General features: G+C 43.1%; 2 protein-coding genes and 1 long non-coding RNA gene across 19 annotated transcripts in view; 1 reads left to right on the top strand and 2 right to left on the bottom strand.

Annotated features, from left to right (window-relative positions):
* Positions 1 to 69,882: 69,882 nt before the first annotated feature.
* NFATC1 (nuclear factor of activated T cells 1) lies at positions 69,883 to 193,551 on the bottom strand. 5 transcript variants are annotated; one of them, XM_083449169.1, is made up of 10 exons: positions 192,806 to 193,551; positions 171,539 to 172,640; positions 162,373 to 162,532; positions 134,257 to 134,459; positions 127,876 to 128,048; positions 127,430 to 127,570; positions 116,662 to 116,717; positions 115,573 to 115,705; positions 105,888 to 106,267; positions 69,883 to 72,513 (listed from the first exon to the last, which is right to left on the bottom strand). In XM_083449169.1, exons 1-10 carry the CDS (start codon positions 192,822 to 192,824, stop codon positions 72,511 to 72,513), a joined length of 2,370 nt encoding a protein of 789 aa, XP_083305295.1. In that variant the 5' UTR covers positions 192,825 to 193,551; the 3' UTR covers positions 69,883 to 72,510. The 5 variants fall into 5 exon arrangements, 4 of the variants coding, with proteins under 4 accessions (XP_083305295.1, XP_083305293.1, XP_083305292.1 ...); XM_083449167.1 differs by having other exon boundaries at positions 105,587 to 106,267; positions 192,806 to 193,462; XM_083449166.1 differs by lacking the exon at positions 192,806 to 193,551 and adding an exon at positions 180,297 to 180,793 and having other exon boundaries at positions 105,587 to 106,267.
* LOC310681808 lies at positions 109,588 to 112,995 on the top strand. The gene is made up of 2 exons (XR_014513639.1): positions 109,588 to 111,297; positions 111,672 to 112,995. It is a non-coding gene; the product is annotated as an uncharacterized lncRNA (long non-coding RNA).
* Positions 193,552 to 220,908: 27,357 nt separating the features above from the next.
* The window catches only part of ATP9B (ATPase phospholipid transporting 9B (putative)), a 113,178-nt gene continuing 91,639 nt past the window's right edge, over positions 220,909 to 242,447 (bottom strand). For 7 of the 13 annotated variants that reach the window (XM_083449141.1, XM_083449147.1, XM_083449149.1 and 4 more), the window contains 16 exons: positions 242,166 to 242,414; positions 235,710 to 235,871; positions 235,378 to 235,470; positions 232,733 to 232,816; positions 231,412 to 231,582; positions 230,389 to 230,487; positions 229,224 to 229,313; positions 227,681 to 227,825; positions 227,308 to 227,372; positions 226,892 to 227,047; positions 226,708 to 226,772; positions 226,022 to 226,130; positions 225,163 to 225,220; positions 224,609 to 224,812; positions 224,062 to 224,094; positions 220,909 to 223,429 (listed from right to left, as the gene is read on the bottom strand). In XM_083449141.1, the coding sequence (XP_083305267.1) occupies positions 223,293 to 223,429; positions 224,062 to 224,094; positions 224,609 to 224,812; positions 225,163 to 225,220; positions 226,022 to 226,130; positions 226,708 to 226,772; positions 226,892 to 227,047; positions 227,308 to 227,372; positions 227,681 to 227,825; positions 229,224 to 229,313; positions 230,389 to 230,487; positions 231,412 to 231,582; positions 232,733 to 232,816; positions 235,378 to 235,470; positions 235,710 to 235,871; positions 242,166 to 242,414 (1,920 nt within the window). In that variant the 3' untranslated portion in view covers positions 220,909 to 223,292. The remainder of the gene's footprint in view (positions 223,430 to 224,061; positions 224,095 to 224,608; positions 224,813 to 225,162; positions 225,221 to 226,021; positions 226,131 to 226,707; positions 226,773 to 226,891; positions 227,048 to 227,307; positions 227,373 to 227,680; positions 227,826 to 229,223; positions 229,314 to 230,388; positions 230,488 to 231,411; positions 231,583 to 232,732; positions 232,817 to 235,377; positions 235,471 to 235,709; positions 235,872 to 242,165; positions 242,415 to 242,447) is intronic. The other 6 variants (XM_083449146.1, XM_083449145.1, XM_083449152.1 and 3 more) reach the window with 1 other exon arrangement.

Below are 242,447 nucleotides of genomic sequence, written 5' to 3'. Positions count from 1 at the left end.
GAAGTGCATCTGTTCTTAACCCAAGAGGAAACGAAGCTGATGACAGGATGTTCATTAGGAACTGAAGGGAAGTTAAACAAGAGTTTCATTTTTCAAGAGGAAAGACGCACATTTAGCAGACATGATGTTAAAAATTATAGTTCATTGGGAGGCAGGCAGTACAGTGATGCTGTTCTGCAGCAATGTTAAGGGGCTGGAGAGGATGCTTATTGGTTTAACAGTCACCAAAGAACCTCAGGCTGCATACACACTGTACATTGAAAGCAACCACCGCCCCCCCGATCCATGGGAACTGTAGCTTGCACACACAGAGAGCTACAATCCCCAGCACCCTTAGTGAACTACAGTTCCCAGGAAAATTTTTGGGTGTGTGTGTGTGCGCGTGCACGCGTTTTAAATGCACTTTAAACATATTGTGTGTATGCAGCAACATTGCAAGAAAATAATGTTACAAAATCCATAGCATGGCCTAGATTAGTGGTTTCCAATCGGTGGGCCCTAGGATGTCCATGCAACCAATCCAAGAGGCCCCTGGCACCATTCACACAACAAAAACTACCATAGAGGATCAAGATTGCCAAAAGTAGGGGGTCCATGGCTTGGCTTTTGAAAAACACAGGATCCACAGTTCTTAGCTAACTGGGAAGCACTGGCCTAGATTCTTCCCTTACTGTTCTGGCTATAGAGGATAAGATCATTAGCCTTCCTTTTCGTTAACTAGAGAAAGCCTGATATCCCGGACTGCAAGACTTCATATCACCTTTCTTAGTGTAAATATTTTTTTAAATCTGAAAAGAATAAATGTGGGCAATACCCCTATTATGAAGGTCAGGAACGACTCTTCCTAACAGGTCACTAAGCTAGATAAGAACGGTGTGCCTGAGGTCCAGACACAGAATTGCCACTGCTGTTTCCATTCTGCTGCCCCACGTCTGGGGTGTTAACAGCCGCCTCAATCACTCCACAAAGCAAGCCAAATGTGTAGGCATGGAAATTTGTCATCCCTGCTCTTAAGTACAAGGCATCAAAAAGCTTCCATCTGGAAGCAAGCTCAGTTGTCTGAGATCTGAGCATTCTCAAATGAAACGATTCCAAAGCTAGGAGAAAGTTTCTCGGAGTTTGGCCACGGCGAATCTTCGTTTGAAAATAAAAACTCACAGCACACGAGCCCATGCATGTTTACTCAGAAGCAAGTCTTATTATGTTCAGCAGTGGACCTTACCCTCAAGTAAGTCTGCATAGGACTGCAGCCTCAGAAAGGTAAAGCATAGAATCATAGAATGGTAGAGTTCGAAGGGACCCCTAGGTTCATCTAGTCCAACCCCTGTAATGCAGGGATATTTATGTTTAGCCCAACTTCTTTACTCCTTGTGGCAACCTTGCCAATGGTTCAAAAGGTGAGGTTGCAGTTCATTATATGCCCAAGTCAGCCCCTCTGTGGATGCTTACCTACTGTAAGCCATAAAAACTAACAGAGCAGTCCTAAGTGGGGTGGGAGGAGGGCATGGAGTGGCAGATTCTCCACTGCATCCACAGACCTCCTGGCTCCTGCTGGCCCGGGTGGGAGGTTTCCCCCACCAGGAAATGGGCTGGGTTTGGCTCTCCCATATTCATCACTGGTTTGGCTCTGCTCCACCCACAACTCCCTGCTTTTGGGACCTCATGCCAACTATTCAGCAACAGGAATACCACCGGCAGAAGGGTGCATTCTGCCACGCTTTCTGCAGGTGCGGAGAGGGCCTCTGTGACAACAGGCACCCACCCGCTCCTCCCTGCCAAGAGAACCTGGAAGCGAGGCAATGCCCCTTTGCTAGCAGCACAGATCAGGATTTGCCTCTAAGAAAGCACAGGATTTCACTACAAGCGCCACTGATGTCAACAGATAGGACTCAGGTGTGCTGCATTATAGCTGAAGTGTATGAGCAGTGGTTATGTGCATAATATTTGCTTGACTGACCTGTTTGCTCATGTGGAAACTGGTGTGGTTTTGCCTTCTCTTAGTCAAAGGGTGGGGGAGCCTTCTCATATATGCTGCTTCAGAGAAGAGGCAGATTTTTATTTTATTTTAAATGAGGCATCCCTACCACAGTCAACCAATGCAACAACCATCAAAGCTAGACCTTAGGCGAACAGGGAACAGCTCCACTAACTTCAGTCTGACCTCTGTCAGATGTTAGCTGTCTGCCTTCCTGCTCACAACCACCCAGAGCATAGGAGCCAACTCCTTTGCCCCCCAATAAAATATTTGATGAGGCTGGGGTTCCCCGAAGTTGATGGGCATTGCCATGCAAATGGTGTGCGTGCACCGTGTCATGTGATCAGTTATGCAGGGTGGGGTTTACCTGGCCCTCCAATATTTTATTCAAGTAGGCAGCTTCTTCCTCCTTAGTCTCAATGCTGCTCTTCTAAAACTCATCAGGGAGAGACAGGACTCAGCTACATTAGTAAAAATAAAACTTTATAAATGTGTTATAACACTGTGACACCAGATGGTGCTGTAGAGCTGAAATTGGAACTCTACTCCATTATGAGCTTTAAAATGTCTCCCTCCAGAGCATTTTCAGAGCGTTTTTTTAAATAGCTGTGTAGATGCAGCCAAGGGGGACCAAAACCAGAATTAGTTGGCTCCACTTATCATTGGCTCTAGCTCCACCTCCTGTTAACCTCCTGCCTTTATGCCTTTCCAGTTCCACCGCTGTGTGAGAGTAACAGTGGGAGGGAAAGACTCAGTCTGAGAGCTCACTCCTTCTCCCAGACAAGCTCATATATAGCAAAGTCTGCCTCCGAACAGAAAAAAACCCCTGTAACTGTAAAACTCTGCTCTGTTAAACACATGTTTATGTTATGATATAAATAGCAGAAGTAAATGTACACGTTTATGTGCATAACAGAACACACTAATGAAACTCAAGCCTGCATGCAACCTAGGGTGAGTACAGATGGCCATTTACCAGAGGATAAATTACCGCTGCATGCACGCAACTCATCTATAAGGCACTGACGAATGGCGAGGAGAGGTTTTCCACACATCTGCAACCAGTCAGAAATCTGAGGAAGTCGGGGAGTGGTAAATTCTTCCCTCTGCTTGGCAGGACCTCACATATGACTGCATTACTAATACATAGTTACAGGCATATAGGCAGTAATTCCCATTCAGTAAAGGATGGCCAGGTCTTCTTTGTTAGCAGCTTCCTGTACAGTGGTACCTCTGGTTATGAACTTAATTTGTTCCAGAGGTCCATTCTTAACCTGGAACTGTTCTTAACCTGAGGTACCACTTTAGCTAATGGGGCCTTCTGCTGCCGCCGTGCCGCCACCACACAGTTTCTGTTCTCATACTGAGGTAAAGTTCTCAACCCAAGGTACTACTTCCGGGTCAGTGGAGTCTGCAACCCGAGGTGTTTGTAACCCGAGGTGTTTGTAACCTGAAGTGTTTGTAACCCAAGGTACCACTGTAATCAGAAACATCCCAGAATTCAAATTATCTCAATGACATAAGGTAAGTAAGTGTGACACAATCATACATTGGGGTTAATGTTTCATATTACACTATTGGACCGTTCTTTGCATTTCTGCTATTTTTAGGCCTTGTTCATTTGGTTTATTCTCTCGTTATCTCAAAAACATCACCACTGTTGGCAACAAACAGATACATGAAATGCAACCATGTACTGTCTAGTCTAGCCTTAAGACGGAGCACTAACCTGTTTGTCGCACAAAAGTGTAGTTTTACTTAATCTGAATTTTCCCCTGCTTATCCTCAAGATGCTGCTTTTAATCCAGATTGAGACACTTCCATCCAGAAGGGTGGTGTGATTACTTGATATGGGTTTGAAAAGTTTCCCTTTTATTAGGTTATCCACACCTTTTCCTCTCTAAGCGTTCCCCTGATGAATGAAGAAGGAAGATGTAATTGCAATCTTGGTATAAACCCACTCACAATGTCATTGTGAGCATGGGTACATTTCCATTGCTGGGACAACCTAGATCTGTTTTGGTCAGTTTTCAAATGGACACACTGTAGAGTAACACAGACTCAGTCTGCGATGAGCTTCATTTTCAGAATGAAACCATTTTCTCAAAGAGTGTTTTCAGGGACAAAAACTATGCAACACATCTGGATTGTGTATGGGCTATGTAGAAAAAAACAAGTATTCAGTCTCCACTGAATCTAGTACAAAACATTGTGTGTACACAGCCCAAGACCTTTTGCTGCGATAGACTAACACAGCCACATTTCTAGAAACCATGTTTTTCTGTCTTTCACCACATGATGGCACTGCAAGATTTAAGTTTTCTGCCCTAGTGTTGGAGTACACATTGCTGTCTGTGTTCATGTTTTCATGTAGTTAGTCCAAAAATTAAAAGCAGCATTGAAAAATATAGACTCAGGAGCTAGGTTTCAAATAGGTTATGGCTACAGTGTTCCCTGGCATGAAAGGAAACAGTGCTGTCTCAAAACTCATTCCTAAACATGAAGAGTCTGCATTTTCTTTAATATTTAGGCGAGTAATCTGCGTAAAAATCAGAGATAAAAGGATGTGAGGCTACATTCTGCTGAGGGTCAGTTCTCACATTACTTTGGATATTGTTTGATTGCTAAATTCTCAATTACAAACACCCTTACAAAGAAAGAGAAACAAATGACAACAGCAGAGCCTTTTCATTTTCCTAATTTTAAATACCCGAAGCTATAGATAACGTTCATTCCAAACATTGAGAAGATCTAATTTAAAATCAAACTCTTATAATAGTGGCCCTTTCCTTACCTACTCTAATTAGAACTAAATGTATAAACACCATCATTTATGCTTTATTTCACACTCTGGACATTGTGCAATTTCTCATTTATTTGCTACCTAAGTTTGAAATGTAATAATTAAAAGTGCAACCCTATAATGTCTACCCATAATTAAGTCCCTTTGAGCTCAATGGGGCTTGCTCCTAAGGGGGTGTAGGATTGCAGTGTAAGTTCCCCACCAATTTGTGTTTTTCAGCTGATGCCACATCCTGAAGGTACTATAGAATACAGTGGTACCTCGGGTTAAAAACTTAATTTGTTCCGGAGGTCTGTTCTTAACCTGAAACAGTTCTTAACCTGAAGCACCACTTTAGCTAATGGGGCCTCCCGCTGCCACTGCACCGCCGGAGCACGATTTCTGTTCTTATCCTGAAGCAAAGTTCTTAACCTGAAGCAATATTTCTGGGTTAGCGGAGTCTGTAACCTGAAGCGTATGTAACCCAAGGTACCACTGTAGGTTCAATACACAGGTTGGCTTTGCCGACATATTATGAACATACAATCGGGAAATATGCACAATGTGCTGTATCCAGAATCAGTTAAGCATGCTTGAATCCAGTGGTGTAATGTGGGTTGCTGGTACCCGGGGCACAGCAAGTATTGCACCCCCTGTCAGGACCAAGCAGTGGCAATGGTGGTGTGGAAGGGTCTTCCCAGCAGAGGGAAGCTGGGGATTGGACAGCGGCGGTAGCCATATATTTTACTACTATTTATTTCATGAAATTTTTACACGGCTTGATTGTTATTAAAAAAACCTCTTAAAGCGATGTATGCAACATCGGCAGCGAGAATCTTAATTGAGTAATTTTTGCAAAACAAAATATGGTGTAAAAGTATAAAATATAGAGAAAAGTAGGAAAAAGGAAATGAGAAAGAAACAGTTTACCAAATATGAAATTAGGCCTGCGTTGAGGACGAAGGAAGTCAATTAGAAAAGAATAAGAATTGAAATATGGATATACATTTATTATTTGCTTTGTATCTGTATCTGTATTTTTTTTAAAGTCTGTTCATTGTGTGTGTTATAATAATAAGCTAATAAAAAGCATATTAATAATATTCTACAATCTTCTGTGTGAGAAGCTATTGCTCCTTACCAAGAGAAAGAGTAGTGATTCAGCTGTTAACTTCCATGCCTTTCACAATGAAGGCAATCAAGAGTTCTCCGGCACCTTATAGCAAAGTACACTCAGGCAGCCTGGGGACATTTATTGCAGAAGAGAGAAATGTGTGGTTATCATATGAATCCCAAGGAAGATTGGCTCGATTCATCACAGTGAAGGAAAAGCAAGCTAATGAGAGATTAACATGCAGGCGGCAGTGTGGATATCAAGACAAGATGACTTTCCAGACAAGCTGAGTAAGAAATTACAGAAACAGCTTCCCACTTTGTCACCTTCTCATCACCAGCACCATCCGCAAAGTCATTTCTAATTGTCTCAGGCGGCACATGTTGCTTGTATGTGGAGCCCTTTCATGGCAGGCACAAGTCTCCCAGCAGTTTCCACTCGGAGCTACGCACAGTGAAAACAATGGAGTATACAATTAAAGGTCAACAGCGAAATCACCATCCCAACTCCTGATAGCCATGTTAAAATGGGAGGGCAGCTCTTCCATTACTGGCAAAGTCAGGAAACTTAAAATACACTTTAGCAGCTTTTAAAATGGCACTTTTGTGCTTCCTACAAGCTTCTGGGTGGTGGGGAAAGAGCATGCAATGAATGGAATAATGCTGCACTATCCAGGTGTTTGTGGGGTCCATGGGTAGGTCAGAAGGGATGAGTGCGATGCTAGTGATGCTCCCATGTGCAGCTGCAACCACCAGGCTATATCAGCTCTGATCCAGAGCCTGGTTATACATGCTTTGACTTCAGGAGAACCTAAGCAGGCACAGTTGTGTGCCATCGTCCAACTCATGCCATAGTCCAGGGGTCTGCAACCTTTAAGACAAAAAGAGCCACTTGGACCCGTTTCCGAAGAAAAAAAAACTGGGAGCCGCAAAACTCGTCATTATAAAAATAACTTTTTTGTCACTTTTTTATTATTTCTTTGTTTGACCCCTCAGAATTACTCCTCCTCATAGAAATAAACGTTAAATTAACAAGTTACCTTTTTTTTGGTGTGTGTTCTTCACTACCCTTCAAAACAGTGACCAGTGTACATGCCCCCTTTCAATGCAGTGACCAGCGTACATGCCCCTTACAATGTAGCGGGCGGGTGGGTGGGCGGGAAGGTGACGTTGGGACGGTGCGTGACTAATGCACGCACCGCCCCCATGTGACGTCACAGCCAGTACAGTGTCCGCCACAGTGGGGAGTGTAAGGGTGCACAATGCACTTCCTCCCCTCGCTAGTATCCGCCCCGGAGCCGCGGCAAAGGTGTAAAAGAGCCACATGCGGCTCCGGAGCCGTGGGTTGCAGACCCCTGCCATAGTCTAACCAGTGAAATGCTAAGTCCCATGAAAATTACCGTATTTTTCTGTGTATAAGACGCCCCCCATGTATAAGACGACTCTTATTTTTTGAGCCCAAAATTAAGAAATAAATATTTTCAACATTCTGTGTATAAGACAACCCCCTTTCAAACTTTAAACTCCCTTCTGAGGAAACATTTAATTGCCAACTGTAACATGCATAGCTCTTTGCTGGATTTTCACTAGTGGCTGCTCTCATGTACAGGGTTAGTTAGGATGGTTGTAGTTTTTTTACATACCTAAACTCAACCTTGCTAGTGCAGCCAATAAGTGCTAAGATTGGGATATACTAAACCAATTGCTAGCCTGATGTCACTAACCAATGAAGTTACTCCAGCACTGAAAATGTTTAGGATCTTGATATTAGGTTCCCTAACATGTTTTGATGAATAAAATGAACAAACTAAACTTCATAGCTGCAGTGCAAAAGCTTGTAAATGTACCTACAAAGTTAACAAGGGAGGGGAGAATTTCACCATTTAAAAATATGCTCTTAATTTAAATCTGATTTTATGAAATTTTGCAAAATTCTGATTGACTTAGAATTCTGTTTTGCATTACGGTCATACCTCGTGTTACGTCTGCTCCATGTTGCGGCTTTCAGGTTACGAACACGGCAAACCCAGAAGTGTTTACTTCTGGCTTCGCCATGTGCACACATGCAGAAGCGATCTGTGAGCTTCCCACATGCGCAGCAGCGGCGCTCTACTTATGGACTTTTCGGGGTGCAAATAGCACCCAGAAACGGATTGCGTTCGTAAGTAGAGGTGCCACTGTATAGAGTTTCTTACAGTGCATCAGCAACCACCAGTTCCTTACTGAGACAGTGTCCAAGTTCAAATGGTCATTTGGAATGATTTATGACTGAGAACAAACCTGCATAAGCCCTGTGTTCACACACACAACTTTGCCTCCTTTGCTCATGAGAGGAGAGGGGAGAAAACCTTTGCTTTCACTCCAGAATACACCATGGTTTCTTGTTACGTACAAACTCGGGGCACTTTGTTTTGTTCTAATCACAGTTAGTTAAAACCAGCAAGGATCAACTCACTGTAAAAAGCGAGTAAACAAAGCACAACTGTTGCACCATAAATGCCTAGTGTGGAAGCAGCCTTAGCATTGATACACAAATCCTCTTTTAAACCATACAAGGGCTGATCCACACTTACATTTCCTTTGCTCTTTCCAGGCACGGCCTGTGCTTTAAAGCTCCATGTCCAACACCCTTGTTTCCCTCAGGAGCTTTCTCCACAAAAACCCACTCTTTAAAACATACAGCGTATGGCAATTCACTTGAAACTCAACTTGACATTTGCTCTGATTGAGTGCTAAAGAGCAGGTTTTCATGGGAAAAACTTTTTTTTGGGGGGGGGGAACAAAACCATGGGTGGACGCAGAACTTTTAAGTATGGACCTGTGCTTGGAAAGGTAAGTGTGGATAAGCCCCAAGTTGGTGACCATCACTGCTTCTTAGGAGATCAAATTCCATGCACTGGGTGAAGTAGTTCCTTTTGCCTGTCCCGAATCTTTCAACATTCAGTTTCATTAGATATCCACAATCTCTGGTATTATTGGAGAAGGAGGGGGAAATATCTCAATCCTTTCTCCACAGCCATGTATCACTTTTTTTTACACCTTTATCATGTCCCTGCTTACTCACCTTTTATGTAAATGAAAAAGCCCCAAATGTTATAAGTGAAAAACTGTTGACTAAAGTCTATTGGAACTGACAACAGTTCATTGGAACTGAAAAAGTTGTCTAAAGTGTCTTAAATAATCTTCAACATAGATTTTTTAAAATGTACATTGTTCGTCTGGTTTATTGTGAACTTTTTGAACTTTTAGTTTTTCTTCTTCAGGATTGTTTGGAAAGCAAGGAAATGCTTTGATTTCTTCACAATCTAACTTTTACCTTTGGTCATCAGTCGCCTGTTCCCATGACCTATTATACTGTATTTCTTTTCCCTTGACAATCCACTAATAGCTTCATTCCCTTCCCCTATCATTGGCTCATCTTTCTTCCTACGTACAGGTATAAGTCAGCACCAATGTGCATATCTTCCTTGTCTTCCCCCAAGATCTGATTTTTTTTTTTAACATCACCATTAACTTTCAAACATACCTGTGGAGAAAAGTAAATGATCGTTTAGTTGTCATTTGTTCTAGGTTTAGAAGCTAACTGGAAATCCATTACATCCCTGTATAGATTTTTATAGTTTAGTTTCATTTGTGTTATAAATGAATGCCTAACTGTACTTGGCACTGCATATATTGGCTAGTGAATAGACCTTCCACAATAAATGCCTGAAAGTTTAATACCATAGTTACTGGGCTGGATTGCAGCTGAAATCTATTGTTTATGTCAAGTGTGGTTCCTTTCAAAGTAACTAACCAGGTGTCCAATGTCATGGCAGCAGTTATACATTGCATACTATTGTTGACCTACTTACAAAAATCCGCATGTGTTGGGAAGGATCCAGTAGTTTCTTGTATTTATTGTGGTCCTACATGTGAACCTTCAGCTCAGTCATGCTTACTCTATATCAGCCGTGGGGAAGCTTCCAGATGTTGCTGGATTTCAGCTCCCATCAGCCATGAACATTCTCCATGTAGACTTACAACATCTGGAGGACCACGTGCTCCCCATCGCTGTTCCGTACGTCAGGAATAAGGAACCAGGTAACACCCAGATGTGTTGGACTCCAACTCCCAGCAGCCTCGGACAGCATTGTCAATGGTCAGGAATGGAGGGAACTGTAGTTCAATACCACCTGAAAGTTCAGTTTATCCATCCTTGTTATACATGAAGACCCTTCAGGGGAGGCCAGTATTGCTCTGCATTGTCATGTTTTCTCCTTGCTAATCTGCTGCTGCCTTCCTTGCACTACATTACAGCTACCACTGGGTCCCACATTGATGTATTTGGTGACACATGCCTCCCCAAACCCCTGATATCAAACAAACACTCAGTAGAAGCAGAAGTAGTGCTCTGTATCAGTGTAACTCGGGTTAAGTGCTTAATTCGTTTCAGAGGTCCGTTCTTAACCTGAAACTGTTCTTAACCTGAAGCACCACCTTAGCTAATGGGGCCTCCTGCTGCCGCCGCGCTGCCGGAGCACGATTTCTGTTCTCATCCTGAAGCAAAGTTCTTAACCTGAGGTACTATTTCTGGGTTGTGGAGTCTGCAACCTGAAGAGTATGTAACCCGAGGTACTACTGTATAGAGAAGAGTGTGCTTCAGGGACAAACCACCTGTGACTGAAACTTCTATATTTTTATGCTACATTTTATGCTACATTTTATGCTATATTTTTAAGCAACTAAAAGCGGGATTAGGTTCAGAGATGCAAAGTCAGAGGGTGACAGCCTCTTCCTCCTTTTGCCTCACATATGTACAGGATGGAAGCATGCCTAACCTCTCCTAAGCAAGGGCTGTCATACCTCCAGAATAGCTGGGATTCGTCCATCAAAATTGGCGTCTGGGCGGAATCTTCGGAAATCGGTTAAAATGTCTAGGAAAACCTATATCAGAAGTGTTGATTTTTCAGCTAACCCCCCCCCCCCATAAGAAACCTCTTCATTTTGGGAGGAGTTTTTTGCAAGAAAAGCTTAACAATTTTGCCACTCCCCCCCCCACCCAAAAAGCTCAACAGGTGTCCGGATTTTCACTTTTCAAAATAAGGCAACCCTACCTAAGGCAGGTGATTCCCCCCCTGCAAATCCTCCCTCCTGTTTTCCTCCTTCCAGACAGGCTTGTTTCTGGTTTTGGATTCCAGTTGGGGGAAAATGTGTTTAAAATTGCTCAGGGGAGATGCATGCAAGGTGAATTTGTTTGTTGCAGAAAGAATTAAGCAGATTCTTCCTTCTTGCTAATTCTGGCTTGAAAACTGCATCTTGAAACTCCAGGTCAGAGTAAAGAGGCAAAAATTAGGTTTGCAAACGACACATCCCCTTTATAATACCTAATAATAAGGAGTGGAAAGTATTTAAAAAGAAAAAAAAAGAAAAAGTAAGAAGAGAAAATGTGAGCTAATCAGATTTCTGTTGAAGCTACCAAATTCTCCAGGAGATATCTGTGCTCACAGATATTTAACCCATAAATATAGGCATTTCTAGACTCCAATAGTATTCATTCCAAAAAATACCCGAGCAATCAAAATGTCAAATTGCACAGTTTAAGGTAAGAAGGCCGTGTTTTTTCCATTTAGCAGAATGTGTTTAAAACCTTTGTCTCTTTGGGCCATCATTATATTCTGATACTGCCTGCATCAGCATAGCCAAGAACCAGTCAACCATAAAATGTTTCCTGTGTGGCGTAAGATGCATATATTCACATTAAGTGAATGAATGAGGAAATTTCTGCTGTCTTACAAATGTCTGGATGAGAAACACTGTCGTGAGTTCTGTGCTAGATCTAGTAAACAGGCAGCAGGTTTTTTTAAGCAACCAAGATTAAATGCCCAATCATGCCTGGTTTACTCAACTCTTTACTCCAATGGGTAATTCCACATTTACTAACAAAGGAGAGATTATTTACAAGGACAGGTACAGAATCAGGACTTATATATCAAGTAAATTGCAACAGCTCAATTCCTGTACCCTGTAACATGTTGTTAATGACTCTTCAAAAGCCAGGGAACTTAAGTATGACCAAGGAGACACATGGTTGCAGCTGGTGAGCACAAGGCCAGAACTTAGAAGTGATTACATTGAAATCAATGGGATTCAAGCAGTGGCGTAGCATGGAGGGGGGGGGGACAGAGGAGATGTTGCCCCTGGTGCATTTTTTTTTGGGGGGGCCCCACAAACTTTCAAAAGAAAAACCGCTTTGAGAGTTTTTTTTAAATAACAATCAAGCAGTGTAAAAATTTCATGAAATAAATAGTAGTAAAATATATGGCCGCTGCCGCTGTCCAATCCCCAGCTTCCCTCTGCTGGGAAGACCCTTCCACACCACCATCGCCACTGCTTGGTCCTGACAGGGGGTGCAATACTTGCTGTGCCCCGGGTACCAGCAACCCACATTACACCACTGGATTCAAGCACGCTTAACTGATTCTGGATACAGCACATTGTGCATATTTCCCGATCGTATGCTCCTAATATGTCAGCAAAGCCAACCTGTTTATTGAATCTATATCTTCATGACAATATTTATTATGGGCTGTCAATAATGTTCCTTTCAGAAAATTCTATCTAAATAAAAAAATCCCAAACCAGCACATGATGATAGTGAAAACGTAATCCCCATGGTACTTAGAATCATAAAACTGTAGAGTCGGAAGGGACCACGAGGTTCATCTAGTCCAACCCTCTAATCCCCTTCCTTTGATATTAAAAATACAACAGTTAAACAACTAACAAGTTGCAGCCTTTTCATAACACCCAAAAGCAGCTGCCTGAGGTGGATGTCTAACAGTAGGGCTGGCTCTCTCTGCACACATAGAACTGTCTGTAGAAATGCACCCACAGAACATTGAAGCAAATGGAAAGCTTACTATTAGTGTTGGCCAACTCATGGATTTATGGACTGGACAGATTATTTGAATTGGTAGTGTTTGGCTATAATTTTATTACAGATGTATGACATCTCCAACCCATACTGGAACTCTGGGTTGCATGGCTTTGGGGGGACTACTGTATGCTCTATTTACCCGTGGTTGCGGCCACTGGAATAATTCCTGCATCTGCTAGCATAATTAGAATCAGAACTGAGAATTTGTAGTCTTGAACTTTCCAAAATTAATACAAATTAATTAGGAAAACCCCCCTCAGCCAGGCTTTCTTGAATTGATATGTAGAGGGTTGCACTGTAAAAAACAGAAAGCCGAGGTTCTTGTGAGACTAACCAGCATCAGAGGGTGATATCTATTTGTACTAGAAATTCAGAATATGCAGCCAAAGAACAAACTGCGTTTAACTGAGGTGATTTCCACTCTCTTCCCAAGGAAAAGCAGCCTTGGGAGAGAAACTGAGACGTAATCCCACCTATACCTGAGCAACCTTAATGCATGGAATTTGAGGGTTTCCTATTCATCTTTCACTATATACCAGAAATTTTACCACAAATTATAATCTCAGTGGAGGAGTTTCTCTCTCTCTCTCTCTCTCTCTCTCTCTCTCTCTCTCTCCACATTTCTAGCCTGCAAATATTGGGAGCTAAATTAAGCAGAGAAACTAGTCATACACCTTGTATTCTGGAAATATTGCTTTGTCAGCACGAGTGTGATGCCCAGGAAATGTGTCCTTCTTGATCAGAACAAGAAGTCTGTCTCCAGTGACTAATGGGAGTGGTTGGTCATGGTCCTTGAGCCCTTGCTTTCTGTCCATGAGTCTTCCTTCTGAAAGAACATATGGCAGGATGTATTCCGCATTCACGCATGTTATCCTTAAAAATATGGGAAGGAAAGGGCTTTCTAAATTTAAAAAGGGGAAGTTTGGTTCAGCTGTGCTTCTTTTCGCCCCTTTTGAAATGTACCATTTCCTCCTTAAAAGCATCGTCTGATACATGTATTTGTAAAGAGGTGAAGAACACACTCCGCCAAGGAAAGCCCCTGCTTGTGGCTTGGAAATTACACTAAACTATTTCAAAACCTGCAGTTGAGGCATCAACAAAAAGGAGCTAGGCAGAAACATTTTGCAGTAAATTTCAATTTCAATTGCAATAAAATAAAATAAAAAACCAAATCCTGGTTATTGAATGGATTCTGCCCAATTTCCAGGCTCAGTTCCAAATCCCAGTGAGCCTTACATGGTTTAGAACCTTGTTCTCAGGCGAATTGACTCTTCCCAGGCCCTGACATCATCAGCCGAGGACTTCCTTGGAGTTTCCCCTCAGTCCAAGCTAGGGAGGGAGGCCACAGGTAGAGGTTTTGGAATGGTTTTGGAATGCCTTACCTAGAGTGGCTTACCTGACCGAATTGTGTTTTGGGCAGCAGGCAAAAAACAAAAACAAACAGGTCTTCAAATCTGCCTGCAAATCACTTCAGAATTTGAACATTCAAATCATTGCTTTCATTCGTTATATGTTTTAGTTCTATGAAGCAGATTTTGTGGCTCTTTTCATTGTGGTTTTTTTTGTTTATGACCAGATCTCTTTTAATTTCTGTTCTATAAAGTGTTGCTGTGCTTTACAGTGTGGCTGTTATTTTCTATGGCGGTAGTCAACTCGGTTTTACTCATAGTAAAACTATAGAAATTAATGGATTTAACTTAGTCATGTTCATCACTTTCAGAGGGTCTACTTTGAGTAAGACTTAGTTGAATATTGCACATAGTGTGCAGATATTCGACTCTAGCTTGGATCTACACTGTAAAAATGCTACTAAAGGCTATAAAAACGTTCTCAATGGAATTTGTCATTGCCAACAGATTGCTGCTCTGCAGTGCCCTCTGGTGTCACATTTTTATAATGCTTTTTAAATGTTATAACCGACCAGTGTAGATTTGCCCTCTGTGTTCTATTGGATTTTCATGATACTAAATTATTTTAATTGTTTGGTCCCCAGAAAACTTTTGTTAAGGGACAACTAAAACATTTATTTAATTTCATTATTATTTTAAAACATTCCCTAATTGCCTTTCCACAACAGATTCCAGGAACAAGTACAAAAAGGTGAATAAAATCAATTCATACAACATAACCATACAATTCAATCCATCTCACCTCACCATACAATTCAATGCCATCTCACCTCACTTAGAGCATTGGGTGGCTGAAGTATCAGAATGGTGTCTGGTTCAACATGGAGAGCACTAAAGAACAAATCTAATCAATGTTGCTCAGTGAGAAATGTTCTCATTAAAGTACATTTGTCCTTAGAGACAATCACTGAATGTTTATCCCTGCATTTGATGCATGGAAAAATAGAACCTAGTGCTTGGGGAACATACAGACCCAGTAAATAATTTACAGATTCTGTGTGGGTACAAATAATGGACAGAGGAGCAAGTGGCTGAATCAAGGAATGGTAGTTCTCAATCTGCTAAGTGGGGTCACTAGGCTGTTGAATTGAATTTTATTATTACGGTCACAGACCAGTTCCGCTGTTGACATTGCATCCAATGAGCTAAGTCAGTATTCTCCCAACCTGGTGTCCAACGGACATTGTGGTCTCCAACTCCCATCATCCTTGACCATTGGTCATGGGATGATGGGCGTTGGAGTCTGACAACATCAGGAGGCTGGGGGAGGCTGAACTAAGCCTCACAGGAACCTTATGATGAGTCCCAAACCTCCTTAACAAAGGAATAAGGGGCTCACAAGACTGCTGTACAGTAGTGAGTAGACTTGAGGCAGCGTCTTTCTGGGCTAAAGACACCTGACTTTATTTGGCATACAGAAAGAAGACAGTTCTTCAACAGCAGAAATATGAGCATATGAAGTTGCCTTACGCAATCAGACCATTAATCCATCTAGTTCAGCGCTGTCAATCACTGCCCTACTAGTGAGCTATAGCCCCTTCACAGAACAAAATTATTTATTTTGAAAAAAGATGGATTATGCTATATGAACCAAGAAAGGTGATGAGAATAAAATGACAGAAATTCCCATTGCAGTGAAGAAAATTAAAATAGTAACTTGTAATTAATCCAAGCTACAGTTCTTCTGAGCTTCTTCAGCTTATCTTGAGAATTGTGGACGCATATCTCGGACAGGGTCTCTTGGTTTTTTTTTCAGGTGATGGGGCGAAATTGAATCTATCAATTTAAGCTTCTCTCAGTTACTCAGCTTTCCAATACTGGTTTGCCATGTTCATGTATCAGTTCGTGAATTATTTGGTTTTTAAAACATCTGTACAAAAATGCACACAAATATTTCCACACAATTTTTTTTATTTCGCAACATTTATCTTCCACTTGATTGCAATAAACCTCAAAGTGGTTTGCAAAAAGAATAAAACAATAAAATGATCACTAAAAGCAGTTAAAGACAAGTATTAAAAACATTTTTAAAAAGTAATATACAAATTGGCAATAAGCTAAAACCAGATTGAAACACACAACAGCTTCTACATGTCTGGGTACCTAAACAAAAATGTCTTTAAAGGTAAAGGTAAAGGTACCCCTGCCTGTACGGGCCAGTCTTGACAGACTCTAGGGTTGTGCGCCCATCTCACTCAAAGAGGCCAAGGGCCAGCGCTGTCCGAAGACACTTCCGGGTCACGTGGCCAGCGTGACATCGCTGCTCTGGCGAGCCAGAGCCGCACACGGAAACGCCGTTTACCTTCCCGCTAGTAAGCGGTACCTATTTATCTACTTGCACCCAGGGGTGCTTTCGAACTGCTAGGTTGGCAGGCGCTGGGACTGAACAGCGGGAGCGCACCCTGCCGCGGGGATTCGAACCGCCGACCTTTCGATCGGCAAGCCCTAGGCACTGAGGCTTTAACCCACAGCGCCACCCGCATTCCCAAAAATGTCTTTAGCAGGTGCCAAAAAGAGTTCAATGAATGTGTCTGTCTGATGTCAATCCGCAGGGAGTTCCAAAGTGTAGGTTCTGCCACACTAAAATATCAACTTCCTACACGTGCAGAATGAGTACTATGTGGCACCTGTAACAGTGCCAGTTCCACAGACTGATGTAGTTGAGTGGGCATATATGAAGTAGGGCATTCTTGCAAGCAAACTGTTCCTAAGATGTTAATTCTGCCCAATATTCACATTTTTTTTGGCCAGGATAATGCACCCCCCAATTGTTCTCCCTGGTATACAGATTTATGTGTATACTTCCTCTAATATATTCATTTTTGTATAGGAATTTTTTTTTTGGGGGGGGGAGGTTGGATACCTGTATTGCAACAATTCAAAGAAGACTGAAGCGGGAGTTAGTTGTGTTTACCTTGAAATGGAAGTGGAATGTATTTCTCTAACACCCCTATTTTCTCTCACCCTTGCTACCCTCCCCCCCCCAAAGAAAACCCTGAAAGGATTTGCTTAAGTTTACAAATCGGCAGTTCTCAAAACATTAGGGAAACTGTGATGGCCTGGGATTCCGATTCGGAGGATGAAACAGAGGAATCCCGGCCTGCACAGGAGTCCCCGCCTCCAGGGCCGGCTGAACTGGGGCCAGGCCTAGATGCTGAAGAGCCTGCACCTGTGGCAGTGCATCAGGAGCTGGCCCCAGGTGAAGCCCTTCTGGCCCCAGAGAGGCTTGACGACTCAGTGGCCACAGGTGAGCCTCCTCCAGGGCCCAGTAACCCTTCGGCCTCTCCTGATCTGCAGAGGTTTAGAGCAGAGAGGCGAAGGGAACTGGTTGCCCCCAGGAGGAGTGCTCGCCTTAAGGCCAGAGGAGGCGGGGCTCCTGGGGGCCGGGACCGCCCCTGGCCTTAGAAGAGGATAAAAGCCCAGTCAGCCCGGCCCCAGGTGGCGGGAGCAACGTCGTTGTTGGCTTCGGACCTTCCTGCGTTCTTGATCCCTGCTCGGCCTCCTGTTCCTGACTATCCGGTACTCCTGTTCCCTGCTCGGCCTCCTGTTCCCGACCATCCGGTGTTCCTGTTCCCTGCACAGCCTCCTGTTCCAGCGTTCCTGTTCACCGCCCGGCACTCTGCCTCGGACCTTGCCCCTCTTCGTGTGGACTTTGCTACACCCAAGGTACCTTACCCCCGGGACCAGCACAGTTTGCTCCCGCCACCTCCCGCACTCCCCCTTCGTCGGGGTGCGTTCGGGAAGAGCCAGAGGCCATGGCTGAACAGGCGGCTGCACTGGTGGCTTTGGCCCAGGAGAACCAGGCCTTGTCTCACACCGTGCAGCAGCTCAGTGACGCGGTTGAGGCACTTCAGCAACGCTTGGAAGCCCTACCGGCTTCTGGGGCCGACGCCCCGGCTCCGGGCAAGTACCCAGTGGCTTTGCCTGAGAAATTTGATGGAGCCCCGGCCAGCTTTCCCATGTTCCTGGCCCAGGCCAAACTGTATATTCAGGGGCGAGCCCGGAACTTTCCTGACGACCGTACCAAGGTGCACTTTTTGATTAGCTTGTTAAAGGACCAGGCGGCCAAGTGGGCGTTGCCGCTACTCAGGCAAGACTCCCCCTTGCTGGCAGACTATACGGGGTTTTGCAATCGTTTGGAGGCCGCGTTCGGCAACCCCCAGAAAGAGAGTCAAGCCAACCGGGCGATTCGGCATTTGAAACAGGGCAAGTCCACGGTGGCCACATATACCACGGAGTTCCGGCTGTTGGCACAGGACTTGACCTGGAATGACTCGGCACTGCGGGACCAGTATCTCGAAGGGCTTTCGGACGAGGTACTGGACCAGTTGGCCACAATGGAACGCCCCACCACGCTGGACACTCTCATTCAACGGAGTCTACAAATAGGCGACCGGTTGGAGGATCGTCGTCAGGCCCGGGGTCGCCGACACTTCCAGTTCACGGCACCAGTTTTTTCCGGCAGCCCCACGGTCACAACTGATTTAACGGAGGAGCCTATGCAGCTCGGGGCAGTGCGGCCACGCCTTTCCCCCGCAGAGAAGGCGCGGCGTCGGGATGGAAATCTCTGTCTTTACTGTGGCGGAAGTGGACACTTCGCTCGGTCCTGCCCTGAGAAATGCCAGCCGCAGGGAAACCGCCAACCCCAGTAGCTGATGGCCCTAGCTACCGGGGGTCCCAAACCGTACAGAATGGGCCCGCACCAATGGACTTGCAACATCTTATGGTTTCGGTACGTTTATACCCTCCAGGTGGGCCCTGGATCCTCACCCATGCTTTGGTAGATTCAGGGGCAACCCGCTCCTATATGGACGCTGCGTTTGCCGCCCATCATCAGGTGCCACTTCGGAACAAGCCAGTACCGGTCCAGGTGGAAGCGATTGACGGACGACTTCTGCGTTCAGGTGCCGTTACTCAGGAGACCCAGCCTCTGGTCCTGTGTCTCCAGCAGCACCGGGAGTTGCGAACTTTGGACATTGCCTCTATGCCCCGCTTCCCCCTGGTGCTCGGGATGGACTGGCTGGAGGCCCACAACGTTCAGATTGACTGGGTCAAACGGACCGTGCACTTCCCAGACCCATGTTCCCATGCTCAATCCGGAACGCTGGCGGCCGCGCCCTCAGAGGAGGCAGCACCCACGCTCCCAGCCGTGTACCAGGACTACCAGGACGTGTTCGAGGAACGGGGGGCAGACCAGCTGCCGCCGCATCGGCCTTTTGACTGCGGCATAGACCTCCAACCCGGAGCGCCTTTACCAGTGAGTCGCTTATATTCCCTAACAGAGCCAGAGCGCGAGGCTTTGCAGGACTTCTTGCGCAAGAACCTGGAGCGTGGGTTCATTAGGCCTTCCACCTCGCCCACCGCGGCGCCGGTGCTTTTTGTTAAGAAGAAATGTGGGGAACTCCGCCCTTGCCATGATTACCGAGCCCTGAACAAAATTACCGTCCCAGACCGGTACCCCTTGCCCCTTATCTCGGAGCTGCTGGAGCGGGTGCAAGGGGCACAGGTGTTCACCAAGCTGGACCTCCGGGGGGCCTACAACTTGATTCGGATCCGAGCCGGGGATGAGTGGAAGACAGCGTTTGGGACCCGGTACGGGCAGTTCGAATATTTGGTTATGCCTTTCGGTTTGTGCAACGCGCCTGCTGTGTTTCAACGCTACATCAACCACGTGTTTCAGGACCTGTTAGACAAGTACGTGGTGGTGTATTTGGATGACATACTGATTTACTCCCGTGACCCGGCTCGCCATGAGGGACATGTCCGGACCGTGCTGCAGCGCTTGCGTGAGCACCGTTTGTACGCAAAGCTCAGCAAGTGCGAGTTCCATCAGCGGACTGTGGACTTCCTTGGTCACCGGCTCTCTCCAGATGGGGTGCAAATGGACCCGGGGAAGGTGACAGCGGTTCAAGAATGGGCGGCACCCCGGAACCGCAAGGACCTACAGCGTTTCCTGGGGTTCGCCAATTACTACCGGACCTTCATCGCTGATTATGCTCATCGCACCACCCCGTTGACCCGGCTACTGCGCCCAAAGACGCCGTTTTCCTGGGACAAGGAGGCAGAGGAGGCGTTTCAGGGGTTGAAGGCCTGTTTCCAGAGGGCACCAATCTTACAACATCCTGACCCCTCTCGACCCTTTGTGGTGGAGACCGACGCTTCCAGTACGGCTCTCGGTGCCGTCTTGTCTCAACAGATTGGTCCTGAAGCGCCACTCTTACCCTGTGCCTTCTATTCCCGCCAGCTCCTACCAGCGGAGCGTAACTATACTGTGTGGGAGCGGGAACTACTGGCCATCAAGGTAGCCTTTGAGGTCTGGCGCCACCATCTTGAGGGGGCACGACATCCGGTGGAGGTGAGAACCGACCACCGGAACCTGGAGTACCTCCAGACCACCCGCAAGCTGAACCAAAGACAGATCCGGTGGGCGTTGTTCTTTTCCCGGTTCCAGTTCCGGATCCGCTACATCCCTAGCTCTCAGAATCAGAAGGCGGATGCCCTGTCCCGGAAACCTGACGACAACGCAGACACGGTACAGCAAGCAGAACCCACCACGATCCTACCTCCGGCTGCATTCCTGGCCACCCAGGAGGCGCAGCCACTGCAGGTTCGGGTGCGGGAACAGCAGCGGGTCGACGCTTGGGCCCAGGAACGACTCCGGGAGCTGGCTGAAGGGTCCAGCCCACAGTATCCGGGGCTGGTCCTGCATCAGGGCCTTCTGCTGCACCACGGTCGTTTGTACATCCCGCCAGGGCCACTACGGCTGGAGGTTCTCCGGATGGCCCATGATGCCCCAGCAGCGGGGCACTTTGGACGGTATCGGACCACCCATCTGGTCAGTCGAGAGTTTTGGTGGCCCCGCCTGAAGGCTGACGTGGCTCGCTACGTTGCTGGTTGTGATGTCTGCCGGCGCGCCAAGGGACCTACCGGGCGACCCCCCGGCCTACTTCAGCCATTGCCAGTTCCACCGCACCCTTGGCACACGGTTTCGTTGGACTTTGTAGTGGACTTACCCTCGTCTCGTGGCTGTACCTGCCTTCTGGTTTTCTCCGACCATTTCACCAAGATGGTGCACTGCGCTCCCTGTCCATCTGTACCCACAGCCAAGGAAACTGCTCAGCTGTACCTTCAGCATGTCTTCCGCCTGCATGGCCTACCTGAGCGCGTGGTGTCCGACCGGGGCGTTCAGTTCACATCCCGGTTCTGGCAAGCACTACACCGGACCCTCGGGACGGAGGTCTGCCTCTCGTCAGCCTACCACCCACAGACCGATGGCCAGACGGAACGGGCGAACGCGGTGCTGGAGCAGTACCTCCGGTGTTACTGCAGCTACCAGCAGGATGACTGGGTCGACCACCTGGCATTGGCGGAGTTCGCCTACAATAACGCGGTGAATGCGTCCACCCAGCAGACCCCGTTCCAGGCCAGTTATGGTTATCATCCACGGCTGTTTCCAGAGGTGCTGCCGACATCCGCAGTCCCGGCGGTGACGGAGTGGCTTCAAGAGCTCCAGTCCCAGCAACAGCTTTTGGTGGAGCAACTGCACCAGGCCAAGGAAGCGTACAAGGCCCAGGCCGACCGCCACCGCCAGGTGGGGCCGGAACTTCGCGTCGGTGACCTGGTTTGGCTCTCCACTCGCCACCTCCACCCCTCTCGACCTTCGCGGAAGTTGGACGCCCGCTTCACCGGCCCGTTCCCTATCGTAGACCAAGTCTCTCCTGTGGCATTTCGTCTCCGGTTACCCGCAACCCTGAAGGTTCACCCGGTCTTCCACAGGTCCCTTTTGAGTCCGGTGGCCCCACCCGACGAGTTCCACCCGAACCGTCCCCGACCGCAGCCAGTGTTGGTTCGGGGAGAGCCTGAGTACGAGGTGGAACGCATCCTGGACTCCCGATACCGCAGGGGGAAGCTGCAGTATCTCATTGACTGGAAGGGGTACGGACCGGAGGACCGTTCCTGGGAACCAGCGGCCAACGTCCACGCACCTGCCTGCCTCCGAGAGTTCCATGCGACGTACCCCGGCAAGCCGGGTCCGGACCCTCGGTTGAGGGGGGGGCCTGGGAGGGGGGATGGTGTGATGGCCTGGGATTCCGATTCGGAGGATGAAACAGAGGAATCCCGGCCTGCACAGGAGTCCCCGCCTCCAGGGCCGGCTGAACTGGGGCCAGGCCTAGATGCTGAAGAGCCTGCACCTGTGGCAGTGCATCAGGAGCTGGCCCCAGGTGAAGCCCTTCTGGCCCCAGAGAGGCTTGACGACTCAGTGGCCACAGGTGAGCCTCCTCCAGGGCCCAGTAACCCTTCGGCCTCTCCTGATCTGCAGAGGTTTAGAGCAGAGAGGCGAAGGGAACTGGTTGCCCCCAGGAGGAGTGCTCGCCTTAAGGCCAGAGGAGGCGGGGCTCCTGGGGGCCGGGACCGCCCCTGGCCTTAGAAGAGGATAAAAGCCCAGTCAGCCCGGCCCCAGGTGGCGGGAGCAACGTCGTTGTTGGCTTCGGACCTTCCTGCGTTCTTGATCCCTGCTCGGCCTCCTGTTCCTGACTATCCGGTACTCCTGTTCCCTGCTCGGCCTCCTGTTCCCGACCATCCGGTGTTCCTGTTCCCTGCACAGCCTCCTGTTCCAGCGTTCCTGTTCACCGCCCGGCACTCTGCCTCGGACCTTGCCCCTCTTCGTGTGGACTTTGCTACACCCAAGGTACCTTACCCCCGGGACCAGCACAGAAACAGACTGTTTGCTAAACTTAAAAGGCCCTGTGCTATTATTGTGCAGATTGTTTGCATTTGAGGAAATTATATTCACACTAGTACAAAGGAAGTTTATTTGCAATTTTATGTTCTTTTTAATAAAACTTGCAATTATCTATAAAAACTGTGTGTTCCTTCTGCCTGCCCTACAATACCCCTCTCCCTCTTTAAAAACACAGGGCGTGCAATTTAAGAGCTGGCAACAACACTCAATGCCTCTCCATCAGCATGTCCCTCCAGCAGACAGCCGGATCACCATAAATATGACGAGTCCAGCTTACAGGAGCCTGATTCTGTATTCCCTGTGTTCTTCAGGTATTGATCAGTTTCAGATTTTCCACATTACATATAATGAGTCTTAAAAGACTACCCAGGGGAGACACTGCATTCAGAGTTCACAGCACACACTAAATGGGGGGCAAGGTGTGCTAGGATGAGCGGGTTAGGATCCGGCAGATCTCTGGGAAGTTATTGGCACAGCTGAGCTGTGCCAGCTTAACTCCCTCATTCTTGGCTCAGCCAAGACCCATCTGGTGGAGCTGAGCTCAGTGGATCTTAAGCTGGCATGTAATACCCCTCAGCTGTCCAGGTAAAACCAGGGCATCCCATTTTTTTTCTTGTGAGAGCACGGCAGCTGTTTGGGGCACCGTGATCTCGGGCCATAATTTTGCCCCCTCCCCAAATGATTTTTTTGGGGCAGCGATCTCATGCAGTGGCCCAAAATGAGCATTTTAGGGCACCATGCCTTCAAAAGAGCTTTGTCGGAGCTGCAATCTCACACATGTCATGTGACTTGCACGGCAGTGCGGCCCAGTTTTGGGCCGCATCATGTCGGAGGGTTTGGCACATGATCTGAAAAAGGGGTGCTCTAGGAACATTGGGGCAGGATCAGAAAAGGGAACACTTAGGTTGGATTTTAAGCCTGTTCTCGGTCATTGGATCTGGCAGCCCGGTGTAAACTAAGCTGGGGAGAAGAATGCTGTAACTCAAACACTGTTTTGGGGAGCAACCTTATACACAAAATGCTAGTGAAAAGCTAATAATAATAATAATAATAATAATAATAATAATAATAATAATATATTTATACCCCACCCATCTGGCTGGGTTCCCCCAGCCACTCTGGGTGGCTCCCAACAGGATATTAAAAACACGATAAAACATCAAACATTAAAAACTTCCCTAAACACGGCTGTCTTCAGATGTCTTCTAAAAGTCAGATACAGTGGTACCTCGGGTTAAGAACTTAATTCGTTCTGGAGGTCCGTTCTTAACCTGAAACTGTTCTTAACCTGAGACACCACTTTAGCTAATGCTGCTGCTGCATGATTTCTGTTCTCATCCTGAAGCAAAGTTCTTACCTGAGGTACTATTTCTGAGTTAGTGGAGTCTGTAACCGGAAGCGTATGTAACCTGAAGCATCTGTAACCTGAGGTACCACTGTAGTTGTTTATTTCCTTAACATCTGCTGGGAGGGCGTTCCACAGGGCAGGCGCTACTACCGAGAAGACCCTCTGCCTGGTTCCCTGCAACCTCACTTCACGCAGTGAGGGAACCTCAGCACTGGACCTCAGTGTCTGGGCTGAACGATGGGGGTGGAGACACTCCTTCAGGTATACTGGGCTGAGGCTGTTTAGGGCTTTAAAGGTCAGCACCAACACTTTGAGTTGTGCTCGGAAACATAGTGGGAGCCAATGTAGGTCTTTCAGGACCAGTGTCCTGGGAAGTTAAGCCAGTATAAAGTTACACCAGATCCAAACTCCATTCAGCAGTGGGACTGCTATTGGCTGAGCCTAAACCTCACACAGGGAAAACAAGTCTTTAAAATAATGCTTGAGTCACATCACACATAATTCTTGCGAGCTTAACTTATGTCAGTTCGCGAGGTCACATGATTGGGCTTAGGAACCTGCACAAACACCCCACCTCTGACTCCACCCCTCCAGGCTCCCTGCACATCCTTTCCCCAGGGTTAACACCAACTTAAAATCCACCAAGCTTGGCTCAGCTGACTGGGTTCAGCTAAGCCAGGTTGGGGAAGACAAGCTGATGTATCTCCTGCTGAGCTGAAGATGAGGTACCGCCTGGCTCAGCCAGGGATTCACTGCATCCTCACCCACTCCTCCTGGCAGATCTTGCTATAGGATTGCTCCCATAAAAGGCATGTTTTCCCCCTGCCAAGCTCAGGGCAGTGGCTCTGCTCCTGAATGGATCTGGTGTACTTCACGCTGGCATAACTTACAAGGGGCTTGCGTTACGGCAACTTATTGTATATAGGATTGGACCCTAAGGTTCAGTTATCCATATTTCCACATCAGTTTGCATTTTTTTAAAAAATCATTATATAAATTCAAAGCCGTTTAATGCACATTTCTTTTCACATACGCAGTTGCATGCAATTTTGTCTAATACAGTGGTACCTCAGGTTACAGACACTTCAGGTTACAGACACTTCAGGTTACAGACGTTCAGGTTACAGACTCCGCTAACCAGAAATAGTACCTCAGGTTAAGAACTTTGCTTCAGGATGAGAACAGAAATCGTGCTCTGGTGGCACGGCGGCCGTAGCAGGCCCCATTAGCTAAAGTGGTGCTTCAGGTTAAGAACAGTTTCAGGTTCAGAACAGACCTCCAGAATGAATTAAGTTCTTAACCAGAGGTACCACTGTATACACATTTTATGCAAAGCAATTTTCTGTAATTCAATGCACTTTTATGTTATTTTCATTAATATATAAGTGCCTTTTTTATGCACCCCGTTATAGGTCTTTTTGTACACGTTACAAAGCATGGCAAAATTCAGAGAAGTGCATTTCGGTTCTCAGGTGGTTTCAAAAAGTGTGAATTAGGTAGATTCATGTTTAAGTGTGAACTGAATAATTTTTCTCCCCCATTCCTAGCTAAAACTACCATCCTCTCTGACCATATTGATGAGGAAGTATGGAAGCTGAACTCCAGCTTCGTCTGGGGGCCATCATGGAAGAACCTTCCTCCCCACAGCACACCCTCAGCCCAAATAGCACAAAGACACAGGGAATTACTATTAGCCACGGACGGGAAAATGTACAGGCACCGTTCTCTTTCTCTCATTTCCTAGCAAGATATTATTTGCTTTTGAAACCAGGTCTCCCCACCCCCACAGCATTCTGCAGAAAGGAGCCAAGACTTAGAGGAAAGGGCAGAAATTACTTGGCTATATTATTAAACCACCAAAATATAAAATTTCTCATTATTTCGGCTGGCACCATGAAGTTTTCGCACAGTAGTCCCACATCTCGAGGTTTTCCTGGGCATGTTGGGCTGCATTAACTTTGGCTGAGACTTTGAACTATTTAAATGCATCCAGGGGAAAAAAGCTCCCTGGCCTCTTTTATTCATATAAACACTACCTCTATTTATTAAAAAGTGAAATATGGCTTCTCTTTTTACATCAGATGGCTTTTACAATACAATTCTACTTATAGAAAAGTCTACGGGGAAACATTGTCTTCTTATAAATGGGGATTTGTATGATACTTCAGAGACTTTTAAAAAGCCTCTATTGCTGGATTTTCCATCCTCCAAAATAGATTCTTCCTACTAGAGCCCAGTTTTGGGCTCAAACAAGTCTGGTGGACACTGCTGTGAAACTGATGCTTTTGGATTTTAAGTAGTTCTGTTCTGAGATGCCATTTGTGTCTGCTAGCCATGCATATTCTCCTGTGACCATAGGTCAGTGGCAGAAAACATGCTCTGCACCAAAGGCCCCCTGGTCCAATCCCTGTAATTTCTACAAAGGTCTGAGAAAGACTCTGTCTTGAAACTCTGGAGATGCTAGTCCAGTGTAGACAACAGTGAGCTAGTTAGACCAATGTTTTGAGTTTGTATAAGGCAGCTTCCTAAGGTGCTGTTTGTTTGCTTGCTAACACTACATTTGAATGCATTGTTTTCCATATCCTTCAATAACTTCTCATCTGCTGATATAAGTAGTTTTTATTGCAATATATCAGCAGTTCATGAAAAAAAAAATGGGATGGAGATGAATCACATATATCCCATGAAACTGTGTTTCTTATACCACATTTAAGATGCATTTTTCTACTGATTCAGGTAAAGAAGAAGAAGACAAGAACAACGCACAACGAATTCTTTCTGAGATTTCTATTGTGTAGCAGCTCCTGAGCTGAAGTTCTTTGGAGATCTGTCTGTAGATGTGGCAAAGGCAGTTAGAAAACAAAGTATTTTTTAACCGAATAAAGCAATGTTGTTGCAGAGCAGTGATATTGCCATGCAACAGGCGGTAAACAAGCAAACAGATCGACAAGAATGTTACAGTTGCTATCATATATACAGTGGTACCTCTGGTTACGTACTTAATTCGTTCCGGAGGTCCGTTCTTAACCTGAAACCGTTCTTAACTTGAAGCACCACTTTAGCTAATGGGGCCTCCTGCTGCTGCCACGCGATTTCTGTTCTCATCCTGAAGCAAAGTTCTTAACCCGAGGTACTATTTCTGAGTTAGCGGAGTCTGTAACCTGAAGCGTATGTAACCTGAACCGTATGTATCCCGAGGTACCACTGTATATCATTTTTAGAACTATTGTGTCTGTTCTATTCACTACTCTTACAGACTTTAATATTGGCTGCACCACCAACAAGCAAGGCTAATTTCAGAGCCACAAACTTGCCTGTATCTCTCCTCATATAGTTTAGTTTAAACATTGCAGACCTGCAAAGATGCATTTTGACCATATTTATGCTTACTTGTACAACAAATTTGTGCAAATTTGGAAGAAGTGAAAGGAAGGTGAGGCATGTAGTTTCATGCTTTTATGCAAGGAGCCGCTTAAAGACCAAGTGCAGATACTTTATCGTGTTCAATCTACACCAAAACATTTGCGCTGGCATTAAATGACCACTAGGGGCCCTACTAGCACTTTAGCATAAACGCCTTGAGGCATCAATGCAGCTACATATTTTAAAATAAAAGAAATCCTCATTAACCTAGTCCTTTGCTGAAAATGAGAAGAATTCTTCCTCCTGCTCCACTGCTTTGATATATCATTTCACAGTAGATGTAAAGCAGCAGCATTTTCTCTTGACTTAGCACAGAAATGACAAACTTTCATGCAAAATATGGCAGGATTGTACGTTTTAACTTGCTTCACATCTGATTCAGTTCACATGAGAAGTGGAGCTCTAGAGTAGCACAAATATTCTTCCACTCCTTTTTTAAAATGCATGTGCCCAGGGCACATGACACACGCAGGGAAGATTTGCACTGGGTAACTCCTACAGGAACACGGAGAGCCTTTTCAGATTATTGGTTTATAACCTCTTTTTTTGCTGGGGAGAGGTGGACATTGAGCAAAGATGACAATCTAACTTAGCACTGTTCTCTTGTAGCAGTAATAAAAGTCAGACTTCTCATGTATATGCAGGTCCAAGTAAAAGGACATTGTGGGCCTATCCTGAATGCCTGGACTCTAACCCCTTAACCATGCCACTTTTTGTATCAACAAAGGCAGCCCTATTTGGCATTGACACACAACCCATGGATGCAGGCCCACAGACACAACAAGTGCCAGACGCTCTCCCAGAACTGGGATTAAATAAGGTGTGTCTCTATTGAAGGAATGTAGTATGTCAAGCTGTCTACAGTTTAGGGGTTTTTGTTGAGGGGTTCTATTGCTGTTTTAATTGCCCTGCTTAAAATGTTTTAAATGCTTTCTAACCACTTTTAACTTGTGTGTTTGTAAAGTGGTGTTGTTGTTTTTTGTCGATTTCAAATTAGGGCTGTAAGATGTGCCCTGAAAGACAGCAGCTGGGGAGAGCAGGGGTGACCCCAATCACAGTGGTTCTAGGCAAGGGGAGACATACCATATATGTTATACTACACACACACAGAGAGAGAGAGAGAGAGAGAGAGAGACAGACAGACAGACAGACAGACTTTGGGATGTATCTAGTCTTATTCAGAGTTGACTAGGGTTAAAATCCACCTTCGGCTATGAAGCTCACTGGGTAACCTTGGGACAGTCACTGCCTCTCAGCCTATCCCACCTCACAGGGTTGTTGTGCAAGTCAGATGAGGAGGGGGGCAGGGAAACTATGTCTGCCACCTTGAGCTCCTTGGAGGGAAAGATGCCATATAAATGCAATCAATCAATCAATCAATCAATCATCACCCTGTTAATTTCAATGGGTCTACTCTGAGTACAACTCAGGTGGCTTCAACCCTCTACAGTGGTGCCCCGCAAGACGAAATTAATTCGTTCTGCGAGTTTTTTCGTTCTACGAGTTTTTTCGTCTTGTGAAGCACCACTGTGTATTGATGGTTTCCCATAGGAATGCATTGGCAGTTTAAAAAAAAAGGCGCAAGACGTTTTGTCTTGCGAAGCAAGCCCATAGGGAAATCCGTCTTGCGAAGCAACTCAGAAAATGAAAAACTCTTTCGTCTTGCGAGTTTTTCGTCTTCCGAGGCATTTGTCTTGCGAGGTACCACTGTATTTTATAAAGCTGTTCATATATACTCTATTTTATTTTTGTTGCTGTTATGTTACGCATGGGGAAGAGTAGGTGAAAATATTGTTTTAAATTCTTTAGAAATAAAAAGTTCATTAAAAGAGAGAGCGAGAGAGCAATACCCTTTTTTGAAAAGGGAAAGAATGCTGTGTAAACCATAGGGTATCCATTTTTGACTTGTGGATCAAGAAAGCAGGCTGGGGAAGGAGAGTTTATCAGCAGCATAAGGTTTTATATACAGCAATTGAATGGCTCGTTGTGTTAATTTCAAAGAGGCAGGACAGAGGCTGTCCGCTAAAACTGGTGGGGACATGAGAGAGATAGAGCACTGCATCTATTTCTGCCAATAACTAACTCCTATTCCAGTTTGGAGCTTAGCTTTGATAAGGCGGCTCTGACTCCTGACAGGCAGGAAGAGAAACAACAACAATACAACCTGTCAGAAGGCAAACCGCAGGTAGAGAAATGGAAAGTAATGGCCTCCAGAGATCTCTAGCCTTCCTTGCCCAGAAATTAATTTTCCATTTTTGATACAATGAAGATTTGATTTCCCCACAAATGAGAAGGCAGACAAAAAATAAAATAAAAATCAAACGTTTAATGCAGTTGCGCTCTCTCACTGGAGACCAATTTCCAACTATTTCACAAATTAATAATGAATGATAGAGCATCTTTTCATTGCTCAGTGCTTTGGTATGTGATTTTTTAAAAATGAACTGGATTGCGAGGGGGGAGGGGGGAGCAGGAGGAAGAGAGAAGGGAAACCAAGAGAGTTAAGAGATACAGCAAGTATACAATTGCAAAGGATAACTCCAAATTCAGCTGAAACACGTGAAAAATTCAACCAAAGTGTGACAGAGGGTGCTTCCTTGCGGCTTTTTGTTGTCAACTTATTGTGGCTCATGCTTCACAGCATCTGCATGACGTCATTGTCATCAATATGCAAACCTGTACTTTTTCTTTGTTTAAGCCAGATTTCCCCTTACCACAGAAAATCTGAGGTAAAAATAACCTGTTGTACATCTGCAGTCCCTGCTGGTGTGGAAGATCTTCGTGGGCGTATGTGGCACCTATTGCCACCCCCTCCTAATTCTGTTTGCTCCTCACATAAGCAGATTTGTGGAAGACCTGAAATAATAAAGAAATAAATGTCTGAGGTTGTTTAATGCTTGGGGGAGGTGGGGATGTGGCAAGGGATTCCTGGGCCTCTTCTTGTTTTTCCTCCTCTGAGGGCGCTTCCAGACTTGCTATTTTCAGGTGGGATTCATTTGTTGTTGTTGGCAATGTCGAGAGACAATGGAGTTCATTAGCAGCACCAAAATGACCTCCCCACGCTACATGTCTGGGCAGTGTTTATGGAGGTTCCGGGCTGCCCAGACGACAAGGCCCTCCTCTCAGCTTCACTGATGTGATCCAAAGGAGAGCAGAGCGATACATACAAAATTACATTTTATTGTATTGCGATTTTAAATCCATAGATTGAGAGGGAGAGAGAGAGAGAGAGAGAGAGAGAGAGAGTACCTGGTCCAAAGTCACACATTGTGTTTCATGGCTGTTTCACAATATCTGAAGTACCTTTGTCTAGTGCAGTAGCAGAATAATTTGTGTCTGCGTGTGCTGTGCTTGTTGAAATTTGAATCTATGAAATCTCTTGCAGTTCCACCTATGCAACTTCCAAGACGTGGCAACTTTCTTCGTTGGTGTTTGGAGCTTTGTAGGTGGTCTATTCTACTGATATAAAGGACTCTGCCAAGACCTGCCATTCATTGTGGCATTCTCTACCCGTCGCCACAGCCATTGTTTGTTCCATCGGTTTTGGAACCCGCTCTAAGTCTCTCTAAGAAGTTACTCTTCAAAGCTTTCCCTCAGAGATCGCTCAAGCCAGGACGTTTTCTTAATTTATATTTCGAACTGCCGTTTTCTATTTGCCTCTGGTATTTACACTTCTGTGTTTCATTTTTTCGCTGCATATCGTGAGCTAGTTAACCACCTTTTCTCACTATATTATATAGAAGCATGGGCTGTGTTCCCAACCTCAAAAATGCGTATTCACATGAGTACATTCTGCCTGTATCCCTCAGCACATTTTATAAAAAGGGTCAATATTACTCCTATTAAAGTCAGTCTAAAGATTATTTATGGCACCTGGTTCAAATCCAGGCAACCTAGCATCAACTCAGACTTTAAATCCTAAAAAAAAAGCAACATAAAAGTTTGGAATACTTGAGACAGCCTGATTTCTTCTTGCTGCTCTTTAGAGAACAGAGTCATAAGCTCTCCTGTCTTTTTATCCTGCCTTCCTTTGAACAGAAAGCAAGGTAGATTACAAACTCAGATAAATATATGGGGTGGTATCTGACTCAGTCATTCTTAGAGAAGACCCAATGGAATCGCTGGACTGTTTCCAGCGTTCTCCATCTGCTAGCACAAGGGCTGTTGCGCAAGCAGATGGAATGTTGCGCAACGAGGATGCCAACCCAACAGTTGCACCCGCAGAAACTTGTTGCATATCAGCTCATGCCATCTTTTGTGCTACAAAGTTACCAGCAACCTGCATATGCATTCTCCTGTGCAACATTCCACTAGCGCAAAACATTTCGCCAGCAGAACAGCTATACTGCTAAATGACAACTTCACTTTAACTCCCTGGACTTAAATTTGCCACCCTGATGAACGAAAGCCCATTTGTTTCAACGGGTCAAATCTGAATATGGCTTAGATTGATTCCATGAATGTTAGCACAGCATGGGAGGGGGAAACATCATAGTTAAACTTTAAAACTTTTTATATGGGTCAATAAGGCCTACTTAGGAAAAAGTTTGAGACCAAAAGGCTAAAACTGTTGGATGCTGGTAGAATATAGGTTATAGTGAAAGGGATAAAGGAGGCAGTAGGTGGCAATGATGGCTGCTGTGTGTGGCTTTTGGAGTGGAAATTACACAATTGGGTGCTATTACTTGGTGTAGGTGGTATATAATCACCCAGAGCAGGGCTCTCCTGAACAGAGCGATCAGATTCATTCAGAAAAGACCATCTCTATATTCATGAAGGCATATGCCTCACTGGAGGCCCAAGTGCTGGACATGGGTTGCCCACCCATCCCTGGAAGAAATATTTATTTGCAGATGCAGGACCTAATCCAGAAAGGCAATTCAGTCAGGAATGCCTAGTACTGAGAGCTGCGGAAGACCTTTGCTGTACTATCAGGTTGATATTCTTTGTCTGCACTCATAGGTATTCCAAAGTCCATATTAACCTGTTCGCCATTGGTCAAAGGCCTGGAAACGATGCCTTATGAGGAACGGCTAAGGGAGCTGGGCATGTTTAGCCTGGAGAAGAGGAGGTTAAGGGGTGATATGATAGCCATGTTCAAATATATAAAAGGATGTCACATAGAGGAGGGAGAAAGGTTGTTTTCTGCTGCTCCAGAGAAGCGGACACGGAGCAATGGATCCAAACTACAAGAAAGAAGATTCCACCTAAACATTAGGAAGAACTTCCTGACAGTAAGAGCTGTTCGACAGTGGAATTTGCTGCCAAGGAGTGTGGTGGAGTCTCCTTCTTTGGAGGTCTTTAAGCAGAGGCTTGACAACCATATGTCAGGAGTGCTCTGATGGTGTTTCCTGCTTGGCAGGGGGTTGGACTTGATGGCCCTTGTGGTCTCTTCCAACTCTATGAGATTCCATGATTCTATGATTCTATGATTCTTACCTGCAGAGGCAGAGGCTCGATTTACTGCATACAGTTCCAAGTCGTGTTGATGGCTTTTGCCTTGTCTTTTGAACTTTTTAGCAGTGTGATTTGCAGATCCAAGCCCTGTTGTGAAATATCCGTTGCTGCAACTATTTAAGCAACCAGTAACTTTGGAACGGACCCGTAAGAAACCACTGAACTTTGTATAGCTAACATATGTTAGGAATGCGATCCGATGCTTTAGAAGGCTTGCCTTCGATTATGGGAGCAGGGAATACTTTGACCTATCAATCCAATAGCACCCAGTAATGTCTCTTTGAGGACATCCAGTTCGGCTGCTACAGGACTCGCTTTTGAAGCCGTTTAGCATGGAAAGACCCATCTTACTTTTGTCGTCTTCTCCTAGGCACTATATTAAACTTATCACTTCACTAGCCACAGCCTTGCTCCAGCTGCAATGGAGTCCTGGGACTGCGGATTCTGGTTCTGAGACATGGTGTAGCGTCTGTCTAGTGGATTTATTACGGAGACTAAATCGCCAGCTATACTCAAAGAAGCAGGTGATTGTAAAGCCCTGCAAGGTGGTGAAGGGGTCGCAGGGAGGGCAGCAAATAACACTGAAGCCGCTTGGAGAGTTCATCTGCCCCACCTTACTCTTCCACCTCACACCCAGCTATTTATGATGACATCATTTATTTAGCCTCACAAGCAAGTAGAGCTTGTACTATCGTTTGTTTTTTTAAAATAAAAAGCAACAACAGGGCAAGCTTGCAAGGCAACATTACTTCTTGAACTAAAAACCATGTCCTCTAATAAAAGCCAATTGTGTTGAACTTGTAAGATATATACAGGTAAAAGAAACAAGAAGATTATAGGTCTGCCCTTTCAATTTCAAAGGTTTGTGTGAAGTTTTCCTTCAGAACTTTCCCCTCCTTTCCCCAGTCTCTTTCACGCATTCTTCCCCACTTTGTCATCCCTCTCTCCCATTTTCTATCACATTTATGATAGCCAGCCCTTCTTTCAGGCTTTCTCCCCCTTCCTCTTCCTGATCTTGCCTCTATGCTTCACCAAGTCTCCTCTGAATTTTTGTAGATTCCTAGTGACTCATTCAATGGCTTTATGGGAGATCACAGTGTGTCAGGTGACAACCGGCCATCACCTTGAAGCGATGGTATTCTATTCTTCACCCCCATGTAGGGCTGCAGTTGTTCTAGGCAAGTAAATTAACTGGCCCTTCGAGCAGTGAAAAAGAATTAGAACCCAAGGAATTCCAAGGGCAGACTTCCATTTATTCTGTGCCATCCTATAATACTAACAGCGCATTCGGTCTCTGAGTCTGTTTCCTTATGTAACCAAAATGGCACCATCTAAGCATGAGGAGAAGGTCTGGGGGAACTTACGGTAAGTCCGAAGAAGTACAAAAACAATCTTTTTAAAAAAAAATTAAAGTTTTTATTGAAAATATTTCAGTTAAACAAAATAAAGCGAAAAGCAAATAAAAAGAAACAAAAAGCAGATTAAAAACCCACAAAACACAAATATATAAATGATTATTGTTCTAATGCATATACAATTATTCATAACCTACTATATATTTTATTCCCCCCAAATATCATATTTGTCCATACACAGAGAGACATTGCATGTTCTTTTGTAATTCATTAAAATCTTTAATAAAAATTATTCTTTTTTAAAATATTACTTCTTGCCATTTAAAATCAATCAATACCTTATAAGTAGAAAAAAAGCTTTAGGAAATAAATCTGAAGGGGGGGGGACCCCAAAAAACTGCCCAATGAGAACTGAGCATATTCAGTGGACATGGAATGTTGACTGAATGTTGGGGAGGGATGAAAAACTGGTGGGTAAGAAAATAGAAATGGACTATCCTGAAAGAATGGTTGGTTAGGTGGAACTCCATCCTGCAGCATTGTGTTGCAGGCCCCAGTTGTCCCAGTATATTTTCCACCAGCATAGTCATTTTCTTACCACATTTTGTGTCCAACAAATGTTGCACCTATCTGCCTGGACTGCTTTTGAAGCTTTCATTTCCTGCGTTTATTATCCCACGGTGCAATACTTACTAGACCAAGACAAGCACCCGAGCAATCAACAAGAAAAACTATACACCACCCACCCACACAAATTTCTCACAGTTTAGCTGCATATGACTCATGAGATATGTATTAAGCACAGTGGGTGGGGACTCTTAATTTCAGTATTTCTCTGCTTGTTTTTATGGGTCCTTGCTCATGATGACTTTGGCCGCAAGCCTCAAATCATTTACACTAGAGTAGGTCAGTGGAAGTCGATTAGCTTTTACATCCAGGCATGTGCTAAGCGGATTCCAGGTTTGAAAATCTGGCAAAATGTAAGGCAAAAAAATAATAATGTTGGAACTCTGACATAGAAGGCAGCTGCACTAACTCACCTGATGATCTGGGAATAAGGGCGGAAATCGCTGGGGAGAGTCTGCCCCTAGCCTTTCCCATTTATGAAGCAAAGTGAGTAGTTGGGCATGTTTCTTGCACGGTCATCTGCGTTGCATCTCCTTGTCGAAAGATCTGCTCGCTTAAACGGGCTCCGTTTGTAAAGGTTTTCTTTTTAAAGTACAAATTAAAATGGTTAACATTTTGTAGCTGGAATTTTTTTTTTTGAATGCTTGGTGCTTCGCTCCATTTCTGTTAGTAGGTGGGGATCAGATGGGGGTGAGTTATTTAAAGCTGGCTTGTTTGGGCATCTGCTGAAGGCCCACACCAGAGCAAGGACTCCACTTTAAAGAGTCCCCTGGACCTGCTCCATCTCTTCACCACAGCAACCTGCTTGTTTGTTCACCTTCCTCTTGCTCTGGCCCAGTGGTGGTGAGATGGAGGAATTGCTCGTTCAGGGGCTCTCTGCCTGCCAAGGAAATAGGTGAGAGGTAGGGAAGAGCCAACTAAGTCCAATTCTCCATATCTCCATATCAGTTTGTGATGATTTAAGGGTCCTCCTGAAAATTCACCAGTGCTCTAGTGCAAATTTCTCCTAATATATGTGTTTCTTATTGCAATGTACACATTTTCACAAAGCACTTTCTCCTACTATAAAGCATTTTTATGTACGTTATGTTTACTAATACATGCCTTTCAATGCATACTAGTAGATGCATTTTTGTACACGTTCCTTAGGGCTGCCATATATCTGGATTTTCCCAGACATTACTGGGATTTCAGAGGCGGAATTGATGTCAGGGAATTTCTGAAAGGCAGCACTTTGTCCTGGATCTTACACATGTCAATCACGATTTTTTTGCGTTCTTGTAAAAAAATGCTGAACAATTTTGGGGTCCTTCCTAAAAAAGGATCAACAACTTTCGGGGTGTCCTGTTTTTGTTTTTTACTTTTTTTTGGGAAATATGGCAACCCTAACATTGCTTGGCAGGAGAAGTGCATCACCAAATTCAGAGAAGTGTAAATTTTGTAAAAAAAACAACCCATCAGTTTTATTAAAGGTTTTCAACATGTAATACAATAAAAACCAATAAAAACCAAACCAAACAGATCTAATCTGAACAAACAATGCAAATAGAAAAGGGGAAACAATAAAAGGAAAATAGATATATATACGCTTCCATCACCATTCTATCTTAATTTTCAATTCACACACAGAGATGCATCCTCTTAGCTTTCACCTGGGATCGCTTCCAACTTTCTCAGCCTCTTATCCTGAGAAAAACAACTCTATCCTGTCTCCTACACAGGTCCCTTCCTCTTCTGTCCATCTGGAGAAGTGTAGATTTTGAAGGATGGTTGTGTCTTGGTTTGTGTATTGTTTTGGAAAGTACAAATCAGGTAGACTCACCTTTAAATGTGAACTGAATCAAATTTGTCCCCCATTCCAAGTGGTAGCAATGATCAGGAGAGGAGTGACAATAGCTGGCGATGATGGTGGTGGGAAGAAGGACTCGCTCAGAAATGGGGACCCATGGAAGGGTCCTTGCCCAAGATCCTCTAAAACGTGGAGCCAGCCACGCCAACCAAAATGATGTTTGGGCAGCCTCCATCATATCACAGAGATATCATTAAGGAAAAGGCTGTACCTCAGTAGGAGAGCATGTGCTCTGCAAGCAGAGGGGGCCAGGATGAATCTCTTGCATCCCCCAGGGGAAAGGATCAGGGGAGAAGCCAGTGGGAAAGACCTTGTGTTTGAAACCCTGTCGAACTGCTCCCATTCAGAGTAGACAGTGCTGGGCTATCTAGACAGACATAGGGTTGCCATATTTCAAAAAATCCAACCCCCAAAATTGTGATTTTAAGCTTTCGGGGCTGTTTCTGCTGCTTCTTCCATTGTGTTGCCATACATCTAATTGCTAATTTGGCAAAATTCCCCCCGACACCCTTTTTACACCCAAAAACCAGGACATGTCAGGAATTTTCCTGATGTATGACAAGCCTAGACAGACAAAAAGACCAATCAGATATACCGTATTTTTCGCCCTATAGGATGCACCGGCCCATAGGACGCACCTAGTTTTTTGGGGAGGAAATCAAGGAAAATTTTTTTATTTCCCCCCCAGGTTTGCGCAGCCATACCCAAGCTGGAAGAGGCTGACGGAGCGCTCCGTCTCCCTCTTCTGCCTTCAGGGACAGCCTCTCTAGCCTCCGTGGGGCAGCGGCTTGCCCCGCTGTCCCCCGAGGTTGTGGGGCTGGCGGGGGGGGGGGGGAGAAGCAAGCTTGCTTCTCTCCCCCCCGCCAGCCTCCAGATCAGGTTGGGGAATAGCGGGGTGGCGGTGCTCCGCCTCCCCGCTATCCCCTGAGGTTGTGGGGCTGGCAGGGGGGAAAAGCAAGCGTGCTTCTCCCCCCCGCCAGCCTCCAGATCAGGTTGGGGAATAGCGGGGAGGCGGTGCTCCGCCTCCCCGCTATCCCCTGAGGTTGTGGGGCTGGCAGGGGGGAAAAGCAAGCGTGCTTCTCCCCCCCACCAGCCTCCAGATCAGGTGGGGGAATAGCGGGGTGGCGGTGCTCCGCCTCCCCGCTATCCCCCAATCTTGTGGGGCTGGCAGGGGGGAGAAGCAAGGTTGCTTCTCCGCCCCCCCGCCAGCCTCCAGACCAGGTCGAGGAATAGCGGGGTGGCGGCGCTGCGCCTCCCCGCTGTCCCCCGAGCTTTTGAGCTGCAGGCTGCTGCCCGCAAGCCTTGCAAGCCCGCGGGACCTCCCGCCGGGTTTGCAAGACTTGCGGATAGCTTCCTGAAGCCTGGAGAGCGAGAGGGGTCGGTGCGCACCGACCCCTCTCGCTCTCCAGGCTTCAGCGAAAGCCTGCATTCGCCCCATAGGATGCACGCACATTTCCCCTTCATTTTTGGAGGGGAAAAAGTGCGTCCTATAGGGCGAAAAATACGGTAAGGCAGCTTCCTCTGCTACTGTATATCTTGTTTTCCATTCAACAACACAATATTAAGTTCATTATATCCTCCTCCTCTTGCTTTGTCTAGTCTTTCGGGTCAATATACATAAAATATATGGATCAGACTCAATTCAAATAGCCACTTTTCAATGGCAAGGGAAATACTGCTCTTTTACTGAAACTTAATACACCTGCAGTGCCCTCTCTGCTTTTTCCATCACAAGGGTCTTCTCATGAGAAACCCAGCCTTGATGGGTTCCATAGACATTGCAATGGGAGTTCATCATAAATAATTTCTGGAACGGAATCTTCCATATGCACACTTACTGAGACATTATATCATGCCGGCAGTGCAAGTGGGATTCATGGCAAATGGCAGAACGCAGCAGCCAATGGAGTTATTTTCTTGGTTTCATGCACTTGACAAAAAGCTTGGAATGGATCGACCATGGTCACCAGGGGGGATGTATTGTGGTTACACCTTCAACTTGCTAAATGCCAATAAACTTTAAGGTGAAGGAGTGCATTATTAGATCATGCACCATTAAGAAAAAGAGAGTGCACTGATTTAGACCTGCTGGCCTCATTACAGTGAAGAACACCAGATTTGTAATCCCTCTGCAGCTGTTGATAACTTGCAACTTTTCTGATTAATACAAAGATTCTGACATGTAAGTACTTGTAATGGAAATTGCAGAAGACCAACATGATCTCAAGGAGTTAGTGTGGTGTATTGCAATTATTCTCTTCAGTGCTTAGTTCTCCAGTTCTTTTCCCCATTTCTCCCCTGCTACAAAACTGCAGCCGGAAGCTTTCTGGACAGCTTCAGGCAACTCCTTATCTAGGAGTCTTTCAAGGCCAGGAGTCACCTGCATTCTCAAGGACAGCGGCTGCTTGCATTGTGCTTGGCAGATCCTCCACAAGGCCAGTGTCTACCTACCTTCTCTGATGAATCTACCTAGGTACTGTAGTCCAAGATCTCAAAGTTAGTATCTATCACCTAGTCACCATACAGCAGAACCTCAAGGTCACCATACAGCAAGGCCAGCCATCTATTGGAGGGGCCTGGTGTCAACTCACAGAGCCTTTGGGAAGATGTGTGCTTACTTAGTGTGTAGCCTTTTAGTATAAATAAAGGTAGGGAAACTTTGTTTAGTGAACCTCATTGCAGATCAGGGAAGCCGACTTGTTGCCATTTTTCAGGGTTCACCTTGAACCTGGCCTAGTAGCTAATCAGCAGTCACATACACCCATAACCCACAGAGCAGCATTGATAGAAATCCAACCAAACAGTTGGTAACGCATGGTAACTTTTTGGACATGCAGCTGTGAGTAGGAAGGCTGTTCAGATTTTGCCTCTGCCACAAACTCACTAGGTAGCCTTAGGCACACAACTATTATTATCTCTGCTGCAATATAGAGATAATAGCACTGACTTAACTTACAGATTTGTCCTACGAAGATAATGCATTGAATGCTCTAACGCTAAGTATTCCGATCGCTTTGTAAGAAGCCATTTCAAAAATCTAAAAGCTGTTATTTGGCACTTGCTGATGTGTATATAGGCTATATATTTTTACTCATGATGTGAGTGAATCCATGCCTTATTTCTATACCTAATTGTGATCAATGATGTTTACAGGAATTTTGGCTTGCAGAGTGCTTTACAACTCTTCTTTATTTCTATTCATAATGCACGGAGGTGATCAAATGCAGCTGCTTGCATATGCTGTAGAAAAAAGGAAGGGGGGACTTTTGAAAAGACTAGTCATCCACAAAGACACTCCACATGGTGGCATGCTGCTATTGAACTTTAATTATGTCTGTGATCACTTCGGAGAATCTAATGCATTGTATAAATTGCTAACCAACACACAATTCTGATGTGCGTGGTTTTTATTCTTTTTAATCGTTGTAGAGAATTAAGGTGAATAGCTTTCACAGCAAGCTTCTGTGCCCTAGTGGGGGTCAAATGGGTAGTCACTGAAGGAAATCCACTTCATAGTCCATTTTGACAGATTCCCCTAACATCCCTAGTCATTAAGCAGCAAAATGTATTGCATGTGCCCCGAGGAGGGAGATGCTGGCTCCCCACTTTCATCCTGCCAATACGGGGGCTCTTGGTCAGATATGGAATTGTAGTCTCAGTGTAGCACTGCCAGAGCCAGGATTTACAGATAACTAGCAAATCGACATCTTGTTCACTGAGATAAACTAGGCAGTACTGCACACAAGGAGATTATCCCCAGTTGGGAGGTGGGAAAAGGTGGCATCCAAGTGATTTGTATCTGTTTCGTATGTTTCAGCATCATGTCGAAACTGGGCTTGGACAACACAGTCCTTCAGACATAGGACTGTCTTCTGGAAAGTACAAGTTCTGAGGCTTACAGCATTAAAAACAACAACAACAACCAGGTTGCAAACCAGAACCTTGGGGAGCCCTTGATTTCAAAAGTTGAATAAGGGGTTAAAATGAAGAGAATGCAGGGCCCTCTGCTGAAATGTCTCTTTTCTGCTAAATTATCTCTTTTCCTTATAGGATAAGGGATAAATTATATTGGGGGGAGTACTGAAATCATGCACCTCTCACAGAGCAATGAAACTCCTTGTGCACTGAATGGAGAAGAACAGCCACGGTGTACACAAACAATTGAATACATCTTCTGCCACCTATTAGTGACTCCAAACAATCAGGGTACATCCAGGAAGCTGCCAGCAGAAACATCAGGACGTTATTAAATATTATTCATTACCTTCCATGGAAAAGGGAAAAAAAGAGAGAGACTTCTTAATCCTTCGTCTGCAGTCCAAGAAAGCATTGTCGTGTCCCTTGGGGATTTTTGTTCTCTCCTTTAGAAGCCTTAGGTTTTGGCTCACCGTTAGGTTCACGGATAGAACTGGCCCATTGTTGCATTTTGTTTTCCAACAAGGTAATGCCTCGCTGCAGGGATGGGCAAAAGGAAGACTGGGATCTATTGCTTGAGTGATTTGCAAGAGCCTGAAAGGGTTTCTGACTCCTAATGGATTAACAGTAGCAAGTCAAATGGAAAGGGTTTTTGTTGCTGCTTAAATCTCCGTTGCTGGCCTTGTGCCAGTCATTTATCTCTTAACCTCAGTGTTTGTCATCTTAATAATAATATTTTTTTTTTTTAGTTTATTGCATTTGACCAGGTCTTTTGAGAGTTATGTGTTGGAATCCATGATTTACCACACTTCAGATGTATGTTTGTATTAGTATATCCAGTGTGTAGGGTGCAGCAGGTAATTGAATCCCCCCCACAGCTTGCATCCTTCCTCTTGGCAGACCCTGGGGTCTGGTAAAAAAACAAAGTAGATTGTACAAACCCAATTTCTTTCCAGCCCTGCATAGAATCAACTTCAAGTATCATCTCAAATGCCTCAGTTCAGCAAAGAAGATCTGCATGTGTAAAGAGCAAATTTCTGCAAAAGCAGCTGAAGTATATCCAAAAACTGCATCATTATAACCAGACCCCACTGAGTTAGCGTCATACATTTTTTGTTGTGTTTTAAATACTTTGTGCGGAGCTGCCCAGAGTGGCTGGAGCCACCTAGCGGCATAGAAATATTATTATTATTAATTATATTTCACTCAAGTGGGGTTGCTTCTTCCTGAGCAACTAGTTGTTGTGTTAGAAGTGACTCAGATTGTGCCTTTAGAACAGAGTCTATTAAAAAATAGATAGTCTAAGTGTCATACTAATTTTGCCATAACATTAAATTCAACATGATTTTAATTATAGATGCGAGACAACCATTTTCCAGATACTTTTTTTTAATGGAAATCTGTATCAGAACTGAGTTGTTGTTTTTTAAGTCCCCTTTGTCAAGTAACTGTACCAAGATTAATATGAAAAGAAAAATCAGCTAATGAATGAAAGCTGATTTGCACAGGCCCCCTGATCTTTTATAATAGTGGTGGTATACAGCATGGCTTACATCAGGAAAGAGGAAACTGTGTTTCTTCAGATGTCTCCCATCATCCCTGAGCATTGGTCATCCTGGCTGGGGCTGATATGAGCTGTAGCCCAACAATATATGGAGGGCCATTGATTCCCAATCCCCATCTTACATCATCATAGCCAAAGCTGCACCTTATGCAGGATAGGCAAAACCAGTTTGTTCTGTTCTTCACAATTTGCCGATCCATTGATACACTTGGGAGGGGGCTTCATTCAATGGCAAAGCACACACAGAAGGTACAAGATGCAGCCCTTGGTATCTCCTGTTAAGAAGAACCAGGTAGAAGTGCTGGGAATGAGCCTCTCCTGAGACCCTGGAGAGTTGCTCTCTGTAGAAGATACTGAGCTAATTGGACCAATGATCTGATTCAGGCCACATTCACACCAAACTCTTAAAGCACTATGATACATGGTTTCCCCCAAAGAATTCTGGGAGCTGTAGTTTGCTAAGGGAGCCGAGAGTTGTTAGGAGACCTCTTCTCCCCTCCCAGAGCCACAATTCCCAGAATGGTTTAACAATCAACCCCTCTTCACAAGGAACTCCAGGAATTGTAATAAAGAATAATCAGAGTAGACTTATTTAAATTAATGGATTCATATTACTTACAACTATGGCTCTTAATGAGTCTACCATAAGTATGACTTAGTTAGATATCACTATCCAACTATCTAAAGAGACTTAATTGTTGTTTTTCAGCCCTTGTTGTAAGGACTATTTTATTGACACCACCACCGGAGCAGAAAAGCTCTGCTGATATCTGATAGTGTATTCCAGGATCTGGTGTGTTTATGAATATTATGATAAAATGAAAGGAAAGGAATAAAAAGAAGCCTGTATGTTTACAAAGTGATATGGTAGCCTTACAAACTCTTTTCTTTGGCTGCTGGTCATACCATGTGGAACTAATGACTGCATAGCTTATGTAATGTTAGAGCAATATTTAAGATTTACCCTCTGAAATGCTTCTGATTACTCCATGTCATCCTTAATCAATAGCTTCTTATTTAAAATTCCAAATTAGTTGTTTATTTTCTTGGCTCCAGTCCAGAGCCAAAGTTAGTTATGTGTGCAAAAGTCCTGCCGAAACTGATGGGACAAACAGGCGTGCCTGTGGCTTGCTGACATCCCATTGGTTTTCAAAGGATTTAAGCATGACTAATGTAACCTGGATTGGAGATCTAACATGTGGTTGCTCCACATTTGCTGCTATATCAAATATGCTATGTGGCAATTGCCTCTCAAAAAGGCTTCTGTTGAGGGTGGGGTTTGCTTAAGCTTTTGTATTAACATTTTATTGGTACCATGGAAGCTGGAGGTATGATAGGTAAAGGTAAAGGGACGACTCTAGGGTTGCGGACGACTCTAGGGTTGTGGCGCTCATCTTGCTTTACTGGCAGAGGGAGCCGGCGTTTGTCCGCAGACAGCTTCCAGGTCATCTGGCGAACCAGAGCAGCGCACGGAAACGCTGTTTACCTTCCCACCAGAACGGTACCTATTTATCTACTTGCACTTTGACGTGCTTTCGAACTGCTAGGTTGGCAGGAGGAGGGACCGAGCAATGGGAGCTCACCTTGTTGCGGGGATTTGAACCGCCGACATTCTGATCGGCAAGCCCTAGTCTCTGTGGCTTAGACCACAGTGCCACTCACGTCCCCGGAGGTATGATAGGCCTCTTAAATGCACTAACCACTAGGCTCAGCATGGCATTTGGGTGGGATCCTTGTGTCGTACCTTGCAGATGTTCCTGTTTGCCATTGGAAAGGAAATCAAATAACTGTCTTTAAGAAATACACAAGGATCGTATTAAGCACCCCTATTGAATATTTCTTGGGGTTTGTGGGGGCAGGGGCTGGACGGTATTCTGCAACAGGTCATTGACACAATAATAGTTAATTGGTGGGGGGATATGTGTATACTGGCCCCCACATCATTTTGCTCAGCAATGGTTCCATAGCGTTAGTCCATTATTGCCATTTGGAGGGGGAGCAATTACACTATATGTGGTTTTAAAAGTTACATTATTTCTGCAAGAGGCTAATAGAGAAGTTTGCCTGCCCCGAAACGTTTGCAGGCTCAAACATCACTGAAAGTAGCATAGCCGCCCCAATATCACCACAAACATAAACCATCATGAATGCAAAATAAAAAGGATGTCTGGAGAGGCCCAGAGTTTTATCATGTGGAAAAGTCATTCTTATTCCACAAAGGTGGCTACTGATGGATCAAAAAGAGGAAATGTCTTCCACACCCCCCCAAAAAAGATGACAAAAGAGAATGCAGATTTGCATGAAAAATGCATGTCCTTTTTTGCATACATAGTTGCACATTTACAAGTAATTACCATAATTTAAATAGAAACACAACATCTCACCATTGTATGGAAGATTGTGATCAGGTGACTTGGGTTTCTGTTCAGTTTGCAGTCAAGGTGCTACTGTTGATGGGCATTGCATATCCAAGTGCGACTGGTGCCTAGCTGATGATTTGCCAGTGTAGATTGTGTCGATTGATTTCTTGCATTTCTTGTACTTTTATTGCATCATTATTTTTTGCATTAATCTTCAGTTTACCACTTTAGCGGCCTTTGGGCCCCAAAGTAGTGTATAAGCAACATAACTTCAAAGGCCCTGTTCTTCATTCTTACGATATATGTGTGCATACTGTGTAATATTAGCCCTCCCAATACAGGGCTGACCTATGTTAAGCCACCCTATGAGTTTGAATGCCTGATTCAAGTTTTATTTCCAGTCTCCAGGCAATGGGACTTTGTAAGACCTCACTCTTCTTGTTGAATGAATTGCCTGGCTACACAACTCGAGATCCTGCATATAAACTGATAAGGAAGCAAGAGTGATGGTCCCTTCCAACTCTATGATATGCAATTTCTGTAATTCAAGATGATGCAGCTAAAGCAGGGGTCAGCAAACTTACTGCGCCTTGGGCCGGTGTCTCCAGCGCTAATTGCACGGCGGGCCAGAGGGCGGGGGAGCGTGTGCGCACTTCTGGGTCAGAGGAGCAGAGGAAATAGCTTGTGCGCATGTGCACAGGCCTCCTCCGACCCAGATGTGCACAGGAAATAATGCTTGCACATGTGCAAATAATGCTTGCACATGCACACAAGCTATTTCTGGTGCTCCTCTGACCCGGAAGTGGGCAGCCGCGCAACGCTGGTAAGAGCGGGCGGTGGCAGCCGCCATCTCCACCACCGCAGGCTGGAAAAACGAGTCCCTCTGGCCTTATCTGGCCCGCAGATGTTAGTTTGGGGACCCCTGAGCTAAAGCAATCTGTCCCCATCCTGTTCTTTGCCTGGCTCCTTTGTCCACTCTCTACCTGCACTAAGGTCAAAGCAGACTTAAGTTTGTTGTAAAAGCATGAGTGAAAGAACTGCAACAAACAGAATGAAGAAGGAACAAAGTGGGAGAAGCCACAGCAACACAATCTCATGCTTTATCAATAGAGGCAGGCCCATTAAGGTGAACAGGGCACTGTTTCACCAACATCAATATGCCCCACCTGCCTGCCATCTTACAACCAATCAGAGGGTGGCTCCGCCTGTCAATGGCCCTGGTCCGCCTCCTGCTGGTCTCCCTACCTTCCACCTGACTAACCCCAATGGGCAAAGTCACCATTGAATTTTACACAAACAGGCAGTCTTAGCGGCTGCTATATGTAGCAAAAAGCATAGACTGGAGAAGTATACTGTATCTCACCAGTCATGTGAGCTGATGCAAATTAGGAAAATGTATTAGATTTGGATAATTGTATTGTGTTGTATTATTGTTTAGTTAAATAAAGCAAGGGATATATTTTTTTTAAAGCTTGAAGTTTAATATTTTTCAAACTTAATTTTTGCCCTTTTCAGCCAATGAACCTGCCCACTGGAATACAAGGGAAATGAATAAATACATTTTAGGGGGGGGGAGGGGAATGGCTTTGATTATGTAGTAGAAATAACCTTCAGGCTCCTCATGAAAGAAGTACATTTATTTACAATTTGGCTTGATTTTCAAAGGTGTTGAGCACTTAACTCTCACTATTGTCCATGTAAATAGTGGCTGGTCAAAGTCTTTGAAAATCAGGCCAAAATTGCCTTTAGACATTCATCTCTTCAGGGCAGGCTCTTGATGGTTGTTTGATAAGTGTGCTGTAGCACTGTCTCCCCAGACAGCAATATATGAGTAATAATAATAATAGCTAGCAGATTGGGGCAAAGAGTTAGGGACATTTGATGTGGTTCTGCAAGGGCTTTCATGGTGCATTTTATTTCTTTTCAACAAAAATAAGCTCTTGTTTTACAGGCAATATACTAGCGGAGCATGATAGAAGCAAGATGCCTGAAAACAATTTGGAAACAGGAAGGTGTTTGCCTGCTCATGTGCAACTTGGATACTTTTCCATAATTTTTGATTTCATTTTCTCGAAATAACTCGAATAAAACGCTGCCAACTGGCAGCCCCGGCAAACTAAGAAGGGCTTGTTTGCTTGCAATTACTTTTGTATCGCGATGCCAAATGACCAGAGTATTTCACTTTAAGTACATCCATATGCGAGCATAGACACATACCTGCCAACCAGAAGTCGCCACTTTGTTCTTTCGATCTTGTCTCTTTTGTGGCGTCTGTACATGGCAAGTGGCTCAAGCAGAGCGGCAGGCAGGCATGCAGGGCAGGCGCAGCTCCTTGTTGGATTGGGCCCTGCAAATGAAGCGGAGCTGAAAGGAGATAGCTGAGAGGGAGTATTTTTACTACAGGGATAGGAAATGGTGGTGGCCCTCCAGACTCCCATCAGCCCAAGCTGCCATAGCTGAGGAGAACTGGAGCCCAACATCTGAAGTGGCACAGGTTCTCCAGCCCCCAGTGGGTAACCTGTAAGATACAGGAGCAGGCAAAGTCTTAGCAAGCATTGTAGGGTGATTGGCTATATGTGGTCAGCTGACACTGACGATGCTGGTGCAGATTGTGGTTGAGTTGGGGCAATTTCCCTGATCTGTACTTAGATAATGGAATATTAGAGACATGAGGAACCTGTGGTCATCCAGATGTTCGTGGACTACAACTCCCATCACCCTCTGACCACTGGCATGCAGGCTGGAGCTGATGGGAGTTGGAGTCCAACAATATTTGGAGAACCACCAGTTCCTCATCTCCAGGCTATTCTCGCACCACAAGAAGCGTGGATTTTTGGAAACCTCATCTGGGAGCATGGTTTCCAGCGCTGCCTTACTTTCCAGTGCCAACTAATTGGAAACAGATGGTTCTTTGCCATGCAATGGCTGCTTTAGAAATTGCGTGGCAGCTTCATGAGAAGAGGCAATAATCTGCAACTTCCAACGGTGCAGTAAGCCAAATCCTACCACTCTCTGAAATTGAAAGTAAAACCAGGGGTGGATGGGAAAGCATTGAGATTGCATTCTTGTGCATGTGATGCTACAGAGGTGGGCAGTACATAGGTGCAAACCCCAACATAGATGAGGGGAAGCAGCTGGGGAAAGGGGTTGGAAGGGGAAGTCATCGGCAAAAGAAGAGTTTTTATCTTTCCTCTGCCTGCTGCTGTTTCTCCCTTGCAAATTGTGTTCTCCCCATAACCGCTTTGTAGCTTTTTACTGGTGTCTGAGATTCCAGGACCTGAATCTGCTGCTAAACATTTTTTCATAACTTTTTTTTTAAAGCGTGGAAGTATTTGGGACTATTTAATGTGTGGTTCATGACAGTACGTTTCCGGGCACAATTCAAAGTGTTGGTGCTGACCTTTAAAGCCCTAAACGGCCTCAGCCCAGTATACCTGAAGGAGCGTCTCCACCCCCATCGTTCAGCCCGGACACTGTGGTCCAGCTCCAAGGTTCCCTTCTGGCGGTTCCCTCACTGCGAGAAGCGAATTTATAGGGAACCAGCAGAGAGCCTTCTCGGTAGTGGCGCCCGCCCTGTGGAACGCCCTCCCATCAGATATCAAGGAAATAAATAACTATCTGACTTTTAGAAGACATCTGAAGGCAGCCCTGTTTAGGGAAGCTTTTAATATTTGATGAGTTATTGTATTTTAATCCACTCCACTTCCCTGTGGGGAGGAGTTGTGGTGGACCGCGTGGCCACCCACTCTCCTTCGGGGGTGGGGGACGTAATCCCGCATTGCCTGGGGGATCCTGGCCACATCAGTGACCGGCCAGCCAATCCACTGGCTGGGGTTTGCACAGCAGGGGCCATTTAAACAGAGGTGCGAGCTGGAGGGCTTCCTCTTTGGCTCGCTTCCTCAATCTCCCGCCCTCCCTCCCTATTTTGCAGGTTTTAGTCATTGGCCTTGCTATGGACTTGGATGGTCGCCATTGAGGGGCCTGGTAGGATTTTTTCCACTTGGCAAATTGGCACTGGCCATTTGGTTTTTGCCAACCTCACAGCAATCATCACAACTTTGTTAGGGTTGCGGTTAGGCATTGTTTGACCTTATGATGGGGGAGGTGAGGTGTGGCCATCACCTGCCCCTCCAAGCTTAAGGGTATTTCATTAAAGGAATCCTGGGGTGTAGATCTTGTCCGAAGCCAGGGGCAGGGCTAGGGCCATGACACTACCCCAACGGGAACACCGGGAGGAGCCGAGTTGGTTTGCATCGACAGGGCTCCCCCTTACAGTGGTTTACCCTTACCGGACTCCCTGCACAGCGGGCAGGAGTCAGATATAGTCAGATATAGTCGGGTTCATTCAATGCCTAAGCCAATACCACTCACATTCTGTAATCAATAAAGTTGTGGTCTTCACCGAAATGGTAAATGATGAATAAATCTCTACCTGGTGTTTTTTTTGCCTACTATGCAGTTGCTACTGAGACAGTCATTTTGCCAGGAAAAAGTGAACATGAAGAAGAAAGGAAAACAGGGAAAAGCAACCGATTGAGAGAGATCCCTGTGTGGATCCTGACAGCAGCAGACGTTGAGCTTTAAAATTTCAGCAGTGCCCTAGTGCGATGCCAAATTTCAGCGACCCCCGCCTCTCGCCTTCTGCAGTTTGTCATAGTTGCAGTGTTCCCTGCGGAGCCCCCTTGGCTCAGTGCCCAATGCAGGGGAACCGGTTGCGCTCCCCTAAATCTGCCTCTTGTCCTGAATGAGGAACATAGGGAACCATTTGCTGCACATTGGCAACTTAAGCTAGCGACACCTTAGCTGTGAGTGAGTTAACTTGATTTACATATAAAAGAAAAATTTAGTTACATAGCACCATCAGTGTTCATAGTGCCTTATAGAGAGATTCATAGTTAAAAATGTGAGCAATCCCTGGTCTTAAGGATATCAAAATCTAAAGCAGACAGTGGGGAAAAACAAGTGGTGGCAAGGAGCTGAATACTTGTAGATTCCATAAAAGGAGCTGCAGGTACTTGGTGCTTTTTTAAAAAAAAATCTGCTTAATTCCCCTCATCTGTTACTCATCAATAAAATGAGATAATATGACCGAGTTTTGCAAAGTACCATTTGAGCTCCATGATGAAGAGTGTCATTATATTATATTATTCTAAAACTGATTATGCTGAGATGAGACATCATCACATGACCTCAGGTGGCTGCTGTCAACAGATGGCAAAGTGAAATCCTTTGGGCTCGATTATTTACTTATTCAGAAGATTTGCAATTATGAAGAGTGACAAAAAAATACATACCAGGTCTTTCTGATTTTATTTTAAAAGCCTATTTTCTAGGTACCATATGACAGAAATCATGATATAATGGCATACGCTTGAAACTTTAACTCATCACGGTTGAAAGGTCTGTCTAGAATGTTCATTTTTGGGTTAATTTTTACTTGAGTAGACAGTGTAAATCTGAGGATGATTTTGAAAATAGAAGTTTCATCGCTGTATTCTGCTTCATGTAAATTGGCATGTGTGTGTGATTCAACTTGGAAATTTTTGGCAAATCCAATTAGTGTCAATAAAACTGCTGGGGTTTATCAGTTTAATCTAAAGGGTGAGGGGAAAGCAGAAGGGCTTGAATTTGGAAATATCCCTACTTTTCACTTGAAGAAAGGAGCAGCAGGGAAAGGAGCAACAACAACAACAATAATAAAAATGTCATAGAAGTTAAAAAGCAGTCCATCAAGTCCATTTTCATTGGCAGCTTGCTTTTTCCTCCTTCACTGTAATATTTTGTTCACTGGAGTTCTCTCTCTCTCTGCATACCTCTAAAAAAGAAATTCTAACAGAGTTGGTGTTTGTAAAGTTTAGGGCTGTGCCCCAACGCCTCCCGCTTCTAATTGCATAATTTGATTTGCCAATTGTGAGAGGAGAGACTCTGGTGGCATACTTGTTTGTTTTATCTCCCTCTTTTGGAAAGGTCACTATCCCGTCTACGCAAGTCGCTAGCAGAAGAACTGTAAATTAATTCAATCTAGTGGTCAAAAGAAAACACGCAGCTCCTACTCCTTGGCTTCCCCTGCCCTGCTGCAGATATTTCCACAAGTTCCTCCAAGTTACAGAGTCTTCCCTGAGGGAAGCACCTCTCCTTCCATGACTGAATCGCCAAAAGCCTGGAGAGAGCAGGAGCGAGTTACGTCCTCTTCTGGAGTTGCCTGCCAGTGACAAGCTGAGCAGAGTAAATAAAAAAGCCAATTTCCTCTTTCTCTCTTTTTTGAAAACTATGTAGCTTATTGCTGAAAACACACACCTATGTATAATCTTTTAAAAATATTACTGAAATATGAGTGTTTTGCAGGAGTTGCTACAGAAACACGTAGTGCTATGTAGAATCCAAAATAGGATGTCTAGACAAACTCCTACTGTCTGACCTTTTATGTATTTCCTAATCCAACCAATCTTGCCAACCAAATTGGTGACTAAGCAGCAATTCACTTTATACACTGTCATAAAGACCTGACAGGGCCCAGGTCACCATTATAAATTTCAGTCTGGCTACTTCAGCAACTCTCAGCTTCCTTTACCAACACAACTCCCGAGTGGTTTCCAGCCTGTGATGTGTGCACTGGATCATCGTGAAGTAATTTTTGGGGGCCGTAAAATCCGAAAGCCACAACTCGGCTGGGAAACAGAGAGCACTTTCATCCAGCAGGACCCCAGAGTTTATATTAAACCGTAAAAGAAAGACTGGAGAAAGTCTCTGGTGAAAACAAAAATTTTAAAAGCAGTGACGTTAAGGTCAAGGGCAGCTGACTGGTTGGGCGAAGGAGATCAGCGTTTGCATCTTTGTAATATTAAACGTTGACATGGGAGTAAATAGCTCTAGCCCATATGAATCACAACCCCTCCCCCTCCTTCCTCCATAGTCAAGTCATCCTTCACCGTCCCAAGCAGCCATGTGTAAAACAAGCCAAGATCATTAAAAATGGCTCTTAACCAAAAAGTTAAAAGGAATGTCCAGTTCCAGATTCCTTCCACACTGAACATCCAAAATCGAGCTCCCTCAGAAATCCTGCAAGGTATCTGCAGCCTGCAGGAGTCTGCAAACACCCCCCAATTGTTGTTAATATTAATTTCATTTATGAATCGCTTCCTTGATTCAAATGTCAAAGCATTTCTGCAAGTTCTGTTGTGAGTCCCATGGTATCAACCAGGATGGGCACGGCAAGATTTGCTGGAGGAGGAAGGGGAGTGGGAGGGAGCTTGAGCAATGACATGGGAGCAGGACCTGCCATGTTGTTGCCAGATGACACAGAAGGGGAGGGAGAACCACCTGAGTCAGTCTCCACTCCACCCAGCAAGTTCAATAAAGTCAGCTGATCTGGGTGGTCAGCATTGCTTCATGACCAGACCACATGCGGTGGAAACTGCAGATGACCTCAGAGTGAAGACTCTTCCACATATATTGCTTCAACACATAATTCTGCCACCTGTGGTAGGTTTCCCCAGCCGCCTTCTCTCTGAAAAGATTGCTGACTACTGAGGCAATTAACACAGCATAATCTGTTTGCTTAGCTAACGATAAGGGAGATGGAAGCTGTAGCCAAACAGTATCTGCCAAGGACATAACTTGCGCCAGCTTGCTTTACGCCAGCTTCTTGTGTGTAGGGTTGCTCCCTTATTCATCCTAACTGTACCCACACAAGTTACTAATAGTGTAATGCAAACAGGGCGTACAAGAAAAGCTTGCCACGTAGAATGCTCTTCTTCGGGATACTCCATTCCATCCCCTGTCTCAGCTGGTTTTCCACCCTCCTCTCCCGCAGAGGAGATATTATTTTGCTATGTATTGCACTTGAAAATTCCACTGCAGCTGAAAAAGATAATCACTCCGTGAGGTCTCAGAGGCACAATAAATTATTTGTGTGTGAGAGAGAGGTGTTTGGGGAGGTTTTTATATTATGAAGAAAAAGAAAGTTACTGTTTCCCCCCACTACTCCCAGGGGTGCCCACCCCCAAACACATAGACATCTGCATAATTTCAAAGAGAAGCCTTTCCAAAACACACACACACGGCTTCCAAGAGGAATAATAAAAAAAATGCCTCACCTTGTAAAACAATTCGTAAGGCATGTAATTTTTCTGCAGGCATTTTTGTTGTTGTTGTGTTTTTCTATCCTTACATAGAACTTGTAGCTTTGCTCCTGTTTCATAAAGTTTTAGGTGGTTGGTTATCATCACAGTCCTGCACTGTGGGGGTCTGTGCATTGCACAAGACCCCCGAAGGAAAACTGAAATTTACCAAGGACAAACTGTATGCACACCTTTCATTCTAAGTGTGATGTGCACCTCGCTGCTCCAGTGAGATTCTTCAGGGATGCAAGGCAGAGTGAGGTGACCCACTCAGGCAGCTGCTTTGGGGTATCATGAAAGGGCAGGAAATGGTTGTTCTTTATTATTGCTGTATTTTTACTGTTGGAGAAAGGAGAGCTGCTTGCAGGATTTTCTGCTGCAGGTGCCAGTGTGACTTGGCCAACCTCGGGCACCTTGACCTGGGTTGGGTAGACAGGGGCACTATTTGTTGCCAGCCCAGCAGTTGCATAGTGCTAACCAAGGCTTGATTCCCTTTGGAAGGAGGTCATTTAGCTTTTTGTAGCATCTGTATTTGTTTACAGATATACAGGTTGAACATAGGTGGAAGCACAGCTTGAAACACTCTGATCGACAGCCCAAATCCATTCCTCCCACATAAATACCTTACAACCTATGCTTACAGCAGGGGCCAGCAACCCCAGGCACTGGGGCAAATGGCATTTCTTCAGGCTTCTCTCTCAAGCCCCCTGGATCGTCACCAGTCCTGCCACCCACACTCCTCAAGAGCATTTGCCTGGATGAAATAAGCTCTTGAAGTGTAATAATAATAATAATAATAATAATAATAATAATAATGATGATGTATTTATACCCGGCCCATCTGGCTGGGCCTCCCCAGCCACTCTGAGCAGCTTCCAACAAAATATTAAAGTACAGTAATGCATCAAACATTAAAAGCTTCCCTAAACAGGACTGCCTTCAGATGTCTTCTAAAAGTCTGGTAGTTGTTGTTCTCTTTGACATCTGGTGGGAGGGCGTTCCACAGGGTGGGTGCCACTACCGAGAAGGCCCTCTGCCTGGTTCCCTGTAATTTGGCTTCTTGCAGCGAGGGAACCGCCAGAAGGCCCTCGATGCTGGACCTCAGTGTCCGGGTAGAACAATGGAGGTGGAGACACTCCTTCAGATATACTGGACCGAGGCCATTTAGGGCTTTAAAGTTCAGTGCCAACACTTTGAATTGTACTCAGAAACGTACGGGGAGCCAATGCAGGTCTTTCAAGACTGGTGTTATGTGGTCTCGGTGGCCACTCCCAGTCACCAGTCTTGCTGCCGCATTCTGGATTAGTTGTAGTTTCTGGGTCACCTTCAAAGGTAGCCCCATGTAGAGCACATTGCAGTAGTCCAAGCGGGAGATAACCAGAGCATGCACTGATGGTGCCTCTTAATTGCATCTGATGGGTTATCCCTCCAAGGAGGTGAGCAGCAAGGGATCTAAATTACTAAACAGGTAACAAAACCAGCAGCCTCTCAGATCACACCCACACACCATACATTTAAAGCCGTCTTACAACCCTTTAAAAGCTGTCGCTCCCTTCTAAGAATCCTGGGAGCTATAGTTTGTTAAAGGTGCCATCAGGAGACCCTTAACTACAGTTCCCAGGATTCTTTAGGGGAAGCTGTGACTCTTAAAGTGATAGGAGAGTCTTTTAAATGTATGGCTTGGATGTGCTCTCACTCACTTCAACAGGACTTACGTCCCAGCAGCAAGAGTTCAAATGAGGTTTTATACATCCCTAAATGACTGCTGGAGCCCCACCTCTTAAGCTGAAGATGCTCCAGGATCTGTTTCTGTTGCTGTCCCTCATGCCAGGCTGAAATTAGGATCCAGTGCTGAGATATCACGTGACACACAATGGCTTTTGACATACTTCGTGGTTTATTTATTGCAACATTCACAAAGCGCCACCGAAAGGGAACTGAATTATGTGAAATGATCTGGAATCTGACCAGGTCCACACTCAGTGCACTTATTCCAAACATGAGTTTGGTTGATGAAGAGCATTTCATATACTGACATAGATCCTATTTCACAGTATTTGAAACAAAACACCTTTTTTTGTTTCATTGGGAGGTGGAGGAGCTTAACTTCCGAATCCCATCTTAAAAGGGCTCACTGTTAAAACCTGTAAGAAGAATCAATTCTGTTTGTGTGAGATGGAATTGGTCAGAGTTTAGTTCTACAGGATATGTGAAAGCTTGAAATGTGCCGTTGTAGTGATGTTTTTTTCCCTTTTTTCCTTATGATGTGAACCCTACTGATGTACGCATAATGTATATGTGAGAATTAATGAGAATGCCTAGGTATTGGCTATGATATGGCAAAGAAAGGCACAGTGGATTATCTCTCTCTCCCCCCTTTTGGCAGCAAGCTATTAATTGATAAAGTGCAATTAATAGGAAATTCCCTCTTTAGATGTGCTTCCCCGCTCCCACTTCCATTCAGACCGTTCTTCTTAGGGAATGACTGTGTGTGGGTGAGAGAGGAAGATGCAATAAGATGGCGGAGATTAGGCTTACTGAGCGGCCGCCGAGCCAGTCTGGAAAAGCTGTCAAATCGCCCCATTTAGCTCAAGGGGGGAAACGGTCTTTAGCTGGTGGGTGATTCTACGATCTGAAGAGCCAGCTCATGGATGCTGCTTTCCTGGAGCAGCTGTGGTTTGCATTCCCACTCCTTTGGTTAATTCTGGAAGTGCATGTGCAACTGCAGTAAGTTCTTGAAACTGCTTCAGCAGATACTTCTGTAGCCTGGAACAGGGGAAGCACTCGAGAGGAAAAAGAGAAAGGGAGGAAAACTCCTGGCACAGAAGGGAGGAAACTCCTTTGCTGAATGGTTTCTCCATATCCAGAGTGGGAAGAGCAGGAAAAGCCTGAAACTTGCTGTTGCCTTTGCTGCTGCTTTGGATGAGTCATAGTGGAGGGTTTTCTGGTCACTGATGTATTAGGACACATTTGCCTTTGGATAGAGAGATGTGCGCTATGTGGGCAATGGAGGAAAAAGTATTTAACATACGTTGTGCTGTCAGGTGGGAGCAATGTGTTGAAGCTGTAGGTGTGAAAATGATCCATGGGTCAGTGAAAAAGCTAATTGTATGTTGTTGTTGTTTTGGAAAGGGAAGCAGAAGAGAGTTATTCAAAGGTCTTGTCCTCATGGGATAAAATCCTGATATTTTTTTGTTTTGTTTTGTAGCGTTTCGAAGCCCTGCACACTCTTGGCCAGAGGCCAGAAACAAAACATTTGCACAAACATTAGGAAATGATGCCACTTTCAGCTCTCTTGAAAACTGTTGTCTGTCTCCAGACTTGGATTGTATTTGCCATGTCGGTAGGTACCACAACTTGCCAATAAAAACCAAACCAAAACAGGATGTGTCTGCAGCGTTGCCTTTGTCACGCATGGCTCTTTAATCATTTGAATTTGAGCTCGCGCTTCAACTGAAGTATTTGCGTGAGGTGCATTACTGTTCAGCATTACTGTGGTTCCCGGTATTATTTGTGTGCCATCTCAACACACATTCTCCAAGCTGCTAGACACATGTCCATCTAGCATTCCTCTGCCTGCAGCCTGTGCTTCTCCCCCATTTCTTGCTGCAATGGCAATGAGTTCTTGCTCATCCTGATATGGAGCAGTGCATCTCTTGTGAGAGCTTATGCTGTTTTAGTTTTATTGTTTTCAGAAGATGATCCAGAAAGTTGACACACAAACAGACCTTGCCTGCAGGACAGCCCAGTTCATCCAGCATAATTAAAAGCATCCAGAAACCAGCAAAAAGAAACTGCATGTCACTTAGAACAGCAATGTTGCATTGCTAAGAGTGTAGTAACATGAGAGTAACACCTTGCATAGTATTCTGCATAGAATTGTACTTAAATCAAGGGTGCAGAACCTGTGGGTCTCAAGGTGTCACTGGACTCCAGCTCCCATAATTCCTGAGTATTTGCCATGTTGGATGGGGCTGATGGGAGATGAAGTCCACAGGCTCCCCACCTTTGACTTCTAGAGATATTACTGTAATTAAACAAAGGGCAAATTAAACAATGTTAGGACCAGGGTGCAAGCCTGAACTATATTGACACTTCTGAGCCAAACCTGACCACCTTATTCTGAAATCCAATTCCCCTTCTTAGCCTCTTAGCGGCAGCTCCTCATGTGCAAACTGAAAACAACAGCCTCTTTTGCAAGTGACAGCAAATTAGTGCGACAGCACTTTGCATGCCATGGGAGGGCATGTAGAAGTAATAGCCAAATTCATTTCCATTTCTGAACCTATTCGATGAGTCTGTGCACCACAGCTAACTGCACAAAAGGCATGATGGGAATGCTTCCCATTTTAGAGTCTCAGGATGCAGAGAATTTAATCTTCTGTGACTGCTGGTCTCCAAGCACTCCTGCCAACTGAAGGCGTTGCTGGCACAAGAAGCACATTTGCCAGGTCTCCAACTAGCAAAAAATACCCATGGCTTGTAGTATTAATCTTTTCCTTTGGGTTTCGTTCAAGTAAGGTTGCCAGGTCTCAGGGTTTTATTAGCCTCCTTCTTGGGGACTCCAGAGAAAGCTCAGGCTGAAGAGGTGGAAATCAGGGTGCAAGCTCTCTTCCAAAAGGCTGATCCCCAGGTATCCCCTCCCCTATATAGATCAAGCCACTCTTTCCCAGCATCTCTCTCTCTGAGTGAAAAAGAGGCAGCCACCAGCAAAGGCACAAAACATGTATTATGAAAATATTTGGGAGTGAAAGCAATGACCCTACACTGGAGAAGTATTCAGATAATATATTAAGTTTACCTTACACTATGGACTCAGCTACATTAGTAAAAAAACACACAATGATTTGAATGTGTTATAAACACGCAACACCGGATGGTGCCAGAGAGCACAAAACCTTTCTATAGTGTTTTTACATAGGGTTTCTTTTGTTATAATGATTTAATTTCTGACTTCTTTATAGTTCCCCTCCCCCCATGTGTAGATCCACACTTAGTGAGTCAAGTCATGGGCACATCTTGCCCATTATGGTTTACTCGGACTAATGTGCAAAGTATATACTCTACTACTGAGCTATGGCTCCTCCTCTAAAAAGATAAAAGTGAGATCTCTCATTTTTCAACAGAAAAATCACCATGAGCCTTGAGGCTCCACTCCCTTCTCTGTCAAGGTCCACCTTTAAGCTCCAAGACTAGTGTGGACATGGAAAATGGCACCAATATCCTGAGAGTGGGAAGGTGCTTGGCATTCCCAGCATCTTGGGGCTAAGAGGATATTTGCAGCTTGGACCAACACTTGGAGCAGGTCTGCCGCTGCCCTAGAGTTGTGAAGAAAAGCTATATGCAGCAGAGTTATAGGCAGCAGATATGAGTGACCACTTCACACCTGCCTATTCCTGCAAGAGGGGAGGGTTATCCATCAGGTATAGCTCAGGTTTGACCTCAGTAGTGTCAGGGCACATCATGGCTGGCCTCAGTGGGCATCTTGTAAGGACAACTTAGAACTACCTTCTCCACAGGGCTAGCCTGAGACCTATTGCTGTTTGAGGTGAAGGCAAAATGGTGGACCTCCCATTTCTTGTATAGAAAATGACCAGACTGGAAACTGAATCTTAGGCTGGATAGACAACAGGGGTGCCAACCTGAATAAAATATTTTTTTGGGGGGGCAGGTAAGCCCCATCCACACAACTGATCACATGATGTGGTACACACACACCATTTGAATAGCAATGCCCATCAATCTGGAGGGGGGCAAATATTGGAGATCCCTCGGCCCCTAGGAGTTGGCAGACAACATACATTTAAAGCAAACATCCTCCGCCCTCAGGATTCTGGCATTAGTTAAGAATGTTGGGAATTGTAATTCTGTGAGGGGCAATCTATAGCTCCCAGGAATCTTTCTGATCTGGATGTGCTTTAAATGTATTGCGAGTATGCAGTCTTGCTTGAACACTGCCTGTGTACTTCACTGCAACCGAAGATATCAAGTTTGATTAGCGGGTGCAGGGCACACTATCAGGCCTGTTTTCCAGCATTACTTGTCCCTGCTCTCCCCCACCACCTCAGTCTTTGCTGCCTGAGGCGGCCATCACAGACAATCTAATGGTAGGGCTTTCCTTCCCCCTTCACATTGGTCTTAGCTGATGGAATAGGCCATGTGCCTTCAATCAAACTGTGGCTTTGTTAATCCCATCTATTGGTTTCTTTCTTGCTCAGACGGCAACGCAATTAGAATACAATGTTCAGCTGCTAACCCTTAATGATGCTACCCCACATTGACAAAACTCAAGGGAACTCAAGGAGGACGTGTAGAGTCATGGTGCTGGTACAGAATGCAACTGAGAGAAGAAGAGGGAAGTGGTTGTCTTGGGGGGAGGAAATTACTGAAAAGCGTTGGTAAACTGCATTCTGTGGGTGGCAGGCTTTCTAAAATAGCTCTCCAAAAGGCAGAAAAGAAAGCAAAGATGAAGTAGAGGAAAAAAAGTGAAATGTGAAACTGGTACAGATGCAAATGAAATGTAATAAATGCATGCCTAGGCATAGCTGTGCTTATAGTGTACGTTCCCTTTGACCTACTTAGCCGGAGCCCCAAAATTGCAGCAGTCAACTTTTTCATGTCCAAATCCTTCTTAATTATAACACGAGACAGTTTTTTTTTTTTAAAAAAAAACCCACACACACCGAAAAACATATATAAAAAAATCAGCACCCTGAAAATTGGGTCTTTGGTCACAGCACGGCATTTCTGAAGCACAGATCAAATCGCTCATGGATCAAACTACACTGCAGGATGACTAATTGTGGGATGACTAATCCCCATTTCCCCTCCAAAACTCTATTTAATAGTGGCCCAGAAAACACAACCATCAAGATGTTGTTATCTCATCATGGGCTTTTGCATTGAAACACTCACCCCTTTGCAAGGCACCAAACAGAATAATTTCTAGCCCTCAGAATAAAGAAGCTGCAATCCTGCACACACTAATCTGGGAGAAAAGCCCCCTCAAACTCAATGGGGCTTACTTTTAAACAGACATATGCAATATTGTGTTGCCAGGCAGTCTAGCATTCCCATTTTTAAAAAGAATGTATTTATTTATAAAACAGTTCTGAGCTGACACTGCGTAAAAAGAGGAGAAAAAACAACAGCCTTCCTCAGAAGACTTGTAGTCTACGACAGATTCAATGAACAGAGACTGAGTGGAAGAAATTGAAGGCAAGGCCATTATATGCTGGGCAGGATATTTTCTTCTTATAGTTGTGATAAAAGTGCAATGCCACCATCGTGGCCTGTTTGTGATAGGGATGGTTGAATAAATCAGTTTGCTGTTCCTCCCTGCTTCTCATTTTTTCAATTTCTCCCAAGTTCTGCATCACTATCAACTTGCCACAACTGATGTCTTTCAACTGAATTAAAGGTAAAGGTAAAGGGACCCCGACCATTAGGTCCAGTCGCGGACGACTCTGGGGTTGTGGGGCTCATCTCGCTTTATTGGCCGAGGGAGCCGGCGTACAGCTTCCGGGTCATGTGGCCAGCATGACTAAGCCGCTTCTGGCGAACCAGAGCAGCGCATGGAAACACCGTTTACCTTCACGCTGGAGCTGTACTTATTTATCTACTTGCACTTTGACGTGCTTTCGAACTGCTAGGTTGGCAGGAGCAGGGACCGAGCAACAGGAACTCACCCCGTCACGGGGATTCGAACAGCTGCCCTTCTGATCAGCAACCCCTAGGCTCTGCGGTTTAGATCACAGCGCCACCCGCATCCCTTTCAACTGAATTAAGTGTGTCAAAACTTGTATATAAAGTCAAATAAGCATTACTCAGCTTCCAGTATTCTTACTGGATATGTGAGAGAAAAGCTTTCTGTACAAGAAGTGCTATTAAAGTGATACTTTACACTATCTTCAGACATAAGGGATGTGAAGACAGTGTGGCTGTAGTGGCTGAAGTACTGAGAGATTCCAAAATGGGCTCCTAGTCAGAAGAATCCCTTTAACTCTCTCAGCTGACCTGATCCTTTGCATTTGAAACTAGTCTAATATCTTTGCTTCAAAGAAATATAGGAAACAGCCTTGCACAGGGCCACAGCAGTGATTGCTCGGTGTTGCCTACTCTGAATACCCATGGCTCCTTAGGGTTTCAGGATTAGGACCCTCACTCACTCACTGTGCTGGTTAGCAAAATCTGCCAATGAAGGCAGTTAATCCAGTGTCAAGTTTCTGCCTTCATTGGCAGATTCTCCATTCCATGCTAGATTGTCTGCTACAGGCAGTTCTGAGAATCAGCTTAAGATGCTGCAAGTGCAGTTACATTTGATCAAGATGCAGAGCTGGCCCTAGCATTAGGCAGAGTGAGGCAGCCACCTCAGGAAGCTGAAATGGAGCATCACGAAGGGGGATAATCTATTGTGGCTGGATTTTTAGTGGCACAGAAACGGGAAAGCACTTGTGGGCTTTTCTGCCTCAGGCGCCAAAATAGTTACCCCAGGGTTTTACACCCAAAGGGGAGGGCACTGTTTTCTGCTCTGCCTCAGGCAGCAAAATGTCTTGTTAAAGTGCTTGTGTGAATGGTCTTGAAGTTCATAAAGTAGTGGCGATGCTGACATTGTCGCCTGTTGCAGCTTCTAAGGAGAGCATTCATGCTTTGGGTGAAAGAAGATTATTCAGACTGACAGCAAATGAAAAACGTACCATACTCTTGGTTTCATTAGTCTTCATTATATGACCACGACAGCTTTAATTGCTGCCCTGCATACATAAGTAATAAAAATGTAAAATGTTTAAATGAACTGTGCCTCCCAGAAGCCATTATAAAAGATTAATGACAAGCACTCTTTGCTAATTTAAACGTCTCTAAAACCCACATCCGAGTAGCCCTTGTGGTTATGATGATACTAGAACAATATTTGCGAGACCTCTTGTCTTGAGCTATTATGCACTGAGCTTTGATGACTTTGATTATTCCATCCTTAGTGAGTCTGACTTCAATACATATTTGACTCCCATTTACTCAGCCTGACAACCCATCTCATTCCTGAGGTCCAAAGTGGCTTCAGGTATTGATAGCAGTCTGTCTTGAAGAACTGCTGATGATGCTCTGAGGCCTGAAAGTGCAGGCATTATTAGCAGCACTCCAAACTTTACCTGTTGGAAATTTCACTTCTTGGGCAAAGAGCTAGAGAAGAAAATAGTACTGAGCTTTTCTAACAAGCCCTGCAGCCCTGCATCTAGCCCTGCATCCTGTTCTTCCAGGGGGAAACCTGCAAGCCGGACCTGTGTACAAGAGCCCTCTCCCCACCTGCAGTTTCTAGCAACTGGTATTCAGAAGCATAATGTCTCTGACCATGGAAGTGAGCATAGCCATCATGGCTAGCAGCCATTGGTAGACTTATCATCCATGAATTAGTCTCATCCTCCTCACCACTGTTCCTGTGGGAGCAAGTGCCATACTTTAACTATGCACTGCACGAAGAAGTTCCTTGTACTCCTTTACGTCTTCCAAATCCTACTGACCTCATAAAAGTAATGGAGTACCAGCTGGTTGGCCTCCATTGCTCTTCTGGCTTCCCAACATCAAGGGTCTCTGGCGCTTTCTGAGAGGGAGAGGGTAACATGCCTGGAGCGAGGTGTGGTGCAGCATGTGGCAGCAGGTATGTCAGATTGGCTACTCTGCTATACCTGACCCCATGCCTCATTTCCCACACTTCTCCCTTTTAGGAAATGGCAGCAACTCATTGTGTTGGGAAGCTCCACCTGCAGCACCTCATTGGCTGCTACTGAAATAATAGCTGACCAAGCTTAGCGGATGAGCCGAAAACTGTCCTGGCTTCAGCAGAAACAGGAGATTATAGCCAATGCTAGCTCTACTCAGAGTAGACCCACCGAAGTTTATGGGCATGTCTAACTTGGGTTCATTAATTTCAATGGGTCTACTCTGAGCAGGACTAGCACTGGTTACAACCCCAAGTAGACGTGGTGATCCCTTTTCACGAATCAGCTCCTGTTTGTGCAAAGGGTAAGCAATCTCTCAAGGAGTACAGCATGCAAGCAAAACAGAGACGCAGTTAATTGTCATCTAGATAAACAGAGACCAAAGCTACTCCCCAACACAGATATTTTTAGTCACTTTTGGTAGTTACCCAATGAAAAGATCGTCTTACCTATTTTGTATCAGTTATTCCATGAGTCCAACACAGCAACAGTTCTCCATACCAAAAAACAGATCATGTTATAAAAAACCCCTCACACACCAGATATAGTTAAGAATGGCTCATGTTTCTGGAAGAAAAGTGAACAGGATCAAGGGAGGGCTAACCTCAAAACCTTGGATTTAGCAATTTGGCAGAATATCCTGTAAGCAAGCAAGGAATGCGTGCCATGACTCCATTTTCTTCATTTCTCCATGTAACAAAGTGAATGAGAACCGCTAAAAATATAGAAAAAAACAATACAGTGGTAGCTCGGGTTACAGATGCTTCAGGTTACAGACTCTGCTAACCCAGAAATAGTACCTCGGGTTAAGAACTTTGCTTCAGGATGAGAACAGAAATCGGGCAGCGGTGGTGCAGTGGCAGCGGGAGGCCCCATTAGCTAAAGTGGTTCCTAAGGTTAAGAACAGTTTCAGGTTAAGAACGGACCTCCGGAACGAATTACGTTCCTAACCTGAGGTACCACTGTAATTGATATATACTGGTAATAAAACAATAATACATATATAAAAATTACTAAAACCATGCAAATAATTGCAATAAAACAGCTTTAATTTATAGCCTGATATCATTTGACAACTTGCTAAGCTACAGGACAAACAGTGAACTAGTTCAGACATAAAGATCAGCCTTGGTTTAGCGTAACAAAAATGAGTCACAGCAAACATTGGACCTGTGTGCCTCCACATAACCTACTCTAGCAGAGCTGAGAGGATATCAGAAGCTTTCATTCCCATTTTTTGTAACCACAGTTAACCACATCTGAACCCTAAACTGGATAATCTTAACTGTGGTTCCTTGAAACAACCAGATTCATAACTCAGGTTTAGGAGCTGGTTTCTTCCCAACAAGTCCCCATTATGATCAACCAGCTTGTCAAGTTCAGACCAAACAACAAGACAAAATAGTCACCAAACTCTTTCTTATAGCAGCACTGCAGGACAAGGGGGTGGGTAACACACAAGCCTAAGGTCACTTGTGGCTCCTTCCTGTGAAGTCTGAACTCTTCCAGTATGTATTACCACCAATGGATCTCATACCTCCATCCCCACTTCACTAGCAGCTTCTATCAGGGACAGAAATTATTCATTCATAAAGCCAAATAGAGACTAAAACAATCTGGAGACAGGAAGTGCCATGGAATATATGCTCCTTGCATACTTTCCAACAGATTTCACAGATGGCAACAAGGACAACTGTGTACAGTACTGTGCTACAAACAAATAAATTCTTGGAAGTGCATGGCTCATTATGCATTGCTGCAGGCATGTCTCTGCTTACTGTACACTGCATTAATTTATTTAGCAATAAAGCGTCCTGAACTGACTTCAGAAGCAGGGTAAAATCGCCCAGACAATTTTATTTAAATCTTAAGTACATTTTTAATATAATGAATGCTTGCAACCCAATCATTATGGACATTTACACAGAAGAACACATGCACAGAATTGCAGCCTTTGGTGAAACAGGAGGTGCCATCGCATTTCATCCCATGACAAGAGATCATGATGACTATAATATTCCGCACACTAACTCGACAGTAGGGATGGGTAAATTCAGCAATTTCTGTTTCTCTCAGTTTCTCATTATTCCAATCTTAAATTCAGTTCCCTATGTTTCGACATCAATTTGCGATTTTAAAAAAGTGCTCCTGAAAATAGCTTTTTACAGGGCATATTTCTCCCACTAAACACCTTTTTGTATGCAATTTTGCCTATTGTACTTATTTTTTGCAAAGCAATTTCCCCTAATATTAATGCATTATTTTTTTTTTGCACCTATTACTTAGCTGGAGAACTGAATTGCAATATTCAAAGAAGTGCAAATTTTGAAGGGTTGCTTTTTTACTTCACATATTGTTCTGAAAGTGTGAACCAGGTAAATAAACACTGACTTGAATTTCTGTCCCATTCCCACTCTGCAGTGTGGCATTCACCTCAGTGAGCTTGCCTCCAGCCAAAAAGGAAGGAACTCAGGGCCTCCAAGATCTGAATCGGTATTAGTGATCCGGAGAACAAGAGAATGTTATTACCTTGGGTTATTGAATCCCTCTAAAGGGTCACTTCGTAATACTAAATCCCTACAGGGAAGGTAGTTTTCAGCACAATCCTATACCTGTCAGCTAAGAAGAAAATCCCATTGAGTTCAGAAAAGTACCGTATTTTTTGCTCTATAAGACTCACTTTTTCCCTCCTAAAAAGTAAGGGGAAATGTGTGTGCGTCTTATGGAGCGAATGCAGGTTGCACAGCTATCCCAGAAGCCAGAACAGCAAGAGGGATTGCTGCTTTCACTGCACAGTGATCCCTCTTGCTGTTCTGGCTTCTGAGATTCAGAATATTTTTTTTCTTGTTTTCCTCCTCCAAAAACTAGGTGCGTCTTGTGGTCTGGTGTGTCTTCTAGAGCGAAAAATACGGTAAGTATAGGAAAATTTTGGGATTGTAATGTAGGAGAGTTGTACCCTGGGGTTCTTTCCATTGCAAGTGAAAAAATAGCAATCAAGCATCTGTTTATAGGTGTCATACAGAGGAACAGGGAGGTCAGCCAGAAATCTGGTGTTGTCCAGGAATCTCCAGCTTCCACCTGGACACACAAAACTACTGAAAGCCAAGTTTGAGTCAATTTTGTGGCTTTCATTTTGATCCAAATAGTTCAGCCACATTATTGAGATAGAAATCAGGGTTACATGGCAAATAGTGACCCTCTCTATGTTCTCTGTCACCTTACAGAAGTGATGAACATTTCATTTTGCGGGGTTATGCTGCAATCTCATTCCTGTGTGTAAGTGCGTCAATTGAAAATGGATGGACTGTTTATTATTTCTAAATCTCATGGTGCTGGGTGTGGGGAAGGGAAAGGGAAATGTTGGGGTTTTAGGTCAATTACCAGGCCTATAGGTAGCCACGCTGACAGATGAGCCCTTTGTTCATTTGTACTCTTTAAGTACTACACCCAACACTGGATATTTTTTGTTCACGTAAAACATCAAATGAATATATATCTTAATATGCAACCATTCCTGACCAGAAGCCAGTGTCCTAGGAATATTCCACTCCCCTTAGCACTATTGATTTGGCTTGGCCATGAAATAAAGCAGAATAAATTCTAGGCAATGGGAGGTCCAGGGCAGCTCGCACTTGCTTGCCACAGAGATGGAATTTGGCCAATTGATGGTGGAGATGCTTCCTTCACTCACATTGGCTCACAGAAACTCCACTTCTGAAGTGGAAAGTTTGGTTCCCATGGGCAAAAGCTCTAGTCCCAAATCAGAGAGCACTGCACTTACAGAAACCTTTAGAAAACTGAAGTTATTTCTACAAATTCAAGTCCAAATCCTAGAGTAATGACCAGAGACAAGTGGTGTCATTTTTAAATGAAACAGAGGCTAAATGGTTATACATGGACCCAGTGCTTTTTTTCTGGTGGGACGCAGGGGGTACGCATACCCCTAAACATTTTGTGAATCTTTGTACTTTTGTCCATTTACTGTATTTATTTTTCCCAATTTGAACTATAAAATGGTGGTTTTCTTGAGTCAAAATGAGAGTACCCCTAAACATTTTTTTAAAGAAAAATAGCACTGCATGGACTTATGCTTTGGCTTTTGAAAAGATGGCAATAGTTTCCCCTTTGCCAAAATAGGATAATACCAAGTGCCTTACAAAACAGCAAACTTTGTAAAGGACTTTTGCAGTTTCTAAACAATAAATGGAATCTATATACCTATATGCAGTAGTCATGACCTTAGGTATCAATATCCCAGGTTAGGCCTCAAGTTGCACGTGGAGCATTAATTCTTCTGCAGTGCCAGCCTATTGTAGTTAAACAGTTTAGGTTTCTAAGAGTTGGGTGGGAATGGACCCTGTGAATCAGCTATGCTAACCCTTCGCTCTGAGGCTGGCTGTTTTGCACTTAGCAGTTCACAGGTGCTTGCTGATATTCCTTTGGAATGGGGATTCTGCAGGCTATTTGCAGATGGTGTGGTTTGGCATCTGGTCTTAAATCAATATCACAGGAGCTCCTGCTGGCAGACCAGTCTCTCCAAACACTATTGCTTCTCCCTGCTTTCAATAGTCCCCTTTCAACAGCTACTCTACAACCAAGGAAATTATCGTGGTTATGACCTAATATCGCATATGCTGTGAAGAGAAACCAGTTTACTTTGTAGCTTGTATAGTGTTCTAGACAATGTTCTGTACCCCTTGACCATGTAAAATGGTATCTGCCTCATGCAGAATTCTGAAATTCTGGGCTCTATTTTAGGTCCCTTCTGAAATAACTTGACAGCTGCTCCTATATCTGTTCTGGCAAATAGTTGAGTTTTTTCCTCTGCTAAGAAAAAATGGCTGTCCAGAGCTGTTGTTCACTTCTTGCACAATCTGCCTACAATACAGGATAGTAAAAAAACACCCCGTTTTTGAACACTTACTGTTGGACAAATTCGTCTAATGTTGTGGGGGTTTTTTCCTACAGCTTGTGTATGCTGTCTGAAAGGGTCTGTCTTTTTGCCGTTTTCTTCCAGGCTTCAGATGCAGATGAGGACAGAGAAGCATGGCTCTCTGATAGGTATCCACCATGGAATTTAGCAGCATGTATCTTGCCTTTGCACTCTCAAGGAGTCACTGCTTTAAATGCGCCAATGTACATGCTGGCAATTTGCTGGGGGCGGGGGAATAATGTGCTATGAACTTACCTCCACCCAAGTACAAATCCTGTATTAATCTAGCATGTTGTCCTATATAAGAATGACACTTGTAATTAAAGGGGGAAATCACTGATTTATACACATGAGCAGTGAAGGGGAAAGGTTTCGGCACTGACTTGCATGCATTTTTTGTTTACAAATCTGTGCTCCTTAAAGCTGTCTCACACAAAACCAGACCAGAATAAATATCTTACAAAACGCAAGGGAAAGAAGAGAGACCAAAACAATGCCTGACTTGTTAAATAATTGCAAATCTGACCCTCCAGATGTTTCTGAACTACATGACCATGCTTGATGAGCATGAATGGAATTGTAGTTCAGCAGCATCTGTAGGGCCAAAACGTCCACACATCTGCAATTCAGCATTCCCATGTAGTTCAGATTTTGTTTAGACGTTCATTTCGTTTTTAAGATACGTGCCTTTTCTCTTAAACAAAATAAAATCAATTAAAATAGATACCAGGCAGGTATTAAGTGCTACATATGTGAACTATAGGCACTAAAATTTCTATTAGTTTTGCTGTTTATTTTGTATAATCCTGAGTCACAGCTAGCATATATAACAAAAACTGAATCAACTGTAATTATATGACAACTTATATGCCTGTGGTGCTGTGTGGTTCTCCAAGGCCCTTGGCAGAGCTCTTTTCCAATCCTTTTAACCGAGATCTTTCAAATGGAGTTTGAAACGGGACCACTGTGCATAGGAAATATCTATTCTGTCTTTGAGCTCCTTCCCTTTCCAAAATGTTGTCTGGAGATGCTTGGGATTGAACCTGCGATGGGCTGCATTCAAACAAAGTTATCCTGTTCATACAAGGGCTTTCCTTTTCACAATAGAATTTCCTCTCCAACCTCTGTCTCCCCAAATGTTCTGGAAGTTTGAAAGAACTCCCAGAACAGATAGTGGGCACGGGGGGGGGGGAGAAAGAGGGGGTGCTCTGTTGTCCTTGCCTGAACAAGATGACTTCATTGGATACAACCCAATGTGTGAGCACAGACTAGCATCACCCCTGATGTCATGCATGTAGGCTCGCCCCGGTTCCTAATGTAATGCAATGTAGAAGACAGTGCACATACAATTGTACACACACTTTCTCACTACAGACATTAAAATATGAAGCTTCCTGCCTTGAACTGGGACTTAATTACCCTGGTAAAAACTGCCCCCATAAATATCAATCCCAAGAAACTATAGATGGGATGCCATATCAGGCATTCATGTTGGAGGGTGGGAGGCTACCTGGAAGCTAGAGTCAGGCAGGCTGAGGGCCAGACCTCTAGCACCCTTCTAGTGTCACCCGACCTCCAGAGACAGGATGCTGATGGGCTGTAGTATGACTGTAACTAGCCCTGCATTCTGAGCTATTACACACCACTCATACCATGTCATTCTGTGGCATGCATAGATAGACCAGGGCTCAGTAATTCTTTCTCTGGCAGAATACAGCATGTTTTTTCAAGTTCAAAATGTATGCCGGACTCTCATCCCTCGGAGATCATCAGTTCTAGAGCCATGGTGGATTTGCTTCCTGACAACATGAATTTGTTCTAGTATAGTAGTGTGCCAGCTGATGTTACTCATTCCAGATAATTCCCAGTCTTACCGTACAACCATTGATTATCAGGGTATGAGCCAGAAAGAACTTTGTGGATCAGGCAGTGACTGCTGATGATCAGTTACAGGACATAAGGTCAGGAATGCCAGTTTGGGATGCTTCTCTCCATGAAAAAACACACACAAAAACTAGCATATCCTGGAGATATCAGCCTGCTAGTTTTGTTCTTGGAATACTCTCTCCCTCCTTTCTTCACCTATGGGAGCATCAAAAAATGTGCTTCTTTGTTTGCACTGCTGTAACCCATTCTACATTTTTAAGATGTTCCCACCTTGTTCCCACCCCGTTCTGTTGCATATTGCTCATCTACCCTGAACCAACAGCATTTCTGCCAACAAATAAGCAAAAAACAAACAAACCATAAAATGAATGTAAAATTCTTATCAGATACGGGTTTTTCATACCAGATTTTTTTATTATTATTATTCATGGATACATATACAAGAGATGCATAGTTTTTCAGAGCTAGGATTGAATGTAATAAACTTCCAAGACAGCTCAAAAGAAATGAAACAAACAAACAATGACAAATAGGGGGTGTGACATACCGGGAACAATACATATGATTATCTTGCTAAAGTTATTGCAGAAATGCAAACATTGTGGTGCTTGTGTGGTCAGCACCTCGCCCAAGATATTTCTGTATCAGAGTCAAAAATCCTTTGGCCCGCCTGAAGGTTCCTCCACTTGCACTCTTCTGACATTTCAGGAAAATTGAGAGAAATGGACGTCTGAGAATTACACTGGAACTCCATGTCTTTCTTGGCAACTACATGCTTTAAATGTAGAATACATGAAGAAAGAGCAATTGTTGGCAAGGGACATCCAAAAATATGGTTTAATCTATGGAGTGCTGCTCCCGCACAAGTTTCTGTTTTAACAAATGGAAATTATACAGAAGCACTTCTTGACGAATGGTACAATTATGATATTGGAAGACTGAAAGTTGCCTGAAACGGAAGTGCCTGCAATATACAGAATATAGATGCTAACATATGACATTTTAAAGTGTATCATTTTATGAAAAATCCCCCTCCCGCAGGAGTCAAAAACAGTTGAACCAATCTAGCTTTCTGTGGAAAGTTGTGCTTCGTCTGATGTATTTTCTAGCTGCAAGTTTAGCTGAAAACTGTCAAAATTTATATGTATATATAATATGGCAGTCTAGGAGAAATGCATGCAACTGCTACAAAGCTGAGTACAGGATAAATATCTCTTGCTAAGCAGTTGGGAAGTCACCCAATTAGAAGGACCAGTAATGTTATAATATTTACATACAGCCATATTATATTCTTATGTTTTCACAGTAATGTGCAAATGTTACAAATATGGCTTTTCATTTTTAAAAAAAAAAGTAAGTAAGACATAATTGTACAGAGTAATATTTCTAAATGTTTAGGACTGTTTCACCTTTTTGTGAAACCTGTTGAGTTTGCTTTAACTGTACACTGCACTCAGTCACCACCTTAGTAACTGTGGAGTAGTTCACTCGTATTTCCTAAGGCACAATATTAATGTTAAATGCTTTAAAAATGGAGCCATGCTTTCTTTTTGTCTATGTGACATAATATGCCATTACTAGCTATACGGTAACAACATTATTGGTTGTACGAAATACCATGTCAAAGACTACATTACATGCTTAAGTTTCATATGTACTCTATAAACTTGAAGCTGCTCTGAAAACATACTATACAGCATTGCATATTAAAACGTTTGGTTTTTTGGTAATATTTGTTGTACACAAAGCAGAGAGTTATAAGGCTTCAGTGGAATAATTATCTTATAATTGAACAAATATTTTACATTCTTTGAAAATGGTATTTACATTTGCTTTTAACTCATCTTTTGTCATTTGGTAATTAATACATGTTTCATATGCATCCTTCTGAACTGTCTAAAGTGCTTGCTTATTAGCTTGAGGAAAGAAAATGCATAATTGTCTTAAACATAACAAACCCACAACATAGTAATGGCAAGAGTATTTGCATGGGATCAGGACTGCATTCTCAGAAGCAGAAATTATTGTTGAATTCAAAGCCTCCCCAAGGCATATATATATATATATATATATATGCATAAATGCTAGTTTGTATGTATAAGCATACACATAAAACAGTTGAGGAAAAGATAGATATCCACATTTTTGTCCATCAACCTTAATATTTTGTGCTGTTCAATTGTCTTGTGCTATGTCTAGAAATTGATTTAAGTCAAAGTATTAACATGCAGTCCTATGATACATGAGCAAAGACCTGCAATAGGCTGAAAAGTATAGAACTGAGATGACAACCTGGGTTTGTTTTAAAAATAATGCATCAGGAATAAGGCAACAAGATGTAAAATACAGTTCAAAAGTGAAGAAATCCAGGAATTCAGACACGTATTTTACTTTCCAGGGCTTGTAACTAACTAAACCATACTCAGGGTAGATCCACTAAAATCTTGCCTATCATCTGAATGGATCTACTCTGAGTATGAATGAGCTGATACAACACAACAGGGGGTTTTATACCCATACCAACAGACAGTTCCAACACACCCCAAGTTCCAATGTATGTTTGATGGTTACTGTGCCTAGAAATACTTTGGATGGCAGCATATCCAAAGCTGCCAATACAATGTCCTGATGTCAGAAGCTAACAAAATAAGGCACTTCCAGTAGAGCCCAAAGGAAAAGAAAGCCAGTTTTCAGTCAGTCACCAGTTGTGTCACATTTCCTATTTCAACTTGCGAAACGCACCATTTCAGAGTTCGTGTCCTCCATTTCCCTTGAGATGATTTTCTTGACCGAAGGTGTTTCCTTGGTTGAAGCCAGCTAATTAGTTTTATGTATAGATATACAGACAAGAGGTAATTGTTCCAAACATTCCAGAAAGGGAAAGAGCAGAGCGGTACCAGGGAGGATCTTCCATTTATCTGAAGCCGATGTCTCAGCGGAGCTTAAAGCAGGATATCTAGACGACCAGCTATGAATGGACGTTGGTGCTGGAGAGGTCGTTCCTTATTATTTCATTTACTGCAAGGAAGAAGAAAACAGAAGGAGAGAAGGGTTATTGCTCTATACACACTTCTGCCAAAAGTGACACTTAAAGGCACTTGAATTAGTGTTGCCTGTTTCTCTTTGGTCACGGATGCTAAGCATAAAATTCCAGCAAGTAGCCAATCAAACCAGGATGGGACTGCAAGAGCAAAAGGATCGCATAATCCTAAAGGAAACTCATGCAGTGCTCCCAGGCTTCCATTAGAAAGGAGCACCCGGGGCCTTGCCGTATTGCATCACTCATATTCTATCCCTGCAATTTAGTTACACACACACACACACACACACACACACACACAGTTGGGTTGGCTTTGAAGGGGAAAGGGACAAAGAAGAGGAAGTCCATAGAAGAACTGATCCATGGCACATAAGCTGACCTGAGCTTGCAAGCATAACCCACAAAACAGCAGGGGGCTGACCTGAATGTTTGAAAATGGCTATGACTCAGTTGGATAGGGGTTCCGTATGCTGAAGTTTCCACAGTGGGAAAGAGAGTTGATGAAAGAAATAAGGAACCTAAATTGGTGTTTTTGCTCTCTCGCAGCCGATAGTGGTGAAACAGATAAATTGACATGTCTTCCTCAACGGTGGAAAGCACACAAATGTGGGTGTTGTGTTCTTTTTTAAAAAAACAAAACGCACAACTCCTTATTCGCCTTCAGAAAACTTCTGAGGACAAGGCAGCAAGCCATAGCAGGCATTTAAAGAAAGAAGTTGACAGGGTCTATAATCTAAGCATTAACCTGCGGGATGAACAGAGTAGTGCAATGTTTTCGTTACTCGTGGTTATTATTTTTTCATTCCCTTCACCCCCTGCTCGACTTTGGAGCTGTGCAGTTTCTCACACTCCGGCTATGTCCATTTATCGCTTGTGATTTTTGGCAGATGGGCAGGAAATGACTGAACCTGGCAGAGCATATCAACAGTGAGCTGCACAACATCCCTTCTATTTCCACCTCTCCTCCCTGTGGTCCCTGCCACGGCTTGATTTACATTAAGATAGACAAAATGTCATCAGGAAGGCTGTCACCACTTTGGAGCTTTCCTAACATCACAGCGAAGGGGAAACACATGCCCACGTCATGGAATTAGCCTGGAAAAGCCCACATTTCCCTTTGCTTGTGGGCTGTTGATCCTTTCTGCTTGGATAATTCCATTTGTTTGTGCAAGAAAAGACCATGCTGATCAAAAACAAAACTTCCTGTAGCTGTGCGCAGATTATTATTATTTTTAAAAAGTTTTTAAAAGATGAGTTTGGTTTTTTTTAAAAAAAGTATTTAATCGCTATGGCACATTTTTAGAGAGAGAAAGCAAGTTAAATTGGGTTCCAGTGTGGCATAAGAGAAACTGGACTATGATAGCTTCGTACATCTAAATGCCAGTTTTCCTTAGGAAAATCTGTGTAAGGTATTGGGGCCCTTGAGCGCCAGAGGTCAGCTACCTTATTAATTTGTGGCACCAAGGCAGCTCATGGGCTGAAAGGCTTACTGAACTGATCTTTCCTGTGCAGTAGCACCACAAACGTAATGGCTAGAGAAGGTATTGCAGCTTGCCAACCAAGCTGGGTCAGGTGACCTGATCAACCAATGGGGGCCTGATTGGCTCTGTATGACTTTTGCTTTAGCTTTGCTTTCTCAGTGTGATCAGCTTGTTGCTTGCCTTGCCTGCTTGTCTGATCAGTTTGCAACACTGCCTGCCTTGCCTAATCATACCAAGAAGAACGCTTTGCTGAACAACCATGGAAAGTAAGTGATGTGGTACATCGTACTGCACTAATGGAAAGTGCTGTGAGTGGTTCCTGACATCAAATCTTCTGAGAAGAAGCTGAAATCGGGGGGGGGGGGGGGGGCACGGCCGGCCAATCATCAGCAAATATTTGAGCCTATGCCCCTGGGGCATTCTGACAGAACATTTGATTTTGGACTTGCTTTGAAATTCTATTGACACGGCACTTTTAAGCACCATTGTGGGTAGGAAATAGTTCCATTGAGTTACTGCTCCTCAAGTAACCTCAGAAGTCCCAGGCCATGTGGAAGTGTATGCAACTTAAATCTACCATACACTGGTGTTTTGAGGACCATAGCTTGGTGGAAGAACATCTACTTTGCATGGAGAAGGCCTCAGGTTCAATCCCCAGCATCTCCAGTTAGAGTTGGGCATAACTGTTGCCTGAAACCCTGGAGAGCTGCTGCCAATCCATGTAGACAACATTGAGTAATATGGACTAAGGCAGATTTGTATAAGGCAGCTTGCTGTTTCCAGAAACTGGAGCAATGGTAGACTTCTTCCATAGGGAGCAGGAATTGCCATGCCCATGAGAAGAAGCCCTTAATTGTATGTCCGTACTTGAGGATTCCTTCTCAGAAGCCTGACTTCTGGATCTCAAGGGGCCCTGCTGATTAGCTGTCATTGAGAATATGTCATGAATATACTACTGTTACTTTAAATACCCACCAACATCTGTTTGAAAACAAAAAGAAGAGTGGATTTGCTCATGGGTTGGATTCCCTTTATTAGTGCACTTGAAGTTGAAAACAAACCCTGTTAAGCCAGATGGGGAGAAGGGGAGTGAATCCAGTTTGTTTATTTCATTAGGGTCTACAGCTAAATGTTGTATTTGATGTTTGTCATGGCATACAAATACTTCTTTTAAATAAGCAAAACCTATGATCTTGCAACGGGGCAATGGGCACAGCAACAGAGCTGGAGAAAAGCTATTTCAAATACCCATGAGCATGAAAAGTTACTCTTTTGCCCAAACAGAAAGCACAATCAGTAAACAGACAGTTTTGGGTCTATTCCCCAGCAACTGCCTGAAAATGTAGTCAATTTTAAAATTGTAGCCCAATTGATGTTTCAGCTGTTTTACAGCAAACACATTTTAGATAGCTTAATGTGTAATCCTTTCTTTTATGAACTATCGTATTTCGGGAATGAAAATGCGGTTCAGTCAGTAAGTGATGTCATTCACATATATATATCTAGAAGCAAACAGGATAACTAATGGTTTGTTTTATTCTTTATTTTCATTTTTCAAGAAAGCTTGAACATTGTGTCCCAATGTCAACAGATGCAGGGATCCGTTCATAATTTAAAAATATTTAACAAACACCTCTTTCCACTTGCATAGAACCCTTACAGAAGCCTTGCATTAGTGGCTTTTATATAAACCAATCTGGTTATTACATCTCTTTAAGACTGGGCTTCTCATCTTAACACTCGTTTTGCACGTGAGGTAACTTAGGGACACAGGCAGATAGCTGGCATGCTAAAAATCATACAAGTCAGTTTGTGGTCAAACTGAAATTCAAGACATAAACTTCAGTCTAAGATTATACTGTTCTTGGACATGAGCGGAATCCTTCCTATACTAACCATTCGCACAGCATTTTAAAAATATGTGAGGTTTTTTGCAAGCTTGCCAATTACACCTACAGTTTCCCAACATGCTCTCTGCTTAAAAAAATTGCCAGAGCGAAAGTTTCCATGTCATCCTCACTTTCCCACTAGCACCCTCTCTCTTAAAAAAAGAATCCAAAACAGATTTAAGAAAGGCAGGTTTGTCATGTGACCACGCTACCTGTCAAGGGACCTGAAAAATAAAAATTTCTGTTGTTAAAGCCATCAGATGTTGCAGCAACAGGATGTGGCAAGACTGTGGTTTAATAAGGAGGTTTTTCTTCTGAATTTAATTTTAAAATGACCTTGCCACGGAAAAGTTTGCTTCAGAGTAAACAAAATAGCATAACTGATAACAATAGTTTTATTTCTTTCTTTTACAGGCAACTATATTTCATCACATTAACATACAAAGTTTAAATGCTTTTGCCTACAAGGCAAATTCTTCTGAAGTGCCTCTACCCTCCCCACAATATTAAATTGGGTGCTCTTAGAATCATAAAGTAACCTTTGCTAAAAAATAATGATCTATAGATGTAATCCTGGTCCTATCAAAGCTACTATGAAAAGCCAAAGTACAGACTATTTTAGCTAGAGATCAAAGCTTTCTTAAGGCTTATGACAATGAAAACAAATGGGAGATAATTGGCAAAAGAGAAAAGAATGAATTATTATTATTATTATTATTATTATTATTATTATGCCCTTCCTCCCAAAGGAGCCATGGGTGGCAAACACAAAGAGTTAAAACAATACAATTAAAAATAAAATTAAAACTTCTTTTGTTTTCAGTACAAAATGTGTCCTATCATATTAATGAGATGATACAAGAGTAGAACACAGACTACAGCACAAATGCTTTGGTGCATAGAAGAATGCAAGTTCAGATCTGCTATGACTTTACAACGATATACATCATTTGCAAATGCAAGTTAAAGAACAGAGACTGTTAAACAGCAGAGGAGATAAGAATTTAAAGCATGGGCTGCAGAATGCTGAATCTGCAGTTTAATGACCCAAGATTATTCTTATTGAAAAGTGAGTTTTTGATCCTGCTTTTTTTTTTAAAAAAAAGAATAAAGCAATGTTTAAATTAGCAAGACACTGCACCATATTCCACCTAAGAATATCACTGTGCAGCAGAGTGAATTCAGAACGTATATTTACAGTGGAATCCTATATACAGTACATCTTCTCAAAAGTAAGTCCCATCGAGCTCAATGGGACTAACTCCCAATTAAGTGTGTATAGGATTGTCTTCTTAAGAGTCTACAACTTTCTGCTTGCACCTGAATCACAAGAACAACTGGTGTGAGAAACATTCACCTTATTGTTTATAGAATACCACAGAAGAACATATAGACATGAGCCCAGCTCCAAAGCTAAGTGGTGTATTCCAGGAAGATATGCAATAGTTAAGTTACCCATAATGGAGACAGAATGTGACCAGATTCTGCAGCTGCAGCAGAGTTGTGCTAAACTGAACAACAACCTTAGGTCAGCCTCACACTGTAACATTTAGGACATCTTACCTTGGGAGAGAGTAGAAATGAATTTGTGTGTATCTCTGTCCCTAGCGTTTGTGAGGAATGTAGACAGGGTGACTCCTTGTCTCCATCCAATGTCTGAAACCCTGAAGAGCTGTTGCAAGTCAGTGTAGACAGTGTGGAGGTAGGCGGACCAATGGACTGACTGAGCGTAAGGTAGCTCACGTTATGTGTTCCTATGAAATGAGGTTTGTTAAAACCCTCATCCTTGAGCAGACCTACACTTTCTTACTGGCCTTGATTTGGGGCCTCTAACAGATACCTGATCAGGTGAAGCTTTTACTGGCATGGAGATAAATAACGTGAAACACTTCATGTGCTTTCCGTGTGTTGGGGTCAAATGAGATGTGATCCTAAAAGCGCCACCAGCATCTATGTCAGGTTTTTATTTTTATATATATATAAAATAAATTGATCATTGGGACCACAGTGCACTAGGAGGGCTAGCTATGATCGCCATGAAAACTGTCCCAGTGCTAATCTGGGTGGTTGCAGCCAAGTCTGCCTCCCACCAGTTTTGTTGAACTACAAAACTTGTGGTGCCTCAGAGTCTGATGATACCTCTCTCTTATGTGTGGGTGTTGCCAGTTTGATTACATAAGGATTGGCCCTTACCCCCCCCCAAATACTGCTAACAGAGGAATGAAGGACTATGTAGAGGTACATTTACACAGGTCTCTATAGGCCTTTGCTTTTTTCTGGGGGGTACGCATACCCCTAAACATTTTGTGAATCTAAGTTTGGCCTTATTGATTGGCAGTATTTCAATATGAGGAGGAAAATGAGTGTACCCCTAAACATTTTTTTAAAGAAAAAAAAGCACTGGGCCTTTGAAGCTGGACTCTTCTTCACCATTTAGATCATGCATAGCCAATGTAGAACCCCACAGATTTTGCTGGATTCCACCTCTCAGCAGCCCCAGACTGCATGGCCAATAGTCAGGGAAGATGGGAACTGGCGTACAACAACATCAGAAAGGCACCATGTTGGCTTCCTCCAATCAGATAATTGGTGGCCAGGATTTTCCCATCATTCCATGAATGTAGAGATGACAGTATAGAAATGGAGCATGCTTAGTTTCTACCATTTCTGCATTTTTCTCATAATTTTGTGGGACCCAGTGCTCCATAAAACACAGTGTTGGCTTTTACTTGTGCCTGACTTTTTGAAAACTTGGGTTCCATTTCAGGTGGTGCTAACTTACAGTAAAATGCTTAATTTCTGTGAATCCTGGGATGGAAGCTAAACTTGCCATCCTTGAATGTATTTCATGAAAAAGTAATTATTTGGCTTCCTCTCTTAACAACGGTCCTTAATGTATGGAATTATGTCAACACAACATCTGACTATATGTGTAGGACACTGATCCTTCTTGGAGCTGAATGCCCTTGGTTTCCATTGAATTCGGAATAAATTGTAAGTTCCTTCCCAGAGAATAAAATGCCCGCTGCTTTTTACAATATTGAATACATGGCCAACTCTCAAACAAATAATAAAAATGACAGCAATGGAGCAGATGAACATTTGTGCCAATAACGTGAAAGAATTATGCCTAGTGGGCTATATATTTTTATTTAATACAAGTCGCTTGGGTCATTTACAATGTCTGTCTATAGTTTTCTCCTTCCCTTTCTTTTCCTGAGGTATTATGCCTAGTCTTATCAAGGAAAAAACTGACAAATAAATGACATGAGCTGTAACGTTATAATATGAGGGACTTTGACTGTACTCTAACAGAGGCATAATGATGCAAAACAAGGCAGATAAGAGAGTCATAATGGTAGCCAACCAGTAGACTCTTCGGGGGGAAACCCCAACAAAATGCAACCCAACTTTATTTTAAGTAGTCCTATTCAGGTCCTCTTATTATAAGCTGGTATTATTTCCTGTGCTACAGCTCAATGTGCTCCCACATCGTTAATGATGTGTGAGAAGTCATCCTGCTCCTCTGGGCTGATTCACGCTTGCGTTTACATCAATTGGTATCCTGTAACTTGAAGACTTGCTGCCGAAGGTGTGAGCTGCCTCTGTTGAAAAGGACTTGTGGTTGAGGCAATGCATGATGCAAGCCCTGTCTACGCCTGAGGTGTTCGATTTATTTTAAACATGCAAATCACCTCAGCGAGTAAGGGATATGCGACTCTGAACTCCTCCCAAGGGACCTTGTGCTGTGTGTGAGAGAGAGTCTGCAAAAGGCAGCACCCCTTTTAACTTGTTAGCTTTCTCACAGCCTGTGGAACAATGTGGGGACAGATGAAAGTTCTTCTGAGAACAAGCTTAGAAGTCATCATCATCATTATTTATTAAATTTCCATACTGCCCTTCATCCAAGGATCACAGGGCAGGTCACAGGATCTGGGTTGGTTCAGGGTCCTCATCAATAAAACTGGAATTATACTCTAGTGATGTTGTGAGGGTGAAATAAGTCTTTGTTGCTCACACCTTTACTTTAAAGAGGGTTATTAAAAAAGTGGGCACACTGCTTTGCTATATAACAGAAGGTCTGAGTTAAATCTGCCTATCATCAAAAGAGTTTTGATTTGTCTATGTATTATTTCAATCTTTCCTTGGCCCCCAATGATGCTTTGCAGAACTCAGTCTGAATGGATGGATGTCAAAGGTAGGAGGGACCCACTAAATTTGCATTTAAATTTAGACAGATTATGTTTGTGTATACTATATAGACTTTCCCCCAGCAGCCAACTAGTAAAAGCTTTGAGTTTCTAGAATAGGTCACATTATCTTTGTATCATACCATTATCAAACAAAGATATTTGTCTCAGATTTGAAATGATCTATTGGCCTAGCTGCATCCTTTTGCACCGATACTCATTCCTGGTCAAACGGACCTCACTTTTCTCGGCCCATTCTGTCCCCCTCGCCCCCCCCCATTTATATTTTCTCCTATATACTCCTCTTTGCCTTCTCGTTTTGGCCACTGAATATATATAGATATATTTAGAGCTGTCTTCCTCACAACATCCACATGCTACACTCCTATTCCTTCCTTTGGCATGTAGCTTTCTCAGATTCCCTAAACCCCTCCTGCTCCTTTCACCCCTCTTTTTAGACCCCACCTCTGCTTGCCTTGAGCTCCTTAAAAATTAAGCATCTCAACCAATGGCAAACACACCCCTCTGTGGCATTAAGGGTAACTCAAACCAGCAGAGATGTTGGAGATCTGTGATTGAGTCTGATATCCCCTTAATGCTTTACTTTTTTTTGTAATAAAAGGAACTCTCCCTCCATTCCAGTCAGGAATGCTATGCTGTGAGGAGGACAGCTGAGCCCCCTTCCCCTGTGCCATCTACCTCCCCCCCCAAAACCCCCCCACTTTTCTTTCACTATCTCCTATGTGCTCTCTTTAAAAAATAAAATATCCATGCCAGTTTCTTCTAATGGGGTGAACAGTAGTTTCAGTGGTAGGGCCAGGGAAAATATTAACTCCTGCTCGCCCTGCAGGGTCCTGGTGCTGATGTAACTCCTCTGTGCCCTGGTGGCTACAACAAAATCCCTAAATGGATTGCAGCATGGATTTATATTGCCAGGATTTCCGCTCGCTACTGATTAAAACACAGCAATCTTCTTTCATGTAAGAAAGGTGTAAATAGGAATATTACATAACCACAAAGGAAGAAGGGTGTTGTTAGGAACTCTGTCGTGGATGGAAAGGCAATTCAGAAACTAGCAATATTTCCCTGAGGCAACAAACAACAGATCCAGCCACAGAATAATAGAAATGCAAAACAATTAGCCAACAACAACAAAAAGGCTTATAGAGCAGTGGAAAATGTAACCATACATTCCATGAAGGAACCGGATCTTGAGTTACCTCAGGTATTCTGGATGTGTCTAAATCATAAATTATTTTTATCTCTTTCATCATAATAAGCCACTGCCACAGGGCATACTATTTTTGGAGCAAGAGAATAGGCCGGTGAAACACACAAGTGACAACAAGTAGCAGGTTTTAACAAAACATGATCCTCCCATATGTGAATAGGGTTTTGGCAGTGATGTTTGACAGCCATTAGAGGGGAATAATTTTCCTACCTGAGATAGCCTTTCCTTTTCCTTTTGTTTGCTAGCTTGAAAAATCCAAATTGTAAATGGAAAACGGACTTGCTTGGTAAATGTACTTTGCTGATGATATTCCAGATGAAGTGCAAAGCTTTTCTTTTTGTCAGTAAGCTTTGAGGGTGCAAATTATTATAGTCACCTGCTGCATTGCCAGCCACAGAACCATTGACTCAGAGTTGGACCAGGAGGATCATCTAGTCCAACTCCCTGCAGGAATCTTTTCACCTAACGTGTGGCTCAAACCCACAACCCTGAGATTAAGAGTCTCATGCTTTATCAACTTAGCTATGGTTTTTAAATATATCCTGGCTATTACCAGCATTGGCCTGCACACTTGGGTGGAGCTGTGGAGCCATCTCCCTGACACCGTCATTGCTGCAGCAGAGCAGTGAGGTCAGGTCTGCATGAGCCCATTGGAGGAGTTAATCCAGTGCTCCTGCAGGCATGCCCCATGCAGACCTGACCTTGTAGCCCCCATGCCCTGTCCATACCAGGTAAGTTGCAGCAATGTTGGTGTTGAGAGGGTGGCTCTGCCCTATCACACAGACTACTTACTACCATTTACAGTCATGCCTTGGTTGTCGAATGCTTTGGTCTGCATACGTTTTGGCTCCTGAATGCCGAAAACCCGGAAGTAAGTGCTCCAGTTTTCAAAGGTTCTTTGGAAGCAGAATGTCCGATGTGGCTTCCACAGCTTCCAACTGAGTGCAGGAAGCTCCTGCAGCCAATCGGAAGCCGCATCTTGGTTTTTGAATGGTTCCGGGAGTCGAACGGACTCCTGGAACGTATTAAGTTTGACAACCAAGGTACCACTGTATTAATATAACTATGTGTTCCAAAACTGTGAAATTTTGTTGTCTTGTTTTATTTTGTGGAAGCCATCTTGAACACTCTAGATGAGGTACAGTATAAATATTTCGAACGAACGAATGAATACTGTACATCAATAACTAAGGTTGCAAAAATTATACCATGGATATGCTTTGGAAGGTAAACCAAGGAAAATTTCAATTGCGCTTGACATCTGTGTAGAAGCTACTTGACTAGAACTCTTCCCATCCCATATCACTGTCATTCCTGGATTCATCCACTCACCCCAGGCAAATCTCATTAAGTTCAATATTTTCTGCCAAGCACAAATGAAAAGCTACAATAATTTGGATTTGTTCTGCTGCAAATGGGGTCAGACTGGCTGCTGCTGGGTGTCCGTTTCTCCTGACCACTGTGTCATCTATAAATTGTTATGTTGATCTGGTCTATAAATATTTGACAAAATAATGATAACACACAAACACACACATACAGAAGCTAAAAGTCATGCTAAAGATGTCACAGTCTTTTCTTAGAGACAGGTATCTTAGTGGGAGTTTAAAGGTACAGAAATAGCTGCCCAGCATAATGCAAGTTGCAACTGTCCCCTCACCCTTCAATTCACACATAAATATACATATACACTCAAAAAGAAGGAGGACTAAGGGAGGGAAAGCCACATTTTAACCAAAATTATGTATTTACATTCCTAATAGCACAAGTGAAGCAAAAGCTAGGCATGCATTCAAGTTTTACACAGAATTTCCATACCACAAAACAAAACAAAACAACCCACTGTAACCGTTATGTCAAATAAAACAGCCAATGCTCAAAACCTGAACTGTTAAAGGGCTGGAAGAAGAGAGGTGAGGTGGACCCCATGAATTATTGCTTCTATTTTCTAGTACTGGCTTAATAAATAATAATAGGAAGAGGAGGAAGAAGAAGAAGAAGAAGAAGAAGAAGAAGAAGAAGAAGAAGAAGAAGAAGAAGAAGAAGAAGAAGAAAAAGATTTCATTAGAATTTTGTCAACATTTGATAGCCTAAGTCATTGATGGCCAACGGACAGTTTGCAGACCCAACATGCCCTAGTAGTTCCATAGTAGTAGAAAAGGAAAAAAAGAATGCTCCGATTAGCTTTCAGTACATGTGCTTCATAACTCTAAAGCCCTTCCTGCATGGTTGAGAAACTTTCATTCCTCCAGAAAAGGCTGGCCATATCACGAGGCACATGGAGTCATGTGACTCAGGCAGCAAATGGTGGGAAGACTATGCCCTTGCCCATCTACAGCCCACAACCAGCCAGCCACTGGGGTCCTTCCTCAGAATGAGGCACTGCAGGTGTGGTTGCTCTATCATCTTGCAGTGCTGAAGATGCCATGTTAAAATACAATTTAAAATCCTCTTAAAACATAAACTGTGTTTCAAAGCTATATTTTCAAGCACCACAAAGCAGTGTGCAAGTGCTCGCTGTGAAAATAGGCCAAGCTGGTATAACCATGGCCTAAGTCATCTCTGTTTTCTTGGTTCCTTTTAAAAATTATTATCTTTAGTCCTGTTTTTCATAATAAAAGCATATAACAACAAACCAAATAAAAACATCTCAAACAGTTTTCTTGGTCCTAATTGAATGATGAAGGCTACCCCAGCATACCTACTGGTCCTGATATAGGACAGTCATGAGAGCAGAACGTAAAACAGGTTGCTTTTTTTTAGGATTGCTGGATTTTAAATAATTGACATTTTATGGTAAAAAACAAAACCAGATGGAATTAAGTGTGGCTCAAATTATGGTCAAGGACACGTCATCTCACTGCAAACATCTGGCAACAATTATAGTTCACACCAAATCTTGTCACATGACACTTAAAGACATATCACTTGTCAGCAGACATTTTGTACCCACCCACCCCCACAAACATACAGTATCTAATGATTTTACTAGGAAGGAATGACACTTTCTCCAGGCCTGTGACTGTAGCATGCAGTCTAATTTTATGGAAGTTCAAAGCTGCAATCCTAAACACACTTCCTATGAAACAAACCCCACTGAACACACTAGGACTTACTTCTGAGTAAGCATGAATAGGAATGCACTATTAAGTGCACAAGGATTCCTAAATGTTGTATAAATGTTTTCCTGATCCATGATTTCTTCAGGTAAGTTACCATCCTACTTGTGTTTGGAAACGGCACCTCACTTTCCTCCTCTGAAAATCAGCTTTGGGAGGGAGCAGTTTTCAGGAGTGAAATAATAGGTGGATGGATGCACAAACTTTATTCCACCTGCCAGTTTCTCCTTGCAACTTGCCTTCACGCACTTCTAGAGAGTTCTAGACATGCATTTGCTATCCCAGGAGAAGTGGCATCCCCAGGGTTTCAGTATATCAGAATATGTCGCTTTTGCCTCAAACCTTCTCTATCCTACACCCCAAATCCCTAATTTCTCCACATATACACTCTTACTCGTAAAGAAGTTTCCACTGAAACCACTTGAGAGTTTCATCCATGAGAACAGAAAGCTTATTCCACCGCATCAACAACTTAGTGCCATGATCAAGGGAAGCAATAGTCCGCCTTGGTCAGAGCATATCTGGCACCACAATTTAAGGAGGATACTGACAAGATGGAACATAGAGGGCAACCAAGATGATTAAGGGTCTGAAACCAAGCCTTATGAGCAGTGTTCGAAACTCCCATTGTTCAAGGCACATTTTGTGACAGGGAATTTCATTAGTGCGAGCAGTAATGTGCCTAAGATTTCAGATTAAAATTGCAGTGGAAGGAAAGGAGCAGCTTTTTCTGCCTCCCTACTTCCAGCTACCCTTTGGAGAAGAGACCCTCTTAAGAATATTGGGGATGGGGGGTGGGAAGGGGAAAGACTAGACCATGTGAAAAATGAACATAATATTTTAGCTGCAGTTCATTCATTTCCAGCTCTGTATTCTTGTTATAAAAAAGTGTTCCTCGACATTCTACCCATAACCTAGGTTTGAGGTGCCATTTAACTCCTAGCTTTCACATCGCAGTTTCTAACACTGCTTAGGAGGAACAGTTGAGAAAATTGGGCAAGATTATCTGGTAAAGAGGAGACTGAGAGGAGATATCATAGCCATCTTCAAATATTGAACAGGCTGTCACATGGAGAGTGGAGCAAGCTTGTCTTCTCCTGCTCCAGGGTCTAGGATCCCCCAAAAAATAACTTCAAGAAATGAGATTCCAACATCAGGAATAATTGTCCGACAGTAAGAGCTGTTCAACAGTGAAGCAGACTCCAATGAGAGGTGGTGGACTCTCCTTCCTTGGAGGTCTTTAATTAGAGGTTGAATAGCCATCTGTCATGTATGATCTTGTTGAGATTCCTAGATGACCCTCAGGGGTCCTTCAAACTCTACAATTCTATGATTTTATTAAAAAAAATAAGTGTAAGGTGGCACCTACAGTTTGTATAGGAGTATAGGATGCTTCAATGTGAAAATGGCATGAGTAATTCTCTCTTCTTGTCTGCTTCTGAATAATCAATATGCCAGCAGACACTCTCATCCTGATATAAACTGTTGTGATAGCAGAATTTAAATCATAAACATTTCTTAGAATTGCACAATGTTTAAATAATTCAAACATGTTGTGGTTGAAATAAAACCAGATGGCTTTATCTGGGTATAAACTCCCCTGAATGCCTCATAATGAATAGTTCACAAAATATCAGCCTTTAAAATGCATTAAACTTTGATTTATTTTTTGTTAATGGCTGTTACTATGGTCTTCTTATGGCCTCTACACTTACTCAAACCACCCTTTTAACCTGGTACTTAAGGCTGTAGATTTCAGATTATTCCAGTCCTTATAGTTACTGCTGCTCATACTTGTAATTACATAAAATCAATTAGAGAGCGTACATGTCTAGTCCGTTGATTTGATTTGATAGTAACTAATGCTCCAGCAATGTGTAATTATAAGAAACCTAATGACCTCTCTCTACCGAATGAAACTATCATTACATCTAATATTCTTTGATGAATTGCTCATTATGTACAATGTTGAGAAATATTCTGTAATGACTAATACTTTTTTAATCAGTACCAGAATACAGTCTTATTTGTGTTCACAACCAGCTGATGCTTAGAATTATCCTGCCTCACTGATGACCCAGGTACTGTTAAATACAAATGTCCCAATTAAACATTTGCTTGTAATCTGGAGAGACAGATCCATGCATTTTTTTAAAATAGCAAAAAGCAGAAACAGTGGCGTGGGTGTGTATTCTGATATCTCACACAACAAGCCATGATAACTACTATCTCCCACCAAGAAATAAACTAACCAGTTAGCTGAATGATATGAATTTTGTCTGGGACTCACAACTTTCCGCCCCACAGAAAGCCACATACAGTGCACTGTAAATAATGATGGTGACAGGAGTTCATTGCTACTTGGCTGAGGAAAGATTAATGTGTGGTGGGAAAAGGAGGAACGTGTGCACGAAGTGTACAGAAAAGCTGAGATAGGCTCTACAATCCCTCGCTATAGGCAAGGGAAAGCATCCCCCCTCTGAATTTTGCGAATACATACCTGTTTTCTTGGGAGAAACCATCTTCTGCTCAAACTGTGGAGAGTTTATAGATTAGCTTCCCAGCCTGAGAACCACATGTGAATACCCAAGTCCAGGCTCTCAAAGTGATCTGGTGGAGAAGACTAGGCAGAATGCCTTGAAAGTGAGAGCTGTAGAGCTTCCATTTTTCACTAGAACTACTTAAACACTTTGCATGTACTACTTGGTTCTCCTCTCAGAAAGAGATGCTACTCCCAGGACTAGCAGTTAGGTGAATCTAGGGCAGGGATAGTCAATGTGGCACCCTCCAGATGTTCTGAGACTACGACTTCCATCAGGCCCAGACTTCGGGGCCAATGGCCTGGGGTGATGGGAGTTGTAGTCCAACATCATCTACAGGGCATCACGCTAACTACCCCTGATCTAGGGGTAGTGGTCAATATGGTCCAACCAATAGCCCCCAATCAGATTATTCCTTTCTCCTCTACCTTGGCAGGTGAGCGAGCCCAATTGTCAGAATTTTCACTGTGGGAAACATGGAAGAATATTCTTTTTTTTTTTTTTAGGGCCCACTGGAATGACTCAGAACATTCTGCATTGTACTTTCAAAGCAATCAATAGCAATCTGCCCGTACGATCACTTTCTGTTTTCTCTTAAATTTCCTGAGAAAACACCTCACCATATCGGTATTTGGAAAGTTACGATGTGTCATCCTGGCTTGGGTTGTGATTCTGCAGTACATAAGAAAAAAAGATTCTCTGAAATTTAGCTGTGCTCTTCATTCAGTTGCTCAGCAGTTTAAATAATAAAAGAACTGTAATAATCCTGAGCATTCAGCAGCACATTTTGCACACAAAACCTGTAGCAGACAAAACAGGCCTCCTGTATTAAAGCTGCAATGCTGATTTCCTTTGGTATCTGAAAGCAAAACCACTTGCAACCTGCATATGCAGGAGTCAAGGGATTGCCTCCAACCAAGTTTTACTCAGAACAGAGACACTGAAATTAATGGGCCTAGGTTAGTCATGTTCATTGTTTTCAATGGGTCTTCTCTGCGAAGGAGTAGCATTGGCTACACAGCACATGGTCTACTTTATTGGTACACACTGGAGGCCTTATGTGTCTAGGATCTCTAAGTGAGCAATATAAATGGGGATATTCTTCAGTCCTTACGCAACTCTAAACTGATACCAAAATTTTACTGATTGCTTGAGCATGCACAGATCTATTCGCCCCATTAAACATGGCTGAAAGCTCTCCTGTGCCTTCTGTATGTTGTATTGTTTATTCTGCAATAAGCTTGCCCTGCACTGGCTTTCTGAAGCACAGGGCATTAGTAAACTGACCACAGCAGTTATAGTTGTACCTTGGTTGATGGATACCTTAGCAGTCGAACGTTTTGGCTCCCGAATGCCACATTCCAGTTTGTGAACATTCTTTGGAACCCGAACATCTGACGGGGCTTTGGCAGCTTCCAGTACAGAAGCCGTACCTTGGAAGTCGAACGTTTTGGAAATCAAAAGGACTTCTGGAATGGCTTCCATTCGGCTTCCAAGGTACGACTGTATTTAAAACAAACTTTGGATAGTTTAAGCCACAATCAATCTGCTTGCACTTTTTGAACTGCAATTTACAGCACAACCCCGGATATGCCCACTCAGAAGTTCAATGGAGGTTAATCTCTACTTTCAGGTAAATGGGTGCAGGACCACAGTCTTAAACTCATTCAGCAGCATTTAACTATAGAAAACTATTGAAGGGAAGCACTACACTGGTGTCTTATACGCATGAATGCATGAATGTGCCCTAGAGAAAAGCTGACATCCATAGTACAAAAACCCATGACTATGTACACATACATGCATGCATGTTTGTTTTCATTTGCAGAGAAAAATACAAGACAAATTGAACCCCCTAAGAGAGTAGAATGTTCAACCTGAATAGGCCCAGATTTTATTAATATTCATTGGAAATTCTTTGGAGTACGTTCGTTGCAGATTGAAAAATTTAATTTTGAACACAAAAAGTGCCAAGTTTTCTGTTGGAGAGATGTTGGAGTGTGTGTCTGTTTTCTTAGGTTTCTGGTTCTTCAGCGTACATCAGCTACACATTTTCAAGGCTTCTCCATAACCATGAAGGCTCTAGTCGTGTTGTGGCTCTTTGCAGCTCCATATACGCATGGGGGAGGGGGAAGTAGGTGCACAGCTCAAAGCATCACTGAACAGCTGAACAGGCAGCCCTGTTTTAAATTTTAAAAGGATGACTTCCATGTAGCACAATTTGTAGCAGCCTCTCTAGCAGGTCTCCCCTGTACATGAGCCCGGGTTTGTAGTCTTGAAGAAAGCGATTAAAGGCAGGAGTACTTGAAAATGATAGGGGCCCTAGACAAGTTGCCCCTTTTATATTTCATGGCTAATCTGGCCCTGCCTAAAAACACTTAACAGGATTTATTTAAAAGCTCTGAGTAAACGTTGTGCATCCTGAGTTTTTTCTTTGGACAGGTAGAAGTAGGAGCCTCTCCCACCTCACCACACCTTTTCTAAAGCAGCATTGCACAAATGATTATCTTGGGTAGCTTCCGTCTACACACATTTCTGAAATACTTTCATTCCAACCTGTTTTGGAAGGAAGTTTTAAGAAGAATGGAAACCTGGCATTGAACTCAACTGGGAAGAAGTGGTTTCCACTTCAGTGAGAAAGGGAAAATGCTTATAAAAAGAACACAGAACGTTACAGCTAAGCATGGAGATGGAAGATAAGAAAAGTTGAGAGAGAAAGAAACTCAGACAATTACCTGTTTTTGAGTGGAGGCTGAGTCACTTTCGCTTGCCTTTCTCCTATCAAACCATGTAAATATTTTTAACAGGCAGATGGACATTTTAAATCATTCTTTAAAAAATGTGGACTGCCCTGATTTTTTTCTTAAACCTAATGGGTGGGAGTTTTGCCGGCCGAAATTTGGACAAATCGTAGTTCTGGATTGCGGAAGAGAAGATACCAACCTTCTCCCACAAGACTTTAACCTCCCGTTTGCCACAGAACTTAATCTATGCAGGGACTTCTCCTCCTGCCAAAAGGAAATAACTTTCCTGCACAGGGCATCTGGGAATACCAGAAAAAAATCTTAAATCCATAAAGTAATTGTAGTGTAGTTTTACTGAGTTGTTCAGTTCAGTTCGGGATTTTATTACAATGTCAACAAATGTTTAATTTGTTTTAAAGTTTAGGTTCTTTAAATCTGAGTGATATATGGTAGTTTACAGCTTGCTGGCAACTGCTACTGTGGAGGAAAAAATGAAAGTGCATATAAAGGCAGTTCTACGTTTTGACATTATAAAGCAGGGAGCAGAGCCAAAAGCAGCAACTAGCACAGCTTTCCCAGTGCTGGCCAGCTTTAGGGACTGCTCGCTTATTGACATCAGTCGCTGTGGGATACATTTCTCTGCTCTTAACCAATCTCATCTGGAGAGCATAATTAAAAAAGAAACGTCTTAATATGTAATTTCTCTCCCCCAAACATTTACAGATGTTAACTAGGGAGTCAGTCCACAAAACAGCACTACTCTGTCACACAGTGTCCATTAATTTCGGGAGACTGGGGGCAAGCTTAGGCAAGCAATGTGGAGTTAGTTTGTGTGTGTGTGTGTGTGTGTGTGTGTGTGTGAATTGTGCTCTTCACTGCTGGTGGCTGTGGGCTGATTCCCTCTTTATCAGCCCTGAGGTGGCTTCTAGGACCTTATTTTGAAATAAGCAACTATTTAGTATATGAGAGGGGAGGTGAATCTGAAATTGATATACTATATGTATGTACAATGTCTGTTCTTTTTTAAAAAGAAAACATTGGCTACTTTAAAAAATGTACAGCCAATTGCTATATTTCCCTGTATATTTTATGTGCTTCAGCCCTCCTAAACATTGCTGGAGAAAACAGATAAGGCAGCATCCTATTCTCCTGACTTCAAACAAAGAAATAACAGAATGCCGTTTTTAGTTTCACTGAGTTTGCTCAGTCGGCCTCCTTGGCCCAATACTCCCCCCTCCCCTTCCCCCCCCCCTTCCAGGTGCTGCTAAAAGCATTTATAGAAACGCAGTGAAGAAACCTTGGAGGCGATGTACTTTTATGCGTATGTTGGGCATGAGAAAGCAATAGCATTAAACGGAGTGGCTTTATAGAAGGCCCTGTCCCTGGGGAAATTTAAGAAAAAGGGGTGGGGGGCTTTCCTCAGCTGGCTGAAAACTGTGCAAGCAGACGTCTCTGCTTGGGCTGCCTGCACACGTGTCAGTCCCACTTCTGCAATGTTAACTGAAGTGGAACTTTTTTCTCAGCGCCAAGTACTTCATGATTTACACAGCCGTATCAAATATCTCTGGAGTACCCTGCAAGAAGGTGATGGCTAAAACCTCAGTTCTGACATTTGCAGCCCAGACACAGTTGTCTGATTGAGGGCCTCTCTCTCTCTCTCTCTGGCTTTCGTTGGAGCCAGAGCCTTGAGTAAACCAGAGGAATTTCTCGATTTTTCTGAGGGCCGTGAGCGCTAAGTGTTTTCCGGTACCCGCTTCCTGCCGTATCTAAAACAACAGCAGCTGCAAGAGCCTGATAGAGAAGCATCCCAGGGCACAAATTTTCATGAATCGGGTGGGAAAGAAGAAGGGCGGGGGGGGGGAGGGTGAAAGAAGACATTTATACTGGAAGCTGATAACAGAGGCATACATACGGCATCAGATTTGTGCTTGCCGAAGATAGCCCTCTAGGCCGAGGGCAGTGAAGTTAGAAGCAAACCCAGCCTTCTGCTGTGACCATGGGAATAATAAGTTTCCATGCTGGTTAGGATAACAGAGGGAGCCACTGCGCACTGGTCCTATTGTACTGAGTATCAAACTTTGATTAGCTAATGTCTCCAAAGGACAGATAAGGAAGAAGAAGTGACTCAGACACTAAGGCTTTCATGTCCTTTCTTTACCATGACCGTGGGTGTTTGAAAAAGTACAAGCGGGGGGGGGGGGGTTGTTGCATGTTTCCAATAAGAAAACAATAAGGAAAAAGGCACAGCTGCCTGGGAGAAACATATTACAGAACTCAGAAAGATTTCAAATAAATAGCACATAGTTTCATGGAAAAATTGGAAGATTTTAAAAACAATATTATTGTTGACATTTTCTAGGCCACTGGTTTCCAGATTGTGGGGAAGAGCCCACCAGAGGTTGCTGGCAAGGACCTGGAGGAGGAGTTGTCAGGCTGATGAGGAGCTTGCTCTGCTGCTGACAGAGATGCAAAGCGACTCAAATTGCAATGTGTTTGTACCAAATACATGGCATGGCTGCCTTTGGAATACTACATACAGTACAGTGGTCTCCACCTTTTAAAAAGGATGTTGAACAGCTGGAAAAATTCAGAACAGACAATGCGCAACTAGTTTATAGAATTAGCTGCCAGAAGAGGTGGCAATTGCCAGGAGCCTAATGGCTTTAAAAGAAGACTAGAGCCAAATTCAGAGAGGATACGTCTTATCAATGTCGGCTAGTGTTCTCCAGGTTCAGGTAATACATTTAAAGCACTTTTATGGCACCTTAACATTTAGGGCTTCCACCAAAGAATCATAGGAACTATAGCTTGTTCAGAGGGCTTATTGTGGTTGGAAGCCCCTCTGGACTTCAAGTCCCATGATGCTCCACCAGGGCTCTTAGTTTCTTAGCGAGGGGATCAAAACTGAGAGAAGAGGATCTACTGTGGGTGTCTTGTCTAAGGGCTCCTCAAACCAGCACTGGAAGTCTGATAGGAACAGTAATTTGCTGATTCTTTGTTTTCTTTTTGGGGGGCTGACTCTACCCTCTGACAACTGTGGGCCTAAACAAGATGAACTCTCCCCAATAGGATCCATACAAAGGAACCTATCCAAAGACCCAGAGGGGGGAACGGCATGGGACAGAATTAGACTTCGAGAAGCAAAAAGCACACTGATTAGAACATTAAAATAGGCTTCTCTGGGCAAGTCATATATATCTGCAGTGCTGCATCACAGCCTATCCCTGATGTATCATCGCCCGTTGTCTGATACTCACTAACAAGTTTTAAAAGAAGGCTCCAGGTAGCAGCAAAGGAAGCTGGCAGTCATGCTTCACTTGTTGGAGCAGGAAACAGGATGGTAATAAGTTTCCGCTTTCATTTCTGCCCAAAGGTTTGGCCTCAGCTGGATTTATGTATATTGCAAAAAAAGGGGGGGGGGATGAAGAAAAGAAAAGAACTGCACAGTGTTGGATGCAATCCTGAGACTAAGTTGCATTTCTGTAGCTCTAATATACTGAAGCAGAAAATGGAATGAAAACCCACTCTAGAAAAACCCTGTTTTGCATTTCCACTTAAAAGTTCATCACATTCATTCAGTTTCTGGGTTTGAGCCATATTTTGCAGGAACGGCACACAAAGGAGGACATTCCCCAACCCTTAATTATTTCTCACATAGTAGAACTATAGATCTCAGAATGACAAAAGGTTAGAATATGTTTTTATGCTTCTTTATCTTATAGGCTCATTTATCTCACATATACCACTAAAGCGAATGGTTATGAGTTATGCCAGGCAGCTTTCTTTTTAAATATATATAAAAAATGTTTTAAATGCAGAACTGTGGTGATTTTGGTCTGGAGGTACTTCGTAGTCTGAAAACTCCTTGCTGCAGGTGTTTTCCCCAATTAAAGTTAAATATAGCTTTAAAAACTTGTGTGGGTGGTTATGTTCTCTGCTTTCAGTTTCTTTTGTATTACCCTGGGTTCCACGCACACCCCCATTATGAAAAAAAATGAGCATTAGGGGCATACAGCAGATAGCAATCTACAAAATGCAGCAAAATATTCATTGCTATAATATTTTGACACATATTCATTAATTAGGCTTTTCTTTAAGCATCTTCTCCAACAGTCCCTTCCAGCAATCCATTAAGCAAGCCACAAGTCTCATGTGAGCCACTTCTTGGATCTAGCCCAGGAATTTGGAAGCAGTTTATTAGTACTTCTTAAATCATTTCCATTAACTAGTCTTAAAACTCATGTTGGCATTTAATATGGGCTTTCCTATAAAGAACAGGACACCGAGGTCCTCCTCCAAGGGTCTTCTAGCGGTTCCCTTACTATGAGAAGTGATGTTACAGGGAGCCAATCAGAGAGCATTATCAGCAGTGGCACCTTACATGTGGAACACCCTTCCATCAGATGTCAAGGAGATAAAGAACAGCACAACTTTTAGACGACATCTGAAGGCAGCTCTGTAGCGGGACGTTATTAATGTTTGACACTGTGTTTTTTTTAATGTGCTTTAAGCTGCACAGAGTGGTTGGGGAAACCCAGCCAGATGGGCAGGGTAGAAATATTATCATTATTGTTATCATTACCATCTAATTATAATAAAATGTTCTGGGTCAATTCAGGCTTAGACATATATAACCATCAATGACTAACTTGCGTCCCCTACACAGTACTGCGGGAGCAATCCTAAGTATAGTATGTGTAGTTTATACCGGCTTAAAATAAGCTGGTGTAAAGTATATCAGATCCAAACTTGGTTCAGGAGCAGGGCTACTGCCAGGCTAAGCCTGGTGTAGGGAAAACAAGTCTTTCAAATAGAGTTTGATATATACCACTCTAAGTTCTGACAGCTTGCCAGGTTACATGACCATGATTGCAGCCTCAGGGTAGGAATAGCCAAGGAGAAAGGAGTGTGAAAAAATATCAGTCAAGGCCCAGGGTCAGCAGAGCCTCGGTTTCCAGTGTAGTTAGGCAAATGTCCTGCATTTCTTGTAATGTGAGGCAAATGTCCTGCATCTGATTGGCCATTGTGAGAACGGGATGCAGGACTGCACGGGTCATTGACCTGATGCTGCAGGAGGTTCTTGCTTTCTCAGGAGCTGAACCACCCTCATTTTATTCTCAGAACAACCCTGTGATATATTGGGTGCATAAATGAACCAGAGTCTCACTGGCCCCAGTTTTTAGCTCTAACCACTATATTTCACTATATCTTTGCGAATGCTATTTTTCTTTCTCTTCATTTGTAGGGGGGGGGGGAGTCAAGATCAACACAAATTCAAATATTACAACTGTTAAGAAACTTGTGAACATTTGGGAAAACTGGAGAAGCAGAAACGTAGCGGACTCCGAGTCACTGACTGCCGCTCCTTATATCCATTTCTCATAATAAGCTGACAATCTGTTCTGTGGTTGAGCTTGTAGCCAGTCTTACGTTTAAATAAAAGTGGTAACAGCTCCATGCGCCACTATATCCCTACAGACTTATCCACTTTGTGAAAGATGACTATCTGGTCTTTTTGACTTTGCGTTGAGATTCAGTTGCAATACCTACTGGTATTAGTCTTCTTATAACCCTGAGCCATCTGATGCTATTACCAAACCTCACTTCTATTATGAAAACACTTGTAAGCTTTCCTGAATTACATATAATGCTTGGGAAATCCTTCGCAGTCCATTCCCTGTGATCTCTGCATTTCTCCTGAACCTCAATTGATGTAAACTGGCGGCGGAGGTGGGGAGCTGTTGTACAAGCAATAACAGCTCTTCTGGCTTTTTGGATGAGGTGAGGATGCAGCCTAAACATACCTGTTTTCAGACAAACTTTGCAGCCGCCACACAAAGCCCTACTTTCTAGCAGTCGCTGCACCAATCTAGAGTTGGAGAGGTTTGGGGAAACTCAAAAAGACAGGGCTTTCAGGACATACTGCCAATGACCTCTTAAGCATATAAAAAGAGCCTTTCTGGGTCAGACCAAAGGCCTATCTAGTACAGTGTACTAGGTAAGACAGTGGCCAGCTAAATGCCTATGGGAAGCCCACAAGCAGGACAGGAGAGCAATGGTACTCTCCCATCTGTCATCCTCAGCAAGTGGTATTCAAAGACACACTGCCTCTAGCTCTGGAGGTATAACGCAGGCATCATGACTAGTAGTATCCTCCATGAATTTGCCTAACCAACTTTTAGAGCCATGCCAGTTGGTGGCCATCACTACATCTTGTCTGTGATGGACCTTGGAGTCTAATTCATTCATTCATTCATTCATTCATTTAGACAAAATAATAAAAATAAATAAATAAGATTAAAAATGTGCACCCCACCACCGAGACCATTCTATTATAACTATCCAACCTTCCAAAATTTCAACACCTCTTGCGAAAGTTTGACCCCTTTCCGTTTTAACAGTACAAATTCTACAGACACCTTCCATATCTCCTCAAAATCATTTCTCCTGCATATTCCCTGTCTTACCTGAATGGCACATTAATTTATGATTAATACCCCACACCTCTTTATACCATTCTTGCATTTTATATTCTGCTTGCCCCTTCCACTTCCTAGCTATAATATTTCATGCAGCTGTCAATAAATTTGTGAGCAAGTCCTTCAGAGCCTGTGAACCTTCCACCCCATTGTAAATTGATAATAATGCTACCTCTGGACTTTTGGTCAGCTTTAACCCAGTGATTTCTGTTGTGTTCTTAAACACCCTTTGGAGTCTCAAATTTTAGTGGTGCCCCTCTACCTTTTGTACTCCATTCTGAATCATAGTTGCAGCCACACATGCCAACTCTAGGGGGCCGGAGGCATTTTGGCATCTTCAATATTTGCTTTAATGGGCCTGGCCCCTCTCAATCTTCTGGTGACCACACGCACACCACAGGTCCAGTGGCCAGTTCCTCCAGAACACTCAGCCTCCTGCATCGTGCAACACATCCCAGCCCCCAGTCCCCATCTTGGGGGCAACCCAGCACCTCTGGTTGCAGTGTCCCAGCAATGCCTCTGAGGCTCCGCGCCCAGTGCAACTGAACTAGCCGTGCTCCCCTAAATCCACCTCTGATCTTGTGGCAGCAAATAACATGGCTCAACTGTGCATTGTGCAAGTACTTCCTTTTTTCTATCCAGAATCTCCCAGTATTCAGCTTCATCTGATGACTTAGGGCAGGCATGTCCAAAGTCCGTTTTGGGGGCCTGTCCCCTGTGTGGCAGTTCAACAACTTCAATCCTAAAAAAAGATCAACAAGTTTGGTCGGCCCTCACGCATGCTCACTTCATCAAAACATGGCCCTCTTTCAAAAAAGTTAGACACCCCTGACTTAGGACTTTAATGTTATGAAAGAGGAGGGGGGATGTCTCTCTAACCTGCATACATCTTTCCTGTGCCTCCCCTTACTCACATTCTCCTCTCTCCCCCACCCAATGACCCTGCCCCCCAAATATTGCATCCTTTGCTGGTAGGTTTGTTGCACGAGCCCCTTGATCGCTTTGATTGCCCTTTCCTGAATCTTTTCTAGCCCTACAACATCCTTTTTTGAGGGATGGTAACTGGAACTGTACATAGTTCTCCCAGGGTGGATGCACCATAGATTTGTATAACAGCGTCGTGATAATGGCAGTCTTATTTAGCAAACATAACAATGGAGACGGGAGCAGAGCTGTACTGAACTGCAGGCTGAATCTCCTTCCCATCCCAGACCTCTTCCTGAGGATCTCACAGTACTGAGAGAATCTGCTGAGTGCTTCAGGAAAGCACTATCATGGGAGGGATCATAGCTCAGTGGTAGAGCACATGATTTGCAAGCTGACGGTTCCAAATTCAACCCCTGAAATCTCAAGTTTTACAAAGATCAAATAAAACGGTCTCTTCCTGGGACCCTAGAAAACTGCTTAAAATCAGAGGATGCAATATGGGATGGAGTAGGGGTGGGTGAATTTGCCAATTTCACTTCCTCTCAGTTTCTCATTTTTCCAATCTTAAATTTAATTCTTCATATTTCCACGTGAGTTTGAGGTTTTGCCCTTTTTTGTTTTTTAAGATCCTCATGAAAAATTTCATTTGAATTTATCCTAATATATATGCAAACACTTTTGCAAGCTATTTCCCCATACAGTGGTACCTCAGGTTACATACGCTTCAGGTTACATACGCTTCAGGTTACATATGCTTCAGGTTACAGACTCCGCTAACCCAGAAATAGTGCTTCAGGTTAAGAACTTTGCTTCAGGATGAGAACAGAAATCGTGCTCCAGCGGCGTGGCGACAGCAGGAGGCCCCATTAGCTAAAGTGGTGCTTCAGGTTAAGAACAGTTTCAGGTTAAGTACGGACCTCTGGAACGAATTAAGTACTTAACCTGAGGTACCACTGCATATATATTAATATACTACTAGGTAGAGGAACTGAATTACAAAATTCAGAGAAGTTCAAATTTCAAATATTAGCTGAATTTTGGTCCTTCTAATGTTTTGAAAAGTGCAAATCAGGGAGGCTTGCTTTTAAATGAAAACTGAATCAAAATTCTTCCCTGTCCCTAGTATAAGCTCCAGCAGATAATGTTTATTTTGATGTGCCGGAAAATCCTAAAAATGCCATGGAAATAAAGAGGACTGTTGCACTGTAATGAGCACTAATAGTCTCCAGGACACATTTCGTTGTTAACAATGCTTTTTATATCATTATTAATAATCAACCTTCATATGGTATATTGAACACACTAAAGTGATTCATACGCATTATCATTTGAAATGTGATACAAGCTCCCTTCAGGTCAAGTGAACACATTTCAAATCAATAGAGTGTTGGCTACAATAGTTTTTCAAGATTACGAAGATTGATAGTCTGCAACAGTTCTTAATACATAGTCCAGACACTGTAAAGTGAGAACGATGTCAAGCATGCAGTGTAGTCTAAGATTAGGTTATGGAACAGCACAAAGCTTAAACTCATATTAATTAACAACGGTAGAGAAATTAAACGTATGTTTCTGAGCACATTTTAAAGTGTTGGTGCTGACCTTTAAAGCCCTAAAGGGCCTTGGTCCAGTATACCTGAAGGAGCATCTCCTATCTTTCCTTCCACTCAGTGCAGTGCCCAGTCAGGATGTCCTGATCTGTTCTTCATAAAACAGTATGCCACTAGGACTACTTTCCCTCGCTACATTTGCAAAACTTAGGCAATAGTCAGGAAGGGCCAAAATCCTGATGAAAGAGACAACTGGCCCCACCTTGGCTTTAGGCCTAATTTTGAAAGAAAGAAAAATTCTCCAGAAGCATTTTTTTGCAAAGACAGGCCAGGTCATTAGAGTAACAAGAGTTTAAGCAGCTCCCACAGTGGCTGTGGATTGATCTGCCAACACTGCACAGCTCTCGGGTGACGCTCCCCAGAAATATTTCGAGCTAATATCATATTCCAGTGATGAATGCGAGCATCTGAACAATGCTTTCTCGGGACAGAAGGCTCTGCTTCTGCACAATGTAAATTTTCTTTGGCACCAGCCCAGGCTTATAAGCAAACAAACGTTACTATAACTTATGCACAGCAGGGCCTTATCCACCGAGCAAAATTGCAGTTATTTTTTTAAAAAATCCTTCCTATTTGGAATGTTGTCGTGGAAGGAAACGAGTGGCTTGAAATGTGGAAGTGACTCTCGTTGGTCTTTCCATTTGTTTGCACAAGACAAATTTGGGCTAAAAAACAGAGCTGGCACTTAATGTCATGAGGTTGAGCACATTTGCTTAATTAAAATGTTTAGTGCAAAAGGAACAGGATTCTACAGGGCTGCAAGTCGCAGCGCACTTGCTCCTATCTTTCTCTACTAACATATTACCATGTGTGGTGTGCTGAACTTAGCCCTTATCCCGTAAGAACACCTGCCCCAGCATCCTCCTGAAGTTACACATTGCAAGAGACAATTACTAATGGCAGACAAGCAACACTTAGGACCAGTTTGTCCATCGCCAAAAGTCTTCACATTGTGGAACTTTGCAGGCCGTAGTTTGAAAACCATTGCCTTAGAGTTGATGTCAAAGAGAGCCTTTTCTAACTTAGCATATTCACCTTTTATTTCTAAGCCTTCTTCTCAGGTGCTTCCTCTATCCATCGACACTCATTATCCAGTCTACTGAGCAGGTACAAATCCTTGGCATTATCTTAGATGCTCCTTTGCTCCCCACATTGAATGCTATCAATTTATGTAACTTCTTTCTGTATAACATTGTGAAAAACTCCTCCTCCTGCTCTCTCTCTCTCTCCAGTTAAAACTCTGGTTCATCTCTCTGGATGGGATGGAGATGGGCAAATTATATTCTGACCAGCTAAACCAAAGGAATATACAAAACATGTTATATAACATATGACCATAAAATTTAATGAAAATTGGAATGCCATTGATATAGCACCATACACCCCCCAAGGGAGACCCAGGAGAACTGAGAGATTGGAAGTAACTTCACCACCTTGGGGACACCTCAAGGTGTAGGGGAGAGAGGGAGAGAGACATAGAGAACCTTCACAAAGCCGGTAGCTGAAGCAAAAAAGGAAATCTTAATATTGTGACCTGACCCATTGTGGTTTCATTTAATGGTCCACCACTCAAATGTAGACATTTAGATACATTAAAGGTTTGACCCTGATGAATTATTTGAGTTCTATATTTTCCTCTCCTACCCATCGCGTCTAACCTTCATCTCCAATGTTAGCGACCCAGCATGTTTCAACACAGTAGTATGTACGCTTTCAATCATCATTATAAATGAGGAGGGGTCCTCAACCCAGGCGCTCAGCCAGATTTACTAAAACTTTCCACGAGGAAAGCCTTTTGTTTTCCCCTCCAGAGCTGCTAGACTAGGCCAGGAGAGAGGAAGAGAGGGAGGGGAAGAGAGGAGAGGGAGGGCATTATGGGGAGCTTGAAATCCACTCTGGTGTGTTGACAGTATTACTGGGCTTTGCAGAGTACCTGCATGTTGTTCTAATGACATCTGGACTACTGGAAATCAGTGAGCACACTCAGAAGTTTTTAAAAGGCATAATTGTGGCAGCAGCAGACTAAACTTAATGCCTCGAGAGCCAATCACTTTAATCACAAAGCTGAGGTGCATGAAAAAGGATACATTTCAACGCAAGAATAATTCTGTCTGGTATAGTTCCTGTTCAAATAAACTATATGACCAAATCATGTGCATTTCAAATTTATATATAAATGTGAAATACATATAACACCCCCGCCCTTCCCGAACATATGGTGTAGAGGCAACAGAATTTAATATATGCTGCATAGGAGAAATATGGACACGTCAGACATCTAACAGTTCGACAGAGTAAGCAATTCATGGGAAGGACATTAGCAATAGCTCATATTACCTCCATAAGTTACAGCTTTTACTGCAAAAGTTATTTTTAAGAGACACCTTTAAAACGGCTGGTTAGGCTGCAGCTTTCAATAACACTTTGCCTGTGGTTTTACCTTTTTTTTACATACTTACGCGAGAGTTTAATACTCCCAGTTTATCTTTTATTTTTTTAAGAAAGCCATTGAAATGTATGCATTCATGGGCAAAGTGCTATAAAACTCACAGCTGCACATAGACAATTACAAGGGGCAGAAGCTGAATGGCATTGGGGCAGGGAAGTGGATGAGGTGCTTTTGATGCCTGCTGTCAGCCATATATCCAAAATCCAGGCACCTCTTGGTTTAGCATCTCCCTCTCTCTTTCTCTACACCCACCCACCCACCCAGACAGACAGACAGAGACAACCTAATGGGCGGAGAATCTGTGGCTCTCCATTTGATGTTGGATGACAACTCCCATTATCCCTGCCCATTGTCCTTAATGTTGGGGCCGTTGGGAGCTGGAGTTGAACCACAAAGGAGGCCCATAGGTTCCCCATCCCTCTTACAGATAAGACCATCCAAGCAAGCTTTCAATTATAAAGAAAGGGGGGGGGATACGTAGTGCAATGAAAAAAACAGCAACAAGCATTTTAGTTCCCAGATTCCATTGCCCAAATTTGTTTCAGGTAACTCTGACTTCAGAGACAAATATGACACTCAGTTTGTACTGAGGTGCTGTGGGCGGGAAAGTTAATTCCTTTTGTCCTTGATGGGAATCAGACCAATGGGCTGTTGTAACAGGGCCTTCTCAGCAGTGACCATGAAATTATGGAATTTATTTCCTATTAACATCAGGCAGACCCAACCTCTTTGAAGCAGGCCTTGGAGACACATTTCTTCTCTATAGCTTTCAATGCAGGGTCATAAATGAAGTGGTTGCTTATTGGATGGTGGCCAAACTTTATTATTGTCTCTTTGCTGGTTTTCACTTTATTATTGTTGTCGGTTGCATATTTTAAATGAGCTTTATGAGTTGGATTTATATTGTAAACATGTTGTAAGCTGCTTTGTGGAGGACATCTCAGAAAGCCAATCATAAATCCCTTAGATAATTAAATTAATGTTCCTCGGGTAAAGGAATATTGTGGGGAGATGATCAACAGTGCTTAAACCAATGATTTTCAGCACACATTCTTAGAAGCAACTTCCATTGGCTTTACATTTTAGGCAACCCTTTTAATGGTTTTGTTTAACATTTTGGGAAATTGTTTCCCATTAAGAATCAGAGATATCATTCAAATGATCATACCTTGGCTTAGTTACACCATGGTGTGTATGAACCTTTTGCACAAACATGCAACCTCTTTAGTTCTTACTCTGCTGTGTGAAATGTTTAAACTAGGAAGTCTTGACTAAACCAGAGATGCCCATTTTGGCATGAGTTGCCCATTTTGGAATGAGTTGGTTACCAGCTCCCAAACAAGCCAAGATATTACACCAACTTCAAACCATTTTTTAAAATACACTGGCTTGATCTAAAGTATAACCATGATTTCAAATATATAAAAGGATGTCATATAGAGGAGGGAGAAAGGTTGTTTTCTGCTGCTCCAGAGAAGCGGACATGGAGCAATGGATCCAAACTACAAGAAAGAAGATTCCACCTAAACATTAGGAAGAACTTCCTGACAGTAAGAGCTGTTCGACAGTGGAATTTGCTGCCAAGGAGTGTGGTGGAGTCTCCTTCTTTGGAGGCTTGACAACCATATGTCAGGAGTGCTCTGATGGTGTTTCCTGCTTGGCAGGGGGTTGGACTCGATGGCCCTTGTGGTCTCTTCCAACTCTATGATTCTATGATTCTAGGGGTTGTGTCCAGTGAAGTAACTGCATGAGGAGAAAAATCTCTGCTCACATGACATGACTTCCCCTCCTTCATCTGTGTGCTGAAACAGATTCGGGGTGTTTGTAGGGGGCACACAGAGGGGATGAGAAGGAGATGTTGTGTTGTGCAAGACTGTTGGATTCAACTCCTGGTTTGGACATGATGTGAATCTATGGCTTATTCAATATTTCCTGATTGCAGCTCACACAGAATAATCTGAGTTATTTATTTATTTTCTGAATTCATAGGCTGTCTTTTAGGCAAACCTATGAGTTGTTCATCCAAAGTTTAGATGGAAATAAGCCAGCATTAGTTAAAAGTTAATATGCTTTTTTTTAAAAAAAGTTTAGCACATAAATGCCTCTGGTTTGAAAAGCTATTGTAACTTGGTTGCTGGTTTTTTCCTTCAAAACATTATTTGTTATCAGTGCATTCAATGAAACACTGACTAATAATATCTCTTAGCATAGAAAAGTTGGACCATCGGTTACTTTCCAGGAGTTTCTTCCTGTTGGTGCTGACTGTCACTCACAAAGATAACATTTCTTGATAACCCCCGTTAATTTCTTTGATGTTTTTAATGGTAGGAAATAACTTCACAATTGAATGGCATTTGCTGGAGGAAATGACCTTCCTTTGATACTGAAAATGACCAATTTGACTTTGCAAATTAGGAACAGTTAGAGAGTTTGCACATACTTTGCAAGGCACAAATTTTATTGAAAGTTGACATTCTGCTAGTGGCCAAAGAGCTGCCGGCTTCAAGTGCAAGTGTGGTTGTAAGTCAACCACAGCGAATACTCTGCCTGATTGAGAAATGTCCTACAAACTTTGAGCCATTTTAGAAATATCTTACAGAAGACAGGTGGTGTGGATTCTATATGGATGTGCATTATTTTCACATATCTAAAAGTGTCTCACTTTGGTGCAATTTGATAATTTGATTAAACACCATCCTAAAAAAAGAGAGCCAACCTTCTGGTGGAAGATTCCAGAAAGAGTGCCATTTTCCTGCTTTTAACATCGCCATTTGAAAATAAAATTAGCAAAGGAGAATGTTGTTTTTGAAGGAAGGAATGCATGAAAAAGTGTAAGGTAATCCTCAGATACCTTGATATAAAAACATGCAAAACCAAGGGTTTCCTTAGGATTTTTCCTTTTGATTAAATTAATTGCATGATTAAAATTTGCATTGTCCACATGAGTGCCATATTAATTCCAGCGGTGGAGAAGTTTGGTATTAGTCACAGAATATATTTGATTGAGTCAATTACTTTTGGATTTCTGCCCCCTCAGATCTGTAACATATCTGAATAGGTTGCCACACAACCAGATAACATAATATTGCTCAAGCTTAAAAATTCAGACTTTTAATCAGAATTCAGGAGGAGAATTAATAAAGTAACTTCATTTTTTTAAAAAATGTCATTGCTTTGCCCCACAAGACAATCATATTCATAGTTTAAGTGGACCAATTACTTTAAAATCGGGATCTGTTCAAAGGTCTTTTTATACCATGGTGCATTTATATAATGTTTTGTGTCACTGAAGTGGGCCTCCTCTTGTCTTGCTTACACGCTCTACGTGGCTCTTGTTTTGCTTGCTTTACAGTGAGCTGGGAGGAGCAAGGCAGGAGGAGGGACGGACGGGAGCCATGGTTCTCATCCGCCCCTCCTCCCAGCTCGCTGTAAAGCAAGCAAAACGAGAGCCGCGCAAAGTGGGACAGAAGCCATGTAAGCGGCTCTCGCTTTGCTTACTTTACAGCAAACGACGGACGGGAGCCATGGCTCAGGCAGCGGAGACATCCCTCAGCTTGGGACTGCAGCAGCAGCCAAGGGATCCTGCTGCCGTCCAGTGCTTCACTCCATAAGACACACAGACATTTCCCCTTACTTTTTAGGAGGAAAAAAGTGTGTCTTATGGAGCGAAAAACACGGTAAATAAGGCGCAAGTTCATATGTACTACCAGGGTTGTAAACACCACATCACAATTCAGTGAGTTAATAAAATTCCAGATTTTGCCCTTTATTGCTCTGAAGGAATAAATCTCTTGGAGTTTGACAAACTCATTGTAGCATTTTAACACTGCAGTGGTGCATGCAGTGTGTGTATTAGCCAGCTACACATTTACAACAGAAAGTGAGGAAACTGGAGATGTGACTGGTGAAGCCGCCTTAGCTTCAGATGTCGAAGAGTGAAAGTCACAATTTGATTTATAATTTGGACTTTTCTTAGCTGAAACAGAGCAGTTTTATCACTTAATTCCAGATAGCAGGCTTGTGCATTTCAACCTGCAGGATATGACAGGCAGTGGATCAATTCCAAATCAGCTCTCAGTGCCATTCTGCAAGCCACTGGCATCGATATAAGCCAAGACCATATGGTTAAGATTATTGCAATGTAGCTGTTGGACATGTGGATACTTCGGCAATGACTAACAGCATTTAAACGTTTAGATTATGCGCTTTCATTATTGCTGATGACATTAAAGGAATCTTTCCCATCCAGTTGTCACTCGAGCAAAATTAGGCAACACTCCGCAAAGCTGTTAACGGGCAGCTTCCCCCACCAGAACGTTTCAGGAGGTTAAAAGAACTCAATGGCACATCAAAATGGCTGAACATAAACCTCTACTTCTGCAGGAGACTTACCATCGTCCAGGTATAACTGGTCCAATTCCTCGCGTTCTCGCTTGATCGTTACAGGAATAGGGGCCAAATTATGATTACTGTCCTCATGCAACTCGGGCAACGGCAGTGGCTGATTTGCTGGAGATTCATTTCTTTGAACATTCGGCAGTTGCTGCTGACCCATTACGGATGAGCGAGTTGGACTGCAGGACTGCAAATAGGTTGGCTCTTGGGTTACAGATGGAACTGGAGAGGAGGGACTGTTGGGATAGAGTGTTTGTTGGTAACCAAGGGAACAGCTACTGCTCAGATGTTGACTCACCTGCGGCTGCAGCATGATGTGAGATGACTGATCTGGAGAGCTTGGATGCACAACTATAGACCTTGGCACTTCCTGTATGGCGGGGACACCTCCAACCGTCTGCTGAAGTCCTAGGTGGCTGTGGCCTGGGTTGGTGATGCACTTGTAAGCAGGAGAGGAAAGATCATGCAGCTTAGGACTTGAGCTGGGAGACGATGACATCACAGCATTTCTCTGCTGACAGGAAGTGAAGCCAGTCACAAGGCACGAGCCAGGATCAGGAGGCATCATGATCTGCTGGCTGTAGTATGGCTTGGAGAGAGGGCTTAATCCTTGGTTCCTTGGTCCACAGGTTTGAGCAGGCTCATAGTCGTCAGTGGGTTCTGTTTTTATAACTGGAACTGTTGAAAGAAAAAGAAAGTGCTTTAAATAAACACGGAGTTGCACATTGGTATGATCAAGTTGGCTTGTGGCTAGGATACCCTTTGCAAAAACAAACAACGTCTTGAATAAGACTCTGTGTGTCCTTTGCCTGGTTCTCCCACCCCATAAAAAATATGAATGAGTCATCCGCACAAGAAAGTCACAGCTGGTTCTAATATTGAAAAAGACTATTTTCTTTGGACTCTCCTCCAGCTCTAATGTGCTATAAAAATCTATTTGCAAATAGCTGCGCTGCAGTAGAAGCTCTGGACCCAAGGGCTCTATGGATTTGTAGTAATCAAAGGAAATTTTTTAACTTGGATGTACTACCACATGTCTACTGCTACTGATGGCCCGTTTGATAGATGTCTGCACAATGGGTAAATTCAAGCATGGGGATTCAGAAAAGGGGCTTCCAGAGTTCACCAAAACAAAACTTCAGGAAGAACGGCATGCTTATGAAAAATGATGCATTTAATCATACAGCTTTTTTCTTGAACAAGCTAGAATCTGACTTTTCTTTTTTAAAGCAAATACAGTGGAACAGGGTCTACATATCATTTTTATAGCCCACAGAAGAGCACACCAATATATATATGGTATGCAAGGAGCATCCAGATCATGGCTTACTTGATTCAGAAATACAGAAACAATCCTTTAAAGCCCTTGTCTAGATTCTACTATGCAAAAACAAGCTACCTTCTACTTGCTCAGTGAGGCAACAGCCCCTCTCACCACCACACCTTGTGGCTGTACTTGCTAATCAAGTAGAAGTCACAGTTTCTAAAAATGCTGGGGAGAGAAGGCTGAAGGGCTTATTAAAATGATGCATACAAAAATATTCATTTTAGGAAAACTTTGCACCAAAATGCAGATAATTTTGTGGTGACATTTTTTTTAAAAAAAGAAGTAAACAGATGCAGAAATGTGATCAGGAAACCAAGCAAAACCAAAATTATCAGATTCACCTTTAGGCATAGCATCAGCCAAAATTACATTAGAACCTAATTTCTTCAGCAATGCTAGCTATAAATCAGTGACGTCTCCAAATGATGACATCACAGCAGTTGGATAAACACAATGAGCCCCTGTGTGGACACAAATGTGGCAAGGGTCATTTAAGTTTTATAAACTGAAATGAAGGCTCTGAATGAGTAAGATATTAACACATCAAACCTTCACAAAAACCTTGCTGAGGGAGGACAAGTATGGTTGGTTGTGTGTGTTTTTTAAATGAATTTGCAAAGGTCAGTTTGCTGTGATATATTAGAATCCAGAGTTTCTAACATTTATCTATTTTGGTTTGTAGCTATTATAATAAGTAAGAAATATGGCACATACTACAAAATACAAGCCATTCAGCAATTAATTGGGTGACTGCTGTTAAACAACAACCAAAGGTTCTGTGTTGTATTAAAGCCTAGTTAGATTATTGTAATCAGAGCTGTTTTAGGCAACATAATCAGTTGTGCATGTTGCAGTAAACCAGTTAGTTGAGACGTAAGATGTCACAGCAGATTTTCTGGTCTTCCTATAAAGAGCCACACAAAGGCATAACGAGACTTTATTGGCTCTGACGTATGTACTTCTATGGCTCACATCTACACAAAGTGTTATCCTGTTGGGTTATTCTACTAAAAACTCAATATTAAGTATAATTATATTTCCAAGTAATTCAAATTACTCAGTGATGTTACAATTCTCTTCTGTTTCCAAATAATTCAGTTATTCAGTGCTTTACAATTGCCGTTAAAATGTTTGGCTGTTCAACAAACACCAAAAGAGACAGGACACTGTCAAACCATGGGCATTCAAGTTCTTCCAGAGGAAAACCCTGGGGCCTCCAATTTGCTTATGTGGAACTAATGATGCTAGAACATGCATTTTCTATCATAATACATTAAGCATGCAATTCTGAAAGAGGTAAACTGAGTCCAAATTTGTCTTTACTTCTAAAGAAGATTCTTGGACACAAGAAACACATTACAGCCCCCTCCCCCACAGCAACAAAAACACAATGTGTTGCTTTGACCACTTCTTCATGGTTTACCAAATGCAAGTTTTATTGGTTTGAGAACACTGGGATGGGATGGAGCCAAGGCTGAATGAAGCACAGAGAAGCACCTGCCCATTATATTTTAGGGAACCCGATATTAGTTTCCATTGGGTGACTGTTATAAAGAAAAGAGTGGAAGTGGAAGGGATGCATCTGATTAAGATCCAGAAAACAAGGATATTCCAGTTAGCAAGCTTTTTTGCTGGGAGGGGGCTCCTATGCCTTTAACAGCTGCACGATAAATCGGACTTCAGCAGGTGAAGTTATTCCCATTACTGCATCTCTATGCCAGAAAATTCTTTGTCTGCTGAATCCATGCTTGCCATACAGCTGTTGAGACTAACTAGTTCTGATTATACACTTAGGATGAACTGCATGCTGTCCTGTGATCCAGCATGCAATTTACTGCCTGATCCAAAAGAAGCAAAAGATTACCACAAATGCATGTGTGGATGTGTGCACATGCTGAAAAACAGTAAAAAATACAAAATGAATGTGAATGCCAGAAGAGGCTACAAATGCTAAACCAATAAATAGTGTTATTAAAGAGGATTCCAATGCATCCACAGGGTATCTGTGAAGTGATATGATAAGTGCAATCTCTGGAATGCTGTCAAGCAAATCCCATAAATCCTCCATTGTTAGAGACAGTGGCATAAATCCATTAGGGAGATTTGGTTCATGTAGTTAAAATCTTGAGTCAAAAGGAAATGTCAGACTACCCTCCAGTTTCAGCTATCCAGTTTTACTCATGAAGCCACACTGTAAAACATTCAGGGTTCTTCAGCAGGTTGTCAAGATTGGTGCTAAAACCACTGGATAACACATGTACTCTCCATCTGCAGCAAAATGTAGGAAGGTATCCAATGAAGTTATACTTAAGAGTAAAGGTAAAGGGACCCCTGACTATTAGGTCCAGTCGTGACCGACTCTGGGGTTGCGACGCTCATCTCGCTTTATTGGCCGAGGGAGCCGGCGTACAGCTTCCGGGTCATGTGGCCAGCATGACTAAGCCGCTTCTGGCGAACCAGAGCAGTGCACGGAAACACCGTTTACCTTCCCGCCGGAGTGGCACCTATTTATCTACTTGTACTTTGACTTGCTTTCAAACTGCTAGGTTGGCAGGAGCAGGGACCGAGCAATGGGAGCTCACCCCATCGTGGGGATTTGAACCGCCGACCTTCTGATCAGCAAGTCCTAGGCTCTGTGGCTTAACCCACAGTGCCACTCTTATACTTAAGAGTAGATGCACTGAAATCAATGAACTTAAATTAGTCACGACTAAAGCAAGTCCAGTTATTTCAGTGGGCCTACTGTAGGATTCAGCTGGACACAACCCCAACTACTTTACTATTGTTTTTAACCCTTTAATCAGTGTTACAAGCCAATAATCCACTAACATTTCCACCACTGCGGATTAACTACATAACTGAAAATATATGATAAAATTGACAGGATTGCCAGCAATATACCCCGACTTAAGAGCTACCCTGTTCTCATCACTGCAGTTTGTAGACTAACTTGCCAACAAGCTTCTGTTGCTTTTAGAAAAAACTAATGGCGTGATCTGATTTAATCAACAACAACTGTACAGTGACTAGTGCTATGTCAGAATTTTTAAATGTTTGATTCTTAATGTGAAAGTTGCAATGGAGGGCAGGGGTCAACCTTTTCATGCATTCATAGCAATTGTTTCCCAGATTTGAAAGTGTTCGATTTCAGCCAATCCGGGAATCATGGTGTGACTGTGACAACTACATGGTATCACATAACAAATAAGTTATGATTTTGTGATACTGCCAATGCAGTTGGAGTTTGATATTTGGGCTGTTCTGGATAGGACTACATTTTCCCCTAAGGACTGTGTTTGCTGATTTTGGCTTCCTGGTCCAGCTCTGCTCCTGGGTGTCCAGGTGGCATCTACAGCCAGGAGTGCTTTTAATCCATTTGAGTTTGTATGCCAGCTGCAAACTGGGGGAAGAAAATATTGCTGCTTATAGCTACCAAGTTATAATATGCTTTATACGGGGCTGCCTCTGAAACACTTTTGGAAGCTGTAGCTAGTCGAGAACATGTCAGATTATTAACCCAGACCTGCCTCTTTGATCATATTACAGCTGCGTTCAACGTCTTGCATGGACTTCCATCTGGTTTCTAGACACAATATGAAATGTTGGTGCCTGCATGGTTGAGGTGCAAGGTATTTGAAAGATAGCCTTCTCTCATATGAACCTCTCTACGCTGCAGTCGTCACTTGAGGTCCTGCTTTGTTACCCTTGTTTTCCTGTGTAAGGTGGGGGGGAGGGGGTTATGGAGAGCGCCTTCTCAGTCATGGTTCCCAAATTCCAGAACTCTCTTCTCAGGTTGGACACTTTGTTCCACTACATAATATGCTGGGGAAATTGAAATTCTCCCTCACAGCTGAAGAGTTCTCTGCGTTCTCTCATTTTTAATATCAGATTTCTGTCCATTTATCCTTTGGCATAGAAACTTATCTGTCTCGTCTACGTAAATGGTTGGCAGATTGCATCGTTGGCAGATGATGGCATATATCATATTAGAGGCTGTGCAGGTGAAAAAGCCCAGAATTGTGTGGTTCATGTTGTTTAGTCCCGTGATAAGAGTGGAGAGCTGACATTGCTGTTTGTAGCAAGGGTTTGTTCTATGGCTTATATGATTCAGGATGCACATTAGGTTAAGGTTTTACATTTAAAAGACAGAGCAATAGAAATGCTAACAAGAGGATCCATGAACAGGATCTGGAATCTCTAACAGGTTTCTGAACTTTCCAATTGGATATACCGGTACATTATTATTTTCATAACATCTTTCTTCCATTTTAAATTTCTGCAACATGCATTGTTCAAACTGTGTATATGATTTCTCTACATCTCCACTTGTACAGTGGAATCTAGAATATATGCCAGGATTTGCATAGAGTTAAGACTATGTGTGCGGGTGTGCGGGTGGCGCTGTGGGTTAAAGCCTCAGTGCCTAGGGCTTGCCGATCGAAAGGTCGGCGGTTCGAATCCCCGTGGCGGGGTGCGCTCCCGCTGTTCGGTCCCAGCGCCTGCCAACCTAGCAGTTCGAAAGCACTCCCGGGTGCAAGTAGATAAATAGGGACTGCTTACTAGCGGGAAGGTAAACGGCGTTTCCGTGTGTGGCTCTGGCTCGCCAGAGCTGCGATGTCACGCTGGCCACATGACCCTGCAGTGTCTTCGGACAGCGCTGGCCCCCGGCCTCTTTGAGTGAGATGGGCGCACAACCCTAGAGTCTGTCAAGACTGGCCCGTAAGGGCAGGGGTACCTTTACCTTTAAGACTCTAGCTACAAAGCTAAAATATTTCTATTGTCCATTAACTGTGAATTGTTTAACTAAATTCCAGAAATTGCATTTAGAAGACATCTGAAAGCAGCCTGTATAGAGAAGCTTTTTAATGTGTAATGTTTTATTATGTTTTTGAATATGTTGGAAGCTCCCAGAGTGGCTGGGGCAACCCAGTCAGATGGGCGGGGTACAAATAATAAAATTGTTGTTGTTGTTGTTGATATTGATTAAATAACATATGGGTATATTTTAGTCATCTTTGATATCAAGAAATATTTATGACATTTGTAAGACTCGGGCCCTTTCCCCCCTTTGCCATCCGACAGCTCTGCTAACCCAGCAAGTTAAAGAGTTTACTCAACTGAGCATGAAAGTTTAAAGCAGAAACATCTCAGGAGAGAAGCAATAAAAACACAGATCTGTGTCACAATAAAGGAAGCTGTAATATACTGCATCTTGGTTTTACTACTTTCACCTAATAAAAATAGCTTAATATTTCAGTTTAGAAAGTGAGCTAACAGTGGGTGGAGGATGCAAAAAAGAAAAAAGAAAAAAGCAGCGTGGCTCTTAAGTACCACTAGAAAACTATCACTATAAATAGTCAATGAATAATTATAGATACTGAACAGGCAACAGAGCCCAACGCTAGCAGAAGTGGTCAATAACCACTATTTGAATTGCACCCAGTAGGAATTGGGCCAGTGCAGACCCAGACCATGTCATGATATGGACAGCTGTGTGGATGCATGCATACATCAGCAATTCTGAATTGCATAGTGGTTAAGAGGGTGAAGGTTTCTGGCTAAAATCTCAACTCAGCCATGAACTCACATAGTTGCCTTTGACGAGTCACTATCTGCTAGTTCCTCCCCAATCCCGTCCCTATAGGTACTGTATAGCACAGCAATAGGGAGTACTGAGCCCTTAGTAAATGATTCGAAGCAGCACTCTTCCATTTAAAATGGCTTTTTGCCACCATGTAAACAGAGTGGCCTGATACCTATTCTCAGCATTGTGGACAGCTGGGATCACATTTAGAAAAATTAGGATGCCACAACCTGAGAATTGGCCCAGCCATGGCTGTTTATTTTGAATAGCATTTTATGATTCTCTTCATGAGTCTGTCATGGTTGATACTGCTTGCATATGAGGAGAAAATGGTTGCAAGATCCAACTTTAAGTAGGCCCATCACAACTTGGCAGCTTCCTGCTCAGTTGAAAGATAGAGAGTTGACCACTTTGTCCAGCTTCTCAGACATTTTTGGTGATTTTTCAGGTCTAATAATGCTAACTTTATTCAATAAAGTATTTTCATAAACTTTCTGAGTTTTTAGTTCATTGTCCTTGCTTCCTGTCACAAAAGTTTTAAGCCATAAAACCACCGCTGAGAGGGCATTGATAGGAAATTAGAGAGTGCTGTGACACTGAGATTAGAATATCAAATGGATTGAGCCAGGCCCTCAGTATTTAATAAAAATGGACATTGCCAGAAGGGATTACAAGCAACTGAAAAAGAAAGAAGCATTGTTATCTGGAAAAATATATTTGGCAGTCTTTTAACTGACACTCATACCATTGGCATGGGTTTTAAAGCAGAGTGAATGGTTTCACTTGGCCTTAAATTTAAGTTTTAAAACAGATGTTGGTTACTGAAAGTACTATAAAAAATTAGGAACCAATTCAGTTTCACATTGGTGGATTTTAAGAGAGTATGATCTAAAATTACTCATTGCTATTAGTAGTAAAGCTCCTGTCAATATGATGGGTGGCAAATGCCAAGCATCATGGGGGGTAGCGCCATTTGCTTTGTTTTCCCAGTACATGGTGCTAGAGCTCACTTGCCTTCACTCAGTTCAGCCCAGAAGGACTGGGCTCCATTGGGTCAACAGCAGAGTGTGGCGAGGTAGTAGGAATGCCCACACCTCCCCACTATACAGTCCTTGGGACTGATGCTTAAACAATGATGGGAAGATACAGGCTTCTGCCATGTTTAGACCACACAACCCTTTGTCAAAGACCCTGCTGCCATGGTGACGCAAGCAAGAAGACTCAGAGAATGAGGCCTGTTGTACCCTTAATCTGCACTCTGCCAACATCATAGATCTTTGTGCTATGGAGCATAAAGGAATGGCCTGCATGATATGGGCAGATGGTGAGGAAAAACTATCCTCCTTTCTCTCTCCTTCCCATTGTGTCAGGATCAGCCTTGGGCACCCTTGACAAGACATAGTTTGGGCAGGTGGGAAACAGCCCTTTGTTGTAAGATGGCTCTCACGGGCTTTGTTTATCCCACTCAGAACAATGCTTGCTAGATAAATTGCTTTTCCTATTTTGCAGTTGGAAAAACGAGGTTGAGAGATAGGAACTTGCATAATACCACCCATGATCTGAAGACTGAAGTGGGACATGAACTCTTATCTTGCAGATCCATGGTCCATTGTATATATTGGAAGTCACATTACCTCAGCAGGATTAAAACGGATCACTAGAAATCTGCTGCCTAAATCAACCACAGTTAATAACTTTTCATTTTCACCATAATGATCCGCAACCTTCACAGACAAATACGTATATCAAATAATATTTGGGTCGCGTTCAACCATCACAAAGGCGCCCCACAGTTAGCAGGGCACTGCTGTATATGATTATGGTTGCTATTTTCACATTCTCTTTTCCTGGAGTATATTTTGGCTCCAGCCCTCAAGCCACTTCCTCTGGAGCAGTCCCAATGACTTCTGTGGGAATGTCTTTCTCTCAGGAATTGTATGTGTGTATGTGTATGTAGGTTTAAGGATTATAGCCTTTTGATTCTGAAATATGGATTTACCATATTTACAATAGTATACCTCTTACACCACAGAAAGGTACAGGACACTGTTCCTTTCAATGTGATGCTAAAAACCAGGACTCCCTTTGAAGTAGAATGAGGTGAAATTAAAACGGCAGGTAATTTTGTTTGAAGAATTTTAGGTTTTGCTACAGATGTTTCAGCACAAAATGTCTTCTCCCCTCATGAAATCCATAGTATTTATTTGTTCAGTAAGCAAAATAATTTCCCTGCAAAAACATGACACACGTGCACACACAATGGGTAGTCTGTCTCCTCTTTAAAACAGCCTGCTTTATTTTTACCAATGAAGTCTAAAATAAAATGTTTAAAATAGTGTTTTGTTTTTAAAAGGTGAGTGAATCAGTTGATGAAACAATGGCTTATAAATAAGGTCCATGAAGCTACTCACATAATTTTGTTACATTCAGGAGTGCAATAACAAACATAAGTGTTTTTGTTCTTTGCCAGGGCTGACCTCTCTATTTCTACTTAGGCCTGATAAGCAGGGGAAATGGCTGTGGAGGCACAATGTCTATATAATCTATTTCCTTCTTAGCTCCAGGGTCTATGAGTAGCATCTATTCCAGTGTTTCCCAAATTTGGGTCTCCATCAGTTTTTGGACTACAATTCCCCTCATCCCTGACCAAGGGTCCTGCTAGCTAGGGTTGATGGGAGTTGTAGTCCAAAAACAGCTGGAGACCCAAGTTTGGGAAACACTGATCTATTCTCTACATTTGATGTTACTCAAGTAGTTCACAGTGGTAGTGGATTGTGAGAAGCAGGACAGACATCTCAATGAGCTAGAGGAACTTTTGTTGTGATCCCAGTATTATTTTGCACCAAAATTAAGTCCTACAGAGAGGTCTACTGAAGCAACAAAATTGTTATTTTATTTTTTTTGCACAAGACATTCCCCTGCCCGCCCCAGATTATTCCACACATTGACATATCATCAGTTTGCTATTTAAAAGAGTGCTGCACAGTTATTGTAATCATTTTGTCTTGCTTTTTTTAAAAAAATAATACAATACTTATTCTCTGCAGCTTGAAGCTAGAAATATGTTGTTACCATTAGCAGGAAGGTAGGTGAAAAGCTGGTACTGGCTTCTCTTTCTCTTTCCATTGCAGACATAGAAATTAACTTGGACGGGACTTGTAATTCTCTGATTGCGGAACGGTGGAATCTCAATCACCAATGAAGTCTAAAAGAAAATGTTTTATAAAATAAAAGTTTTGTTTTGAAAAGATGAAACAATGGCTTATACAGAAGGTCCATGAAGCTACTCACATTCATGCAAAACTTTAGGGATATGCCTCCAGAGCTTTGCAAGAGTATTTCCTACACATTTGAATTTTCTTACAGTGTCGTGTGCCATGGGTAATCCGAGCAACTCAATGAGAGGGTTTTTGGTTTGTTTTTTGCAGTCATGCATTTCAGTACAAAATGCACCTGATGCGAACGTGTGTATTTATTTATTGCTGTATATATTTTTAGTCTAGCATCCTGTTCTCACAGTGGCCAACCTTATGCAACACCACTGTCTCCTCCTGCGGCTTCCAGCACATGGTATTCAGAAACATACAGCCTCCAACTGTGGAAGCAGAACATACCCATCTTAGCTAGTTGCCTTTGGCAGCCTTATCCTCCATGAATTTGTCTCATTCTCTTTCAAAGCCACCCAAGTTGGTGGCTCTAACCACTTTTGGTGGGAGTGAATTCCATAACTATCGGTCGTATAAGTACTGTGTTTCGTCTGTCCTGAATCTTCCAACATTCTGCTTTGCTGGATTACCAGGAAAAAAAATTCCCTATCCATTTTCTCCATGCTATCCATAATTGTATACACATTGATCATGTCGACTCCTACACATCACAAAATTAAGATAACTGCAGATTTCAAACGGATTGCTGAGTTCTGCTTTGCGTATTGTTTCAGAAAGTGTAAATTTGTTAGATTTGGCTTTAAATGCATATTGACTCAAATTTCTCATCTATCCATAACAGTCACTCAGAGTGTCTCTCCCACATCCATACACAAACATACAGTGTGTGCACACTGTACTTGATATTATGCTAGCTGAGTGATGAACATGCACACACACACACACACGAGAGAGAGAGAGACATTATGATGTTTCTCAAAGGGGAGATACTTACTGGCTTACACAACTCTTTGTCAGTTTTGGCTTCCATTTCCCACACGTGATGACCATCTAAAAAACAAGAACAAGAAAAGAAGTTGTCTAATTCTACACCGTCATCTCTTCACAGGTGTCAGAAATGAAAAGGGGATCTCCCTTTTTGAGACAGCCTTAATTTAATATCACACAGAGAGGATGAAGTTGAAACAGGCACTTTGCTTCTTTTGTAGTTTTTGATTCTCCAGTGCCATCAGCCTTCCAAGATGATCCTAGCAAACATTTCGCAGGATGTACAGGAAAGACAAATTGCAGCAATAAAAGTGCTAGCATGTTTGCAAAGCTAAGCAGGATCTGGTATGGTTTCAAATTGAGTGGGGGACCACGTGTTGAGATTCCTGCATTGCAGGGGATGGGACCAGATGACCCTTGGGGTCTCTTCCAACTCTATGACTCTGATGGGCTAGAGTGGCTGGAGCCAATGGGAGTTGAAATCCAACAACATCTGGAGTGCCTTTGGTTTCCCCATCCCAAGGCTACAATGTTGGACTTAGGAGAGTTGGCTTCAAATTCTTATCCAGCCATAAAGCTTTCTAGGTAAGTTTGGGCCAGTCATGATGATTCCTCTCTCTCTCTCTCTAGTTAACCTGTGTCCTAGAACTGTTGTGGGCATTAGAAAGAAAAGGAGAAACTGGACATGAGAAGTCTATTAAGGGCAAAGGGCACAGACTAGATCCCACTCATTGTTTTATCAGAGCTACATGAAAATAGGATAGGGTGAAAATGCTATACCTAGAACCGTCTGAGCTGGTTAAGAGTTTGTAGTCCTTTCAGCTTTGTAAAGGAATTACCAGAGCTTCAGGCTTTTTCTATATTCAATCTATTCTGAAAGATTAATTACTTGAATTGGGATTCTGTTTTACAGTTCCTGCCAACTCATCAAATCTTTCAATTATTTTTTACAGTGCCATTGCTGTATATTACTTTTTCTTTTTTTCCTTTTAGGCTGATTACAAATGTGTGTCTGTTCATGAACGTTTTTTAGGTGTTACGTTAAAGGAAGGGGTTGTATCGAGCCCTTTGACTATCTGAGAAATAGCAAGAGTTAGTGTTGCTCCAGTACAAAATTCTCTTGAGAATGTCCAGACTTTAGCTGCTGCAGAAAAGTTGAGGGGAACAGATGACTCAATAAGAGTTAGTGACATTTCATTTAACAAAAACATAAGGAGGAGAAACTGTTATGAAGCAGAGACCAAAAAGCAAAGAATTAAAAAAAGCAAAGAATTAAAGAGGGGGGGAAAGCAGGCAATTCCTCATGTTACGTCTGGTGAACCAAGAGGGAAATCTCTACACCCACGGACTGGGATCAACTCCAGGAGAGAAACCTTAGAGCACTACGTCAACTTCTTACAGTAAACATGTTTTGTAGGTTTATCTGGATCAGCTAATTTTGTTTTGTTTTTTTAAGGGGGGGAAAGTTGGGAATGGATGGAATAAATTTTAGGGGTCTCAAAATGCTAAAAGACTTGCTTATACTGGAGAAAAAGGTCTTATGTCAGTACAACATTTGCCAAGTATCCTACCCAAGTATGCTAGATGCCGTCTCCAGTCAGAATGTGCCGGAGGAGTGAGGAGTGATACACCACAAAAGTTTCCATTGTAAGGCTGCCACATCTGCATCAGCCTGGCTGACTCACAGCCGAAGGCAACTCCCTGCCTGGCCGAAGTCCAACAAAAGTACACCAGAGCAATTTATACCTTTCCAAAATGCAAATAATTCAAATTACAGACATAACATAAAGCTGAAACAGACACATTTCAGGCATTCCCTTTAAAGTTTAACTCACTCAAGTGATTCTCTCCAAATGGACTTTGTTATTGTTGTTGTTGTTGTTGATAGTGTGTGTAAAAGAAAGGGAGACGGAAACCTAGCAAACCACTCATATATGCTCCTCTCATCTATCCCCAGAAATCTTTTTTTGGAACACATAATGTTTCTCCAGTGAGGTGTTATTACTTTCTGTACTGGAGCAATTAATCTAATATCTGACCCTTTAAAAACCTGGCATTAAATTTGTTTTGATTTCTTTCTTTCTTTCTTTTACAGTTTAACTTTTTGCCCAAAGGCTTAAACAGCATTTTCAAAACTGAATTTTAAAAGACGCACATAGACAACTGAAATAGTTCATAGCTTGCCTCTGAACGCAAAATTCTTGAATTGTTTGCAAACAGACGAATTCTAAGGTTATATCCATCGTGGGATTGTTGCTGATATTGTTGCTGATATCCATCGTGGGATTGTTGCTGATAGGACATATTGACCTTAATAGCCCTCATCGAAATACTGTATGGCAAGACTCAGTAACAGTGATACCGTCTTACGTGGATGGCATGCATCCCGTACTATCTTTGCCTTTTCCTCTGCTGCAGCGTTAGGAAAATCTGAAATGTATTTCCTACCAGCGACGTCACAACTACTGTGTGCTCGTGAAAGGATTCCGCACTGCAATGGTTCCATCATCTGATTAAACTCCCTGCTAAAGATACCTCTTTCTGGTAAGTGGCCAGGGACCCCTTTATAAAATCAGCACCACTCCTGGAAATAGGGACAAGTGACCTTTCCACTAACTCTTGTGCTCCAAACTGTACAATTCTCATGTTTCTAGCCCCTCTCGATGGCAGAGGCTTTCCAAGTGCCTTGCAATTGAGCAGACACAGAAATGGATGCAGCAAGCAAGTGAAATGGGTGTGGTGGACTCTGAGAGATAGGCAGCCGCAGAAAACAACATTATGCAGAAGGCATGTGACCGAGGGATATTCTCCCACTTAAGTTTATTACGTGAACTGCAGCTTGACTACCAATCTGAAACTTGACCCTTTTCTGGCCACTTGCCCCTCAAACTGTGACTGCTGCTGGCAATGGAAAGACCAATGGAAAGATCTCGGAGAATGTAAGATCTTTTACCAAATGGAGTTCAGCCAAAAGTCTGCTCACTAGTCTCCACGTCTCATCTCATCGGAACAGACGCCAAACCTTGAGCCCTCAAATGCTGCAGTGCAAAACGAAATGTCTACAGAAGCAGAGCTCACATCCAAAGGTCCTTAAAGTATCTGAGGGACGTGTCTGTTTCAGGACCAATCCCTGCCCCACTTCTAGTAATCTTTTTCCTGAAGATTCTCCTGCTCCCCCTGGTCAATTCTTTTAAAAATGCAAGTGATATAATTCAGCTAAACTACAGTGCTATGTGAATAGTAGAAACTGCCCAAACTCAGTGATGGCTTCTTATTCCCTACATTAAAAGATGCATTAAAGCCTTCCACGTTCTAGGAATGTAATATAGAAGTGGCAACCTTCCTGCACCTAACTACCCTGTTTTTCTTTGAAAACTCATGGGATTAAATACAAACGCTTCAGGAAAATATAAAGCAGGCTATGTTGCTTGCTAAAAGCAAATGCAGAAACATATACTCCATGGGAAACTACCAGAAATATGATTCTCAATACAGATCTTTCCCCCGGCAGCATTCCTATCCCCCCCCCCAAAAAATTAAGAAAACAACAACAAAATTAACTCATATCCCACCAAAAACTCATATGGAAGAGCAAGGAAGAATTGAAATTGGTGCTTCTTCCAAATAAAACATTATTTAACAAAATGTCTGTTTGTGAGAAACTTATGAATCGACCCTGAAGGCAAATTAATATAATTGTGCATGTGATTATAGACGTCGCTTGATTAGTGCAATGTGTTCTACCACTGTGATGAACCATGCTTTACCCATCACATTGCGTGCAACAAAAGGTGAGCCAAGCAATGCCAAGCTTATCACGTGTTTGACGGTGTGTGCACTGATTGTGTCAGATCATCTTGAAGATACCCTGAACAAACACGGAGGTGCTTAAACTGGGATGTTATAAAGCCAGGGATCTCCAGCCTTTTTTGGGGGGCGGGGGCAGGGTCTGTTGGCATATCTGCAAACTGGATTAACTGTCCTGGGCACTGCACACACCGCAATCAATTGTACTCGCCAACCAATTATATTGGCTACAATAGAATGCTTCTTGGAAGTCTAAGCAGGAAGGAGATTTATTGGGTGCCAGGGAAGAACTCTGCAAGTGCATGTATGTTCACGGATACCACACAGGTGAGCCCTATATAGGCCTTGACCATCCTAGGAAGCTTGACTCTCAAAAGGTATCTCTCAGGCATCCCTGAGATGGCTTTTGAAATGATGTCTGCCATTTTTCTCAACTATGATTCCGTAAATTGGATTGACAGGGTCACCTACGAGCAAACTACAGTTTATACATTTGACAAAGCATCTTACCAAATTATTTTAGTGCTGAATTATGAATTCTGCCATTTCTTTAAACACACGTCACAGACTTCAGGAAGAATGTAGTCAACATTCCTTTGAGCTTGTGCCACATACACACCTTGGCCAGTATAGTTAATGTTAACTCTGAAGACGCTGAAGATTTCTCCCGAAAAAGGAATCTTATTACTGCTTCTCAAACTCTCTTTATTGAATGCTAACCCAAATTTAAAAAGCAAGGTAAATTGAAAGACGGTCCCAAACCACAACTCTTTCTGTGCAAAGAGGAGTTTGCAGCAACCAAAGGAAGTACTGGACTCACTGCTACAAGGAAATCTTGAATTTAAGAAGGCTGAACCTGTAAAATATAGCTGGCATCTTCTTCTTCTTTAATAACTGTGTGACTGAGTGTCTTGGATACACATTTAATATTGACTTTCACTTCTGGAAAATATAGCTGGATGTGCAAGCAATAATTTATTGACAAAAAAGCCCCTGAAGTAAGGGCTTACTTCAACACTTTATTTTTTAAAAAACAGCCTTATAAAATGCCTGAGGAAATTACAGTACACTTCTGAAGACAGCATGCTATGGCTCTTGAAAGGAGAGCAATCCCAACCCCAGCTCTCACTACTGCATAAAAAATAACTCTGCTTTCAGAAGAGGTCTTTGCACAATGTTTCTCCCCCAACAAGCATTTTAGATAAGTATGTTAAGCAGCTAATAATATCCTCCCACCTAGCTTCTCCTTTCAGCATTAAGAAACACAGACACAGAGCACTGTAGGTGAGGCTAACGTCTCATACATCTTCTCATACTTCATTTCAGTGAAGAGGGAGTTTAGTTGAGACCACAGCTCTGTTTCTGGCTTGAAGTTCAAGAACGGACTTGACGATTCTTCAGGGCTTCCCTTTCATATGAGTCATTGTTAAGACAGGCCAACAGTGCCTCTTCTCCCGCCTTTCTCATGCAAGGACAATGCTATTTCTCCAGATCCTAGCAACTGAAAGCTAGCCCTTATAGGGAGGCAGAGTTCACAACATTCGATGAATTAATATATTGGAATGATTTGCATAAGCAAATGCTATTATATTCATAGATCACATTAATTAACATAGACCTTATTATAGCCTTTGAGTTTGTCCTTAGGGGTGGATCACAATTTTGGTAACTCGGTGCAGAATGTCAAAATAATATACAGATATATAAATATATAGATACGTTCTATGATATAGTGTTATGAGTTTGAGAGAGGTAGGTTGTATGCCCGAGCCCCATTCTCATTCCTGAATCCAGCACAGATTCAGTTCCTGGAATAGCCCTGCTAGCTTCCGGGTGAGATAATGGCCCTCTAAACATGAGCCATTAAGGTAACAAAGGAAGTGGTTCTGTGTCACATAGCAAATGGGCCTGTCCTCTCCCCCAACTTGCTGGTAGTTAGAAAGACAAAGGCCAGAGTTGGGAGTGTGAGTTATGTGATCAAGAAGCTGGCTGCAGGCTCGGCAGCTGAGAGACAGAGCCATTGCTTGATTTCTGCTGGAATCCAAGGCTGTGGCTATGGAAGAAGCAAGATCCTCTTGGAGTGTGAATGCTCTGAGGCCCTCCATTGTAGGCTCAAGTTGTGTATGTGTGTAAATAAACCATATATCATAGAGACACCACAATCTCTGCTGTCCTTCGTTCCGAGGAAACCTGGAACCCCCTGGCACCATATGTGACTTGTAGATAGGAGTGGCGTGCAACAATATAATATTACATTGCCATTAGCCATGCCATCAGCTACACTGGTAAAAGAAGAAATTGCTCACTACGTAGAGTTGTCAACCATTTACAATGTTAAAATGCATGCATTAAATTCTAATACTTCCTTTAGACTGCAATCCTATACACACTTACCAGAGAGTAAGTCCTACTGAAACCCAATCTTGTGTAGACATGCATACAATTGCAATACTAGTAACATTATAGCCAGCCACTACATTGCCTGACAGCAAGTTCATATGCTCCTGGTCAGAATGGGAAGTCCCAGTTCCCCCATACGTGGACTTCAGATCACATGTTTTTATTGTAGTGTCTTCTCTTAAAACTGCCTGGATTCTTTTCTCCTGGTCTGCTTCCAATGTATTTTTTTTTTTTGTCAACAGTTTACTGTTTTGCCCATCCAGCTATATTTTTTCACAATGAAAATCAACATTAAAGTGTATCCAACATACCCAGTCACAGGTTTTCATTTTTTTAAAAAGAAAGGATGTCAGCTCCATTTTAAAGCTTTAATCTTGAATTCAAAATGTCCTGATAGTTCAGTACTTACTCTGACTTCCACCAACTTCTGATTGCACAGAAAGTGTAGTTTTGTACTGTTTTTCAATTTGCGTGTTCAGACCCAGAGACCTCCCCCCTAAAAAAACACATATTTGACTCAAATTTTAGTTTTGGTTTTTGGCAGAATTTAGACCACAACTTTATTGATTACAGAAAAGTGAGTGGTTCGACTAGCTGCCTGCACCCTTGCAGGCAGTGCTGACACAGGGCACCAGCATAGGTAAGCCAAGGGTGAACATCTGAGGTAGTTGAAAAGCCCAGGAACAGACTCTGTTCACACCCCAGATGCTCCCCTGGACTCAGGCACAGGCACAACCCCCTCTCAGGGGTTGACCAAACCAAGTTGAGTCCCTGGATTCCTTTAACAGAATACCCTTCACATAGGGATGGCGAGACCATTCTCCCATCCCTATCACATAAACCAGTGCCTATCTGCAACCTTACAAGTTGGGATGATTTGCTACGTGGCAGGCGAAACCCAAATGGCAATGGCCAATCAGCCAAGTGGGGAAAATTCCTGCCGTGCCCATGTCCCAACGACAGATGACACACGATGGCATAGCAAGGTCAATCGCAAAAATGCCCTAAAAGTAGGGAGGTGGGCAGGTGTTCCAGTGCAGGACCCATAAGAGGAAGCTCTGAGTCACGTGCATGGGTATATATAGGTCCCTTGATCCGTTTAGACTGCACCCCAATGGCCAGATTAAACCCAGCAATGAGGGACCTACCAATCGGGTGTTGTGGCTATCCAATTAACCCACCCACAACCAGGAGGTCAGTCTCCAGGTCTCGCCGCAACATGTGCTCTCTTTTAGTGAGGACACAATTTATCTCACTATTTTATTATGGGAGATCTCTTTCACAGCATTCAGTGGGGAGAGAGTTTCAATAGCAATAATGCAGTTCTTCGTAGGACAAATCTTCCAAAAGATGTCAGTGTTTTAAAAGTTAACACTAACTATTCTGGCCAAGTTAAATATATGTATTGCAGAAGCTCAAAGACATGTTGAGTACATTCTCCCAGAGGCATGATGGCAAAGAAATCACAGAATCCAGAATTTAATGGCCAATTCTAAAATAGGTCACACCTAAAGCTCTCCCTTTCTGCTCTCCTCCATGCAACCCACTCCGCTGGGTTCCTAGTTTGAAGGCACCCACTTTATGTATTTTATTCACTTCTCCCAGCATTGATCACGTGGAAGACAGCAAGGGAGTCTATGAGAGGGCATTTGACTGACCCGGTCAGTTTGCATCTCGGTAACTGTACTGCAGTTGGATGCGACAGTTGCCAGAGACTGCCTTACTCAGCAAAAGCACATTGTGCTGTTAGGGACAGTCAGAAGATTGCAGAGTGAAACGGCAATCTCTTTGGAACTCAGTGAATGTCGAGGGTTAAACGGCCATGACCATCAAAGCCTCCGTTTGAACGGCTGGGAGACGTTAAGTGCGGGAGAATTTCAGGAGACAGCTTAAAGTTCAGGGGGTTTCAGCAAGCAGCTGTGGAATGTCTCGTTTGTGCCAGCACCACGGAAACCTTTTCTAAAACAAGAAGGCATTTAAAAAGGAAAGCTACTCCCCCTTTGCTCTCGCCTTCACTGACCCTGCCTTCAGCGCTCAGCTCCCTATCTATTCTAGCCTCACTTGTGATCTCGGGTTTACTCTGAATTATATTTACTTAACCCCCGGTCTCACCAATGGTTTGAAATAAAATGGCAGATCCAGAAAGATGTTCCCTCATCCCCTCAGCCATTTGCAGCTTAATTTAGAGTTGACTCTACAGCACCTCGGAAAAGGAAGAGGAAGTTCAGGTTATAAAAGGACAGACAACAAAAGTGGGCTTCTTCAATGGTAATATGTTTTATTTCGTTCCTGGTCTTCGCACGGCTGTCAGACATGTTTGGATCAGCGCTGGTCTTCCTAGATGAGCACCTACTTAAATTTACAAAGCTTCACACACCCCTTACATTTACTACAACAATTCCTACAACAACTACAGTAATTCCCCAGTGTGCCACGAGAAATGTTTTTCAATGCTTGCTTGCTGTCAGTAGTGCGCCTTGCCAACTAATTATTAAAATAATGGGGGGGGGGATGAAATGAGAAACATAAATGATCAGCAGGCAGCAGGCAAGAAACCCCAAATCCTCGGTTTAAAAAATATGGGAATTGAAATAAATCATGTGTGAAAGAAACTATAACACTCCCTCTGACTAGGACATAATAAAATCAGCCACACACCATCAGAAGCTCCTTTACAGATTGTAGAGCTCTGTCCAGCAATTGTTATAAACATTATGTGCAATTACATCATTTGCTCTGGCGCCCATCATTGAGAAAGGTTTCATCAGTAGAAGGTTATTATTGTTTTAACAATATAGGCTAAGGGCCAAAGCAGATATAGCATGGGAGATCAACAAGTGGTATCTGAATTTCTCCATCATACATCACTAGTTTCTGCAGGTAACCATAGTGCAAACCCCACTTCCTACTTGCACTGTTAAGAAGAGTATTACAGGATCTAATCAGAGTAGCCAGGGGCTTATTTCTCTATACACCCTGCAATACCATATATGCCATTACGTGAAACAATGGTCTGTTTATATACGACAAGCAGGTCAATCTCTACACAAGAGAATAAATGGATACAAACCTGATGCCAAAAATCGCAACATTCTCCCCCCCCCAATCCCACCCACCTCCCACAGAGGCACCAAATGTCCATTTAATTACGCTTAATTCATTTCAGTTTTTAAACAAAGTGCTCACTCCTGCGTTATTTGCTTATGGGGGGGGGGGAATACATTTTCAAATGATGCAGAGACAAGCATTAAGCTTGAGCTAAGGTAAAGGTAAAGGTACCCCTGCCCATACGGGCCAGTCTTGACAGACTCTAGGGTTGTGCACCCATCTCACTTAAGAGGCTGGGGGCCAGCGCTGTCCGGAGACACTTCCGGGTCACGTGGCCAGCGTGACATCGCTGCTCTGGCGAGCCAGAGCCGCACACGGAAACGCCGTTTACCTTCCCGCTAGTAAGCGGTCCCTATTTATCTACTTGCACCCGGGAGTGCTTTCGAACTGCTAGGTTGGCAGGTGCTGGGACCGAACAACAGGAGCGCACCCCGCCGCGGGGATTCGAACCGCCGACCTTTCGATCAGCAAGCCCTAGGTGCTGAGGCTTTTATCCACAGCGCCACCCGCGTCCCTAGAAGCTTGAGCTACCTTTCACTAAAGTTCCGGAAGTAGCTTCTACATTGTGTGAAAGCTGAAATTTAATACACGGAAATTAACAGTAAGGGAAATGTTGGAGGAAATGGAATAAACTTCTGTGTGGATGCAGTTGCGGTCTTTAAAGTCCTAGAGGACGCAGTTGTTTTTTTGTTTCCAAGAGACTCACACAACTAACACTTTGGAATTCACACAGTGAACAAGGGGCTGGGCAGATGCTGGCATATCTATCTCCTCCTTCCTCATCAGTTCCCCTAAAAAATGCCTTTCCTCATTAATAGGGTGGTCCATAATGGAAGATAAGGATTTCCAAATCCTTCCATGAGCCAGTTGCAAGGGATGAGGTGGCCCATCTCCTTCTGCCAGCGCCCCTTTGGATTCAAGCATTCATTTAGATGCAAGCACAGAGTGCTTTCCCTGATATGTAAATTATGGAAGCAGAGAAGATGAATCTTCAAATGTTCTGTGTAGTAACACATCCTGTTGGGGGAGATTGACCAAAGTTTCCTGATGTATTAGTGGCAAACACATGTTTGCTTCTTTCACTAGGTTTTTTAAAAATGCATTTAAGAAAGGATAGCATTTTTAGGCTTTCCCATTGAAGTCAGTGGGGCTTATTTCCAAATTTGTTTAGGTTCAGGCTATTAGTGTCGCTTATGGAAGCCTCTAAAACAGTAGTGTGATACCTGTGACCCTAGAGGTGTTGGACTAAGAACTCCTATTATCCCTGAGCACTGGCTACAGCTGATAGAAGCCAGGCATCAGGCCACGTCCAGAGGGTTGCAAGTTCCACACTTCTAAAACTGTCTGCATGTTAAAAAATAATGGATAGGGGCCCATGTAACTTTTACTTCTCATGACATACAACCAGCAACACACAAACACAGATCTGCACTCATCTGTAGGACCAGTGTTTTAAATACCTGGAGCTTTCTCCACAAATATGACTTTGGAGTCTTGAAGAAAGTTGTGTCCGTTCAGTATCATTTTCTTTCCACCCATCACATGATAGCTATCAGCACTTTGCTTCTCTACCAAAGGCAGCTCCTGAGCAGATCTTTGAGCTGATGAGATTGAGAAATAAGCACCGTTATTATAAGTACAAATCAAATACTGTGAACGCACAAACACATACACAGAGGTCTGAAGGATTTTGTCCTGATATTCAAACCATAATCCTTCTAGCAAGCCTACTTAAATCAAGATATGCCAATTTCTGCTGGAAATAATTTTAATTTTGGTTTCAGTGATGAATTTTAAGGATGGAACGGACAAAGCAAAATACATTGATGCTGAGCATGCACATGAACACACACACACACACACACACAGAGAGAGAGAGAGAGAGAGAGAGAGAGATTATACTCACAGCACTCAATTGGGTTGGATGCCACTTGTAGAGAAAGGGTTCTCCCATTAGGTTGTGGGATATGAACGCGAAAGACTAGTCGAACCCGTGTATTCTTCCTTCCAATGTCAGTTTCTCCTTTCCTCAGCTCTATATCTGAATTTCTGAGTTTCAGTATTCCAGCACAGTCAATGCTGTCCAAATATAAACAAATAAAAAACAAACTTTTAAACCAGCCTTCATAAGCTTCCAGAAAAACATTTATTTTTTTTGAGGGGTGGGAGGGGAATTATAGTCTCACTGAGGAAAAAGTACCACATAGCTCCCATTCACAGAATTAAAATCCCTCGGGAAGTCCTTACCCAATAGCTTAATCCACCCTTGGATCAATCCAGAAATCAGTTATCCAAACTTTCAAGAGTGCCGCCTCTGGAAAGGAGCTAACATGAGTTGCCCATTGGCCCCACTCTTATTTTAGCACTGCTTGCTAATTCGCCACATGGCAGCATGAGGCCTACAGAGTTGCTAGGCAACTGCTACCTGATATCCCTTCCCTTTTATGGGACATTTGGATATCACAGAAAGGATCATGGGGCTCTTTTCCCACTTCCATTCACCTTCTGGAAGTAACTCAGTGGAAATCTGGGGTTTTTGGCTCCAGCTCCTGGGACTAACAAAAACCCTATGATCGATGTGAACAGGGTTGGACCCACATCATTAATCTTCCTGGCATTTCTCTGACAAACAGGAATATACTGTCCCTAGCACTGCAGTTAAGAATCCTGAGATGTTTTTGAAACTTCATTCCACGAATATTTATTACTGAATGGTTCTCTTAATGCTGTAGCTCCTTGCTCTGACACCCGTGGAGGGCCGTTATGTTGAAAATTATTTAAGGGTAGGGGAATTTTGAGCAATTGGGTAAGAAAAGAAAAGATAAACAGCTTCAGGATTAAGATTTATGGATAAAGTTTAAACCAGGTGCCATTTTGAAAAAGAAATGTTACATCCTCTCCAATATTTCTCCAGTGAAAATAGGAATGTCCTATTCTATCCCTACCAACATTTCTCAGGTGAAAATAGGAAACTCCTATTGATTATAAAGATGTTTAAATCAGCAGCTGATAGAGCCTTTTCATGGAAAGGCTCCCAAACCACTAAACAGATATGTACCAGCAAGCGAGTCCGAAAGCTGTCCATTAGGTAGGAACCCCAGACTCTGAGCTCTCATTTTGAAAAATGAAGCCTCTAGGTAGAAAGTTATGCAGCAAAATGTGCTGTTCCCTTTCTAAGGCCCCATCTGCACTACAGCTTTAAAGCAGTATCGTACCACTATAAACAGCCATTGCTTCTCCCAAAAATGGCAAATGCAAAATGTGGAAACTTTGCAAAGAGGCTCAGGCATGACTTCTGCTGTGTTCAGGCACCCCTTAAGAATTCACTATATACTTAACTTAAAGTACAGTGGCATACATGTCTACTTAGAAGTAAGTCTCTTTGTATTTAATGGGGCTTTCTCCTAGGTAAGTAGTATGGGATGGCAGCCTAAGCTCAGGTTTAGGGGAAAACAGGGTTATTGAGCCTTTAGTAGCTGTATGGCAGGCAGCAATTCCTTTTCTAGTATGGAATACAATTATGGGAAAAGCTTCACCATGACAGCACTCTAACTTTGTGTTATGCCATGCCCCCATGGCGGCCATGTTGTGACTAGTACCCACAGCACTCTCTCAGACATGAGTTGTAAAAGGTTGGCGACCGCTACATTAGTTAAACTGAGTTAATTGCCTCAGGTGGTGATCACAGCAGTTGATTAGCCCCTTCCCCACTTGCCACAGCCCTCCACTTGCTCTCCCCAGCCACCATCACCCTTCTGCCCCATCCCTGGCTCCAAGTAAGCACTAGCTCCTAACTGGGTATAATTTCAAAATCCATGGAATCTAAGAACAGAAGTCGTAATTCCAAGGAATTTTCCTAGAAGGAAAATGGCAAGAATGAAAAAAAGGAGAGGAGAAAGGGGGGGAAAGCAGGAATATCAGAATGGAGAGCCAACAACACTTGCATCACATGGTACTAATGGGCCCCTTGCTAGGTAAATGTACTACATTTTTGAAGAGTCAGCTAACAGCTATCTTGCTTTGAAGAAAACCTTAAAGAAATGAAATCTTGGGCATGGGGGAGGTGATGAAAAATCTCCAACATCATTTACTCTGGAGTATCATCTTCAGCAAAACATACTAAGGGAAATGAATGGGACTTAATGCTGAAACTTGGATCCCTGAGTTAGACATTTGCTTTACACTGAGTATGTTAGTATTTTTCTTCCTCACTGTAAACATGATTTGCAGAATTAGGATTTAAATGCAGAGTGCAATAACAGGAATAGCTTTTCTTCACCCTGATCCCATTGTTAAGCCCATATTAAGTGTGAGGTTCTCAGCTCACAGACATAAGCAAGCCTTGTAAATGTCAAAAACACACACACACAAAAACCTTGAGTGGAATGTTTGATTAAAATTTATTATAACTATGGATATAATACCGTCATGAAAATTTATAGACTCTGGCTCAGAGATCCACTCAACCAGTCTTTATTATAATGGAGGATATGAAATAAGTTTGTAAAATTAGAGCAACTTCACCTCTTTTATTATCTTTCAATCCCTGGGGCTTTGGGCTGATTCAGACAGAATATGGTTAGATGCCATGAAAATTAGTCTTGTAGATGCTCCACGTTGCACATTTCTACCTCCCCTTTACAACAATTTATTTCCTGGTTTGGGGGTGCTTGTCTTCCAATCCAAGATAGACAACCATAGTTTGAACTTGGATTCCAGCCCTGGTTTTGAGGGTTTGGATGAAGCAACAAACTATGGTTTGCCTCAGACTAGGAAAGAAGGAGGGAAGTATTGGGCTCCAGAAAATGAAGAAGGGGTGCATGGGCCCCAAGGCTTCCTGAAGGCTTGCTCTCATTATGCAAACCAATGGTTTGGCTTTATATCTCAGCCAGCCCTTACTACTACTACTACTACTACTACTACTACTACTACTACTATTACATGGCACACAAAAATTCAACAGGTAAAACTTGCTCCCTTTTGTTTAGTTTCAGCACCAAGAAACGGAGCACGCAATTTGCATAAACAAACTGCCATTATGTTTGTCATTATGACGCGAGTTATGGGGAAGACTAATACGCTACGTGCTTGCCAAAGACAAGAAAGGAGTAAATTTACTTCAGTAAACTGGGAAGAGGGCTGGCCATATGCTCCATTTGTATAAATTGATTGCATGCCACCGACTTCAGTGGAAGAAAGCCAGTTTCCACATACATTTTCAACTAGAATTTGGCACAACTCTCCTGCTATAAAATATCAAAAATGGTCAGAGCTGTCTCTGTCTTGGTTTTCGGTGGGTGGGTGGGGGGAATTCTATGAGATGAGCTGCTGTGGTGGCAGGCAAGTATGTCCAATTAGACACAGGGCCAGACATCATAATCCCCAATGTTGTTCCTGTGTTGCAAGCAAACCAGAGACGTTACACAGCTCAAGACCATGCAAGGAAGCTGGCATTGGCCCTCTTTTGCTGGATTCAGCACAGTATTGATAAAACCCTTACAAAGCCCCAAAATGACTGGGACGGGACCTAAAACACGTACCATTCTAAAGTCCATTAGAACAATCCTATACCTCTGATATATTGTAATAAACTTTTACTGTATGCTTGCAAAAGGCAAACAGCAGGGGAAACCAATTTATTTATTTATTGCTAATTCTACTCTGCTATTGAGTGTCCCACATAGGATTGCGGTTTTTCCTGCCATATATATATCCATGAAACCCTCTTTCTAAATGTAATATAATATGGGGCGGGGGGGTCAGGTTAATAAAGGGAAACCCCAGCAAATTAAACTCTCCAATCATGGCGCTTCACAGTTAAAGCCTCTTTTTGCAGGTCTCGGTGGAATAAATCTAATTTCTGAGAAAGATCTTACAATAAATATATGTGTAGCATTGCCTCATTGATCTAAATGGCTTGGCAGACACCAAAAACATTTGATTAGTCTCGGCATTCAAGTAAACAGCTGTGGTATTTACACATAATTAAACTGACACAGGGCTAGATTACGTAGATTGATATAGCAAGACCTAAGTGTTTCAGGTTAACTGAGAGCTGGGTAATCAAATCATCATTGTAATTATAGGGTCTGATATCTTGCAGGAGCACAACGAGGGAGAAGAGAGAGAAAGAGAGAGAGTTCTTAATCTCCATGTTTGCTTAGTTGGATTGTTCAAAAAGAAGAGATATCCCATACTATCTTGTGTGTGACTCTCCAAAGGAAAGGCTTGGCTTTGAACATACAAGTCGGCCTTTTGCTTCAAACTGTCAAAGTGCAATCCCATGTATATTAACAAAGAACTAAGTCCCATTGTATCCAACATGCCAAGGTAAGCACGCACAGGATTGTAGCCACAGTCAATTAGGGCTCAATCTTATACACAAGAACCTGGAATAAATTAAGCTACTGTAAATTAACCATTAGGGACGCGAGTGGCGCTGTGGGTTAAACCACAGAGCCTAGGACTTGCCGATCAGAAGGTCGGCAGTTCGAATCCCCGCAACGGGGTGAGCTCCCGTTGCTCAGTCCCTGCTCCTGCCAACATAGCAGTTTGAAATAACGTCAAAGTGCAAGTAGATCAATAGGTACCGCTCCAGCGGGAAGGTAAACGGCGTTTCCATGCGCTGCTCTGGTTCGCCAGAAGCAGCTTAGTCATGCTGGCCACATGACCCGGAAGTTGTACGCCAGCTCCCTCGGCCAATAAAGCGAGATGAGTGCCGCAACCGCAGAGTCGGTCACGACTGGACTTAATGGTCAGGGGTCCCTTTACCTTTACTTAAATTAACCTGGGATGACATGATACCAGATACAAACCCTACTTTGGTCAGCTGCTGCTGCTCTAAGCCTGACAGTTTGGGGGGACAAAACAATAGTTCTTTACAACAAAAGCAGTACAAAGTGTTGTTGTTATCTACTAAGGTCATCATCCCTGACCACTGACCATGCTGGCTACAGCTTGCAGGAGTTGTAGACCCAAATATCTGGAAGGCACTACATTGGCTATCCGTGGTTCAAATGCTTCAGGCTGAAATCAAACATGCCATGAAGTTGTGTGCATGTTTTCTGCAACTTTTTTAAACTACCGAAAACAGCTGCAAAGGCTATAATCTTCAATGAAGGACTGGCAGGAGGCACAATTATTTGCCCTCCTATCATTTTCCCTGCTCAAAATCATTTCCTCTGCTAACTACCTTTTTTTTCCTGTGGAGGCAAAGTGTGCATAACAATGCAAGCATTCATGAAAACAACATGCAAAAGTACATTGTGGTAGGTAAAATTGTTAGCAACATGTGTATATTAGGTAACACTACATAAGAATACTTTGGGCAGATGTACACTACAATGATGACAGATTTAGATAAGGACTTAAAAAACACTTCGAACTGCATTTAAGACTGGGGAAAAAATGAGAAAATGAAATTGACAAGTTTGTCCATTCCTATTGGAGGTGGGGAACTGGCTATATATTTTTTTCATATTCAGACATTTTTCTTCCCCCACAATCTGTTGGTATGGTTGGTTACTTACACCTTCCCCTAAGCAATGCATTTAGTACCTATTTTTGGTTGGGCAACCACAGTGCAAAATTCAGAGAAGTGTGAATTTTGATGGATAGCTGCATTTCAGTTTGCAGATTGTTTCAAGAACCGTGAATGAGCTTGTCCAAGTTTCTCTCCTATGTACAACCATTCTTTGCTCTAGTTTTCAGCCTCCTGTGGCTCCCTTTGTTTTGAAAATTAAAATTAAGAAGTTGAAAAAAACTTACCCAACCTTTTGCCTCATTTAGCTGCAACCTCAGAAAGGACCTGGACTAATTTTTTCCTAAATACATACATACACAAACACACTCCTATTTTCTTCTTCGTAGGAAAGATTCAAATAGGTCCTTTATTGCAGAATAGCCTGCAGGAATAAGGTGGTGGTGTGTTAGGAACTTAAAAGCGGGAGCCGAGGCTGGAAATATTTGAGGCACTGTAACTGATACTAGATTTTAAATGGCAAAGAAGCACATTGTCGCTTTCTATCTAGAGTTTCAACCAATCAGTTGTCCTAAATAAATATTTGTGAATTTTAACTGAGGCATTAAAATGCTGCTGAGCAAAGCACGCATACAAAAGCTAGGGGGATTTTCCAAATGAGAAAGATATTGTACAGGATTCTGTACCGGGGTGGGTAAGTTACATACAGTTGGCACTCAGTTTTTAAAAAGGGGAGGAAAGGAGAAGACAAAAAGCAGAGGAGGAAAACGAATAGCACCAAAAGTGTTGGGAGGATGTGTGCCTTACATGGCTCTCATGTTGTTTTCGGGAAGAAGCGGTATTTCCAAAACTTTGGTGTTGGAAAGTATCGTTTCGTGGCTGGTTGTGGAGACCGTCTTCCCTGTGATCCGGTGAACCTGGTAGAAGGCATGGGGTCTCAGCAGGCGGTCGTCTGCAGTCCCGATGAACAGCTGTAGCGTGAGCGGGTCGCTTTCTAAGTAACCGTGTAGCTGGCAGGAGAACAGAAAGAACTCTGCATAAGCACCGTACACATAAACTGCAAGGAATCTATTAAATTTTTATATGCAAGGGAGTCTAATTTAAGGAGAAAACTTGTGACAGGTGCTAAGTGTTAAGCTCTCCTCCCCCTCCCCCCACACGTACACATACTCCTTTTTTGTGGTAACATAATATAGGGACAATAAAAAGGTACACTCCGAGAATGTATCATTATTGTGGATGACCTAAGGCACTTCAGACAGACTTTGAGCAGCACAGATTCATACATTTCATGGAACAATATTCAACAGAAAACAGCAACGACGAGAGTCTCTGTTTCTCTGGAAAAGCAAATAGGTAGCAGGAGAGTAAAAACCAGGAGGATTAAGTTTCATCACTTTTGCTTTCACCATCATGTGTTGGTGTGGAGAAGACACCCTCAAATCTCTAGGAGGCAACATAATATGCCTAGGTCCTCACACAGAAATGGGGGCAAGGGAGAGAGAGAGAAACCAAATAGCTGAGGAGGCCGTGTGAGCATCACAATTTAAGGAGCCTGAGCAACCAAGTTCTTTCCAGCCCCTGGTACTGAGGCCTCCTTTACGATAAGTGAGCATATTTGTAGAATGATATTTTATAGCGTGCCTAGGCTGAAGCCTAAGATACATATTCTACAAGCACGCAGCGTATACAGAGTGATGTCAAGAGAAGCAGTTTTAGCTCATCTCCTGCTGCTCTGGCACACCTGATTCATCAGAGAAAGAGAGGGGAGGAGGGGTTCAGACTGTAGTTTCTGTAGTGGTGACATACAAGATGCTGAAATATAACAAATCAAATCAGCGGATTGGAAGAGGCAGGGAAGGGGGGGAAACCTCAAGTTAAGTAGTTCAATCTGCGCTAGTGTCTGGCTACCTCTTGGCAAGCTGCACACCAGGCAGAGCTTCTGATGTGCACACCACTAAAACTCTGCCAAAGGGAGCCCTTCTGCCGCACGCAAGGCCCATTATATCTGGCACAATTGGCATTCCTTCCGTGTACGTTTGTGAAATGCTTTAGCTAGCAAAAAAAAAAGGGGGGGGTCACAAAATGTGCTGTTAAAGCTAAATGAAAGTTAAGGAGTGGTAGTTTTTGTTTCAATCTGATAAACTTCTTTAAACAAGCCTTCAGTGGGAATACAGCTTGGTATGTGGGGCAGAAGTAATATCTGGGAGTGCCTTGCTGGGAAGCACTGAGTCTGCTCTAGAGGAAAGGGTCTCAGAACCCCCGCTGCCGGCACAGAGTCCACCAGACTGTCCTTGCTAGCCAGGACAAAATAGCTGGTGCACAAAGGAGGGGTGCTGAAAAGCAAACCACTACTACAATTCTGTGTCTGAAGCATGCAAGGAAGACTAGCTGCACAGACATGGGTGCATCGTATTAGCTTCTCCCTTTCTGGACTTTGCATGTACGTTCTTTAGAAAGAACTAGGTGGACCTTCTGAAACCTGTGTGAGACCCAGCCTCAAAACACTGAAGTGTTTTCAAGAAGTGTTTTGTCACTGGTGGTGTATTAAAAAAGAAAAGAAAAGACATTACTGCATGGAGATTGCAGATATTGAGAAAGGATCACCAAATAAAAGCCTCCCGACTGATTTGCTGGTATTTTTTTTGCTGGAAGTCATGGGACTGATAGGATGGGGGGGGGGGAGACATTGGATCATTGGCTCCTTTTTATGAAACACTACATTAGGCGCCTTCAGCCCTACCTCAGAAGTAATGCAAGCCAAATGTGTTTACGTAGTACACCCGATGGATATGGAAGGAGACTGAAAAGCTGCTCACTGGTTCAGCTCTCCCCTGTGTCCAAAACATGGCATGGCAGTGCCTGTTTCTGTTAGTTAAAAGCTTCACAGGAAAAGTTACCACTGATGGCTAAAAGAATAAAATATGGAAAGGGAAGGGAATAGTTATACTAGTGTGTAATGAAGAATTTTTGCTCATCTAGGCAGGGTCGGGATTCATTCGCACAGCGGCACCTATTTTGTCAACTACAGGAGGAACTGTCGGGAAGCAGGCCCAGCCCAAGACACTTTGCAGCCTGAGGCAAAGGACAAGATGGCACCCCATCCATTCCACCTGCAGAAGCCAACCAGCCTGTCAACTGACGTTTACTCCAACACTAGCAGCAGTGCTCTCCCCTACTCCTAAGGGCAGCAGGGTAGTTTAGGGGGTGCAGGATAGGGTGTGCGTGTTCTGTCCTTAACATCTGCCACCGTACCCAACAGCATCTGCCTCCTGATGTGGCCACCTCATTTTGCTAATGGTAGGACTGGCCCGGCTGGGAAGTCATCTGAAATCTCAGATGGTACATACAAAATGCCCCAAAGAGGGTGTGTAGCTTGAGCTGGTGTCCTGTTTATAGCTTATTTGCATTACTGCAGCCAAACAAGGCAGCTACAAGTAGATTGTTTTGTCTGTCCCAGATTTTTCTGTCAGCTTCACCCTGCTAATAGATGGGACTTGGTAGCTTCGTTCCTCTTGAAATGATTTGCATATCAACACATAACTAGGCAGCGCCTTATCTGGAAGCAGGCATCAACTTATTACGGGAAAGATTGAAATGAAAGCAATATTGGTTTAATTAACTTCTGCAAACCTCATAGAACAGGGCGTCCAGCCAAGAATTACACTTATAGGATAAAAGGAGTCCTGAGATTTCACCAAAGTCTCGCTCTAGACAGGTGTCTTGGTCTATATATGCTAACTCAACTCAAAAGCTAGTAGCAGGACCTAAACTATTACTGCACATTAACACCTTGCTTCTGATTTGCTGCCTGGAGGAGTTGTGATCAGCAGTTCTAGGATGCAAAGTTACATTTTCTGATAAAGATTTATAGTACTGATCCACATGTAGGTTAAAAAAAATAGCTTCACACTCTGAGGCACAACTTGGAGGTCTCACCATCACCTTGATTCACTTCAGGTTGCAGCTTGTGGTGGAATCCAGAGTAATTGAGACAACACCATTACGTCACAATTACATCACCTACTATTGATAGTTGGCCTACTTCCATCACAAAAAGCAGCAGGGAACTGAAAACCCACTTTGCCCTATGGCAGTGATCAATTTCCAAACTGATATGTGTCTCCCACCAAAGACAAGCAGGCAGATACTGCCCCTGATTTTCACACCTATGGTACAAATAACTTGATCAGAATTTCAGGTAAGGCAAGTGGGGCTGATCTGTTTGGTTATGCCACAGCAGTCAGTTCCTAACATATTTTCACCAGCACAATGTAATGACAGCATGAAGGAATGGAGTTTTATCCAGGGTCCTTAGGGCACCATGACTGACAATGCAAGAGGCTTTGGTCCTTCTCGAGTCCTACATGGGACTTTTCCTGCCAATAACAATTCAGTGTTGCCAATGGCTGCAGATGTCTGGCACAATGCTGGCTTCCACCACAGAAGCAAAGGCATTTTGCACCAGTGATGAAGTCCTGTGGAATAGTCCAGTAGTTCCTTCCTGGATTCCTGCTGCCTTTGCACTGCAGTGCAGAATACTGAGCAGTTAAACTGTTAAGTTCTCACCTAAGAAAACTGCAGCAATTTATGGACACATTTTTCTCAGACGTTTGTTGCCACGCTCCCTCTCATTCTGCTTGTTTTGAATTTGAAAACAGATATTGCAATTCCTCAGGGTGATTATTCAAGACAGATGTTTGCTGACAAATGTATCGTGTATTTAGTCACCCACTTATGTCAGGTCCAGACAAGAGGAAAATAAACAAGTTAAATAAAACTGCACACACACACGCACACACAACAAAATTTTGTGTCTTTTTATGATGGACGAAAGTTCTTACTGCAAACACAAACCATATTTCCCCTTCTAACACGCACTGTGCAGGGGACAGCCTGGGTCAAAACTTAGGGTCTAGCCCCAATACAAAAACACAGGTGTTGCTGTCCCAAAGCTGTCGTTTCCTTTTCAATTCCATCAACTGAATTGCATTATTTGCTGTTTACATTATGTCACCCAAGCCTCACTATGCCATCCACGGCAATAAAACATGATGCAAGGATTAACATTTTGAAAGGACATATTCAGCGCTTGCCTAATTTTAGATCATGCACCTATTTCCATTAGCTATGCGACAGATGTAGCTGTACCAGCTTTTTAAAAGTAGACAGAATGGAGTAAACTTTTGCTCCGGAAGGGCCATCTACACAAAAAAGTTTGTGTCTTGCTAAATATTTGAAGTTGTATTTTACAGAGTTGCCGTAGATCAAAGTTTGGACCAAGGAAACGGAGCTGCTTCTCTCTGCTTCCTGTCAGCTGGACACAGGCAGGTAAAGAAACAGATATGCATGTTAACCGTAAAAACAGGAAGGGGGAAAATTACCATTCCAAATTATTAGGAAAAAATGTGCGCACACACACATGCACATGTGCATATTTTCCACGCATGCTCTGGAATACTGTTCCTGGCTGGCAGCATGGGAACCATGTGTCACAGACCCTATTTTTATCCTTTTCTTTCTGTAACATGGTCCCAAGGCTAAAGTGCCACTGTCAGCCCCGCTGCAACTGAACACTACTGACACAGAACATTCTCGACAACTTCAGGACAAGAATTAAAGGATGCATTTTTGTGGGTGCAGTTTTTAAAATATATATGTCTAACAATATATGGCTCTGCCAAATCCGTGCTGATAAACATTACTGTAAACAAAAATCAACTCCCCCCCCAAAAAACAGTATTTGGCTTTTCTTCCCTTACCAGAGCTCTTTTTGTTATAGGTGGAATATCAGTACAATCTATGCTCAACCATAGATAAAATTTAGCATTGCACTGTATGTCTAAGTCCCGCAGAATTTCAGTGGGGCTTACATGCAGGTTAAGAGTGCATCAGATTGCAAATAAAGTTTTCCAAGTGTAAAGGCTCCCATAGATGACTTATCTCCATTAGAAAGAGAGATGGAAAAGACCCACCTTTCCTGCACAACAGTATTTCTAATATGGAGGATCTTAAGAAACTTATCTCACCATGCTGTGAAGCCACAGGCCAAACTCAAATGAATATGCCTAATCCAAAAATATCTTAAATCCCAGTGAAATGAAGAACTAGATACAGGCCTGATTAGCCATTCATTTTATTATTCAATCTAATCATTTACAATGAAAAGCAGAGATGATGGTATTTCGTAGATAAGGGAGGCCCATCCATAGGTCAAATTGGTAATACCCTGAGCCCCAGTCCTTTAGTGTACAATGTTTGGACAACTGCTGGGCACTCCTACTATTTGTGAGTTCTTCAATGCAACTCTCTGCAGTTGCCTCAGCAAACCCTTGCTTTTTAATCATTCTACCTTCCAAATGTTCCATTTACTTGTGCACCTCTGACCTCATTTCTACCCAAAGAATGACAGCCTAGCAAGGCTTTGGGTATGGCAGTTACACCATCTTCAAGTGTCCCCCACCCAAAAAAAATTACAATTGCAAGTTTACTCAGTTCAGTCGCATCCTGCTTGGGAAAGAGGAATGCAAAAGCATTTCTCAGTTGAGAGTAAACCTGACTATTCTACATGCTAGGCTGGGGATTTGGAGCAGAACCCCATCCAAATCAAAATAAAACAAACCACTCTCCATACATCTTCTTGAGCCTCAAATGAAATTGGACAGCGAGCTGAAGCCCAGAGGAACAGGTACTGCACAACCTACCTTCCTTGAAATTAGCAAGAACCCCACAAGACAATGTGAGCCTGAGCAACTCCTGTGGGTCACATGCAAGAGACATTTCCACTGGTTTGTGCTCACTGTGTAGAAGAACAATTGTGGAAAAGTCAAAGGAACTTCTGGGAAGTGAAGAAGATTGATACCCCCATGCCTATCTTTCTTCATTATAAAGGGAAGAACAATTTATTGGTGGCTGGTGTTCATGAGGACCAGCAGAGCAGAAGGTAAGGGGAGCCACTGACAGGCAGAGACAAAATAGGAGGAAGCTAACAGGCAGGTCCATCTCCTGCTTGGATTGCAAGTAAGAAGGCAGGCAGACAGACAGGTACTGGCTGGGAGCAAAATAAAGTTGGCTAGGAGGTTCCCCATTCACTCTATGACAGCACAGTGCAATGGAAAGAGAAATATGGTATACTTTGGACAAACCTAGTTAAAAATACCCCCCCCCAAAAAAACCCCCTATCTCTCTGCTCTCCTAATAGCACAGGCCTGAACAACAAAACTTCAGGCACCAATCCTGAAATAAAAATATAATTGGGGGAGGGTTTTTTTATGGCAGGAACTGAGGCGATAGAATTGGGATCATTAGATTCTCTCACCTCTGAACTATCCGGAAAGTGAGTGCTTCCGCCAACAATGCCCCCCCCCCCCCCAAGACTCGTGTTTCACATGGCTTGTTTGTAAATTTAAATAAAAATGAAAGATTGTCTGCATTAAAAAATATATGAGCAAGGAGGCTCATATCTTGTATCCACTTCCTTACACAATGCTATAAAGCAAATGTGCATTGTCTCCCAAACAGTCTAGCTTTGTGTTAGTCCGAATCCCCGCGATGGGGTGAGCTCCTGTTGCTCGGTCCCTGCTCCTGCCCACCTAGCAGTTTGAAAGCATGTCAAAGTGCAAGTAGATAAATAGGTACCGCTCTGGCGGGAAGGTAAACGGTGTTTCCGTGCGCTGCTCTGGTTCACCAGAAGAGGCTTAGTCATGCTGGCCACATGACCCAGAAGCTGTATGCCGGCTCCCTCAGCCAGTAAAGCGAGATGAGCGCTACAACCCCAGAGTAAGCTGTGACTGGACCTAACAGTCAGGGGTCCCTTTACCTTTATAATCTGGATTGTTTAATTTATTATTATTATTATTATTAATAATAACTAGCTCACCAGGCATTTGGGCACCTATCCAGAACAGAATGCTATTTACAGCTGCTGTCTTGCACCATACTCTCTGTCTTTAGGTCTATGGTGTAGCACAGGAGCAGAAACATATCTGTTGTTCCAAAATGTTCCTCCCTCTCTATAAGACAGAATCAGGAAGCCACCCCATCACAAACACAACTGAAGTGGCACTCAAGTGTTTCTTAAGTCATCTGTGGAAGCATTTTTCTTGAACAAGACTAAATAAATTTCAGACTGTAGAAACCTCCTTTCTGCAACATGACATTTTGGCACTATTTTAGGATATCTATTCTCCCCCCACCCTTCAAACAGTTCCTTAAGAGGAAAGAGATATTATAGAGTTGGAATGCAATGCAGTCCACACTTACTCCTACCTGAAAAAGCTTGGTGTACAGGGAGAAGTTTGATAGCTTAATCTATTGATTGACAGATTGACCCAGTTTGACTGAAGCACTTGAGCTGAAGCCCTTCCGTCAAACTGGCTTCTGGATCATGGCCAAAAGATTCCGTAGTTGAGTCAAGGCGTTCTGGTGGAGGGGGAATCCCAGTTGAACATTACAGAAAACTCTATATGCTGCACTTTCTTTATCACAAGTGCAGAGTGCTAGTGAGAAGGAATAGGGGGGAAACAGGCTTCACGGAAGGATTAATGAACAGTGGTTAAGGAATGGGACTTTAAATGGTTAGTGGATAGTTTGGCAGACTGCATTTCCTACCACAAATAATACTTCAGATACTTGTTTGTATCAGAAGATCTGCTTTAGTTTTTAACAAGCAGGAGCCCTGTGACACCTTAAAGGCTAACTTTATTATAGCAGCCTTCTCCAGCTCGCAGCAGCCTCAACCAGCAAGTCAGAATGTTGGGGGAAATGGGAGTTGTATTGCAAAACATCTAGAGGATTCCAGGTTGAGGAAATCTGAATTGTGGGCTGAGCCTTCATGGACTAGAGTCCACTTCATCAGGCGTATCTGATGATCACTGTACATCACAAAACTTTTGTTAGCCTTAAAAGTGTCACAAGAATCCTTCCTTTTGCTGCAGCGTAATGTCACGAGCATCCCTCTGGAAATACTAGTTTTTAATTTGGCTTGGATCCAACCACACAAGACTTTCAAAAGGCCATCATGTTGAGATCTCCCTTTGGCAATGTTACGTCTATGAGAGGGGTCCCCTCTGTCACTAAAGGACGGAAACAAGTCAACCCAGTTGATACACTGGCGACTTCATATGTAGGGTTGCCATATGTCCTCTTTTCCCAGGATATGTCTTCTTTCTCATGGGTATGTAAAATGAGAGTCATCATAGCAATCCATAGTTAAAAGCAGAAGCTGACAAATGTGTCCTCTTTTTTGCTCTTCAAAATGTGGCAACCCTATAATCATCAGGCAAGGGGGGAAAGCTGGCCATTTGGGCAGGAAATCAACAGCCCCCTTGAAAGGATGTTTTCCCCCCAAGGAGGTGAAGGCAGTAGGGCTGAGGAGACAGGTTACGGTCTCTCTCTGCAGACCCACTACTTCAGGAATGAGGAACCTTTTCCAGCACAGATTCATACTGGCCAACCTTCTGGGGGCTGGATGGGTCAGGGACAGAGGGGAAGAGATAAGCAAAAAAACCCACAAACCTATTCTATTAATTTCCATTGCATTCTCCCATTGCACCTCATTAGATTCATCGATTCTTGCTTCCTATTCCTTTCTCCCCATTTCAGTATTTATTTCCACTCCATTGCACCTTCTTAAATTCATTCCAATATTACTAGATTACTACACAATGATGAAACAGAGTCTGCCTCTTAGATGATAGCAAGCCACACCAAATCCTTACTATGCCAAAGTGGTCAACATGGTTTACCTGTGGGTAGTTTTTGGAGGGGGAGGGAGTTCTAAAAAGCTTATCCAAATCTCCCTACACACGAATACTGCCAGCAGACAAAGTTGTGAAGCAGCCTGTGCAGGCAATCAGAACAAACTGTAAGTACACCTGGGAATTCTTTCCTGATCCTAGTTAAGAATTTGAACTTGGAAGTCATGACCAGTCCCAGACACTGGAAACTTTTACCAGGGAGGGGGGCACTTCCAATTGTTGTTCCAGCCACCAGTGGTGTAGCGTGGGTTGTCAGTAATTTGCGCCCCTAACCCGTGGATTTGCGCCCCCTAACCCTAACACCCAGATGTTGCGCCCGGTGCGGCCGGCCCCCCCTGCACCCCCCACGCTACGCCACTGCCAGCCACCATAGCCAATGGTCAGGGTAATGGGAGCTGCAGTCCAATAGCCTCTGAAAGGCTGCTGGTTCCCCACCCCTGACAAAACCTTCTTACATTTGAGAAGTAAAAATAGAGCACCTTTTACAATATGATCACGAAAAGTGCTCAGAAAAGGAGTAAGCAATCGATATATTTAACAAAGGTATTGGGGAAAGGAAGGGAAGAGAGATATAAGTGGGCGGGGGTATAACAGACACAGCCAACATGATGTCAACATATAGTTTCATTTCTCTCCATTTAGATATTGCAAAAACATCTGGACTCCAGTCAGAACTCTCATTTTGAATTGGAAAAGCTTTGTACTAGAGACAAGAGGAGAATTACATGCGTGCTTTTTATGATTCCAGATGAAGAAGGTGATGAGAAAGACTGGTGAGTAATTTACGGGAGTTTTGTAGAACTCGGCTGAAGCAGCAGATGCTGGCTTCCTGGGTGTGAACTCAACTACTGCGCTAACATTACCACACATAGAAATAATGAAAGCATATTTCATCAAAACTGGAACGTTGCCTTTGTGCAAGTATAAATATGTCTCGGGATTTAATGCTCAACAAATGCTTAAATAAAGGCAGCAGCACCAGCTGGTTAAAGAATGCATTCTAGGCCCAGGTCCTACAAAATGACAAAAAGTGCCCCAACACCTCCCCCCACCAACACCCCACACTGCAAGCTTTGCAGTGTCTGGAAAGAATGTGTATTTTTTATTATACACAAGAAGTTAGAAGGACATACGGTACAGTTCACAGCCATTAAAATCAATGGGAGTTTTGCCATTGGCTTCAATTTGATGTGGATTAAGGCCACCATTCTGAAGCTTCTCTGGGCTGCTTGTGGTTCCACTAATATGTGCCATTACCCTTTCTGCATACATGTGCTATGTGACCCATGAAGTTCAAGGTTTCGTTATCCAGATGGCAGTTCATCTTTGGGAACTAGTTGTGGGTGTTACTAATTCATACAATATACCTATGTACATGTAGACAGATTGGGGGGAACATCCTGTGTCTGATTCTGTGGCAGGGGTTGGGGTAGGAGAAAGGCACGTAGCAGCTTTGATTTATCTATCTATCTATATCTATATCTATATCATCTCCATGGCCATAATGAGATAGCGTTCAGTCAACTTCTGCTATTTTTAATACAGAAATTTAATTGTGTGCATACTCTAAAATAGTCAGACATCTTCCTGCCAAGAGGAAGCTTGGTTTATTTAACAGTAGACTGTCGTTTGAAGAGATAGAGTAAGGAGCTCCATTTAAAAGCTTCATTTCTGTAAATATTTGGAGAAGGGTAAGCATGAGGAAATATTGAATCATAACCATAACATTTTGCAATGGATGCCTGAAAATGAATGGGGAGAAAAATCAGACAAATCACATGGTGATTTGGAAAGAACTAAGGAGTGTTGAAGTTGACGTATTTCAACAACACTTAAAAACAAAATTGTAATTCTAAGGATTAAGGTTAGAAGTTTGTGTGAACTGCATAGTGATGGGGTGAGAGAGTGCTTTCATGTTCATGCCCTGCTTGTGAGCATTTGATTGGCTACAGTGAATAGAATGCTGGACCACCTGGCCCCGGGGCCTGATCCAACAGCACTCTTAAGTTTTTTACCCACCTTCCACAGAAATCAATGGCATAACGCTCGGTGTTTTCAATGGCTGGATTGCTATCTCCACACACATACACAGTGCCACACATATACACAGATATCTCAGATCTGAGTCCAGTACTCTAACCTCTACACCACACTGGCACGCACATCACTGCATACTGTGGTGAACACTGTGTCAGCCAAGTGGAGACATGTATTTGTTCATATGCAATAGATACATAGAAGGGATCTGTCAGGGGGAAAAAACAGGTTCCCAGTGCTTAGCCTGTCATGTTTACAGAGACACATCCCACTTTCACCTTTTACAATGTTCACTGTGTCAATCACTGGTGTACACTCAGCAAACCCATATACCATATAAGGTTTGAAATCATAGCCGCATACTCTGAAATGCATGTGTATTCTATAACTGCAGTCGCAATGGGCATAATTGTTCACAAAGCATGCTGAAAATACAGTAACTGGCTCTTTGAGTTCTCATCCATGATTTCTACTCCAGACAGAGGAGTGTGCAAAACAAACTGAAAACTAGGAAGCAATGAAGTTTTTTTGGGTTTTTTGCAAGGCAGCCCTAAAAATGTTTAAATTGCCATTTGACAGCAGGACATTTTTCTCTGAAAAGCCAAACAGGCATTTTCAATTAAAAGCATGTAGCAAAACTGGTATCAGGGACACTCATATTAGTGAGAGTTCTTCTTCTTTTACAAACTGGTCAAGCAACATTCAACAAAGCCATGGTAGAAATTGTGTTTCAAAGCATGGAAAGGCATTGGGATTATTTCCACAGTAATCGGAACAGCCACATGCCACCATTGCCACAGCCTCTGTTTAGTGAACTTTGAGACCAATCCTAAACTCCTAAGCAGGGCCAGCTCAAGACAGCTTTGCTGTTTGAGGGAGTTGAGGGCTATGGCTGAGACACTGGTTCACTGACCTCCACCAAGCTGTGTTGGCAGGGCAGAATGGTTGTAGACTGGCTTTTTGGAAGACCTTGCTGCAGCTATGGAAAGTGGCCCAGGTAAAAAGCTACTGTTGGGAGTGTTCCTACTAATGACAACCAGAGTAGGGCCCAGAAATAGGGAGTTATGGAGGTGGAGGAAAGCCAAGCATTGATTTGCTGGATGCTAAGCCTCCTGATTCTTCTAGAGTAGCCTTTCTAAACCTGTGGGTCCCCACATGTTGTTGAACTACAACTCCCATCACCCCAAGCTAGCAAGGCCAGAGCTCAGGGATGATGGGAGTTGTAGTCCAACAACATCTGGGGACCGCTGCTCTAGAGCCAATGTAGTGACAATAAAGGGAGGGTGGACCTTTCCAAGCTGGCATGGCCTGGAGTGTGGCAACAGATCTGCTACCCTCTCCGCCCCTCTCCGCCCCGCCCTGCCCTGCCCGTCTAGGATTGCTCTTCCTGTTTAGCCTGCAGAACTCCTATAAGCTGAACTTCCCTGAAAATGCAAATATGCAGACTAACTGTATCACTCCTAAACTAATAAAGAGAAAAAGAGTGAAAGCAACCAACATCTCTTCCAACTTTGTATCAGTTAATTCAAGTGGACTTTGTGAGAAACCAACATCCTCTCCTGCAATTATTCATAGCAATAGTAATTTAATTTTTGAAGTGTCCACAGTTTCCGTGCAAAAAAATTGAAGGCACGAGGGAGGGAAAGGTGAAAGGAAGGATAATCACAGATAGGATTTGTGTTAGATAAAATGCAGTATGTGCTTCATTTTTCATATGGTAGTATCCACATTTCTCCTCAACCCCTCCATGGTCTCCCAATCTCTCCTCCTCACAGCTCTGTGGAATGGATGAGAAGGAAGAAAATGCCATGGATTGCAAGAGCAATGCCATTGTTTTTGTATGTGTGAACAACATCAGGCATTGCTTCTTCAGTTTGCGAACAAATAAGGCAATTCACCCAATTCTACACCTTTCTCTGGTGATGTATCTGCCTGCCCTGTTGGTGGTCTGTGGCCACTGTGGCCTCCTCCATCATGCCCCATTCCAAGCTTTTATATGGCCAGTCACTGCCACCCCCTGTCCAATTGGGTCCAAGCATTTAAGCCAATTAGGGACATGAACACCTGTGGTTCTAGACAACCTTGCATCTAGCCTTTATTTCTTGTAAGCTAGAACAGGTATTATTTATGTACAAACATCTGTCGGTAGCCTCTCTTTTTGCTGTATTGAAGCCAATGGAAGCCAATGAACATTTAGATCCATCTTATATCTTAGATCTATCTTATATCAGCTTGGTATTGTTTACCTGGAGTAAGCCAGGCAAGGACTCCTAGCTAAAAGCCACACCCAGTGACTGTAGACAATACAAAGCTCGATGGACCAGTGGTCTGGCTCAGTTAAAGGAGATGCCAGCAATTTAACCTGGGACCTTCTCATTGAGCTATGACTCTTCTCACGAAAATGAGAGCTGATCTAGTTTAGTGGTTAACAACATGATCTACAGTCTGGAAATTACCCCCCCCCCAGCCATGGCCTCAATGGCCTACTTCCATATTGTCTCTCGGTTCTCCATCTCCCTGGAATAGGTGGGTAATGTTACCCTGCCCACCTGACATGGCTGCTAAAAGGGCAGTTAACAGGATGTAAATGTGACAGGCTCCCATGTACAGGCTGCCAAAAAGCATCTGGCTATGTTGGCATTTGATTTTATATGGCAGGCATAATGGTTCAAAAGGTTCCTAGCCCATGAGTATGCAGCTTCTGCGCATTACTCTAAAAAGCCATCTGGCCACACTGTGCTGGCAGAGTCCAGAGCAGGCAGCCAGAGCCTTGTAAAGATTAGAGCTGTCGTGGAGGATGCCAACAGAAGTAAGTACGGTATTGTATAAATTGGCCCTAGAACTACATACTGTATGTGAACAGAGTCAATACCTTAGAAGAAGAAAAAATACTATGTGAAGAACTGTGATGCCCCGTTCAAAAAGACATAGGCTCATCTTTAACAAGGTTGGTTACAAATAACACAGTAAAGCTCGTTATCACCCCCTTTTATCACACTGTTTCCTGAGAATTTGGCACTGAACTTGTAGAAGTTTCAGGAAATGTATTGGAACTCGTGCCTTGCCAAAAAGAACCCAAAAGCCCACCCTGCTTTTGACTCTGAATAGGGGTCAATTTCAAATGTTTATCTAAGACGGATGCTGCCTACAGTATTCTAGCTGGCGTGGAAATAAAAAAAAGCAGAGTCTTTCTGTGGAACCGGAAAATGCACTGATTAAGAGCTTTTAAAACAGAATTACCCATAAGCTTGTAGAGTAGCTTACGCTGCACTGTATCTCTTTATCAGATGGCACTGATCACTATCAGACTACGAATAGTCTGTTAAAAAAAAAAGTCTGAAAACTCTTCCTGCCTTAAACACTTAGTAGGCAGGACAGGAGTTAAGTGAAAGTATGTGAGAAGTTTGACTTGCATTTATTTGCATGGTGGATGTTGCAATGAATGATCTCTCCACTTATCACCAAGATCTCACTCTCTGCTTCAAGAGAAGATAAATGATGAGCTTGTAGTCTAAGCGAAAAGCAAGGGAACATAGTTTCAGCCTAGTGGCAACCCCATACTCCATTCTCACCTTTTTGGGTGGGGACTATGAGTCACTAAAGTGGAAACATGCACTGTTATTATGCATGGTGTATTAATAGCTATATCGTTATGCCTTCATAACTTTCTAGTCTCGTAACCAATGGAAAAATGTATATTATAAAGAATGACAGCAGGTGAGCTGCTCTTGCTTAAAAACAAATGAAAGACTAGAATTCATTCTTCAATACATAATGGCCCCAATCCATAGAAAACTGGTAGTGATTATGTTCAGTCGGCATCTTGACTACTTCGTAAAAAAACAACAGGATGGGAATGCCAAGAACAAGAGAAAAATGTTATTCAAAAGTGATCTGAGGCAGGAATCCTGAACATGATTATTTCACATTAAATACCACTGATGTAACTGAGAGCTAGTTTGGAATAGGTTAACATGCGAGGGAAGTGAAGTCCACCGATGTCAGTTGCAAATCCTATTAATATCAGCATTACTTGAGCACAACTATTCCCCGCCCCCTGAGAAAACAATTAATATTTGTATGTATGCTCTGCAAAAAATAAATAAATAAATGTGTGTATGCTTTACAGAGCTCAAAGACTGAGTTTAAAGTCACTGGCATTATTGTAGAAAAGAAAATAAGGGACCACAATTGCCATCATAGCTGACATGCTGGCTTCCCCAACCCGATGCTCTGCTAATCTAACAAATTAATCAATCCCACGCATTGTCACTTGGAAGTAAGGCTAACTTACTTAGAATTACAGCCCAAGTCAATATCATTAGTAGTCCTGACAGAACCCTAGAACTCTGCAAATTGAAAACGGGAACTGGTCGACATCTTATGGCACTGCTACAACATTTCAAGACCAGTTAACATGTGAGTGGGCCCAATAATATGGGTTCTCCTTACCACCAAAGTGTTGCCTCAGCTGTTGGTAAGAAGAAGTGCTGCTCAAGGCACAGATGGAAATTGGTCCATAACCAACCACTGTGATCAGAGACAGAATTAAGAGGTATCTCACAATGATGAGCAGATGGCTAAGAGGTAATGCAAGGGCAACGGCAACAAATTTCTATTTAGTGGCCCCTTAAGGCTCCTGGCTTTCCAGGCTGAGCAGAGACATTATAGGCTGTGCTTGTAAAATGCTAATAAATCATCATTCCACACAGAGAGTCCCAAAAAGTGTTCCCTGCTTCTGAAATGCTGCAGCGTGAAATTTTGCAAGAGAGAAAAAGGTTCTTCTACATCTCATTCTCTACCACACTCCCGCCTGATGGTCTGAGAGGGAAATCTGGTCATATGCACATAACAAGTGATCAAAAAAGACAAATGCAGATTTTTCCAGGGACTCACAGGGAGAAAAATGCCTCTCAGGCAGTCCAGCTATGCTGGGAAGTTTCCACTGAAAGATATAAAATATAGAAGTGATGTTGGCTATGCTTTGTCTCTCATCTATCAGCAATCTATCGTGCTGCATATGATGAATTTGGTGGTATTTTGCTTTGAAACCTCTCAAGTTTAACCTCCGGTCAGAAAGGACACCATGAGAAGATAAGGAAGAAGAAGCTAGAAACAGAACATTTTGCCAATTTTAAGCCAGTCAGTTGAGAAAACAGAGGGAAACAGTGCAAATTTTTGCGTCCACTTAATCCTCCTGTCTTATGTATGTCAAGTGCTGACCTGTCCCATTCCAGTGGTCTCTACAGGCATGATAAATGGATTTTTTGGAAGCTCACTATTTCCTAAAGGGGGAAAAACACCTTCTTCACGTCGTGGTCCTTATCAATCAAAAGAGCACCATCAATGTACAAACACAGGAACAAAACAGGAAACTACTTTATATCAAGCCAGATCATTGGTCAGTCTGGCTTAGTAATGACTCTTCAGGGTTTCAGGCAGGGCTCTATCCCAGGCCTACCTGGAGATGTGGGGGGCTGAACCTAGAACCTTCTGCAAGGTCTGCAGAAGCACAAAAAAGGGAGGACTCTTGGAGGGAAAGAACCCCCACAAATCTCGGGGTGGTAGTGGATCTGTTAACTAAGGCATCACAAGACTCCCATGTTAAGGTTTTAGAACTGTTATGATTAAAATAAAACATAAGAACACACACACAGCATTCTCAAAGTCGATGGGCTTTTGACAGACAGTGTCCTCCACAACAGCTGAGCTGGCAACCATCTAGGAACAGAGGAATCACCATTCACTTGGGTGATAAAATAATACCATATTGTACAGAAGTCATCAACTGTGCCCTTCTGTTCACGAATAGTTTTTTGACCCAGTGGAAGCTCCCGTGAACAGAAAGCAGGGGAGACAAATTTCACTGATACTCCTCTTCCTTCCATCAAGACCCTCTAGAACATGAGGGGCAGTAGAAGAGGGCTTTTACCTGCAGGGGTTACAAAACAAAAGGACATTTGCAGACGTCACTTCCCTCCTCCCATTCACCAAAGCCATTGCTAGATGAAAGAGCCTCTTATTAACAGAAGGGACACCATTACAGTGGTACCTCGGGTTACAAACACTTCGGGTTACAGACTCCGCTAACCTGGAAGTAGTACCTTGGATTAAGAACTTTATCTCAGGATGAGAACAGAAATTGTGCGGCAGTGGAGCAGCGGCAGTGGGAGGCCCCATTAGCTAAAGGTTAAGAATGGTTTCAGGTTAGGAATGAACCTCTGGAAGGAATTAAGTTCGTAACCAGAGGTACCACTGTACATACAACGAGGGATGTTGGAGATTTCCATGAGAAATGGAAATTGCCACAATTTGCATGTTTGCACAAGGCCAGGAACGGAAATCACACAAGTGAAAATGAGCACTGTTTTACCGTGGTGGTTGTTGTTGTTTTTTAGTCAAAGCCTTTATGTAAATAATTAAGTTATTTTCTGCATTGTTTTTGACATCTCCCTTCTGTTGAAATCTATTACGTTCATTTCGGCTGTAGCAAATGGCAAGACAAAAGTAGGTTTTCGTGGAAGACAAACTGCAGCGGAACAAAAACAACTCTGGTTGTAATGAGCACAGGATGGGATGGAAATCATTGCCTCCTTATATCCCTAAAGTTTGGCTACATTTCTTTGCAACTTTGATTCATGAGTCAGGTTTTTTTCTAATAAGACCACATCCTATACGGTATATTATTTATTTGAAGAACCCAACGTCAGTTGCATTTCAGGTGGCCAGTATGCCGTACATCTCTGTTTAACCCTGCCATCAGCGGTCTAACTTTCTAATGTAGTATACGCATGAGATGTTCCGCAAGGATGAGGTTCCAGGAACAGCCCTTAATATCTCTAAATACTATGGGGGGGGGGGGGGAGAGCACAGAGAATCCATAGCCTCCTACCTATTCCCATGGCACACTCTGCCCAAACTGCCCCACCCTAATTATGCCATCCAGATTTCACTGATACATATAATTAACTATGTGTAATAACATACGCTTTCAATTTATTTCAGTCATTCCAGCCCTCCCCCACCAGCCCAACCCTAACTAGTAATACCATCCGTTCCTGTATCATTATAAAATGGTCTGAAAACATGCCCAAACCTCCTACCCCATCCTAACTTTGGCTGTCATAGAGACAAATTCTCCACCTTTCTAGAGATGCCAACTCTTTTTTTACCAGGCCTGCTCCTATGCGTTTCATCTCAGCACTTCATGCAGAAATTAAGCCGGTGAAACCTTTCCCATCAGTTAGTTCATCTGTATTCCAGGAAAAGTTTCACCTGCTAAATTTCTGCAAGAAGACTTACTTTTAAACACACAGGTGTAGGGCCACCAAAAATGCTGGCAAGCCTAAACCTATCCTAACTACGCACAGTCACCCTACTAATTCCACTTTCCCTTCAGAGCAGCCATTCTGGGCCCCTAGCAACTAAAGTTGCCCTGAGGAGAGGAAAATAACACCGGCATGTTATAATGCAGCCATATTTTAGAAAAAGTGAGTCACTTTTGTAAAGAGAATGCAGTAGAACAGTAGCTGTGGATGATGCTTCAAAAACAGAGCTAGGTGGGAAATACATTAAGGTTAAGATACGCACCACAGTTGACCTTTTTTATTTAAAAAAATCAATTTTATGAGACTTTTCAGCAAAAAATACAATAAAAACCAAACTAATCTGAAGAAGATAAATAAAACGGAAGCAAGAAAAAGCAAGAGAAGGAAAAGAAGGAAAAGGAAAAGAAGAGGAGGTAAAAAAAAATAAAAATAAAAACAAGGTCCTCTGTTATAATTATATATTAACGCTTGTTCCACACACAGAAGAGTGAACCCTCCCAGCTCTCACCTGAGAGCGTCCCCCTCTTCTTCCAGCCTCCCACCCTGGGAGATCCTCTCTACCCTGCCTCTCACTCAGGGCCCTTGATCTTCCATCCATCAGCTTCCAGTGTGTATCTTCATTAATCCAATACAAAAAACTTTTTAAAAATAGCATAAATCTATATATAATTAACAGAGATCAAGCAAAAATGAAAGACCAAAAAGAGGTCTTCTGATTCTCTGTCTGCCTATTGTATTTATAACAATTATTTAAAGTACTCAAGGTATCCACTCCCAGATGACTTTTAGCTGTATTAATGTCCAGTTTTTTCCTCAATCTACTAGGCTTTATATTTTCAATCTTCACTTCCCAGTTGTATTTTCAAGGCTGCAGTAGCAGTTGCACACTTCTAATGTGTGTTTGGGGAACACTTTCCTGCCATGTCTAGACGGCAGGGCTGCTCCAATGGAAGCTGTCAGGCCTTTCAGCGCTTTACTCTGCTCAATTCATATTACACGGTAAACAAAAGGATAGAACAAATGACAGGTGATGAGTAAAAATATTTCAAGCAGCATGGGGGGAGGGAATAAAAAATAAAAAGCCCTCCCCACTCACAGCCTCTGAATCAGCAAATTCTGCCTAAACTTGAGAGTCTGAGTGATGATGCCTCCAGAGCACACACAACATTTGCCGCAGCAATTAATTTAGCCATTTCCAAAGTCGGATTTGGGATTCAGCTACATTAGTAAAAAACAACAACCCAGCATTTTAAATGTGTTATAAGCATGCAACACCAGAAGGCGCTGTAGAGCACAAAACTTTTCTATGTGATTTTACATAGGGTTTTCTTTTCTTTTGTTATAATGATTTAATTTATTATTTATTTTTAGCAGGGGTTTTTCCTGTGTGTAGATCCACCCTAGAGAAAATGATGTCAGTATGTTGATGTGGTTTATGCCAGACTCCACCTTTATCTGCCATCCTTTCTGACTGGCTCTGTGCCTGTACCATAATTTCATGACTGGTTGGCTTCAGTAATGTTCAGCCTTCTCAAGTATGTCCTGGTGTAGAAAGTTTGAGGACCCCTATCCTAAATCATTATTCCAAAAACAGAAGATAGACCCCCTTTTTTGTTGTTACAGCGCACACACCCCGACAAGTCACCTGGTTCCGTGTAACATGTACCAGCAATGAAATGATCAAAAGCAGCAGCGCACCCTGTTTCAGTGCATCCTATTATCACTCTGAGATGTACTGTTGTTTTTGTGATCCAATTGACTATCTAAAATATATAGCATTTTACTTATAAGGCATTTGGAGAGACCAACACAAAACACCAATCTTTCAAATCTCAGCAGCCTTTGTGATAGTAATCCTGAACATTTCTATTTTCTGAAGAATGCATTTTTGGGGAGCGTAGATGGCTACCTTGGCAGCTCTGGTTATATAGTAATCCTGTGGAGCTGGCTGTATGTGAGCTAAGAAACTTTCCCTGCCCTAGATAATTCACTAATGATGCACAGCCCTGCTCCCATTTTATTAGATTTATGGCAGCAATAATATGCATAAAACATCTGCCAGGCTATTCTCCTTTTCAATTTTGATTATCTGTCTGCTACTTTGTGGTTAGCTTTAACTATGCAGAGGCAAGATGTGTGAAAGCTATTCAGCTTAGATTTATTCTTTAAAAGTACCGTCTGTCTAAAAGCAGAGCTATAAAATTTAGGCTCCCTGTCTGGACTGTAGTACAGCTCTGCGGCTGCATGCTATTAACTGCAACCTGGCTAACAGGTGCTTGCCAATTTCTGTATATTCTCAGTGTGAGACGGGATTACAATTCCCTCTGGTTGAAAGGGTAACATTTTCTTTCAAGGGCCAGTTACCAAAAAAAAAAAGGGGGGGAGCATAAAAAGGAGGCCTGCCATATACCAGTAAGTCTCTATATTAAAAACTTTTGTCTTATCTATCCTCTTGTCAAACTGCACTTCACTCAATACTTCCCTAGTCACTTGGGTTTCCATGTCTAAAAACAGGTTTCACGTCACTTCAGCAAAAAACAGTGATTAGCAGCAGGTGAGCAGAAAGGTCTCTTTGAACATCACAGGATGGTCCAATGGGTCACTTTCAATTATCCCCCAAGTTATTTGTCGGGCTATGAGGGGTTTACAGAAGAGGTTCTGTCTCCAATTGTACTTTCAGCCAAACCACTAACTCCAGCTTTTCTGTTCATATCGAAGGCAGTGTTCGAAATTAGCCAGGCACATTTTGCACCTGACTATTTGCCACTTAGGGATGCGGGTGGCGCTGTAGGTTAAACCACAGAGCCTAGGGCTTGCCGATCAGAACGTCGGCAGTTTGAATCCCCGCAACGGGGTGAGCTCCCGTTGCTCGGTCCCTGCTCCTGCCAACCTAGCAGTTTGAAAGCATGTCAAAGTGCAAGTAGATAAATAGGTACTGTTCCAGCGGGAAAGTAAATGGCATTTCCATGCACTGCTCTGGTTTGCCAGAAGCGGCTTAGTCATGCTGGTCACATGACCCGGAAGCTGTATGCCAGCTCCCTCGGCCAATAAAGCGAGATGAGCGCCGCAACCTCATAGTCGTCCGTGATTGGACCTAACGGTCAGGGGTCCCTATTTGCCACTTGCGACCAAGTGAAGATGCCTGTGTACCAGGATGGTGCATGCCTGGGGATCATTGGATCTTGCCTGTTTTCACACACTAGCAACATATCCTGTAGAATACTATCAGCTATATTTTATCTGCACGTTCAAAATGAATTTCAGGAACCAAAACACTTTTTCTGTGCAGCCTGAACAGGAGCAGTGGACAACATTATAGTTAACTGTTGTCACTTGTCTTCACTTACCTCACCCCACCTGCCCTGCTCACAGTTGTGAAGAATATGTATATATATTCTCTAATGCTGTGACTTGTATTCTTTCAGTTCTCAAAATTCTTAACCTAGCTCAAGGATGTCATCTGAACTAGCCAGATGTTTAACTGAGAATCAATCACAGTCAGTCCTTCATTTGAAAAATAAGACTTTAGAGCGGTCTTGCCCCAAAATGGCAACTAGGCATTTCGTTTTGGCAACTGTAACCTTGGTTTAAGGAGCCATTTGGTGCCTCACTTATATATCTGAGTTGCTAACGCTGGTTGAAGGAGCATTTAAAACACATATTTCCACACACCCCCTTCATCTGCTATTGTTTTAAACTCTTTCACTATGTGCAACAAGACTCCAGTTAAATTAACATTTGCAATCCATTGTTGTTGTTTTTTAAATGTTTTTTAACTCAATGGCTCACAAAAATGATTAAAAACATAATGAAAAGTTACTAGAATTTTAAATCTCAAAAAAACTGTCATTTTAACAAGCAACAGCTTCAATCATCTAACTAATAGCAAATGTCTGACACGCACTGGATGCAATAGGAGTTGTTTCTGAGTAAAGAGGCATGGAATCACGTTTCCCCAAAGAAGCATCTTCAGCAGGGAGCCCAAATTCCAAAAGAGCTAATGACACAACTAACTAGGATGGACTGTCACCCTTCTTTAGAACTTGCTGGGTTCCTTCTAAAGAGACGAGCTGTTCTCTTATTTGTGTGGCAGAGGAGTGACGCCATCACAGGGGAGTTCTATCAAATCTCTCTGCACACTGGGAAATGCATGAGGAGTCTAAGAGTTCAAACTGAATAGCCACAACAACTCATGTTCCAGTCAAGCTCCCACTACTGCATGTGTGAAAGGGACCTACACATAGACAAATGCACTTGTGCACAACTCCATGCAAGGGGACAATTCTGATTGCACACACATTGTTTCACCTTCAAAAACAGACTTGCCCATTAGGGGCAAGTCTGGTATAAACAGCAACCAGAGGACAGCAAATACAGTGGAGCAATGCGTGAAGGGGTTTGAGTTAACCACACAGTAAACTCACTGTAAGAAGCCCTCCTGAAGCCACAGGTTTTATTTCTCTCCTCCTCTTCCTCCTCCCACAATTAATAGGTTTTGAACTCAAAAACTGGGTGAAACACTGGCATTGTCAGTTTTATGGAATGTTCTATTACACCGTATATGCTTTTATCAGTGTTTGTAAATGCTTTAAAACTTCTTCAGGATATAGACTTCCAAAACATGTTATCTCTCCTTTTCTCATTGGAAAAACAAACCACACTCCAGAGTTAAAAATTAAGATATCTTATCTTTATTATTAAGTATCTTGTGGTGATGTTCATGCATCCCAAAGCACTACAGGCACAAGCAAGAAATTGAATGGACATAACTGAAAGTGAGCGCACCAAGACATGTCTAAACAACTGCTTCCCCCACTATCAGCAAATTAGTATAAAAAGCAACAACAAAGCCCTTAGAAAGTGGGGTTCCTTTTCCACAAGCTGTGGCATAGCAGCCACATTCAGACAACCACAATCTAGGCTCCAGAAACTAAAATATGAACCAGTCTTTTGGTCACATAAACAGCCCCACCACTCCTCCCTTCATACAACTGAGCAAACAACTTGGGAAGACTTCCACTAACCATGATTTCCCATTTTGTCCCAACTGGGAAACTGTGGTTAATGTCTTTGGAATGAACCTGGATATGAACAAAGCCATGGGGCTTTTCTACATTTTTCTGGACAGGCCGACCAACAAGTCATATGGACAAAGGACTGAGAAACGCTGAGAGATAAAAGTGGCAGGCAAGTCCAAAACTTTACAGTTTAATGCTGTATTGTGTTTTTAATATTCGATTGGGAGCTGCCCAGAATGGCTGGGGAAAGCCAGCCAGATGGGTGGGGTCTAAATAATAAATTATTATTTATGATGATGATGATGATGATTCTATATCCACTTGCTGCCGAATGGAGGGGTTTCTCAGCTCTAACCCTCGATTACCCTTCACTTCCTCTTCTGTTTCCTGTGTACAAGGCTTCTAGTGCTGAAATACCCCATAGCACTTGAGAGTGAAAATATGCTGTATGTGCTCAGTATCAGAGAAATCAAATCAGTTGCCTAGGGCCACACAGGATGTTAGTGGGAGGGCAGGATTTGAAATCCAGATTCTTCAATTCCCAGAACAGAAGACTCTTTTTCTCCCTTTTCCAAAGTACTGAATATAGAAGAGTCATTATGATTAGCAACACAGTTTTATGAGACAGGGCATGAAACCCTTTGCCAAGCATTACCTCACGGTGGCCAATTAACCAGCACCTTTGATTAGCCAGTGTTCTCAGAACATTTTTAGCTCTTTCTAGGTGTGTCAAGCTCATCTCACTCTCCAAGCATTTAGAAATCCTCGGGATAACTCAGGGCTGCCATGGTAGCTAAACAAGTATACAGCAAATGTGCAGGAGTGTGGGAAGTGAGATTAAGTGCTCAGGTGACTTTATGCATATTCATTCTGAAGGTGGCGAAAATAATAAGTCACAAAACAGTTGAGTGTGTGAGGCTGAGGCCCCTCCCTGAAAACAGGTGACATCTCCCTTATCACTAATTATCTCACTTGGTTGAATAGTGCTGGGGGAAAGAGAGAAGGCCAAAGAAGGAATTGAATGAGGAAAATGAGGAATGAAGCTCAGCAGAACTAGATTTAACGTTCATCCAGCCAATGCCGTATCTGTGTTATACCAGACCACCCAGCTGTGCCAACTGCAATGACAACATACGCATGCGAGTGTTGGTTTGCACTGGCAATTGTAGTGAGATGAGAAAGGAGTAGAGAGCCTCATAATATGCAGCTCAGAATATGTTGAACAGAAACTAAATGTGATAAATGAAATTGTGCATCAGATAGAGACTGCTGCAGGGCATGGCTCCTGTACATTTAACAGTTGTGCTCATGAGGAAATTAACAGCAGGCAGATACACTTCCAGTTTTCCTTACACACTCTCTTCAAAAGAATACAGAGAAACCACCACTGACCCAGTGTGAGGGCTCGTGCCTCAAGTGGTGTTGACCCTGCCTGACTTTCATGGTGGGACATCACAGTCCCTTCTCCTCAAAGCCCAGGCGAAGATGGGCTCATGCCACTGCTAACACTGTGACCAAAGCCTCTTTGCCCTGTCTACCTCTTCAGCAAGCCCTATGGCCGATACAGCAAGGTTCTTCCAGGAACATAGTCATCGGAGGACATCCGTGGGAACCAGCAATTCTCAGCAAAAGAAGAAGAGGGGAGGAAATGCCAACTGAATGGCACCATGTTGTCTCTGATCCTGATACCAGACTTGAATGGGGCTATTGTGATAATATTTTATACGCTGCTTTGAGTTTGTCTTGGGACCTTAAAGCAGGATATAAATTAAATTAAGAAGTAAGCAAACACTGGTGTGCGAGGGTCTAGCTGTCTGCTCAGGTTCCAGCCATGTTTTGCCGTCTGTCCTCCTGATTTCCAGCTCTTGGACTTTCTATAGACTGACCCCTTCCCTCAGGAGATGTTGGGCTGGCATGAGCCAGGATGCCTGAAGATAGATGATAGATAGATAGATATCGATAGATAGATAGATAGATAGATAGATGATAGATAGATATGATAGATGATAGACAGATAGATAGATAGATAGATAGATGATAGATAGATAGATAGATAGATAGATAGATGATAGATAGATAGATATTGATAGATAGATAGATAGATAGATAGATAGATAGATAGATAGATAGATATAGATGATAGATAGATAGATGATAGATAGATGATAGATAGATAGATAGATAGATGATAGATGATAGATGATAGATGATAGATAGATGATAGATAGATAGATAGATAGATAGATAGACGATAGATAGATATAGATAGATAATCAATGGAGACAGTGGGGAGGGGGAAAGGATGCTAGGAATAAAACAAAAATACTTAGGGAACCCCCTGCTCCACCCAGAATCTTGTTTTTTTTTTTCCCATGGAGAAGGAGAACAAAGAAAAACAAGCTCCACTTATTCCAGGGACTGAAAACTAGATTCATATTCATTACAATCATGGATCTGAGGTTTGCTTTCCTTCCAACTTTTTTTTTTTTACAACATCCCTTTTCTTTTTCTTCAACCCTGCCTATGCAGAGACACGCAGCAGACTTCGTTTTATTTCCACACACTGTAGAAAGAGATTGCAGGGGAGTGCCAGGACACATTTAGCCCAATTAAATGTTGGCACTGTGTTCCATCCCCCCCCCCCCAATCACCCGGGTGGAAATTTTAAAGGTCAAACTGGCCACTGTGAATTGATGCCTCCCATCTACATTTCCTTCCACTGGGCTGCTAGCAGGGTGCATACAAACAAATGTATCACACAAATTTTAATCTTAAACATCGCTTGTTGTTTTTGCTTTAAATACACAAATAATGAGATAGGCGTGATGAAATTTCCACAGTGAAATGTGCTAAAGAAGCTAAACGGTGGTAGTAAAATCTTTAGCTATCTCCCTGGAATTCAAGACTTAAAATTCTTCCCAGCTGAAAACCACCCCAAATTTGCATTATTGTTTTTTGGGGTTTGTTTTTTTTCAAAGAATGAGCAGAGAGAAAATTTCAAGAAAGATTCTTCCACCCCCTAAAAGCTTTGAAATAAATGCAGGCCACATGAGAGGAATTTTAGGCCCCATCAAAGCAAGTATTTCATGAACTTCCATAAACACTCAAGCATTAGCCATTCCTATTTTTTACACAGGTATACACTGACTGTCTTGTCTGTTCTGCTTTCCATGCAGAAGGTCTCAATCCTAGAATATCCAGGTAGGTTTCAGAAAAGACTCCTGTCTGAAATGCTGCAGATCCCAAATGGGAGGCTCTCGTGGTATACAAATGGTATCTTGCCATAGACTTTAGTAAGATTTCTTATGTAATCAAGGAAATCGTGGTGTTGCCCCTTTATTACCGATAGAACCATAATTCAGCTACAGAAGATTTGACGGTACACTGTTCAACCTGTAGTTTTCAGGGGACGAATGGGTGTGGGAGAAGGAAAAAAGTAGACAAAGAGCCTTGCTTTCCAACTTTGAATTATTCAGACTGGAGAAAAGCTTATTTCCATCTGAAACAAAATGTAGCACACTCAGAAAACATTTATGAAAGAAAAGCCAACAGACTTCGTAAATGCAGCAAAAGAAAACTCCTTCCTGCTTTTCTCTCAAGAAGTCTTGTTACAATCTTGTGCATGCATCAGTTTCAATATGGGAGATGTAACAACATCAACAAGCCAGAAACATCCTGCATTACACAGAGACTTTGAGCAATTGTCTTTGGACATAGGAATATGAAGCCAATACTGTGGAATATATTGTTGCATATTCTGAAAATGTGCAGTATTAAGGAGACTGGGAAGTAAACTTGTTCTGGGTATTCGTAGGCAGTTGTTATCACTCACCTATCACTGTATCTTCTTATGCACATCTCTTGAGTACATATTCAACAGTGATACATGGCTGTTGCTGAAAATGTTTATTCATGCTGTAATGCACAAGATGACTGTGCCAATCAGCTTGTCCCTGAAACCAGTTGGGCACCTTATTTCAGGCTACCAGAGCTCACGCACAAACATAGTCTGATCGTAGGAGTTAGGCTCATCTAAGGCCCCTGAAAGCAATGGTTTTAAACACACCTAACACTGCATAGAAATGCAGCCTGAGTGGTATGTCAAGTGTTACATAACTGTCAGCAAACAGAAGCATTTTGAAAGTAACCACATTATTGTGGTTCTGTATGAAGCACACTGTAGGGCACACATTCAGTCTTTGGAGGCCTGTTGTTGTTGAATCAATGAAGGCTTATGCCCAGTGCAAAAGAGTATATAACATGTAATGTTTGTTTGATATACCGCCCTTCATCATAAGAACTCAAGGATAAAACACAGGATAAAAACAAGTAAATAATTGGAACAAAACAGCAAAACAATAACCTCCCCTCTTCCGACAGACACATTAAAAAGGCTTTAGAATATTAATCAGCCCAAGGCCTGGTTGAAGAAGAACATTCTCACCTAGTGCCTAAAAATATATAATGAAGGCACCAGGTGAATCTCCCTGGGGAGAGCATTCCGCAAGCGGGGAGCCACTACAGAGAAGGCCCATTCTTGTTGTAACCCTCCGAACCTCATGTGGAGGGGGCCCACAAAGAAAGGCCTCAGAGGATGAACACAGAATCCAGGACAGTTTATATGGGGACAGTTTATATGGTTCAACGGAGGCCAAGACTTAACTTATGGAAGTAGCATACCAACCAATATCATCAAAGCTTGTTTGAATTTGCAAGAGATACGCACAGGGGTCCTTGCCCAAACAAACAAGCCATCTTAGCGAGCATGAGAAAGGCTATTACCTGCACCACTGGGTGTCCCCCCGCAGACGCCTTGACAGCCCCTCGACTCCCTTCGGTCTCGTAATGGGCTCGGTGGTGGGACTTCGGCTGCACTTCAATCCGAAGTTCATAAGGTCCTGAGTGAGACGGCAGCTGCCAATCCAGAGCAGGCAAGGATGGGCTGTAATGGAAAGCAACCGCGATTAAATATTAACATCCAGTCCACTATCATAAACCGCAAGAATCTGGCACTATTACTTTAGAGGCCACGTTTAGCAGTTCATCCTTCACCATCTTACACTTAAAATTTCATCAATGGAGATAATGGTATGACATAAGTAATTTAATAGGTAATGGTTATTTTATGAAGATTTATGTATGGCACAGATTTGATAGGCCAGATGCAATCAGATGCTTAAACAAAAACGGAAAACATTTTAAGCTTGGTGAAAAAACAACAACAACACTTAATGCATGAGCCCATTAATCAAAATGGACAAATGCCAATAAGTAAGATGTGTGTATGGAGGGTGGGGGGTGGAATCTATTCTGAGTTAGACTCTGAGTGAGGTCGAGTATCAGAACCTCAGTTTCTCCAATTTACATCCAACCTACTTTGTTTTTGATCCTGTTTCAGCAGCAACCAAAATGATTTAGTTGGCTTCAGCCACAGATTGGCTCAGCAATGTCCCCTCTGCACTAAGGGTGTATCTTTGCTTTCTTCAGCACAGGCAAACCATATGGCGACTGACTTCAGCCAGCAATGAGTTCGTGCCTTCCTGTACTGCCATTGTGGAGAGTTCACCTCTAGGACAGGCAGGGCAGATGCCAGAACAGGATCTCTCAGGTGATGTTGCACCTGTCTGTCAGAGATTCCCCCTCCCCTCTCTCAACAACATCTAGAGGGCAACACGTCTCCGCATCTACCCAAGGTGAAAAATGAGCCCTGAGTTGTTGCATAAGTGCAAACATTTACAGTTTATGCAGGTAATATAGGCCAGTGGCAGCCAATCTTTTTGACAAGGATGCTACAAGTCAAGTCCAAAATATCAGAGTGGCCCTCTCTTCTATATGTATGCTGCCTCACATGGCTGTTGAGTTGGGGACTAAGCAACGTCACCTTGCAGGAGGGGCAGGTACAAATACATACCAGACAATTTATCGGTTGGAATTATTTCTATCCTGCCTTGCAGCTTGAGTTTCCAAAACAGAAACAGAAAAGATCCTGCAATAGCCTAAATGTGCATTCAAAAGGAACAATGAAAGACAAAAGGTCCTAATTGCCATTAAAAGCATGCATGAGTCTAAAAGCCACCAGGTAGGACACTGAGAAAATGAACTGGGGAAGAAGCAGTCCACAATCAAGGTGACACAACTGATAGCTCAGCCAGTAGAGAAGGAGACTCTTGATCTCAAGGTTGTGGGTTGGAGCCCCATGCTGGGCAAAAAAAGATTCCCGCATTGGACTAGATGACCCTCGTGGTCTCTTCCAACTCTGTAATTTTATGAAAAGGCCCTCTGCCTCATGCCTACCCCCTCCTCTCAGAAGGTGAGGATACTTTGAGCAGGGCCTCCGAGGAAGATCTGCACAAGGCAGTTTCCTTATAGACTCAATGGTTGGTGTGAATAGGACCCAGGGTAAAATCTACTACCAAAATATTATCTACAGCTATAAGAGGCAGACACCTCTCCATCATTTTAAGTCAAAGCTGCTATGATTACAGTGTTGCCATGCCACACTGTCTTGAGAAGCCTGAGGTGACTGGCGTAAAGTTTTCACTCAAGCACAATTGGCAAGTTCATGAGGCTCATCCTGTTCTGTGTATATCTATGTATGCTAGCATTTAAATGTTCCTGGATAATTATCTGGAGCTGCCGCTTGACTGCAAGAATAATTTATATAATATAGAGCAGCTGCATAACTCATGTTGCTGATCACTTCATGTTATGAAACAGATGCTTCCATCTTTAAGCCAGTTCATATACGATGGATTTCGCTCTCTCTTTCCCCCGAATATCTATCCGATTGTGACATTTTCAGGGTGTTTCATTCTTAAAAGCTCTAATCCATCAATCATCACAAAGTTTGGATCCTCTAAACTTTTAAAGGGAGATGGAGAAAAAAGCAAGGTGAAGCTGGCTGAATTAAAAAACACACAAACAAAACTTTATTTTCTCTGCTTAAGATCTTAGAGGAGCACCTGAAACACTGACTGAATGCAGTTGCTGTTGCTGTTGCTGTTTCTGTTATAAGGCAGCCATGTAGTTAGGCACGCCATAATTAAAATCCCACTGCAAGGGCCGACCAACAAAAGTAATAATAATAAATTGAGAATTAAATGCAGTTTTCCTGACAGAGGAAGTGGCATGATGCTTTAAACAGTTTCATGGGTTGTGGCTTGGCAATGCAATTTCCTATTCTAGGTTATCTGTATTGTGCACTTAATTTCCTGCAGCACAACTTACTTAAAAGGAAGAGATATCAAACATATATTTAGATTGTAGAAGTTCTTTCATAGGGGAGGGGACCAGGAGAGCCCAACTTCATCACACACAGGAAAATATCCTGAAGAATATATGGGCAGATGCTCAGTGAAGACAAGAGCTGTAAACTGTACTATTCCATAAGCATCAGCTGTTCTGTGTAGATCTAAAATCTAAAATTAATGTAATATATGAATGAGACAAACGTGTTTCGAAACCCATGTGCCAGGATTGGCTGACTGTTGACTTATACCCTCAATGACAAATCTGGGTTTCCTGCCATGTTCATGTGTGGATTGGCCCCTAATCAGCAAAATCCCAAAGTCTTCTTTGGAGCTAGCCTGATCATCAACTGGCAAACTCACCTACTGTTATTCTAGTAAGAAAATTCAATACTCTTCCAGGACTAGCTAGGCTGTGAAAGTGACTGCAGCCCCACAAATGCTTGGAGCAAGGCAGAGTGGGTGGAGCCAGTGAGCAAATAAAGTTGTCACAATTTTCCTGGTGTTTCTTCTCGCCTTTCACAGCCACCCGCCACACCCAAACTGAGTGAGTGAAATTAATCCTATTGTGCTTTGAAAAGCCTTCACTGCTTAATTTGTATGCATCGAGGAGCAATCAAGGATAGAGGAGTCAGATCAGTTAACAGAACTGGCAACGATTCACAACAGCAGTTGATCGGTTTAACAAGAGTAACAAACAGAATGTCAAACTGCACAGATGATGCCTAGTGACATCTTATATGTGGTGATCACATGAAATATCATTATCTAGCCAGATCTTTTTCTTTAAAACACCTTTGTCTCCTTTTGCAGAAAAGGACTGAAATAGTTCACAGTGGAAGGAAACTGGAAATTAAGTTTCCAATAAATCCCTGTTTTCAAACAAATTTTAAAAAGTTAGGAGAAAGAGTGATCATACTTAGGGACCCTAATGCTGAATTTTACATATGGTACTTTAATAATTCACAGTGGTGCTGAAGGAGGATTTTAAAAAACACCCTATTTCTAGGAGAATTCCAAAATCAAATTTATGAAATGTCTTATGGTATAAACAATATCAGGAGCCATGATGGGGAGAGGGCTGAATATTTGGATTTTCATTTTGTCAATTGGCAAGGCAGTCCACAAGCTAACACTTACTGTGAAAAGATGCAGGTTACATTACAAACATGTTGTATACAGGCCACACTATCATATTACTTCACTGCAATCATTTTAAAGCAAACCTATTCCACTTTTTCTTATTATGTAAACTGTGGTGGGCACAAACAATATATTACCTTCCCCCCCCAAAAACAGCAAACAGACAAAATATGTGAGCCAAAAGGATCAATAACATAATAGCAGCAAAATAATAAACTTTAACTAGGTAGCGTACACATAACATGTGGAAATATGAAAGCTACTAATGATCCCACAGATGCTGTGTCAAGCAGTAAAATGCCCACAGCTGTGGTTATTTCAGGCGCATGGGTGTTGTTCACCCTGCCAAAGCCTTCTTGGCAGATGGCGCATATATTGTACCCTGTGGAATCAGACAGCTCTGTTGATCAGTGCTATTTAGATGCCACCTTTCAGGGCAAAGCCCTACTCAAGTGGCTATCACGAACAATTAAAGGAGAAAATGCAATACACTGCATTTTTAAATATTAAATATTTTAAGAAAGTTTAACATGATGCAAATAAAATCCAACTCACAGCACATTTTTAGTTAAAAGCTAGCTGAAATAGGCATAACTTTAAGGTCCATTTACTAACTGCTACTGATGCGGTTGCGTGTATCTCCCTTGGGAAGGGGTTCCATAAATACAGAGTCACCACCAAAAAGGCCCTGTCTCTAGTTCCTGTGGGGATTTCCTTGGGCTTAACCTAGTGCAGCAGCTAGATTGCTGGCTGTCAATGCCATATAATACCTCTGTTGAAAGAGCTGCAACATGCTACTAAGTGCATTCAAAGCCCTACTACAAACTTGAGGCTAGGATACCTAAGAGGCCACCTTGTCCTCTATATCCCTGTCTGGCAACTGCACTCCTCAGATGGGGCAATGCTGAGAGTGCCATATGGCCCCAAAGTGAACTTAACCTGTGGGGTGGAAACCTGGGTTTTAGTGTTGTAGCTCCAGCTCTCTGGGATCAATTACCGGCTGAAATCAGACAGGCTTCTAGTTAGGCACCCACTGAAGACATTTTTGTTTAGGGAGGCTTTCCCCAAGGTGCAGCCTGCTCACTAATGGTTTCCAGCAACTGGTATGCTACCTCTGACAGTGGATGAAGCACATAGACATCACGGTGAGTAGCCTTTGATAACCTTAGCCACCATGAATTTGTGTAATCCTCTTTTAAAGCCAATGCTTTATGTAAACCACTTTGAGATACTTATTAACATCTTTTGCACTTACAAAAGCAAGAGCTGTAACTTTTGCAAAATTCACAGTGGGGTGGTTCCTTTTGGCATGGTACATGCTGGTACATACTGATGCTAGATACCGATACATTTGATTATCTAATCTTGTGGTGCAATACCAAGAGGGAAGTATGTATTAATACCTGGCTTATGTTGCACACAACCTGGTTGAACGAAGGCAAACGTCTCCCAAATTCGTACACCAGAATTCTCTGCACAACACTAAGCTTATTGTGAAGGGAGGCTTTGATCTTTAGGCTTCCATCTCCCTAGCCATGAACTCAGCTGAACGTCAACCAGCTTCGAGTGCATTGGTGGCCTGATAAAAATTCTGCTGGTGCACCAAACATCTCCTTGTCTGAGCTAACTGAGGTGGTTTCAAGGGTTCTGTTGACGTCTGCAAAGACCATTAGCCTTGGGCATCTTCAACATTCAAGCCAAAGTGGTCTGCCTTATCAGGAATGACTAAGGATTTCATGGCCTTGGTGGTATTCAGAAACCTGTGCATATCTGGTCAAGGCAGCCTTCTGATTGCGTTTTCAGTAGGGGACTAGGTTAAAATTATCTGTGAGCAGGAAAGCCATATTTGATTCTATTGTCATGGACAGATCATTCATTACCTGGATTTACTACAGCTGTCTGCAACCTCTACAAGAACAAAGGCTGAGTATAATAGGACTGCCCCTTCATACGGATGAACCTGGGTGGTTTTCTTAGGTAAAAGGTAAAGGTAAAAGAACCCCTGACCATTAGGTCCAGTCGTGGCTGACTCTGGGGTTGCGGCGCTCATCTTGCTTTACTGGCCGAGGGAGCCGGCGTACAGCTTCTGGGTCATGTGGCCAGCATGACTAAGCCGCTTCTGGCGAACCAGAGCAGCGCACGGAAATGCCGTTTACCTTCCCGCTGGAGTGGTACCTATTGATCTACTTGCACTTTGACGTGCTTTCAAACTGCTAGGTTGTCAGGAGCAGGGATTGAGCAACGGGAGCTCACCCTGTCACGGGGATTCGAACTGCCGACCTTCTGATCGGCAAGTCCTAGGCTCTGTGGCCACCCGCGTCCCTCTTTCTTTCTTAGGTAACCAGGAGTTTTTCCTGCAGGTTTAGCCAGCAGTCTTATTGAGGCTCTGGTCTCCACAGGGAATGAGGGACTGACCCAAGCTATCAATACGATCACTCCCAAGTGTTATCAGCACATAGAGCTCTATCAGCACCTTGGTAATTCATAGTGATCCTTTCTCAAAAGCAAGATTGTGTCAGGATTGTAGCTATACCTAGATGCTGTGTCTTTAACTAGAAACCCTACGACGTTCAAAACCAGAGGATGCCATTTCTATTACATCGCTAGACAATTCCCTGTCAAAGACACTTAAACAAAAGCTAAGGAGGATTATTGAAATATTTCAGCTTCCCTTCTTTCTGCCTCACTAGGCTGTAATCATTTGCCTCAAGAGCATTTTCCATCATAGATGGAGAAGTTTAGATAAGTTATTCCATTTTGCTGGAAGCAACGTGATTCACATGGCTATTAATCTGCTTGTATCAATACTTCCCTTATGAACTGCTGGTTCTGCTGTAAACATTTTCTACATGCTAAATCTTGGCACGCAAGATTAAAGGCTACCTTGCTGCAAACAGAACAGAACCTTAAAATGCACACAAATACATCCACACACAAGGCTCTCAATGTGGGCTTTGTGCAGGAGCAGCACCCAGATGTTTGGGATTAATCCAGAATCAGAATCTCAGTGCCAAGCATGCAATAAGGATCCACCAATTATTATGATTTTAAAGAACTAAATGCCAGTGATCTCCACAGTTCTTGGCCAGGTTGGCATGGCAAGTATTCTCCCCAGTGAAATCTAAGGTTGTAATATTGAAGCCACTTTCCTGCAAAAGGTTGGCCTCTCCCCATCCCACTCCAAACCCCAAAGTGTTTGCAAAAAGGGGTTGAGGAATTAGCAACTCAGGAACGTTTCCTTGTGAATGCTAATAAAGTAGGCTCCTGGAGACACCATTCAGAGTTTGCATGAAACTCAAACACCATTGTGAAACTAACCAGCCATGCGCACAGTGGATGACTCTCAGCAATTCCCTATCTCACAGTTTCAAATCCCCAACTATAACATGAAAATAAAAATGATCTCACCCGGTTATTGTGGATACAAAATGTAAAATTATAATCACACCAATTCTTACATCCAAATAAGAACTTCCTTTTAGGATAGAGGGGCCTTGTTGACATAGAGGCAGGTGTGGTCTTCCATATGATCATAGATATGTGAAAAAACAACTATTACTTCAGGAATTTTCCAATCACCCTTTTGTTTTAGGATTCCCCCCCCCCTTTATTACAGAGGTAATACAATAGTTTTGGCAAATAAACCATTCAACAGGGTGGATCTTGGAATCTGTATTATTTGCTGGAACCTAACCTAGACTTTGAAACAGAGCAGATGTATCAGAGGGTGGGAATCCCAGCTCAATCGTGACAAATTATTGCTGGGGAGGTGTTTTTCTTGGGGGGTGCACTTAAAATAACAATTTCAATTGTGTGCTCCCATGATTGTATTGACATCTGCATTCAGTTGTCCAGGGTTATTTAATATATAATACATATAATGAAAAGTATTTATGGGTTAAAGGAAGCTTGGTCAGGGCATTTGATTGGTAAAATAACTTAAACCACAATTTTACAGTAGCTTCCAGCTGTCCTGAAGCACGAGTTAATGAGATCACATGGAAACAGACTGAAAACCAGGAAACATTTTTTTTTTAACACAAAAACAAAACAGTGGAAAAATGCTGGATTTTACTTTCATTAACACACTAGGGAATGCTGTGTTCATTTTAACTGCAGGTGATAAAATGTTTATTTCCTTTTTAGAAAACAAATCTCTGTTAGCTACTGTATGATAAAGATTATGGTGGTCTAATCACCACTTGATTCCCCCCCCCCCCCCGATTGTTAAACACACACGTGCAGGGCCCTAACCTACCCACATTTTTTTCTCAGCTAATGTAAACTTTTGGGGAGATAGCATCAGATAATTTCTTATGCAGGAGAGCTCTGAAAATCATTGTTCTCCTTTAGAAGTAAGTTGGCAGTTCAGGAAATCACTGCTACAACCCACACTAAACCAGTTTAGGAGCTAGCATGCATCTACATCTGCCTGTGAGTTTTCCATTCATGATGTTTAGAACTTTAATTCCCAAACAGACGTTGTAGGTATCTGGTACACATTTCCACACTTCCTCATGGTGCAGACATATCCGTCACCCATCACCACATTACATGGGGGCTAACTTTAGGGGTGGAGGGTGGGGTCTGTGGGCAACCCATACCCCATGTTGATGGACTCCAACTCTCAAATGTACAGATTATTTTTTAGTACAACTAACCAATTTAACTAACAGTATAGAAAGCAAGTAATTACTACCTTATTTTGATGTGCTATACAGATATATGCACACACACACCCCAGCCATAAAACCAGGATTATTATTATTTTAAAAAACACCACTGTCCTACCAATTATTCTGAAGCTATGTATGAATAGGAGGAGAAACACTTTTAGAAGAGATTCATTTATTGCAAGGGGTTGGACTAGATGGCCCTTGCAGTTCCTTCCAAGCCTACCATTCTATGATTCTAAGTCATGTAAAATAAGGAGGAAATGAACAGGGAAGAAGGAACTCTGGTAAGATGGAAGGGTGGCTACAGAAAGCATCATGAGATCAGGGGTTGCATGAAGCTCCTGCAAACTGCCAACCTGTGCCCTTAGGAATAGGACATCAAATATACAAACAGGCCACTGGGCATTAAAAACTAGGCCAAGCCAGTCAAAAGCCATACAGTAGTGTGTAAAGTTAGGGCATGTCATTTTAAACTTTTTCCCACTGTGCTTTCTTTTTTATAAATGTTATTCTGTAACATCTATTTTGTTATATTACTCTTATACAAAGTTATACTGTTTTCAAGGTTGGAAAAACAAAAGAGAAACAACAGGAACCCAGAAGCAGCCATATAGCAATTCCAATAACCTACAGATGGTGGCTTGATGCTGCCTTGCTATTGGTCAATGTGAAATTAAACCAGGGGACACCACAAAAGAAAACGGAAGCACAATGTTGTGGGCCTGATTCTAACAGGCGCCACCAGAAATCTTGTCTTTGACTTTTTAGATGAAATAGCAAAAAAAAAAGAGGGGGAGCGGGGAGTCAGCAGGGACAGGGCATTAGGAAAAGTAATACGTATATCTTTTTACCCCACAAAAAATAAATCCCACAAACTTGTACCTCATGTAGGATGATGGGGACAATGGCTTAGTTTTGGCCCATGGATAGGGATGTTGAGGCACCGAAAGGTACTGATCACAGAAGCTTCCTTTCCTGATGTGCTGAAACCCCGGAAACTCTTCTGGCGACAAGTCGGCTGTCGGCGATATGGTCCCATGATCTTCCCCGCTCGGTTCGGTCTTGAGCGTCATGGACTGGGTGTGATCGATCGCCGTTCTCCTGGACTTGGTAGGAATCCCATCGTTCATGTCTATTGTGCTGTCAGTGGTGAGGGCGTTGATGGCTGCGACGATGGCCGAACTGGTGTACTGGTTAGTGTTTCCTAGCCATGTCTCATCGGTCACGCTGACTCTTGGAGAAGTCTGGGGAGAGGGTGTTGGAGAGGGGTGTGGTGAGTAGGAAGTCTGCCTGCCGTTCAGGCTGTATTTTCTTTTGTTGCAGGGAGAAGATGGGCGGGAGTTGCGAGTGCTGAGCCAGTTTTCCTCGGTGATGCTCGTTCTGGGAGACGCAGATGGGGAGTGTCGAGGCGAATTAAGTAATGTGCAGGTCACCATGCTCCGTTGATACGCTTCCTCAGCGTCGGTGGTCTTGGGCGACACACACGGCGATTGCCAAGGAGATGTCTGAGGCGAAGTATAGGGATAAGAGTAATTGGATTCATAAGACGATGCTTCTGAATTGCAGCTTCTGGAAGACAGGCTGCTTGCTGGACTCAGGCAAGAAGGGTCTCGATAGGCCTCTATGTTCGGCAGGTTCAACGTCGCAGTCGTAGGCGATCTCTTGGCGTTTGGGACAGGCTCCTCCATTTCCGGATCATGGAAGAACTGGTTGTTGTTATGATGCAGCCCCAAGTAAGAGGTTATTTCGATTCTAGGGCTTTCTAGCGCTGGCACTCCATTAGGTCTGACATTGGGAGACAGATAATATCCGGCGGTGCCACTTTCAGCGTGCCCTCCATATCCCGAAGGATGATTAGCTGATGGGACAATCGAAATGACTGGATTGGATGTCTGAAGGCCATGACATGGAGCTGACAATGAAGGATGTGCCACACTTAGAGGCAAGCTGGAATTTATATTTGAAGATGCATAGTTATAATGTTCTGTAAAAACAAAACAAAAGATAAAAAAACAAAAAAGAATGGCATGAGATGTTGCACACACAAAGGAAATTCATTAGCAAACTGAATCCCAAACGTGATCCAGTAGATAGGAGGAGAGCTTCACCAGGGTTCAGACACCACTTTAGCTATTTCTATTCAGTGAGCAGGCTCTTCGCTCTTTGCTCTCCTGCTCTGAAGTGGGAATTACATTGATAACCTAGAGCAGGGTTTCCCAGCAGGACCAGTGATCAGAGAGGATGGGAACTGTAGTCCAAAAGCTGGGGACCCGAGTTTGGGAAACCCTGACCTAGAGGAAGGGGACCAGGGGCTCTTCAGATGTTGTTGGACTCCAACTCCCATCAGCCCCAGCCAGCCTGTCCAATGGTTAGGGATGATGGGTGTTGTAGTCCCACACCATCTGGAGGGCCACAGGTTCCCCACCCTTGCTTTCTAGAAATAATTCCACAGAATCGGAGCATTTGATTGCACACTGAAGGCATATTTGGATGCCACCAAGAAACAAAATGCAAGCTATCTCTGCATCTTCGTGTGTGTGTGTGTTTCTGGTGCAACCGACAATGCCGTGACTCACAAAGCTCCCCAGCAGAAAGAAGAAGCAAGGGTTTGATGCATATCTTGAACTCCCACATCTAATTCACAGAGGAGTTTGAGCTGCTGCTCTGAACGTTACAATGGATCACACAGAGAGAATGGCAGTCGCTCCTTTATCTTTTCTCAGTGCTTCCAATACACATTCAAAGCTGCCCTAAAACTTCACTGCCATTATGTGGAATGAATGGAGCCTTAGCGGCCAATCTTTTTCGGAAAGAGTGGTGCAAAATATGAAGCAGTGACACTGTGATGCCCAAATATGCATCTGTCTGTGCTCTGGTGTGGCTTTGCTTCTAATCTACTGAGCTTGAGAGCAGAGAACAGGGCAGCACTAGAGAGGAAGGTCTGACTCTATGACGTACCTGGGCCCCGTGGGTCCCTGTGCTTCTGTCCAGACATGCCTGCTACCTGTGTGAATTGTGGCACCTGTAGATTGGCCACACATGTTATTTGCATAATGTGCATTATGCTTTATACAGTGTTCCCTACAATGACTTTCTTTCGGTGTAGCTTCTGTCGGAGAACGGTGCATTTGAAAATGCTGTGTTTCAACGCTTAATAACGTTGCTATGAGGAAATGAAGATTCCAGCCTTCCTAATAACTTCTCTCAATATTATTTCCAGGCTCAGCATCGGCACGCATAGGTTCCAGCACTCTGTTAGAGCCCACAAATGCCACTTAACCCTGGTCAACCTTTAAAAAAACTTCTTCTGTAACAGCACTGGGCAGTTGAGTCTCAAAGCCACCATTTTAATTTCCTCCAGAGACCCTTACATAGTACTGCACCAGGGCATTGTGGGAAATTTGAATGGTAGCTTTCTGCTACTAATCAGCACTGCAGCTGCCTGCTGTTACCAAAGTTCACCCACAGAGAAGGGGATCCACCAGAAGGACCTTTACAGAGAGCTCTCCTCAAACTCGCACCCTGTTCCTGATGATCTCTTCCTAGATTGCATTTCAAAGCAAAGTTTGTGGGGGGCAAAAGTCTTCGTGGGAGTTTTTAACACCGACTCCAACAAGCAAAAAGTGAATGAACAAAATGCCTGAAGATAAATAAAAGGACACACAAAAATAAGATGGAGATAAATGTTATATGAAAAACCATTTTAAAAATCTTATTTCCAACTATAGCTCATACAGATTAAAACGTATATGCAATTTGTCTCAGACGGTTGGTATTCATCACAAATGTTTTGAGATAAAGTGTGAGAGAGCATGCTTATGCACAGTAAACACATGAAACTGTACTAGACACACAGGCACATGTTGTGCAAAAGAAAAGAGAGCTTCTTCTTCCTCACAAACCAGCACAGCTTCCATACAAATCAGCCAGAGCACAAGCAACACCGCACAACCGGTCTTCTTACTTCAATAACTCAACTTGGAGCAAAATGGATCCATTCACTCTCCAACATCAGATCAGTACAAGTACAGTGATAGCTCGGGTTACAGACACTTCAGGTTACAGACTGCGCTAACCCAGAAATAGTACCTCGAGTTAAGAACTTTGCTTCAGGATGAGAACAGAAATCGCGCGGCAGTGGCGCAGCAGCAGTGGGAGGCCCCATTAGCTAAAGTAGTACTTCAGGTTAAGAACTGTTTCAGGTTAAGAACGGACCTCCAGAACTAATCAAGTTCTTAACCCGAGGTACCACTGTAAGTCCTTTTCTCAAAGCCAATGCCGAAAACAAACCAGATTTTGTGTGTGTGTTTGTGTGTGCGCTGCCTGTTAACCATGAAGAAGCAGCTGCAGTTTACAAAAGCACATAGAAATGGAGTTGTTTGGAAATATTTAGAGAGTTGTCATCCATCTGAGCCTCCTGTAGCCACCAAATTTCATCCGACGGGCCTGCTAGCAACTCAGTCGGAGTGGAACTACATGATACGCTTAACCCGGTTCAAGTTGCGAGTTTCCTTGCAGCTTTTCCACATCCCTGGCTGCTGGTGGTGGTGAAGAAATTAACACTATCACATGGACAAACATCCCTAAACCTCCCTACAGGATGAAGCAGAGATGACTCGACATGGGGCAGCTCTGTGCCATAGACACACCCTCTGAACATGTGTGATTTTCTATTCTCCTTTTCGGGAGGTGTATTAATCTGCTGAAAAGCTCCTTGACATCACTTTGAGCAGCAGCGGAGTCCTTTGAGGCTAATGGATTTCCCCTGGCCACTCCTTAGCTGGCTACTTTTTTGACCTTGCATGCTTGCATTTCTGACATTCTGCTGAAGTCACATTTTCTACCTAGCCCTCTGCAACCATGAGGACTAAAAATGTATGTGCACGTGTGTGTATATATATAATTTAACTTGACTCAGTGGTACAAGAATACCCTTGCACTCATAGGAACTAGCAGCTCTGACCCCACTACAAAATAAAACCGTGCATTTACCATTCAGGTTATTCTGTCTGTATGTTTCTGAATTGAAGCTACCTGCAGTTTTAACATGTCTTTTTCAGCTTCAGGTGCTTTTAAAGAATCCTGTACTCCTGATTGATTGAAACAAACAAGTCAAGGCTTCTTCACTTCCTTCACATACAATGTTTGTTTCCTTCCTTCCCAGGAGACAAATGCCCCAAGCGCTGAGTCTTCCCTACTTACAAACCCGAGATCCGGAAAAGCTGTTAATGATCAGGCTGTATTCCCAACACAACTCAGTCCTCTCTAGCATTGCAAGTGCAGCAGAGACTTCTGAGCTCCTGGCGGCTTCTCTTGTTCTCTCTCCCTCTTTTTTGTTTCTTAGTAATATACTCAGCTCCCTCATCTCCCTAGTATTCGGATTTGATAAATGATTCAAAGTGAGACATTGACACACGACACAAAACACCCAGCTGCTCTGTAAGCAGTTCAGAGAGATATGTGTTTGGCTGATTTTTATCATGCCGCGCATCATTAATATATTCAACACCCATACAAATCCTTTTACCAGATGCCTTAGGAAACCTGGATATTGACCAAAAGATGTTCATTGACTTAGAGGGGTGGAGCAGCACAAATAAAACAGGGCTACACTGCTCTCGTCATGCAATTCAAATCAATGGTGTTTGCATTATATTCGTACAAAATATACACTGTCTCAGGGGTTGGGGAACCTCACACCCAGGGGCCAAATGTGGACCTCCAAACCTATCCATCCCTCCCTCCCTCCAGACTCTCCCCACACCACAGCCTTTCAGCTCTGCATCCTCCTCATTAGTTTTTGCCTGGCTGGAATGTGTGTGAATCTGTATAGAAATTACTGCATAAAGGAAAAAATATACATTCGCTGCTCCAGTCCACTTCTGGTCTGCGGCCCCTGGAAGGTTGCACAGAAAGGAATGTGGCTCTCTGCCTCAAAAATGTTCCTCACCCCTTGCACTGTGTGTAAAAGTGCTTGGGGCTGCATAAAAGGGCAGCTACTGAACTGAACGCAATCCACTGAAAATGCTGTATGACAGCCATTAACAGAACCAGGTTCTTAACACTGGGTGTTAGTGGTCTAGGGGAAGACATGACCCTGTCTGTACACTTTTATATCCTACTAGGTCAGATCAGGTGAAAACCTTGCTTGCCCTTCCCTGGCCACATCTCCATCATCATGGGATCCCTTTGCTATCCAAAATATTATTTGTTGGCTTACCTGCCCTTCAGCATAAGGGCAGGCAACATATATACCCACATAATATAAAACACAACATACAAATTAGTTTTAAAAGGGTTGATTTTTTTTAGTGCAGGATCTCTCATAGCATTTAATCTTCCAGAGTGAGGGGGATTCTTGTGTTCACATAACAACAAGGAGATTTATTGACTGTTCAGATCTGCCTGTATTAAGAAGAGCTGAGGAGGTGGAAGTGGTGGTTGAACACAAAGGCCACCCCTGGCCTCCTCCAGGAACAATGTTGAGAGGGGAAGAGGAAGACCCTCAAAACAGTCTCCAAGTAAGGCATGTACTTCTCCTGTGCCGTTTTCTGTTCTGTGTTCCCTAACTAGATCCACAGACAATGTATGCATCTGTGCCTGTCCTCATCAAACCCACAGGAGACACAGGAAGGACTGGTACTTCCTGTGGAACTTAGTCATATAAATATCTTGCTCTGTGCCTCTGGGCTGATTTACACTGGTGAATATCTCTATCCAGAAGTGTATGTGGGTATGCAACTGCCTGAGGAAATGTTTAGTATGAACTGGTCTGTGCATGTTCAGAGCTGGGAGCAGGGCCGGATTTGGTTTGATGAGGCCCTAAGCTACTGAAGGTAATGGGGCCCTTTATATGTCCAGCTGTCCTTTGTCAACAACAAATTGTCGCTGTTTTTTGGTGTTGAATATATGCTGTATGGTAATTTATGGACCTAATAGCTATCTAAAGCCATTTGCACATAACAAATAGGAGCCTACACAAAACAAAACATTGTTGCTGTATGTAGATTTTATTTTATTTGTTTTTTATCTTATATTTTGGAAAGGTACATTCAGTGGTTTTTTTCCCTTTAATTTTTTTGGGGGCCCCCAAGAGAGTGGGGCCCTAAGCTATAGCTTCTTTAGCTTATACGTAAATCCGGCACTGGCTGGGAGTCATCTCAGGGATTGCAGCTAGACTTTTTCCAGGTGACACCCTTCCAAGGAAAGTAATAGTATTGGGTCACGTTGTACACTGATATAAAGTTGTTCACAACTGGATCGTAGCCCAACACCTAGCCTGGATCAAACCAATGGTATCGCCATCCTGTCTGAGAGAAAAGACTGACTCATATATAGCAGAAAATGTAAGTGGGTTTTGTGTTGCAGGCCAGATCTGAAAATATTGAAGAAGGCTCACAATTCTAAAGATGCTTCAAGAGTAACTGCATTAGGGAACGTTTAAGATCTCAAGCAAACCTGCATAGAGGGGAATAATATGGATCGGAATAGCTATCCAGATAGGACAAGCACCTATCCTCCAAAATAAGAGGTACGGTGGTCCTGTTCAAACATAGAATTTTTCTGGTTTCTTGGACTGGAAAGATGTGAGGTGCCTAAATTATGCCACCACACATTTAAGGGCTCTACTATATACTGGTCAGTCTTCTCTCAAGAGATGGTGGTGACACCAATGGTTTGACCCATGCTAAGCTCCATTCAAAGTTCTGCTTTGATCAGGGTCCTGCCCTGTTTAGCACCTGTTTCCCCAGGTGCCTCCACCATCTGAAACAGGACAAGTGGCAACCAGAGACAGCCTTTTCAGTGATGGCTCCTCGGCTTTCAGAGGTCTTCCCTGGCATCTACTTTTACTATCATTCAAGGAACAATCTTAAACACAAGAAAGTGGCATAGAGCAAGCTGATGAAATTAAGCCGGCATAAAGTTGCACCAGATCCAAACTCTGTTCATCAGCGGAATTCCACAGAAAAGTGATGGCTAACTTCTCAGGATGGGAGAAGGGGAGGCTGCTGCTTACATTCAAGCTGTTTGTGAGAACTGCATCCCCACCCAGTCATCACCAGTCCCTCCTCCTCCAAGCAGCATGTGGCAAACAACCCCCCACCCCCACAGAACTTCTCGAGCTGAGCAATCAGGAAAGGGGCTGGCCCCAGAGGTTTCCTGCAACTGCTGGGCTTGAGTAGTATTGCTGGGGACCTTTCATCAAGGACTGTCTTCAAAGGCCCTTCTGCTCCCAGACTGATGCAAGGACCAACTCAAGTTTCCCCAAGCTGAGATCTTTAAGATCCTCCCATGTCTTCCAGCCAAAGGTTCCTATTGAGCATGCTCAGAGTACACAAATGACTACGCAGAGAAGTCTACACACACTGCATGCCATGGTTTTGACTACGAGAAGGTGGCATACACATAATTGACAAGGACTATGATAGTGTGACACTGGGGTTTGATGTTAGTGGGGCAGCCAAAAGTGTTCCAAGTAACCCAGGCCTTTTTTTCAGCCAGAACTCATCTCCAGCGCTTCTCAGGTGGACGCCATTGCCATTGTAAGAGAGGAAGGGAAGAGTTCAGGGTGAGTTCTGGCACCTCTTTTTCTAGGAAAATAGCACTGGTGTAACCAGTACATAAAACCTGGTCTATAGCCCATCCCAAAGCACAGGCTGCCCTGGCTCTGGGCCTTCCATGGCGTTTTCCCTCCCACTCCCCTTCCTCTTTCTTCAGCCTCTTTGACCCTCCAGCCTGTCAAGCCCTTTGACTCTCCAGCACAGAAGGCAGCTCGCTGCAGCGTGCCTTGATCACTTTTATCCCACTGACCTCACAGCAGCCACGCAGGCGGCAAATGCTTCTCAATCCCAGTTGTTGGAAACCACAGAAGGGGAGCACGCTCTTGCGCTCCAAGCCTGCTGGCTGGTTTCTCACCAGCAACTATTTGGGAACAGGACGATGGCCTACATGGGCCATTGGCCAGACCCAGCAGCCTCTCCTGAATGCTCCATCTGAGAGGGCCTTTCCGCAAAAAGACACTTGCTTTGCCTTTACTCCTTCTAGCCGCACACATCTGCAAAGGTTTCTCAACATGCATCAGTGAAACCTGAATTCTACTTTTCCCCTTTCCTTTCTTTCTTTCTTTCTTTCTTTCTTTTTTTTTTTTTTTAAGTTTACACAGGTGGGAAAAGGAGGTCACATTACCCTGAGACAGCAGCAGCAGCAGCACCTGTTTTGCGAGCCATTTGGAACAGGCAACCTCCTAGAACCTTGGAGCTGGAAGGGACCCCAAAGGTCATCCAGTCCAACCCCCTGCGATGCAGGAATCTCAACTAATCCAAGTGTGCTCTGCTTAAAACCTCCCAAGGGGCGGAGTCCGAGTGCCCACCACCACCTCTGCGGGGAAACTCTGCTCGCTTGATCCGAGCTGACCCGTCCCTCGGGGAAAGAAGCGAGAGAGACGCTTCCATCGCAGCCACGGGAGGCGCCTCCAGATGGCTCCCTCCTTCCCTCCCTCGGCTCCGCCTCTGCTGAAGACCGTTCTTCCTCCGTCCCAGAAGAACCGCTATATTTAACGTGCTGCAAATAAACCTCTTCTCTCTCCCCCGCCCCCCACCTTAAATCCCGAGAGGCCGGACGCCGTTGCCTCGCCACCCACCTTTGCTGCCGGCGCCCTCATCGCTCTGGTTAAACTCGAAGAGGAAATCGAAATCGAACTCGGGCTCTTCCTCCTCCAGGCTGGTCATGGCTTGGCAGGGAGACGCAGCGGCAGCAGCGACCTCCTCCTTCTCCGACGGCGCGGGGGGAAAGTTGCCGCGGACGGTCTTCTCCCTGCGCAGCCCCCGGACACCTGTTGCCGCGCCAGCGAGCGAGGAGCCTCCGCCGCCGCCGCCGCCTCTGGACAGGCCTGGGGGTCGCGCTGACCTCCGCGCCGGGCAAAGCTACTCGGGAGCTGCCTGCTCGCTGGCTGGCTGCAGGTCCCGGGACGGCGCGGCCCCTCCTGGGCGGCTGTAAGGCGAGCCTGGGGCGCTCGCTCGCTTATCGCCCGATCGCTGCCTGTCTGCGGGATCCTCCCCCTGCCTTTGTTGATCTACACCCGGAAACATCAACAAGCGACTTGCTCTGCCCGCCTCGCGCTCTCGCTCGCTGGCTGGTTCCTCTTTTTTTAAAATAAACCCTCTCTGCTCGGGTTACAGGCCCGGAGGGGGGGGGTGCAGACAGGAGAGGGACGCTGGCCTCTCGTCTCCTCTGCCGCGGCCACCTGTCCGAGTTAGGCTCCTGGGGGGGGGAGGGGGGTCTACCTCCTTCTCCCTTTCAAGTTGGCTGCAGCGTTATTTGCTTCCATTTCTCTCTGCACCACCACCCCTTTCATGTACACGTCCCTTCCACAACCCCAATGGCCTTGGTGATGTGGTCTGAAAGTTGCCTCACATCTTAGCAATCGGGCATTTTCCCGCAGATGCGTATCCAAAGGCAGATGCGGAGGCGTAGAAATTTTATGAAATTAATATTCCCTTCCAAAAAGAAGAGTACATTCTATGAATATATTTAGTGGGTGGCCAGGAACCCCCCCCCCAGCATGTTCCCCTGTGTGTTTAAAAACCTTCCTGCTGAAAACCCATAACTTTTCCAATTTTGTTGTGCTATAGCCCTTCAGACAGTAATAATGTAGCATTGGGAAAGCACAGAACTAATAAAGCAGAATAAAGCCATTGGTAATACTGTATACCTCCTCTTTCCATATGAACTGATCTGGACCCTGTGATCATCATCTGAAGCCCTTTTTCAATGCCTCATCCATGAGAGGTCCAGAGAGTGACAACTTGAGAATGGGCCTTTTCTGTGGTGGCTCCCCGTGTGTGGAATGTTCTCTCCAGGAAGGCTCAACTGGCACCTTAGTTATACATTTTCTCTCTATGACCAAACCTTTGGCTAATTAACAATCCGTGCCTTTCAAATGTGGTGGTGTTTTGTTGTTTTGTTATACCCCACCCATCTGGCTGGGTTTCCCCAGCCACTCTGCATGGCTTACAGCACATAAAAATTGTAAAATATTAGACTTTTAAAATTTCACGATACAGGATTGCCTTCAGATGTCTCCTAAAAGTCAGATTGCTGTTTATTTCCTAGACATTGGATGGGAGGGCGTTCCTCGGGGCAGGAGCCACTATCGAGAAGGCCCTCTGCCTGGTTCCCTGTAACCTCACTTCTCATGGTTTCTTTCTGTTTTATTATGTGTTTTCTCGTTTGTCTTCTCATCTTGTATTTTTATGTATTTTAATGTTGTGAACTGCCCTGTGATCTCTGGGTAAAAGGTGGTATAAAAATTAAACAAATAAATACTAGTATTGGGTCATTAACATGTTGCACAATATACCCACAATAAAACACCAGTCTAGAGGGGCCCTAAAACAGTGGACATTTTTACTGCTTGATCATTCCTGGGCTTCTGGAGAAAAGGCAAGATATAAACTGAAAAAACAAATAATAAAATACCCAGAGAATATTAGCCCACAACAGCCAATCGTGGAGGAGACACATAAGCCCTTCTTCCTGTTCTCTTTTCTATAGTCCCTGTGTTTTTGTTCTTCACGTTCATCGAAGGGCAAACATGATGGCAACCTAAAGTGGATCCATGAAGCATTTGGCCCATCTTGGAGACAGCAGGTGAGAGAGTACAAATCACTCGAGCCCAAAAAACCCACACCTACAACCCAGATCACAACTTGTTCAAAAGAGAGCGAAGGTTCTTGCGGAACAAAACATGCAGTAATGGTGTGAAGCAAACCCACACACCAAGTTATTCCAAAGAAGAGAGGGTTATCAATCATAGCCCTGAGAAGCCAGCCAACACCCTGAGACACGTCGGTGCCAAAAGTTGCCAACTCTTGAAACTCACGTCTGGTATTTGGTGCCCAGAGCCAGGGTAGGTGGCGGGCGGGGGTGGCAGCGCTGGAGCTGGGAGCAGCATGCAGCCCTCTTAGGCAAGCCAGCGGGTGGAATAAAAGCTGTTTTAGATAACCAGGTACAATTAAAATAACAAACGAGGAGCGGGGGGGGGGGAATCCCCCTTTGTCATATGGCAACGGGGTTTAAAGTAAAACAAAAACAAAACAAAACCCAGCCATATATTTTCTTTTGTCCTCATTGCTTAGCAATGCACTTGCTGCCTAGGGAAAATAAATACATAATAATAATCCAAATGGTTCCCTCAAGGTTTGGAGGTAAAAGTATATTGGGCAGGCCACATCTTAGTGGGGAGACCCTACCGAAGCCATGTGTTAACATTTTGTTTCTAGCAATGGCAGTCTTGGGGGGCAAGGGGCAATGAAGCTGTCGGGCATTTACTTCACACCATAAACCCACAGGTACTGTGCTAGGGGCACCGTTTCACTACACATGTCTTTGTGAAGGTGGTGGTGCTTGTCGACTGAATGGACAGGCTGTGCAGCTGCATGCGGCTGCACACCGATCCATTCAACCTACAGTCTCCGCCAGGCCGTAGGAGTTGGCTCGGAGTGTTGCTTCCGCTGTGGCCAGAAAAGGTGGACACACTCGTGCCTCCGAAAGCATGCAAGAATCAGACATGTGTGTGTGTGTGTTTCTCAGAGAAGATAAACATTCTGCAATGCCTGTGTCCATTGCAAAGTTAAACAAGGGTGTAACCCTTTCAACAGTGCTGGCCTAAAACGTTTTGCCAATGGAAGCACCAAAAAGAGCCTCCTTCCAGCACGCTACAGCCGACATTTCAAGAAGCCTCATTCAGACATCTGTTCCTGCCTTCATCATATATCCCTCTTGAATTTCACCACCTGAAACAGCCTGCATGGGACAGACAGCCTTGTCTTCCAGCGTTACATCTAATCTGGGTTTCTTTAGAAGTTACGTATGTACAACGCACATGTTAGAACTAAATTGTGAGAGGGGAACAAGGTTGTGTTTTGAAAGATGGTTTACATCTGGGAGCCAACAACTGGTCCATATTAAATGCCCCTAAGAGACACATTTGTGTGTCCAACCTGTGTCTGAAGGCAACGGCAGATGTCTCAAAACATTCAAAAATGTGATAAGAATATATGAATGTAAGAAGAACCAGCTGGTCAGGCCAATGGTCCATCTAGTCCCGTATCCTGTTCTCATGGTCACCAACCAGATGCATGTGGGAAACCTGCAAGTAGGACAAGAGCACTCTCTCCTCCTGGGTTTTCCAGTAACTGGTATTCAGAAGCATACTGAACTATGGAGGCAGGACACAGACTCCATCATGACTAGTCGCCATTGATAGACTCACCCTCCATGAGATGCATGTTACAACTCCAAGAGAAAACCTGTGAACTTTATATCTGCTTCAGGAATTTTGGAGGTGCTAATGTCTGCTTTTGGGGAGGATGGTGTATTGTCATTTTCTGAGGATGCTTGCCTGCCACTTAGATATGGGTATAGAGAGAATCCAAGAGTTCTGGCATATCTATGGGCAGCTTATAAGCAGGCACCTGGGCTTTTGTCCTGTGTTGAATTTTTTGTCATGGTGATCTCTTGCAGAAGCATTCTTGGGACCTAAAATTAAGATACCTGAAATACATAAGGGCTGTTCCTTAACACCAGTTGTTGTTGTTGTTGTCGCTGCTGGCACCTGCAAATGCATTTTCCTGTCTTCCTCAACCACTGTTCTTTGCTCTGAACTATCTTTTGCTAAGTCACCAGACCTGGATGATTAAGTGCTCAAGAGACATTTTGCTTTCTTTCAGTGTGGACACATTGGCTTCCAGGTCAATCGCATGACCAGTTTTTATGCACTGAAGTCAGCCAAAGCTGGCCTTTGCAGTAATTTTGTCATGTTTAACCAGCTGCACAAATGCCATCCATCATCAAGTACCCACAAATGTGAGGAAAAACAACTTTTCTATGAACAGTAAATCTGAGTGGTGCTGTTGAAGCAAGGAATTCCATCTGGAGCAAGCAGGACAGGATTGTATTTTTGATAACTTATTTTGAACAGCTTTCCTTGGAGAATAACATTTCTGTTCGAAAATTGGGAAGCAGCTGATAAAATAATGATTTGCGCCCGTGGATTTTTCCTTCTCTTCGTTCTGAGATGTTTACGAGGCAAGTTCAACATAACAAATTTACTAAAAAATAAATAAACTATGGCTGACTCGACTTCCTGTTTAGAAAAAGTGCTGTGAATGGGTCCTTAGTAGGGTTTGTAGTTCCAAGGAAGTGGGGTTGTTCCAGTTGATGATTTCTGAATGTTACTTACCCCCCCCCCCGCTCCCACAATGCACACACTTTTGGGGGGAAAGACTTGCATCTCTCACATTGTTTCTTTGCTTTTCTTCACCTCTTCTGCCTAACCTCCTACAAAGTAAAAAAAAGCAATAGCAAACTAACTAGGCTTAATGTCATAAACAACACATCCTTTTGGAAGGCATAAGGAATGGGGGGTTCAGCTAAAAAGTCTGATACAGTCACCAGGGAACCTGGCAAGTGATAAGGTTTGTATTTCATTCCACTGGCAGACAACAGTCTAATCGACAACGGTTTCCAGTTTCCCAGAGCACACTGATTAGGATGCACTTGTATCTTCTTGGCTGACTGACACATGATGAAGCCTTGAGGATGAATGGCAGCTGCTTGTCTGAGTGGGCTGGCAATTGTGAGAATAGCTGATTGAGAGCTTGCAAGCAGCCTGCTTTTGATTCCAACCAACAAGACCCTCAGTGAAAGGAAGGGGAATTGTCTGCAGATGCATTACATTCATATGCTACGAAATAACAGCAAGTTGTGTTGCAACCAAGGTCAGCTGAACCTGGGTTTTAAATCTTCACCTGCTGGGTCTTATTTTAAGCTTATCCAGTACATTTTTCTAGTCCTTACATTGTGTAACGGTGTATTTGGGGTGGGGGTTTATGGTGGGGTTTTTTTGGCACTGCCTGACCTTGCAGTGGTCAAGTTTCAGGAATGGGCTGCTAGGTTGCAATCCACAAGGCGGTTCAACTCAAGTCTTTGGCTTCCATTACACTAATGTAGCTTAGATCTGAGAGCTTGAGTTCAAGCAATTTGTGGATCAGGCTAAACATACATTTCCCTTCAGGCTGTTTCCCGCACCCCACTTGCTAAGGATCACCAATCTTCTGGGAGGGGAGAATGAATAGCATTAGAAGTCATCACTATTACCGCATATTATTTAGCTGCAGCACCCACTAGTGCCAATTGTTATATAAGTCACATGAGAAAAAAGAAGTTTAATAACAACAGACTTGCATACAATGTACTGTACTAATTAAAATGTATGTTACAAAACACTGGGGCTTCACATTATAAAATGTGCTGTCATTAATTAAAGCCCAGAATAATGTCCAGAACAATAAACAAAAGTCTAGGGCAGACATGAAGACCATATGCTCCAACCAATATTCCTATTGCTCTTCAGACCTATACTCCTTCCAGTCTATAATTTTAGCTCCTAGCACCCACAGACAGTACTCACACTCACCCTGAAATGATTCCAGAATAATCCAGTACAGGGATTCCCAAACTTAAGTCTCCAGCTGCTGCTGGACCACAATGCCCATCATCTCTACATAGCAGGACCAGTGGTCAGGGTTGATGGGAATTGTAGTCTAAAAACAACTTGAGACCCAGGTTTGGTAAGCCCTGATCCAGTAATTTAGTGGGAGTGCTGCACAGTAAGTGTCTTTAGGACCACAACGCAAAGTAGTTGCTTCCCCCACTCCTTTAACAAGAAGCTGCTATTTGCATTGTTTGGCTTGTAATTAAATCTTTAAAAATGAGGTTTTTATAAACAAGGCTTTAATTGCCTGCTTGAAAAATACAGCGTTTCCCTTTAGCCAAGATAGTTTTAAAGTCTGCAACATGCAAATGACCTCACCGTCCCAGAAGCCAGCACTACGGAGCTCCCAGATCTTCAAGGCTATATTTCAAAGGAATAGTTTTTAAAAGCAGTTATGGAAATGGTATTCCTCTACAGACTCTGGGAATCCCATTTTCCAGGATGATGGCTGAAAAGTCCATCAAAGAGTGCCAGGAAAAAAAACATTTTTTTTCCATGAGATCCAGTATGCTTCTCTCTCCCTTCCCCCTACTTTCCATAACAAAGTACTATATTGCCTTACACATTTTCTATTATGGTTTACACTGCTCTGGCAAACATCTGCTCCTGGTCCCCCCTGCCCCGGGCAGTTTGCAGAATCTGATACTGAACTGGTGGCAGTCACTGCTGGCCCCTTTACACTGTTGCTTCAAACATTCTTAGCAAAGATGCTACCCAGGCATCTTGACAAGGAACTAGCTAGGCGCTCTGATGTTGGGCAAGGGTGTGCTTGTGAGTGAGTGAGACCTGGCTTTGAATGAAAGAGGTTGTTGTTGTTGATTTAAGAGGCACATCTGCACCGCCGATTGGCAAGACAAACTACGTTGTGAAATGTACCAGCTTTCCCTGCCTTTCAATTTCTTCTTGGCTCCCAGCTGTTTGTTCAAAGTTTGCTAGGCTGAATCACCAGGGCATTTTTTTTTTTTAAAGGACTTTGGCATCAGTTTTTAAACTACCATCCGGAAGAGCAGAATCATCATGGTAATTTTTAAATAGGAATTTGAGGGGGCAGGAGAGGAACCGAAATAAATAAATAAAGGGTGGGAGAATAAGCGCCTTTGTCTCACGGTTTCTCCCCTTTGCTCATTCTGTTCTTAGTTAATTTGATTTCTAGTCTTCGCTTTTAATACTTAAAAGTGAAGGAGCGCAACAGCACTGCTACTGGCACAGGAACCCTTGTTCCATTTAACTGAAGGAGCCTCACCCCCAAATAGTGCACCCATATCTGAAAGTTAAGGTTAAAATACATTAAGAATTTGTGTTCGCATTGTATGTGTGTGCACATGTGTGTGTGTTTCCAATGAACAAGATTTGACCCATTAATCTATGGAAACAAGTGAGTGCAGAAACAGACAATGAACTATCGGAAGCGATTTTCGGAAAACTGTTGCGTAATGTAGCTCTTAGAACCCAAAGATGCCTATGAACACTAAATGAATATCAGGAACAAAGCGTTAATAATGGCCGTCTACCCAGGGAACTTGAGAAACCGTCTTATACCGAGTCATTGGTTGCTGCAGCTTGTATTGTCAACCCTGACCCTCCAGGATTTCAGACAGCAGCCTTTCCCAGTCCTTCCTGGTGTTATGAACAGGCAGGACAACAGGCAGGAGGTTTCCCAGCCGTGGGACCCACTGGCTGCTTCAGTCCTCTTGAGCACCTTACCCCCCAAAGGGGACATTAGTCACTAGGCAATAATTATTCAACATGTCCAAGGAAGTATTTTTAAGGAGGAGATGCACCACTGACTCCTTCAAGGCATGTGGTACTTTCCCATTCTCCAGCGAAGCACTGATCATTCCCCGGACCCACCAGATTTTGCAAACCATCATGGAATCTTTTAAAGAAAAATCAAAATCAAAAATAATTTATAAGAGAGAAACGGATGCCTCAGTGGGTTGAGCAACCCTCAGTCTTGGGACAATTTTGCCTAAATGCCCTCCACAATTCACCACCTGCAAAGCAGGCAATAAATATGAGGTTGCTGCAATTTCATTCTGCACTCATCTCCACTTGCATAGGAGACGTACCAGTGTGTCCAAAGTTGAGACGCAAGTTAATGAGAAAGGTGCAAAGCTTTTGCTTCTTTTGTGAGTTTGTGAGTTTTGTAATAGTTAGCATCTCTCAAACAGAAATGTGAAATGCATATTTCATATTTGGTTCAGGCTAGATGTGCAGCTGTTTGCAGGATGAATCGAAGAGATCTGCTGAGCAGCACTAAAAGCACTGAGCCAACAACAACAACCCAGTGAGCATGCAAATATACCTGCGTAAGCTAGAGAGTCTCATTGTGAGGAAACAAACGAAACTGTTGCAGCATTAAAATGCAGAGGTAATTTTGGACACTGTAGCCAACGACTTCATCAAGAACCAAAGTGATTTTAAAAGACCTCTTAGGTTCATTCTTAGAGTTTTGTTGTGTTAAAAAGAGATAAAGGGCTAGTAGAGAGCAACGTGCTGCTGGAATTGGTGCACAAAGCAATCTGGAGAACTCTAGCAAAGAAACTGGAAGCTGCAACCCAGTGTGGTTTGCTAGTAGGGCATCCCAGTCCACTGTAGCATCATTTTACAAAGTTTGCACAGCAAATATTGCTTGAAATACTTCAGTGGGTCTTGAAATACCTAAGGTCAATGGATCAAACTTATTGCATACCCAATAACTAGGGGGTCACATAGTTCTGCTTCCAGCAAGGAGCTTTTGCTTTTAACAGCTACATCACAGGCAGAAATTATGTGCTCAACATGTGATGAAAATAGACTTGTTTGTATAATATTTGAATGTTTGTCTTTCTATCTATCTTCTGTTCAGCCATTTTGACCGCACTAGAAGCTATTGTCTTTCTTCTTTCCTGGCAGCCTTTAAACCTCTGTTAGCCAACATGCAAATATATGTGCCAGTTGTCATGTGTTCCTTGATTTTATGGCTTCATATGTGTACAAGCCTGTACAACTAATGATTGGCCAAGCTGAGCACCAGCAAGACTATCAGATCTAAGGAATACTTTGCAGTAGCACCCGCCCTCCCCAGTTTTGCAGTCCTAAGCAAACAGTGACAACTGTGAAGTTTTATTGAGCTCTTGGTGGGTCAACATGATGAGTTGGCTCCAATCATTTTAATGGTTCAAAACTGTACAGGCCTTCTGAAGGAGAATGCAGATGATCATATACCAAACAGCAGTGTACAACAGAGAGTATGCAGCTAATAAAGAGAGCTACTCAGCCATCTCAAGCAAACATCTGTAACTTAGATCACAATGAATGTCAGTTAACATTATTGTGTTTTCACAACCCTTCCTCAGCCTGGTAGCCTTTAGGTCTTGTTGGACTCCAACTTCCATCAGCCCCAACCATCACTGCCCAATGGTCAGGGTTGATGGGAGATGGAGTCCAAACATCTGGAAGGTACCATGTTGTAGAAGGCTGGTGTAAATGACCCCACAGACTTAAGTCTTGGCATCATTTGGGGGGGGGGGTGCAATACAACACTACACATATCAAAGCAATGGTTATTTCAAGCCAGAAGCCTTCTTTGAAAAAAAAATAAAGCTTGAAATATTATAAAGATGTTCAGAGCTGTGCTAAGTCCCATACAAGAAGCTGAGAAGTTCATTTCACTTGCCTAAACAGATCGAGGGCTTTGCTCCTCTACTCACAGGAGCAGGTCTCATTGAAGTAGAGGCGGCATTATAAAAATGTTACAGCTCAAGGGAAGATCTCATTTTTAAAAAGGAACAGTGACACCTATTTCTATACAATATAGTACTATTCAGAATCATTAGCTATCTGTGTAATACACAGGAGCCAACTCCAAGGGGCTGAGGGCCCTTTGCCTCCACATAAAATATTTGAGGGGGGCAGGGCCCACCAAAGTTAATGGTCATTGCCTTTCAAATAGTGTGTGTGTGTGTGTGTGTGTGTGTGTGTGTGTGCCATGTCTTGTGATTGGTTATGTGGGGCAGGAGTTACTTGCTCTCCCGGCCAATATTTTGTTCAAGTTGTTCATAGTTTACATATTAGTATATCAAGTGATAATTGGTTTTTTTGAATGTTCGTGGTATGAAAGAATTGTCTTGATCTATTATTTAAGGCAATTTAGAGGTGGCATTTGCTTCTTCCTGTCTTTTAAAATAGTTGGCTACTGTACAGTACTTGACTGCTATTGCAAAAGTACACTTAAGGGGGCAATCCTATGAGAAGAGCAGCTTCAGATGCAGTGGATCTCTGGTTCGGACAGCCACGCTCAGATGATATTCCCTGGCTCAGCAGAAGATATGACTGTACTAACTGGCTCATTCCAGCTCAGTCCAGGCTCAGCCAGGGGCTGGGGGAGTGGTGGGGGTGGGATTTAGGAGGGAACCTAAGACTGTTCAGCTCAGTCACATGACCCAACAACCTGGGAGCAACTCAGCTGCTGAATGAAGTAGGAGCTGGCGTAACTTTACGCCGGTTGAACTTACACTGTCTTGCTTTACGTCCGTTTCTTGTGCATTGGATTGCTCCCTTAATTGTCATTCAACAGACTATTTGGAAACTGAAGCACTTTAAACTAATTCCCCCCTAATCCTAACCATGGAATGAGCCTCATTGGACCTTGATCCTAAATGCATTCACTCAGGCGTAAGTCCCAGTGAGATCAATTGGGATGACTTTTGAGTAAGCATGCTCTGACTTGCAGCTTTCCGTTGAGCTGATTTCCCTTGGGAGCATCAGGAATCACTTGCAAGTAAGACTACAATTGTATGCACCCCTTTTCAAAAGTGCATTCCACATTAATTTGAAGTAAATCCTATGATGGTTCTGGTCTAGAATGTAGTGCCTTACCCGTAGCTCCTTGACCTTTAACAGAGATGTTATAAAAAGTGGAGTGCAACTGAAGGGTGCAATCTTTTGCATACTTACTTGGGTAGAAGCCCTATTGACCAAGAACATGAATTCTGAGTGAATATGCATAGGATTGTGTTTAAATCCAATTGCTCTAGTAGTTTAACTGGTTTGTAGGTGGGGTTACAGAAAATCGCTGCCAATTGGCATCAGGTAGGCGCCTTCACTGTTTTAGCTGCTTGGTAAAAATGTTTCTGTTTAGACAACCCTACCCAGACACGTAGAAAGTTTACATGTGTATTGATCTGTTTTATCACTTTCTCCTGGTTTTAATTATTTGGATGTTTTAAATGGCAGTTTTAAAACTGGTTTTGTCGTTTTATTCTTTTACAGCTTTGAGCAAGCAGTATATAAATCATATGAAGTAAATAGATCACTGTTACATTCTGGGAAGTGTTGCAGTTCAGTGGTCTACCACATGCTTTCTGTGCAGAAGGTCTCATGTTCCATACCTGGCATCTCCAGGTAGGGTTGGCAAAAGGCCTTTCCTGACACCTGAGAGTCTCTGCCAGTCCATGTAGGTAGACAGTGCTAAGCTAGATGGACCAAACATTCTGAATTGCTATAAGGCAACATCCCATGAAATCAGTTGCTTTGGAATCTTAAGGAAGCCCATGGAACTACTCTAGAACAGCGAGTCACCTTTGCTTTTCTTCAATGCAGTTTATCCAAAGGCCATTTTATGAAAGTTTCTTCAATCTCCACAACAAGGCAACAGCGAGGGGAGAAAGATGGAGGTAGCCGAACCAAGGAAACAAACAGACCATTTTTGAAAGAAGTTGGGGAAGGGGAGGAGACTAGTGTCTTTTCTTAAGATTTGAAAGTATTCCTAGACTTTAGAAATCGAGAACGGTAAAACGGTTTTTTAATTAGAGCAGGGCGTGTGCTCTGTCAGACCTCGGCTTCCTCCTACCCCAGCCGGCGCTATTAAATGCTAGCATTTAGTGGTTAGAAGTAATTTGACGGGCTGGATTGGTTCTGCACACTGTTAACTCTGTAAAATATCGGCGCGCACAATGCACAGAGGCAGCCGCGTACTCTGAGAACTCCACTGTGTCCTGGGATTCCTTTGGTTTCAGAAGGAGGCTGCTCCACCCCTCCGATCCCTTTCCACCGGCTCCCATAAGCATTGCTCTGTTGCACATCCCGCGTAAGCAAGGCGCCTGCCCACACGCAGCAGCCGGCAGCTAGTCAGCCAGCCCACCCCAAGGGACTCCGGCGATGCCCCTTAGAATAAAAATTAAAAGAGGGGGCGGGGGGGGGAACCCAGCCTTTCCCTCTCCGCCTTGAGCTCAAGGATCTCGCAGCGCCCAAGGCCAAGTTCAGAGAGGGAGAGGAGACACCTATTGGCAAGAAGTCGCAGCAGGCAACACGAAAAAAAGAAGGGGGAAAAAACCTGAAGGCTGCTTTGGGGAAACACCAGGGGGACACCGCTTCCCTCCTCCCAAGCGCAGCCGCCAGCCAGGCCCTCCCGCCGGTACACACACAGACACGCGCACGCGCGCACACACGCGCAAACACAGCCCGGCGCCTGCCCGGGTTTCCCTTGGCGCGGCTCTCCACAGCAGCAACAGCAGCAAAAATGTCAGAAAAGGCAGAGAAGAATCTGCATCGGGAGAGGCAAAAGCGGGAGAAAGCGGCTCTGGGAAAGAGAGCCACCAGCGGTACTTTACCTTCTTCTGCTGATTTCATGCTGCTGCGACGGGACGGACGCGCACCGAAAGTTTCCCTTTCACCACTGGGCTGGATCTCGAGGCGCCAAGAGGATTTGGTTCAGAGGATCGCCGCTTGGCATCCGCTCAGCACAAAAAGAGAGAAAGTGAGGCAGAGGGAAGAAGGTAGATCCTCTCGCGCGCGCGTGTCTTCACGCCCACGTAGCACAGCGCGCGTCTCCAAAGCTATTAAATGGAGACTCCAAGCTGGTGTTTCCCTCTCGCCACTGAATTTGCAAAGCCAAACGCGCGCACGGAGGGGGGGAGTTGTTTTTTTTTTTTTTTAAACAGAATAAAGCTGGATCCTAAGCAGATGTCATTGAAATGAGCGTTGAGTGGGACGTGGGGAGAGAAGGGAAGGGAATGAAGGGTGGCAAGGGCAGGCGCAAGGGAGCCTGCCCCAAAGAGGAGCGAGAGAGAGCGCTTAGGAAGTTACTCACACGCGCTCTCCCTCCCTTCTCCTGGTGTCTTATTCAGGGCCGGGGTTTATTTTGATCAGGAAAGTTTGCAGAGTCTCTAAGTCTCTCTCTGACGCACGGCTGCTCGGTGACTGCTGCCTTTTTAAAGCTGGAAAACACCCCCCTCCCTCCTTCCCCCTCCCAGCCCCTCTCCCCGCCCAGAGCCCCGTGATGTCACGGGTCCTGCGAGCTCCTCTCAGCTGCCTGGCGAAGGAGTCAGCCAGCCAAGCCAGCGGAGAAGAGCGCTGCAAGCTGGAGAAGAAAAGTCCTAGAGGAGAACCCCACTCTCGCTCCGCTCCTCCTCCAGCGGATTCTACTGAGCAGGCAGATCTTCGCCACCGTCGAGGCTGCGACCCAGAGCACCCACCTAACCGATTCTATCTATCCCCGAAGTTGGGTGCGCGGGGGACCTGGTGTCTGAGAAATGTGAGCCGCAGATCAATAAAGGTGGGAGGAAGAGGGGCTGGAGAGAGGAGCGGAGAGGGACCACGCATGCTGAAATCATTAGGCTGAGGAAGGGGGGGGGGGATCTCAGGCTTCCCCCGCTGTGGAAATTTGGAAAAGAGCATCAACTGGCAAGCATCAGGAAGGAAAATCCCATTCTGCTAAATTACTAACAGACGCCGAAGAGTTAGTTTCGATAACTGAGATTTATTGAGATGGGTCTTATTCCGTAAATATTTCAGCAGCGCCGTTTTGAAATTGCAAAATCAACCCGGGAGTAGTGAAGTGGCGCGTTTACAGCTCCTCCCTCTTTAAAGCAAAACACACACACGCACACAAAAATACACAAATGCACAGTGGCACTTGAAAGTATAGGCTGCGATAACTTTTTATGAAGGCCCCAAACAGTATGCGGGGCTTTGGTATCGTTCAAGCCTTCTGTTAATTCAATCCTTTCCCGCCGAGCGTTTTGCATTATATCACTGCTGCTCTTGATTTGCCAAAATTTAAAAAACGGGAGGGTGGGTATAATTCCTCGCTGGAGTTGACAAAAAGAAGATCTGGGCGGTTAAAATCTCGGGCGCATGAATAAAAATAACAACCACCACCCAGTAAATCTACTTCACAACACTCCATTTGTCTGGGGGAAAGGAAGCTCTGCCGACTCAGTGAATAAGGAGAAGCCGGTTATTTGTGTTCGGGAACTGCTGAAAACGTGCTACATTTGGCACGGACCTCAGACAGAGCTTAGCGTAACTTCTGGGGCGGTTTCCTCTCCAAACGAGCTCGAGGCTCCTAAGTGCTTCACAACGTCAGTGAAATTCTAGTGTAGCGAGAGAGATCTCCGAAAGAAGGGGCGCCGCACGGCCCTCCCCGCGCGCACAGCTTTTTCGCTCCTGCAGGAGTTCTTTGCAGAGTTGAGTTCGGAAGGCGAGCACGTGCGCGCGGGGAGGGCGCGCCGAGGCAGGCTTGCTCGGCCTGTGGATGGGTTGGGATGGAAGAGGCTCGTCGCGACGCTCTTTTTTGAGACTTTCTCTGGGAGTGGGAAGCTGACAAACCCTTCACAGAAATCAGTAGGGTTGATCCCGAGTCAATATGCCACGTTTCTCAGGTTAGGAGCGCTCAGTAAGATTGGTAGAGGCTAGACTTTCTCAGGGTCGTGAGTGCGAGACTCACGCTGGGCAAAAGATTCCTGTTTTGCAGGGGGTTGGACTAGATGACCCTCGAGGTCCCTTCCAACTCTACGTTTCTATGACCTCTCTTCCTATCCGGAAGCGTTGCAACGGGCCCTTCTCCTCCTGATTTTGCAGCTCCACCCCAAATTCTTGAGTGGGCTACAGGTACAAGTCCTTTAACACCCAGTTGATGTGTGCCCAATATGTCGCTCCATCAGCCGGTCTAATTATCATACCGCTGCTACATACTGGACAGAATCCGACCCGATACAATAGGAGCATTTCCTAGCTTTTCTGCTCCCCTTTTGCGCTTGGCGCTTCCCGGTCTTGAACTGGGAATGGCGTCCGCAGATGCACGAAGGGTCGCCCTCGCCCTTCGTTGGGTAGGAGGGAATTGGGGGACAAATGAGCAAGAAAAACCAAGGAGGGATGTTGGTGGGAGGAACACACGAAGCCTCCTTTTAGTGAGTCCAAACACTGATCCATCCAGTCCAGGGTCGCTCACATTGATTGGCAGTGGTGACTCTCCAGAATTTCTGGCGGGGGTTCTCCCTGGAGCGCAGAGGACCTTTGGCCGCAAGGCATGGACTCTAGCAACGGAGCGCAATGGCAATCCCTTGAGTTTTAGTTTCCACTCGTTTTCGGAGTTTGGGGAGTTCCCCTTCATAGTGAAACCGCCGGCGCTATTTCTCCAGATATTAGAGGAAACAGGACGTGCCTGGTGGGCGAAGGGTTAGGGTTCTTCAGTTCGCTCAACCTGCATGAATCTGATCTCGCGTTTATTCCGCCCCTCTTGGCCATTAAAATCTTAGGGGAACATTTCCAGAGCTGGAGTTGAAGGGACAAGGGGGGAAAAAAGAGAGAGACAGAAAAATGAGGTTTGTTGACACTTAGCGCCTGCGGACCCGCAACCACGACGCGCTCTGGCACACGGGCACGCACGCTCACACATCTCCAAATAGACGTGCGGATGTTCCGAGCACAGCGGGATGTGCCGGACTTCAAATATACAGAGGCGAAACAGGAAACGTCCATCTCCTCTTGACACAGACCACTGCAGCGACACGTGCGCCTACAGAAGCGCAGCACTTGCCCGGGTATTCGCTACCACCGCAGAAGCAAGAGTTGGCACCCTGGTCTTTGCACTGCGGACCTGGATATACCCAGTGGAGGACCTACATTTTGGGGGTCCTGAAGCTTGCTGGGGGGCCCTTCGCAGCCAGCAATGAGGTCTGGGTAACCACCGTTGTCTTCTTCAGTGGGGTTGTTCCATGACAGATCACCACACCTTAACAACATCTGCGCTACTGACTCTCAGACTTTGGGATTGTTGAAATATACACAATAACAACAAAATAATAATAATCAATTTGAGGATTAGGGGCCCTGTTTTTAAGCTTCATTCTTTTTATAGTAGATCACCCCTGGGCATACCACATTCTTAAGGCATCGTGTGCAGGCGTGGAAAGTAATCCATAGCCTACCGAGGTGTTTCCCCCCATCCCACCACCCAATCGTACTTTTAAAAAACCGAGCTGGAAATACATGTGGGGGCAGAGGAGTTAATGAATTGTTTAAGGCTTTTGAGGGGAGTCTATATTTGGTGGAAGTTGGGGGGGAGCTTGTGGAGTTTATTTCTCTGTTTTTCTCCCCACAGCTGACCAGAGAAGCACCCACACATGGTATAAATGTTTCCAGCAGGAGAGCATTCGATCGGAACACCAAGAGATGACTTGCACGTGCGAAGGGGCCATCACGGGTCTAATACCCCCGAGCGGTGCTTCCATGTTCGCGCGCACACACACACACGCGCGCAATCCAGCTGTAGGAAAGTGGCGCACGCGTGCGCACACGCGACGGGGTGGGAATTTATCCCAGAGAAGAGTATGCGTTGAGGGAAAGTTGAGGGCGCGTGCTGTTCATCATCAACCCGGTACCCGCACCGCATGGGTGCTGGACGCCTCCTGCTGCTATAGTCGTCACTTTGAATGGAAACAGGGGAGCGTTTTTGGGAGCGGGGAACCATCCCTTGCGGAAGGGGCCGTAGTTCAGTACAGTGGCGTAGGGTGGGTTGTCAGCACCCGGGGCAAGACAAGTAATTTGCGCCCCCTAACCCGTGGAGCCAGGTAGGGGCAGAGAGCTGCGAGTGCGAGCGCCCCCCCCCCCAGATGTTGCGCCCGGTGCGGCCGGCCCCCCCCCTGCACCCCCCATGCTACGCCACTGCTTCAGTAGCACAGAAGCACATGCCTGGCTGACACGCAAAGAGCACGGCTTCCATCCCTGCCGCCCCAGGTAGGGCTGTGAGAGGAGCAACGCACACATACACGCCGCCAAACTGAAACGGCGGAGAGCCGCTGCGAGTCCAAAAAAAAGAGGGACAAAAGCTGTGATTCGATGGAAGGCAGCTCCCTCGGTTTCCTCCACGCCAGCACAACACACACACACACGCACGTGCGCAAGGAAGCCGTCTTCCCCACAGCACCCCTCGCCAACGCCGGCCCGCCAGCCCCCCACGCGCGCGGGGGCGTCCCGTCAGAAGCCACCCAAGTCCTCTCTCCGCCTCCTTCCCTCTTCCTCGAGGGCTCCCCCTCCACACACCAGCCCCCGCGCTGGCTCTGAGGCAAGGGCTGGCGCGCGGGCGGGAATTTTGGGTGCGCGCTCTCTCTGGAGCGCGTGAGTGTGGAGGCTCCCCGCTCGAGCTCCGACAGGCTGCTGAGTGAGGATGAAAGCTGCTCTCGCCCTGCCTGCCTCCTCCTTTCCTGTCTGCTTCCAGTGAGCTCTCGCTCGCTCGCTCTCCCTCCCGCTTCTCCGGCGCTGAAATGACGGAATCCCCAGTCTGTTGCCTCCTGTTTAATGCCGTTGCCTGGACCACCGTGGCTCGGCTCCAAGTCCGAGGGAGTTTTCGAGGGAGGAGGAGGGCGGCGGGAGCAGCGGCGGCGGCGGCAGCGGCAACTGCAGCCAGCTAACCTTGGCCGCCTGGGCTGCGGCGCGCAGCTGGCCCCACCGCCAGATGTTCCCGCTTGCTCGCTGGGCCCAGGCGGCCCCCAGCGCTGGCTCCCCACGCCGCCGCCGCCGTTCCCGCCACCAAGCTGAGGGAAGCTGTCTCCTCCCGCCTTCTGCTTCTCTCTCCCTTGCCCCGCCATTTCTCTCCCTCTCGCTCCCGTCTCCTCCCTTCTCCTGAAGTTTGTTTACAAGCGCTACCAGGAGAGGCTGCGAACCTGACTTTATTTTAGGGGTTGGTGATGACTAACAAAGTTACAAGAGAGCTTTTAGTACCGAAAAACAAGCCTATTTTTAGTCGGGCCTGTTGTTTCAGTGGCTGGACTGTAGCAATTTCACCCCTACGCCCCTTCCAGATGCCAGCTAACTTCTGGCGGAGAGGTGCCCTGAAAGAACAACGCACAAATAGAGAGAGGCTGTTCCAAGTTTTGCACCAGAAGGCATGTAGCAGTTAAGAAATAAATAACCTGCCGGAATCAACTCGAGGAATCCCACACATCATTGTTTTGGATACAATCGGCTTTAATTTAATTTGGCGTTTCCAGGACACAGGCCCCACGGCTGTTTTCCACCTCCCTTCAGGCCAAAGGCAACCCTCAAAAGAGTGTCAGGTGCACTTTCCGTGACCTCTCTGCATTGGGACAGCGGAGCCCTGATGCTGGAGTGGGAATAATGCTCTGCATTCATCGAGGACCCCTCCTTTACCTTCCTATTTATTTAAAACATTTCTTCGCCACCCTTCATCCGGATGGAGTGCAGGGAAGCATGCAACAGGACCGGGCCCTGCAAGTCAGTGGGAGGAGGTGTGTGCCTCCTTTAAGCACAGCAGGGAAATATATGGCATATAGGTCTCTCATCACTGCCTTGCTGTGGGGAGAGCTGCATTAGGTCACACAGTGACCACAGCCTTAATGCAGGTCAGGAGTTGGCAGTATTATGGCCCACATCTAAGGAAGTGGAGAACTTGGTTCTATGTGCCCAGTGGCTTTTCCCCAAAACACCTCCCCGTGCTTCACGACAACCCTGGAAAATCAGTAGAATTCAAAGGGGCGAAAAGGGAACTCATCCCACCCGGTGTCTGCAAAAGGCCTGGCATCACCTAAAAGTACAGTGTACAGACTATGTGCCGGGAAGTTCCAGATTCAAATATTTCCACAGCACACACTAGATGTGCAAAAAAACTTAAGAGTCCTTCAACCCAGTGGTCTCCCGATCTACAATATGGTAATAACAACAATAATAATGCCATCATCATGTCGTAATCACTATACAGAAATCACATTATTACAATTTCCCTCCCTCTTTTAACAAGTCTAGGGATGCTAAAAGAAATAATGCATATAATAGAAATGTAAAAGATGGTTTTACTACACAGGGTTGCTGTGAAGATTAAAGAGATCGTTTATATCTAGCGCTTTGAACTTTAAATATGAAGTGCTTAGTATTATTATTTATGTGAGGGAAGCAGCATACAAAGGAAAATAATAACATAACAATATAAATATAATATAATATAATATAATATAATATAATATAATATAATATAATATAATATAATATAATATAATATAATATATACATTATTGAAGTTGAAATGAGATGCCTATTCTGGGGAGAGTTTTGAATGAAGGACATGGATGTGTGATTCAGGAGACCAAGCTCCTGCCAATTTGGTGCTTGAAGTAGAATGTACCAGTATTCTGGAGGTTATTGCAGTGGGTATGTTGAGAGAACAAAGTAGCCAACCGTGTCGTTTTATGGATAGGAGTGAATTAACTGCTTTCCACTCTACTTTATTAAATGCAGTATGACTTGCACACATTTTCACTAAAAGTTCAAAATTTATTTTAAACTTTTGTCCATCTGGTGCTTCTGATGGTGCATAAATATGCTTCCTCCCTGTTTTCCACCATTTGGGTAAGATTTGTGCTTTTTGGGGTCCCTTTAAAACCTTGCTGTTTAACCATGCAGATATTCTTTTGCATTACGGTGGCTTGCACCTTTTTCAGGTGATATAAGAATGAGGTGCACAATTTATCTCACTCGTTGTGTTTTAAATACAGTGGTACCTCGGTTTATAAACGCTTCAGGTTACAGACTCCACTAACCCAGAAATAGTACCTTGGGTTAAGAACTTTGCTTCAGGATGAGAACAGAAATCATGCTCCAGCAGCACAGTGGCAGCGGGAGGCCCCATTAGCTAAAGTGATACCTCAGGTTAAGAACAGTTTCAGATTAAGAATGGACCTCCGGAACTAATTAAGTACTTAACCCGAGGTACCACTGTACTCTCCAAGCTTCCTGAAGGGATTTGACACTCTTAACTGAGCCTTTCCCCCCTTCTTTTTATATAATCCTCTTATTTCGGGGTGGGGTGGGAATTGCCTTTTCAAATTTAGGTTGGCTGTGTCCTAGTCACTTATAAGTTTAGTTTTATAGCTTTGTGATCATGGCTTCCGAACCATTTAAACTATTTACATCTTGTACTAGATCCTGAGCACTGTTTAGAATTGAATCAATAATTGCTTCTGTCATGATTTAACAGTGCAATCGTGTGTGCACCTACCTGTAAGACTTTCTTCTGAGCAAATATGCAGCCCCCATTTATATTTATATTTCCTCAAATCATTTATATTTCCTCATATCAGACCATTCATATTGGGTAGGTTCCAGAGATGCTGTGAGCAGAGATTCCCTCCCGGGGCAGGGGAGGGTGTGACCTCTCCCCCATGCATCCTGAAAACCTGGAGGCTTGGAGGAAACAGTGTGGAAACAGAACTGTCATTGCAGAGGGAAGAGGGTGCTGGATTCCAGCCCCTTCTGCAAGTAGAAGGAGGAGTCTTTCCCTTTGCTGAAGTTTGAACCCAACTCAGTGATGAACTTTCTGAGTTCTTCTGGCATCAGACAGAAAGACATTACAGTTTTGACTGAGAGCAGATATGTCCCTATTAGATAATAATGCATTTTTACCCAGAAAATTCTGTCTGGGGTGATTCTCTGGAGTCCAAAAAATAATAATTGCCCTCTATGCTTTATTCAGTATATAGATCAACACTACATGCAGTATGAGGATGCGGGTGGCGTTGTGGGTTAAATCACAGAGCCTAGGGCTTGCCAATCAGAAGGTCGGCGGTTTGAATTCCCGCCATGGGGTGAGCTCCCATTGCTCGGTCCCTGCTCCTGCCAACCTAGCAGTTCAAAAGCATGTCAAAGTCAAGTAGATAAGTAGGTACCGCTCTGGCGGGAAGGTAAACAGTGTTTCCGTGTGCTGCTCTGGTTCTCCAGAAGCGGCTTAGTCATGCTGGCCACATGTACACCGGCTCCCTCGGCCAATAAAGCAAGATGAGCACCGCAACCCTAGAGTCGTCTGCAAGTGGATCTAATGGTCAGGGGTCCCTTTATCTTTACTTGTGGTATGACCTACTCTGACCTTTGGAGCAGTGCTACTCAAAGTGGTGTTCCATGGGCTGCTGCTGGTCAGGAAGCCATCAGTCGCAGGTCCATGACGACTCCACCACAGTCCAGGTTGGGTGGGATGCTTCAGGAGCCAAATACGGTACTAGTCCCTGGCACATTAGGGCAGGGGGAATTGCTGGTCCAAATCAGATAGTTTGAGAAGTGCTGCTGATTTGCTGTTTCTCCACATTTCTGATGTGTCTGCTGTCATAATAATACAGTACAATAAATGCAGTAGTGTACAAAACTGTACTGTACACCCTCTTTTTTGGGAGGGTGAGTGGGTGTATGTTTAAGTTCCAGGCTATCTAACTAATTCATCTATTTTGGCTTTGGGACTTTTATTAGCATATTAAGTGCCAACTCCCCCCCCCCACTCCACCACCACCAGTTTTCCTACCGATTTAATATTTCTGTATGATTCTCCTTGGTTTCTACAAGCCTATTGGTTACCTTTACTTTATGGCCAAGCACAAGAGGCAATCAACCTTCCTGAGGGTGGATAAGAGTGAGAAAAGGGTGTTGGATGGAGGTGCAGCATTGTCCAACCTTAGCACAGTATCACTAATCTGGCTGAGAGTATATTCAAGAAACGGATGTTATCTTCCCCTAAGGGCTTTATATTAAATTTAAGGAGATGGCAAATGGGGGCCTAGAGCTCAGGAACTAAGGATGGTTAGGTCAGACAAGTAGTTTGTTAAGAGTGCTGGAACTGTAGCTCTCTGAGGGGTGTACCGAAATATGGGATACAAGCACAGGCTGTGTACACACCAAACATTTATTTTACCCTCCGCCAAATATTTTGAGGAACTGTAATTTACCCCCCAGAGAGCTACAGTTGCAGCACTCTTAACAAACCACAGTTCCCAGGATTCTTAGGGTGTAATGTGTATGCTTCAAATGTGCTTTAAATATATGGTGTGTATTCAGCCACAGTTGGCAGGACCCAGTGACTTGAAGAGTAGACATGGGATGTCCTTCTAGTGGCCCTCCAGGTGCTGCTGGACTACAATTCCAATCAGCCCCATCCAGCATGGCCGGTGGTCAAGGCTGATGGGAGTTGCAGTCCAACAATAGCTGGCAGGCCAAAGTTTATCCATCCCTAAGCTAGAGGTTCCCATGCTGGGTAACGCCAGACAGACTAGAATTTTCTGCATCTGCATCTGAGCAACAAGGACATTAAAAATTTCAGGACAAAATGCCACAGACTAGGCAGCAGTGCCTCTTCTTTCAAGAACTTCCTCTCTGGGTAGCTAAAGAATCTCCCACCTGGAATAGCACTTCCCCATGGTTGCTCAGCCAATGTTTCTATCATTTTCTCAACTAGCCCAAGAGCAGGATCTCAGATCAGCTGGATCCTTTCATTTAAAGGTCCAGTTTTGTAGAGACCCAGTAATGCCCCCATAGTTCTCATAATTGCAGAGACAACCTTGATAAACAAGGCCTAGCAACCCGCAAGGGCCAGAAGCAGCATAAATAACAATAACTCAACATTTATGTTTAATCTTAAAATATTTATGTTTAATCTTAAAATATATCTTTTCATCGTCATCGTCCCCCAAAAGGTACTCTCATTATTTTAATGGCAAGGGTTAGTAATCCACAGAAAAATACCTCAGGAAATATTGCCAATCTTTCAGCTAGACTCATTGCTCTGTGAAAGATTTCTCTCTCTTCCAATTTGCTCTTATTTTGAACGATAGCTTAGCATAGATTCCACATGACCTCAGCCTTCTCCCTGCTTGAGAATTAGCTCCTTTGTTTATACCAGTGCATATCACTGTATAGCTCCTTATTCTATCACAGTTACCCCTTCACTATTTTTATCGTTGCTCACTCTTATTCCCTCATCAGTCTATAGGTTTCATTAACTTTCCATTTAAACGTGCTATCGGTTTTCTTTTAATACATAACCCTTCCATTGTGTAATCGCGAATTCCAGCACACTGGCCTATTTCCCAAGTGTATCCAAATCCTTTCACAGTCTGGAGCATTCCTGAAATTTATCAACCATCCCCATCCTATTATAATGTCATTGGCGTGTCTGGGCCAGCAATTCAGTTTATAAGCCTTAAACAGAGCAGGTCCGTCTCAGCATTCAGCCAGGAGGGATCCCCCTCCCAAATTGTCAGCTCCATGTGTGGGGAGGTTAGCCTTCCCCTGCCACCATGAGTCATATCACTGTTTCTTAACTGCTCTGCAGGGCCTGATATCTGGCCTTGAACTACAGCAGTATTACACAACCTTGGGACCCTCCAAGACGAACATTGCCCACCAGCCACGTTCTGCAGCTTGGCAGCCCTGAGGTTTCTGTAGTCCAAAAGTAATGATGATGATGATGATGATGATGATGATGATGATATAGTTTATTATTTATGCCCTGTCCATCTGGCTGGGTTTCCCCAGCCACTCTGGACGGCTCCCAACAGATTAAAACAGAATTTAACATCAAACATTAAAAACTTTCCTAAACAGGGCTGCCTTCAGATGTCTTCTAAAAGTCAGATAGTTGTTTATTTCCTTGACATCTGGTGGGAGGGCATTCCACAGGGCGGGCGCCACCACCGAGAAGGTCCCCTGCTTGGTTCCCTGTAACCTCACATCTCGCAGTGAGGGAACCGCCAGAAGGGAACCTTGGAGCTGGACTTCAGTGTCCGGGCTGAACGATGGGGGTGGAGACGCTCCTTCAGCACCAACACTTTGAATTGTTCTCAGAAACATACTGGGAGCCAATGTAAGTCTTTCAGGACCAGTGTTATATGGTCTTGGCAGCCACTCCCAGTCACCAGTCTAGCTGCCACATTCTGGATTAGTTGTAGACAGCAATACCAGGGGGTTTATGGAAGTCTTGGTGGGTCACAAAGACAGATAGTTAGGAGCATAGGAAGCAGCTGTATACCAGGTCAGTCCATTGACCCAACTAGTTTAGTATTGTCTGCCCTGAGGTGCAGCAGTTCTCCAGGATTTCAGAGGAGTCCTTCCCAGCCGTACCTGGAGATGATGCCAGGAATTGAAGCTGGGACCTTATGCAAACAAAGTGCATGCTCTGTGACTCAGCTCCATCACAGTTCTAGGTGGCTTTGGCTTGGTGGGTTAAAGGTAAAGGTAAAGGTACCCCTGCCCGTATGGGCCAGTCTTGACAGACTCTAGGGTTGTGCGCCCATCTCACTCAAAGAGGCCGAGGGCCAGCGCTGTCCGAAGACACTTCCGGGTCACGTGGCCAGCGTGACATCGCTGCTCTGGCGAGCCAGAGCCGCACACGGAAACGCCGTTTACCTTCCCGCTAGTAAGCGGTCCCTATTTATCTACTTGCACCCGAGAGTGCTTTTGAACTGCTAGGTTGACAGGCGCTGGGACCGAACAGCGGGAGCGCACCCCGCTGCGGGGATTCGAACCGCCGACCTTTCGATCGGCAAGCCCTAGGCGCTGAGGCTTTAACCCACAGCGCCACCCGCGTCCCTGGCTTGGTGGGTTACACCCCGCCAAATCCCTATGGTTCTAGTTGGCTTTGGTTTGGCGCATCATACATAAGTCATGCTTCATGCCAGTCCTCAAAGCAAAGACATTTTCTCCCATTTTTTCTTTTGGTTGGCATTTAAAGTCACCACATAGTGACTTAAAAAAAAAAAAAAAGCACGCCATCTTCCCTAACTCAAAGCATGCCTTTAAAAAGTGGGTATCAGTGTCAAAATCTTGAGAGGCCCAAGTTATCATGTATAGAAGCAGCACAAGAAAAAATAAAAGGGAAGGCACAGAAGGGGTAAAAGTGAACCGGTGGGATGGGGCAGCTTTGTCCAACATTTTAGATTTCTGAAAGAGAAATCACAATGTATTTCCATTTAGTGCTTTCATCTTAAACATAGTCTTTCTGCAGCAACTCTCAAGTGATCATGCTTAGGACTGCAGCCTTATTGCTTGCCTGGATGGCTGGATGAATTCCTCAGTATTTTGGCATATACTAGAGAAAAATAACACCACAAGACTATGGGTTCTTTCTCTCTCTCTCTCTTTTAAAGAGATGACTGGACCCAGTCATCAAGCAGTTTAAGAAGTACAGCTGATGCAAGAAGTTCTGAAGCAAGCTGGTGTATCAATTGGAAGCTAAGTTCAGAAATGGGAGAAAAGTGAAAGTGATACCAGGGAGAAGCAAGACGAAAGCCTTGGAGAGAGAGGCGGGGGGGCCAAGAAGCAAAGAAAGGGATCAGGCAAAGTGAATGTGCCAGAAAAATAGGTAGCTCTGTGAAATTTCATAGATCTCTGACGGCTTTTTGAAGAGGAATGCATGCAGCTGACTGTATTTAGGAGAGGGGAAGCTTCTGATATCTATTCCATCTTATTAGACATGAAATTTGGAAATTTCCAAAGGCTCTGAGCAGTCTGGGAAACTGATCTTGGGGAACGCATTTCAGACTCCGCATGGAACCTAATGTGGACCTCTACTCCCTTTAAAGTGATCTCTGTTGCAGTTAGAGAGAAGCAACATTCAAGGTTGCACATCTTAACTCTGGAGAAATGAAGCTATATGAGCTCCTCCCTATTTCCTAATTGCTGGAGAAGTTACAGCCGCTACTCTCATGTGGGGTCCCTATGTGCCTCACTTCTAGGATCTTGTGTTTAACCATATCTCTAAAAATCACTGAACAAGCAGTTCCAAAGGCTCATTTTTCAGCTCTGCTCTGCTCTTCCTCTTTACTAATCCCAAATTACGTTGCAAGGACCTTATCCTCCTCTTGTTTGCTGCAACCAGAATGACTGTAGCTAGTGGTTGGGAAACATCCTCTGACTTTTCGATTGCTGACTAGGGTCCCTAGGCACATAGGGACTATGTGCCCTAGGCACATAGGGTTTGATGGAAACATTTACAAAGGCTATGCCCAGCCTGATGCATTTACTACTGTGCGGTTCCCTTTCCTTATGTTCACCAACTCCTCATCTGTAGGTTTAAAAGATCTGACCTGCAGTCTTTTGATAAAGGGCAGTATATAAATCTTGTTGTTGTTGTTAATTCACATGCTGACCTATGGAAGGACCTGATGAGATAGTCTGCCCCTTCCTATGTGAATATTTTTGTGTGTATGAATATTGCTTTGCCCACATGCCCTGTAAAATGAACCACAAGAGACCCGTGATCATCAATTTGCTATTGTTGATTCTGCAATACAAAGTTCTGATGGTACAAAATCAATAGTATATATATTGATTCCTCTATCTATCTATCTATCTATCTATCTATCTATCTGAACAGTGATCAGGTGGTCACTGCTGGTGGGAGAAATAATGAAGATGGGTAGATGGGGCTTTACAACAGACAATGTATATTAATTCACATCCTTCCACATGTGGAAAGTCAGCCTTGCTTTGTTTTCCTGCTCATTCTGCTGAGTGGGGCCCTGGATTTCTGCCCACAAAGTCTTGCCTTGGTGCCAGACTCTGTGAACTGAGATTCTTAGGGGTGAGCCTCCCAGGAGTGGCATGGGCTGTCAGATTCCTCCTTCGTCTCACCGTTGCTGCTTGTAGAAATTAGCAGGGAGGCAGATTAGGGCAAAGCCAGAATTAGTTGACTTTGCCTGCCATTAGCTCTGGCTCCACCTACTTTCTGCCCTATTAATCGCAATGGGTGCCAGTCACCACTGCCTATGACCATGGAGAGCCAACTAATTTCCTCTTCCTTTTATAAAACCTCTGAGACCTGCTGCTCATGACTGCTAGATATACAACGCTTTTTTGGGGGGGGGGGTGTTGGTCTCTGCATGCACACCACACCATATGTTAATACACAAGGATTCAGAATTGCTTAGACTAAAACAGGTGTTAGTGTTCACTGTGCAAATGCATTTAATGTGGCTTTAGCGACTGTGGTTGATCCGTGATCAGGGTTGCAACCATAGCATCTGAAGGGAGGGAGACTTCATCATTCCCTCACAAGGTGGTCCTGCCAAAAAATCCCCCCCCCCACATGAAAGCTGCTATTAGCTCCAGAAGCTAAATTAATAATGACCAATTATTCTATATGAGTTAGTCTGCAACAATTCCGTACTAACTCAAAAGGCATGGTAGAAGTTCCCAATGCAGCCGACGTGTCTTAAGGAAGAGCATAAGCTAGGGAATGCCAGAATCTGCTCTCTGCTAGCTTTCCAACCTATAATGCATTCCTTTTCTGATCACCCCCCCCCCATCATTAGGAGTACTTGTAACTGTGTACCAGATGTCTGGAAAGGGAATCTCTCCCCACTAGCAAAGCCATACCAGGGATGGTTTGCTGTGTGTCCCTTCCCGAAGCAGCAAAGAGGACTTCTTTCCAGTCCAGTTTGGAACATTAGGTGAACTGCAACTTGCTTTACTTTAGCCATGCTACTAACACTGCAGAAAGGGAAAAGCGGAAGAGTGGTGTTTTCGGCCAGTTTGCTTCTTTGCAAGAGTCTCAACTGTACTGGGGTAGGGCAACCTGCACCCCTGCAAGATAAGCCAGGTATTATGAACAACAGGGAGACCTGGCAGGGAGTCACCATTTCCTGCTGTGATAATGGGGGAGGGGCAGGGGGGAATCATGGTGGGATATGGCAGATGTGCTCAGTGGAGGACCTTTTCGAGGCACCATGATTCACTGTGCTGCTGAAGTGTAGCAGAGGGAGTGAAAGTGGGGGTGGGGTTTCAGGAAGGAGTTCTCTCCTCCCCACCCCCCCACCCCCAAAATCACATCTGGGAGTTGTGAGCAAAACCAGACTGTTTTGACGCTCTGCTGTGAGCAGGCCAAATTAATAATCTGGCAAGACAGCTGCTACTGTTCTTTCGTCTGAGCAACTCAACTCATCACCTCGGGGAGAGGCTCTCTTTCTCCAAGGCGCCTGCCTGCCTCCTTTGCCTGCCCAGGTCTTCTGCCTCTGCAGGGCTGCTCCTCAGCTTTGGGCTCAGCTCTGTCCCCTTGCCCATAAACCGCCTGCCACTACGGTTTTGACAGTTTGCTGCCCACGGACATTGTCACCGCTTCATCTCATTTGCACCTCTGCTGCCTGGGACTACAGAGGACCATTGCCAGAGGCTGATCTTTCCAAGGTCCAGGATCAAATACTTCTGAGGCACAGGGAATTTGAGAGACAGAGTCTGTATGAGAGAGAGAGAGAGAGAGATTCATGGGAAGGTGGAGACTAAGTAAGGACTATCAAGGACATGAAAGAAGTGTAGAAAAAGCATTTAACGTGCAAGAACTCCAACAGGGGCACACCTGGCACCTGCAAAATGCTCAAGGGAAGGTACTTCTGTTTCCTGAATGACTACCTGGTTTCTAAATAAAATTCCTGTGATCTGCAGTTCTGTTCCCCTAAATATGCAACCCTTGTCTCTCAATGCTTTCCTCTGGCTGTTCGGACCTTAACAAATGGCAGCAACTTGCTCTAACAAGGTCTATGACTGGACTGAAGACTTTTGTGTCTCCAGGAGCAGCAGAAGGCCTTAAAGCAGCTGGACTCATATTTGGAGCTGTGCCTTCTTCCTGGGCAATTTCTACCAGGCTCATTGTCTGCACTGATAACCTAACATGGCGGATGTGGGCTACTGATGTGAAGCGGGAAAGTTCTTGAGAGAGGCACAGGCCAGGAGCATTTGGGTTTTGGAGATCCAAACTGAGACTATCTTCACTGATCAAGGTCACCTGATCCAGCAGACTCTGGCTCAGTTCATGTCGCTAAGGCCCTGGCTCAGTTTTCAACACCTCTGCCTCCTCCTCAGATTGGCTGCTCCTATCCGAGTCAAGAGTAAGAAGCAGAGTCCAGGTTGCTGTTCACACCCAGGGGTTCTGATGGCTATGTTGCCTATGTAAAAACAAGTATTTTCTTTTCTTTTTTTGAGTGAGATTTTTTAAAAATAAAGTTGGATTCTGAATAAAGTTTGCAAGGCAAGCCCCCTGTGCCTATGCTTTGTGGATCTGCAGTATAAGTTCTGCACTCAGAAGCTGAGTTGCCTTGGCAAGCACCCAGTATCAAATAGCCTTGGTGATAGAAGGATGATCTGAAAAAGGAATCCATGACTGTTGGGAAGCTGGCAGAAAGGCTGTTCCACCAGCCATTCCAAAAGTCTTAAAAATTTTGGCAGTGTGATGCTGTGGCCGAAAGGGTCACTGCAGTGAGTAAGGATCAACAAGAGAGTCAGGGGTATGTGCTGAAATGACACAGATTTTACTTTTCTATCCATATATATATATATATATATATCACACACACTATGAGTCACAATCCACTTCTTGAACAAGCTCCATTTATATGAGTGGGGCATCCATCCTCATACATGGAAACACCTTATTTAGGCTGCAATTTTTATGCACACTTCTCTGAAACCAAGCCCCACTGACCTCCATAGGTCTTACTTCCGAGTAAGATGTGGATAGGATTGCACTGCTAGGTTTGTACAGGGGGGAAAAACACCATAAACTGGATAGTGTGCACCTTAACTTACAAACCAATATTTAGGCTAGACTCATCCACCAATTTTTATTTTATTATTATTATTAGGGTAAAAAGCTAAACTCTCTGCCCAGCTGAACTACTCCAGTGCACATATTTTCCACAACAACTTCCTCATTTTCCACCTTGTCCACCAGGCTTTGATTATGGAACAAGTGCCCTAGTATATCAGCTATCCATTTCGTAGTGCAGACGTATCTTTTTCATTAAGGACTACAGAAAAGCGGTCATTGTGAGAAGGGGAAGGCCCATGCATTGCACAGGAACAAGCTTTCTGTTCAACCAGACTGTTGGCCCATCTTAAGCCCAGTATTGTCTACTGTCAGCAGCTCTCCAGGATTTCAGAAAGGGAATCTTTTCCATCCCTACCTGGAGATGCCTGGGATTGAACCTGAGACCTTTGACATGCAACGCAGGTGCTCTGCCACTGAGCTGTGGCTCTTCCTCACTGCAGGTGGCTTTTTGTGTTATGGTGTGTGAGATAACACACTGCACTCTCCCTGAGATCCCTGTCAGTGAAGGTGAAATAATCCTATGTCAGGAACGGGTAACAGTTTTTATCTTCACTACAATAGTGTCCCTTAGTGCTTTGATTTCCCCACAGGAGTGAACCTACTATTCTATGAGTATTACTTTATTTGATATAAGTTGCTTATTTTAAAGGTGTGTTTTATTATCATATTTTTGTATTGGATTTTTGTATTGGTTATAAGGTGTACATTTTTTATTCTTGAGTTTGAAAACCACCTTGGGTATTGTAAAATAGAAAGATGGTATACAAATTAAAGGGACGTGGGTGGCGCTGTGGGTTAAATCACAGAGCCTAGGACTTGCTAATCAGAAGGTCGGCGGTTTGAATCCCCGCAACGGGGTGAGCTCCTGTTGCTCGGTCCCTGCTCCTGCCAACATAGCAGTTTGAAAGCACGTCAAAGTGCAAGTAGATAAATAGGTACCGCTCCGGCGGGAAGGTAAACGGCATTTCCGTGTGCTGCTCTGGTTCACCAGAAGCGGCTTAGTCATGCTGGCCACATGACCTGGAAGCTGTATGGCGACTCCCTCAGCCAATAAAGCGAGATGAGCACTGCAACCCCAGAGTCGGCCACGACTGGACCTAATGGTCAGGGGTCCCTTTACCTTTATACAAATTAAAAGTGATGGTGATGATGATGAACCATCTTACATGTGAGAGGATAAAGCTGGGTGCATTTGGGGATTTTGTTGGACTGGCTGAAATCTGCCTGCAACCACTGATGACTCTTTTGCCTGATGCAAAGAGGCACTCATTGCCCTCTCCCCATAACTATGGTAGAATCTACACCCATATCCCGCCCCCCAAAAAGGTTCTGAAAATGCTTTTTAAAAACGCATTTTAAAGAATACATTTAATTTTCCATAAGGCTCACCATGGCCATCTAGTGTCACATTGTATATTGCACTTAAAACACACTTTAAAACGTTTTATTTGAAGCTGTACAGCCGAGTCCTATGTCTCAGATTGTAGCCCATTTGCTACAAAGGGCAACAGAAACCACCAAGCCAGGCTTTGGTGTCTTGGCTAAGCTCACTTTCCCCTTCGTAGGTTTCATGAGAACACTCTGGTGTGAGTCTCTGCTTACAAGAGCACTGATGAAGCTAATTTGAAAAATAAATATGAAAAAGTAACAAGAGTTATGCTGATACAGCTATGAAGCCAGGGATCATTTCTGCTTGAACAAGTGACCGAGATAATGTGAGCAAAATTCCACGTTTAACAGAGCAGCCCATTTACTCAGAAGTCCTAATGTGTTCTCTCGGGCTACTTTTCAGCTAAATGTGCATCAAATTGCAACCTAAGGGAATTGGCTGTATTGGGTGGTATATGCGCGGTTTCAAAAAGCATCTTCAGTATCTGGTAGGTTTTTCCAAACTGCTCAATGTAATTCATTTCTTGGTATACTGCTCCCCCTCCTGGCATACCACTGATAAAACAGGAAAACAGGATAGAAAAATTCTGATAGAAAGACAGGAAGGTCTACACAAGGATAATGCTTGGTAAGCTAGCAGCTGCATCACATAAGATGGGGAGCATCTTCATATTGGGCATCCTGTTTAGGAATCTCATGCCTCATTCTCCATATGTTTGGTTTCCATAATCCAATTTATGTCTCGTGAACTTTTGGGCGCCTGTTGAAGACCTTCCTCTTTCAAAAAGCCCTTTAAGTGGAAATATTTGTCCAAGTCCGTATCTGTACTGGATTTTCCATGTGTTTTTCCAATGTGAAATTGCTTTCATATATGGAATTGTTCTCAAGCATCTTTTACATGTGGATTTATTTTTGGTTGCTTTTGGGTTGATGTTTTTGATAAAAAAAATTGATGTGCTGGATCGTTTTAAAATGTGCTTTCTTTTGTTATTATTGGATGGTGGGTGGTTAGGGATAAAATACAGAACAAGTGTTCAGTACAGCACTAAGTAAAATAGTCTGTGACAAGATTGCATTCCAGCACAAATAATAAAGTATTGCAGGAAAACAGTGAGGCCTAGCGCTGATAGAGGAGCAACAGCTCTGTTAGTTTCAAGTATATTTATAGGTTTGCCAGTTTATATATACGTAATAATCCCATAGAGGTGACTGTCCTGAGTGCACTGATAATTGAAATCTGATCTGAGCACTCTTCGGACCACAGTAACAGTACTACTTCCAGCCACTCAAATTTAGGAAACTGTTGAAATGATTGAAATAGCAAACTATCAGAGTTATGAACTGAACAATAGCAAAGAACGCAGAGACTGTAACGAGGGCAAAAATCTCAAGACATCTGGGACATGGGGTCCCCTTTTGAATTTTTTTATAATTGGAGTATATAATTGGTAGTATTATTATTATTGTAATTTGGAATGATTGGATTGGATTTGTCATTAATTGGAGGATTTTATGGAAAATGAATAAAAATTATTTACAAAGAAAGAAAGAAAAAGAAATAGCAAATGCCGAACAGGGATAGAAGGTACCTAGATGAAGAGTATCACCAAAACCTGACCCTGAATGCATGTTAATCACTTGAAGACTGCAACAACAGGTGATACCTTGCATGTGCGAATGGCCCTCCATGGCTTTAACAGAACTTTAATAAGTCTCCCCACATCAGCTCAAAGGCAATGCTGAAACAGGGAACCGTTCCACCCAGTTGGTGCCAGTCACAAAACGTTCAGGACCGACATGGGTGGAACAGGTCTTTAACCTCTATTTTATTTTGCCATGTAGTTTTCAAAGGAAAACCCCGAACCCCAGTTTGGGGTGTGTGACAGGCGACCAGGAGGGCTTAGGATCCTTTGGATCACAGCCACTTCACAATATGACACCCCCCACCCCCACATGTCCCCCTTTTGGCAATTCTGCCATCAAAGATCTAATGTTGTTTGGGTCCGGCTTTCGGAGGAGCTAATGGAGTCCGAAAAGTAGGTTCCAACACTGGATCTCCTCCTCTGATGTCAGTGGGATAAAGCCAATCTATTCTGCGGCCTCTGAGATGCTAGAGACCACTGGATTGCATTTTAAATATGAAAATGGCAAAGTGCCTCTGGGGTCCAGGCCTTGATGAGGAATTGAGCTGCTGCTGCTGCTGCTCTCCGCCAGCTGTAGCTCAGTCACTCTCACCCCATGATGCCCGTGACTCTGTTTCTTACGGAAATTGCTCGCTGTTCCTTCTTTTTCCAAAAAAGCTGCAGTCCCTGATGCTGATCCTCCTGAGGCTGAGACTTGCCTTGAGTCAAGACGCACACAAGATCAGCAGGCTGCCTTGTCGAGAACAAAACAGGCAGCCAGATGACTCACAGCCCAGAAAAGGAAAGGAAAGAGGAAGAGGTGGCTTGCTCTTGAGTCACAGAACCTTTTGCAACATAACTGTCTCCCGCTCCCCCATAAAGATATGCGTGCCACCCAGGGGTGCCTTGTTCTTCCCGCCCGTTGTGATGATTCTTTAGCTCCCTATAGAAATGTCAAGTCCTGCTGTCCCCGGTTTTAGTTTTTATTTTCGCAGCATCTGCCTGTTTCACAGTTAAGTGTGAAACGTGCTGTGCTAATCCGGGGAGAGTTAGAGCTCCATCTAGTGGACATAGAAGAAGTGGCCAGAATAAGGTTTTGCAAAAAAACCCAACCCAATCCAATGTTATCCGCAAGTTTTCCTCTGAAGGGCAAACAGCAGCTCCAGGAGCCAATTTAGACCAGGGAAATAGCACCACCAGGGCTGGTGGTGAAGCCCCTGGTCTATAGCTGCACCCCACCCCATAGGCCAGCTCTGGTTATCCCTTCCCTGTGGGGATATGGGGGGGGGGGCGCAGATGGGTGTGATTTTCAGTCCAAATGGTTTAACTGGGATAAGTGAAGAGGCTAAATAAAGGAATGGGAGAGTCAAAGCCAACATGTATGAGAAAAGCTGTTTCTCTGACTGTAATCAACAGGGAGGTAAAGGTAAAGGGACCCCTGACCATTAGGGCCAGTTGTGACCGACTCTGGGGTTGTGGCGCTCATCTCGCTTTATTGGCCGAGGGAGTCGGCGTAGAGCTTCCGGGTCATGTGGCCAGCATGACTAAGCCGCTTCTGGCGAACCAGAGCAGCACACAGAAACACCGTTTACCTTCCCGCCGGAGCAGTTCCTATTGTCTACTTGCACTTTGATGTGCTTTCAAACTGCTAGGTTGGCAGGAGCAGGGACTGAGTAATGGGAGCTCACCCCGCCGTGGGGATTCAAACCGCTGACCTTCTGATCGGTAAGCCCTAGGCTCTGTGGTTTAACCCACAGCACCACCCGCGGCCCTAATCAACAGGGAAGCTAATAGTTATTCAGCTGCTGTATTTGAACATTCTCCCCATACATTTCTAAATGTAAAATAGTGAGATGTTTTGAAAAGCTACTTTAAGAGACTGTAAGGAGTGTCTAGGAGGGTAGTTTTTGAAATAACTTTTCTCTCCCACACCAAAAGCTGTGCAGGTGCCATTGACAGTTCTGCCCACCCTCTTCCCATTTTCTGAAGGCCAAAGAAGCAAAGCCTTCCTTAGAAAATGAAAAGGAAGAGGGGAGCAGAAAGAGAAAGGTTTTCAAATGGCTGTCTTGTTACAGGTAATGGGTATCTTAAGGACCACCACCTCCTCCTTATTCACCAGAATCTCTATGGTGATCCAGGAGGCAATTTTGCAATACCATCCATTCAAAGCATTCAGTGTTGGGCAGGCTGCAGCATGGGGCTTAGATGTCCGGTGAAACCCAAGTTCAAATTCCCGCTCAGCTATGAAAATCAGTGGTCTAAACCTCCACCACAACCTCCAAATTCTTAAAAATGTGCTTGTTGGAGGCCAGGCCAATTCAAAATGTACCAGATGAACAACAGAGGTGGCTTCAGCACACAATTATGAAATCCCATCTCTGTGAAAATGCTTAGTTTTGTGAAACAGTCCTCTTTGAGGGTCCATGCTTGTACACCTTCTGGAAACACTATGAAAATGGAGGTGGGAACAGATCAGTGGAAACCCTTCATAAGTCCTTTGTCTGATTACCAGCCAAATACCCAAATGCTCTTCTACTGATTTCTGAATGTGTGTTTTTTCCTGAGTAGAAGGGAGCACCATGTCTGTGAATATACCTAGTGCGTTGTCAATCCCTTGCCTTTGCCTCATTGTGCTGCTAACAGGCCTGCAGACAGAATCATAGAATTTAGACTTGGAAGGGACCCTGAGGATCATCTAGTCCAACCTGAGACCGCCCAGGTATAAGTAATAATAAATTCAATAAATAATAATAATAATCTCCTGCAATGCAGGAATTTGCAGCTATCCCATATGGAGGGACTGAACCTGCAACCTTGCACCACACTCTATCCAACTGAGCTAACCATCTCTCATATCTAACCAGCTGCTTTTCAACATAACTTCTTTATATATATATATAAAACCATCCTTCCTTTATTTCTTTCCCCCTAGAACTCTACAGCTTATTGTGCTCATGTGTCTTAATGGCAGAATGAGTTAGCTGTGTGTCAAGAAGAGGGACGCATGTGCTCCTGAGTAGTAGGTCAGTGACCATGGCTTGTATAGTCTGCTACCAACGAGGTATAGCTTCTTTCCAGGCCTTTATGCCATTTGGAAGTAATTGCTTTTGGACAGATGGCAGGTGAACAGGGGGGCCCTGTGACCGCTTGCCTCTTCTCCGAACTCCTTGACAAAAAGACTCACTTCTAGACAACTGCAGCTCGATTTCTCTCTCTCTCCTGAAAAACCCCAGCACTTGAATTAACTTCACTGTGAAAGACATCAGACTTGCTATTCTCCAAGTCTACACCCAAGTCCCCTTCATCCAAAATCCTTAAAATCCTGATCATTGCAGGATGGGGTCACCAACCTTTGTGGGTGCTTGTGCACATTTGTACACAGGGAAAAAACCACTGTGGGCACCGCACACACCAGTAGTAGACTGTGGGATTTAAAATTGGGTGGCGGCCTGCCTTTCGCCTTCCATTGTTGTAGCGCTCCTTGTGCCCCCCCCCGGTTTGGTGCCCAGAGTGGGCGAACCGGTCATGCTCCCCTAAATCTGGCTCTGCACACAACACAGCCCAAGCACAGACTGCACTCTGTTCTATCAGCTACATTTGCAAGCTTCTTTCAAGCCAAAGGCCCAAGGGGAAGAGGAGGAGGAGGAGGCAGAAACCTTTTGGGCAACAAGGAAGACCTCTGTGAGCATGTGGGCACCATGCTAGCAACCCCTGATTTATTCAATTATTACTTATGACCACAAATATTTTTTTGGCAGTTAAGATGAAGGCATCACCTACCTCTCTAGGTGCAGGAGATTGTGGGACTGCGCATTCCCTTCATCCCATAGCCATTTTGCACTGGATATTCTCCCAGTGACAACTTCTTCACTAGATGCAGTGTGCAAATAATTCCTCAGTAACAGCCATGTTACTCATGGAAGGACAGGCAATAAAACTGCTTTGCAGGGATCACAATTCTGCAAGATCGCACCCTGTATCCACTCCGTGTAAATTGCACCCCATGAACACAATTTTGAATTCCTGCCTTGGCAAATGAGTGCTTAGGATTGGATATACTACCACTGTGATGCCAAAATGTCTTAAGGGTTTGTGTGTCTACGATGAGTCAGCCTTCCCCAACTTGCTGCCTTACATATATTATGGTCTGCAACTCCCATCATCTTCAGCTAGTTCACTTGCTGGTAGTCTAAAACACCTGGAAGGCACCTGGTTGGGGAAGTCTGACCTGGGTGAATTAATCACCCCACTTATCAAGACTGTGGCAGCACAGCATGACATCAAGGTTAAATCTGTATCGTTATGGCAGTGTGATGTGGAGTATTGCTATGGAGAACATCACACATCCATGATCTTCTAAAGCAGTGTTTCCCAACCTTGGGCCTCCAGCTGTTTTCGAACTACAATTCCCATCATCCCCGACCACTGGTCTTGCTAGCTGAGGATTATGGGAGTTGTAGTCCAAAAACAGCTGGAGGCCCAAGGTTGGGAAATGCTGTTCTAAAGGGACTTTAGCTACCATCATGGAACTGGCTACATCCGCAGAACCACATATTCTTAGAACTGAGAGGCAGCTTTCATGATGAGTTCCTAACAGGGAGCATAGCAGGAGCCCAGAGTTGAAACAAAGTATGTGGAGCAATGGAGGCCCAACTTGTGCGCTGGTGGAACTATGGGCACCTACAAAATTTGGATATCAAGTCCCCACTCTCCAGCTGTTTAAGTGGAAACAACAAATCAAAGGGTAATTTGTAGTCATTAATTTTGATGTATAGGCTTCCCTACCCAAAAGGGCTCAACAGAGGTTGTGAAATTATAACCTAAGTAAGAGGTGCTGACTGCAAAAAAATAAAAACCCTGAACCTGCTAAGGCATCTTGCCAGCAGTGCTCTGTCCCTGACTGTCCCCTCTGAATTTCCATCACATACTGTACAGTGCATCCTAGATCTTGGGCAGCATTACTTAAAATCAATGAATTTATTGCCTGTACAGTTGGTAACTGTACTGACATCTAATTGTCTCCAAAATAATTTACTTTCTAACTAGCTCATTCTGTCTGTTGTCTTGTTTTCTCTCCCACCCTTCCTTTCATTTTATCTTAGAGCCGTCTTTCCCAGTCTGATGGATTTCCCCCACCAGTCTCCACTCTTCTGTTCTCTCTTTCCATCCATCTTTGCTCCTTTAATTATTGCTGAAGTTCCCCACGGGTCCATTTTCCTCCTCAGGTGCCCTCACTCCTTATCCTGCAATCTCGGCACACTACCACAACAGGAGTGCCGTTTTTACACCTGCCCAAACTGTTCTTTGCTTTGGATACTCACGTTTCTCCTGTGCCTCTCAATTATGGGATCTTCTTGACAAGGGCTTTAGTTCGCTTTCTTTCTAAGAGGGTCTTGGCACCCTGATCTGAGTTCCATTCCAGCTCATAGATACTGGAAATCTCTTATTTTTTACACATTTCCTTAACAATCAGATTTCCCTGCAACTCCAAACTCTACCAGCTGTCTTCTAAGATTCATCAGCTCCTATATGTCTCCCAATACAGCTGTGTTGGTTGATGGGAATTGTAGTCAAGAACATCTAGAGTTCACATGTACTGCTAAGTCATGGTTTAATAGCATATAGTTTAGCATATGTGAATGAGATGAATGTATGCCTGATATGGGCTGTTTGAACGAAGGGTCGCCTAGGTAATAAGTTAAATGAAGAACCACCTGAAACCTTTGGAAACTGTGAGTCCCCTCCCCCCACCACCTGAAAGATCTTGAAAGATCCTTAAATTATAAACCCAGAACCTGCTGCTTGTGTGCCTAGATAAGCAAACGAAGGCTGCTGAATATTAGTCTGAACCCTAATTTGGAATAAAAGTAACAGCAGAAGGGAGAGACATGTGACTGCAAAACGGTTCATGAATGTGTTCTGTTCCAGGCATCTGACTGTGCTGACTCTGCTGCAGAATGCACTCATCAAATCTATGGCTTTCAGCTGATGGAGTGGCAAATAGGCCTTTGACTGTAGTTCCGTATCTGAAAGGGAAGATTTTCACTGGCAATTGGCTGAGCAAAGACCTACTCACACAATAACAGCTGTGAACCCTGCTGAGGGCATCTGTTGGGTTGTTAATACTGCTTGGGAATCATATAGCTCTGACTGTGTTTTGTTTACTAGAGAAATTCCTATGCTTTTCAACAGCGTTAAAAGATATTGTACCTCCTGTTTGTTTACATATAATGCTGGGACTGTGTTGTCTCTGTTCCCTACTGCTGATTTTCTTCCCTGCAGGGGGGCTAGCATATTGAAGGGCTTTTTTATTATTTTCATTTCAACTGAGTTATAATAATAATAATACCAGCCTAAATGTACAAATGTGCTGTTAAAACAAAGAGCGTTGCAGGGAGCTGGGGCCTGATTCTCTCGCTATTCTTACACCAGCATCTGTAAGGAGAAACATCAACTATGGCATTTGAGAAAAGGAAAAGAGGCGCCTTGCAGGTAGAATCACGAGACAATTTCCAGCCTCAGCACAAGTAACGACAATTTTAGGAAATGGGTGGGGAGCATAATGCCTCTCAGAAACAATAATAGGAATTCTGGTAGTAAGCAGGACAGTAGCTAGTCCCCCTAAATTAAGCCATTCCATCACACAGTAAAACTCTTTCTCTGCTGAAATGGAAATATTCAGGAAGCTGAATTTTTACATTCTGTGCTCCGGTGGAATTACAGGATACACAGACCATTCCCAATGAAAGAGTCAGAGCCTTGAAACACACACTTGGTTAACTGGTTCAATGCTGTCTCAAAAATGAAGTGGCACATGACTAGTTCCAGTACTGTTCAGACCTGATCAGACTTTGCCTTTTGAAATATTCAGCACAATTGCTCCCTGTTATTTTCAGTATATCTCTGGACTGCCTGATTTAGTAGGGACCAGGTTTTCCCTGTGTCATTAATTGTGATAGAAGATATATATCGCAGGTGTGTTGTCACTACTGAGGATCTCCAGTCTAAGCAATGTGTAAAGTCACAGAAACCCTGTCCCTCACTGAAGCCTACAACCCTAGCTACAATGTGAAAACTGTGTTTTCTGTGAAAGTTGGGCCACTTAACCTTGAAATGGATCCATGTATTTCATTCACTTCCTTATGACAGACTCTTATATGTAGGTAAGTTCCTTCCACCTCTGTAATAGTTGGTTTTGGCTAATATGACTAAAAGGAAATGAGGAGCGACCTGAATTCTTCTTTGTCTTTAGTTTCACACACTTAAAGAACTAAGATATAACTCTCCACACATTTGATACAGACGTATTTGGTTTGAATGGCTAATGAAGTCTGAAGATCACCTTTTCATGGCAAATAGTGGTTCTGAATTTGTCCACGGGCTCTCTAGACATAATTGTGTGATGAATAAACATGAATCAATCCATCAATTGGGTGGTGATAAATTAGTGCTATTTCAACAGGAAAGTCATGTTTCTGATGACCATACCTTGCTGCATTCAAGGATTTTACATGTCATAATAATGGCCTCAGCATCCTGGATTACATTTGCACATGTCATGCAATTTCATGTATCAAATGACATGTGTGCATGCAACTCAGGCGCTTACAAGTTGAAATATGCCTAGAGTTAACCTGCAAGAAAAAACCATAGCTCCTCCTTGACACAAGCATCAAGAAAAGGGAAAGGTGTCAAATTGCTCCATCTTCTCCCCAATCTTCCTGTAGCATGGGCTGATTGTTTGCTTTTGGGGCAAACAAGTTTTAGATATTTGCACTCCATGTACAGAATGTTCTCCTGTTACAAAGGAAGAATGAGCCCCCACACTTTAACTCTCAGTGCCCTCACATAGGAGTAGGTGCTGGAAAAGGAAAAGTTATGTAACAGGTACTCCTGCACTGCACTTCCACCTACAAATCTCACAGAAGAAGTATCGCAAAAGTGAAATGGTAATGCTTTTCTTTCCTGTTTGCATTAGGTATAATAAGATGCAAGTGACAAATATTGGTTAATTGTGTTCTTTTCACACAGTGCTCTCACACTAACCATGTAATAGTCAGTTAATTTTTAATATACATATGTACATATTTATATACATGAGATACACAATACACTTATGTATATTTGCGTTCTTGTACACAGATATGCTCAGGTAAAACTACTTGCATTTGTTAAACCAGGTCTGTTTTTCTTTCTTATTAATTTAGCCCACAATAAAAGTTATTTAATATCAAAAGATGACCAAGCACCTTTTGTTCATGTACTGAATTTAAACACGGTGAGGTTTTTGCCTGCTTGGAACATATGGATAAATAATTACAATGGAAAATGGACATTGGATATAATATTGCTGACTACTCTGTTCATAAGCTGATGGTCATTTGTAATTGTTTATTTATAAGTATTCCAAAAGAACTGGACGTATTTTAGCTTTGTTTTCAGTTACAATAATTAAAACACAGCACATATAAAAGCTTAGCAGATTTCACATATCATGAGCAGAGCAGTGTGCCAGCACATAACGCCCCCCCACCCCCCACAACAACCTGATGACATCTAGTGGGCACTGTGATTAACTGATTGTTCCATAAGTTCACAGAAAGAAAATTAATGAGCAAAGCATAACAGAAACACTACCAAACATGTTTATTTTTACAAACTTGCAATAATAATATTTGGTAGAAATGAGGTTTTATTGCTTTTATAATGAAAAAAAATGCTTTTTTATTAAAAAAGAAGCAAGGATCAGTTGCTATTAAAACATCTTCAAAACAAATGGAGTTGGATAGTAGCTCAACTAGCTTGGCAACAGTCTGTCTGTGGAGGTGTCCAAGATTAGCATCATTATAAAATAAGAAGGGCATAAGATGATGGTTCTAAGTAACTATAAAAGGAGTTGTGAGATAGTCTAACAGAACAATGCGATACAAAATACAATTATTTGCTTAATTGCTTAAAACATACAAATAAGCTATTATTTTCAGTAAAGAAGCATGGGTAAATTATATTTATTCTTTCAGCTGGTACTTGACTAAGCTAAATAACCTGGTACATCTATTTCTTGAAAAACGAAACAGCACTGTGGAGAAAAAATATCCTGCATAATAATACAGTACGTAAGATTCAGACAACTATCCATCAAGATTACATCAGATTAGAGTGTGTTATTTTCTTTTCTTTGTTGTAACTAACTCAGAAATACAAAGATTAAGTTTTGGAAGATGATGGATTTTCTACTATTATTATGTTGTCCATTTTATCCTTTTTACCTGAGTAACCTTAAGAAAACAATTACAATGTGCATGTACTTGCCTGACTCAAGAGTTCCATGTACAGTCTATGTTCAAATGAAGTTTGTGGAGAGACACTCATTATTTCAAACAGAAAGTCAATCCACATTGTACAAAGAGGAACCATGTATGTGGATCAGTTCCATCTACTGAAATTAATGGGGGAAACATTCCAGGAAGAGGAGTTGTGCATAGACACAGAAACTCCTGCACCCAGAACAGACTGTTTGGGAATGATCCATTAAGCATGGGTGCTACATAACCATTTTCCATAGGGCTTGAGCAAAATCCCCACTAAAATGACGAAAGCTGCACGGAACCCATTGTTGGTGGATTTTCTTTCATCCAAGGTTAATTTCTATATATGAAATGTTCAGTAATGCGCTTACGCTTCTGGAGTATAGCTTTACAAATACAAAGCAGCTAGGAGTTTATAAAACATTTACTGAACAGTAAAGTCTAGGTCAATCTGTACAGATCGGTAGGTATAATGTAAATATGTACAGGAATTTATTTCCATCACGTTTTGTGCAATGTGGCCTCCATCTGCAATTGAAAGGCTGCTATCTATGACACGGATTTCTTAATGCAGCTAGCAATGGAGAGTACAGGGGAGGAAAAAGGACCACAGATCCCAAACAAATACTGTGCTACGCAGACAGCTGTACATAATTCATATAGTGCATATATCGGTTACATAGAGCAGCAAATACAGACAATCGCATTTACAGTTTCTAGGCTTGTTACACTTTTTTTTACGTGGGAATGAATGAATATTCCAATGAAAGAATGTGTCTATCAGTAAATTATGAGCTTACAGGAAAAAATGTTTTCAGTTTCATGTGCAGAAAAATAGTGCAGTAGGAATAAATCCTTTACAGTAGCAGTTAAATAATTCAGTAGCACTGTTAACTCAGAAGTTTAAAAAAGCTGTGTACAAAAGGAAATATGTTCTGAACAGTTCTGCTAATAAGCTGACTGTAACACCTCGAAGAGGTTCCCCATCTTTTTTGTGCTGTTTGCTCCATTTTTCTGGTTATTATTTTTCTTCTCTCTATTACAGACTGAAGTACGAGTGTGAATGCTTGAAGCAATTTCTAGGTATAGTCACATTGGTGGAAAAAACACAGGTGTGCAGTCACTTTTACGAGGTAAGTTTGGAATAACTTGGAGGAGAAAATTTACGTTTTAAGTACTTCAGAATATAAAGTGGAAGACAGCTTACTACAGTGATGGCTGACACTTTCCACAGGAAGGTCACAGTTGTGATAAAGGCAAGATCTATAGACATAAAAAAGGGAAAATAAGTTATAAAAGCAGGAAATTGGGGGAATGTCCAATGTGCAAGATCAATAAATATCACTGAACTCTTGTCACAGGCTATTTTATAAGACCATGAGGTGGTGGGAGCTGATTAATATTAGGCCACAGCTGTACACTGTCATATGTTTCTTTTAAAATTGCTTTATTAAATCAGTCTCTCCTGAAAATGGACTGAATAACACCACTATGACAGATTTGAAAATGCCAGGCTCTTGCACAAATGTCAAAGAACAAAGGCAAGGTGTTCAAATATGTCACCTTTTAAAAATCCAGCATGATTTAAACAAAATTAAAAGCAAATTTTGAACTTTAAAAGTTGAATTTTATGGATTTCAGGATTGTTGACACACTTTCACTGATATTTGCACATGTAAATTTAAATACATATTCAATTAAACAATTAAGAACCTGATCAGTCTTTTTCAATACAAATCCATTAAGATTGCAAGTAATTACCATGCAATGGAATATGAAAAGAAAACCGTTTTTTCAATGCTAGCAAAAAAAGGGATGCTTGTTACTGTTTTGGCAAATTTGTCCTAGTGCTCTGTGGGGCACTTTACCTTTAAGAAAATAGCAATTATACCTACCTAAGAAAGCTCCAAAAGACACTCTGCCTATACCTGCTCCGATAAGGTAGAAGAAGAAAGGACAGATTTATAGAAAAACAAGGAAATAAGAGAAGATGCAATATTTAAAAAAGGAATGTGTTAAGAGAGAGCTGAAAGGTTTGAAAGTAGTTAGTAGTATCTGAAGGCTGCTCTCCTACAGACCGTACCATTTCAGATTTAAAAATACATTCTGGAGTCTATTCTAAAAGTGAATGTTATTTTTAAGAGCTATGTTAGACAAACAGAAGACAGAGGTCAGTAACTCCATACCTCCAACAGCGTTTTTAATTTGAATGCTGTGGCGAAGAGGAATCCTAAAACAAGGATCCCTTGTGATAAAGGTCAGATTTTTATATATAATGTAGGTTGCCTGGTATGGCGACAGTCCACATATCTGGATCAAATTAATACAGCTGAATTGAATTCAGACAAAAACTACTGTCATACTGCTCACAGCTGTGTAAACATAGCACATCTTAAAACAGAACAATAGATACTACCCATTATGTAAGTGATAGCTACTCACCAAAATATTCATTTAGAAATGCAAGCGAGGCCACATAACAGCAAAGGCTGAAGATTTCAGCCACCACCATTAACCAATGCCATGTTCGTATGGTAAGTGCAACCATCAAAAGCTCGGTCAGGATTAGTGCAGTGAAAGAAATGGCAACAACATGGACAAATTCAGATTCGAAAAGCAAAAGAGCTCCATACATCAGAATGCCACCTGAGAAAGATATACAAGAACTTTAATAATGGATTCACTGTAGAGCTCATCTTCTTCATGCACGGTTAGTTACCGCACTTCCACTCCTCATTCTAGGCATTCAGGGACTGCATGGAGAATATGGGAAAGGGGCTCAAACAGGCTTGGGTGAAAAAAATCAATGTTGAACTGCAATTAATAGTTCTGACACTACTTGAATATCATATTTCAAGATAAACATAAAGCAATTTTTAAAAGCCCTGTGGATGAAACGTTAAGTTTTGGAAATTTAATTGTGAAAGCTGAAATGGAACTGTTAGAAGACCCCAAAAAAAATTTACTCAAGAAAAAAACCAAGACAGATCTCTTACCTTGGTAAATACTGATTAAAACCCAGATGAGGAAAGTCTTAAATGACAAAGATCTTCCCTAAAAGAAACAATGAAGTTTGTAAGCAACTTGGACAAGGCAAAATATATTCAATTAGCAAAAAACTATGTATTTTTAATTATATATTTTGGGACTACAACGACCTGATTTTAAAAACAGAATATATGGGCTACATTTCAGCAATTACATTTGGTATCTAAACTTAAAAGATTTCTTTGAACTTTTGCAAAAAAGATTCAATTTCCCTATTGAATACATAGTGCTGTGCATAATCACTTTTCGGAAAAACAACCTCAGCTGTTTTGAAAGGGACGTTTGTTTTTCCTTACTGAAATAACACACAATTTCACTTTCTCCATTAAAATCAACACATGCAACTATAATATGCCAAATGGTACCCATGGGCCATGACTTCGCACTGCACACAGGTGGAGAATTCTCCCACGTGGCCGGGTCTGGGAATCCACCAACCATCTAAAGTACCCACAATGCCCCTGAATGATGATTCCCAGAACCAGCTGCAGTCAATAGAGTGGGTGGACCAAAACACCTACTACTTGGGTCCCAGCAGCTGCTCGAGGGTGCTGATGCTGTCTTATATGAAGAAACTGCCCAGTGTTCAAGGCAAGATGTAAATAATGTCAACTTATCACTATAATATATTGCTCTGGAAGTACAACTCTTTTTGTAAACTGCTTTTATTTATTTATTTTTTTACAATCAAATGGTGTACAAATTTTATGAAATAAGTAAACATAGGGCCAACGGGGGGGGGGGGGGAGAGAAAAAAAAAGGAAAGAAAGAATGTCGCCCACATGGACCCGTTTTGAAAACTCTTACCTTAGTAAGGTCTTTATAAAGTTCTGGATAAAGGAGTGCCGTTTCCGGTTTCACATCCTGATCCAGCACTAAAGAGAAAACTGGGAACATCGTGTATATGGTTGCATACCTCAGGGAGAAATCATTTGAAAAATATTTAAAAATGTATCCTTTACATAAACTTGCTTTCACTTCCTTAATAATATCTTGGTGCCCATGCAAGCTATGGCATATGTTAGTCTGGTTTTGGACATTTTTATCTTCACCAATCAAAATAACACAATCTGATTATGTATCTCATTTATCTCATTTATACTTAAGAGGGAGGGTCACAGGAACTCACTGAAAATTGAGGCCTGCTGCATGTGGATTAGCGAGCATGACATAAACTAAACAAGGGATTTGTGTACTTTTCTACACAGAACTCACTTTTGTGTACTAAATTTGACTTGTGTGAAGTAGCCATTAGTGGCACATGCTTCAATTCATTGGTTTCGGTCTAGAATTAGTACTGTTTTTGAGGCCACAAGAAAAAGATTATAGTGGCTACCTATAATGGTAACATATTACATGCCATAAAAGTGGTAACATAATGAATGTTACTGTTCATTATAACTAATAGCCATTATCATAATGATGATCGCTGTAAACAAAAAACCAAAACACCTCTGAAATAAAGTTTTTGTAGAACTTAATCTCTTACTTACCCTACCATGAGGAAACCTTGGTATAAAGGAACAGATGCAAAATAGAAGACTGACGAAAACACAGCCTAGAGGAAGAACACAGTATATTATATTGGGATTCCTACAGATAATCTGGGGAAATAATTTAAATGGCTAGAACAATGTTGGTAAACAGTTCACAATGAAAGCAAAAAGAATTAAATACCTGCATAGTTGAAATAATAAGGCCTCTGTGCATGACAAATTGACCAAGTGCTGCTGATCTTTTGTAACTATTTCGACCATGTACCATCAGCAGCCGGCCAATGTGTTTAAATTGTGTAATTGAAAAATCAGCAGCCAAAGAAGCTTGTTTCCCCTCCTAAATTGAAAATAAGAATCACACATTTAGAAAAAAACGATCAACACTGTAAACATCACCTTGTAAAAAGTACCATCTATTAACAGGTTTAATAATGAGCACCTCCAAATCTGAAAATTCAAGTGATGGGGATTTATACACAGCATGAATTTTTACTACTATGAGTAAGATATGCATATACCAAATGTATTTACAATTTTAACCAGTGGATTCCAACACATTATAAAGTATACATTTAATAAACTCTGTAATAAATATACCTTTCCTTCAATTCCAATTCCACAGTCTGCTGCCTGGATCATATTGACATCATTTCCTCCATCACCTGAAAAAAAAGTACAATCACCTGTCACATTTTAGACCAGTTCCACAATCTTTAAAATTTGCTTGTTGAATTTAATTTCACTTGGAATTAATTTAGAGAGTTTGGATTTGATATCCTGCTTTATCACTACCCGAAGGAGTCTCAAAGCGGCTAACATTCTCCTTTCCCTTGGTTTTTACGAAAACAAATAAATGAAAATATAACATTTGCCTATTAAATTATCCAGGACAGTTTCTTAGTCCTTGTACTTGAGAGGACAGACATATCATTAGTTTGTCAACGGGAATAAAACCAGAGTGGATGCTTACCTATTGCACAAGTACGTTTCCCTGTGTGGTGTTGCAACAATTTTACTATGTGGGCCTTTTGGGTGGGTGAACATCGGCAGCATACTACAGCTGGACACTGACAAGCTAATTCCACAAATTCATGCTCATAGTATTTCAAGCAGACCTACAAAAAGCAACATATTGGGGGTTTACCACTTAACAGAACTCCAGCAGTATTTTTAGCTTAAACAACATGAGAGTTAGCTGAAAGTTGGATCACTTTTCAGTGCTATTCCCATGCACCAGAAGTACATGTACCATGGGCTATGGGCAAGCAAGAAAGAAATGGTAGATAAATGTCTGTTTTTGTAAAGTCTAAAAGGCAGCTTGTTTCTTCATCAATGGAAATCACTGTTGTGTGTGAATGAAGGTGTAAGAACATACTATTTATCTTGTAAGCTTTATTTTGATACAACACAAAATAGGATCTATTTTGTTAATACAGTACATGCTTTGAATGCAAAGGTTCAATTCATGTTATCTCTAGATAGAGGTGGAAAGGGCTTCTGCATGAAAACTTGAAGTGCTGCTACCAGTCACTGTCAACAAGACTGGGCAAATAGACCAACTGTTTGCACAAGGCAGCTTCTGATGATCATGTCCATGACAGATATTCCTGACCTCCTCACAACTCATCGTGGGGCAAGTTCATCCTTCCCAAGAGGAACAGACACTATTGCAGGAACAAGAGACTTGCCCACGTATTGACTCTTCTGCAGAACTCAAAAGGAGGAGCACACAGATTTGCTAGTGGACTAGCTGAGGGTGGAAATAATTTGTTCCTGAAAAGATGCAATCAAGAATACCCACAACTCATTCATGGACAACCCGTATAGTGTTCAAGACACTTAACAGAGTGTAATTATTGTTACATATCTGCTTCATGTTTGACTATATAAGCTACATTGTGTATGAAATGAATGTTTATAGGGGGTGGGATATATGGAGATTGTGTAAGTGTTTTTAGAAACTGAAAAAATAAGTTTAAAAACTACCCCCCCCACACACAAAAATGAGAATGCCGATTCTTAAACCTTTCCAGTAAAAATCTCCTTAGTGATTCTTGTGCCAGTGTCTCTGTAAATTGTAACTGGTAGCTTCCAAGCACACACTTATATTGCTGAATGGCCAGGGTAGGGAACTGCAATTCTTGGAAAGGCTCTTTTTCCCCCTTGGAATTTAAACTGGAGAATTTAACTCACAGAAAGTTATTATCATCTTTGATATTGTGAAATGACAAACAAGTATTTTTGCAGAAGGAGGGTGATAACAAAGTTATACTCAAAGTAGATCCATTTATTTCAATGAGTCCAAGGCTGGTATCAGAGAACAGATATTCTGGGTAACTGTTCCTCAACTTGGTTTAATCTTACAGTATTAAGTGTTTTTGATGTAAAACAAACTGCAGACCAAAGGTGCTATTCGGGTCCTCTTTTGGCAGTCTGGTGGTAAAAGTACTTAGAATTAATCAATTTTTAAATTACCTTAACAGTACAGTCACTGACAAAAGCCAGGGCCTTACCTCCAGAGAGTCCCCAGATATTACCAATGCACAGTCATGTTTCCTTCTGAATGCATTTAGCTCCAAATGAGCTTCTCCACGACTTGTAACCTTAATTAAAAAGGAAGCATTCAACAGTTTAATGTGTGACAGTAATATCTATCTATCTATCTATCTATCTATCTATCATCTATCATCTATCTATCATCTGCTTTATACTATGGTGGAATTACTCTGGTTTTTTCCACCCTTAAATCTCTATAAATCTCTTGCTTCCCACTGTAAATAATCAAGATGCAGCAATATCTGCAATGCTGAAGGGAAGCTGAGTAGGTGAAATTTTCTAAAACTCCCCTTTGGAATGATGGAAAGCTGGGGAGTGGGGAGAGGAGCAGAGATTGCACAAGTTGTGGCACATTGTCATAATGCTAAATCATGGTTTAGTGCTATATCGGACCAGGGCAATACCTCAAAGAAGATAAAAACTATTGGAATGAGAAACTGTATTCTACCCCAGGATTTCCAAAGGGATAAGATATAACAAATGAGGAGCAGAAGGGATAGCAAATACTGATCATTTCCAAAGTGGACATTTTCATGCAATTATAATTCCAAAATTCTCCTCATGCACTAAAGTGAGGGTGGGGAAACTTGCAAGGGGTACTCCAGGAATATGGACATAGTCTGGGGGAAATGACCGTGTGAGCCAAACTGGACAAGCCAGCAGACCAAGATCAGCTCACAGACTGGAGACCCTCCATCTCTGGCCTTGACTATCAGAAGAAGATGTCAATATGTTCTCAGTGTAGTCAAAAAGACACTAAACTAGCTTTACTGCACTTTAGCTATCCTGACATGGAGTCAAATTGAAACAGAAGATTTTTTTCTGTATGGTTCCCATTGACATGGCCTGTGCAGGAGCACTGGATGTGGGCATGTAGGTGCATGAGAACATGAGTATATGTGCATAATTCAACAGATGTCATGAAACCAAATAAAACCGGGGCAGCTAAGGGTGTATAGCATTCCCACTGGAATTCATTCTTTTACCATACTATCTCTCTGTCTCATAAAATGAATGACATAACAAAATGAATGAACACATATCATGTATTTAGCAAACACCACAACAGTAGCAGAGATTGCTATGGGTGACAAGAAACAAAGTACTGTTAGCAATACTTACAGGTCTGAAAATATGAATATCTTGTGCTCTGGATACTAGGTGAGAGCTTTTTGCAATACAAGTAGCTGTCTCCAATTTATCTCCTGTTAACATCCATATCTATGAATTAATTGAGAGTCAGTTTAGTTGACTATTACTTGTCTATTGCGTTCCCAAAAAATGCAACTGTATCTCTGTCATGAGAATTGTGTTCAATTGCTGTCTATCAAAGCAAATTCTTATTATATATCATTAAACAAAAATGTATAGGTCCCCTCTGCTAAGGATATGGTGCAGGGTCCAGCTGTTGAGGCCAGTAGTGGATGGTGCGATGGGGCAGAAGTGCTCACCTGACCTCTTAGCAGCAGAGTTGCTGCTTTATACTAAGAGTGGGAGGTACAAGTTTGTGGGGAGGTTGGGGCTGTGCAAATGCACTGGCAGAGTTAATACAACACTCCTGCCAGCATGTTCACACAGTGCTGAACTCCCCGCCATCTTCTATCTCCCACTCACCTTCCCAGGAAGCAGCAGTGATTCACCAGCCAAGAGATTGGGTGACCAGCACTACTCCTGCCCTCACCCCATCTGCTACTGGATGAGGCTCTGTGTAGGAAGAAGGGGTAGTTTAGGTTGATAGGACGAAGGTCATGTGAAGTAAGTCAGTATTGTTATCCAAACAGATGTGTCTGTGGCTGCATTCATGGAATATTTCACAGAGGAACATTTTATGACAGTCGCGGGTACAGAATATATTTATGTGTACTTTTGTGTACATTCTTCGTTGAATAGTTATCTATTGCTGTAATAGTTAAATAAGTCTTCCATGAGAAGTGACAACATGGGTATAAGAGAACTGAGGTGGGCTTCTCCTTTCTCTCTCTTTAGTTCTGCGGCCTAATCTGCAGGAGCTTATCCAGTATCTAAACGCTCCTTCTCACATAGTAGAAGACTGAATCATTTGCTATTCGTGGAAATAAATCTACCATGCAAAGACAACAAATTTAAAAAAACAAGCTAACTATCTGACAAAACAAAAGCTAGTACCTTTATTCCAGCGTTTCGAAGCATCTCCAGAGTTGGCCTGACATCAGCCTGTAGCTGATCTTCAACTCCAGTGAGACACAGTAATTCCATTTCTCTTTCTAAACTCTCCACAACGGCGGCCACCTTGAGGGTTCTGTCATGTATACTTAATTTTGCTTGGTTGTATCGATTCTATTTACAAGACAAAAATCCAACTTTATATACATAAAAGGTTTTTACTTGTTGCCAACTGGGACACTACCGTAAGGATGTAAGAGTACTCCTGCTGGGTTAGTCCAGCACTCTGTTCTCACATGGGCCAACCTCACCACAACAGCATTCCTCCCACTTGTGATTCACAACAACTGATATACAGAAGCATACTGCTTCAAGACAGTGGAGGCAGAACATAGGCATCACGTTTAGCAACCACTGATATTCTTATGCTCAATTAATATCTTAAATCAGAGATTTTCAACCTTTTTTGAGTCCATGGCTCCCTTGACCAACTACATTCTTTTTGTGGCAACCCTGTGGAGCTCAGGAGCCCAGTTATGTCACCCCCTGGCCTGCAGAGCTGGCAGTCACTCACCCTTTTTCAAACACCCTCCCTTGGGAGTTCTCTGGGGAGCCGCAGCTGCCACTCCTGGTCTCTGAGCTGCCCCTTGCGCCAAAGAGAGGTGCCTCCTCACAATGCCCCACATGGGCCTGGGAAGCCCCCCCTGACCAGCCCCAGAGGCACTATTCGCCTAGGAAGCTTGTAGCCTGGGACGCTGCAACAGTTGTGCAAGCCTTTGGGAGGCAGAGACGCGAGAAGGCATTAGAGGAGGCAGGGAAGGAAAGAGGGACAGAGGCCAGTGTTCTCGCAGCACCCCAGACCATCATTCAAGGCAGCCTAGGGTGCCACAGCACACTGGCTGAAAAACACTGTCTTAGAGGAACAACATCTCATAGCTCAATGCTTAGGAGACAACAAGCCTGAAAACTTAAAAGATGAGGCTTTGACTGTCGACAGCCTTCCTTGCTGCCAGATTTTCTCCTCCACTCAGAGGAAAGTTTGAGAAGAGGGCAAGAGCTGTGACGATGGATGGCTGGGAGGTAGCTTCATGGGGCTCAGTGTCTTTTCAAGCTTTCTTGAGAAAAGTCCAAGCTTTCTCAGAGTTTTCTCCTAAAAGCCCACAAAGACTGAGCCTATGATGAAACAAGCTAGAGTAGATCTCACTCATCATTAGTCTATATTAGCCATTCTAAATTATTTTGAAACATTGAAGTATTTTGGATTAAGTGTGTTGTTAAACCCAGAGTAATACAAAAACATCAGTATAGTATGAGGATTTTTTACCTCAAAATCCTGATACTGTTCTTCGGTTAATGATTTTTTGGCAACAACCAGAGTGCGTAGTCCTTCTCTTGCCATGTTACCACACTAAAATTGCACATAATAAACAATAAAGCATAGTCATGAATTATGAATCAGAAATGTCTTTGCAAGTGATAGGGGCCCATTCACCAAACTCAAATTAATAGGCTTTGATATCAACAAATGAACAATCAATGTGAAAAACCCTCTAAGGCTGGAAATGGTGCAACATCATTTTGCAAGTTTCTCCCAACTATTCAAGGGAGAGTTACGCCAGCTCCAGTCCTTTCTGAAAGGGTGGGTTCAGAAGGTGGTTCTGGAGGATGGGCTTTTCCACCCCAGAGCTATTGGCCTTTGTGGTGCTTCAAGCTTCCAGCCTCTCACATTTCTAATGCTCACTTACATCTACTATTCAAGAGAGGCAGTGGAAACCTGAAAGAAGTGGCTGGAGGCAGTTCTGGGATGGCAAGCAAATAAACTTAATCCAAATAATATAGAAGTATATTGGTTGAGAAGACCACCGATGTGGTTTGCAACCAGTTTTTAACAGGATTACTCTACAGTTGAAGTGCCTGGGGGAAGGGCTTGCTTGTACACCCTGCTCCCATCGCCAGTTTAACCTTTTACATGTTCAGACAGATGCCTGAACAAAGTTCTAGACTCAGTGTTATCTTTAAAACATATAAAAGTTAAAATACTAAAACAGATTGAAATTACTTCAGTTTTCTAAGCATCTGGGCATCTAAGCATCTACAAGCTGCAGGTTATCTCTGTGATTAGGCATACCTTTCAACTAGCTAACTGTAATCCTATCTGGAGAAAACTGACCAGGCTTCAGCAAAACATACACTGGTTACATTCGGTCTAGGCCACTCTATATAGTGAGTGCTTCCTTTAAAGGCAACCTAGAAGCTTCATCAACTGCAAAATTCAGTCATAAGAATGACTGTTGGGCCTAGGTGGTTTGATCATATAATATACTGATTTTTCATCATCTGCATTTGCTACCCATTCATTGGTGGTTTCAATTTGAAGTGCTAGTAAAGGTAAAGGTAAAGGGACCCCGACCATTAGGTCCAGTCGTGACCGACTCTGGGGTTAGCCTTTAAATCCCCAAACCATTTGGTAACAGATTATTTGAAAGATTGCTTTCCCCCATGTAAATCTGCAGGGCCCTAAGAGGCCCCTTTCTAGGGCCCAACTCTAAGGTCTATCAGGTTGGCATGTACCAGGGTGAGGGTCTTTTCAAAGGTGGAATTCCCTCTCCCAGCAATTATTTGCCCTCCTGTCTTAGTCCTTTAAAGCTGTACCCAAATATTTCGTTTAAATTTATCAAAGCCTTGTATTGATTTTACTGCTGTCCCCTCATAGATGTTTTACATTGATGTTTTAAAAGATTTAACATGTTTAATAGGTTTGTTTTAAACATTTTTATTGAAAAAAATGTGATGACTTGCCATTAAAGGTGGGATAGTACTATATTAAATACATAAATTGATAGTAAAATTGATAGTACAGACAAGTAAGTGTCCTGGAAGTTCTATATAAAAATAGCAAATATAGTTGAAAATAAGGAAGCTTAATTGTGAATATTCAACCAAACATTTATGTGGGTCTCTACATGATTTTTAAGCCATTGCTTTATTTCAACAAGTTTCATTTCTGCCCACCCAAGTTACACATATTTAAAATGATTTTTAAGTTAGTTTTACAGGCTAATGTATCTGTGTGTCATAGGAGAATTACTATTACCATAGCATAAACATAATTGGCAGTAAGTTTATTTTGTTAAATTAAAACACAAGAATTAAAAATAATACAAAACAGCAACATTAATGATTCTTCAAAATGCTTGATGCTCTCTGTCTAGTGCAAAATGATTATTGATTTGACCTCATAATGCTAAATAAATTAAGCAAGTATTTTACAATTAATTGTGCATCATTATCGCCAAAAGTAATTTTTATGACACTTTATTAGCTCTTCAGGGAGTTTAATTTATTCATGCCCCTGATTAAATCAAACTGCCTGAAGCAGGTATTGATTTATATTGCCAATACCATTATGAACATGCATTGTGTGATCATCACATTACCATATTGTCTATATGTAAGGTCAAATTAAGACAATTGCTGGTGTCTAGTACAGCAACACAGTGCAACGTATTTAGTTTGTGAAAATAAATTTATTTATAGCTTAATGTTACAGTAAAAATGTATGGTAATTAAAAAGAAAATAAAAGAAAAAAGTTGGGTGCATCTAAAGAAGCTCTTTCAACCTCATTTTATATGTTTATTTGTTCTGGAATGAATTCTGAATACTTAAAAAAGACATCCATCTGTTGTTTAATTTGAGAGTTAACTTTCTTCTTCTTTTTGCATTATACAAAATTTCTAAACCACTGCAACTCTTTAAAACCTATTAGTGATACACTTAATTGCATTTCCCAATCCATTATTTCTTTGGTTCATTATTTCTATCTTTGAAGCAGACAGATGTTATTGGACTGGAAGCCATTACTATTTTGCTTCTGTTCTTTAATTTCACAGTTCTACATTCCCATATGACAAAGTAAAACAGTTACTTTTTCTCTTCAAACTGAAACAACTGTTTTTAACATTTCTTACCTCCTCTTCTAGCCAGTCATTATACTGAACAATGGAGGACATTGCAACATCTGCACCTTTCATGTAAAATGTAATTTCACCTGTAGATTCATCCTGCAAGGGAAGATACTATATATTAGAAAACAGCATAGTCTACTCCTACCACAGGCAAATACCCACAGCCTTTGGTAAGTTATTACCAAAGACATAAAATATTTGAGGAGGACAAATCAATATTATTCAGATAGTTAGCCAACTTTTATATTTGAAAACTTATATACATTTTCAAAACAATAAACTTTCATAAATATATGACCTGCAAAACAGATGAAGAAAATACTGACAAAACTTACTCTCACTATGATTCCCATTCGTTTGCTTTCAGATGTAAAAGGGAAAATTTGCAGAATATAGTATGTCAGAATCTGTCCACTGGGGGTTTTCAGCTGCATTGAAGTTAAATCCCTGCTCACCAAAGTAAGACCAACACTTTCTGTCCATTGTACCAGAGCAACCTATAAAGAGAAATAAGTTTTGATCGTCAATTGTATCCAGTGCAAATAAAACTGCACACAAACAACTGTCTATGATTAATTGTAGAAATCTAAAAACTTAAAAAACAAAATATTTTTTGTACCATATATAAGCCAAGGTATGAAATACCAAGCCAACAAAATCCCTTAAGGATTACAGTATCCAGTTGTACCTTGGAAGTCAAACGGAATCCATTCCAGAAGTCTGTTTTACTTCCAAAATGTTCAAAAACCAAATTACGGATTCTCATTTGCTGCAGGAAGCTCCTGCAGCCAGCCAAAAGCCATGGAAGCCCCATTGGACGTTCAGATTCCAAAAGAACGTTTGCAAACCGGAACAATCCCTTCCGGCTCTTTGTTCAGAAGTCAAAACGTCCGAGTTCCAGGACGTTCAGGATCCAAGGTATGACTGTACAGGTATTCATAAATCCATAACAAACAATGAAAAGCTCATAACTGTTTCCCATAGTTTGGTACCAGTGGTGTGTATACCTTTTTATGCTGGAAATTGAAGGAATCTGAAACACTGAGTGTTGCTCTATAACAGGCTGGTCCAACACGCAACCCAAAGGCCACATGCAGCCCTCAAGGCCTTTTTGGGTGGCCCTTGACAACATTTGACCTGCCGTCCTCACGCTGCCTTCCCAAAACTGGGTTAATGAGGCTCTGGGTTTTGGTAAGGAGGTGTGAGGGCTCTGCCAGGTTCCTATAGTGCACCCACCTCCTTCCCAAAGCTTAGTTACCTTCAGGACGGAGGTAGGAAGACTCTAGGACCCAGTGGGCCTTCTCTAGGACAGTGGGCCTCCTCCTCAAAGCCCACTGACTTGCTTACCCAGCTTTGGGAAGGCAATGTGAGGGCTGGGGAGTATCAAATTTTAGGCTCTTCCCTGCCTGAAAGGACAGTATTCCATGTTGACGTTCTCTTGTGGCCCACTTGGTATGAAAATTTGAGCTGCCCTGTTCCATAAAGAACCCAAAGAAGAGCTAGCTAAACTGACCTGCCTTCATTAGACATGCAGGAAATAGATGCTACTAGTAAGAAATGAAGAAAGAACTCAGTGCCTAGTAATTAATGAGCAAAGTTTATTTGAGTATAGTTGGGGGGGGCAGTCTAAACGATTTGCTGCTGCATGCGTATTATTGTAAGCATCAGTAAATTAAAATATGGTGAAATGATTTATTATATGAGAATATAATAAACTGTCCAAAATAAATACACTTTAAAATGTCATTTTCAGATGCACAACAAAAGCTGTTTTAAGTTTGTCTAACAAGCTCACTATATTAGCTGCAAATGATCCAATACTCCAAAGGTTAATTTTCAATTTTCACAGTGAAAGGTTACTATTACATTCTGACCTGTAAATTGCATCTTTCCGTTAATACCCTATCATCTCATTTGTGTCCCTTTGCAACGAGGACTTGAGTGTTCTATATTTGGTGACTCACATCTGTTTATTATTTAGTTTATGCTTGGCTTCACATGCAAGTTGAGTTGGCAGTTTATAGCACAGCTACATTTTAGATAGTTATACCTGTGCTAACAGATAAGGTCAAGGAGCCAATAGAGAAGAATCACCAGGCTTTTGCATTTATTAGAGAATCCCAAAATATCAGTTTCTGGTAGTTCAGTCAAATATGTTAGCCTATCAACAGTACTCAAAGGCTTGGATCCTAATCTTCTGCTTCATTTATAGGAAGAAGTTTCTTTTGATAAAATGAAGTCAGGCTCATGGAAGGGTCCATGAGTGCAATTAGGATGAGAGCCGTGACAACCTGGAATACAGTGTCTCCTGTGCTACCGCAAATCATTTGGCCTTGCTCCAAATGGAAATGGAACAGGAAGACAACTTGCATAAGAAAGGAAAAAGACCACCTCTTAAGGGTGTCTTGCCCTTTTTTCCTGACTCAAAAGAGAGTTGGCAGCTGAGGCCCTTCATGTCATTCCACAACTGAGTGAAGCCCAAGGTGCTCTAGTTTGGTGGTGCCCCCCCCCCCAGCTGTGGGATGCTCTGCTCCTCCCTGTGGCACAACTGGTACCAACACTGTTCAGTTATCTACACTGACTGAAACCCCATCTCTTCTTCCAGCTTTTTGGTGGAGATGAGGGCTGAGCTATTAAGGCACCTAGCATTCTCGTAGGAAGCAGATTAAGCAATGCAGGTTTTGAGATGGTTTTACTGATGGATTTTATATACTATGCTTTTATATTGTTGTTATTTCAAGGTGACCAGCCCTGAGATTATGTACAATAATGGCAGAATATAAATCTTTCAAATATATAAAACAAATAGCTTTCCTGTCCCCAAATAAGGTTGCTGTTTTAAAAAAAAAAGTTTGGAGGAGAAACGGAGTGGATTTGAAAAGTGAGTTCAGTTCTGTATTAGAAACTAATTCTTATGCTGAGCTTGTGCACAGATCTGCTATTTCTGAAATTATACACACACACACACACACACACACACACGTAGATGCCACAAGCCTTGAGTCTGCCCCACCTCTAATTTAGAAATGTAACAACAGCAATTTTAACAATTGTGCAATTCAGCAATTTTAAGAAATAATATTTCATATGAAATGTGGCCGCTGTAAAATTCCTTCTGGGAAAAATATTTCACAATCACCTCAAAATGTAAAATGAAGCTTTTCCACTCTAATTTGCATATGAATATCTTATCATTTTTGTGAACATTTTTATTAAACTTTGTATTACTTTTTATTCTACTTTACTTCCAGTGCTCTTCCCTCACCATGTCTTCACAAAATATTAAAATAATGTTTAATATTTCAAATGTTGGATGTTTTGGTATATGTGCAGAAAAAGTGTAGCAAATAAGTAGCTAGTTCATTAGAATTAGCCATCATTAAAATTGTGACTAATCCATCTTCACTGACCAAAGAGGGGCAAAGGTCTTCAAAGGCTCCTGTTCATAGTAAGTCTCTGAATTATTTGGGCTTGTGACCTTTGAACTTATTGCTCTATTTACTAAGTTCATATCCTTTTATGACTGTTCATTTCATTAGTTTATCACCAGCTTTCTATGATTTAACTGGGCATACATGTATGATAACAGAGCATCAGCAGTTAGGTTTCATCAGTGGAATTCTCAATATGTTCCCTTTCCTTGGTATGCTGTAGAGGGCACAAGGAGTAGACAAATGAAACTTTCCATTCTTTCAGAGAAAATGAAATATTGATCACTTATCATAAGAAACAATGAGCTTGGCATAAGTAGAGCTCATGCTATGAATACAGAATAAGTTACTTATCTGAAACTACAGTAGCTACATGCATTATAATGAAGCTTCCCATTGGTCTTAATTCCTTCAAAAATTGTTATCAGACATTTCAATGCCCATGAATATTGTGCATACTATTCATTCATTTATTGTGGAATGCTTTCAATATATTCTGTGAAGTTTTAATGTTTTAGCAAAAGAATGATATATGCTTGAACTATTTACATATCTTTTCTTGATTGTCGGCTGCAAACATTTTCTGCTGTCTTAAAGACTATATGGTGCATGCTGCAAAGAATACTAGTATATGCTGTCACATATGGAAATGCGATCAGCTATAAATTATCAGAAAACACTGCATTGTTTAAAAACATTGAATGCAGAAAACCAGTCTGTCAAATGATACTGTTGCTTATTAACCAAATATGTTTTGATAGGTCAACAAATGAGGTTAAAAACAAAACATCAATTGAACCATTTCCCTAAATAAAGCTCCAGGGTGCAATATTCACAGCAGTATATTCAATAAAAATGCTTTTAAAATGGTAGTTGTGTGATTGGGAAACATTGCATCATCTGTCAACCTAACTGCAAGAAAGTTCAATAAGCTAAATAATGAACCATTTACATTATTTTCCTTAGGCTCCAGTGATTTGCAAGGATAGCATCAATAGAGCTCTTTAAAAAATTATGATAAAGACCTTCTGGTCTTTTCACTTCTAGCTTTCTTTTTGTGATACAAAGATTTTTAGGTTATCTGAACATTTTCACAACTTTATTTTTGCTTACGACTAACACTTTTAAAAAAAATCTTCAAAAAACAAATTTTGCAAGAATTTCAAGAGACATAAAGTAATTGTAATGATCACAAAGTAAAGCTGATATTCACTGAGGATGGTACCTGACTAGATTGTATTCAGAACAGATACACTAAAATGAACAGATGTAAAGCTGGTCATGTATAACTTAAGTCCATTAATTCCAATGGGTCTATTCTGAATTTTACCTAGCCAGATACCACCATAAGATTATTCCCCTCATTTTGTCTAATTTCTACTACACCAGAATTAAAGGGTGGCCTCCAACAGCACCAGCCCTCTTGCAAATGGACTTCAGCTTTCTCAACAGGACTCCCTTCTTCTCCTTTCTCTCATATCCACAAAATCTGTTTTACAGGGTTGGGGCACCCTCTGGAGCAGATGGGGGCACAGGGGTGGCTGCGGAATGAAGAAGAAAGGGGAGTCCGCTCATGTGATATTGGAAATGGCTGATAATGGATATATGTTGTGATCATGCATATCAAGGCATGTGAACTGTCTCTTGCTAAAATGGCAACTACCAACTAGTAAGCTTGACATCAATACCAGGTATCCTACAAAAGGTATCTACAAAATGGCTTTCAAATTTAAAACCAAGAAAACATTATAATTATAATATATAATATAATATAATATAATATAATTATAATTTATAATATAATATAATATAATGAGACAATTAAAATAACAGCAGCACTTCAGTGATAAAAGAGTAATCCACTAAAATACTAGCTACCAGACCATAGCATTTGCTGGCCTCATGAAGTCTGAGATGGTCTGGTAGCTAGTATTTTAGTGGATTACTCTTTTATCACTGAAGTGCTGCTGTTATTTTAATTATATTAGACATTACCATGCTCTCCTAGGCAGAAAGTTCAATGGGGCTGGTACTGCCAATGAGAAGGCCTCAGACCTGGAGGCACCCAAAGTAGAGAACACTCATTTTCAGGTACCCATTACAGAGCATTTTCTACCCGTTACCCCTGCCCCTAAATTCAAATTTAATAAATTCAGAAGACGATAAACAATTCAATATATATGTAGCTAACATGCCATTTAAAAAAAAGGAAAATCAAACGGTTTTTCTTTGTGAATTCAGAACTAATTATTTAAACATCATTACTGAATTTTATAACCAGAGTTCCCAGCTCATTTAACTGTAGTTACATAGACCCATGCTCATTCAGAAAAATCATTATATGTCAATTATATTGTGGTTTATGTATATGCTGATTTTTGGTCCCCAAAGTGGTAAACAGAACAGTAATACGAAGAAATGTACAATAAAAATACAATAATTATGACGGCTACCAAAACAATACAAAACAGCAAATAAATGCTGGATAGGTGGTGAACCAGCCAAAATATAATGGTAAATGACTAACCTGGCACTGTCTCACTCAATCCAGTGACTACCTTTCATTCAGTCTTCAGCGTTGTTGTCACTATTCCCTTCTTGTTACATCAGGGCACACAAGCAGGTCCCTATGCCCTAAATGGCCTCTCACCAGGGTCCTTGCATAAAGAAGCTAGCCCCTCACCCTCACTAAATAAATGAGTTTGTTTCCAACTATGGGCTGGATCCAAACATGACCTTCCTCAGATGGATTTAACCAAATGAAGATATATTGTAAAGACTGCCATACCTTCTAACATTGATTTGGCAGATGAATTTTCCTTTAAAATCACAGTATTTCAGAGGCTCTTGTATTCTAAACATATCAAACTACGTATCTGCACTTTGTCTGCCATTAATTGTTGGAATGATATCAATGCTTCTGCAGTTGTAAATGCTGTTATGCTCTATTCTAAGCATTGCAAATACAGTATAGCAAGGAGAACCCAGTTGTTATTTACTACATTTCCTGTAAAGGTAAAGGCAAAGGTACCCCTGAGTGTTAGGTCCAGTCGCGGACGACTCTGGGGTTCCGCACTCATCTTGCTTTATAGGCCAAGGGAGCCGGCGTTTGTCCGCAGACAGCTTCTGGGTCATGTGGCCAGCATGACTAAGCCGCTTCCGGTGAAACCAGAGCAGCGCATGGAAACACTGTTCACCTTCCCGCTGGTACCTATTTATCTACTTGCACTTGACATGGTTTTGAACTGCTAGGTGGGCAGGAGCTGGGGTTGAACAACGGGAGCTCACCCTGTACATTTTCTGTAGAAAGTGACAAATATAAATATCACAACTTAGTAAAAATTATGATGGAAGCCTTACCTCATCAGGGCTAGAAGCTTGGTAAGTTCTGTTTTCATCACTGAAGTCCTGATCTACCTCAGCATATTCTGTTTCTCCAGTCACTCCTGCTCGGGATTCATATACAGGTGTAACATTGTGACACAACGCAATAGCTTTTACTGCTTCATGTATTCGACTGCTGACAGTTTTGCGAACTTTTGGTGCAGAAGACTGCATCTTTCTGGAAGGTGTTGAGCTTGTACCATTTCCACTTGCCTGGGAGTGCACCTTTAAAATATACACAGAATAACCAGATCAAAT

Source organism: Podarcis tiliguerta (genome assembly GCF_965153285.1).
Source record: "Podarcis tiliguerta genome assembly, chromosome: 7".
Lineage (NCBI taxonomy): Eukaryota > Metazoa > Chordata > Lepidosauria > Squamata > Lacertidae > Podarcis > Podarcis tiliguerta.
Note: the sequence above shows the minus strand (reverse complement) of the source record. Positions and strands in the feature narration are given on the sequence as shown.

What these genes read in the sequence shown, in the direction of transcription:
- NFATC1 (XM_083449166.1), bottom strand. Translation starts at nt 180,384, where the DNA reads ATGACCAGCCTGGAGGAGGAAGAGCCCGAGTTCGATTTCGATTTCCTC. An exon ending in TGAGGGCGCCGGCAGCAAAG is followed by an intron (nt 172,641 to 180,296) that starts GTGGGTGGCGAG and finishes TTGTTTTTACAG; the next exon opens with AACATTATAACTATGCATCT. An exon ending in ATTTGTGGAGAAAGCTCCAG is followed by an intron (nt 116,718 to 127,429) that starts GTATTTAAAACA and finishes CTTGTTTTTTAG; the next exon opens with ATGGTCATCACGTGTGGGAA.